Source organism: Cnephaeus nilssonii, assembly GCF_951640355.1.
Source record: "Cnephaeus nilssonii genome assembly, chromosome: 6".
NCBI lineage: Eukaryota > Metazoa > Chordata > Mammalia > Chiroptera > Vespertilionidae > Cnephaeus > Cnephaeus nilssonii.
In genome coordinates this window covers 47,439,191-47,720,565 of record NC_137077.1, presented here as the reverse complement: position 1 = coordinate 47,720,565, position 281,375 = coordinate 47,439,191, and the positions used below count along the sequence as shown (strand labels likewise).

Here is a 281,375-nt window from a genome sequence, read left to right as displayed (position 1 = left end):
TCCAATTCCTGAATTACTGATAGAAGGAAAAGAAGGGAACAGGTTAAGATCCTTGAGATAGTAAGATGAGAAGGGGAGAAGACCAGGAAAGAGATATTGAAAGGCTTTTATTCTGAGAATTAAGTCCACTCTCCTTAACAGGCCACTTCAAAACCTGGCAGAAGCTTTTGGCAAAATGTCCAAGATGCCATTGAAAAAATCAGTATCTGTTCCCCATTGTTCAGGATGATTCTGAAGGAGAATGCATCTGTGGAGCAGTGAGCTGGGCTGACTGGCTTAGAGAAAATGATCCTGTTTCTGGGATATGGAAGGAGCTGCTTTTGGTGGTTATTTATAAAAACCAGGCTAGCCTTAGAATGTATCAGTTCCCTGGGCCCCTTGATTCAAATCTGGCTTCTTAATGATTTAACTCATCCTTCAGGCAAAACCTCACTGTACAATTTGAAAAAAGAGTCACTGGCCTGGCTAAAAGTAAGCATAAGTAGGAAAAACATCTTATCTTCCAGAGCAGGTCTTAATCTCCAACATGACCAGGCTACAGATACTAGGCAAGATGGATTGGCTGACATTTAAAAGATATTTAAAAGATCTAAATTATGGAGGGGGGGTAGAAGTGAATAAACGGAAGGAAACTTGACTTCGGATGGTGAACATACAATCCTATATAATAAAAGGCTAATATGCAAATTGTCCCCACGGGCGGGAGTTCGACCGACCGGGAGTTAGATGTGCACTAACCACCAGGGGGCGCTGGCAGCAGGTGGCAGTGGAGTCACTGCCGGCCCCGATGGGCCCCAATGAGAGCAGGATTGCAGTGGGATGGTGGAGCAGGTGAGCTGGTGGTGCCAGGTCAAGGCAGGTGCAAAGGGAAGCCCCAGCCGACGGCAGTGGCAGGCAGCTGGGGGAAGGGAGACCCCGAACAGCATCTGGCAGCCGCTAGGGACCCTACCTGTGCACAAATTTCATGCACTGGGCCTCTAGTCTATATATATATATATATATATATATATATATATATATATATATATATATATATAGACTAGAGGCCCGATGCATGAAGATTCGTGCAAGAATGGGCCTTCCTTCCTCTAGCTGCCGGTACCGCCTTCACTCCGGCCGGAGCTGCCTTTTCGCTCCAGCCCAGAGGTGCATTTCTGCCTTCCCATGCTGCCCAGAGGCCTAGAGCAGCTGGGGCAGTCAGCGCCTGAGTATGCAAATTAACCCACCATCTTTGTTGGGTTAATTTGCATACTCCTGATTGGCTGGTGGACGAAGGTACGGTCAATTTGCATCTTACTCTTTTATTAGCGTAGATATATAAAAGAGCCTAAGCAACCAGCCAACTGGCCGGTAGCTGTGATGTGCACTGACCACCGGGGGCAGACGCTCAAAGCAGGAGCAGAAACCACAGGCATGGAAACATGAAACAGACATAAATCTCAAGGGGGAGGGGGGAGGGTGGGAAGAGATTAACCAAGGATCTTGTATGCATACTAGAGGCCCAGTGCACGAAGGTCCCTCAGCCTGGCCTGCAGAGATCGGGCCAGAACCAGCTCTCCGACATCCCCCAAGGGGTTCCAGATTGTGAGAGGGCGTAGGCCAGGCTGAGGGACCCCTACCCGTGCATGGCACCAGGCCTCTAGTACAATATATAGATGATGTATTATAGAATTGTACACCTGAAACCTATATAATTTTTATTAATGTCATCCAATAAATTAATAATAAATAAAGATATAAATAAAAGATTTAAATTATGAACCCAAAATCCAACTGGTATAAATGAAATGAGGTTGTAGCCCTAACTGGTTTGGCTCAGTGGATAGAGTGTCAGCCTGTGGACTGAAAGGTCCCAGGTTCGATTCCAGTCATGGGCATGTACCTTGGTTGCAGGCACATCCCCAGTAGGAGGTGTGCAAGAGGCAGCTGATCGATGTTTCTAACTCCCTATCCCTCTCCCTTCCTCTCTGTAAAAAATCAATAAAAAATATATTTTTTTAAAAATGAAATGAGGTTGTATATAATATAAAAAATAAAGGTGACAAGTACAGTTGGGAATACCCTGTGAATCTGTGGTAGATAAGAAACTTCTGCTTTTACCCACTCTATCCAGGAAGATTTCAGCTCAAGAAGAAACCTCATCTAAGCTCAGAACAGAAAACAAGCCAGTGAATAAGTTAATTCAGGACTTTTTTGTCAGCATCCACTGCCAAAGCACACCAATATGGAGGTGGGTATATATGCAGAGAAGCATGTGTAAAATGCAGTCTACAATTGGATGACTACACCGCAAGTGCTGTGGGATAGTGTTGCTGATGTTTTTTACATTTTGATTTTTAAAACACCCATCAGTTGAATCCAAGGGAAAGTGGAAGATGTAAAAAGATTTGTTTGGTGAAGAGAAAATAGAAAAACAAAACATACCTAGCTAAGAAGGGAGATTGCGTTGATGAGCTTCAAAATTTCTAAGATATTGTTATTTTCTGAATTTAAGTTAAAGAAGAGCAGGGAACAAGAGGGTCTGAACCACCAGTTTGACATTGGACCTATTGACTGAGAAGTTAGGTGAAAGCTCCTGCTAAGGAAGCAGAGGCCACTGCTGTCCCTACACAAGAGGGTGGAACTAAAACCATTTAGAAAAAACAATTTTCTATTTTCAGCTAATTGTGTTGGTTTGTGCCATTTCCAATCTCAGATTCCAGTACTATTTTTCAATCTTTTTATATTGCTGCTCCTAGTCACTTTTATCCTAGTGACTTCAGACTTTTACCCTTCTACAGGCGTCTGACTCTATCCCTGCTCCATTAATCTAAGCAAATAGCTTAACCACCAACTAATGTCATTCTTGTTTGTTGTGTCAGGAAGTCTTTTCTTAACCTTAGTCTTGAACTTCTTCATCTTGCCTCCTTTCCACTTCTAAACTTACCCAGTAATTACCAAATAATCTCTGCCTAAATTCTTGATCCCAACCTGTACTACTTCTCCCAAATTATGCTTTGTAGAGGATCCCTTTGGTGTTTCCTTGGCCGTATTGACTCCTTCCTGTCCACCTACCAACATGTTCAATTCTCTCTCATCTTCAAAACCACCAATTTTTCCTGTGTCTTATATCCTCCCCAAACTTATGCAAGCTTTCCTTCAATATCATCACCCACCCAAATGTGAGCAAATTCTTTGAAACAACAGACCCTACAGCCTCTCCTCCCTCACTTCCCATCTATATCTATATATATATATATATACATATATAAAGAGGTAATATGCAAATTAGCTGGGACACCGTAATGTCATGACCACTCAGGAGGAGACTGCGTGTGCAGGTAGGTGGGGGGAGGGGACTGCATGCACAGTGAGGCAAGCCATGGATGGTGCAGGCCCGCAGAGAACGGCCTGCCAGCCGTACGCGCTGGTAGTCCCGCCTCTGCGTGTGAGCTGCAGAAGAAACACCTTTTCTGACTGCTCATTGGCTAAGCTCCCTGTACGCCATTCTCAGTATTCTTGGTAACTTGGGTAATAAGAATCCAAGAAGGTGATCTAGGGTTTGTCCACTTCACTCCTGGAGGAAAAAAACAGGTCCGTTGCTGGAGGAGCTAAGTAATGTCATATCCTGCCCTAGCCGGTTTGGCTCAGTGGATAGAGCCTCGGCCTGCTGACCGCAGGGTCCAGGTTCGATTCTGGTCAAGGGCATGTACCTAAGTTGCAGGGTCCTTCCTGACCGGGGCCCAGATCAGGGCTCATGCAGGAGGCAACCAATCGAAGTGTCCCTCTCGCATTAATGTCCCTCTCTCTTCCACGCTCTCTAAAAATCAATGGAAAAATATCCTCAGGGGAGGATAAAAAAAAAGAAATGTCATATCCTATGAAAGAGACATCTTAAAAATGCCTAAAGAAAGTTGTCATTTTTTTGTGGTGAAGGGACTGGAGTCCGTGTTGATGAAGACACCTTGGCAACTGCGGCGGCCAGCAGTGACAGCAGCAGCTGGGTGATGGGGTGGCGCCTTCCCCTGATCAGCCTTGTCGCCTCCTGCAGAGGGAGACCAGACTGCAGCTTAGGACATCCCCTGAGGGCTCCCGGATTGGAGAGGGTGCAGGTCGGGCTGAGGGACCCCAGTGCATCAATAACCACCTGAATACCAAATCTGTAGCCTCTTTTCAGTCTTCCTCCTGGTCAGTGACACCAGTGAACAATATTGAGCCCTTCTTCTTGAACCTCTTGCACTCCCTTGGTTTCTCCACCATACTTTCCTTCCTTTATTCTCTTCTCTCTCTTAGTTTTTCACTACCCCTTAAGCATTTGGTTCAACTTTTAATTTTGCACTTTGGTGATTCCAGGATTCATCTTCAAAAACATAGTGATTAAGGTCTGGAATGCTTTGTTTTGCTTTTTGCATTTTTTAAGTTGTGGTACGATATACGTATTTACCATTTTAACTATTTTTAAGTGCACAATTCCATGGCATTAAATACATTCACAATGAGGAATCTCTTTTAACAAACATCCCAGATTATTCTGATGTAAGCAGAGACCAACTGAGGGTTCTATCCTGTCGTCATCTACATATTTTTCCTGCATGAGTTCCTCCACTCCCATTCCTTTAACAACTACCTATCCTATCTAATAAAGAGAGAATATGCAAATTGACTGTCATGCCATAACAAGATGGCTGCACCCACAGCTGAGGCAGGGATTCCGTAAAACAAGATGGTTGCACCCACAGCAGAGGCGGGGATCCTGTAACACAAGATGGCTGCGCCCACAGCGGAGGCTGAGTTCCTGCAACGAGCCTTAACGAGCAATCAGCAGGGACCTGAGGCTGCATGGCGCTGGGCCAGGGCAGGGGACCTGAGACTGTGACCCCCGCCTGGTGGGGCTTGACAGGGGACCTCAGGCCCCGACCCCGCCCAGCAGAGCCTGACAGGGGGCCTCAGGCCCCACCCCCCACCCAGCGGAGCTTGACAGGGGACCTCAGGCTGCGCCCCTGCCCTGGCGCCAGGCTGGGGGACCTCAGGTCACGCCCCCCACCACACAGGGCTTGACGGGGGACCTCAGGCTGCATCCCCTGCCCAGTGGAGCTTGACAGGGGACCTCAGGCCGCGCCCATGCCCTGGTGCTGGGCCATGGGACCTGAGACCATGCCCCCCGCCTGACAGGGCTTCACAGGGAACCTCAGGCCATGCCTCCTGCCCAGCGGGGCTTGACGGGGGACCTCAGGCTGCGCCCCTGCCCTGGCGCCAGGCTGGGGGACCTCAGGTCACGCCCCCCACCACACAGGGCTTGACGGGGGACCTCAGGCTGCATCCCCTGCCCAGTGGAGCTTGACAGGGGACCTCAGGCCGTGCCCATGCCCTGGTGCTGGGCCATGGGACCTGAGACCATGCCCCCCGCCCGACAGGGCTTCACATGGAACCTCAGGCCATGCCTACTGCCCAGCGGGGCTTGACGGGGGACCTCAGGCTGCACCCCCCACCCCAGTGCCAGGCTGGGGGACCTGAGGCCATGCCCCTTGCCATGCGGGGCTTGACGGGGACCTTACGGAGTGCCCCCTGCCCAGGCCAGGGGACCTCAGGCTGCACCCCCCACCCTGGCACCGGGCCAGATGACCTGAGGCCACGCCCCCTACCCAGCGGGGCTTGACATGGGTGGGGCCGGCCCGGTCTGGGTCTCGCATGATTTCGAGGTGCACGTGGGTGAGCAGGGACTTGACTCTGGTTCCCATGGTGTGCCCCAGACTCTGACAGGAGGAAGATTTTCATATATATTTTACTAATTTTATTTCATCTCTGACACTTCTATTATAGAGAAAGGGCAAATAGCAATATTAAAATATTTCCTCTAATTAATTCCCTTTTAATGTGCACAAATTTCGTGCACCAGGTCACTATTATAGTAATAACCTCCAAATATATTGGTAGCCCCACCTCCACAGTTCCAGATGAAGGTTTTTCCTGTTATATAGTCATATCCCCCAGATATTTCTTAGACATCGCAAATTCAACATATGCCAAATACAAACTCATTACCCTCATTCTAAACCTAATCCTATCTCAATGGTGACATCCTCCATTGCTCAAGCTACAAACTTCAGTTGACTCTCCTCACTTAATATTCCCTACATTGAAAGAGTCACAAAGTGCAACAAATTCTACCAATAACATGTAAGTCCCATTTATTCCATCCATGTGGTTGGCACCAACCTGGGTTTCTGTCATATACCCTCCAATCCAGCCCCTGTCCTGCTGCCAGTGTTCTTTCTCTTTAAAAACCTTCAGTGACCTACTCTTGTCCTTTATCCAGTGCCTAAACTTACACTGTTTAATACAGTAAGTGCTTGTTATTTAAGTTAATTAAAATGAAATAAATTTAAAATTCAGCTCCTCAATCATACTAGCCACATTTCAAGTGTTCAATAGCCATATGTGACAAGTGATTACCCTATTAGACAGCAGAAATTTTCATTGTTGCTGAAAGTTGTGGGGGTTTTTAATATGTTTTTATTGATTTTTTTTTTTTATTTTTAGAGAGAGAGAGAGAAGAAGGGAGAGGGATGGAGAGAAGCATCAGTGAGAGAGAAACATTGATTAGCTGCCTCCTGCATGCTCCCTACTTGGGATTGAGCCCACAACCTGGATATGTGCCTTGACTGGGAATTGAACCCATAACCTCTTGGTTAAGGGGTCGACACTCAATCACTGAGCCACACCGGCTGGGCTATTGCAGAAAGTTTTGTTGGACAGTGCTAGTATTCAAGGCCTTAATTATTGATGTTTTGGGAGATCAAGACTAAATATAAAAATCTGGAAGTCATGCATATAGAGTGATTAAGATTTGATGAGTAGTAAATTACTAAAATAAGTGGATATGTTAGGAAGGGACTATGTCCTAGGGCTGAGGGCTGAAATAGGAAGAACTAAAAGAGGTCTCGTTAGAAATAAGAAAAATGCTAATAATAGAATACCATATGCTAGACAACTTGTAATCCTTGAAATAACCCTATGAGGTAGGTAATATTATCCTCATTTTATAGAGAGGGAACCTGAAACACAAAGGGTAAGTGACTTTCCTAAGGTCACACTAGGTGTGTAGAAGAGTTGGGCTTTGAACATTGGTTATATTGTTGCAGAATCTGGGCCTTGGCTGCTAGGCCTTGAGATGTCGCAGAAATCAAGATTGAGAAGAGACTCTGAGGAGCCAGTGTAAAAGAGCATGGGCTTTGGAGTTACTCTGCTTCTTCAAGTTATGTGTTCAGACCTGGGAATGAGGCCCAGCCAGGCCTAGCCAGTGTGGTTCAGAGGTTGAGTGTTGACCTATGAACCAGGAGGTCACGGTTCCATTCCCAATCAGGGCACATACCCAGCTTGCAGGCTCCATCCCTACTAGGGGGTGGGCAGGAGGCAGCTGATCAATGTTTCTGTCTCCCTCTCCCTTCCTCTCTCTCAAATCAACAAAAACATATTTTTTTTAAAAAAAGAGAATATACACCTAGATAATAAAGTAAATCCGAAAGTGAAAAATCAAAGAATAGCAGAAAAGCATATTTAGTCCTATCAAAACATCAGCCAAAAAGTTAAAACAATGCATTGCTGGGAGTGGGAAATGAAGCAAATAATTGCTTCTATATTATTTGATTTTTAAAAAATGCATTTGTATTGATTTTATTTTTTAAAAATGGTTAATATATTTTTATTGATTTCAGAAAGGAAGGGAGAGGGAGAGAGAGATAGAAACATCAGTGATGAGAGAAAATCATTGATTGGCTGCCTCCTGCACACCCCACACTGGGGATCGAGCCTGCAACCCGAGCACGTGCCCTGACCAGGAATCGAACTATGACCTCTTGCTTCATAGGTCAACACTCAACCACTGAGCCACACTGGCCTGGCATTATTTGATTTTTTTAACCAAATGCACACAATGCTTTTTTAAAAATAACATTTAAAATAAATTTTAAAAATAAAATTAAGCAGTGTCTTTCTAAAATAACTCTCATCCCCCATTACCCCACCTACCTATCTGTCTAACTTTTACTTCACAGAATATCCAAAATTATTGAAAGTTTTAAATAATTGTGTTTATTCCTTATATTACATATGTCTTTCACCCCTTCAAAATCTGGTTTTGCTAGTAAATAGTGACATGTGGCTAAAGTCAGTGTAATGTCTCAGTCCTGAACCAGCTTGACATCAGCAATATCAGGGAACCATTTGGTCTTTTTCTGGAAACCTCTTGGGCTCTAGTGACAGCACTCGGCCAGTTTTCTTCCTCCTCCTTTGGGGACCCCTCTCCAATATTACTGGTCCTTGGGGTTCTGTTCCAGTCCCTCTTCTCTCCTTGCATAATTTCCTCCATCCCATGGTTTCAGTTACCACCTGTGTTTTGATGACTCAGAAATCTCTTATCTGTCTGTAGTCCAGATCTCTCTCCTGAGCTTCAGAATTATTTATCCAACAGCATTATACATCAGTGCTTCCCAGGCCTTTCCACATCCTAGCAACCCAGCATCACTGAGACCGCTCTCTGTCAGGAAGCTCATGCTGCCTTCAGAGTTGAGAAGATCAATATGCAACACATCTGTAACCTCTTCTTGAGGCATTACAGTTGGGAAGCTCTGACCTGTTGGATAGACATTTCCACTTGCATGTCCCCCAGGTGTTTCAATATCAGCATGTTTGAAAGTGAGCATATCATCTCCCAAACCTGCTCTTCCTCTGGTGGTGGGTGTGTTTTTTTAAGAGTTTAGATTTACAATCAGTGAACACACAAATAAGTGGAACAGCAGATTGATGTTTCTCTCTCCCCCACCTCCCTGCCTCTCCCCCTTCCTCTCTCTCTCTCTAAAATCAATCAATAAAAAAAGAGTTTATCATTTATTATAATCTTATTTCTTGATGAAACTTCCTGTGTCTTCTATTTCAGTGAGTGGCCTACCATCTGCAAGTTACCCAGTGTCGGCTTAGTTCTCTGTTTCCCTCCACTTCCCATCCCAAGACTTGGTGATTCTACGTTTATTATGTATTTTTAGCAATTTCTATTTATTATGCTTTGAAAGAGGAATGGGTGTCAATTCAACAATAAAAACTGACCAATATTCTGGAGGAGTCAGAAAGTCATAGAAAAGTCAAAATGATGAGTTGTAAACAGGGCACCACAAACTTAAAGAGTAAGCCTATTTTAAGTAGGGATAGAATGAAAATATGTTTTAGCCAATTTTAATTTATGAAATAAAGTCCCTTTAACATTAGAAGGTGGTTCAAATAATCTAAAAATCCATGAAGGAATCGTGTGAACTATGAGAATAATAAATGTCAAGTTTTTGAGAGAAAGATACCTTTAGGAATTTTTTACAATGTTTTATTCCAGCAGGAATTAGCTTTTTTCCATCTTGATGAAGTGCCTCCAACCTCTCTCTGGGTTTCTCCTGTAACAGGAACTCTGGGTCTTTTTTCCAGTTTCCAGTTACGTTCCTCATTTCCACCTGAGGCCTCATCATAATTGGCCTTTATGTCCAAATATTTCTATCAACATCCTGTTCAGAATGACTTGTGTATTCTTAAAGATTAAGGCTTTCTCTACAGCTCTCCTATTTTCTTTCTGAGCTCTCACCAGAACCACCCTTAATGGTATATTCATGGCAATGTAGATTTTTTTTTCTAGCATAAAGTTCAAAAATTTTCCAGCTTCTAACCATTACCCAGTTGCAAGGTCACTCCCACATTTTTAGACATTTGTCTACTTCTTGATACCAATTTCTGTTTTAGTCCTTTCAGCCTGCTATAACAGTACCTGTACTAGGTGGCTTATAAATATTTCTCACAGTTCTGAAGGCTGAGAAGGCCAAGAGCAAGGCACCAGCATGGCTGCATTCTAGTGCGAGCCCTCTTCCTGGTTCGCAGCCAGCATGTCCTTGCCGTGTCCTCACATGGGAAAGAGCTGCTTATTTCTTGAAGTCATCTTTTGTTGATCACCACTATCACTTTCCTAGTCCAGAGCATATTTCTCATTTTCCCCCTCAATTACCATGAAAACATTCTGTCTGATCTCCCTGACTTCAATCTTACTCTCTCTGTTCTCTGCACTGCAACCATGGTGATTTTTCTAAAATGGTATTCTGGTTATCCCACCCTCCTGCTTAAAACAATTCAAAGGCTCTCCCTTCACTCTTAGGATGAAGTATGATCTTCCACTGCTTACCTTTTCAATTTCTTAATTTATCATACCTCACATGTTGTCTAGTGCATAGTACCTAGCATATAGTAAGTACTCAATAAGGATTTTTGATTGATTAAAATGAGGGAAAAGGCGTTTAAGGACCTAAGCAGATCCATCATATCTGTACCAAGTAAGTTTCAAAGCACATACTGGCAATGCTGTCAGAACCCAAGGAACTTAATTGTCCCATGTAGAGTTAAATAGCAATAGCAAAGATCTATTTCTATTCAGTAAATGACCAAACGTTAACCAATACCAGCTCCTTCCTTCCTCTTATTGAGCAGGAAAGACATCAAGAACACACTTAGAGCCCTAGTCAGTTTGGCTCAGTGGATAGAGCATCAGCCTGTGGACTGAAGGGTCCTGGGTTCAATTCCTGTCAAGGGCATATGCTCGGGTTATGGGTTTGATCCCCAGTAGGGGGTGGGCAGGAGGTAGCTGAACAATGATTCTCTCTTATCATTGATGTTTCTATCTCTCCCTCTCCCTTCCTCTCTTAAATCAATAAAAATATTTTTTTTAAAAAAAGAACACACTTAGAGTCAATCCAGCCTGGAGAATAACATAGTTTTTGTTTTGTTTTGTTTTATTTTATTTATATCCTCACCCAAGGATATTTTTCCATTGATTTTTTTAGAGAGTGGAAGAGAGAGGGAAAGACAGAGAGAAACATGGGTGTGAAAGAAACACATCATTGATTGCCTCCTGCACGAGCCTTAGATCAGGGCTCAGGTCGGGAAGGAGCTTGCAAGCAAGGTATGTGCCCTTGACCAGAATGGAACCTGGGACCCTTCGGTCTGCAGGCTGATGTTCTATCCATTGAGCCAAACCGGCTAGAGCTAACAGATTATTTAAATGTTTTGAGAGGCCAGTTACCACCTGACCATCTCAAGAATTCTAAGATGGGTGAGTTATAACCAATGTAACACAGTGGCCAAATAGTTCCAGTGCCAAACTGAGGAAAGGAGATGCTCCAACACTGAGTGAATGACCACCTAGTATTGAAGCAAAAGACCCCAAAATACTGAGGTGAGCAGTGAAGGGGGTGGGTTTCTGAGATGCCATCTACCAGTCAGTCATCAGCACTGTATGCACAAACCACACCACCAAACTGATGTGCTTCCAACAGCTTGCAGCCTATGAAGCCTAGCTTGTTTTGTAACAGACAACTCAAAGAACAATATCCTATATAATAAAAGGCTAATATGCAAATCATCCAAACGACAGAACGACTGGTTGCTATGATGCGCACTGACCACCAGGGGGCAGACGCTCAACGCAGGAGCTAACCCCTGGTGGTCAGTACACTCCAACGGGAAGCACCGCTCAGTCAGAAGCTGGGCACACGGCTGGTGAGCGCAGCAGTGGTGGTGGGAGCCTCTCCCACCTCCGTGGCAGCACTAAGGATATCCAACTGTCAGACATCCCCCGAGGGATCCCAGACTGCAAGAGGGTGCAGGCTAGGCTGAGGGACACGCCCCCCCAAGTGCACAAATTTCATGCACCAGGCCTCTAGTCTATATAATAAAGAGGTAATATGCTAATTGGTCCTATCGGTGTCATAGTCACAACCAGGCTGCACTTGCACAGGAGCTGGTGGGCGGGGACTTGTGCCACCGGGACATGAAGCTGCCACAGGGGGCGGTCCCCCTGGTGGAGGGGGGCATCAGGACGGGGGCAGGGCCTCGGCGGAGAGCTCTCAGCACTCCTGCACTGGGGTCTGAAGGCACAGAGAGGAAGGGAGAGCACATAGGCAGTTAGGGGGATCAGGCCAGGAGGGGAGAGCAGTTAGGGGGATCAGGCCGGCAGGGGAGAGCAGTTAGGGCCATCAGGCCATCAGGGGAGCAGTTAGGGACATCAGGCAGGCAGATGAGCGCTTAGGAGCCAGTGGTTCTGGATTGTGAGAGGGATCCCAGATTGGAGAAGGTGCAGGCCAGGCTGAGGGATTCTCCCCCCCCCCACCCATGCATGAATTTCGTGCACTGGGCCACTAGTATGGTATATAATAGTTCAAAACTAACTTTGGAACTTATGTATATTTTTAAATAATTTAAGTGAATAATACCATTGAGAATGAAAGTGTTTTAAGCCTCATCAAATACAGAAAACTATGGAGTAATGTTAGATATCATACTTTCACCTCCTGTCAATGAGGATGAAGGTTTCTGAAGCATAGAGAATCCACCAAAATCTGAATGCTTAAACTTTCAAGTGTGCAAGAGCCTTTCAAGTAAGGCAGGTACTTACTTGCTCTGACAAGTGTAGATGTTCTGGCTGTGTTTATTAAACAATGGTAAACATCTGAATGAAAAGTAAAACATCATTTAGTTGGTCTGTTTGCTTTCCAAAATTTAGTTATTTGGAAACATCCAAAAATATTTAGAAATACCTGACAGACAAGGTTTATCTACCCCATGGCTTTGGAATGCAAAAAATAAATGGAGTTTTATGGAATATTTAAGCCTTTTGAGGAAAGAATCATGTCTAATTTTTGTGGTAAACCAAGGACTCTCCCACAGATCCCTATTCAATAAATGCTGGATGATTGAATAAATAAGAATTAATTAATGCTTCTGGATTCCCAAGGTGCTGCTATCTATCATCAAGAAATAAGGTGAGCCCAGGTTGCTGGCTCTATCCCTGGGAGGGGCATGCAAGAGGCAACCAATCGATGTTTCTCTTTCACATTGATTTTCTCTCTTCTCTCTTCCTCACTCTCTAAAAAAAAAAAAAAAAAAATCAATAAAAACATACTTTAAAAAAATTTTTTAAAAGAGGTGAGAGAAATGAAAACATGCTCATAAAAATATTTGGAAAAGAATGTTTTAGCAGCCTTATTCATAATAGGCCCAAACTGGAAATACCCAAATATCCATCAGCTGGAGAATGAATAAAGAAATTGTGTTGTAATTCATACAGTAGACTATTACTCAGCAATAAAAAGGAATACACTACACAGAGATGGATCAAGAAAACATTACTATCCTATCTAATAAAAGAGTAATATGCAAATTAACTATCACTCCACTACACCCATAAGCCATGCCCACCAGACAATCAGGAGCGAGTATGCAAATTAACCCAACCAAGATGGCTGCAGCCACAGAGCAAGCAGGAGGCTTGGGTTTCCCTGGCAATGGAGGAAGCCAAGCTTTCTGCCTGCCCTGGCCAGCCCAGGCCTCCACTCAAGGCTACAAAGTTTCAATTATAGAAGATAAATAAATCCCAACAAAAATGGCAGCAGCCACGGAGCTGGAGAGAGCAGGAGGCTTGAGTTGCCCCCGGCGATGGAGGAAGCCAAGCTTTCTGCACACCCTGGCCTGCCTTGGCCTCCGCTTAAGGCTACAAACTTTCAATTATAGAAGATAAATAAATCCCAGATCCCAGGGCCTCCGCTTGGGTCGCCAAGGGGTGTGGCCGGCCTGCAAACCACCACAGGCCCCTCGCCCAGGCCGCCCCAAGGTAACCCCCACCCTGATCCAGGACACCCTTCAGGGCAAACCAGTTGGCCCCCACCCGTGCACCAGGCCTCTATTCTATCTAATAAAAGAGTAATATGCAAATTGACCATCGCTCCAACACAGAAGATGGCTGCCCCCATGTGGACACAAGATGGCCAGCAGGGGAGGGACCAGGCCTGCAAGGAAGGGCAGTTGTGGGTGATCAGGCCAGCAGGGGAGGCAGTTGGGAGGGACCAGGCCTGTAGAGGAGGGAAGTTGGGGGTGACTGGGCCTGCAGGGAAGAGCAGTTGTGGGGGACACAGGCCTACAGGGGAGACCTGTTGGGAGGGACCAGGCCTGCAGGGGAGGCCAGTTGGGGGGGACCAGGCCTGCAGGGGAGGGCAGTTAAGGGTGACCAGGCCTTCAGGGAAGGGCAGTTAGGGGTGACCAGACCTGCAGAGGAGGGCAGTTAGGGGCAATCAGGCTGGCAGGGGAGCAGTTAGGTATCAATCAGGCTGGCAGGGGGTGGTTAGGGGGTGATCAGGCTGGCAGGCAGAAGCGGTTAGGGGCAATCAGGAAGGCAGGCAGGCGAGCAGTTGGGAGCCAGCAGTCCTGGATTGTGAAAGGGATCCTACTGGTAGGATCGGGCCTAAACAGGCAGTCGGACATCCCTTGAGGATGGCCATCTTGTGTCCACATGGGGGCAGCCATCTTCTGTGTTGGAGCGATGGTCAATTTGCATATCCCCCCGTGCACGAATTTTGTGCACCAGGCCTCTAGTGCTAAATAATATAGTTGCAGTTCTGGCTGGTGTGATTCAGTTGCTTGAGCATCATACCATGCACCAAAAGGTCACCAGTTTGATTCCCAGTCAGGGCACATACCCAGGTTGCAGGTTAGCACATACAGGAGACAACTGATCGATGTTTCTCTATCACATCAATGTTTCTCTCTCCCGCTCTCTTTTTCTCTTTCCCCTTTTCCCTTCCTCTCTCTCTGAAATCAATAAAAACATATTTTAAAAAGTACATAATACCCTGTTCCGCCACCACTGCTGCCGGACCCGAGTGGTTCGCCAAGCAGTGCCAACAGATTCCAGAAGCCAGGAACCCACACCATCATCCAGACGATGTCCGGCAAAGGCTCCGTGGTTCTGGCCTACAGTGGTGGCGTGGACACTTCCTGCATTCTCGTGTGGCTGAAGGAACAAGGCTATGATGTTATTGCCTACCTGGCCAACATCGGCCAGAAGGAAGACTTTGAGGAAGCCAGGAAGAAGGCGCTGAAGCTTGGGGCCAAAAAGGTGTTCATCGAGGACATCGGCAAGGAGTTTGTGGAGGAGTTCATCTGGCCCGCTGTCCAGTTTAGTGCGCTGTACGAGGACCGCTACCTCCTGGGCACCTCTCTGGCCAGACCCTGCATCTCCCGCAAACAAGTGGAGATAGCTCAGCGAGAGGGAGCCAAGTATGTGTCCCACGGTGCTACGGGAAAGGGCAACGACCAGGTCCGGTTTGAGCTCATCTGCTACTCACTGGCCCCCCAGATTAAGGTCATCGCCCCGTGGAGGATGCCGGAGTTCTACAACCGCTTCCAGGGCCGCAGCGACCTGATGGAGTATGCGAAGCAACATGGGATCCCCATCCTGGTCACCCCCGAAGAGCCCGTGGAGCATGGACGAGAACCTCATGCACATCAGCTACGAGGCCGGAATCCTGGAGAACCCCAAGAATCAAGCCCCTTCAGGCCTCTACACAAAGACCCAGGACCCAGCCAAAGGGCCCAACACCCCTGATGTCCTTGAGATTGAGTTCAAGAAAGGCGTCCCCGTGAAGGTGACCAACGTCAAGGACGGCACCACCCATCGCACGTCCTTGGAGTTCTTCGTGTACCTGAATGAAATCGCAGGCAAGCATGGTGTGGGCCGCATCGACATCGTGGAGAACCGCTTTATCAGGATGAAGTCCCGAGGTATCTACGAGACCCCAGCGGGGACAGTCCTTTACCACGCTCATTTAGACATCGAGGGCTTCACCATGGATCGGAAAGTGCGCAAAATCAAGCAAGGTCTGGGCTTGAAATTCCCGGAGCTGGTGTACACTGGCTTCTGGCACAGCCCTGAGTGTGAATTCATCCGCCATTGCATCGCCAAGTCCCAGGAGCGCGTGGAAGGGCAAGTCCTGGTGTCTGTCTTCAAGGGCCAGGTGTACATCCTCGGCCGGGAGTCCCCACTGTCCCTCTACAACAAGGAGCTGGTGAGCATGAACTTGCAGGGCAATTACGAGCGCACTGATGCCACCGGTTTTATCAACATCAACTCCCTGAGGCTGAAGGAATATCATCGCCTCCAGAGCAAGGTCACCGGCAAATAGACCAGCTGGCAATGAGGGCTGGGCCTCCTCACTTTGCCCATCTCCCAAGTACAGGCGCTAATTGTCGTGATAATTTGTATTTGTGACTTGTTCTCCGGGGCAGGGCTGGCAGCTTAGAGGGGGTGCCAGGCCCCAGCTTTGTTCCCTGATCCCCTGTAGCCTACAAAAGTGGTCAGTGCAGGGAAGGGTAGGGGGTGGCTATGGTGGGGAGCTATAAGATGACAAATAAAAAACAAGATACCTTAAAAAAAAAAAAGTACATACTATATGATTCCACTTATAAAAAATCCAAGAACAGATAAAACTAAAGTGATAGAATTCAGGGGTTGTAGGAGTGGGTGTTGTTAGGTGCAGAGTAATCCTATATAATAAAAGGCTAATATGCAAATTGTCCCCTCCACCTACCAGGAGTTCAACTGGGAGTTTGACCAGGGGGCGGGGCTGGCCAACCACCTGCGGCCCCTCCCCCCAGCCAGCTCCACCCCCGATCTCCCCCCATCCCGATCGGGGGTGGGGTTGGCCAGCCAACCGCCAGTATCCCCTCCCCAGGGTCAGCCCAGCCCAATCGGCCTTGATCAGGGAGGGCTGGCGGGACCCTAATCGTGCAGGAATTCATGTACCGGGCCTCTAGTAAACTATAAAGGGACATGAGGGAACTTTCTGGAGTAATGGGGAACTTTCAGTATCTTATTTGGGGAGTTACATAGGTATACGTTACTGTTGAAATTCACAAAATGGAGCACCTAAGATCTGTATACTTAATTGTATGTTAAGGATAAATCAATGAAATAATTTTAAAGCAAAGGTGAAAGACCTGGTATAGGTATCCATCATGGCATCTTTTAGGCTCCAATAATAACTGTCCTCAGGCATTTGAAAAAGTCAAGCTACCTCTAATGCTCAAGAACCCACCATGACTTACCACCTGTGCTGTCAAATCTATATCCTGGTTCTGATCTACATACAAGACCTCCTCCATGAACTTCTCCCACTTCCCACCCTACCAAGGTGATTGCTCACTATCCCACATAGATAATTTGCTCTTTCCTATCTGAGTCTCCTTTATATCCTTACCCTGACTGGATCTTACACAAAATTTTTCTCTACCCTTCAAGTCCCATTTTATTTTATTATTATTTATTTATTTATTGTGTGTGTGTGTGTGTGTGTGTGTGTGTGTGTGTGTGTGTGTTAATCCTCACCCAAAGATATTTTTCCCATTGATTTTTAGAGAAAGAGGAAGGGAGAGGAAGAGACAGAAATGTGAGATTGGTTGCCTCCCGAACACACCCGGACCTCTGCCAGTGATTGAGCCTGCAACCAATGTACGTGCCCTTGACCAGAATCGAACCGGGATCCCTTCAGTCCGCAGGCTGACACTCTATACACTGAGCCAAACTGGCTAGGGCCAAATCCCATTTTAAATTACGGAGCCTCCTTCACAGAGGAACTCTAGATTAATCCTAGTCAGTCTGAGCACCATATGTTCCCTCGGCTTTTATGTTCCTTTGACTACTAACATGATGCTTGAATGCATCCGCAACCGAAGCAATTTAAATAAAATGGACAGAGACTGTGGCTAGGGATCCCTTTTTATTTCCTTGCAGGATTCAGTTCAGAACCTGCATTTCCGGGCCAGTCAGTACAATGCAGATTATGAAAATTAGATGGGATCCAGATGAGGGCAAATAGTTTATCTAAGGACCAATGAGAATGGGGTCAAAGGGAGCTCTGAGGTCCTCAAGAGCCTAAGTGGGCTGTTTGCTTTTCCTCTTTTAAGCTCGAGGTTAGTTAGTTCCATAGGAAAGGGACTCATCCCCAGTGAGACAGCAAGTGGCTGAGAACAAGGTTTTATGCTTTTTCTGCTCAGCCTTCCCTCCTAAACCAGTGAGGAAACGGGCCAGCAAAGCTCTGAAAGGAGTGGAATCTGGTCCCGGCGCCCAATTTTCCTTATTACTGGGAGGACCCCATCCCGAAGGAAGAAAAGAGAGGCGGGAGTATTTAAGGCCAAGGAGGCATTCAAGCCTCTTCCCTTAGATTTACTCCTAACACGTATGCAGGAAGGCAAATTACAAACCCCAACGCTCACAACCACATATACACGTGCACGCCCAGCCCCACAGAAGCAGACGCGCATGTCTGTGGGTCTGTGCGCACCCACCTAGTTTTCTGTGCTATAGATGCTCCCCTATTTCACCCCAGTTCGACCCAGCCTGGTGTCCCGTACCCCGGCACTGAGGAGGTTTCACCAGGCCCACCCGGCCCAGCCCCGGGAAAGTGTTTCTGTCTGGGGGGGAGGGGCAGTCCTTCCCTCCCGGGCGGAAGCGGCGCGCGCCGGCGGGCAGACTTAGCTCTTGTCCTGGGAACATCTGGAGGAGCTGGGCGGGGCGTACATCCAGGGTGAGCTCGGATTGGCTGAACGGGAGGCGGGAGGCGGGATCTGGGAGAGGGGCGGAGTTCCCTGGCCCCTTTAAAGCCTTGACATCAAGAGGCGGACCCAGCAACCCCCCTTCTCAGCCCCTCGCCCCCGAGCCTTGGCCATGGACCCGGCCTATCCGGCCTGCCCTGGTCCAGCACCACACCTGATTTCGGTGAGTTTTGGCCTACTTGGGACTTAAAGGGCGGCGAGTGGTGGGGTCTGTGAGGCACGGGCTGGGGGTGAGAGGTATGAAGGGTAAGGCTCTCGTGGCGCCTTGGTTCAGAGCGGGCAGCGCGCCTTCCAGCCCGGACCTCGCCGTCTGCCTCTCCCTCCCGCCGCCCTCTCCCCAGGGGTCGGGTTGGGACTCTGTCCACCCCCACCCCACCCCCTTCAGCCCCCCGCGCCATCCTCGCGCACACTCCGTGGCCCCGGAAGGGAAACTTTCGGAAGAGGGGGATGTTCCGGGGGCGGTCTCCCTCCCTCTTTGAAAGCACTGACCTTGCCCCAGCTGCGCACCCCACCCCACCCGCATCCCACCGTCCGGGTGCCGCTTAGCGGTGCCCGGTGGTTGCGGTGGGGGCGGCTCTTCCCAAAGCGCAGGCGCGGAGACGAGCCGCGGGCTCCTCTGTACACTTAGCAGTTCCTGTGGCCTGGGGCGGCAGGGCTTGGAGGAGTGGGGAGAGGCGGGGAGATCAGGGCCTCGGGCAACGACCCTTCTTGGCTTTGAGGGGATGCAGATCGGAGGAGGGCAGCCCGATGGGCTGAACACTAAAGAGAGGCCGAGGGAGGGAGAAGGGCTGGGCAGGGAATGGGGCCAGGGCAGCGCCTGCAGAAAAGACTCTGGGTCCTTGCTGCGGTGTCAGAAGAATGCCGAGAATGCCCGACACTCCCCTGGCCTAGCCCGACCAGGAGAGCGATTGTCCGAACCTCAGCCCCCCTTAAGGAATCTCCTTAACCTTATCCCAGGTGGGCCCAGGATAAGGATACAGCCCAGGCACGGTCCCAAGGGCACAGAGGGCCCGCACCTCCCACAGGCCTAGTTTCCCAGGTGTGTCAGCGCTATCCACCCAGCCTGTCCAGCAGCTACTTTGTGATGCTCGCCTTTCTAAGGAACCAGGGGTCTTGGGCTGATGAATTCCCTCCCTGGCTGTAAAGGCAATTCCTCTTATTCCTGTTCTGTCTCCCAGAGGTCTTCCTGCCTAAGCACAATTGTCTGCCAGAGGTCATGGTTGGAAACATATGCCTGGGACAGAGATAGTACTGAGGGACACTAAAGAGGGGGTCAATGTCTAGCCATTCTGTGGTTAGTACTTTTGGGGTTAATGGATCCCAGTTGCCTGTTGTAGACCCTCTTGCAAGACATGTCAGCTGGCTCTGAGACCCCTTGTCTCTCTAAGAACAGCCTGGGTTATTGTGCTTCCTACCTCAGAGGGACACAAGTATTCCTCTCTGGGGAGATTCCCACAAAGTTCAACTTTGTTTTCAAAGTCTACGGTCTGTGTCTTAGGTGGCATCTGCCCTCATGCATGAGGTGGCATGGGCCCTCCATCATGTTCGTGGCCTGAGCTTCAGGGAACAAGGCTCTTCCACAATAGGCAGGTGGAAACCAATGTACATGAGGACCAAGCTGTGGTCACTGTGGACTGGGTCAGAAGTTTTGGTCCCTGCACGTCTTAGCTTGCTGTATGACCTTGGCCAAGACAGTTTATATAATTCAGCAGATGGACTAGAAAGCTCTAACATTCCCTTCCACTTTTGGTCCTGTGTGGTTCCACTGATGAGTGATTCCGGAGGGGAGAAAGGTCCTCTGGTAGGGTGGCTCAGTTTGGAGAAGGAGGTGTTAGGTGATGTGGTTCTAAATCTCATGATTACTTGGGATTAGAACCTTGGGAGGAGAGGAGTAGACTGCCTTATCCTGCCTAAGAGTAGTCCTTGTCCTTCTCACCCCTGGTGCCTTGGGCTATGAACTCCTGCTGCTGGGGTTTGGCCCACCCATCAAGGCCTCTGGTGAGACATCCTGGCGGGCCAGTCTTTGAGTTGGGCCTTTGGGGAGGGGTTGAGAAAGGAGGAGGCAGCCAAAGGCCAGCAAAGTAAGCAGATTCCCAGGAGAGAGTTTGCATCTCAGTTGTTGGGACTTGTTTTAGGATCTGGGCCAGAGAGCACAGCACACTCATCTGCCCTCTTATGGGAAGAAGACAAGGAGGGCCCACTGTTGTTGCCCATTCCACTCCCTGCCCTACTCACCTCACCTCTGCACTCACACCCCCACTCCCAGGCAGGGGGCTAAGGACTCTCCCCTGCTGCCCGCACCCAGCCCAGCCAGCCTCCCAGGCCCTGCCGTGTCAGCCCACCTTTCCCAGCCTCCTTCCCGCTGGGGCGAGAGCTTTCTCAGGAGTCAGGCTCCCCAGGTTGGGACTTGCTCTGTAGCCCAAGAGCCAAAGGCCTTCGCTTTCTCCTTGTTTGTTTTCATCCTTGCTCTCCCAGGTGCTGAGTGGGATGTCGGAGAGTTAGCGAGGCCATGGGATTAGTTGGATGCTGGGCACATTCTCCTGCCAATATTGTTCTTCCCTCTGCTAGCCCCCTCGGGCCCTGCTTCCCATGGGAGTGAAACTGCAGCAGGAGGTATTTAGTTAGACCCCCAAGGAAACCTTTCTCACTGCTAAGAGCCCCTGAAAGGGAGAACTGAAGCTCCCAGGGAGGTCAGTTTCCCAGAAAGTGGGTGATGGTGGAGTCCCTGTCAGAGTGAAGGATGCAGCTGTTGCTAGGCAGAGGCTGCTGTTCCCTTTTGGGGTGTGGCTGACGCTGGCAAGCCAAGAGACCTCTTTAGAAGCAGGAAGAGAAAGGGCCCTTATTTAGTAGCTGAAGGGTCCTGGGTCCCATCAGCCATGGGTCACCAGAACTGCGTCTCTCAGAACAAGTGCTGCTTCCTGGCCCTGTTTCCCCTGGCTCCTCCCCCAGTTCACCACCACCGTCTGCTGTAACAGTCCTCACCCGAACCTGGCAGGCTCCTCCAGCCCCGGCCTAGCTGCACTAAAGGACTGATTGGATTTTCTACACTCAAAGTTTGGGATTTCTGATTGGACATGCAAATTTATGTAAAGTAACCTGAACTTTGCCACTACATCAAAACATAGAATCATGGACTGGAAGGAATCCTAGAGACAGTGTTAATGCCCTCGTGTTAAAAATGGGGAAACTGAAGTCCAAAGGGGAAAGTGATTCATGCAGTGATGAGTGTCAGGCAGGGCTCCTGACTCTGGTCAAGTGTTTTCCACAGTACCATTCTGCCTTAGTTTCTCGTGCATGAGGAGGCCTGGCTGAATTTACAGCAGAGAGGGTAGTTCTTGAAGATGATATTATAGAGAGCTGGGCCCTAGGAGGGGCAGAGTATTATCTCAGGAAACTTCCAAGGACTCTGGTCAGCTCTCTAATATGTGGAAGTAAACAACTTGAAATCCCTTCCAGCATCACGCTTAATACTTTTCCCCAGGCTCTGCCCTGGAAGGTTAGAGGACAAGGTCATTGGTTGCTACCTGGCTTGGCCCTTAGGGTTTCTCCGGAGCTGAGTTGCATCTCTGGCAGGACCAGGCACATATAGACTGTGGATAGACCTTCACAGGCAATGTCTTTATCCTTACATTCTCATTTGAGTCTCTGCTGCTTCCCTCTGTGGCCACCCTGGGAAAAGGTCTTTGGTGTTCTTTGACTCTTTGCCCACCCTTCCCTGCTCTCTTGGAGGGCACAAGCCAGCTGGGCCTCCTCTGCAGTTTTCTGCAACGTGATCAGCCCAAACAGGCCTTGCTATAGGAAGGATCTCATTATTGTAAAATCAGTGCCAAAACAGAAGGGGGTTTTGGTTCCCAAGAAGCAGTCTCCCCACTTCTGATGGGTTCTTGATCTGATCCACCCACCCAGCTTCAGGATGCCCCGCTCCCACTTTATGGACTGTACCTGTGGCATGCGGTTATTTGGAGGGCTAAGCCCCCACTTAGAGGACAAGGTTTCTGCTCGAATTGCAGAGATGGAGGAGATGCTCAAAGCAGCTGTCAGGCTGCTTTGCAGAACTTGGGGAGAGTGGGTGGGTGTATGCACTCAAGATCAGAGGCCCTGGTTCCCAGACAGGGCTACCACCAAGCCCTGCTTCAGCCTGGGGAGGGAGCTTGGGACACATATCTGAGGTCTTTCCTCACCTCCTCAAACCCAGATCTGGCTGACTCTGGAAGGAGTGCCCTTACCTTCAGTATCCTCTCAAAACACAACAGATATGGAGCTGGCACCTTCGTTTCTTCACTGCCCAGTGGCCTTGGCACTTACATCCTTAGCCCTGTTTGAGGGGAAATCCTTCTCCCTGGGCCTCAGTTTCCCAGCCTGCGCTGATGGATTAATAACACATCATCATTGGGGTGTGGCACCTGCTCGATAATTACCGTTTTCCCACCTCTGGGAGTTACAAGATGAAAGAGTCCTGAGGAGGCCAGGCTGTTATTAAGGTGAATTATCATTGCTGTTATTACTGATTTCTGAAAATCCAGCAGCCACTGAGAAGAGCCCAGTCAGGCACAGCTCCCTGAATCTTATGTTGGTCCTTGAGCTCTGAGAATTCTTCAGTCCTCAGTAAGCTTTTTATTAAGTATACCTAATTTTAAAGGAGAGACATCCATTCTGCTGCTCATGCTGTGCCTGCAGGGTTTGGTGTTGGGTGCTGCTTAGGGCATTGGTCTGCAGTTCTCAAATTGTCCCTCCCTGAAGACCCTCTGGATAGAGGAATAATGAGGCTTTTCCTAGACAGGATTGTGAGGGTCCCTGGAACTCCTGGGGTGTGGCTCTGGGGTTCTCAGCAACTGTAGTTCCCAGAGGCTGATTCACTTCACCCCCCAGCTAGCTTGATGTGGGGGCTGTAATTGGCCCTTTTGTGTGAGGATCTGTTGAGACACCCTCAGAACCTGCTCACAACAGCCCCAGGCCTGTCCAGGAGTCACCCCACTCTATTCCTACCTGCCCCAAACTCTCACCTTGCCCAACCTCCTACCTCTGCCTCTGCCCTTGGCCAGACCCTATTAGCTCCCTTCCCAAGAATCTACAATGAACTCTTCTTATCCAGTGGCCCTGATCGGCTTGTGAATAATTTGGTGCTACCACGCCACACCACAGTCTGGGGGTGGGAGGGCCCTCTCCTAGCCCAAGGAGGAATTTCTGGGAAGAAAGGGAGTGGAAACACTGGCCTCCCTTGGCCAGAATCCCCTACTCATTTGGCCAGACCTCCTCACCCCTCCCTGTTTCAGGGACTTGGTTCCTACTTTCTAATAGGGACGAGAGAGTAGATGGCCCCAGCTGGGAGGGGCTTTAGAAATCACCTGGTCACGTGGTTATTCCTTCTAACATTTTTTTAAACTTTTTTTTTTTTTAGTATGCTTTTATTGATTTTAGAGGGATAGAGGAAGGCAGAGGGAGAGAGAAACATCAATGGTTGATAGGAAAAAACCATCCATTGGCTGCCTCCTACACGCCCCCTACTGGGGATGGAGCCTGAAACCCAGGCATGTGCCCTGACCAGGGATTGAACCAGCAACCTCTCCGTGCATGGGATGATGCTCAACCAACTGAGCCACACTGGCCAGGGCCCTTCTTACATTTTTTAAAGTTTTATACTTTATTTTTTCACTATATTTTAAAAATATGTATATTTTTATTGATTTCAGAGAGAAAGGGAGAGGTAGAGAGAGATAGAAACATCAATGATGAGAGAGAATCATTGATCGGCTGCCTCCTGCACGACCCCTACTGGGGGATTGAGCCTGCAACCCAGGCATGTGCCTTTGACCGGAATCGAACCCAGGACCCTTCAAGTCCGCAAGCCAACCATCTACCCACTGAGCCAAACCAGCTAGGGCTCACTAGATTTTTTTTAACCCAGTGTAAAAATCAAATTGAAAAAAAAGCCATACATTGAGAAATCTTGCTCCCATCTCCACTCCCTTCTCCCTCCATAGAGAATCACTTATTAGTTTCTTACATATCCCTCAAGAGTTTCTTTACACAAAAACAAATACAAATATGTATTGTTTTTCCCCCCTTACCCAAAAGATATATCTTCTTCTGTTGCCTTACCTGTTGGCAATATCTAGGTGTGCATAGATTTCTCCTGACACCTGTGTCGGTTTCTGACCTTTACCACTCACCTGAGGGTCTCCCAGTCGACCCCAGGCCATGAGTAGAGTTCATTCATCTTCATATACTGAATTTGATTCAGATGCCAGGGCCAAAACCAGCCTCTGAGGAATTCTCAAGCAGTGGTCAGCACAGTCACGCAGCCAGCACTTAACTATGTGATGGGTGCTATGCTAGACTCCAGGGTCATCAAATGCTAGACTCAATGGTCATCAAAAAGCCCACATTAATCAAATAATTAAACAGTCATAGAATTACATCTGTGATAAAGGCTGCAAAGAAAGGACATATACTGTAAGAGTGAGTAATCAGACCTGGCCCATCTTGGGGGTGGGGGTTGTGGAGCGGGGCTGGAGTCTGGGGCCAGGACTGCAGATGTGATACCATGGACCTGGAAAGCTGGGTTTCTCAACTTGACTTCAGTGGCTTCTCTTCTCTCTCCTCCCGGAGTCTGTGCCCCTTGAGTTTTATTGTGTCCAAGACATGAAACCCTCTTCTCCGCCAGATGGTGTTGATAATGCCTCCTTCCCACCCCCACTCCTGCTTTCTCTTTCCCCAGCCCTGGGACTTCAGCCTCCAGAAGCTGGGAGCCTTCCTTTCCACTGTAGGCTGAGGGGAAGTTGGGGGGTGTTTGCTTCTTACTTCCTCTGTAGACAGCACCTCACTTCCTGTCCCTGGCGCTAGAAGAAGGCTAAAGCTCTTGGCTTTGCTGTCCCTTCCTCTCCACAACCCCACCCCCTGCTTTCCTGGGAAGCCTGTAGGCCCTGTAGGAGGAAGGCAACATCAAAGCCAATGGCTTCTTTCTAAGGCCCTGCTGAGTTCCTCACTCCCAGCCCCCAACCCCTCACAAGGAAACCTGTCTTTTCAGCTACAATTCCTTTCCAGACATGATCTCATCCTTTTCTTCTGTGCCCTGTAAGGAGAGAGGAGTCAGAGAGATCACCCCATTTTACAGATAGGAAAACTGAGTCCTCGAGGGTTTCTAGGCTTCACGTGGGGTCATGCAGTATGACCAAGCCAGAACTGGAATCCAGGAAGCCTGTTCCCATTTGTGGGCACAAACAGGAGCAGAGCCAGTGGAGGCTTGTGGGCGAACTAGAGCTACTTTCTCCTCCCAGAGCAGAGCTAGCAGCTTAGGAGGTCACCTCTAGGCTCTGGCCAAATGGTGCCCACTAAGTCAACCCTGGAGCTTCCTAGACACAGCGGTGCTTAGCCAGCCACAGCCTGTTCCCTTTGAAGAAAGAGATCTTTCCCCACCCACCCCCACCTTCCCTCTGAGATCCCACGGTCTGTTCCATGCTTCTGTGTCTCTGGATCTATTTTGTTCATCAGTTTATTTTGTTCATTAGATTCCACATATGAGTAAGATCATGTGATACTTGTCTTTCTCTGACTGGCTTATTTCGCTTAGCATAATATTCTCCAGGTCCCTCCATGCTGTCTCAAAGGGTGCATAGTATTCTATGGTGTAAATGTACCACAATTACTTTTTTATCCACTCTTCTCCTCATGGGCACTTGGGCTATTTCCAGATCTTAGCTATTGTAAATTGTGCTGCTATGAACATAGGGGTGCATACATTCTTTCTGATTGTTTTTTGGGATATATTCCAAAAATATATCCCAAAAAAGGATATATTCCTAGAAGTGGGATCACTGGGTGTAATGACAGTTCCTATTTAATTTTTGAGGAAGCTCTCCATATCGTTTTCCATAATGGTTGCATCAGTCTGCATTCCCAGCAGCAGTATACTAGGGTTCCCTTTTCTCCACATCCTTGCCAGCACTTGTCATTTGTTGATGGTGTGAGGTGATACCTCATTGTTGTGTTATTTTTTTTTAATATATTTTTATTGATTTCAGAGAGGAAGGGAGAGGAAGATAGAAACATCAGTGAGGAGAGAGAGTCATTGATCGGCTGCCTCCTGCACGCCCCTCCACTGGGGATCGAGCCCACAACCAGGGCATGTGCCCTGACCAGGATGGAACCATGACCTCTTGGTTCATAGGTTGACGCTCAACCACTGAGCCATGCCAGCCAGGCTAAGTTGTATGAGTTCCTTATATATTTTGGACATTAACCCTTTATCAGATGTATCATTGCCAAATATATCTTCCCATACAGGGGGCTCCCTTTTCATTTTGTTGATGGTTTCTTTTGCTGTGCAGAAGCTTTTTATTTTGATGTAGTCCCATTTGTTTTATTTTTTCCTTAGTTTCCTTTGCCCTAGGACAGTGGTTGGCAAACTGCGGCTCGCGAGCCACATGCGGCTCTTTGTCCCCTTGAGTGTGGCTCTTCCACAAAATACCACGTGCGGGCGCGCACGTACAGTGTGATTGAAACTTCATGGCCCATGCGCAGAAGTCAGTTTTCGGCTCTCAAAAGAAATTGCAATCGTTGTACTGTTGATATTTGGCTCTGTTGACTAATGAGTTTGCCGACCACTGCCCTAGGAGATGTATCCGTAAACATATTGCTACAAGAGATGTCTGAGATTTTGCTGCCTATGGTTTCTTCCAGGATTTTTATGGTTTCACAACTTACATTTAAGTCCTTTACTCATTTTGAGTTTATTCTTCTGTATGGTGTAAGTTGGTGGTCTAGTTTTTTTTACATGTGTCTGTCCAATTTTCCTAGCACCACTTGTTGAAGAGACTGTCTTGAATCCACTATATGCTCTTGCCTCCTTTGTCAAATATTAATTGAGCAAATATCTTGCATTGATTTCTGTGGTCTCTGTTCTGTTCCACTGATCTACATGCCTGTTCTTATGCCAATACCAGGCTGTTTTGATTACAGTAGCTTTGTAGTATAACCTGACATCAGGTGTTGTGATTCCTCCAACTTTGTTCTTCTTTCTCAAGATTGCTGCAGCTATTTGGGGTCTTTTTTGGTTCCATATAAATTTTTGGAGTATTTGTTCTAAGTCTGTGAAATATGTCATTGGTATTTTAATAGGGCTTGCATATGTCTTTTTTCAATATCCTATAGTTTTCCAAGTACAATTCTTTTATCTCCTTGGTTAAGTTTATTCCTAAATATCTTAATATTTTTGTTGCAGTGGTAAATGGGATTGTTTGTTTAGTTTCTCTTTCTGAGAATTCTTTATTGGTGTATAAAAAAGCCATCAATTTCTGGATGTTAATTTTGTATCCTGCTGCATTACTGAATTCCTTTATTAACTCTAGTAGTTTTTTGGTGGAATCTAGATTTTCAGTGTACAATACCATGTCATCTGTAAATAATGAGAGTTTTACTTCCTCCTTTCCAATTTGGGTGCCTTTTATTTCTACTTCTTATCTGATCGCTGTGGCTAGGACTTCCAGTACTATGTAGAAGAAGAGTGGTGAAAATGGACATCCCTATCTTATTCCTGTTCTTAGGGAAAATAGTTTTAGTTTTTGCCTATTGAGTGAGATGTTCTCTCAATAGGTGTGTCATATATGGCCTTTATTATGTTGAGATATGATCCTTCTATTCCCACTTTGCTGAGAGTTTTTATCAAAAATGGGTGTTGGATTTTGTTGAATGCTTTTTCTGCGTTTATTAATGTGTCATGTGACTTTTGTTAATATTTTGTTGAGGATTTTAGCGTCTATGTTCATGAGGAATAATGGCCTGTAGTCCTCTTTATTTGTAGTGTCTTTATCTGGTTTTGGAATTAGGATAATGCTGGCCTCATAAAAACAGCTTGAAAGTGTTCTTTCCTCTTGGATTTTTTGGAGTAGTTTGAGGAGGATAGGTGTTAGTTCTTCTTTGAAGGTTTGGTAAAACTCGCCTGTTGAAGCTCTCTGGACCAGGGCGTTTGTTTGCTGGGAGTTTTTTGATTACTGCTTTTATTTCATCAGTTGTTATTGGCCTATTTCGGCTTTCTGATTCTTCCTGATTCAATTTTGGGAAATTATATGTTTTTAAGAATTTGTCCATTTCCTCCACATTGTCCAGTTTGTTGGCATGTAGTTGTTCATAGTATTTTCTTATAATCCTTTGTATTTCTGTTGTGTCAGTCATTTATTTCTACTCTAATCTTTATTATTTCCTTCCTTCTACTTACTCTGGGCTTTTCTTGTTGTTCTCTTTCTAATTTTTTAAGTTGTAGGGTTAAATAGTTCATTATTAATTTTTCTTGTATTTTGTGGTAGGCCTATAGTGCTATGAACTTCCTTCTCAGGACTGCTTTCGCTGTGTCCCATTGAAGTTCTCTAGAGCCCTGACCAGTTTGGCTCAGTGGATAGAGAGTCGGCCTGCAGACTGAAGGGTCCTGGGTTCAATTCTGGTCAAGGGCATGTCCCCAGTAGGGGGTGTGCAGGAGGCAGATGATCAATGTTTCTCTCCCATCTGTTTCTAACTCTCTATCCCTCTCCCTTCCTCTCTGTAAAAAAAACAAAACATATATATGTAAAAGACTTGTCTCTTAAAAAAAAAAAAGTCCTCTAGAACAGAGTTGGTAAATGGGATTGAGCATAATGTCTCAAAGCCTCCTCCACCGGTGGTCCATGAGGTCTGAAAGGTTGGCAACCGCGGGTTTAAGGAAACCTTTGGAGCAGTGGTCACCAACTGGTGGTCCATGAGGTCTAAAAGGTTGGCGATCGCTGCTCTAGAAGTTTTTTTTATATATTTAGGTGTTCCTATATTGGGTGCATATATGTTTACCAGGGTTATATCCTCTTGTTGGATCGATTCCTTTAGTATTATAAAGTGACCTTTATTGTCTCTTGTTATGGCCTTCATTTTGAAGTCATTTTGTCAGATATGAGTATTGCTACTCCAGCTTTTTTTTTTTAATATTTTTATTGATTTTTTACAGAGAGGAAGGGAGAGGGATAGAGAGCTAGAAACATCGATGAGAGAGAAACATCGATCAGCTGCCCCCTGCACACCCCCTACCGGGGATGTGCCCGCAACCAATGTACATGCCCTTGACCAGAATCGAACCCGGGACCTTTCAGTCCGCAGGCCGACGCTCTATCCATTGAGCCAAACCGGTTTCGGCTACTCCAGCTTTTTTAATTATTATTTTCTATTTGCATGGAAAATATTTTTCCATCCTTTTGCTCTCATCCTGTGTGAGTCTTTTGTTCTGAGGTGGTTTTCTTGTAGACATCATATAATTGAGTCTTTTTTTTTTATCCATTCAGCTACCCCATGTCTTTTGATCAGAATGTTTAATCCATTTATATTTAAGGTTATTTATTGCCATTTTTATTCTTTATGCCTATGTTTCTCTCTATATATATTTCTTCTCTTCCTTTTAGCATTTCTTGCAGTGCTGGTTTGGTGGTGATAAACTCCTTTAGCCTTTTTTCTTTGGGAAGCTCTTTATTTCACCATCTATTTTGAATAATAGTCTTGCTGGATATAGTAATCTTTGTTTCAGATCTTTGCTTTTCATTACCTTGAATACTTCATGCCATTCCCACCTGGCCTGTAGTGTTTCTGATGAGAAATCAGCTGATAGCCTTTTGGGAGCTCTTTTGTAGGTAACAAATCACTTTTCTCTGTTGCTTTTAAGATTCTCTCTATCTTTAATTTTTGGCGTTTTAATAATGATGTGTCTGGGCATGGGCCTATTTGGGTTCTTCTTGCTTGGGACTCTCTGTGCCTCCTGAACTTGTGTAACTTTTTCCTTCACCAGGTTAGGGAACTTTTATGCCATTATTTCTTCAAATGCATTTCTATCCCTTGCTCACTTTCTTCCCCTTCTGGCATTTCTATTATGTGAATATTGTTATGTTTCTTGTTGTCCCACACTCCCTTAAGCTATCCTCCTGCTTTTTGCTTGTTTTTTCTTTTTGGTTCTCTGTGTTCTTTATTAGTTCTGTGTCATTCTTCATAGTTACTATATCTTTTTTCATGCTGTTGAGCATCTTTGCCATCATTATTCTGAACTCTATGTCTGATAAATTTTTTATCTTCATTTCATTTAGCTCTTCTTTTGAAGAATTCTCTTGTTCTTTCATTTCGGGCTTGTTTTTTTGTCTCCACATTTTGGTGGCCTGTTTCGGTTTGTGTCTGTGTCTGTGTACTAAGTAGAGCTGCTACGATTTCCAATCTCTAGTGCGGGACAATGTCAGATGCTGTTTGTGACTGGTCCTGAGTACGGTTTGGAGCTATCAGTAATCCACAGCTTGTGGCTCCCTCTGCTGGGGCTGGATGCCTTTGGAAAGGACCAACATGTGCACCAGGGTCTGCTTTTCCTAGCCCCAAGCCCAGGAAGAGATCAGGCAAAGACTCAAAGCCTCCATTAATCTTCCTCTGCCTTCAGTCTGATTGTTATCTGCCCTGATTAGCCTCAGGTGGGGTGAGAGGTCTTCCAACAGGATGGGGCAACTGCTTTCTCCCCAGGCAAAAGCCTGGATAGCAAAGGTCTGTGGAGAAAGGTCTCCTCCGCAGTGTGAGGAAATGACTCAGCACAGGAAACTGAGGTGGCTGCCCTCAGAGCACCAACCCTACAGCCCCCAACCCTACTCTCCTCACACAGCTCCAGTCTACTCTTCTCTGCCTGTATTGGAGCCCAAGGTGAGTGGCTGCACACGAAATTTTTTTTAAAAAATATATTTTATTGATTTTTCACAGAGAGGAAGGGAGAGGGATAGAGAGCTAGAAACATCGATGAGAGAGAGACATCGACCAGCTGCCTCCTGCACACCCCCCACCGGGGGACGTGCCCGCAACCAATGTACATGCCCTTGACCGGAATCGAACCTGGGACCTTCCAGTTCGCAGACCGACGCTCTATCCACTGAGCCAAACCGGTTTCGGCATGCACACGAAATTTTTTGTGTTGGCCCTTTAACCCTTTGCACTCGCTTGCTTTTTTCTCGATTCCTTTATTCTAATGCTAACCGTGTCGAGTCACACTCGACATCCGAGTGCAAAAGGTTAAGAGGGTGCCTGCCTTTCCAGACATCTCTGATTGGCAGACAGATGTTATGTGGGCACCTTTCTCAGTTCTGGTGCTCTGGGGAGCCCAGCTTGGGGTTTAGACCCCAGCATTCTCAGTGGGAACCCCCCACAGCTGAGCTATCCCTCCGAGACTTCAGCTGCTGTCTGTGAGAGCTGGCCAACCCTTTCACGCCTCTGCACTGCCTACCAGTCTCTATGCAGTCTCCACTTTCTATCCTTGGTAATCAGGGTTCTCTCCAGCTAGTCTTCAGTTGATTTTTCAGGGTGATTCTTCTGTATTTTAGTTGTATTTCTAGTTTGGTCCTGGGAGAATGTCATTGTAGCTCTACTTACTCTGCTGCCATTTTGGAATCCCTCAGGGAAACATTATTTTTAAGATGAGATATATGTGTTAATGTGAAATGATCTTTAAGATAATGTTAAATGAATAATTGCTATTATAAAAAAAAAAAATGAAAGACACCTGACAGGTGTTAAAGGTGGATGGGAAAGATCCCTTCAGGAGGTAGATACTGAAGGGGCTGGGGCAGGAAGGACTGCTTTGCCTGGGAAGAGGGCAGCTCCTCTGCTGTAACAGGAGGCGATGCGGAGATTCTGATGACACTGGGAGGGTGGTGGCAAGAGATTTGAGGGGTTTTCCCTCTGCTGGCTTTCATCCTTCGGGGAAACAAGAGGTGACAGGCCAGGAGTTTGAGGAGAAGGTGTGAAGGAGTCGTGTCAGAATGAGAGAGCCTCTCTAACAGTAAGCCTTGGTAGGAGTGTCAGGCAGGACTGACCATGTGGTTGAGATGGCTTTCCATTGGTGAGTGAGAGTGAGAAATACTGTGAGTAGAAGTCTGGGGACAGGAGACCATGTCAGTTCCTGTTTCTTCCCACCGCCAACCTCTACAGTCTGTGGAAAGAAGCATTGACCTACAATGCTAAAGTCAAGGAATCTTCTAGATTCCAGGGGTCTTAAAGAACTGCACTGTTGAGCACAGCAGTACACAGCAGCCACTGACTGCATCTGGCTATCAACATATAAAATCCAGTACAGCCCTGGCTGCTGTGGCTCTGTTGGTTGGAGCATCATCCCATACACCAGAAGGTGGCGGGTTTGATTCCAGGTCAGGGCTTATACCTAGGTTGTGGGTTCAATTCCTTGTTGGGGTGCAGGAGGCAGCCAATCAATGTTTCTCTCTCTTCTCCTCTCTCTCTAAAAACCAATAAAAAAATTTTAAATAGATAAATAAAATTCAGTTTCTCATTTGGACTAGCCATGTGTGATTAGGGGCTGCCATATTATACAGCACAGAATAAATATTTTCATCATCACAAACTGGACAACACTCCTAGAAAAGTGATAGAAAAGTGATTCTCAAACTATTTGGCCTGAGGAGCCCTCTACACCAGCGATTTTCAACCTTTTTTTATCTCATGCCACACATAAACTAATTACTAAAATTCTGCAGCACACCAAAAATATTTTTGCTGATCTAACAAAAATATTAGGTATAATTTTGACTCATTCACACCAGACAGGTATTGTTCTGTTGGCTGTTGTCATTTTTTTATTTGACAGTTTAAGGGAAAAGAGGTCAGTGCCCCTGACTAAATAATAGTCAGATATTGACTGTTTTAAAAATTCTTGCAGCACACTGGCTGAAAATTGCTGCTCTACACTCTTAGAAATTAATGTATTTAATAAAAATAATTATATATTTTTCCAAAACAAAAATAAATAGTAAAAAAAATGTCATTGTTCTTCATTTTTGCAAATCTGTCGTGTCTGACTTAATAGAAGGCAGCTGGATTCTCAATATCTGCTTCTGTATTCAATCTTTTGTGATATCACATATCACATGATCTCTGGAAAATGCTACTCTATAATTATAAGAGAAAGAAACTAAAAGAGACAAGTAATGTCTTAGTAGAATTATGAAAATAGTTTTGAGCCTGTGGACTCCTTGAAAGGGCTTCGGGGTCCCTGGACCACACTTTGAGAACCACTGTTCTAGAAAAACCTCCACTTGGCATGAAGGAACTTGTCCCTGCAAGACTGTAATTTGCCTAAAGTCACACAGCAAGTAAATTGCAGTGTTGAGACTAAACTAAATCTGCTACCTCGGTCTGAGGCTTTTTCCAGTGCCTTTGGCTGGCCTGGGCTGGGCCCCACTGGGCTTTTGGGAGTGGGGCCTAGTCTTCTTAGCTGCAGAGCCCCTGGCATGTGGCCCTATAAATAAATCCATTGTGTCTGTGTCAGAGTCCCCTCGCCTCCCCCGCCTCACCCACCCACCTCCACCCCCGCCCCACCTCCCACCCCAGCAGCTGCGTTTTTGTTGTTGGCTTCTGTTATGGACAGGGAACATGAGGGGTCCCAGGGAGGAGAGAGATAAGCCTTTGGGCTCCTAACATGTCTGCCCTTCTGCACTGCCTGGAAGGGCAGGTGGTTGATCCCACTGTCGGTTCAAAGAACCCACGTCATAGTATGGAGGTTCTTGGAGTGGCCGTGAAGAGGAAGTTAGAGGGGAGATTCAGGGGCACATGCCTCTCAGAAGGCCACTTGTCAGGAGGAGGGAAGGAAATTCCTATCTTCCCTCTTTCCCTGAGAAGGGAAGAGGCCAGTTGGAATTCTTGGGGCTAAAAGATGCTTGGGGTCAAGGATTAAGGTGGCCACTTTCAGGCCTGGGGTGCCCTGGGGCCTCTGTCCTTATATGCCTCCATACACTAAGGTGACCAGACGTCCCGCTTTTGGCGGGACAGTCCCAATTTTTAACAATTTGTCCCGCGTCCCGCGGCATTTTAAAAAAGTCCCGATTTTTGGAAAGAATGCACGACAAGCTAGGGAACGGCGGGAGAACGGGAAGGGAATAGACGGTTTTCGGCGGCCATGTGGCTATTTAGCCAGGATATGAGTTTTATATTGTTTTTGTTAATTTTATAATGTTAAACTTTAATAATAACAAATAATTGTTGAGAACTGATGATCGAGAACTGCTTATCAAAGTTCGCATTGTTGATCAGTTGTTAGAATTCGACCACCATTGTTTGGACTTAATGAACAATGGCATTTTTTGGGATTGGCAACGACGAAAACATTTTGTAACTGTCTCTCAGACGACACACATCGTACTGCGTGCTAGTAAGCTAGTTAAACAAGTGATGTCATTACAAACCAGCTATTCAGATAATTTAGGTAAGTAATTTATTTATTTATTTCAAAAATACATAAATTTTCTTGAATTTAGCAGACAGTACTCGTATTATTTATATTTTATAGTGGCGGCAAAAAGTCTAGCGACGGCCTTGAAAGTGACACTTACGACTTACGTTACGGCAAATTCATGACCTTTTAAACAACGACAGCAATCTACTAAAAAAAATTCACTCAAATGAGAAATATGCCAAAGAATAAAATAATACTATACATAATTTTTTATTTATTATATTTGTAAATTGTACTTATGTTGAAATTTAAAAAAATATATTACAATACTATTTTTGCGTTCTATGAAAATTTTTGTTGCTCCATATAGACCAAATTTTTAATCAAGAACCCCCCCCCCACACACACACACACACCGGTCAATGGTGTCCCGCTTTACCAATGTTAAAATCTGGTCACCTTACCATACACCCCAAGGCAGCCCAGGGCCAGTCCTGCCTGGGAAGGAGTGTTTGCTGGGTGCGGAAGTTGCTGTTTACAAGTGGACTCTTGGGTGTGACAGGGATTCCAGAAAGCAGCTGGAGAATGGGGGGAGCAGAGGGGGAAACCGTTGGTGTTACGGATGGTTCTGTTATTAAAGTGAGCTTCTCCATCTCGGCCTTCCTGCAGCTGCCCAGCCCTCCCCCACCTCCTGGTCCCTGGCTTCTCTCCCTAGAGGACGCTGGGGGAACAGCTGGTGAGTGAGGGGCTCATCAGGGCCCCAAGGCCTTGGCGAAGGGCCCAGCTTAGGGAGCATGGGGGACAGGCTTACTGCCACCTCTCAGGCCCCTTCTGCCCAGGCCTGGGCTTGAGTTCTGCCTGTGCCCTGGTAGGGGAGGGAATGGGAGCTGCAGACCCGACTCCTTTGCTCTGGCTGCCTGAAAGGCCAGGAGAGATCTCTTTTGAGGCCCTGGAAGCCCCTGTCCCTTCCTGGGTTTAAAGGGCCAGTGGGTACTAGGGCCATGACTGACTAGGGCCTAGTCACTAGGCTGAAGAGATAGTGGTCACCCAGATTCACTCTGCGATTGGGCTGAACCAGCCACGTCCCCAGGCCAGGAACTCCCCCCACCCCCACCCCCAAGCAGCTGTTCCCCCTTTTCTGTCCCTGGCTGCTTGAAAACTGTGCTCTCCCCCCAAGGACTGGCCAGAGAGGCTTTGCTCTTCCTCTCTTCCCTCCCTCCTCTCAGCACTGAGGTCACCGTCCGCTGAATCAGGCCTTTGTGGGAGGCGGGGCTGCCTGTTGGTTGGCAGTTGTGGCGGGAGAAGCCAACAGTTCAAGTTAGAGCTTCCACACCCTGCAGCTTCACCCCTACGCAGCCCTGGCCGACCTCGACCCAACATCCAGCATCCAGGATGTGTTTATTGTAGGCCCACCAGAGGACTGTTTGAAACCAGGGCCATCCTGAGAAACCCAGGCTGGGGGTTTTCCCGGGGGCCCGTCAGGCTGAACACAGAAGCTGTGAGTAGTTGTGGGCCTGGGGGAAGGAGAAGGAGGGGAGTACTCGGCCCCTGGGGCAAGGGGCCCCCAGTGACACCCAGTAGGGACCCCACTGGGGAATTGACCTGGGTTGATTTTTTTTCTCATGAGACTGAAGCCGAAAACCCAGACTCTGAAGGGCCTAATTAGGCTGATTGGGAGCCGGAGGTGGCAGTATCTCTCTGGATCTTAACATTCCCCAGAGGAGTGCAGGGATGCAGGAAGTGTTCCTAACACCGTAGAAATCTTGAACTCAAAATCTGGTCTGACTCATAGCATGTGCCCCTCCCCACCACCGAGGTCAAATGCAGGCCTCTTGCCTGTGACTCTTAACCCTGGCCGAAAGCTTCCCGCCTTCTGCTTGTGGCCCTGCAGACACAGGGAAGGCCCCTTATCCTGAGCTGGCCAGACCTCCTCGGCCGAGGGCAGCAAATATCTCCCCCAAAGTGAGGCTGAGTCATAGCCTGCCTGCAGCCGGCATTTCCGGAGTCTCTCCTAGCCCCAGCCAGGGATACAGAGACACGCATGGCAGAGCTGTTGCTCTTGGGTGGCTTATCACTGGGAGGGTACCCCCAGATCACAGTGGGAGTCCGGCCTCCCTGCTCTGAGACCCGTAGGGGCTCAGATTGGAGGGTGGCATGGTTGGCTCTGTGGGGTGTGCATCACCCATAGCCAGTCCTCACATTCGGGACCTCGAGTCTAACCTGGGTGCTTTTATTTATTTGTGTGTTTGTTTATTGGCTGCATACATAGGGTACCTTATTCTCCGGAGTGAAAATGCTAAGGTGGGTTGGGCTTGGGCCGATGTTCCCCGACTGTAAGTACAGAACTGAATAAAGTGGGTCCTGAGAAGTTTGACTTGTCTTGATGTGGAGGAAGGAGATGAACATTACAACCGGCATGTGTACAGTCCTGTGCTGGTTCAGTCTGGAATGCAGGGAGATAAGGCAGCTCTCTAGGTGATCACTTCCTGTCAGGGATGCCTGCGGGCTTGGAGAGCCTCCCGAGCCCTGGCAGGAACCCCTGGTGCAGGCAGGCTTACTCCAGCCGTCGTCCTTTTCACAGCTCCACCAGTTCTGCATCCATGGGTGCTCAATGCTGTAGCTCCCTCGTCTTCACCCTTGCTCTCTAATGGTGGGTCTGGCAAATGAAGCCCCAAGTCCTGGATCTAATCCTGGATATCCACAACTGCATCTCCATCCCCCACTGGTGCCAGCTCCACCTGCTCAGCGTCAGGATCTGGTTCAGGGAGTAGGAGCTGATAGGGGTAGCCAGCTAGGTCTGTACCTGCTGCTCTTCCTCAGGCTCCTCACTGCTCCAATCCTGTAGGACCTGGCATGGCTCTAGTTCCTCCATCTGCTTGGGGAAAGTACGCTCAGGGCCTCTAATGTCTCCCCCTAATATTGCTGCAGGTCATAGCAGGGGCCACTCAGAGCTTGAGACCAAACCCTATTTTTATTTTTTTAGGAAAACATAAACCACCCTTACTTTGGTTTTTGTTGTGTGGCAAACACAAGACTTGGGCCTTCCGCAGTTTTAGCTGTATTTTTATTTTTATTTTTTTAAATTGATTTCTGAGAGGAAGGGAGAGGGAGAGAGAGATAGAAACATCAGTGATGAGAGAGAATCATTGATCGGCTGCCTCCTGCACACCCCCTACTGGGGATCGAGCCCGCAACCCAGGCATGTGCCCTTGACCGGAATCGAGCCCAGGACCCTTCAGTCCGCAGGCCGGCTTTCTATGCACCAAACCAGCTAGCCAGTGGTCGGCAAACTCATTAGTCAACAGAGCCAAATATCAACAGTACGACGATTGAAATTTCTTTTGAGAGCCACATTTTTAAAACTTCTTCTAATGCCACTTCTTCAAAATAGACTCGCCCAGGCCGTGGTATTTTGTGGAAGAGCCACACTCAAGGGGCCAAAGAGCCGCATGTGGCTCGCGAGCCGCAGTTTGCCGACCACAGAGCTAGGCCATTAGCTTTATTCTTTCCTGGCCCCTGGACATTGCCTATTCATCCCACTCCTGTCCTTCATCCTCCCAACTTTTTTCCTCACACTCCCCAGCACTTCTGCACCCACCCCAACCCACTGGGGAAATCAATGGAGGGGGGATTGAGGGAAAGCTAGTGATCCCTGGGGGCAGGCCTCTCCTAGAGCAGGGAGTCGGCCCAGAGATGAGTGGTGGGTGGGGTGGAACTGGCCCAGTGGTGGAGGTAACCCAAGGCCCTTTTTTGGTTTTAACCCCTATTTGTGTATGTGGGAAGGAGGATATTACTTGAATTTTTTTTGTTTTTTTTTCCAGGCCTGTCCATTTCTAAACATATCAAATATGAAAATGTTACAGCAAATGAAGTTATAGTAGATATATTTTTTTACTATATTTTTATTAATTTCAGAGAGGAAGGGAGAGGGAGAGAGAGATAGAAACATCAATGATAAGAGAGAATCATTGATCGGCCGCTTCCTGTATACCCCCCACTAGGAACCGAGCCGTAACCCGGGCATATGCCCTGACCGGGCATCAAACCATGACCTCCTGGATCATAGGTCTACGCTCAATCACTGAGCCATGGCACCAGGCAGCTAGGTACATTTCTATGATATTAAAATAACAAAGGACTGCCCTGGCCAGTATGGCTCAGCCGGTTGAGTACTGACCTGTGCACCAAAGGGTTGCCGGCCCAGGTTATGGGTTCAGTCAACGGTCAGGGTGCGTGCAGGAGGCAACCAATCGGTATTTCTCTCTCACATCGATGTTTCTCTCTCTCCCTTCCTCTCTCTCTAAAATCAATAAAAAACGTTTAAAAATAATAACAACAAAGGACTTTAGATTGCGGTAGTGTTAAAAATAAATATTACACCATTTTCCCTTTTCTTCTAGTTTTCAGTTTATCCCGTTGTCATACACACATTCTCACTCGGGAAGAAGTGTTCTCCTGTTTGCTGTTACCCCTCTTCCCAGGGTGCCAGGCCCAGAGGAGCGCAGGCTGCCGGGCTCTGGGGTGGAGAGCTGCAGGAAGAGGGTTGGAGAAGGGGAGCTCCTTGAAGGCAGGGCAGTTTGGGCAGCACTCTCAGATCTTCAGGTGCCCGTAAGTGGGCACCCCCGGCTGAGGTGACTCGGGGTCTGCCTACCTGTGACTAGACCGGAAGCGGGGGGATGTAACAGCAGGCTCCATTGCAGGACTTCGCACTGTGCCTGGGTCGGGATGTGATGATATGAAAAGCTTCCATTTTCTGAGTTCATGCACAACACTCTACGTACATTATCTCATTTCATCTTCCAACAACCCTTTCTGCATAGTATTCTTATCCCCGTATATAGGTGAGGAACCAGATCTTGCAGAGTCAGGATTCTGACCCAGGTCTGTTTAACTGCATTGTTCCAGGAGCCCCGGGACTGTGCCGAGCTGACTGAATATAAAGAGCTTATATGTGTACAGAGAGGCCCCCTGGGGGTGGCGAAGTCCAGGCCTGTCCAGTGTGCCTTGTGAACCAGCCATATGATTTGGGCTGCATCTTTTGCCTCTGGAGCCTGCTTCCTCCCTAAGGGGGCGCTCCCCTTACAGGTTTGGTAGGAGAATCGAGTGGAATGATGCACGAGAAAGTGGCAACACACAGGATACATTCAGTGTCTGCAAGTGTAACCTCTTATTCCTCGGTTTCCTCATCTCAAATATAGGTGCTGATAATAGCTTTTAAGTCCGTTTAGGTGGTGATGAGGATGAAAGAAGACATAGGTTGTGGAAGGGCCAGAAAGCACCGTGTGTTACTGTTCACTTCCGCCTGGAGTCTGAGTGATTTCTGACTGAGAGCTGGGACCTTTGGACTGGCTCTTCCTCTACCCAGAATGCTTTTTCCATCCCAGGATTAGATCCGGACTTCAGTCAGTCTCTGCTTAACGGTCGCCTCTCAGTGTCTTACCAGGACCCAGCATATGTTCCTTGGTTTATCGTGTATGATCTGCCTCCCCCAATAGAATGGAAGCTTCCTAAAGCTTTCGCTGGCTTGTTCTTCCCTGTGGCCCGGCGCCTGGCACACAGCAGAAGCCAAATAAATGCTTGTGGCTGACATGCTCTCCCTGTTTCTCCACAGGCAAGGTGACCATGCTGGCTGTTTGAGTGTGCCAGCCTGGCCGAGGGAGCAGAGACAGGTGAGGGGCTCTGGGGCCTGTGTGCGCTGTTGATGGGGACTGGGGGAGGAAGGCTGGGGTGGGGCAGGCCCCCGTGCCCCACCGTGGAGGACGGAGGAGAGAGCATTCAGATGCCTGGTGGATGAGCTGCTGCGGTCCTCTCTTCCTTGGTCCAAAAGTGCTAAGCTCCTTTGTGGGGGCTTCAGTGGGGCAGGGAGGCAAGTAGTCCGTTGTGAACCGGAGCCTCCACCCTTTGGCATTAGGAAGGGTTTCCCATCTACTGGAAATTTCCATAATATTTGTGTAGAAGAAGGAAATGAGCGCTTTCCTCTGGCGGAGAAATGGAAACTCAAATGGAAGATGAAGCCTAGTCAGTACAGGCAGTAACCGTGGCAACAGTGTGGCGGGGTGGGGCATCACACGCACAGTTCAGGTTAGAAGCCTGGCTCGCTGTGTTCATGCAGTGAGTGACAGGCTGGTCTCTGTAGTCAGTGCTCCGTCTGTCTCTTACACACCAGGTATCACACCAGGAAGTGTAAGCCTGGGCAGTGACATGAATGTGCCCTCATGGAATCGAGAGTCCGGGGGAGACCGTTACAGACCTGAGCGGGCTTGGATTGGGAGCCCTGAGGAATAATAGGAAGGAGCTGGCCAAATGGGAAGGCGGGTAAAGGGTCGAGCCCCTGCAGAGGACCAGGGGTCCTTGGAGGCGTGCAGGCACCCCCCAGTGTTGCCAGGAGGATACAGTGTACCAGGTGGAGGCCAGTCTCAGCGGAGAATTCAGGTTTCTCAGCTCCTGGCCAGTGTCTGTGTGACCTGTGATAGGGCGAGTGCATTACAGGGGTTTACAAAACAATGGTTTTTGTTCTTCAGATGGGAAGAGTGTCTTTTTCCCGGGACCAGAGGGACTTAGACTGAGTTGTTACAGTGTCCGTGCCACATCAGTCACACTGAGCTAAACTCCAAAAATACTAACAAAGTTTCATCTTTGTCCCCCTCCCCCGCTCACCTCCCGGGCCCTGGAGTAGCCTGCCCGGCCTCTCTCGCTTGTTCCCAGGACCTGATGTCAGAGGCCATGGACCAGCCGGCTGGGAGTCCCGAAAACCCGAGGCCAGGAGAGGGTGGTGATGGCGGCATGGAGCCGGGTACCTGCCAGGAGCTCCTGCACCGACTGCGGGAGCTGGAGGTGGGGCCCGGGGCGAGTGGGGCATCAGGGCTGCCCTTTCCTGAGCTTGGTGTGGGTGTTTGGGGGTGCGGTGGCCCTTCCTCTCAGCCCCCTTTGCCAGGCTGCAGCAGAGATGAACATTTCTTAGGGGAGCTCCTCTGAGAAGCCCTCTCCCTGCTCTTTGCTCTCCAGGCTCGGTGCCAGCTCAGGGACACGAGGCATGCACAGGGGCAGGGTTGTCCCAACCCCTCAATGTCTCCCTTCCTTACCCCACTTCTCCCGCACATTCAAGCCCTTTGAGGAAAGGGGTGGTCACAGAGGAAGAGGGTTTAGATGTCCTGGCACTCAGGATTTGAGGGACAAGGACATGGATCCTTAAACTAAGGCCCTACCTACATCACATTCTTAAGGTCCTGCCAGTCTCCTCTCCCCTCTCCCCAGGGAAATAAGCATTACTCTTGGCACCTCCCACCTTAGGTCCTCCTGTCACTGACTGAGGTTGAGGTTACAGAAAACCAGACATCTGAGCTCAGCCTTCTAATGCCCTCAGCCCGTCTCTGTAGGCCTCCCCGTGGCAGAGCCCATCCAGAAACGGGAGGTGGGCAGGGGTGTAGTTGGTAGACTCCTTGGCTCCCCTTCCCCAGAAGCAGTTTGCCCTGAGGGAAGAATGGTCCCATAGCCCCCTTTTTGCCCTCTTCCCGCGTCCTGCAGGCAGAGAACTCGGCACTTGCCCAGGCCAACGAAAACCAGCGGGAGACCTATGAGCGCTGTCTGGACGAGGTCTGTGGGGTCTGCAGTGGGACTGGTGCCGGGGAGGGTTGGGGAGCAGAGCTTGTCTCCTCCAGATAAAGGCTGTTGGCTGACATCTCTGCCTCGGGCCTGTCTGTCCCCAGGTTGCCAACCATGTGGTACAGGCACTACTGAACCAAAAGGTAAGTGGCCATGGGAGACCGTCTCAGCCCTAAGTCCAGCCTCCCTGGGAGAGGTCCTGGGCACCTCAGGGGACCCCTGAGCCTTCTCAGCTAAGCCTTTGATAGGGGCTAGAGGAGGGAGCTTGGTAAATGTCCTGTTGGCCCAGTGATGCCCCCCACCCTCCCCCACCCCTCGCTTCCCCACTTCAGACAGGCCTGTGCTGTTTTATCTGGAGGCAGGGGTGGCATAGGGGAGGCCAGATCTCTGAGTTATGGTGCCTTTGATTTGGGCTTGAATCCTTCTCTTATCCTGGCCCCAGATGGTAATGGACCTGAAAGCAATGTTGATGTTGGGAGCATAAGGTGGCATCTAAATATTTACTCAAGTATTGTGGGTAATTTCTTGACACCTGGTCCATCTGACCCCTAGATCTTCTGCCTTGTATGGACCCTTCTTTAATGTGTGGTTTCTAAGAGGCGCTGGGCTGGCTCCAGGATTGGGGAAGGGACCAATGGGAATGGGATTTACCTCCCTCCATGGGTGGTTAACTTGAGAGAGTTTACCATCCCCTGAGGATTTGATAGCTGCAACCTCCCTCCCAGAGGAGGTTGCAGGAGAAGGGCATGCCCGGGAGGAGTGCCCACCGCTCGGATGAAGGGAACTGTATGCTCATCCACCCTCCCCGGTATCGTCTCCTTCTTTTCCTCCACCTCCTCCTGGGTGGTGCAGGACCTTCGGGAGGAGTGCATCAAGCTGAAGAAAAGAGTGTTTGACCTCGAACGACAGAACCAGATGCTGAGCTCCCTGTTTCAGCAGAAACTCCAGCTCACGACAGGCTCCCTGCCTCAGGTGGGCATAAGCCATTCTCCTCCCCTCGTCACACCTCAGTTTCCTGCCTCCCCCAGCCCCATCATTATCTCCACCCACTTTCCCCCAAAACACCTACAGAAGCAGGCTGTCCAGTGTTCCCTCCATTCTGGAGGCAGTCCACCCAGGGAAGGCCCGCCTGGCCTGATAGGTCTGCAACTTAGATGGGGTGAAAACTCCCTGAGTCCCCTCAAGCCGGGCTACCCCCCACCTTGCAGGTGCTTCCCTCCCAGATGGATGGGATCCCTTCTTGTTGACAGAGAAGGTTCCTGCTTACTCTCCCCCTGTGTGGGGAGATGGGTGGAAGCTGAACTCGTAATTATTTCACGCTCCCCAGGGGCCCCTTTGGCCACTGCACTGCCTCTTCTTGGCCAGGGGCAGGGGTGGGACCGGGTGGAAGGCACCCAGCGCTTGGTGTCACGGAGAGGTCAGGAAAGGCACTTGACCGGGTAACTCTGTATTTGAGCACATTGCATACGGGGTGGGGCAAAAGTGGGTTCACAAAACACAGAGTTTATTCTTGTATTATTATTTATTATTGTCTTATTTTCCATACAAACAACTGTAAACCTACTTTTGTCCCATCCTGTATGCTCACCCACTGACTCAGGCGTGGCCGTAGACCCTGGTTGGTCCCTGCTTCTAGCCCCGACACCTGCCTTACCCGGGAGAAGCAGGAGCCTACTCGGAGTGAATCCTGTGCTCGTTTGGGGTCACGCTGTCAGAAAGCCTCAAGGATGGGGTGAGACCTGGGGGTAGGAGGGTCAGGCGCAGCTCGGGTTCTGAAGTCAGCCGGCGCACCCTCCCCACCTCTGACCTTGACAAGGAGAGAAGTACCTTCTGTGTGTGTGTCTGTCGGATACAAACCAGCCAGCTCTTGGCTCCCAGGCCCTGGGCAGGATGCCCTCAGCTCCCTGGGAGGCCTGACCCTGCCTGTCTAGAACCCCTGTCACCAGGCAGGTACAGAGCTGAGTGGGTCAGCGGCAGGGACTGCAGCCCCCCTGCCCTGGTCTTGCCCAGCTACAGAGTTCACCCTGGAATTCCCAGAGGCCTGACCACCCTGGCCACTCTCACCCCGTCCGTTCCTTCTCAGTAACTGGTGATAAAAGAGGTATAGATCATCCTTAAGTCATTTTTTTTGTTTTACCTAAATTAATTATGGGATTTGAATTTGGGCTTTTTAGATGAATTTTGGGGTTTGGAGTCATAGAGTCATCTTCCCCAGAGGTAATTTATGACATAATGGAAAGAGCATGAACCTCAGATAAACTCCCTAACTTACCTAATTCTTAGCTATGTGACCTTGGACAAATTATATAATCTTACAGTTTTTCCTTATAGGTGGGGATAAAAGCACCTATATTGCAGGTTGTCCTGAGGATTAAGTAAGATAATAAATAGTGCTTGGCCCATAGTAGATGGTCAATATTTGGCAACAGCTATTTATCATTATTCATGTTATTCCTAAATTGTGCTTTTCTAGGATGAAAGCCCCATTGAGATGCTAATTAAGCTCTTGTTGTGAGTAGTGCCTTTGCCAACACATATGGAACTGGACAGGGCGGTCGCCCGTGCAGAGCAAATGTAACCCCTGAAGGCCGGGACTGCAGAAGCGAAGGCAGGTCTGCAGACAGCAGCAGCACAAAGCAGAGAGTGACAGCGCTGCCCAGAGCCAGCGGGGAGGGAGGCCATCAGAGACAGGCTGGGGGGGGCTCCCTTAATGAGGCGGCATTGGATCTGGGCCTTGATGGATGAGAGACTTACAGAGAGCGCAGTGGGGGGCAGAGAAACGCGATTCCCTGTGGAAGGAACAGAGCAGGAAGCCTAGGAAGCGGCAAGCTGTCCAGCGGGGCTGGAACAAAGGGTGTGTGAGGAGCAGTGAGACACGGAGCTGGAGCCGGCGTCGGGAAGACCAGGCAAGCTGGGCTGGAATGCAGGCAGAGGAGTTCAGACTTGTCTTCAGTGGGCGGGCATAGGAGGCTTTGAGCACAAAGATGCTTTAGAAAAAAAAAGAAAAAGATGCTTTAGGCTGCCCTGTACATCGGAGGTTGAAAGGCCACCCAAGTCAGAGAGACTGGAATGCTGAGCAGCATCCAGCAGGAGGTGTGAGGATCTGGGCTGAAGGGGCGGCTGCAGGTGGCCAGCGGGGAGGCAGAGACGCGGCCAAGACAGGATCTAAAAGCTACAGAGAATGAGAGACAGGGAGGACTTAACGTTGACCGCTATCTAGCTGAAATGCCAAAGAGAAGGAAGCGACACCCTCAGAGACTGAGAGAGAAGTGACCCGTGATTCAGTGCGACTTTTGTCACCCTCAGCGGACAAGTTTCACGTGAGACTAGTTAGGGAGGGAGACCGAAGTGATAACTGACACCACCGTCTCTTTTCTGGAACCCGGTAATAAGTGCCCTTCCCTTGGCCTCAGCCTGGGATGCTGGGCTCAGAGGCAGTCGGGACAGGAGGGGCCTCGCTGCCCGCGCTCTGTAACCAGGGAGGCGCTCCTGAGGAAAAGCAGAGCGCTCCTGGGCCTGGCCGGCAGTGGCACCTAGGGCAGGCCTGCCACTGCCCGCGGGCCCAGGAGCCACGTCTCCCCTCCCCCAAAGCCCCTGGACGGCCCTCGCCTTTCTGCCACCGGGGCAGGCACGTCTTCAGTCTGCCTGTGCCTTGGTCTCCCAAGGCTCCTTGACCAGGTGGTGGGGACAGTGGCGAAAGCGGACCTTGGGCCAGGAGATGTCCCCGAAGGGGCAGCTTTTTCCTGCCCTGGGATGGGAAGGCCGAGTTCATGGGGCAGTAGGGACCTGGGACAGAGCACTGGTGCTAACTCTGCCTCTCCCTGCAGATCCCACTTACCCCACTCCAGCCTCCATCAGAGCCACCAGCCTCCCCCTCCCTGAGCTCCGCCGAGGGACTGGCCACCTCGCTGCCTCTGGGGCGCTGTGCTGGGCAGAGAGAGGTAGGAGGGCGGGGCGCCGTGGTCTGTGGCTCCGCTGGCCCTGGGCTTGTCCGTTGCCTCCATTGCTGTTTCCTGGTGAGGCCCAGGGGAGGCCGTGCCCCCGTGCACAGGTTCTTGACCAGGCTGTGTCACCTCCTGCCAAGAAAAATAGATCCCATCCCAACCGCTGGCCTTGCAAGCACATGTGTTAGTTCTGCAGTAAGAGTCACGGCTTCCTGTGTGCCAGCCACTGTGCTGAGCCCCTGGTCTCCTCTGCCTTCTGAGGTTAAACATAATTAGCATCCATTTTACAGGTGATACGATGAAGCTTGAAGATTCAGGAACTTGCCAAAGGCCATGTAACTAGTTAGTAGTAGATCTGGTACTTGAAGCTACACAGTCTGGCTCCAGAGCCCATGGCGTTAACCACTCTGTCAGACGGGACTGGGCACGAGAAGGGGCTGGGCAAAAGCCGGATGGGCTTGCAGTAGTCATTCCCAATCCTCTTCTCCATGGAGATCAGGTCAGCAGGCCGCTGTCTGACCTGTAAGGACCTGGGCTTGCTGCAGTGGCTTAGGAATTGGCTGCATCACGTCCCCTTCTTGAGTCTGTGTTCTTTCTGAGCCTGAAAAATGAACAGGCCTCCCTCCCCGGGACAAGCATAGCTGTCAGTGCTGTAGGTGGTCAGCCCTGCCGACCCAAACAGCAGTGGGAAGTGGTGGGAAAGCAAGGCTGGGATAACCAGGAGGGGAAATGGGGTCCCCACCCAACCCCAGTCATGCCGGGAAAGAGTTGGACTGACCAGGGCTCAGTGATCCTTAGGGAGGAGGAGCCATCTTATCCCAGGACCTGTCAGTTCCTTCTGGGGCAGAGACAAAACCAGGCCGGCTGTGTTCCTGTGCTCCATACTCAGTTATGCGCAGCTCAGGTCCCGGGTCCGCACGTGGTCTCCTTACGCTGTTTCTCCCCAAAGGTGTGTTGGGAGCAGCAGCTGCGGCCAGGAGGCCCAGGACCCCCGGCTGCCCCACCCCCAGCGCTGGATGCCCTATCCCCATTTCTTCGCAAGAAAGCCCAGATCCTGGAGGTGCTGAGAGCTCTGGAAGAGACTGACCCCTTGCTTCTCTGCTCACCTGCCACCCCCTGGCGGCCTCCAAGTGAGGGTCCTGGCTCCCCAGAGCCCATCAATGGCGAGCTGTGTGGCCCATCCCAGCCTGAGCCCTCACCCTGGCCCCCCTACCTGCTACTAGGCCCTGGTAGCCTGGGAGGCCTGCTACACTGGGAGCGCCTCTTGGGGAACCAAGGGGAGGAAGAGGGTGCTGGGCGGCCCTGGGGCCCCAGTAGGGGCGCCCTGCAGGCCCAGGGTGCCATCTCCGGCCCACCCTGTGCCCCAGGCAGCAGCTCCTCCTCCTCTTCTGATGAGGCGGGCGATCCCAACGAGGCGCCCAGCCCCGACACCCTGCTCGGGGCCCTGGCCCACAAACAGTTGAACCTGGGTCAGCTCCTTGAGGACACAGAGTCTTACCTACAGGCCTTCCTGGCCGGGGCCACCGGCCCACTCAACGGGGACCACCCAGGCTCCGGGCAGCCATCCTCCCCAGACCAGGGCCCCCCACAGCTATCCAAGTCCAAAGGCTTCCCCAAGTCACCTTGGGGTGGAGGTACTCCAGAGGCTCACAGGCCAGGCTTTGGTGCTACCTCAGAGGGCCAGGAGCCGCTCCCCTTCCTCAGCATGTTCGTTAGTGCGGGGGATGCCCCCCTGGGCTCTCGACCTGGCCACCCCCACTCCTCATCTCAGGTGAAAAGCAAGCTCCAAATTGGCTCCCCTTCTCCTGGGGAAGCCCAGGGACCCCTTCTGCCCTCTCCAGCCAGAGGGCTCAAGTTTCTAAAGTTGCCTCCAGCCTCAGAGAAGGTCCCCAGCCCAGGAGGCCCCCAGCTCAGCCCTCAGCTCCCCCGCAACTCCCGAATCCCCTGCAGGAACAGTGGCTCGGATGGCAGCCCCTCCCCACTGCTGGCCCGAAAGGGCCTGGGTGGAGGAGAACTGTCCCCAGAAGGGGTACAGGGCCTGCCCACCAGCCCTTCACCCTGCTCCACAACCCCGGACTCTGCACAGCTCCGACCTCCCCAGCCAGCCTTCTCCACCATGCTCTCCCCTGGGTCAGTAGTATCGCCCTGCTACGAGAACATCCTGGACCTTTCCCGGAGCACCTTTAGGGGACCTTCTCCAGAGCCACCCCCATCCCCATTGCAGGTGCCCACCTACCCACAACTAACTCTGGAGGTGCAACAGGCCCCTGAGGTCCTCAGAAGCCCTGGAGCCCCCCTTAGCCCTTGCCTCCCAGAATCCTGCCCCTATGGGAGCCCCCAGGAGAAAAATTTGGACAAGGCAGGCTTGGAGTCTCCCCATCCTGGCCGCAGGACCCCAGGCAGCTCAGCCAAGAAGCCCAGCCAGGGGTCAGGACGGCGACCTGGAGATCCTGGCTACACACCTCTGCGGGACAGACTGGCAGCCCTGGGGAAACTGAAGACTGGCCCCGAGGGGTCCCAGGGCCCAGAGAAGAATGGGGTGCCAGCCAGGCTTGGCACGGAGAAGGTGCGGGGAGCAGGGAGGTCAGGGGAGAGTACTGGTGACCTGGCACTCTCCATCCCCAGGCCCCCTGAGCAGCCAGAAGCCAAGGGGGCTCTGCGGGGGGCAGTGGTCTTGGGCACGAACAGCCTGAAGCAACAGGAACCTGGGCTCCTGGGGGACCCTGGGGCCCGAGTCTACTCCTCCCACTCCATGGGGGCCCGGGTGGACCTGGAGCCAGTCTCACCAAGGAGCTGCCTCACCAAAGTGGAGCTGGCCAAGAGCCGGCTGGCAGGGGCCCTGTGTCCCCAGGTACCCCGCACCCCTGCCAAAGTACCAACCTCAGCCCCCAGCCTGGGCAAGCCCAGTAAGAGCCCCCACGGCAGCCCGACAAAACTACCTTCCAAGTCACCTACCAAGGTGGTGCCCCGGCCTGTGGCCCTGCCAGCCACCAAGGAGCCCCCAAAGCCTGACAAGGGGAAGGGCCCACCGTGGACAGACTGTGGTGGCACCATGGCTCAGCCCACACCCTCAGCACCTGGCCCTGCTGACCCAAGCCAGGGCCCGGAGGGGCGTGCCCTACACTCGGCCATTGAGGAGAAGGTGATGAAGGGCATCGAGGAGAATGTACTGCGGCTCCAGGGTCAGGAGCGGGCACCAGGCACCGAGGCTAAGCACCGCAACACTAGCAGCATCGCCAGCTGGTTTGGCCTTAAGAAGAGCAAGCTGCCAGCACTAAACCGCCGCACCGAGGCCACCAAGAGCAAGGAAGGGGCCAGCGGGGGCTCCCCGCTCCGGAAGGAGGTAAAGGTAGAATCCCGGAAGCTGGAGGCAGAGAGCCTCAACATCTCCAAGCTGATGGCTAAGGCAGAGGATTTGCGCCGGGCGCTGGAGGAGGAGAAGGCCTACCTGAGCAGCAGGGCCCGGCCACGGCCCGGGGGACCAGCACCAGGGCCCAGTGCAGGGCTGGGGCAGGTCCAGGGCCAGCTGGCTGGCATGTACCAGGGCGCAGACACCTTCATGCAGCAGCTGCTCAACAGGTGAGGGCCTGGGACCAGTCGCAGGTGCTTGGTGACTGAGGGCACTTGTCTCTCCATGGGTACACCAGAGACTGGCTGGGAATGCTTGGCCTGGGAGCTTAGGCTTCACAGAGGTCAGAAGGGGTCAGAGGTCAAGCAAAATGCTACCAAAATATTGGGGGGTTAGTGGCCTGACCAAGAGGAAAGATGGGGTGTTTGTTCCCCAGCTCCCTGCCGCTCTGGCTGATATCAGACTTGCTGAGGCCCAGTTTCTCATTTGGGAAGAGGGAACAGTCCACACTTTCCTGGATCATCTCTGGTGTCGGATGAGGCAGCCAACCTAAATGCCTGCACACAGCAGTCAAAGGTGCTAGTTCCTGACCATGGCCTGATGAAGTCTCACTCTGGGGTTTCCCATTCTATAGAACAGGGGTGGGGGACATCTAGCCCAAGAGCCATATAAGGCCCACTAAATCATTTGGCCTGGCCCTGCCAAGGCATTAAGGGTGAGCTAATTAAATGTTTGACCAAATATAGCAGGATAATTTTTTTTTTCTTGTTAATCTTTACCAAGGGATATTTTTGCATTGATTTTTAGAGAGAGTAGAAGGGAGGGGAAGAGGCAGAGAGAGAAATATCGATGTGAGAGAGACATCAATTTGTGCCTCATCCAGGGCTGGGGATCAAGCTTGCAACCAAGGCACGTGCCCTTGACCAGAATTGAACCGGGACTCTTCAGTCTGCAGGCCAACGCTCTATCCACTGAGCCTAACTGGCTAGGTCAACAGGCTGAATTTTTCAGTTGATAATTTTGTGTGGCCCGTGAATAATGTTATAAACGTCCAAACGGCTCTTGGCAGAAAAAAGGTACCCACTCCTGCCATAGAACAAAGGGGGGTCTCCTTCCCATCTTGCCCTTTGGCATCTGCCACAGACCCAGCCGTGGGAGCTGTGGTTTATAGACGTGGCCTCCCACCTTGGGGTGGCCCTGTCTGGGCCAGGTTAAGGCAGAATGTCTGCAGGAATTGGGCCCCAGGTAAGTGTGATTTGGACAGCAAGAGCACTCAAATGCAGCTGGACGAGGCAGGGTGTGTTGTGTGTGACCAGGTTTGCCCTCTATCTGCCAACATTGTTGAGTGGTCTCTAAGCTTGACTCTGGTAGCTTTGGGAGAGTTCTCCCACCTTCCCAGCCCCTGCTATCCCTCTGGGGTTCCTCTAGGGTCTCTGTCAGTTCCCTCATCAGAAGGGGTTGTTGTGGACAACCACCAGGGATATGTCCCCTTCCCCAGGGACAGAGGGGGTGTCCCACTAGACCCTCACCATTGGTGCAAGCAAGGCCTCCCTCATCTCCTGCACTGTTGCCCCTAGGGTGGATGGCAAGGAGCTGCCACCCAAAAGCTGGAGGGAGCCCAAACCCGAGTATGGTGACTTCCAGCCAGTGTCCTCTGACCCCAAGAACCCCTGGCCAGCCTGTGGGCCCCGAAATGGCCTGGTGGGCCCCCTTCAGAGCTGCGGAAAACCTGGGAAGGTAAGATCTTGGGACAAGGGCTGGGTGGAGGGCTAATCTCTTGGTCCTGTCAGATCTCTCAACCCTGGAGGGCTCCCCTCCCTGAGGCCTGGAAGCTGCTGAATGCATTTTGGGTGGGGGATGGGAGGGTGCTGGGAAGGGGAGAGGACCTCCTGGAAGCTGGAAGGCTTTGGGCACTCTCAGATCCATACTTCAGGGGTCCTAATGCTGAGGCTAGGAGAGGGGTTTGGGGTAGGGGACGAATATGCTCAGAGGTCTCCTGTTTCCCACAGCCAAGCAGCGAGCCAGGAAGGCGGGAAGAGATGCCTTCAGAGGTCAGCCTGGCCGAGCCAGTGCCCACCTCCCACTTCACAGGTCTGTAGATCAAGGGCCAAGAAGAGGGCTTGACCCCTTCCTGTCACTGCAGCGGATGCCATATTGGTACCAATCACCAGGCAGGCACTGGGACTGCATAGAAATATATCACTTCTTACGCTCGGGGTACCTGCCACCCTTCCCCAAACCTAGGGGAGGTGGGACAGGGTAGGCAGGGACAACCTAGCCTGTTGGGCCTGGAGGGGCCTGGACCAGGGGTGGAGCCTAGGTTGGGGCAGGAAACTGGAAGAAGGCAGAGTGGATGAGCCACCTGCAGCCTCACATTCATGACTTACCCTCCCCTCCCCCAGCCTGTGGCTCCTTGACTCGAACCCTGGACAGTGGCATTGGGACCTTCCCGCCCCCAGACCATGGCAGCAGTGGGACCCCCAGCAAGAATCCTCCCAAGACCAAGCCACCACGGCTGGAGCCCCCACCTGGGGGGCCCCCAGCCCGGCCGCCACCCCTCACCAAAGTCCCCCGCCGCGCCCACACGCTGGAGCGGGAGGTGCCAGGAATAGAGGAGCTGCTGGTGAGCGGGCGGCACCCCAGCATGCCGGCCTTCCCCGCACTGCTCACTGCTGCTCCCGGCCACCGGGGCCATCCGACCTGCCCTGACGGTGAGTGTCTGCACAGGTGGGTGGGCCATCCCTGTACCCCACCTACCACCACCTCCTTCCCCTTGTCCCCACATAGATCCCTGTGAAGACCCAGGACCTCCCCCTCCTGTCCAGCTGGCCAAAAACTGGACCTTCCCCAATGCCAGGGCAGCCGGTGGCTCCACCGACCCTTTCCTGTGCCCACCCAGGACCCCCATGGTGAGCATGGGGGGGGGAAGGGCATAAGACGGGCGGGCGGGCAGGGGGATGGGGGAGAGACCAGTGTTTCCTGTGAGGCACAGCCCTTCCTGGGGGAGGGCTGAGTGGAGAGCCCCTTGGATGCCCCTCTGAGCAGCCCACCCACCTCCCTTCTTTTCTTTTCTTTTTTTTTTTTTAAATGTGTATTTATTTCAGAGAGGAAGGGAAAGGGAGAGAGAGAGAAACATCCATGATGAAAGATCCATTGATCAGCTGCCTCCTGCCCCCTACACGGGATCGAGCCCGCAGCCCGGGCATGGGCCTTGACCGGGAATCGATCTCTGACCTGGTTTATGGGTCGACACTCAACCACTGAGCCACACTGGCCAGGCCCGTCTCCCTTCTTACACCTCTCTGGAAAGGGTTTCTCTCCTTCCACAGAACCGTGGTAGGACGGTGCTCACTCATGCCTCCAGCCAGCTTCCTCTGAGTGCATCCCTCCACGCCCCCCCCACCCCCCATGGTGGGCCCCATCTGCAGAGCCCCCATCCCGAGGGCAGAGCCCAGGCCTTTCGGGCAGGGCCAGGAGGAGAGGAGTTTCCTCCTGAGCTTCCCTTCCTTCCCCAGGCCCTGCCCGTGGACCGAAAGCGGAGCCTGGAGCGCGGCCGCCCAGCCACTACAACGCCCCAGGGCCCGGCATTTGGGGGTAGCCGTACTCCCAGCACGTCGGACGTGGGTGAGGAAGGCAGAGTGGCCAGTGGGGGCCCCCCAGGGCTGGAGACCTCAGAGTCTCTCAGCGACTCGCTCTACGACTCGCTCTCCTCCTGTGGGAGTCAGGGCTGAGGAGCCGTGCCTCGGCCCCTCTCAGACAGACTGGACCGGCTCTCCTCAGGCCCTGCCCCCTCGGGGCCACGGGGCTCCTCCCTGCAGGGACCAAAGAGGCAGATGGATCAGAAGGTGAAGGGGGCGCTGCCCTCCGCTGCTGTGGAGGAGATGACCACTCTCAGCTCAGGGAGAGACCCCACCTTTGGTCCTTCCTCTCACCCAGAGTAAGGCTCTTCCTCTGAGGGACTGGGTTCCAGGCCGCTGCCCAGCCCTAGCTCCTACTTCAGGCTGAGCCATCTTGTGGTGCTGGGCTTCCTGCCCGCCAGCTGTGCCATCTCCGCCAACCTGGCCGCTCCCTGCCCCCCGCCCCTCCGGGGTGAGCCGGAGGCCCCGCGCTGGTGGAGTTTGGGGGCGAGGGGTCAAGTTGCCTTCTCTCTCATCTGCCCTGGTCCTCCTTGCTGTCTGGATGGTGCTGCCCTCCCCTGTCCCATGTCTTTGGGGTCATTTGTCCGTCTTTTTGTTGTTGTTTTTTTATATATTAAAGCACCTGGCCCAGTCCCCACGCCCCACCCTCACCCCGCACTGCGGTTAATTTATCTGTCCTTATAAATGCGGCTGCTCTGCTTCCAGCCTCTGCTTCTGCAGTACCCCTAATAAAACATGAGGGCCCCTCTGTGCCCCCGACTCGGCTTGTTCTGTGGGAGGGCTCAGGGATGGACAAGTGGGTGGAGACTGCGGGCACCAGGGTGAAGGGGGTGTGGGTGAGACTCTGTCTTAGGCGCCCTTGTGAAGCAACCCACCTTCCAGGGAGTCTGGCTGGGGTCACCTAGAATTGAGGGATTGGGTCTGCTTAGGCCTGGGTTGGGGAGATTCCCCTGGTCCAGGGCTTGGGCAGGGTAGCCGTGGGCATGCACTTAAACCCTGGCCACATCCAATGAGGGAGGCCCTCCAAATCTGAGCTTCAGGGGCTGGAGGATAAGCAGAGTTACGTGTCTATCGTCTCCTGTTACCATGAAGGGAGGCAGCTGGATCCCAAACTGTTGCCACCTTCTAATTCTTCCTCAGATCTTGGGCTTTCCTAGACCACGCCCCTATTCTACCTCATTTCAACCAGAAGTTCCCATGGTCTCAAACTCTGACTTCCGGAAGGGGAGGCCAGGACTGAGGCTGTGCAGGAGGGACTTCCAGGAGTTATTTCAGACTCCACATGGCATGAGAAGGACAGAGGGTGGTTGCCACCCTCCAGCTCTTGGATTTCCTGTTGGGCATAGAGCTGGGCAATGACCTGAAGGTGGCAACCAGCTCATCTCACGGTCAGCTCCTGCCCACCTGGTTGCGAGGTGCAGGGTGATTCTTCAGCGCGCCTACCTGACATAGCCTACACTTGCTGCCTCCCTGTGGCATATAGTCTGGAGGCCGCCTGGGCAGTGTGCATGCTCGGTACTCCTGGCCTTGAGGCTGGGACTCTAGGCACTTCATCGTGGGCATGGGGGCCCTGTAGGGGACACACGGTGGATTGACACCACAGTTGAGCCAAGGTCAGGGAGTGGTGCTGGGCACGTTCACAACTCAGTTATACTCTGACGAGCCCAGGGAAGATGGGGAGTGCGGAGGGTGTCAGCACCTCCTTTTAGACTAGCTCCTTCCAGCAGTGTCTCCAGGCTAATGCTCCAGAGAGAGTGGTATAAAGAATTGCCCATTAAAATAAACACCTACCATATTGCTAGTCCTCTGATCCCTAACCCCCACCACAGCCCAGCTGGGGGAAGCACCACCATCCTCATTTCACAGATGAAGACTTCCGGCTCAGACATTCCATGGCTGCCCAAGGCTGAGAAGTGATGGAGCGCTGAGAGAGTAGTTCCTTTTTGGGTGTGTAGCTTTGCTTTCTTCTCGACTTTAATCTCCTCCTTTTCTGGCCTGCGGATCCCTCCTGATGTGCTGGGGTTGCGAGCAATGGACTGGAAGTCAAGGGTTTTAGCCACTATGTCTGGTTTTATGGGGAGATTTGCATTCCTTCTCCAGGCCTTGGTTTTCCTTACCTACAGAGGATTAGGAGATTGAGCCAGACCAGCTGGTCCCATTAGCTCTGCTCTTCCTACCCTCTCCCTCAATCTGGCCTCTCTTCTATTTCCCTTGGTTTATGTCATCATTGAAGAAATTAGTAAGACTTAGAAAAAGGTCAAGTCAAATGTCTTGGTTTTCTTTAAATATCAGAATCCTGCACTTGCTGGTGTAGCTCAGTTGGTTGGAGCGTAATCCCATAGACCAGAAGGGTACATACCTGGGTTGTGGGTTTGATCCTCAGTCGGAGTGCATGTGGGAGGCAGCTGATCAGTGCCTCCCTCTCTCTCGCAAATCAATAAAGACATATTGGGTGAGGATTAAAAATATATATGTTAAAGCCCTAGCCAGTTTGTCTCAGTGGTTAGTGTCAGCTTGCAGACTGAAGAGTCTAGGGTTCAATTCTGGTCAAGGGCATGTACCTTGGTTGCAGGCTCAATCCCTGCCGTTGTCCCCCTTCCCCCCGCCTCCCCCCCCCCGCCCCGCCCCAAATCAGGGTACGTGCAGGAGGCAACCAAACTATGTGTCTCTTTCACATCGATGTTTTTCTCTCCTCTTCCCTTCTACTCTCTAAAAGTAATGAAACAATATTCTCGGGTGAGGATTAACTATATATATATCAGAATCCCATTTCCTTACTTCCATCTTCTCCTTTCAGGTTCCTATCCCACTATGCCTTCTGCTTTTATGGGCTTAAGTATGATATTACCAAACTGCAAATTTCTGCTTCTTGCCCGGCGGGCTCAAAGAAGCCTACATCATCCTTCTCCTAACTTAATATTTCTTGGTTTTTCATGACCTTTTCTCTATTTGAACCTGATGGATTACATCATTGCCTTGTTAGAACAGAATTGTTGGCCTGCGGGATATTTATCCTATTTCCTTTCTGGAAAGAAGCTTGGCATGGTGTGTTTGACTCTGGATTCCACCTCTTACAAGCTGACACCAATGGCTGCATCCATGTTTGTGTCACCAGGGTCTGGTCAGTCTGCTACCAGGTTCTGTTGTCCGGTGCTTGTAAATGCAAGCTGTCACCTTGTCCCTGGGCAGTGTGGGCTGACTGGGAAAATGACTGTCAGTCACCAAAGCAGGGTGGCATCAGCCATATCTGGAGCCAGCTCTTCCTCACCAACTGTTCCAAGGTGGGCAGCTCATGTTCCTAAGTCCTCCATCATGCTACTAAGGGGTGCTGCGCCCAAGTGAGCCATCCTGCAGCCCTCATAACTGTGTGTGCCCGCCACACAGACCACATACTCCATCTGAAGTAATTCTGTGGAGGGGAGCACTCAGGTGAGTTAAAGACACTCCTGGGAAACTGATTTCTCCTTGTACTTCAAGGCTGAAAGACCACTTGATTCTCACTATGGCAGGGCACTTCATATCTCAGTTTGCAAAGTATGCTTGCAGGATGAAGGTGACCTCACTGCTTTCTCCATGAACAGTGGGTGAATGTTTGCTTCATCATTCAGGGTGACCCTTTCTTCTGGATTTCCCAAACAGGGAAGCCAAACTGCCAGACCCCCTTACTCCCATTCCCCCAGATGACATCAAGGCATCAGCAAAAGACTACAAAAGGTTTCAGGTTCCGCCTCACTGAACCCTGCCTTTTATAGGAATGTCCCAAAATATTAATTGAGGTTTCATCTGGGTTGCCAGTGGTTTTTATTTTCTTCTTTACCCCTTTCTAGATTTCCTACAACATTTGTTTTGTTTTGTTTTGTTTTTTTTAATATATTTTATTGATTTTTAACAGAGAGGAAGGGAGAGGGATAGCAAGTTAGAAACATCGATGAGAGAGAAACATCAACCAGCTGCCTCCTGCACACCCCCTACTGGGGATGTGCCCGCAACCAAGGTACATGCCCTTGACCGGAATCGAACCTGGGACCCTTGAGTCCGCAGGCCGACGCTCTACCCACTGAGCCAAACCAGTTAGGGCTTGTTTTCTTTTTTAAAAAATATTTTAATTGATTTAAAAATATATTTTTATTGATTTCAGAGAGAGAGATAGAAACATCAATGATAAGAAAATCATTGATCGGCTGCCTCCTGCACGCCCCCTACTAGGGATCGGGCTCGCAACCCGGGCATGTGCCCTGAAAGGGAATCAAACTGGTGACCTCTTGGTGCATGGGTCATGCCCAACCACTGAGCCACACCAACCGGGCATCAAAGCATTTTTTAAAATATACAGCATGTTTATGTCGACCTTTTATTAGACAATGAGATTATTCTGCCATTATTGATCTGCTTCTTTCAGCACTTAATATGTCTTGGAGATCTTTCCAAAGCCCATGAATCTCCATGATCATACACGGTCTTCCTTTGTAAGGATTTGCCATGTTTATTTCTTTTGCCATGACAGACAATGCTGTAGTGGACATTGCATATGTGTCTTTGTCCACTTGTGTATTTCCATAAGAATAATTCCTATAAATGGAATTGCTGGGTCATACAGTATGTTTATTTTAAATGTTTCATAGATACTAACAAGTTGCACTTCATCAACAATGTACAAGAGAGCCCTGACTGGTGTGGCTCAAGTTGGTTGAGTGTTGTCCTGTGCACAGAAGGGTTGCTCTGGGTATGTGCACTGGTGGTGGGCTACATCCCCAGTGGGGGGCGTGCAGGAGGCAGCTGATAGATGTTGCACTCTCACATTGATATTTCTTTCTCTCTCTCCCTTTCTCTCTGAAATCAATAAAAACCCATATTTTAAAAGACTACTATTTTTTAAAAATGACAATGTATAAGAGAAACTATCTTTCTTTTTTTTTTTTAAACTTTATTTATTTATTTTTTTTAAAAAAATTTCTTTATTGATTAAGGTGTCACATATTTGTCCTCATCCCCCCATTCCCATCCCCAACCCCTCCCCACGGATGCCCCCACACCCCTGTTGTCCTTAACCATTGGTTAGGCTCGTATGCATGCACACAAGTCCCTTGGTTGATCTCTCCCTCCGACCCCCACCCTCTCCTACCCTCCCTCTGAGGCCCGACATGAGCGAGATCATGTGTCACTAGAAATACACTTATAAGAACCAAATGTGAGACGAGCAACAATAGTTATGCTGACAGGCAAATGAATCAGTCTGTAGTAAGTTTCTTTCTGGACCAACAGTTCTTTTGAGACCCAATTTCAATGTCCACCAGTTCCTTATGTGTACATGTCGGCACTGACTTTTCAGCTCTGGATGGTGGACAAATGGTGGTAATGCAGGTCCGACTCCCTCTGGTTTGGTTTCGCCAGGCGCAGGGGCGCGGTTTCACCCGGACTTGGGACGCAGCATCACCCAGGCCCCGGGGCACATGGCCTCACCCGGACCCAGGTTTGTGCGGCCTCACCCGGTCCCGGGATCCAGCCTCATCCGGACCCAGGGGAGCGTGGCCTCTCCCGGACCCAGAGGCGTGGCCTCACCCGGAGCCGGGACCCAGTCTCACCCGGATCCAGGGGCGCACGGCCTCACCCGGTCCCGGGACCCAGCCTCACCCGGATCCAGGGGCGCACGGCCTGAGAAACTATCTTTCACATCATTAAGTATTACCAAAGTTTTTATTTTTAGCCAGTTTGGTTGGAGTAAGTGATTGCGTGGTTTGTAGCCCAATGTAGGGACTTTGCCATTTTTCCAAAGGCCCCTGGTTTTTTTAGTGGGAAATGATATTATAAAAACAGGATCTGGAGGCAAGGTATACGCATTGCTATTGGGGAGTTGCTGTTCCCAGGCCCAGGATTAGAAGAAAAATCCTTCCTTTCTTCTAATATATATATCTATCTTTATTGATTTCAGAGAGAGAGAAACATCAATGATGAGAGAGAATCATTGATCGGCTGCCTCCTGCACGCCCCCTACTGGGGATCAAGCCCACAACCCAAGCATGTGCCCTTGACCAGAATCGAACCCGGGACCCTTCAGTCCCCAGGCCAACACTCTATCCACTGAGTCAAACCAGCTAGGGTGACATACTTTTTTAAAAAATGGATTTGAGGGTGCCCAGCCAGTGTGGCTCAGTGGTTGGGCATCGACCTATGCATCAGGAGGTCACCAGTTCGATTCCTCCTGTTCAGGGCACATGCCCAGATTTCTGGCTCGATCCCCAGCAGAGGGCATGCAAGAGGCAGCCAATCAATGATGTTTCTCTTTCATCAATGTTTCTATCTCTTTATCCCTCTCCATTCCTCTCTCTAAAAATCAATAAAAACATTAAAATGACTTTGAGGGAAAGAGAGAGAGAGAAACATTGATTGGTTGCCTCCAGCTCACACTCTGACTGGGGATCGAACCCGCACCGCATCCTGGGTATTTGCCCTGACTGGGAATCAAACCCACCACCTTTTGGTTTACCGGGCGATGCTCCACACAACTGAGCACACGGGCCAGGACTGAAGTGTTTTCTTATACTTATGGGAATGATACAATAGAGAAAATTTGATGATGCAGGAGAGGGAATTGTTGGAAGGAGGGCAGGGAAGAAGGAGGTATTGGGCTCTAGTGTACCAGTGGCCTTAAGAGAATCCATGCGTGCAGGAAGGAGGAAGGCACAAGGCAGTAGTTGGGTGTCTGTATACCTATGGAAGCATTCTTATTGCTTTTATTTTCTCAAGGAAATAAGCTCATCAGCTAAGAAGAAGGATGGGAGAAAGAGGTGTTGGAGGATTGAGAAGAGTGGAGATAGTATGAGGAGCTCAAAAGGTGAATAGACTAGGGAATATAGTAGGATTACCAAGCAACATGGGGGCCGCTTGAGGCGATTAAAAATTTAAAGTGAGGCTTATTGACATGAATATGTTGAGGTGGGAATGGGGGGCTCCCCCCACCCCCATGTTAGGTACAGAATGGGCAGCGAGTTGGATGAGCCAGGGCTGCCAATTTGCCAAGTGAGTGAAACAGAGGAGGGAGAGAGATGTATGCAGGGAGTGCTTCTATTAGTTGGCTGTGGCTTTACCTTGGATAAAGAAGGAAGAGAGAGCAATAGAGGAGAGAGGCATGAAGGAGGTAGGATCAGCAAGTTGTAGGTCCTGGTATGATCAAATGAATTTTGCAGATTTAGTACTAGTGGGAATGAGTTGGAAAGAACTGCCCTAGCCGGTTTGGCTAAGTGGATAGAGCATTGACCTGTGGACTGAAGGGTCTTCGGTTCGATTCTGGTCAAGGGCACATGCCTGGGTGGTGGGCTTGATCCCCAGTAGGGGGCTTGCAGGAGGCAGCTGGTCAATGATTCTGTCTCATCATTGATGTTTCTATCTCTCTCTCCCTCTCCCTTCCTCTCTGAAATCAATAAAAATATTTTTTTTAGAAAAAGAATTGTGCTGGTCAGAGGGTGGAATGCATAAAATTGATATTATGGGAGGTGTCATGGGCTAAATTGTGTCCCCCCTCACCACCCCAAATGTTGAAGTCCTAACCCCCGCACCTCAGAGTGATGCGACCTTATTTGGAAATAAGGTCTTTACAGAGAAAATCAAGTTAAAATAGGTCTTTTGGGTGGGACCTAATCCAATATGACTGGTATCCTTATAAAAGCAGACATGCATACGGGGAGCATGCCGAGTGAAGATGAAGGCAGAGATCAGGGTGATGCATCTACAAGCCAGGGAATGCCAAGGATTACCAGCAAACCACCAGAAATTAGAGGAGAGGCCTGGAACACATTCTTCCTTACATCCCTCAGAAAGAACCTACCCTGCCATCACGTTGATCTTGCCCCTCCAGCCTTCAGAACTGCAAGACAATAAATTTCTGCTGTTTAAGCCGCCCGGTCTGTGGTACTTCATTAAGGCAGCACTGGGACACTAATACAGAGGTCGCAGTTATTGGTAATGACAAGGACCAGGAATGACCATGAGTCGCTCAGCTAGGGTAGAGAGCAAGGTCATTGGAGGAGAAGAGATCATTAACTGAGAGGATTATCTGGATGGATATTGAAGTCTTCAAGCATTAGGACAGAATTAGTATCAAAGGGAATGATAGTGAGGTAGGAGCCAAACCCTTCATGAGGAAGTAGCCAGGGGTTGATAGCTGTGTGGAAGAGGGAGCAGAGAGGGCGGTATAGTCTGTGACGTGAGATTAGAAGCTGAAGGACTTTAGGGAAGAACTGTCTGAAGGCAGCACTGAGGAGCAAGGAGGGTGCCCACACACCTAGTGGCTGGGTGACGCAGGGGCCAAGGGAAAGAAAGCAATGCCACTTGAGAGGGTGGCAGGGGGTGTGGCATCCTCAGGGAGAGCCAGGAGGGCAAAGGGACCTTCAAAGAGGCTACGTCCACAGGGAGTTTGCTGGTGAAGGGCCATGAGCTCTACCTCCCAGCGGAAGGGTTTCAGGAGATGGGAAGATTATAGGGCGTGTGCAGGGCTAGGAGGATCAGTGTGGTCACCATGTTACTGGAGAGGGGACGTGTCCCTGAGCGGGTCTGCCTCAGCCCGGCTGGCAGTGTGTAGGTTCTTGACTTCATGCAGGAAAGATTTCACAAAGTGAGTCCAGGTGATTTTTAGAAGATGTGTATTAAAACTGGGGACAGTGAAACAAGGAAGGGCTTAGGATAGAAGAAGCAACAGGAGAGGGACAAAGTATGGAAGTGAGCCCAAGTTGGGCTGCTTGGTTCACTAAGAAATCAGAGAAAAGAGGGCCTTGGGTGCCAGAAGCCAATTCCAGCATGTCAGCAGGGCTGAATCGTCTGGGAATGGCTAAAGGCATTTCCCCAAACCTGAAAAGGATGTATAAATGATTGCATGCTGCCAGACAGCTGAGGACATCTCAATCTACATGTTATTGCCTCCTCCTGGCCAAACACCTGAACAGCCGGAGGTAATTCTTCCAATCTGACAATGGATTCTGTACCTAACCCTACCCTTTGATGTGTATATCTCCACCGTGCCTTAGGGCAAATTGTGTTAATAAAAAGCAAGGGGTTCTGAGACAAGGAGAACTTAGTTCCTTTAGCTAAGCTCCTCTGGCCCCCAAAATGCCTTCCAAAATTATGTTTCATCTTTGGACTCTTTTTTTTTTTTTTTTTTACAGAGGGGAGGGGAGAGGGATAGAGAGTAAGAAACATCAATGAGAAAGAAACATTGATCAACGGCCTCCTGCACACCCCCCACCAGGGATGTGCCTGCAACCAAGGTACATGCCCTTCACCGGAATCGAACCTGGGACTCTTCAGTCTGCAGGCCGACGCTCTATCCACTGAGCCAAACCGGTTAGGGCACGTCTTTGAACTCTTATTTAACTTATGCACAGCCCCTTCTCCAGATTTCTGAACCCTTCTAGATGCCGGATCAAGAGAGGGACAAAGTAGGGAAGTGAGCCTAAGTTGGGCTGCTTGGTTCACTAAGAAATCAGAGAAAAGAAGGCCTTGGGGACAGGATCAGGGACCCTGAGATGAGCCACTGCCCATTGCTCCCCGGTTGTAAGCCTTGTGGGGTCCCTTAGAGTTTAGGAGATGCATGCCTGTGGGGGAAGAGGCAGGGGAGGGGGAAGGCACAGGCATGCTCCTAGGAGAGAGAGCATGTGCTGGGACCTTCATTTTGAGAGGTTTTAAAGGCAGGAGTTTAGGAGAGGCCTTAGGGAAGCATCTCAACAGAATATTCATCAGTTTTATGCTGATGTGCCAAAATGAGATTTATTACCTTAACTTTATCTGTCCTTGAGTGTGGTTGGTAAATGGCAATAATTAGATTTTGGCTGTCCCCCTGAGTAGAGTGATTTAAACTACCCTCTGGTTGGTGAGAGGTGCAAACCATTTACTCTTAAAAGTTTATGGATTAGGGAAAATAGGATTTTGTTATTTACTAGAAAGCTGTAAACTGCTTGGCCATTTAACTATCTGTCTCAGTTTCTCTATTCTGCTTGTCCTGGCTTACTAACCTGTCTCAATCAAACATCAATGTGGGCAGCTATAAAAGATGGTGGCAACGCCTATCAATTTACCTCAGAGGGACTCTTTTCCCTGTACCCTTTGTACCATGTGGATGGGGAAGTGATGGCAATGTGGAATGGTCACTGTAAATAGAGGAGAGGGACCAAGCCCAGGACAAGTCAAGGATTTTCAAAGGAGCCTGGAGCCCAGGGGGGCTGAAGAGCAGGCAGTCCAGTGAGTGGCACCAATCTGCCGGAAAGTGGGATTTTTGTGGTTGCTGTTTGTTTCTTCTCTTAGGAGGGTGTAGAGGCCTGATTCTAGAACGAGAGAAGGAGGATTGTGGGATTAGTGCTAATGAGGAAGTTGAGGTGGCTGGTGAGGTCATCCGCCATAGGCTCCAGCTTGAGTAATAATAATCATCTTATATAATAAAAGGCTAATATGCAAATACACCAAAGGACGGAACAACCGGAACAACTGAGCAACCCGTCACTATGACGTGCGCTGACCCCCGGGGGTGGGAGGGACATGCACAGAACATGGCGGGCGTTGGCTGCGGCGGGATGGTGGAGCAGGTGAGTGGGGGTGCCAGACCAATGCAGGGCGCTGGTTGCTGCCATTGGCGCAAGCTTCTGGTGGTTACAGGGCTTCTCCACCTTCCCCTGCTCCTGAGGGGAGATTGGGACCAGCAGCCACCTCTCGCACCCACTGCCAGTGCCAGCGCCAGCCCCACTTGCACCCGCAGCTGCACCCAGCGCTGGTCCCGATCACTTGGCGCTGGCCCAATCGCTCAGCGCCATCAGCAGGTGCGAGCCGTGGCTGCCAGCCCTGATTGCCCCAGAGGGCTTCTCCACTTTCCCCTGCTCCTGAGGGGCAATCGGGACAGCAACGGCCGCTTGTACCCACTGCTGGCGCCGGCCCCAATCGCTCGGCAGTGGCGGGAGCAGGGCTGCCGGCAGACAGAGTACTGGGCCGAGACCTGCCCCTGTGCCTACTGCAGCCTCGGGGCCCACAGTTCCTTTCAAGGTGCACGAATTCATGCGCTGAGCCCCTAGTGATAATAATAACATACAGCATTTACAGTGTGCCAGGCACTGTTCTAAGTGCTTATGTATATTAACTCAGTTAATCCTTACCACAATCTTTATAGGTAAGTATTGTTATCCCCATTTTAATGTGAGAGAGTGAGGCTCAGAGAGCTTAAGTAAGTTGCCATATATTCAAGCTTGTCTGAGGAAGTGCTGTGATTCAAACCCAGGCAGTACAGCTCCAGATTCTGTGCAGGTGATGCTAGGAGGGTATTGAAAGAAACAGGATAAAGTGTATGTGTGTGTGTATGTGTGTGTGTGAGGGGGGGAAGGGGAGCGTTCAATGCACCCAAAGTGGAGGTGAGAAGGGGAGAGAGGATGTGAGAGCTGGAAGGATGTGGCTTGTGGTCTGAGAGTAGAAGTCTAGACTTTCATATCGGATGCAGCTGGCTGAAATGAGGCAGAGGTGTAAATCACTGGAAGGATGAAGATCAAGGAAGCTGGGAGCCGGGGGTGGGGGGTGGTGGTGGGAGTGTTCATCCACAGGATCACTGAAGTATCCCAAAGTGATGTGGACATGGAGGCAGGGCCAAGTTTGGGCAGAGGGCCGCTGGAGCCCAAAGCAGCCGAAGCCCCCAAGACAGCGGGTTTCTGTTGCTGACGCCTGTAGAAGCCAGCAGAGGAGCGCTGGGGGGCTTCCCTAAGGCAGGAGCACTCCAAGGAGTTATTTAAAAGTCACAGATTTAAGTTTGCCACATATGTTCTTTGTTTACGATTCTTTATAATAAAAAAATTTCCTACAGAACACTTGGAAAATATATTACCACCTGGTGGCGAAATAGTGGCAGCACCCATCCAGAGGTTTGCAGGCTTGAACTGCCACCCTGCGGTGAGAAGAGGAAATGCAGGTGCCCTCCCTTCCCCATGTGAAACTAACCCACACAATCCTGGGCCAACATCTCTCCACACCCACATGTGTTGCACAAAGTACAGAAAATAGGAGTATGTGGACTTGGATGGACATAAACTCTTCCCGGTTCATATCCGTTTCCCCCTGTTCATATCCATCAGCCACTGCCTGTGTTCTGCCCAGGGCCACCTGGCATGAGCTACAAAGTGATCTGCAGATGGCTTCTACTTGTGCTGGGCTTGGAGACGCACAGGAGAGGCCAAGCTGCAAACCAACTCTGGCTGCTGCTAGTGCCGGTCCCAGAGCCACGTAGTGAGATGTACAGGGCACACCAAGGCCAGATGCTGCTTGTTTGAGGGATTTTAGGAAAGTCTGAAGCCTGAGCCAAGACAGGCCATTTGTATGGAAAAGTGACTGGAAACAGCTTGGGTGGGCCTGCAGGTTGGTGGGGCAGGCTGAACAGAGTGAGACAGATTGATGGAGACTCGGAGCACCTGCCTGCTGGCTCTTTGGGGGAAGGGCTCAGAAGAGGAACAATGGCCTTTGCCAATACTTCTGTCTGGGAGAAAGCTGGCCCTCCAGCTCTCACCCTGATGCCAACTATTTCATCTCCTCCCAGTATATTCTTGGTGCCTTTCAAGCTGCTTCCCCAGTGCTGGAACTCAGAGTGAATGAGTCCAAGTAAGTCTATACACTGGTCCTTTAAGCAGTACTGTCTGCGACTCCAGCAGCCTCCATCTCACTCAGCCACAATCCCCTCTGGTTTTTACAGCCACACGTTATGGGGACTTCTCTTCCCAGCACTAGAATCCTGGCCAGTGGGGCCTAGTGTGGGGCTGGAACCCCTTGCTCCTCAGGGGGGACCACCATAGCCAAGATGCCCCTCTCGATTTTTATCCATCATGTGGGATGGGCTTGTTTTGCATCTCCACCCCTACCAGTCTCGATGTGGTTTCTTCTTTATATCCTTAGGTATGGGGCATCCACTCAGCTAGATGTTAGGCAGTTCTGAATAATAGTTGTTCTGTATTTTAGTTGTTATTGTTTTTAAATCCTCACCTGAAAATTGATTTTGAGAGAGAGAGAGAGAGAGAGAGAGAGAGCCAGAAACATCGATGTGAGAGAGAGACATCAATCAGTTACCTCCCCTATGCACCCCAAGCAGATATTGAACCTGCAACCTATATATGTGCCCTGACAGGGAATTGAATCCACAGCCTTTTTGGAGTACGGGACATGCTCTAATCAACCGAGCCACCTGGCCAGGGCTTTAGTTGTATTTGTTATGTGGTTGTGGGAGGATGCAAGTACCACTTTTAATTACACCACCATCTTGACTAGAAGCAAGAAAATTTCAATCATACAAAAAAGTAGAGAGAATAGTACAATGATTATGTTACAACCAATATAAACTCATGACCATTCACTTCATCTGTATCCTCCACTCCGCCCAGCCACCCAACTGCATTATTTTGAAGCAGATTTCAGCATATTAATGCATCAGTAAATAATTTCAGTATGCATCTGTAAAAGATAACTTTTAACAAGAGCAGAAGGCATCATTTTAAAAAATATATATATTTTATATTGATTTCAGAGAGGAAGGGAAAGGGAGGGAGAGATAGAAACATCAATGATGAGAGAGAATCATTGACCAGCTGCCTCTTGCATGCCCCCTACTGGGGATCAAGCCCACAAACCAGGAATATGCCCTTGACCAGAATCGAACCTGGGACCCTTCGATCCGCAGGCTGATGCTCTGTCCACTGAGCCAAACCAGCTAGGGCAGAAGGCATCTTTTTTTTTTTTTTTTAATGTTTTTATTGATTTTTAATGAGAGAGGAAAAGAGAGGGAGAGATAGAAACATCCATCAGAGAGAAATATCAACATTGATCGGCTGCCTCCTATACGGGGATTGAGCCTGCAACCCGGACATGTGCCCTGACCTCCTGATGCATAGGTTGATGCTCAACCACTGACCCATACCGGTTGGGCTAAATGATAACTTTTAAAAACATAACCAGAACATTATTAGCATTGTGCATTAACTATATTTCTTTAAATCAACTATCTAGTCAGTGTTTGTATTAGGTATCTATTGCTGTGTAACTTAGTGGTTTAGCACAACAATGAACATTTATTGTGGCTCAGAGTTTCTGTGGGTCAGAACTCAGGAGCATTTTAGCTAGGCAGTCCTGGCTCAGTGTCTCCTGCGATCGCAGTCACCAGAAAGCTTGATCTACTTTCCGGGTGGCTCATTTCACACTGGCTGGCAACTCGGTGCTGGCTTTTTGGGGGAGCGGGGCTCAGGTCCTCTCTGCAAGGGCTCTCCCCAGGGCAGCTTGAAGGGCTTCAGAACCTGTGCCTGGTTTCCCCCAGAGCAAGTGAACCAAGGAGCGAGGAAGGAGCCACAATGCTCTCTCTATGACCGAGCCAGCTTCTTAAGTCACACACACGGTATTTCTTGGGTCAGATTTGCCGGCCTGCTTCACTGTGAGAGGGTGTGAATACCAGGAGGCCGGATCCTGGGGGCCCATCCTGGATAATGGTTGCTACAGATTCAAATTGGCCCGCATCTCTCTTTCCAGTTCATTGATTTGAATTAGGATCCAAACAAGATCTACATCATTGCATATTGTTGTTTGTTTGTTTGGGTTATCCTATATAATAAAGAGGTAATATGCAAGTGGTCATTATGCCATGACACGTAACGACCAACAGCAGGAGGGTGGGGCAGCAAGCTACGTGCAGCAGAGAGCTATGAGCTGCGGTGGGCGGGCCACCAGCTGAGGCAAGCGGCAGCGAGCTACTTGCGCAGGGCTACTAGTATGTATATACTAAAGGCTCGATGCATGAAATTCGTGCAAGGGGCTCGGTCCTCGCAGCCTGGCCTGCCTCAGCTGGCCCTCGCAACCCTCGCCCTCGCAGCCCTGGCTTCGTTCAGAAGGTCGTCTGGAAGGTCGTTTGGCTGTCGGTCTAATTAGCATATTATGCTTTTATTATTATAGATATTTCAGAGAGGAAGGGAGAGGGAGAGAGATATAGAAACACCAATGATGAGAGAGAATCATGGATCAGCTGCCTCTTTGCAGCCCCCACTGGGGATCGAGCCTGCAACCTGGGAGTGTGTCCTGACCGAGAATCCAACCGTAACTTTTTGGTTCATAGATCAATGATCAACCACTGAGCCACGGTGGTCAAGCTGATGTTGGTGGCTATTGATTATCATTGCCTACCTTTATTATTTCATCAGACAGAGGTTTACAAAATAGTGATACTAGTAAATCCTGTAATTCCTTTGTCTAACAGTTGGACTATTTCTATAGAAAGAAACTTTCACTTACACTACTTTTTTATTACCCTGAAGTACAGTTAGTACAGAACAGAAAGGATAAATGTTTGTTTCTTTCCCTTTATTAACAAGTATTCAGAAGTGACTGGTTTCTAGCATCCTCCAAAGGTGGCCAGTAAGATATTTTTAAAATATCATGAATTTTAAAATATTTTATTTCAATCCATTGCACTTATAATTCTTTTTTAAAAACATTTAATTTATTTTTTATATATATTTTATTGATTTTTTACAGAGAGGAAGGGAAAGAGAGTTAGGAACATCGATGACAGAGAAACATCGATCAGCTGCTTCCTGCACACCCCCCACTGAGGATGTGCCCGCAACCAAGGTACATGCCCTTGACCGGAATCGAACCTGGGACCCTTCAGTCCGCAGGCCGATGCTCTATCCACTGAGCCAAACCGGCTTTGGCACACTTATGATTCTTATTAGTGAGGAAACAATCCCATCTGTAGCCAGTAGGAGCCTCTTTAGGTTGGCCTCTGGTTCCTTATGAATTATATTAGTCAGCTTTGATAGCTTCTTTGCTTTCTGGAGTAACAAGATTCCAGGTTCATCTTGTACATTTCCTGTGCAGACCTTTAGCACCATTTATCCAAGGAGCTCTGGTGCCTCTTATTGGGTAATGAGACCACAATTTGGGCATTAAGAGTGTAATTGCCTTTCAATGGGCCCCTCTCCCAGGTTATTTTTCAGTCACCTGAAATGTGAAAATGCAAATACCTTGCTCAGTGGCCTTCCAGTGCTTCCTGTTACCCTCAGGACAGAGCCAACTCCTTAGCATGGAATTCAGGCTCACCTTGTTTTACTGAGTTTACAGAAGTTGCCTTTTGTTGTTGTTGCTGTTACAATTTGAAGGCAAGACCCTCCATCATTAAAAAAATTACAACTCACTTTATTGTGATATTTGCTTTATTGTGGTGGTCTGGAAAAACCCCGTAATAACTCCTAGGTATGCCTGTACTAGGTCTTCTCAAACTTCACAACCTAGCAAAATCGAACTTTTGACCACACCTAGCACTCCCCATGCTGAATCATGCTCCTGCGCCTTTTCTCATATTAATCCTTTGACCTGGAAATATCCATTCCCACCATTGGGTTTCACTGTGACTCAGTCTTTGAGATTTAGTCTTACTTAGCGCAGGCATCATCTCCAAAACTCTTCCCTGCTTCCACTGTTCTCAGGGTCCACCGTGCTTACCCATGGAAGCACATAATGCCTGCTGTAGCTCTCCTGCGCTCGGCTGTCTTTTTTTTTTTTTTTTTTATTGATTTCAGAGAGGGAGAAATAGAAACATCAATGATGAGAATCATTGTTCAGCTGCCCCCTGCATGCCTCCTACTGGGGATCAAGCCCGAAACTAGGGCATGTGCCCCTGACCAGAAACGAACCCAGGACCCCTGTCTGCAGGCTGACACTCTATCCACTGAGCCAAACCAGCGAGGGCCGCTCGTCTGTCTTTATCCCCATCATGGAGGTGCCCCCATCTGCTAACCTGCTTAGGCAGGACAGACTGCCTCTTCACCCAACATACAAGGTTCTTCCACTTCTGCACCAGTGACTTCCTCACTCTAGTTCAGGCCAGCAGGTCTGCTAGGATGGAAGGAGCTGTGTTAACCACTTCTGTTTAATTTGTAACTGGGCTCATTGAAGAAAAGACTAAGAGGTTATAAAGATTGGGGTTGGGAGATTTTGCTCAAACCACCTCACATTTCCCTCTCCACCCAGGTTGGAGCCGTAGCCAGAATGAAGGTCAGGATGGAAAGGATGGCACTGGCCCAAGGGGCACTAACTTCAGTGTTGCCTACACAGGGCAACAGTGAAAAGCTGGGGCTCTGGAAACTGAGCTCCTTGGTTCTTTCTAGACATAGATCTGCAGCTGCCTGCAGGCATGACTTTAGAAGCTACTGATCATATATAGTAAATATACCACCTTATTAGGTTACTAGAGGCCTGGTGCACGGATTTGTGTACCAGTGGGGTCCCTCGGCCTCGCCTATGGGGATCGGGGCTGAAACCCACTCTCCAACATCCCCTGAGGGGTCCCGGATTGCAAGAGGGCGCAGATCAGGCCAAGGGACCCCACCAGTACACGAATTCATGCACTGGGCCTCTAGTATGCATAAAAGATCTTTGGTTAATCTCTTCCCACCCTCCCTCCTCCCCCCTTCCCTCTGAGATTCATCAGTCTGTTTCATGTTTCCATGCCTGTGGTGGTCAGTGTCATAGCTACCAGTCGATCGGTCACTTAGGCTTTTATATATAGAGATTGGGAACATTAAAACCTGTAAAGCATTTTGCACAGTGCCTGATATATCAGCACTATGAAAAAAATGTCAGCACTATGTTGTGCCTTGTAACTTACCCCCCACCCAAAATAGAAGGCAGCACAAAGATAAAATTGGGTTTTAAAGAATCTGAGACTGGGGGCGGAGTGGGGGGGGCAGGCTGGAGAGGATTAATGTGTGTGGGGGGGACATGTGTTAATATTTAACTCTCTCTCTCTCTCTCTCTCTCTCTCTCTCTCTCTCTATATATATATATATATATATATATATATATATAATTTAAATCTGAGACTGGCCCTGACAGGGTCACTGTTGGTTAGTCATCTCAATACACCAAGGTTTCGGGTTCAATCCCTGGTCAGCATACATACAAGAAGCAACCAATGGATGCATAAATAAGTGGAACAACAAACCGATGTTCCTCTCTCTAAAAGAGCAATAAACTAAAAATGACCTGAGACTGACGTTTTTCAGTCAGCGAGAGATGAGAAAAAATGCTTTAGGTACACTTTCTAAGCTGGGGAGAGGGGTGGCGATCCTCAGCTGGGATGGGGGTATGTGGAGTCCAAGGTCAACTGGGAGTAACCTGGATGAACCAGTCAGTTAACACTCAAATCCTAACAGGAAGCTCTGTGGCTACAATGAACATGACAACCAGAGGGCAAACACGCCAAAAAGGAATAACCAGATCATAACACCAACTTTAGTTTATAATCTCATATATGAACGAGGAAAAGGATGTTTTCACTGATGATTCCTAGCCCCTAGAATAGAGCCTGGCCAATGTGGCTGTACACTGGAACCAACTACACATGCTGCTACCACAAATCAACTACAACAAAGGTTGGGAAGGGGAGGACAGAAAAAGGCCTGGGCTATATATCGGATAGAGAAAATCCCCAACCTTTGTGGCAAGCTGGGGCTACAGAATGGGTGCCTAAGTGGGGGTCCTTGTTTCTTTCTATTCACACCTAGATCAAATCTTATCCCATGAACTCCCACCAGTAAATCCCCCAAGCCCCATGTTCAGCTATAGACTTGAATTTAAAACACGTTAACACCAGGAAAGGTTAAGGAATTTTCTTTATTATTAGTTTTTTTACAAATTAAGACTATGTAGATTTCATATATTTCTGATCAAAAACACCTTTGTTTTCACAGTATGAGTTAGAGAATGCAGCCTGAGCTGAAAACCAATGAACTAGAAAAGAAAGCGGTAATTACAGTGATTACTGGTTTAAAAACCTGTTAGACATTTTCCTTAAAAGTATTTTTTTGTGTTACTTTTTAAAATATCTTGTTATTCTTGGCACTGTTTCTAAAGAAAAACTCCTTTATCCAAAGCAAAAAAGCACAAGAGGTGGAGTTTGGCTTCAAGAGATGTTAACTCATTCTCGGACCTAGCAGAGAATCAACAAATGTATGGATTGCTACTTGGGTTTAATGGGAAGGAAGTCCCTTTAGTAAGTTCTCAAGCCAGAGGCTGGAGGCAGCAGCTAAATCAGAGGGCAGCATCCTCCGTGGAAGCGAGCCATTCTGGGGGGCATGCCACCCCGGGAATACACCCAGCCTGGGAATTAATCTTTTCATGGGATGGCTCAGGGATATGGTGCACTGAAAATCAGTAGGCACTGGGTCAAACTGTGTACTGGGTGTGAACAGGCAGAGCCAAAAATGGTGTCCTACTGGCAATAAGCTTTCAATGGCTCAGTGCCCTTACACTGAAGCCCTGTGAGTAGCCAGAGCCACAACTGCTCCCAAGGCCTGTCCATCTGTGTCAGCTGACTGTGCAGCCCCAGGGAAGGAGCTGGTGTCCCCATTAGCACTGCCCTCTCTCCACTTGCAACCAAAAAGCTGCAGGGAATCAGGTGTCTTGCAGGTTCGGTCACCTGGGCCCTGCCAGGAAGACTGCGGATTTATGGAAACAGGTGTACAGCCAAAAACTAAAACGCATGTGTAGAATAAACATTTATCTCCTGCCAAAACTTCTGGCTCGACACCTTCTATAATTCGGTAGGACATTACCAGATGGGAGATAACAAAAATGCACCAAAGAACCCTTACGAATGCTGCCTCCCAAGTCATCACAGCCCCTTCTGTTGATCTGAACAAAGAACCACTCAGCAGAGGAGACTGTCCCAAACAAGCCCTTATCTAGGTTTATCTGACAGGATTAGTAGAGGCTCAACCATTACCCTCCCCTGTCCTTCCTCTCCTGGGATCTTTCATCACAGCCATCTGGTAGAGGCCACTCAGTAACTAAGGTGATAACCAATAAAATAAAGGCCAGGGGAAATTTGGGAATTCTAGGCTCTACCTTGCCATAAATAATCAGCCTTTTCTAAGTGCCTGACATGAAGAGTCTTCCTTTGGGCTGAAGTCCTCCCACCTGGGATGGAAAGCAGGCAGATTCCCTGAGGGTCAGACAAGGGACAGGAAAGAGGACACAGAGATCCGCATTCCTTTTGTGATGGCAAGGCAGAAAGGTGTGTGTGCCAGACCAGCAGTGACTTGGGCAGCTCAGAATAGGCAAAGCATCCACCAGAGGAGGCTCTTCGTGTTCTTTGCAGGGGTTGACCGAAGCTCAGCTATAATGAGCCAGAGTAACAACAGGACCAGCAAACTTCCTTCCAAAGGAAAATACGCTGCCCAGTCCCATAGAAACCAGGCACCAACCACAGCGCTGAGGAAGGAAGGGCCGAGGTGGCTCTACCAAACAGTTCAGATCCACTTGGTACAGCTCAGCCGGAGAGCGGACTCCCGGAGTTGTCTCCCTCTGCGGGTTCCACTCCTCACCATGGTGGACTGGCTGCCTAAGTGGAGGAAGAAGCTAGGGATGGGGATGACAGAAAACAGAGTGGGGAAGAACTCCAGGAATATGAAGCCAAACTCCAAACTATATTCTGCTAATCAGTTTTTTGATCAAAAATTTCAAAATAGAGAAAACCACAAAGTACAAAAGCTTTTCTGATGCTTTTCATTATCACAGAACACGCCACCTGTAATGTGTGCAAAGAGAAAATGAGGGGGCGGAGGGAGTGGAAGCCAAAATGGGAAAGGCTGGATGGTCATTTCACTTCTTCTCTTTCTTCTTGTCCTAGAAATGAGAAAAATTACCCAATTAATTTTTGACATCAGACTTTCAAACTAAAACTCTTTAAGCCAATACTGGCTGTGTTTAGTTAGGGACTGGAAGGGCGTAGGACAATAAAAAGGAATGAGAAATGCTTCTTTAGTGTAACAGTTGGTCCACTGGTGGACCCCCAAGTTGCTGACAGACTTTTGGTAAGACTAAACTTCAAGCAACTGTTCCTACTCCCACAAGAGTACTTAGGTGGGCCACGTGACCACTCTTGGCTACTCACAACCACCACAGCTCAGATCCCAATCAGTGAAGGCTGCAGTCAGGCAGTCTACCCTAAAAGAACTAAAGAGGTCAAGACCCAGGCCAAGACCACCAATTTTCCATTAGGCCTGAGAAGGAAGCATAAATCCTGGGTATAAACCAACATTCAGAACTATTCTAGTCTAGGGAACTCTTCAGTAAATCTTAGGTGGAAGCTCGGTGTATTAAACAAATGAAAGATGAGTTGCTTTGACTGAAACTGGGACACTTGTTGGGTGCTCAGTCCAACTGTGGCACAGACCAAAGAACCAGCAAACCCATCTAGTCACCTGCTTCCACCACCACTGCACTGTCTTGTTCCACAGTAAGAACTGTGAGAGAAGCTGTGGTTTCATTGTTCCCCTGCTGCTGGAGTAGACTAACCAGACACAGAATGCTTCTCTGGAAAAAAATCAAGACCAACAAATGGAGAAATTGGTCTACTTCTGAAATACATTTACAAAAGCTGGTTGCCAATATTATAAAAATCCTCTAGAATATTCTTTTCTGAGTCATAACCATCCTTACAGCCTTTATATTCTTCGTATAGCTGCTGCCACTGAAGCTCTTTTCCCTTTGATACTAGAATTAAGTTTGTGGGTTTTTTTAAGGACTGTTTTTACTTGTTCCTTTGGCTCCACTAGCTAAAGACTTCAGGTTTACTTCTTACTTAATGGCCTGCATTATATAACCCTGGACCTACACAGTATGTAAGTAAGTTTTCAAATTCGAAGCACACACAGATACTGAGCTCAGGAGCTATTCGCTCATCTTCGAGTAGTGGGCTGACTAACCTTCTCGTTCATAGCCAGGATCATCATGAGTTTTCTGAAGAGTGTAACGAAGTCTAAGAAGAGGTCAACACAGTGCCTGAAAGAGAGCCAGATCACAAACTGCACTTCCACTTTCCTTTACACAAAGATACAAAACACACACACCCCCCCCAAAAAAAAAACACCCACCCACAAGTACTTCCACCAACTAAGGAAGTAAAACTGTTAGAAATCCGTTCAATTCAATGAAGCCACAATGAAGCCATGTAACAGAAAAAAAGAGAAATTCAGGCCTAACTCTGAACCCTGAACTACTAACTTTGAGAGAATTTCAACATGAAAAAATACATATATTTTAAAACTATGTGTATATATTCTCATTATTAAAGATTTAAAGAATACAAAAGTATGAAGAATAAAAGGTAAAGGGTCCCTTTTCTTCTCCTCTATTAAAAGTATGGAGGTAACCACTATTAAATGGAGCCCTAGCCAGTTTGGCTCAGTGGGTAGAGCGTCAGTCTGCAGACTGAAGGATCCTGGGTTTGATTCCGGTGAAGGGCACTTACCCCGGTTGCAGGCTCCACTGCAGCCTGGGCCCTGGTTGGGCGTGTGCAGGAGGCAACCAATCAATGTGTCTCTCTCACATCGATGTTTCTATCTCTCCCCCTCCCTTCCACTCTCCCTAAAGATCAATAGAAAAATATTTCCTGGTGAGGATGAACAAAAAATAAAAATAAAAACTCCTTAAAAACAAACAAACACATTAGTAGTTCAATTTTTTAAAATCTGACATTTTTCAGGAATTTAAAGAAACTATGCTATTTGGCACATTGTTCCAAAACTATGGGTATCCTTCCACATACACCCCCAAAGCTTGGCCAGTGCCACCTGGTCTACTCATCACTAGAAAGGTGGGTCAGGCAAAGGATTGTCCCTAGGATTCAGAAAAGAGCTGCAGAATGGAGCAGTATGCCTCACCCTTCATTCTTCTCTCTCTCTCTCTCTTTTTTTTTTTTAAAAAAACAAACATATTTTATTGATTTTTTACAGAGAGGAAGGGAGAGGGATAGAGAGTTAGAAACACCGATGAGAGAGAAACATCAATCAGCTGCCTCCTGCACACCCCCTACTGGGGATGTGCCCGCAACCAAGGTACATGCCCTTGAACGGAATCGAACCCGGGACCCTTCAGTCTGCAGGCCGACGCTCTATCCACTGAGCCAAACCGGTTTCGGCCCTTCATTCTTGTTAAAGACCAGTTTTCACACTTACCAGATATAATCCTTATCTCCATTTTCAGCCTTTTCAATAATGAGTTGAGTATCAAAAAGGACAAAGCCACACATGACCATCAGCCCCAAATACAAGTTTGCCTAGCAAAAGAATGAGATGAGGTTACCATCTGGTAGACACCATTGAGGAAAAAAGCCATACTTCTTTCTGGCTCTTGGCCACTTGAAAGTACATTTGAATGCTAATCCACTGACATTGACATTCACAGGAACCATAGCGAAGACCTCATTGCTTCTGTCAGCACAATACTGCACTAATTGTTTTGGTCACTGGAAGAAATTCAATCATTTTAACAATGAGCTGCTGGCTGGACAGACCTAGAGAAATATCTCTGAGCAAACTGTCTTCTTAGCAATGTGCAACCCCTGTTTAATCTGAACTTTTACCACAGAAGGCTCCATCCTAGGAAGTTAGTGGGGAGGCTTCAAGGGCACTGCCCAACAGGTGAGCATTCTGGAGGATTCCTGGTCTATCTTGCTTTAAGGTTAAGCAAGAAAAAGGTGTGAGGCAAATAGCCACTGGAAAGTTATATGATATGCAAAGTCTCACCTGGAAAAGCCAAATGGATCCAAAGAAAAGGTTCCCCAGGGAAGACAAGAGCATCAGGCTCATGGCTGACATCAATATACCTATAAGAGATGACAAAAAGCCATCCTGAGAGGAGCCAAAGTAAAGCAATCCAGTTAAAGCCATTCCTTACATTTCTCCCCAAATGAAGGCTTCCTACTTCACCCCAATAATCACAAGAAGTTGGGGGGTGAGGGTAGGGAAATAGATCTAGCGAGAATCCTAGAGTGGAGACCCTCTCTGTGTTTTCCAATCCATACTTACCTCCCAAAAAGAGGTAACTACGGCGCCTGGCATAGAGTGCACTCAGGGTGAAGCAGGTGAATATCATTGCTGTGCCCATGAAGGCAGTGGGAATGATGCTGTTAAGGAAAAGACCATGAGATTAAGGGCTATAGGAATACAGTTTATATTTAGAAGGTACATTCACAAAAGTAGAAAGAATAAGACACTACCAAAATAGTTACCTGGGGTTGATGGCAATGCAAAACTCCAGAGCAGGGCCCAGGCCAACCCCTAGAAAACAAAAAGCCCCAGAACACATTACTACCATCAATTCTTTCTTGCTTTTCTTTTTCTTTAAAAAAAAATATTTTTATTGATTTCAGAGAGAAAGAAAGAAATAGAAACATCAATGATGAGAGGGAATCATTGAGTGGCTGCCTCCTGCACATCTGACCAAGCCTGAAACCCAGGCATATGCCCTTGACCGGAATCAAACCCGGGACCCTTCAGTCTGCAGGCTGAAGCTCTATCCACTGAGCCAAACCAGCTAGGGCACTACCATCAATTCTTGAAGAGAACCCTCATCCAAAAGCTCGTCATTAAATAGCATAAGCATGCCCATGCTCCTAAAAAGACAGACAAAACATGTGGACTAAAGTAATTAAATCTCTCCATTTTCCTTGTTTTCAAGAGAACTTAAATTTGACTAAGTTATTTATTTATAGAGCTGCAAAAAGTCCTCTTAGCTGAAAATCGTTGATGACCCCCAGGAGGAACAGAGATTAGGAAAAATGAAATGAGCATGTGAAACATTTTTTTTTTTTATTGTCTAAAGTGTTACATAAGTCTCCTTTCCCCCAATTGACCAACCCTCTCCCCCCTGCCATTCCCACCCCGGGCCAGCCCCCACTGCCCCAGTGTCTGTGTCCATTGGTTATGCTAATATGTATGTGTACAAGTCCTTCGGTTGCTCTCTAATCCCCGACATGTCAAACATTTTTGAGCTACATCATAAAGGCTGCAAAACTCTGAAGAGGAGTGATGTGGGCCTGTAATGTGGGCCAGATCAGGAATTAGATTAGAAAAAAAGGATTAAGAGTAAAGCAGAGCCTTGTAGCCAGCAACCATGTAGTCATCCAGGACTGACTCTCTTTGTAGCAGAAAAGGCCAGACCAGTTCTGCAGGTGGACATGTGCCAATAGGAGGACACAGCAGCAGCCTGTTCCGGCTCCAACGTTACCTCTACTTTGGCTACTCCCCTTTCTTCTGATTCCACTCCTTAATGTCTTCAAAAACCAGCTTTCCTCATCTAAAAATCTTAATCTCTAAATCCCTGCCTTTCTACAATTTCTTCAACATGGTATACATTAGACTCACTCAGAACCAGATGTACCAACTCAAATGCTGCTTTGCAAGTATTCTTACTGTGTAGCTTTAGTCCGGTTTCTCTTAATGATAATTCTAGAAGTGCTGTGCTTTTAATTCTTTTCATGAGATCAGCAAAGGGCCCTGTGTGACGGTTCTCAATGTATGGCTTTAATTAATTGTCTGCAAGGTTCAGAATAGATGGATGCTTCTATGAGAGTTGCCAGTATGAATCCAACTAAGATTCTTGGACTTTGTTTAATCAAATGTCTATCATTAACAAGTTATGCCACCTAAGCTCTTAAGCCTCATTCATTCAAGCACACAAATGCTTATTTTTTGATACAAAAATAGACATCAGTCACTAGTCACAAATAGCTTACCCTCTGGATGGGGAAGCAAGATGCACCTACATGAAATAAGAAAGCAGCACAAGGCAAAATACATTCAAATATAAGGTTGGATAGTAACTGTACCAGTTGGGATGAATCAGAATAAATACAAGTCTCGGACCCTGGTCTAAAGAGATACTAAAATATACAGTCTCCACCCCCCAAACCCCAAAATTAGACCAATCCTGTAACATACATACCTGTAAGGAAAGCAAATCCAGCAAGAAGTCCCAGTCTTTTTTGCTCAGTTTCATGGCTATGAGGTGTTGTCATCAGCCAAATCATCAACCCCAGGGAGCCCAGGGCAGAGAGCAGGCCAGCCTGTCAGATCCAGAGTCATAATTGAATACTTGAAAGTATCGAATTTATTTTGCAAGAGACTTTATTAGATTCAGTTATTCATCTGAACTTTCTAATATTTGCTTCTAACCTGGAGGCAGTGGAAAAGGCATGGGGGCTAAAAAGGAGACTTAAAGGACAGGGTTAGGACCATGGTGGATGCTGGAGGCTCTTCTGGCCTGGGTAGTCCATCAACCACAACTATCCTAGTCCAACTATGAGTTTTACCCAAGAAAGAGGAAAAAATGAACCAAAGTGACAAGTGCTAGAAGCATATTCCAATCTGTAGAACAAGTAGAAATGACCCCTTTTTGATCACTTTAAAACACACACAAATACATGTACACATACAAAGAAAAGAGACTGAGAGAGGGTGCTATAAACGGAACGTGTCTCCCACCTCAAATTCATGTTTAAATTCTAACCACCAATACGATGGTATTTAGAAATAGGGTCTCTGAATGATGATGAGGCCATATGGGTGGAGCCTTCACGAAGGGGATTAGTGCCGTTTAAAAGGGAACCCTGAGAGCTCCTTATCCCTCCCGCCATGTGGGGACACAGCGAGAAGATGGCCGATTACGAACCAGGAAGAAGGCCCTCACCACACAACACAACTGCTGGAGCTTTGCCTCGGACTTTCCAGCTTCAAAAACTACAAGAACCGTTTGCTGTTTAAGCCACTCAGTCTACGGTATTCTGCTATAGCAACCTAAAAGGACTGGGACAAAGGGTAAGTAACAAAAAAGTACCCAAACTGCCCTGGCTCAGTGGTTAGAGTGTCCACCTGAGCACGGAAGGGTCGCAGGCTCGATTCCCGGTCAAGGGCACAAGGGCAGGTACCTGGGTTGCAAGTTCTAACCCTGGCCCCTGTTGGGGCGAGTTCGGGAGGCGCCAACAGATATGTCTCTTTCACACTGGTATCTTTATGTCTCCCTGTCTCTCTCTCTTCCTTCCTCCCTCCCTTCTATTCTCTCTAAAAATGTCCTCCAGTGAGGATTAACAACAACAAAAAGTACCAAAACATTAAGAGCATGTAGTTATTTCTGGGTGATAGGATTATAGTTTTACATTTACTTATCATTAGTCTGTTATCCAAATTCTCTACAATAAACATGCCTTAGTTTTGTAAGAAAAAAATTCTTTTTTTTACAAAGCAAATGGGAAAAACCTATTGGCATATAAGAGAGAAATCATTAAGGATGTATGTAGGCACGGAAGGTCCTTTCTTCCTTTAAAAGTATAAATTGTTCTTCACAGTAGTTATGTTCTGTTCTGTAAACTCACTATGAACAATGAATTAGTGAATACTGAACAACTGCTCCTGAGGGAAATAAAAGGTTAGGTCCTTGGGAGCCACCAGTCACATTTTCATCAATTGATCAATACATAACCTTGTTTTATGTGTGTTTGGTGTTTGAAGGCAGTTTGATATATATTGTTGGTTCATTAACACTGAGCTCACAGTCACGGCACTGTAACTCATGCCTGAACAAAGCTTATCTAACAGACATTTTCTCCCTAAGGCACATTGTAGTCTTCTTGCAATTAGGAACAGTAAGAGCACTTTAGCACCATGCTTGGAGCCATTTTAAACAGCAAAATTATCAACAAAAAGCACAAAAATGAAAAAAGAAATGTCGTACTAAATAGACCGTGAAAAGGACTATTGTTTACAGCTTGAGAGCTTGAAATAAGGTAATGTGTTGCCTGGTTCAACCTCAGCTGGAACATGGATGTGATGGGCAACTCAAACGTTTTGCTGCTCTGGATATGATTGCAAATGTCTGCAAAAATACTGATTTTAGGGTTACAAATACATTTTAGTGAGTAGGTATATTTGCAAATATGAAATCCACGGATAATGAGGATGACTTTATTTTACATTACTTAAAAGGGCCACTCTTGCCTAAGAGGTAGATTATGTTTTAGTCTAAATTCAAGGGATCAAATTCCTAGCCTTTGAGTATCTAGAATAATTTTTCACACAGTCCCTGCAAGGAAATATCTGAGTGTGGGATAGTTCTCAGCAGTGCCATGCCAACACAGGCACATCCTTGTACTTACACTAAAAAGGACACACTAAAAGCAACAAGTCGTGGCTAGTGAGAGCTTTAAACTTACTTATTATTCCTCAATTGTCCCCCTTCTATTCCTGCTGATCAAACCCAAACTCTCCCTCAACACAGGAAAATGATTTATTGAAGCGTTTTTCACTCAAACGTGCAGATAGTAAGTGTATCAGAGAGTAAAATGGGTCAAATCCTTAAAGATCTCAACCCTGCCCCTCCTGATAATTAATCATACAATCAGTGTTTTGTATCTAAATGCTCCAGTCATTCAGGCAAAAAAGGGGAAAAGGAGGAAAAGATAAAAAGGCTACTGTGGAGAAGAATCCCAGCATGCACATCATGCCTCTACTCAGTGGGTAGGGGGGATCTTGTATATCAGCAACACCCTCACTCAGTGTCAGGGTTCAGACACTGTGAAGCTAACCACGTCAGTATCTGGAGGGCAGAGTCGCCAGAAAATTCAAATGGCTCCGCATATGTCCTGATTTACAGGCTGACTCTGGCTGAGTTCAGATGCTAAACTACTGAAAAGGATTAAGGAGGAGCACAGGCTTTGGACCACTCTGCTGAGCTAGCTTCTTCCAGTTATAATTTATTGCTCTTACCTGAATGAAATGAGTGACCACATGGACATAGGCCCCCGCAGCCGCCACAAACATGCAGAGGGCAAAACTGGCATAGACCTTCTTCAGGTGCTGCTGTGTGGAGGGGGTTCTGGGAAAGAATGTTAATAACAGCCATCACTCTGGGACCAATCCAAGCTCAGCTCTAAGCTAAGAATCATTGCCTCTCTTCTCCTTCCCAGGGAGTATGTGCAAGTTATATTACAATTTAAAAAAAAGAATATTTTGAAAACAGGTTAATAGAGAATCTTAAATGCTGGGGAAGAGCCCCAAACCCAAAATTATGAACAATCAGTACTGAAACTAGAATAACTAAGTGGCTTTCTAGTTTTTTCACAGCAGTCCTTAGAAACTAGGTGCTTATCCTCAGGATTCTAGTAAATATACAGAAGTTAATAAACTAGGGGAAAAAAAGATATGAAAGGAAAAGAAACTGTAGTCAAGGTCAAAATACTTACATATGGGAAAATTTTAAAAGCGCATCAAAGTTGATCTTCCGATCAAATATGTTCATGATGTCGAGTCTGTGGGACACAGCCTCCACTCTGTAGAATAAAGGAAGGAAGGTTATTTTAAAGGTACCAGTACAGACAAAAAAACAAACTTTCTTATTTAAAAAAGCAACATATGCCCAGTTGGCGTGGCTCAGTCGTTGAGTGTTGACCTATGAACCAGGAGGTCACGGTTGGATTCCCAGTCAAAGCACATGCCCAGGATGCAGGCTCGATTCCCAATGTGGGGTGTGCAGGAGGCAGTCGATCAATGATTCTCTGTAATCATTGATATTTCTCTTTCTCTATCCCCCTCCCTGCCTCCCTGAAATCAATAAAAATATATATTTTTTTTAAAAAGCAATATACAGCCGAAACCGGTTTGGCTCAGTGGATAGAGCGTCGGCCTGCGGACTGAAGGGTCCCAGGTTCGATTCCGGTCAAGGGCATGTACCTTGGTTGCGGGCACATCCCCAGTAGGGGTTGTGCAAGAGGCAGCTGATCGATGTTTCTCTCTCATCGGTGTTTCTAACTCTCTATCCCTCTCTCTTCCTCTCTGTAAAAAATCAATAAAATATATATATTAAAAAAAAAAAAGCAATATACAAGTATGGAAAAATGAAGACTATTTAAAACCCCAGTTCTAACACAACCATCTTAATTTTTATATATTTCCTTCTAGAATACATTTGCAATCATAATAAACAATTTTAGTTATTAATTAAAATTTTTTCCCTTCACCATTTATCCCCCCCTCATAATGAACCATTTCGAATGACACAGAGGAAAGGAACCTATCTTCCTCTCCCCAAAGTATTTCATTATTAAAATTTTATTTCTATTCTTTTAGAAGGCGATTTAAACGAATGTTTCTTTGAGAGATTCTCAATTAGCAACCTAGTCACTGGAACATAAAGCAATTTTATGTCATTGTTTCAATATGCTACAGAATTCCCTCAGCAAAGGTATAGAAGCTCAGATTAAAAAATAAAACAAAAAAACTATAAAGGTCTGCACTAGGACTTACATTTTAAAAATATACATGTAGAAGCTTTCTACCTAATGCATTTTATTTTTAATTTTTATTTATTTTAATAATTCTTTATTGTTGAAAGTATTACATATGTCCCCCCTTTTCCCCTATTGACCCCCTCCAGCCCGCCCTCACCCCCACCCCAGGCCCTCATCGCTCCATTGTCTGTGGCCATGGGCCCTGCATATATGCATACAAGGTTCTCGGTTGACTATTTCCCACCCACCCATCCACCCCCGCCTTCCCTCCAAGATTCTGCACTCTGTTCCATGCTTCCATGTCTCTGGATCCACTCTGTTCATCAGTTTATTTTGTTACTTAGATTCCACATATGAGTGAGATCATGTGATACTTGTCTTTCTCTGATCGACTTATTTCACTTAGCATGATACTCTCCAGGTCCCTCTATGCTGTCTCAAAGGGTAAGAGATCCTTCTTTTTTACTGATGCATAGTATTCCACGGTGTAAATGTACCACAACGTTTTTATCCACTCATCTACAAATGGGCACTTGGGCTGTTTCCAGATCTTAGCTTTTGTAAATTGTGCTGCTATGAACACAGGGGTGCATACATTCTTTCTGATTGGCTTTTTGGTTTTCTTACTACCTAATGCATTTTAGAACTGAACTAAAAAGTGATTCACAATTTTAAAAAGAGGAAAGTTCTTACCTCCATAAAAAGGAAATTTGTGCAAAAAGGATTTTTAACATACCCTTCACCCAGACTAAATGTTACTATTTCACCATATTTGCTTTATTGTCTCTCTACACTTAGCAATATCTAGACTAAAATATATATATATTTTAATAATTCTTTATTGTTGAAAGTATTACATATGTCCCCCCTTTTCCCCTATTGACCCCCATATATATATATATATATATATATATATATATATATATATATATATATGCACAGAGAGAGAGAGAGACAGAGAGACAGACAGACAGCCTGGCCAATGTGGCTCAGTGAATTGAGCATCGTCCCATTCACCAAAGAGATTAGTGGCTCGATTCCTGGTCAAGGCACATGCCCGGTTGCGGGCTGGTCCCTGGTGTGTGTGTGTGGCGGGGGGGGGGGGGGGAAGGGGTTGTATACAAGAGGCAGCTGATCTATGTTTCTATCTCTCCCTCTAAAATATATATATATGTTTGCCATGCAGACACAATGCCCCTTTATCTCTACATACTTCAGTATGTACACCCTAAAAGTGATGATCAAAATCAGAAAATTAACACTGAAGCAACTTCTATTATCTCATCTACAGACCTTATTTAGATCTTGCTAACTGTCCCAGAGGGCATTTTTATTGACTGATTGATTTTAGAGAGAGGAGAAGGGAGAGAAAAGGGGGGAGAGGGGGAAGGAGAGAGATATATATCAATTTGTTGTTACACTTATTTATGCATTCATTGGTTGCTTCTTGTATGTATCCTGACCAGAGATCAAACCCGAAACTTTGGCATACGGGACTACGCTCTAACCAACTGAGCCACACTGGCCAGAGTCCAAATGGCATTCCCCCCGCCCCCCCCCAAACTAAACTATACCCAGATCACATTATACATCAATACCATAAAAGTCAGGCTCTTAAGCTTTGTTCCCTCCTCTATCTCACATGCAATCCTAAATAAACATGCCCAATCTACAGAACTAAAAATCTAATCAACAGCTTTCATCTCTCCTAATATAAATCTTCCAGATTCTTATTAGACCCATAACCATCCCTTTCAAATTTACAAAAAAAAAAAAAAAAAAAGGGGGGGGGCAACTAAAATAGAAAATGTAAGTTGTTTGAAAGACAGGCCAACTATTCACACCCATTCTAATCAGCATTTAACCTGATACTCAGCAAAATTCATCCGCGCAATAAAATTCCACAAACCAATTTCCTGAGGAATCCTGGGCCAGTAGAAAGATGCCTTTCTTAGAGTTCAAAAGCATCATTACCACTTGTTTCCTGAGGCTCTCTCACAAATGGAACAATTAAAATGGCTGGCTTGCTTTCTAATTTCCTCTTTCTTTTCTTACCATCCCTACTCACCTCAATTCTTTTGTTCTGTTCTTAAGGATGGATACAGTGAGAAGCTGCAGAACCTACTAAAGCTGTTGCTCTGTCTCTAAGTCTCAGGGCCCCAGTCTTCTTGATCTAGATGGTGCAATTATTGCAGGCTGTTGCACTGCCAACCACAGCCTTCCATAACCATGATGAATAATACATTCTCTAGAGAGCACACTTACAGGATGGCAGAATCCAGCACCTGGAAAGTGTCTTTGTTTAAAGCTTCCATTAACACCCCTAATGACATCCCTAGACAGAACCTGCAACAGTACTGAAGCAACCTTCCGAGCTACGTTTCTCAGTAGCATTCACAATGATAAAGCATCTCTTGCTTCCAATTTCGAGTTAAAAAAGGAGGAGGTGGGGGTAAATACTCAAATACCCAGGGGATTGTTAGCCAGAAAGGGGCAACACTCTGTAACCAGACCCCACTGAGTGGAAACTTAGGAGAGAATGGCAGAAAATCATCTGTCCCAGTTCACTCTGACATTTCCCAGGGGGCACTGGCTGCCTCTTTTCAGGGCTCTCTTACAACTGCTGATGGAAAAACCAAAATCATCAAAGATTGTGAGGGTAGGGAGGGAGGTGTCAAATAGGAATTTCTCCATGATTTAGTGGTGGCTTCTGGTTTAAAACCATGAAAAATAAAACCAGCTTTCCAACATTAGTACCTATTCTAACATTTAAAGAGAAAATGTAACTACCAAATTTTCCAGACACAATGACACACAACTACTTTAATAATAACTTTGTGGGGGAAAAGAAATGCAATACAGTACAGAAATTTAAGATGTCATGATATGCTCTGGCCAGTATAGCTCAGTTGGTGGAGGGACATCCTGTACATCAAGAGGTTTCAGGTTCAATTCCCAATCAGGGCACATGCCAACGTAGGTTGTGGGTTCGGTCCCCAGTTGGGGTGCGTAGAAGAGGCAACCAATCGATGTTTCTCTCTCTCCCCCATCCTTTCTCTGAAACAATAAAATGTGTCTTCGAGTGAGGATTTGCGGGGGGGGGGGGGGGGGGGGGACAACAATGACATAATGTACATATTACATATTTTCTGAAATGTTAAAATATTAGGGGGGAAAAGTTGGTCTTAGTATCAAGGAAATATGATAATTTGCTCTATGTCTGTACCAAACAAACAAGAACTAAGGTGCAGATAAGTAATGAGTTAGAAAACTGTTCTTACAAGTTTTTCCAGAGAGACAAACTTATCAGGTTTCTATCTTAGCTTCAACTAGTTGTGTTCAGAAGCTGTACAGAAAAGAGATCTACATTTTAAAGGTCAATAAACAAACTCAGCGAAACAAGATTAAATTGCGTTCATAACTCAAAAGTAACAGCTCCCATACCAAAAGAGAGCTTGAGTATTCAAAACCATTAACCAAGTAACTCAGCTAACATCCAGAGGGGCCTCCACAGTTAAAGGAAAATCTTTGTTTTAAAAAATATATATTAAAAAGGTAAATTTTGTTATGTATGTTTTACCTCAATAAATAAAAAAGTACATTGTATGTTGCTCAAAAATTATTTAATACGGCAGTCTCCACAGACATCTAAGCCCATTACAAAAGTGACACCAGCATTGGTCTGCCTTACCCAAATCCCAACTTGTATAGAAATCTAGAAATTAGATCCTTTCTTCCACTATCCACTTTTATATTCAACGAATTATGAAACAAGGAAGTGGGATTATTTACACAGAATACAACGAGGACAGTGCCTCCTGGACTCATAGGAAATTTGCTTGTTTTACATTTGTACACAAGTAAATATTCAGGTGTTAATCACAACCAAATTCCTTTAATATGGTTCAGAGCCTCATTTTAAGCCTTCATCCTTACAAGAGCAGGAACCCCCAAATTGTCAGAACCTGTCAAAATGTGTCATGCATATATTGCTAAAACTGCTGGAAGGGTCAATCATTCAGTGCCTCCTCTACCAGAGGCACCCAAAAAGCAAAACAAAAAACTCAGTGCATAGCTTGACCATGAAAGAAAAACAAGTAAAAACATTGGTTTGAGTTAGGTATTCTGTGATCTGTTTTTGCTTGGGGAGGAAAGAGCAGCAGGGGCAGGCAGGAGGAGACATTATTATTCCCCCCTCCCTTCTGCCCCAAGCAAAGAATATATTGCTTATTAAAACAAAGCAAGGAGCCGAAACCTGTTTGGCTCAGTGGATAGAGCATTGGCCTGCAGACTCAAGGGTACCAGGTTCTATTCCGGTCAAGGGCATGTACCTTGGTTGCGGGCACATCCCCAGTAGGGGGTGTGCAAGAGGCAGCTGATCGATGTTTCTAACTCTATATCCCTCTCTCTTCCTCTCTGTAAAAAATCAATAAAATATTAAAAAAAAAACAAAAAACAAAGCAAGGAAAACGAAGGGCTTCTCCCTTCAAAATCCCTCCTATTTAACACAGCTTTAACCAAGAAATGAAACACAAATGCAAGAAATATGTACAGGTAGCAAAAGTGTATACTCACCAACCCATCTAACTTGGTCTATTAAACCCTGAAGGAAGGATATTCTTGAGATATGAAAGATAGGTCTTTAATCAACAATTCTACCCTACTGCAATTCTTAGCTTTAACAACTATGAGGAGACAGACATTCTTATCAATGAACATCTGTGTCTAGTGTCTTGTTAAATCCATTGTTTTGTTCTAGGTATCTTCCTTTCCTTACCCTTGTACTAAAATGAAAAGACTATTAAGTGCCAGGCCTTAAATTTAAAACATTCTTTGCCCTGGCCAGGTAACTCAGTTGGTTAGAGCATCGTCCCTATACACCAAGGTTTTGGGTTTGATCCCCGGTCAGGATACATACTAGAATCAACCAATGAATGCATAAATAAGTATAACAACTAATTTCCTTCCCTCCCTCCCTCTCCCCCTCTCCTTCCCTCTGGCTCTCACTCCAATCAATAAATAAAAAATTAAAAGAAAATTCTCTGAAATCTATTCCAACATCTATTAAGTACAGTGCATATGAATAAAACATGACCAAAAGCTATGCAAAACAGAATCATGCATTTAGTATGCATTAAAAGAAACAAGCCTTGCCTTTGAAAAATAAAAGCTTGCTTACTGCTGAAGTCAGAACAGCAGCTGCCCCAGTGCATACAATTTAGCAACATTAAACCAGCAACTCAAAAAAACATTGTTCACAGATTTAATTAAAAATGTAGACTGAATTATGGTTCTTCATTCTGTTCCTACACATTCAGAAGGGACCAAACTGATACTTAAAAGAGAAAATAAAAAAAATCCCATGTGGCAAAATTTTTTAAAAAGGAGACGGAACTGTCTGTAATTTTTCAGTAATTCTTCCTATTGAATAGTTTTCAGAATCTGTATAACTATGTCCTTAACATAGTGGTTAAAAGTATGACCTGCTGCACTCGAATTCTGGCTGTTCTTACATGAGCTGTATGACATACAACAAATTTCTGGGGCTTAACCTCCTGCTTGTTTTCTCACTAGTAAAAGAGTAATATATAATATTACCTATTTCATAGGGTTGAGGATTAAATGAGATAATACAAAGTGCTTAGAACAGTGTTTCAAACATAAGATTGGCTCAGTATATTAACCATTATTGTTACTAGTGTAAATAATCATTACTCTTAAGTCCTCAGTGTATGCTTATCCCTTGTAAAAGTCTAGTTTTAGAAGACATTTATCACAGGCCTAATTTACATATGCCCTGTAAATTACTTCTAAAAAGTATTATTCAACTATTAACTCACAGCTAGCTATATCCTTAAGGCTTACTATTTACCCAAGTGAGAAATTTAATTGGGGGGTGGGTGTTTAAGAAAATTACAAACTGGAGTTTAAAGAAACTTGACAAATCTTATTACTGATTAAAATTACGTTTCTTTAAATGCCATGCCCCTCGCCCAGGCCGGTGTGCTCAGTGGTTAGAGCATTGGCCCTTCCACCAAAGGGCCTCGGGTTCAATTCCTGGCCAAGGGCACATACCTGGATTGCAAGTTTTGCTCCCCACTCCAGGTCGGGGCTCATGTGGGAGACAACCAGTCGATGTGTGTCTCACATCAATGTTTTTCTCTTTCTCTTTCTCCCCCTCCCTCCCTTCTACTCTCTCTGAAAAGCAATGGAAAAAATATCCTCAGGTGAGGATTAAAAAATAATAAATGCCATGCCCTTCTGGTACATTTACACTGTACCTCCTGTCCTATTTTGAGACCCTAATAACCACTAAATGATAATCTGATGTGGTAGGGATTTTGATGAAGTAAATGGTCACTAGCTTGATAATTGTAACCTAAATGTCTCAGCCCCTACCTCCCCTTAATTTGGGCCCAAATCTCTGGATTAGCCAGCACTGAATACTCTCTAGGGGACTGTCTCAAAACCAAACCAGTACCTAAAGATGGAATGTCCATTGCCTTCAAAAAATTGTTTTTTGTAGCAAATTTTGCCACTACTGAATCACGCTCTATAATCACAACTGTTTGACAGACACTAAACAATGTCCTAATCAGGGGTGGGAAACTTTTTCTGTCAAGGGTCATTTGCATACTTATAACATCGAGGGCCATACAAAATGATTAACTTAAAAGTTATCCTGAGCCCTAACCGGTTTGGCTCAGTGGATAGAGCGTCAGCCTGCGGACTGAAAGGTCCCAGGTTCGATTCCGGTCAAGGGCATGTACCTTGGTTTCGGGCACATCCCCAGTAGGGGATGTGAAGGAGGCAGCTGATCGATGTTTCTCTCTCATTGATGTTTCTAACTCTCTATCCCTCTCCCGTCCTCTCTGTAAAAAAAAAAAAAAAAAAAAAAAAAAAAAAATCAAATATATATATATATATATATTTTTAAAGTTATCCTGCTACATTTGGTCAAACATTTAATTAACTCATCCCTATTGCCCTGGCAGGGCAAGACCAAATGATTCCTTATACAGCCCTCAGGCCAGATGTTTCCCAAACCCTGTCGTAAATATATAATCACCTCCCTGTATAAACCAGCAATCCCTCCCCAGTTAACACCATATTTAGTCCAAATGAAAGCAGGCATAAATTAGGACAAACAGAGCATCCACTCCATCCTCAACCTTGAAGCTCTTTTTTCAAGTATTTTGGATTCCATTAATTGTACCAAAACTTCTCTCATACATTTGGTTTTAAGCACCTTCAGAGCAGAGCTGGCATAAGAATCAGCTTGCTAGCTAGCCCCCACACGTAAGCACAACCAGGAGTCTCCAGAGCAAACCTAGATCCCATTATCTGATCAAGAATGTTATAATCTCAAATCGACATTCCCCAGCTGGCAGAGGGAGACCTACTTTGAATGGTCACTCCAGTTGTCCTAAAAGCCAACCTCTACTGTCTTTCTCTCCTTAGTTTAAACACTGTCTTTGGGAAACAAAAATGTGCATTAAAACTACTCCATGAAATTTTATTAGAAATTCTGGGGTAACAAAACATTTGAGTGGAAGACACTTCTACTAGGCTTCTACAGCCAAATTAAAGTAGCAAATGATAATTTAGAAGATTGAGCATCAAGAGAATATTCAGTGTTTTCCCAGAGGAGATTAATACTCTTGGGATAGTTTATGAAATAAAGTGAAACTCTTCAGGCCAGCCGTAGTGCCTTCTATAATAATATCACTGAATACATTTATATAAAATTATATGACTTTCCAAGTGCTTTTATATACATTATCCCCTTTAATCTTCACACGAATGCTTGAGGGAAGGGAAAGAGTGATTAGTCCCACTTTAAAGATTAAAAAGAAAGTTCAAAAAGACACAAGCATTGGATTTGGAGTCACGAGCCCTGCCATTTTCTACCAAATAACTTTGGGAAAATCATTTTACCTATGGTTCTCTAGGCTTTCTCATCTGTAAGATAAGGATAATTAATACTTACTCTACCAAGCTTATTGAATGCCAATAAGCAAATCTGTGTGAAATAATTATAAAGTACTAAACAGACAGTAGTATTGACTTGACCAACATCAGACCTCTAAAGGCTGGTACTCTTTACACTACTACACTTTACAGTAGAAAAAGCAAGTGTTCATTAAGGCAGTTCCAGGCATAGATCAAGAGAAGTCTTTTTTTTTCAAAAATTAACATATGCTGATTCCTATGACATTTTTCTGTATTATTTAGCATTTCTACAATAAGCATGAACTATATCCATAGCAACAAATACATATATAAATGCTGGTTATATTGGTTAATTTTATCTTCCCTATTATTTAGGAGAGTAAGACTTTAGTCAGATCAATAGTAGAGAAGGGAAGAAAAGTGGGTACTAAGCTATGTTTCCACAACAAGATGAATAATTTAAGAAGGAAACTCTGAATCTAAATTACAGATTGCATTTCTCAAGAATTCATTCTGTCCCCACTGAAGGAAAACGGCAGAGAATCTAAATGTCAACATAGTACTTCAGCCAGGACAAAAATATTCGACAAAGAGGAATAAAAAAACACCAAAGAGTTAATCTAATAATTACAGAAATAAGTGTGTTCACAGAAGCCATAGGAAACTGGAAAAATCTGTCCTGAACTATTCAAAAGGTAAAATAGAAATAAATATCAATAAGTAACTAGAAAAGCCCATTCTCCGTTAACCTTTAACCTTAAAATCTTTAGTGTTTCAGACACAGTCAGCGCTTCTACTGGGTTACACATTCACAAGTTAACTATTGCTAGAACAGAGTCTCAAGTTCAAAGAGGTTTTTGTCCTTCTTTGGGGTGGGCAACGCAACCCGGGCTGGCACAGGGTAGTAAGTATGATTCCACACCTAACAGACAAAATTGCCACAGCCTATCTATTACCACAGCTCCAGCGAGCAGGTCCCAGAAAAACAACGACGCCCGACGCCGCCTTTCCTAATAGGACTTTGAGAAAGACGCCCACAGGCTCTGGACTCCACAAAGCCAAACCACCTCACCTGTCCGAAGGTAGCCAATCAGGCCCGAGCGGGGCTGCCCGGCGGGGCAGGAAGCCAAGCCAAGCCCGCTCTCTCCACACCTCCCGCTTCGGCTGTTGGCTTGCACGTAACTAAGGAGCCTCGCGTGTCACAGGAGTGTGACATCACCCGCCCCGCCGTGACAGGGCAGCCTGCCCGACCAGGCCCCCGCCGCTCACGCAGGGGCGCCCGGCCACAGGTCCCCAGGGCCCGTAGCGGAGCAGTGATCCGTCGGGCAGGGCGGGGGCGATCACACACCCGTGTGGTTTCGCTTTCATTCCCCTCGGAAGGAAGGGGTGGGGGACGTGCCCTAAATTCCAGACGGGCCTGGGTCAAGGGGCCCCTGCGTCTACTCTAAGGGGAGGGAACGAAGACTGGAAGGAAGAAAGAGAAGCTAAAAGGGGGCTTTCGCTAGCGCCCCCACCTACAGTGGGAGCCCGGACGGCCCCCAAAACCGGTCTGACTTGCCCCCGCCCCTCCCCCGCTCCAGTATAGTAACGCAAGCGCGGTACCAGTCCCACGCTTCCCCCTCCCCGCCCAGCCTTCCGGAGTCCAGTCGCAGGGCAGGGGCCTTTTCCCACGGGGTGCAGTCTCCCCGAAAATGGAGACCACTCCCTTGGTCGTTAAGACAATAACTGCTAACCCCTTCTTCGTTCCCGGCTTGCGCAACCCTGCTTTCAGACGTACCTTCTCAGCCGCCTCTCCGGAGCCCACAAAGCTCTGTTAACACCGGAAATGCTTCTGACTCTCCCAGGGTCCGCTTCAGACTCTTTACCCTGAGTCCGCCCCTCCAGCAAAGTCCCGCCCCAGGCTCCTTTTAGGACCAGTCCTCATTGGCCGGTGCCTGCACTTCTGCCACTTTTTCGGCCGTACGTGCATGAACTTCGGCCGCTTACTTCAGAGCCATTCGCTAATGCCCTTGTCAATCAAGTCCCTGGCCACCAACCGACGTCGTAGAAAAGGTCTCCTCCTCCTCCTTCCCCTATAGCGAGAAAGGATTGCTGTGCAAAGCCACCTCTAGTGGAGAAAGTGAAGAAAGGCAGGCCCCACCCAAGACCCCGACCTAGCAAATAATAGAGCCCCCGCGACGCGTGATGGGATAGCGCTGTCAAGTCCCGGGGTTCTAGGGTTTTAGGCTTGTTATGGAATGTTAAAGAGGGAAAGAGATTTAGAAAACAAAAGCACTCTCGCCTAGGCCGGTGTCGCTCAGTTGGTTGAGCGTCATCCCATGCATGGAGGTCAGAGTTAATGGTCAGGTCACATGACCGGGTTGCGGGCTCCACCCCAGTAGGGGGTGTGCAGGAGGCAGCCGATTGATGTTGCCCTCTCACATCTATGTTTCTCTCTCCCTCTCCCCCTCTCTCTAAAATCAATAAAAACACATTTGTAATTTGTTATCCTTTGCTTCTCATTAGTGAGCAAAAGTAAAGCCTTTGTGATTATAGGCTATTTTAATTTTCTTTTTACTTTGCTTTCTATAATTCTAGTTAACATGTATCGTGTACTGCTTCTTATATGCTAGACCAGTGGTCTGCAAACAGTGGCTCGAAAGCCACATGCGGCTCTTTGGCCCCTTGAGTGTGGCTCTTCCACAAAATAGCACGGCCTGGGGGAGTCTATTTTGAAGAAGTGGCGTTAGAAGAAGTTTAAGTTTAAAAAATTTGGCTCTCAAAAGAAATTTCAATTGTTGTACTGTTGATATTTGGCTCTGTTGACTAATGAGTTTGCCGACCACTGTGCTAGACAATGTTTAAGATGCTTTATATGTATTAATTAATTAATTTTTGCAATTACCTTGGGAGGCAGGAACAATTACTACATTTAAGTTGAGGAAACCGCTAGGCTGGCGTGGCTCAGTGGTTGAATCAGGAGGTCATGCTTGGATTCCCAATCAGGGCACATGCCTGGATTTCAGGCTCCATCCCTATGTGGGGTGTGTAGGAGGCAGCCAATCAATGATTCTCTCTCATCATTGATGTTTCTATCACTCTCTCCCCCTCTACCTTTCTGAAATAAATAATAAAAATATATTTAAAAAACAATTTTGTAAAAAACTGAAGCCCATACTCTTGTTAAGCTATACTGACTCTTGAAACAGAGGGTTTTTATGACTGATTAAATTTAGCTTTAAATCCCAGTTCTAGAAATATATATATATCCTATATAATAAAACCCTAATATACAAATCGACTGAACGGGGGAACAACCGGTCGCTGTGACATGCACTGACCACCAGGGGGCAGACGCTCAATGCAGGAGCTGCCCCCTGGTGGTCAGTGCACTCCCACAGAGGGTGGGCTGCTCAGCCAGAAGCCAGGCTCACGGCTGGTGAGTGCAGTGGTGGTGGCAGGAGCCTCTCCCACCTCCACTGCAGGCAGGTGGTAAGTAGTGAGGGGTCTCAGACTGCGAGAGGGATGGCCCCAACTGGGAGAAGGTGCAGATCGGGCTGAGGGACGCCCCCCAGTGCATGAAATTTTGTGCACCGGGCCTCTAGTGTGTGTGTGTTTGTGTGTATCCCTCGGAGACCTAGTCTTTCCCCCTGGATAATCAACAACCCCCAGGCAGCAGAAGATAGCAACCACAACTTGACTAATAGTTACATGGTTTGGACCTCTGGCAGTCTAAAGATAGCATCTTTTTTTTTTAAATATATGTTATTGATTTTTTACAGAAATGAAGGGAGAGGGATAGTTAGAAACGTCGATGAGAGAGAAACAACGATCAGCTGCCTCCTGCACACCCCCCACTGGGGATGTGCCCGCAACCAAGGTACATGCCCTTGACCAGAATCGAACCTGGGACCTTTCAGTCCGCAGGCCGACGCTCTATCCACTGAGCCAAACCGGTCAGGGCTAAAGATAGCATCTTGAATTAAGTTATGTTTCAGATCCTGAGCCCTAAGGGGAAACAACCCCCTGGCTACTTTCCTATACTACTGGACATGGGGAGCCAGAAAAGACCTCAGAACTGTCCTCAAGACCTGAATAAATTATTAATTACCCTTACCACATCTCCGACCAATCAGCTCCCAGCACGACCCCAATCCCTAACCCATCATGTCTTGTGATTTTGCCCTATAAAGTAATCTGTAACTACACACCACTGTTAAGTTCAGGTTTTTGAGCATTAGCTTCTCATTCTCCTGGATGGTGCCATTGATAAATAAAATAGCCAACATGCGCTAGCCGGTTTTGCTCAATGGATAGAATGTCGGTCTGCGTACTAAAGTGATTCTGTTCAGGGTCACATACCTCGGTTGCAGGCTCCTATCCGGCCCGTGCCCTTGTTAGGACTCATGCAGGAGGCAAACAATCAATGTGTTTCTCTCACATTGATATTTCTCTCTGTCTTTCCCTCTCTCGTCCACTCTAAAAATCAACAGAAAAATATCCTTGGTGAAGATTTTTTTAAAAATTAGAAAAATAATAAAATAGCCAACATTTCTCCACTGAAATTCTTGGTGTCTAGTATTTGGCTCTGCTAACACCTACTGGATGAACTCTGTTCTATAAAACTTTCTTATAGCCGAAACCGGTTTGGCTCAGTGGATAGAGCGTCGGCCTGTGGACTCAAGGGTCCCAGGTTCGATTCCGGTCAAGGGCATGTACCTTGGTTGCGGGCACATCCCCAGTAGGGGGTGTGCAAGAGGCAGCTGATTGATGTTTCTCTCTCATCGATGTTTCTAACTCTCTATCCCTCTCTCTTCCTCTCTGTAAAAAATCAATAAAATATATATTTTTAAAAAACTTTCTTATAAAATTGGCATGTATATGCCCTAGTCCAATGGTCAGCAAACTCATTAGTCAACAGAGCCAAATATCAACAGTACAACGATTGAAATTTCTTTTGAGAGCCAAATTTTTTAAACTTAAACTTCTTCTAACACCACTTCTTCAAAATAGACTCGCCCAGGCCGTGGTATTTTGTGGAAGAGCCACACTCAAGGGGCCAAAGAGCCGCATGTGGCTCGCGAGCCACAGTTTGCCGACCACTGCCCTAGCCAGTTTGGCTCAGTAGATTGAGCATCAGCTTGTGGACTGAAGGGTCCCAGGTTCGATTCCAGTCAAGGGCACATGCCCGGGTTACGGGCTTGATCCCATTATGCAGGAGGCAGCCAATCAATGATTCTCTCCCATCATTGATGTTTCCATTGGTATCTCTCTCTCCCGTTCCCTTCCTCTCTGAAATCAATAAAAACATATTTAAAAAATAAATAAAATTAGCATGTACAATTAATGTAATTTTGTAAAGTTGTGTGTATGCATGTTTTTTAAAAAAAATAGGTTTTTATTGATGTCAGAGAGGAAAAGAGAGGGAGAAAGAGATAGAAACATCTACAATGAGAGAGAATCATTGATCGGCTGCCTCCTACATGCCCCCTAGTGGGGAATAAGCCCACAACCGGGAAAATGTGCCCTGACTGGGAATCGAAAGGTGACCTCCTGGTTCATAGGTTGAAGCTCAACCACTGAACCATAACGGTTGGCTGTGTAAGCATTTTTTGTTTGTTTGTTTGGTTGGTTGTGTTCTGAAGATTCATTCCTTATTTTGATACAAAAAAAAAAACACACATGCACAACACCCTTCAACCTCTAAAGAATGCCACTTTTTTCTTATTGTTGTAGTACAAACTCACAGAATATCTGTTAGCAGCTCCAAGGATATCACATATGCTTTTGGAAAAAGTCATTGCTATTTGGATTCAAACACACATCAATGTGGAGGAAGGACTATCTCCCTCTTCTGATTTTTCCACAATTTTTACTAAATCATCAAGGAAAGCTAGTGGTTAGAATGTCACATAATTATGCTAAAAATCTGCTAAGGGAGGTGAAACCAGACATCTGAATCCAGCTAAATATAAAAACATGACCTTTAATTTGCTCTTCTCTCCTGTTTCTGAAGTAGGAGGGTTCTACTTTATATCACCATGGGCCAGCAGTAGGCTTGAGTTATATGCAGGTGATTTGGGATATAGTTGCAAAAGAAGTCATTAAATTCTTGAGGGTTTGACATCTCCTGGAAAGAAGTAAGCTAGAGGCAGACTGTTAATCTGGATTTGCTTAGATGGAAAACATTTACACTTGGAGTCCAGCTGATGTGCAGTTAACATGGAAATAACCAGGCCTGGGGCGCGATAAAAACATTCAGATGGCAGGTAACAGTTTTTCAGATGGGGCTCCTTCAGATTCCTTGGAAGCTGCTAAAGATGCTAGTGCTACAGAGAGGCTCACCAATCCGGTGATGCCAGAACCCTCAAGGTCTGGCAGCCTTGCAGGAGTGGCTTGACAGTGTCTCCCACACTCCTTCCAGCTACAGAGAGACTTTACCTACAGCAGTAAAAAGAAGAATCAACGCATTGAAACAACTTCAGGTGAAGTGTGCTCAATAGAAGCCAAGTTCTACGAAGAGGTCCATGACCTGGAGAGGACATACCCAGCGCTGTACCAGCCTCTCTTTGACAAAAGAAGGGAGTTTGTCACTGGTGACATTGAGTTGACAGATGGAGAATCGGAGAGGCACAGCGAGAATGAAGAGGAGGACAAACTGGCTAGAGACATGAAAAGTAACGTAGTCATCACAGAAAAAGAAGCCGAGGCAGCAGACGAGCCAGCCTCAGAGGGATTCGGAGTTCTGGTTCACCGTCTTCAGAAACGTGGATATGCTGAGCAAGTTAGTCCAGGAATATGATGAGCCAATCTTGAAACATCTTTAAGATGTTAAAGTGAAGTTTTCAGACCCTGGACAGCCTATGTCTTTTGTGTTTAGGGTTCCACTTTGAGCCCAGCAACTACTTCATCAATTCAGTCCTGACCAAAACAAACAAGATGAAGTCCGAGCTGGATAAGGCCGACCCCTTCTCCTGCGAAGGCCCTGAAATAGTTGACTGTGACGGGTGCACTATCGACTGGAAGAAAGGAAAAAATGTTACAGTCAAAACGATCAAGAAAAAACCGAAACACAAGGGTCCAGGCACTGTCAGAACCATCACCAAGCAAGTCCCCAAGGATTCCTTTTTAACTTCTTCAGGCCGCTGAAAGCATCTGGGGATGGAGAGTCACTGGATGAAGATTCCGAGTTCACGTTAGCCTCTGCCTATGAGATTGGACACTTCTTCCGTGAGAGGCTAGTCCCGAGGGCCGTGCTGTACTTCACGGGGGAGGCCATAGAGGATGACCACAACTTTGAAGAAGGTGAGGAAGGAGAAGAGGAGAAGTTAGAAGGAGAAGAGGAGGGAGATGAAGAGGATGATGTCGACGTGCGCCTCAAGAAGGAGCCCAGCCAGCCCTCTGAGTGCAAGCAGCAGTGAGGACCTCAGGCAGAGCGCCCACACCTGACCTTTTTCAAGTGCATGGTTTTCACTTTCACTTTTCCTCTTTCCTTATTATTTTGCTTAACCTGTACAGCGGTCACTTAAACGCGTTTCAGAAGTGGGAGGTTTAATCTAATCTCGGCACCCTCGGCGGCCTTGGATGCAGCTCAGTAGACTTCCCCAGGCCTGCTTTGGGGGGGCCGGTAGACCACGTTTGCTTTGGGGGGGCCGGTACATGGGGTACCACGTCGGGTGGGAAGGTCCCTGAGCCCAGGACAGACGACTGGGAGCTTCTGTTCCCATCCCTCATGTGAAGACAGCACATGCTTGGTTCCCAGCCACCTGGGCCTCTGTGTCTGATCTCACAGGGTCCGTGCTCCTCCATGTGTGTGTTCTTTTTTTTTATTTATTTAATATATTTTGTTGATATTTTACAGAGAGGAAGGGAGAGGGACAGAGAGTTAGAAACATCGATGAGAGAGAAACATCGATCAGCTGCCTCTTGCACATCCCCCACTGGGGATGTGCCCGCAACCAAGGTACATGCCCTTGACCGGAATCGAACCTGGGACCCTTCAGTCCGCAGGCTGACGCTCTATCCACTGAGCCAAACCGGTCAGGGCCATGTGTGTGTTCTTACTTTGGTTTTATTTTCCTCGGAGTGGGGGGTTGGGGGGTAAGAGGCGTCAGCTTGTGTGGTTATTTATTTGTTCCTTTGTGCTGTGAGCCTCGGGGTGCGTGCTGTCACTTGTCCTCAGGTTTCTGAAACCTTGTTTGTGACTGGAGACCTGGGGACTTGACAGGGAGGAGGTGGTGGCGGCTCCTCGGGGAGCGCAGACTGTCTGGGAGAAAGCGCTCCCTCTTGCCACTGACAGCTGGTGGCATGAGCGCGCCTCCCTGACGTGGAGACCCCTCTCCGCCGGGTGGGTTTGTGAGCAGTGCTGTGTGCCCATCTTCTGTGGGGAGGGCTGGGCGGGGCACACGTTTCCTCGTGTGTAAGTGTCACGTCTCCTTAGCTCCCATTTTTCAGCCCCACATCCATCGTGTCTTAAAAGTCCTGGGTTCAAAGCGATGACCTGTTCTTGGCTGGCGGGTGGGGCTCCGAGTGTGTGACCGAGGTCCCTGGTCCCTGGCAGCCGGTTGGCGGGGCCCACCCTCACCAGGCCTGGAGAGTGCTCAGCCTTATTACTTAGGTAATAATAATAATTTGTAACTGAAGATGCTGTTTTCAATTTGTACAGACTAGTTAGAGTATTCTATTAAAGTGGTAAAACCTAGATAGATGATAGATAGATAGATAGATAGATAGATAGATAGATAGATAGATAGATAGATATAACCAGGCCTGCACTAGTCAGCAAGCTCAGTCAGCCGATCAGGATACCATCCCCAGGCCTTTACGTGGCACATCTGAAGTTCTCACTGTACAGCTGTGGCTTCAGCTCCATCAACTATGGTTATCTTCTCTGATTTTAATGCCTATCAGTCTTTACCAGCTGTAGCAGCCCCTGCTTGGTAAAACTTGGCCAAGAAGTGTGGCTCACTGACCTTCGGCTGCTTGACAAATGCATTGCGCTCCTCCTCAGCCCAACCTCGAAACCACTGATCTCAAAGAGGTAGCTGGCACTCAAAGATACAAGGTGATCGTTGGCTCCAGACACACTAAGCTGCTCTAGACCTTCTAGCGATGGCTGTAATTTTCCTGGCACTGCTTTAGTTACCAGGTCTTATAGGAAATGTTCACGCTGGGGACCTGACCAACTGGCAAACCACTGAAGAATACACTTCATTGCCTGGAAATGGTGTAAGACACTGGGGGAGGGAAGAGTTCATAGAATTGTCTGGCACTGAGGGTAAGGGAAAAGGGAAGGATAGCTGCATCGAAAATGAAGATGATTCCAATGGCATCCTCCCCTTTTCTCTCACAGGGCACCAAGAGACCATCACAAGAGGGCTTAGGCTCCAATTATCACCACCGTTTCCATGTTTCCTGAAAGCCCTAAGCCTGTGTGCACGTTTTTAATGAAACCTTTGGAAGCTAATAGCAGTGTACCTTAAGGGCTAAGGGAGAATAAGAGGATGTGGGGAGGAAGTTGGGAAGATAGCAACAGGTTCTGAATTCCAAAGGTTAGGGAGGACGATGTGGCAAAGTTAAAGAGGAGATGAAAAGCAGTTTGAATTCCTCAGCCTAGGCCAGTGGTCGGCAAACTGCAGCTCGCAAGCCACATGCGGCTCGCGAGCCGTGGTTTGCCGCTCTGTTGACTAATGAGTTTGCCGACCACTGCTGTAAGGCATTACCCTTACCCAGAAGTTTTGACTTCAGGTTAAAGACATTAGTACATTATTAAAATGTTTTTTAAGGGTTTTTCCCTAAGGCAGTGGTCGGCAAACTCAGTCAACAGAGCGGCAAACCGCAGCGTGGCTCGCGAGCCGCAGTTTGCCGTCCACGGGCCTAGGGCAAGCACAGAAAGAAGAAGGGGTGGGGGTCGGAGGGCGCAACTTGGGAATGACTTGGAGCACTTATCTAAACTTAACTTTATAAAGGCCAGCAGTAGTTCCCCAGCAAATGGTGATAAACATGGCTTCCCTGTGGAAAGACCCTGGTGGTGAGGAACTGAGGCCTTTTGCCAACAGCTAGCAAGGAACAGAGGCATCCTGCCAACTGCCACGTGAGTGAGGTATCTTCTAAGCAGTCAAGCCTTCAGATGACTGGAACCCCAGCCAATAGCTTTATTGCAACCTCATAAGAGACCCTGAGCAGAAGCACCCAGCTAAGCCTCTCCCAGACTCCTAACTCTTAGAAACTATAAGATAATGTTATTGTTGCTATTTCAAGCCTCAAAGTTTGGGGGTGATATGTGAAGCAGAAATATATAACTAGAGGCCTGGTGCATGGATTCATGCACCGGTGGGGTCCCTCGGCCTGGCCTGTGCTCTCTCACAATTCAGGCCCCCTCTGGGTATGTCGGAGAGCCAGTTTCAGCCCAATCCCCGCAGGCCAGACCGAGGGACCCCTCCGGTGCACGAATCTGTGCACCGGGCCTCTAGTATGCATATAAGATCTTTGGTTAATCTCTTTCTGCCCTCCTCCTCCCCCTTCCCTCTGAGATTCATCAGTCTGTTCTATGTTTCCATGCCTGTGCATTGAGTGTCTGCCCCCTGGTGTTCATTGTGCATCATAGCTACCGGCTGGTTGGTTGGTTGGCTGGTTGGCCAGTCGGCCGGTTGCTTAGGCTCATATATATATATATATATATATATATATATATATATATATATATATATATATTCTTACTCATTTTCCTCTCCTGATTCTAGCTGATAATGTGACAAAGGTTAAGGGTTCACCACTTGAGCACATTAGGATGCTAACAATTGGAGAAAAAAGGGGAACTAAATGACAAGGAGATTTCATGGAAAAACTAGGCACATGACTGGATTAGTGTACAGGTCTTTGTGTGCCCATATGTTTCCTTTTCTTTGGAGTAATTATCTAGGAGTAGAATGACTGAGTCATATGGTAAGTATATGTTTACCTTTTAAAGAAACTGCCAAACTCTTTTCCAAAGTGATTGTAGGTTTATACTCCTACCCACGGTATATGAGAGGTCATTTCTCCACATCCTCACTAGCACCCAGACCAGACATTTTTTTTTTTTTTTTTTGGAAAGTGTATAGTGGTATCTCACTGTGGTCTTAATTTGCAATTCCCTAATGACTAATGACATTACATATCTTTTCATGTGTTTATTATCATACTTTTATCTTCATTGGTGAACACTCTGTTGAAATATTTTACCCACTTGTTTTTGGGTTGCTTCTTATTATTGATTTTGAAAGTTATTACATGTCTAGACACAAGTCTGTCAGATATATGATTTACAACATTTTCTTCTAGTTGGTGGCTTGTTTTCAGTTCTCTTAACAATGCCTTTCAAAGAGCATTCGTTTTTAATTTTGATGAAGTCCCATACATCAGTGTTTTTTTTAAAGAACTGTGGAATCATAGGTGAGAAATTTGCTTCACCCAGGTAACAGAAAAGGGCAAACTGTAGTCTGAAGAATTAGACTAATGGGAACAAGACCAAAGACTAAACTAGCCACCAGGGCACTGAGCAAGAGGGTGGGGAGGGAGGAAGAGACCCAGTTGCAGATGATAAGACATTGGGTATATTTCAGACATGCAGAGTGGCAGATATGGTTAATTAGCATTCAGCACATATTCTTACCTCCTTCTAGTGTGCTTTCCTATACTGCAGAGGCTGGAAAGCTAAGGATTATGTTTCTCAGAATACCTTGCAGCCAGAGATTTAGAAGGCAGAAGTGAGACAAAGACCATTAAACACTACTTTAGCTATACCTCCTGGCAAGCAAGGTCATGGAGATGTGACATATGTTTACAGCAGCGATCCAACGATGTCTCTAGCTTTGCAAATATTGAGAGGTGGTTGCATCAGAGTGTAGCCACGGCAATGTCCTGATCACAGTTTCAAGATCCCTAGATCAGAGTTGTAGCTACTTGCTCTTAAGCCCAGTCATCAGTGGAAACTTCCTGCTGCCCCACCCTCCTGACTGTGACAGAGGTAGCAGCTTCCCTGGCAGCGCACTCCTCACATGTTCTGGAGGTCATTTCTGGAATTTCAGCCCAGAGGGCCCCTCTAGACTTTCCAGTTTACTTTGTAAGCCCCTATGTCCTTGTCTCCTTAAACTTCTTGGAGGGGTTTTTGTTTCCTGTATTGAGCCCTGAGTGATAGGAGATTGTATCTTGGAAGAATGATAAGTAATAAAAGGTCTGAGGTCCCTTGCCCCGGCCAGGTGCCATGCAGCCTCAGATCACCATGTGGGAAGGATATGACAATGTATGAAATAATTTATTTGTTTAATGAGCATATAACAGACATGAAGTGGATCCTATTGTTAGATACTTGGAATATCAACTTGCCCTGAAGGAGCTTACACAATCTGATGATATCATGGTATGATGATAGAGATATGTCGGGACACTGTGTGCTCACAGACAAGATCTCAGTCAAATTTGGAGAAGTCATGAAAGAGGTGACCTGTGAGCTGTTTTGTTTTTTTGTTTGTTTTTTCAATGGATGAGTAGGAATTAGTCAGCAATAAGGAAGGGGATGATCATTGTATCTGTAATCTGTTAAGCAAAACTTTTAAATATCTGTGTTCCCACTTCTCCCCCACACCTTCTCAGGAAAGTGAAGGAAGGAGCAGGTGTGTGTTTCTAAAGACATTTGAGGAGGGGGGCTAAGGATAAAGTAGGAGCTTCCAGGGGAAAAGTGAGGCAGAAGTTTAAACGTGTTTTGAATAAGGAGGTGTCAGCAGTTGACCTAAGAGAGATTCTGGGCTTCCCTAGAGACTAAAGGTAAGGCATCCTCAAGGTGGCCTCAACTTTTCAGTCTTCATGCCCTCACCTATCATAAGAGAGTCAGAATGGCATGGGATTATGAGGCCAAGGCCAGGTTTAGAGTCAAGGTTACCACTTACTAGCATATAGACTTGGACATATTATTTAACTTCTTTTAGTCTGTTTACTCATTTATATAATGAGGATAAGGATAATACCTCCCTCCTACAGCATAAAGGTAAAATCAGATAATGGATGTTTAAAAAAAGTTGTAAATTATAAAGCACTACAAGAATATTAGTCACTATTATCTAATAGGTCTTGTTGATTCTATCTCAGGTATATTTTCTGTTATAGACTGAACTAGTGGCCTGGTGCACGAAATTCGTGCACATTAAAAGGGAATTAATTAAAGGAAATATTTTAATATTGCTATTTGCCCTTTTTCTATAATAGAAGTGTCAGAGATGAAAGAAAATTAGTAAAATGTATATGAAAATCTCCCTCCATTCAAAGTCTGGGACATGCCACGGGACCTAGAGTCAAGTCCCTGCCCACCACCCGCATGCGCTTCGAAAACACAGGAGACCCAGACCCAGGCAGCCCCACCCACATTGGGTGAGACCCAGACCCAGCTGGCCACACCCCCGTCAAGCCCTGCCAGGTGGGGGGGCGCAGCCTCAGGTCCCCCAGCCTGGCGCCAGGGCAGAAGGAGCTGCCTGAGGTCCCCTGTCAAGCCCCACTGGGACGGGGGGCACAGTCTGAGGTCCCAATCAAGCCCAACCGGGCGGGGGCCATGACCTGAGGTCCCCCGTCAAGCCCCGCCAGGCGTGGGGCACAACCTGAGGTCCCCCAGCCTGGCCCTGGGGTGAGGGGCATTGGCCTGAGGTCCCCTGTCAAACCCCACGGGGCAGGGGGCACGGCCTGAGGTCCCTTGCCCCGGCCAGGTGTCATGCAGCCTCAGATCCCTGCTGTTCAGTTGTGACGTTACGGCATCCTGGTTAATTTGCATATTCCTCTATTATATAGATACACTAGAGGCCAGTGCATGAAATTCGTGCACTGGGGAAGGGTGTCCCTCAGCTCAGCCTGCACCCTCTCCAATCTGGGACCCCTTGGAGGATGTCCGACTGCAGGTTTAAGCCCGATCCCTAAACCGGCAGTCAGACATCCCTCTCACAATCTGGGACCACTGGCTCCTAACCGCTTGCCTGCCTACCTGCCTGATTGCCCCTAACTGCTTCTGCCTGCCAGACTGATCACCCCCTAACCTCTCCCCTGCCGGCCTGATTGACACCTAACTGCCCTCTCCTGCCGGCCTGATCACCCCCAACTGCCCTCCCCTGCAGGCCTGCTTGCTCCTAACTGCCCTCCCCTGCAGGTCTGGTCGCCCCTAACTGCCCTCCCCTGAAGGCCTGGTCCCCCCCCACAACTGCCCTCCCCTGCAGTCCCGGTCACCCCCAACTGGCCTCCCCTGCTGGCCAGATCACCCACAACTTCCCTCCCCTGCTGGCCATCTTATGGTGGCCATCTTGTGGTGGCCATCTTGTGATGACATGGGGGCGGCCATCTTGTGATGATATGGGGCGGACATCTTGTGAGGACATGAGGGCGAGATGCCACCTAGGCTTCTATTAGTATAGACTAGAGGCCCAGTGCATGAAATTTGTGCATGGGGGGGTGTCTCTCAGCCCAGCCTGCACCCTCTCCAATCTTGGATATCCCTTTCATAATCTGGGACTGCTGGTTCCTAACCACTCGCCTGCCTGCCTGCCTGCCTGCCTGATTGCCCCTAACCACTCTGCCTGCCAGCTTGATAGCCCCTAACCACTCCCCTGCTGGCCTGATTGATGCCTAACTGCTCCCCTGCCAGCATGATTGTCCCTAACTAACCTCCCCTGCTGGCCTGATCGCCTCCAACTGCCCTCTCCTGCCAGCCCGATTGCCCTCAACTGCCTTCCCCTGTGGGGCTGAGGGGACTGGGGGACTCTGGCTGCATGAGGCAGGGCTGAGGGGACTGCGGGACTGAGGCTGGATGAGATGCGTGGCACCTGCTTCCCCCCGGGGGTGCTGAGGGGACTGGGGGACTCCGGCTGGATGAGGCGCTGCCATCTTGTGGCTGTGGGCACCGCCATTTTGTGAGGGTGTGACAGTCAATTAGCATATTCCCTCTTTATTAGATAGGATTGTGTCCTTCCCAAATTCATATGTTGAAGCCCTAACACTCAATGTGACTGTATTTGGTGATAGGGCCTTGAAGAAAGTAACTAAGGACAAAGGAAGTTATAATGTGGGGCCACAATCTGATAGGACTGATGGTCTTGTAAGAAGAGGAAGAGCCCAACAGATGTGGCTCAGTGATTGAGTGCAGACCTATGAACCAGGTCACAGTGAGATTCCTGGTTAGGGCAAGTGCCCACTGGGGGGTGTGCAGGAGGCAGCAGATCGATGATTCTCTCTCATCATTGATGTTTTTATCTCTCTCTCCCTCTCTCTTCCTCTCTGAAGATGGCACCTTAACCTTGGACTTTTAGCCTCCAGAATGGTAAGAAAATAAATTTCTGTTGTTTAAGACACCCAGTCTGTGGTATTTTATTATGGCAGCTCTAGCAGACTAATGTAATCATTTCCCCCAACTTTTTGTGTCTTTTTAAAAAAATACATTTGTGTGTATTTTTTTAATATATCTTCATTGATTTCAGAGAGGGAGGGAGAGGGAGAGAGAGATAGAAACATCCATGTTGAGAGAGAATCATGGATCGGCTGCCTCCTGAAAGTCCCCCACTGGGGATTGAGCCCACAACCCAGGCATGTGCCCTTGACCAGAATCGAACCTGGGGACCTTTCAGTTCTCAGGCCGACGCTCTATCCTTTGAGCCAAACGGGCTAGGGCTTGTCTTCATCTTTTTCCCCGCCTCCTCCTCCTCCTCCTCCTCCTCCTCCTCCTCCTCCTTCTTCTTCTCTCTCTCTCTTTTTTTTTTGTTGCTAATCCTCACCAGAGGAAATTTTTCCCATTACTTTTTAGGGAAAGTGGGGCCAAGGGAGGGAGAGAGAAGAGAAAGGGAGAGAGACATCGATGTGAGCAAGACACATTGATTGGTTACAACCCAGGTATGTGCCCTTGACCAGGAATCGAACCCACAGCCCTTTGGTGCATGGGCCAATACTCTAACCACTGAGAACACTGGTCAGGGGCATTCTCCCCAAAAGTTACTTCTTTTTTTGTTGTTGTTTAAATTTCTTTATTGATTAAGGTATCACATATTTGTCCTCATCCCCCCATTCCCATCCCACACCCCTCCCCACGCATGCCCCCACCCCCTCTGTTGTCCTTAACCACTGGTTAGGCTTATATGCATGCACACAAGTCCTTTGGTTGATCTCTTCCCTTTATCCTCACCCTTCCTTACCCTCCCTCTGAGGACCGACAGTCTGACCCATGCCTCCTTGTTTCTGGGTCTGTTCTTGTTCATCAGTTTATGTTGTTCATAATTTCCCCTAGATGAATGAGATCATGTGCTACTAGAAATACACTTATAAGAACCAAAAATGAGACAAGCAATAATGGTTATGCTGAAAGGCAAATGAATCAGTCTGTAGTGAGTTTCTTTCTGGGCCAACAGTTCTTTTGAGACCCAATTTCAATGTCAAACAGTTCCTTATGTGTACATGTCAGCAATGATAATTCAGTTCTGGATGGTGGACAAATGGTGGTAATGCAGGTGTGACCCTCTCTGGTTTGGTCCTGGGCAACCTGCAGTGACGCACAGCTGCTAACTGCTAGTATGGCAAGGCGATGTAAGCGTCTTCCTTCTCTGGACTGCTTCTCTTCTGTCTTCATGGCTGGAGTAGTCCTGTCGATTCCTCTCTGTTGCCGGAATCCACATGGGTCTCGGAGTTGTTTTCTGAAAATATACAAACATATTCTCAACCAAAAGTTAATAAAGGGATATTTTCTATAAAATTGACTTGGGATCCTTTTTCATTTTTTGCCCAAATGATTTTCCTCTGGCTTGTTTTGACACCATGTGTGTTTTTCATGGGTGTCTTGCTTTTAGCCTTACAATTAATTTTCTAAAGTACAAATTTTCTAGATGTAATTTACTTACAGGGTATTTTTCCTTACATGATATTCTTCTACTATTCCCCCCTTTTTTGATTTAAATATTTGGAGGCTTTTGAAAATTTTATAATGTAGTCTTGATAGCTTTTAAATTTTAATTTTTTGCTCTATAATATTACTGCTTTAGGTTCATTACATGTTATGCAATTTTATCATGAGATGAACTACCAATAAAAATTTAGTTAACACTTTAGGAACTGCTTTTTGTCCAGTACAATTAATTTTTCTAGAATATTCGCTTGTTTCAATTAGCCAATTTAAATTAGCCTGAAAACTTGACTACTATTTTACTGTCAAATTTATTACTCTAACATCAATCTTATTTTACCCTGTAAATATTAGTGCAGTGATGGGCAACCTTTTGAGCTTGATGTGTCAAACTTCGCCAAAAAACTGAGCGTAACTCGGGTAGTGTGTCACTTTGAGGAAAAAACATTATTTCGTAAATGTTTCATCCTCAGGAGCAGCAAACGTTTCATCCTCGGCATGCAGCCGCCTCAGCGGCCGCGTGTCATCAGAAATGGCTACGCGTGTCAGTGCTGACACGCGTGTCATAGGTTCACCATCACTGTATTAGTGGAAAGGATTATTTGCCTTCTTGAGTAGGCCCTGAGCATTCCTGGTGGGAGGCTAGATTTAGATATCAAAAACCCACTTCCCCACACCATGGGTACATGACAACTCAAACAATTCTTGTTGCAGTGAGAGGGCAGCTGCTGTCGGCCAAGACTCTGTCTGTTACCCGGGTCCCGATTTTAGCTGGGCATGGGAAGTTAAGCAGCCATGGGGGCAGGAGATTTCCTTCAGAAGGGGTGAGTGTTCAGGCCCCTGCAAAGTTGGGGGGGTGAGGTTCTGTGCCCCACCTCTGTTGACCCCCAAAAAAGTTACTTCTTTTTATCCTCCATGCCCTGATTTGGTTCAGGCCCTTATCTTCTCCATATCATCTCTGCAGACCTCTCTGTAATCTCAAGTGCTGCTAAAGGAATCTTTCCAAAGAGTTTAGTTAAAAACTGTGTAGGACACAGAACTATTTACTGCACAAAAGGCAAATTTCTCAGCTGAGCACAAGACTCCTCTTGAACTTGATTTGACCTGCCTTTCTAGCATTGTTCCCTGTTCTTCCACTACCATTCTATGCTTTAGCCTTACTGAAATTCTTACCGTTGCTCAGGCATTCCGTGCTCTTTCACAGTTCTCCATTTTGGCCTGTGCTGTTCCTCCTAACCAAAATGCCTTTCCCCCTTCCTGATCACCCCTCCTTCTATCACCTTCTCATCTCCCTGCCTCACTTGTTTCTCTGGCACATCTATTCATCTTTCAGCCTTGGCTCAGGTGTTGTCTAACCTCCTGAAGCCTTCATTTACAGCTCCGTCCTCAGTTCTCTCAGCAGCACTTAGTATACCCCTCTGTTACAACACTTATCACATTGTTTTGTAATTATTATTTTGAGTATTTCCTACTAAATTACGAGCACCTGAAAAATAAGACACCTATTCATCGTTGAATCTTCCTTTGTACCTGAAATAAAGGAGGTACTGGATACATATGTCTTAAACAACCAAACAAAAATCCCACAGTCCAGACGAGACATACACAAAAATAATTAAACAATAAAAGGCAGCAGAGAAACCACAAGTTATGTATCTGGGTATTCTCTATGGCACCTGGCACAGTGTCTTGCATCTAATAGACTCAGTAAATGTTGTTGAATTGAGTTCTAAATGAAAAAAAAAAAAATAAGACTCATAATCATTTAAATCTGGGAGAACACCAGGATGGGCTTAAAAGCTGGTACCCACAAATATAACACAACTAGGGGCCCAGTGCATATATTCATGCACCTTGAAAGGAACTGTGGGCCACGAGGCTGTGGTGGGCACAGGGACAGGTCTCGGCCCATCCTACGTGCCCCCCCCCCCGGCCCCTCCCGCTGCAGTCTCTGGTCCGCTGTCTGCCGGCAGCCCTGCTCCCGCCACAGCAGGTCCCATGTGCTCATGGTGCTGGCCCTGCTTGCACCCGCTGAGGGTGTGGAGTGATTGGGGCCGGCGCCAGCAGTGAGTGCGAGCGGGGCTGGCACCATCATCAGGTGCAAGCGGTGGCAGCTCCTGCCCCAATCGCCCCTCAGGAGCAGAGGGAGGTGGAGAAGCACTCAGGGGTGATTGGGACTGGCAGCCGCCACTCACACCTGCTGATGGCGCTGAGTGAACAGGGCCAGCACCGGGCGTCGGCAGCAGGTGTGAGCGCCGGGTGGGACCATGGCATATGGGAGCAAAGAATTTTCAGTAAGCATCAGAGGCTCACCCTGATGACAGCAACCAGTGCCCCACCTTGGTCTGGCACCCCCACTCACCTGCTCCACCATCCCGCTACAGCCGATGCCCACCATGTTCTGTGCGCACCCCCTGGTGGTCAGCACACATCATAGCGACTGGTTGTTCAGTTGTTTGGTTGTTCCACCATTCGGTCTATTTGCATATTAGGGTTTTATATATATAGATGATCCAATCTGATGCCTTCAAACTTGGTCCATAATCCTCCTCCATTTTTCTACCTTACCCCTGGCTCCATACAATAAGCTCTTTTAAAATTAGGGGATCTCTTATTCATCTTTATATCTTTCACTAGAGGCCCAATGCACAAAATTCATGCACTGGTAGGGTCCTTAGTGGCTGCCAGCCGCCGGCTGGTACTCCCTCCCTTCCCCCAGCTGGCCCTGCCACCTGGTTGAACTCCCAGACGAACTCCCAGTTGAGGGGACAATTTGCATACTACACTTTTATTATATAGGATTCCTTATCTACTGTTATCTAGCCAGATGCTTTGCACATGATAGGCATCCAATAGGTGTTTGTTCCATTTTGTTAAAAACTATATTATAGTACCCTACCTGGTTTGGCTCAGTGGATAGAGTGTCAGCCTGTAGACTGGTGGTTCCCAGGTTCGATTCCGGCCAAGGGCACGTGCCAGGTTGCAGGCTTGATCCCCAGTAGGGGGAGTGCAGGAGGCAGCTGATCAATGGTTCACTGTCATCATTGATGTTTCTATCTCCCTCTCCCTCTCATTTCCTCTCTGAAATCAATATATATATATATTTTAAACAACCTAGATTATACTGAGCCTGGATGGGATTTGAATAGGCTGTGTCAAAGAAAACAGAAATCCAGATCAGGGACACAGCAGAAGTGACTTCATTTCCTATTGCTACTCTAATAAATTACCACAAACTTGGTGGTTTAAAACAACACAGATTTATTATTTTATAATTCTATAGGTTAAAGGCCTGAAAATAGGTCTTACAGGTCAGTAGGGCTGTGTTCCTTCTAGAAGCACTAGCGGAGAATTTGTTTCCTTGCCTTTTCCCGTTTCTAGAGGATGCTGCATTCCTTGGCTTGTGGTCCTGTATTACTCTGACCTCTACATCTGTAGTCACATCTCCTTCTCTCATTCTGACCCTTTTGCCTCCCTCCTAAAAGAACCCTTGTGATGCCGAAACCGGTTTGGCTCAGTGGATAGAGCGTCGGCCTGGGGACTCAAGGGTCCCAGGTTCGATTCCGGTCAAGGGCATGTACCTTGGTTGCGGGCACATCCCCAGTAGGGGGTGTGCAAGAGGCAGCTAATCTCTCTCATCGATGTTTCTAACTCTCTATCCCTCTCTCTTCCTCTCTGTAAAAAAATCAATAAAATATATTAAAAAAAAAAAGAACCCTTGTTATTATATTGAACCGGTTGGTTGACCCAGGATGATCTTCCTATCACTTCTGCAAAGTTCCTTTTGTCATGTAAAATAACATATTCACAGGTTCTGGAGATTAGGACAAGGGCATTTTGGAGAACCATTATTCATGCCGTCTACCCCTAAGAGCAAAGCTGAAAATATAAGAATGCACAACTAATGTTTGGAGATAAACTTTTTCAGCTGAAGCAAAATATTCATGAAATATTAGAGCCAGGTAAGAGGAAAAGTAGATTAAAGAGGCACTAAAGGAGATGATATAGACCAGTGGTCAGCAAACCGCGGCTCGCGAGCCACAAGCAGCTCTTTGGCCCCTTGAGTGTGGCTCTTCCACAAAATACCACGTGTGGGCACGCACGTACAGTGCGATTGAAACTTCGTGGCCCATGTGCAGAAGTCGGTTTGCGGCCTGGGCGAGTCTATTTTGAGGAAGTGGCGTTAGAACACTCAAGGGGCCAAAGAGCCGCATGTGGCTCTCGAGCCGCGGTTTGCCGACCACTGATATAGACCATTGAATACTAGGTCAAGTTTTGGTGTTATCCTATATAAAGTAAGAAAGCTTTGAAGATGGGTGAGCAGAGAGTTAACAATGAAAGCGGTAATCTAGCAGACTCCAGAAGACAATAGAGTATTCAGTGATGGCAAACCTATGACACGCGTGTCAGCACTGACACGCGTAGCCATTTCTGATGACACGCGGCCGCATGCCGAGGATGAAACATTTGCTGCTCCTGAGGATGAAACATTTGTGACTAGAATCTTGGAGTTAGCTTTTTCCTTAAAGTGACACACTACCCGAGTTATGCTCAGTTTTTTGGCGAAGTTTGACACACCAAGCTCAAAAGGTTGCCCATCACCGGAGTATGTAAATCTGGCGGTCAAACAAAATGAAAAGCAAAGGAATAGGGACCAAGAAACCACACAAGGGTGAATACACTGCTGTTTACTGTCTTATCAAAGCTCTCCTCTCTGCTAGATGCTCCTTGAGCATCCATAATAAATGAATGATGAATTATTTCCCCTTATGAGTTAACGTTTTTTGCCTAGTAGAAGTATTTAGTTGTGTTATAACTCCTCTGCCCTAGAAGAGGCTGCTACAGTATTTGGGAAAGTGTGTGGAGTGATAGGAAAAGGAGTTAAGATGTGAGTTGGCTTGTTTGTCCAACTAATTGGAAGAGGCTGAGCTTCTTGGGAGAGAGTTTCAAACGGTCTAAGACAAGGACTCCATTTTTTGGTTGTAAACAATAGAAACCCAGTTCAGACTGATTTGCAAAAAAGTAGAATTTACCAGCTTTAAAAAGCATCAATATGCTGATTTCCAAATTGATATTGCCAGCCTAGATTTCCGGTCTCATACATATCCATTTACCCAGTGGTTACCTCTATTTAGATGTCCACTCAGCAAATCAAACTCAACATGGCCAAAAACCTGTTCCTGATTTTCTCTTTCCATCTCTCCTTCATCAAATCTACTCTTCCCACAATCTTTCTCCATTTCAGTTCATGAAAACTCCACCTCCCAGTTGCTCAGGGGCTTTTCTTTTATTCACCTTCCCACATTCAAACTGTCAAGCAATTCTACTGGTTGTACTTTCAAATGCATCTAGAATTTGACCACTTCGGGGCTTCCAGTCCAAGATAGTGGCCTAGGAAGACCCTGAGCGCATCTCCTCCCATGAACACATTGAACTTACAGCTACAGGCAGAGCAAGTCCCCTTGAAGAAAAACTGAGGGTTGACTGAACAGCTTCAGTACAACAAACGAGAGAGAGAGAGACAGAGAGAGAGAGAGAGAGAGAGAGAGAGACAGAGAGAGACAGAGAAACGGTAAAAGAGCCAGAGATGGGCATTGAGGGCCCTTCAACCCAATGTACTGCCTTGCAGCCTGGAGGGATCACTGAAGGGCCTACGCAGACTTGTCCACCCTGAGGTACAGGGAAAAACAGTGGTTTAAAGGACGCCTAGTCTATATGGGAAGGAAATCCATTTACTAACCCTGGAGCACCTGCCAAGGAGGAAGAGAGCTGTGGAAACTCCCAGCTGGGAGGCAACTCCCCACCCTTGATCACAAGGGCAAGAGCTCAATCCAGGCATTTTAGCCCCAGGCTAAGGCCATCTCAGTTCCCCCTCTCACTCCAGGCTCACAGCATGTCCGCTACTTGACCCCTGGACTCCCTGAGGCCCTCACCTGTTCCATTCACAACTCTGGCCAGTCTGGTTTGTCCATGAGTCTCCCTGTGGCCTGCACCAGCTCCAGCTTCCAGCCAGCCTGGTAAGGCAGCACAGGTGTGACTTGCATCTAGGATTCCCCTTGGCTTCATCCCACTCTACCTATAGCTCCTTCCCAGGTGTAGCTTGCCCCTGGGACTTCCCTCGGCCTGTGCCCACTGCAGCTTCAGTTCCAACCCACCTGCCAAAGACACCTAGCATCCCAGAGTCTACAAAGGGGAAGCTCCTACTCAAGGACCACTTGTGTGTGTTTTTTTAAAATATATTTTTATTGATTTCATAGAGGAAGGGAGAGGGAGAGAGAGATAGAAATATCAATGGTGAGAGAGAATCATTGATGGGTTGCCTCCTGCATGTCCCCTACTGGGGATGCATGCCCCCTACTGGGGATTGGGCCTGCAACCTGGGCACGTGCCCTTGGCCAGAATTGAACCTGGACCCTTCAGTCCACAGGCTGACATTCTACCCACTGAGCCAAACCAGCTAGGGCCACAAGGCCACTTCTTCAAGACAGGGAGAGGTTCTTGTTTTGCTTAATTCATGGAAACAAACACAGAGAGATGCCAAAATGAGGAGATAGAGAAATATCTTCCAAAGAAAAGACCAGGACAACAATCCAGAAAAAAGAACTAAATGAAAAGATAAAGAGTTCAAAATACGGGTTATAAGGTTGCTCAATGAGCTTAGGGGAAGAATAGATGAGCTCAGTGAGAAATTCAACAAAGAGATAGAAAATATAAAGAAGAACCTATCAGCCTTGGCCAGTGTAGCTCAGCTGGTCAGAGCATCATTCCATACATAAAAGGGTGGTGCGTTTGATTCCTGGTCAGCATACATACCTACCTAGTGGAGTCCCTGGTTGGGGTGTGTATGAGGAGCAACTGATCGATGTTTCTCTCACCTCTCTCAAATTAGTACACATATCCTTGGGTGAGGATAAAAAAAAAAAAAAAAAAAAAAAAAAAAGAACCTATCAGAACTGAAGAATACAATAACCGAAACAAAAAAAATACACTAAAGGGAATCAATAACAGATCAGTTGATGCAGAAGGAGTCAGCAAGCTAGAAAACAAAGAAGTGGAAATCACCCAATCAGAACAGCAAAAAGAGAGAAAGAATTTTTTAAAATGAGGATAGTTTAAGGGACCTCTGGGACAACATCAAGTGTACCAACATTTGAATCAGAGAGGTCCAAGAAGGCAAAGGGAAAGAGAAAGGGTCAGAAAACCTATTTAGAGAAATAATGACTGGCCCTTGCTGGTTTGGCTCAGTGGATAGATCGTCGGCCCACTAACAGAAGGGTCCCGGGTTCGATTCTGGTCAAGGGCACGTACCTTGGTTGCAGGTTCCCCAGCCCTGGTTGCAGTGCATGCAGGAGGCAACCAATCGATGTGTCTCTCTCACAGCGATGCTTCTCTCTGTCTATTCCTCTCCCTTCCACTCTCTAAAAATCAATAGAAAAAAATACCTTCGGGTGAGGATTAACAAAATAAAACAAACAAAATAATGACTGAACACTTTTCCAAACTAGTGAAGGCAATAGATATCTAGGGGTAAGAAGCTCAGAAAATCTCAAATAAAGTGAGCCCAAAGTGGCCCACACCAAGACATGCCATCAATAAAATGCCAAAAGTTAAATCAACAAGGATTTTCTTTTTAACTTCAAATTTGGAAACAAAAATAAGTAAACTTAACAATATATCAAATGATTAACTGTATTAAAAAAATGAAAAAGAAAGAACTAAATAACTTTTTTAAAAAACATATTTATTTATTTTTAAATATATTTCTTTATTGATTTCAGAGAGGAAGGGAAAGGGAGAGATAGAAACATCAATGATGAGAGAGAATCGGCTGCCTCCTGCACGCCTCCCACTGGGGACCAAGCCCGAAACCTGGGCATGTGCCCTTGGCCGGATTCGAACCTGGGACCCTGCAGTCCGAAGGCCAACGCTCTATCCACTGAGCCAAACCAGCTAGGGCTCAAATAACTTTTAGCTATAGTACTTTCATTATCCTCAGTCTGAAAATAAAAGGACAAAAGAAGTGCAAAGAAAACTTAAGTTTGACTTCATAGGTTAGTAGGTTTATTGTGTTTTTTTTTTTAAATATATTTTTATTGATTTTAGAGAGGAAGGGAGAGGGAGAGAGAAAGAAACATCAACGGTGAGAGAGAATCATTGATCAGCTGCCTCCTGCATGTCCCCTACTGGGGATTGAGCCTGCAACCCAGGCATGTGCCCTTGACAGGAATTGAACCTGGGACCCTTCAGTCCGCAGGCTGATGCTCTATCCACTGAGCCAAACCAACTAGGGCAATAGGTTTATTGTTAATGGTAATCTTGAAGCAAATTTATGTGCACTGTAGAATTGAACAAAGGAATAAATATACTGATCTTTTTGGGGAGCCAGTCTTCTCATGGTGAGAGAAAGGAGCTATAAATATAAAATGGTGAAAGGCAAGAATGATATAAAATGGCTATTTTTCTCACTCTGTCCACTGACAGGACATAAGCAATGACACCTTAGAGGCAATGAGCACAGCTAGTTTCCAGATCTTGAGTTCTATTATCAACTCCCCATTAACAGGGGTCCTTAGTAAAATGATTGCGTTCAGGCCTAGGGCTGGGAGAGTAAGCCTAGACCATGTTGTGCCAGAAGTAAGAATGTGCTCAAAGAAGGCACAGAAGCCAGCTTGAAGGAGCTCCCACTGACCAAATCTAGGACAATCTGAGCATCAAAAAAGTAATGATAGTAATGGATTATAGTCCATTGAATAAAATCAGAATCATGGATCCATTTTGACAGAAGTAAATAAATAAACAAGGGAGAAGGGAAGACCCTATGGTAAAGTGTTAACTAATAAATGCAGAAGGAATGATACCAGTGTGGCTCAATTGGTTGGAGCATCATCTGGTACACCAGAAGGTGGTGGTTCAATTCCCAGTCAGGGGACATACTTAGGTTGCGGGTTTGATCCTCAGTAGGGTTATATTTGGGAGGCAACCAATTGATGTTTCTATCTCATATCTCTCTCTCTCTCTCTCTCTCTCTCTCTCTCTCTCTCTCTCTCTCTCTCCACCCCAACCCCCTTCCTCTCTCTGAGATCTTCTTTAAAGAAAAACACACGGCCCTGACTGGTTTGGCTCAGTGGATAGAGCGTCGGCCTGCGGGCCGAAGGGTCCCGGGTTCGATTCCGGTCAAGGGCATGTACCTTGGTTGCGGGCACATCCCCAGTAGGGAGTGTGCAGGAGGCAGCTGAATCGATGTTTCTCTCTCATCAATGTTTCTAGCTCTCTGTCCCTCTCCTTTCCTCTCTGTAAAAAATCAATAAAATATTTTTAAAAAAAGAAAAGAAAAACACACCACTATTTGACAATCATAATAATTTGATTCAGGTAGAAGCCATCAAAGTACTATAAGGAACAGGATATTCACATAGCTTCAGATAATCTCCCCACAGGTTGTCATTAATTACAAAGTAACTAAGTAAAGAAATTTGGAAGACATGTCCAGGATTTGGTTATCAAAGTTAACATCATCAATATAGGAACAAGTGACAATTACCTGTCACCTGATAGGATCAATGAGAAGAAATAGCATCACTTCTGGGGTATTCCTGCTACCTATGCATAACCTGAATCTAATGAAGTATCAGATGAATACAAATTGAGGGACATGCTACAAAATAATTGGCTCTTTCAAAATAAGCCAGTCAATGAAAGAAAAATACTACATGATCTCACTCATTTATGGATAATAAAGAACATTATAAAATGATGAACAAAAAGATAGATACAGAGACAGTAAAGCATCAAACAGACTGTTAAATTACAGGGGGAAGGTTAGGGAGAGGTGGGGGAGATAAGAGATCAACCGAAGGACTTGTATGCATGCATATAAGCATAACCAATGGACGCAAAACTCTGGGGGGTGAGGGCATATATAGGTGTGGGGTGGGGGGGACAATGGTAAGATATGTACACATATAATACCTTCATAAAAAAATTTTTAAAAAATAATTGGCTCTTTCTCTTCAAAGTTGAGAAGAACAAAGAAAGAAGGATTAAGACTTGTACACCAATATTCATTTATTAGTTTTGACAAATATAAAATGTATGATGTAACTATTAAAGGAAGCCAGGTGAAGGATATATTGGGACTCTCTATCTTTGCATCTTTTCTGTAAATCGCAATTTATACCAAAATAAAAAGATTAGGTTTTTTTTTTAAAGTAAAAAAAAAAAAAAGGCTGATACAGATGAAGGAAGGCTGGAGAGACATGAGCACTGAAATGCAACAGGTGATCCTGGACCTGAAAAATCCTTACTACAGAAGACAAGTAGGACAATGGGTGAAATCTGAATGAAGTCTGTGGGTTGGATAATAGTGTTTTATCAAAGTTGATTTCCTGATTTTGACACATTTGCATTGTGGTTATGTAGAGAATGTTCTTGATTTTAAGAAATACGGAAGTATTTAGAGGTTAAAAAAAAAAAAAGAATCTGAGCATTTCCCTCTGCCTGTACAGTTACTATCCTGCTCCAAACCACCATCATCTTTCACCTGTATTATTTTAATAGTCTCCTAACTGGTATCCCTGCCTATGCCTCTATTCAGTTTGTTTTCAATGTAAGAGCCATAATGATTGTTTAAAACATAAGTTAGAGCATGTCCCTTCTCTGCTTAAAATCCTTCAATGGCTACCTAACCTACTTAGAGAAAAGCCAAAGTCCTTAAAATATCCTACAATGCCCTGCACCTGCACTATATGGCTTCTGGTTACCTTGCTGACTTCATCTGTTTCTACTCTTTTCCTTGCTCATTACACTCCAGCCACACTGGCCTCCTTGCTGTTCCTCTAACACACCAGGCACAGTGTACACTCAGCCATTCCCTCTGTCTGGATCATTCTTCCCCAGGTGGCCACATGGCTTACTCCTTCACTTCAGATTTTTATGCAAATGTTATCTTATTAGTGAGGCTTTCTCTGATTGTCCTATTTAAAATTTCAACCCCTCCCACCTCTAGCCCCTTTCAGTTTTATTTTTATTAACACTGATCACTAACATCTGTATATTTTATTACTTATTTATTGTCCACCTCTCTCCTACCCAGAATGTCAATTCCAAGAGGGCAAGATGTATGCCTGTTTTGTTCACAGATGTATCGTCAATGCCTAGAACAGTATTTGCCATATAATTAGCTTTTCAGTAAGTATTTGTTGAATAAATGAATCAGAAGGCAAGGTGTTAACTTCAGGCATGGTTTGATGTAGATTCTCAGCATGTGACTAGGACTTTGTCTTTACGTCTTATTTTGCTTTCCTCTGCACTGGCTTCATTCTCAGGCACGCTTAAGGTGTGATGGATGATGGCATGATGGCCACCAGCAGCTCCAGATTTGCATTCTAACAATTCAGCAACCCCATTGGAAAGAGAGTGCCTCTTTCCTGACTGCTCCAGTGAAAGCCTTAGAAATGAGTCATATTCTGGGTTTGGGTCAAGTGTCAATTCCTAAAACAATCGCCGAAGGTAGAGGAAGAAAATCCCGTGACTGGTCAGGCCTGAGTCATGGGGTCCCCTGGAATCGGGGTGAAGTTCAGTTCTGCGTGGACTGGGAATAGGGAAGAGGTGGGTCCCTAAAGGAAATGGAGCGCTATCACTCGAGGACGAGGGATGGAGGCTCGGCTGGCAGGAAAAACAGATGCCCATCACATCATCAGTAATGACCCACCATTAGACTTAGCCCAGAACAGCATTCTTCTCTTGCCCCTCCAGCTTCGCATCCGGCCAGATCAACCTCTGAGCTGTGTAAGGTTCTCTCCTAAATGCCTTTTCACCTGTTTCTGTCCGTCAGCGTCTTCCTCATCCTCCAGTGTCAGGTTCAAAAATGATCTCCTTTATGATGACTCCTGACATATTTACTCTCTCCCTAGTTATTTCTACTTCTCTTGTAGTTATCTTTTCATACTTTGCCCTGTATTTTACTGACTTGTATACAGTGTGAGCTCCTCGTGGAAAAGGGTCCATTTCCCAACTGTCCAAACCGACACCTCACACCCTCCGCAACTGCAGCGATTAGATGCGCGCCAGGGCCGCCAGGGCGCGCTAGGCGCCAGGCGCGAGGCCGCCGGGGGCGGGAGGCGCTGTGATTGGCAGGAGCGGCCGTCAATCAGGCGCAGGCGGGAGCGGGGCGGGAGGAGGGGCCTGCATGAATGGGGCGCGCGGCGAGCGGGCTCCAGTCGGCGCTCGCGGGGGGAAGCCAGAGTCCCGGCAGGGAGTGGGTGGGAGGAAGCGAGGGGGGGGGGGGGGAGGGTGAGCGGGGGAGGAAGGGAAAGAGCGCGGGGGGCGGGGAGGGGCAGCGCCGGGTTGGTGCGCCGAGAGAGGCGAGGCGCGGGTGTGAGCTAGAGTCGTGGCCCCCGTGCCGGTAGCTTCTGAGCCGCTGTCCGCTGCGCGGCCTCCGCCCTCGCTGCGGGCGGTCGCCTGCGGACCCCCGAGAAGCCCCCGGAGTCCCCGATCGGGCCGAGGAGTGAGGACGGGGAATCGGCGCTGAGAGAAGAGCCGGACCGAGCGGCCAAGCCCAAGGCCCCCGGGAGTGGAGGTGGGGGGCTGAGGCCCCCAAGGGGGCCCCGCCGCGATGGGCAACCTGGAGAGCGCCGATGGGGGTCCGGGCGAACCGCCCTCTGTCTCGCTGCTGCCGCCGCCCGGCAAGATGCCGATGCCTGAGCCCTGTGAGCTGGAAGAGAGGTTCGCCCTGGTGCTGGTGAGAGCGGAGCCCAGTCCCTTCCCCCTCCTACCGCCCCCCAGGTCGCAGCGCCCGGGGTGGGATTTGGCCGCGGTTCCCCCTCTGGCCCACCCTTTCAGTCAGGGCTTCCGACAGACGCCGTCCTCCAGTGCCTTTCTGGAAACCTCTGAGCAGCCGCCGGCCGGCCGGCCCGACAGCCCCGTCAGCCCCGTCGGGGACGACCGAGGTCTCAACCACTGGACACTTAGGAGGGGGGGGTCCCCAGCCCGGGACTCCAGACTTCTCCCCCCGCCCTCCCTTCTGCTGCCCTGCTCACTTCTCCCCACTTCCCCGACATTCTTCCCAGGCCCCTCGATTCTCCTTCCTAAGCCTCCGGCTGGTGCGGGGAAATTCAATTCGGAAGCTTGGGCCGGGCCACTCTTCAGCCTAAGTCCGGGCTCTCTGACTGGGGAGACTGCCTCTCGTGTTAATATGGAGGCTTTCCAGGGAGTGGGTCCCACTCCCGGCCCGGACCAGATGTTTGGGGGAGGTTACGGGGAATGGGGAGGGGACTGGCAGATCTTGAAGGAGGTGGAATAAAGAGTGATGCCATTCTACTCATTTTCAGAACGGCCTGCAGGCATCCTGCAAAGTTACAGTGGATTTGCCTAAAAGGGCTGAACATGTGGATAAGCCATTTCACTAGTGTATTTTTCCAATTGAAACAATACACAAACCTTCCTGCCTCCCCTCCCCCCTGCTTTTTATGTTAAGCCCTAGTAGGCTGATTTGTGTTCGTTGCCTGTTTCTTTTTAGTCTTCCTGTAAGGTTCCCAAATGATCTGTACAGATGAGTTTTTAGAGCTGACTTTGGGATTCTCCTTTGGTATGGGAATTGGACATTGATTCCGGTGGCTCGCTGGGTAGAGAGGATCGGAGCTGGTATCATTGGGATGGAGCCAGACATATGTTGGAGCTAAAAATGAAGTTTTGGAGAAAGAAAGTGAACTAGGTGATGGAATATTTACTAACAGAGGTCAAATAAATGACTTGGGGAAATAGTTCCCAGTTCCTCAAAGAACTCTCTAAGAGGCAGTGTTAATGCTGCTGTTATTGTTGTATGACCTGAAGGGCTGACTTTGCCTTTGCCCAGGAGAAGGGATAAGTTGTGGACTTAGCAGCCTTATTGGATTTCATCTGCCTTGGAATAGTGAGATTAGATCTGTTGGCATCAGTGGAGCTGTCTGGGGATCCTGGTCTCTCTGATGGTGCAGGGCCTGACATCAGCCCAGTGGCACCACAGCCAGATCAGAGAGCATCCATGGGGTCCTAAGGGGAAGCAGTGTTACTGGCACCTCTCTGCCCACAGCTTTGCAGAGGGCCAAAGGGATCTGGGCCATACATCCTGTGCCCTCTGCATTTCCCCATGCCTCCTAAGGGGGTTGGGGTGAGTCAGTGATTACTAATGTGCTGTGGCCATCTCTGGGACTTGGCGCCCTTGAGAACAAGAGCTCAACTGTTGGGAAAAACAGTGGGAGGGAATCTGCACTCCAGTGGGGGGTGAAAACCCCCAGTGAGCTGGCATGATGTAGCCTCTGAAATGTAGAGAAAGAGGTGGACTGGGTAGGGGGCTGCCTTAGGTAGGGGCTGCCAGGCCATTGGTTGTGAGAGCTCAGAACCAGAATCAATCTTGTCCTCATCGGAGCTTGGTTGATAAATTTGTTTAGTTGGCAAGTTGATGGCTTAATATCCACAAAATGCATGTGATTACTAGCCAGAGCACCCAGAAAACCCAGGTTAATCAGGGGACTGGACCACCCACTTGCAAGCCTTCCTTTTGGTATAAAGTTTTGATTTGTTTCCTTGTGGCTTTTGTTTTGGTCTTGTTCTGTGTGCCTGAGCTGCTGCTGATGGGGGTTGGAACAGGGCAGGCCAGGGCTAGTTAGCTGTCTTAAGAGAGAAGGGGATTTTACCTCACTTTTCCAACACAGCGAAATTGTGTTTTCTTGTGGACTTGAGTTCTCTAGGGGCTGTTAAATATCTCTTTTCCTCTGCTACTGAAACATGCCCTATATTACTATCCTTCAGGAACAATACTAGCTGTTGGCTGTTTGACCCTGGAATCGTCTCAGGTATATTTCTTGAAGTCAGGAGGAACAGAGTGTAGTAGAAAAAAACAGGGCTCTGTCTTAGCAATTGTCTTAACCAGTCTGAGCCTCATCTATAAATTTTATAGATTTACTTATCTGTAATTTGGAGCTAATAATACCCATACTGTGGTATTGTGGAAAAAAAAATGGTGAGCTGTATGTAAGGAGCTTGGCACCCAGTAGATACTCAATGTAGATTAGCTGCTTTCTTATTTTTAAACATTTTTTAATATGTTTTTTTAAAATTGATTTTAGAGAGAGAGGAAGGGAGAGGGAGAGAGAGGTGAGGGGGAGAGGAGAGAGAGAGAGAGAGAGAGAGAGAGAGAGAGAGAGAGAGAGAGAGAAACATCGGCTACCTCCTGCCTTCCCTCTACTGGGGATCAAACCCGCAACTCAGGCATGTGCCCTGACTGGGAATCCAACTGACAGGGCCTCCAGGTGCATGGGATGATGCTCACCCAACTGAGCCACACTGGCCAGGGCAGCTGCTTTTCTTGCTTGTGTCAGACAATCAAGACAAGGGTCAGACAAGCTGCTCCTTTTTCATCCTTTTCTTTCCAAGATTGTCAGTTTTACTATAATTGATTTCCTTTCAGAAAAAGCCAAATAGTATTTGGGGGATTTGTTGAAGGTGACTTACTGGTGTCCTGGTTAAGCATCTGGATTTTCAAGTCAAAGTGGGCTCGAATACTGGCTCTCTAATCTCTAGTTAGAAAAGTGTTTGACCTCAAGCAAGTTATTTAATCTCTTTGAGTCCCAATTTCCTCTTATAAATAGGGATAATAATAGTATTTGCCACATGAGATTGTTATGTGGATTTAATGAAACTGGAAGTCAAGTACTTAGCAAAGTCTGCATGTACTACATGCTCAGTAAGTAGTAATTTTAAATATGTAGTTCTTAGCAATGATTTAGATCTGAGACCACTTGTATTCCCAAATTGGGATTTTAAGTTTAGAAATCTGATGAAGCCAATCTCAGGATATGTCTGCTGCTGTTAGATGGAGGGCTTCCCCAGTCCCCATGTATCTATGGAAACCCCCCTGAAAAGCACCCTGGTTGAGGAAGTTGTATCATTGCTGAGTCAAGGCCACAGACTCCCAGCTTTCTGATGCAGACACATGATCTGACCTATAGCCTGTCAGCCGAGGTTGGAGAGCTCCAAGTCTGAGGTCATGAGGTGATTTGTTCAGGACATTGATCCCAAGAGTCCTAACCCAGCCCAGGATTTCCCTACCGACCCCCCCTTCCCCTTCATCCCTGGGTGTAGCTGAGGCCCCTTATTGGTCCCATCTGGCTTCCACCATACCCTGCGTAATGTACAAATAGTATTGTTTTCTAGGTGCCTCGATATGAAAAAGATTGCAAGGCTGCTGTTATGCTTTTTCTTTGGGATTCTTTCTTACACCCCCTCCTCTCACCGGCCCCCCCGCCCCCAGCCGTCTGAGCAGCAGCTCCCATTCTGTTGAGTATTGAGCGGTCTAGGGATGGGTAGTTATTGGGGCTCCTCTTTATTAATACTGGGATGAGAGCTGATCTCTGGTCTGATAAAGCACCAGTCTGTGTTTTGGTACCAACTAGATTACAGTCCACCCTTGATTACTCAGAAGCTAGCATTCTGGCCAGTACCGGCCTTTCCTTAGATAGAAAGGGGAGGTAGAGGACTGTAAGGGCATTGAAAGGATAAGTTTTTCTCTTTGCTGACTGACTTAGACTTGAAACAGAGTCTAAAGATTCTGACGCCAGAAAAAGCCCAGAATATCCCTCAGGAGGAGGTTCTCAGCATCAGGGGTGAGGGTGGGGGGGTCGTGTGACAGGCTGTCTCTGCCGTGGCTCCTCCTCTCACACTTCCCTGGTGATGACTGATGACTTGGGGTTTGCAGTAAGTGTAGCATTGATGTGGAGGCTAAGCTGGTCTGGGTGCTAGTTGTCTAAGAGGCCTTGACAAGGCCTTCTTTGACACAGAAAGGGACTGGGGAAAAGTTGGGACTAAATATCAAGTTCCAAATTGCCATGGTGGAAATTTCCCCCCCAGCCCTGGAGATTTTGGTGAATTAGTTCTGGCTGGAATAGAACTTGGGGAGGGGGGGCCCTTGACAGCAGCAGCAGGTGAGAGGAACCCCTCTTGTATAGAGACTTCAGTGAGAAGACCCTAGGCCACAGAGAGGAGCTTGACCTGCCCATGTGACCCTGCCTTAGACTAAGGGAGGTGTGTGTATGTATGTGTGGGGATGGTCTGGTGCAGGGGTCCTCAAACTTTTTAAACAGGGGGCCAGTTCACTGTCCCTCAGACCGTTGGAGGGCCGAACTATAGTTTTTAAAAAAAACTACGAACAAATTCCTATGCACACTGCTAAGTCAGCTGCTAAGCAGGACAGGCAGCAGCGGCGGGCCGGATAAATGTCCTCGGCGGGCCGCATAACACCTGGCGGGCCGGATAAATGTCCTCGGCGGGCCGCATGTGGCCTGCGGGCCGTAGTTTGAGGACCCCTGGTCTGGTGGAATGGACTCCTTGTCATTTGGGACTGTTTCCATTGTTCAGAAGGTGATTCAGATTTGTTTCCTATTTCTCTTAAAGTAATATTCTCAAAAAAAAGTATGGGCAATTAGAAGAAAAGATTGAAGATTTCGGTTGAAGAAAAAAAAATTCATATTTATTTAGTTCCTTTACCAAATGGAGCCAATATGTTTTATTTTTTTCTCTGCATAGGGTTTTATATAATGTGATATATATATACCCAGTTTGGGGTGTTTTTGTTGTTATTTTATTAGTTTTCCCAGGCTAATCACTGTAAACATTTTAAAATGCTTGTACAGTGGCCCATCAAATGAATGGACCATTGTTTACTTAAGTATCCCCCTATTGTTAGACATTTAGGTTATTTGCTATCGTAAACAAGTTGTGATGAACATCTTGGTGTTCAAAGACTTTTCAGTATTTAGAGCTTTCCTTAGGATAGAAACCCAAAATTGAACATGCCAGGTTGTAGGATATGTTTTATAAGTACCTAAATACATATTATAAGTACCTAAATACATATTTCTAAATGGTTTTCTAAAAAGAGAATAATGCATATGAGTATCCTCAAAGAGAGGGAGGAGGATTGAGAATAGCTTCTTTTCTCCTGATTATGAAAATAACACACGTTTATTAAGCAAATTTGGAAGTTAAAAATATAAAGAAGTACAAAGTATATAGAAGAGTATAAAGAAGAGAATTAAGCCCTAGCTAGTTTAGCTCAGAGGATAGAGCATCAGGCTGTGGACTGAAGGGTTCTGGGTTTGATTCGGGTCAAGGGCATGTAGGCTCGATCCCTGGCCCTGGTCAGGGTACATGTGGGAAACAACCAACAGTGTTTCTCTCTCTCTGTCTCTTCCCTTCCCTTCCACTATTTCTAAAAATAAGTGGAAAAATATCCTCTGGTAAGGATTAACAACAGCAACAAAAATTACCTGTAATCTCACTATCTTCTATTAACATGTTGATGTACTTATATATATTCTAACAATTAGAATCATACTATGCATATTGTTTCATAAACTGACTTTTTATTTTACTGTTTTTTAAAAATATATTTTTATTGATCTTAGAGAAAGGAAGGGAGAGGGAGAAGGGGATAGAAACATCATGAGAGAGAATCATTGATCAGCTGCCTCCTATACACACCCTACTGGGGATTGAGCCTACAACCCAGACATGCGCCCTGACCAGGAATTGAATCGTGACCTCCTGGTTCATAGTTTGACACTCAACCACTGAGCTATACCAGCCAGGCTTATTTTACTATTTTAAGCATTTTCTCATTTGTTTAAATATTCTTCAGTATCATAATTTTATGGCTGCATAGTACTCTATAATATCTTATTTTATTACTGCCTTATAGTTTTCTCTTTTTGCTATTGTTATTAACACTGTGATGAATATCCTGTGCATAAACATTTGTTTATGCATCTCTGATTATTTTCTTAGGATAAATTACGAGAAGTCAAGTTATTGGGTCAAAGGCTTTTGAGCCCTAACTGGTTTGGCTCAGTGGATGGAGCGTCGGCCTGCGGACTGAAGGGTCCCAGGTTCGATTCCAGTCAGGGGCATGTACCTTGGTTGCGGGCCCATCCCTAGTGGGAGGTGTACAGGGGGCAGCTGATCGATGTTTCTCTCTCATCGATGTTTCTGACTCTCTATCCCTCTCCCTTTCTCTCTGAAAAACCAATAAAAAATGTATTTTTTAAAAAAGGCTTTTGAGAAATATGCCTTCTAAAAAAGTTGTTGGCTTTTCCATTCATAGTGTCAGTGTCTTCCTTTCTCTATAAACTAACAATTACGGGATGATTTAATTTTTAAAAATCTTTGCAAATTTCATTAATGAGAAATGATATCTTGTTTTACTTTGCATTTTTATCAACATTTCATCATAGGTGTTTTGGCCATCTTTTGTTTGTGTCCTTTGCTCTCTATTGGGATTTTATTATATATACATATTTCTATGTAATAAATGTATACATTTTCACACATTTCCATTATAAAATGTTTCTCACATATAATTATTATGTAAGATTAAAAAAATAATAAAATGACCACCAGTGTATTCACTGTGTGTTCTTGAAATTGCTTCCTGTCCCTTAAAATTTCTTCTCCTTGCTGTCTTATCTGGGATGAAAAAGCTCTTTTAACTCAGGATTTGTTGGGTCTGTTTTTGTAGCTAGGACAGTCCAGGTGGCAGCCACACCAGTGCTTCATAGCTCTATCTGTGGGGAAACAACTGCCACAGCTGATGAGAACAGGAACTGGTGGTGGTGGAAATAGAGCTAATCTTCATTGAAGTGAAAAAAAGAAGCCAAGGTGGAGAGGAAATGAGACCACAGATCCTTCCCTGCCCCCGAGGTTGCCTGGGAAGGCTAGCTGAAGCCAGGGCCCTGTTCTGTGGTCAAGACCAAAGTATCCTCCCTAGAACTGACTGTCGTGGCCGAGGGGACCGCAGTGCTGCTGCCTGAAGTTCATGTGTTATCTGGTCAGCCAGGCTGGTCACCTCCATTCTAGGGAGGCATTCTACCAAGTCTGAGCTGAACTGAAGCAGTGCCAGGGAAAGGCCGGGGGGTTCATTCCATTTCGGAAGTGCACTTTAGAGAAGAGGAAGGACCTTTTTCTTTGAAGATAAGATAGGGTGCTATCTCTACACAGCTTCCCCCCACCCTCGCTTCTCTCTGGATACTTTAGGGATGCCTCTTAGAAAAGCCCCAGATGGGAACTTGGGGGTTTTAAGATTGTCATCCATGATGAAGAAAAGTGGATTCCAGAAAAGAGGTGAATTGGGCAGCTAGAATTCCTGAGTTCCCGTTTCTAGTCTCTCTTTTGCCTCCCTCAGCAGAGCCACATCTTGGTATTTTGTTTTCCTTTCACGGGGGAGAATGAGCCCCCAAGAAAGATATGGAACTATTGTGTTGCCTCTCTGTCCTTGAGATACTCTGGTTGTCTTTGCCTCCCACCCTCCATTCTACTTCTCTTTTCATCTTTCAGAATCTGCTTTTCAGATTTTCTTAACCTTTCTGTCTTCCATCACCTCACAACTTTACTAATATGCATATTCTTTTCAGTTTATAAAGTACTTTGAGTTTCTTGAGAGGTGTTCTAAATAATGTTCAGAACTGCAAGGAACGAACAGAATTATTTATGTGACAAATTTTGCCAGAAGAGGAACAGTTTAGACTATTGTATACCCATGATGGTTCAGTCCTTGTCCTCATCTCTTCTCCTTGTCCCCTCCCCATCTCTTTTACCACCACTTTAACTTAGCATTATCATCAGGGCTGGAGATGGGTTGGTAGTCTTGCCTCTGGGTGTCTAAAAATATTAACAGGGAAGGCATGTATGTATTCTCTTCCCCTGCTTGCTCATTTCTACTCAGATCTAGACTAGAGAATGTCATAGCCCTCCTCCAATTGCTCATCCCTCTCTAAGTAAGCTGGTATTTGGGTACTTTATCCTGATATCCTGTTTCAAGAACTACCTACAACTTAGAGCAGAGTTAATTTCTGCTAGTTTTTCCCAGCTTCCGTGTAGGGAGCTGGGGAGCCAATCCCTAGATCTTCCCAGTTTCCCATGTAACCTAAAAAAAAAAAAAAGAAAGAAAGAAAAAAAAATCCATTCTTGGTGGAAGTAGTTGGTGTGAGACTCTTGCTGGTTCAGGATGGTTTGAAAGTTTGGAGTCAGAAGACTTGGGTTCTGATCCACCTTTATAGCCTTCCCCTTCCCCGCTCCCCCCTCTCCCCACTGGGCCAAACCAGAACTTTTCTGAGCCAATTTCATCCTTTATGAAATGAGTGATGATAACACCTACCTTACAGTGTCTGGAGGAAGCTTAAAGTAGAAAAAAACATAGTGAAAATACTTTGTAATTTATAAAGGTTATACAAATAAATGTTTGCGCCCTATACAGTACCCAGTATAGCACCTCTGTTCCTTTAAGTTAAAGTGGTTCTCAAATGGGGGAGGTATTGTCCCAGCAGGGAGTTTTGGGAAACAAGTGAGGATTTGTTTATCACATTGAGGGGAGGGGGGATATTAACCATCCTAAGGTGTTTGGGTCATCCTCACACAATAAAGAATGATCCTATTCCCCTAGCCTAGCCGGTTTGGCTCAGTGGATAGAGCATCAGCCTGCGGACTCAAGGGTCCCGGGTTTGATTCCAGTCAAGGGCACATGCCTGGGTTGTGGGTTCCATCCCCTGTGTGGGGCATGCAGGAGGCAGCCGATCAATGATTCTCTCTCATCTTTGATGTTTCTATCTCCCTCTCTCTTCCTCTCTGAAATCAATAAAATATATTTTTAAAAAAGAAAAAAGAATGATCCTATCCACAATGCTGATAAGCACCCCTGCTGAGAATCCTCTTCTACTAATCTTTACCTCCGCTGTCCTGTGTTTCAGTTAGAGATGAAGCTACAAGAGCAGTAAAAGTGAAGGCAGAGCCATAGTTGTTGGTGCTTTCTTTGTTTTGCCCATTTCCTATTATTAGAGGCAGATCTCTTTGTATTACCTCTACCTGTAGGTTTAGTGCTTGATTCCCTCTGTTCTGTGGGTTCTACTCTGAAACTTATCACGAAGCAGCTTGGGCCCGGCCTGTGGGTCAGCGTGGTCCAATAATTGAACATAGACCTAGAACCAGGAGGTCATGGTTTGATTCCAGGGCATTTGCCCCGGTTGTGGGCTCGGGCTTGGATCCCCATTGTGGAGCATGCAGGAGGTAGCCAATCAATGATTCTCATTATTGATGTTTCTATCTCTCTCTCCCTCTCCCTTCCTCTCTGAAATCAATAAAAATATATTCTTTTAAAAAAGAAGAAGAAGCAGAAGCTGGTATGAGCCAGTGTGGCTCAGTTAGTTGGAGTGTTGTCCCATGCACTGACGAGTCTCAGATTCAATTTCCAGTCAGGGCACATACCCAGGTTGTATGTTCCATCCCCAGTTGGGGCACGTGTGGGAGGCAACTGATAGATGTTTCTTCTCACATCAATGTTTCTCTCTTCCTCTCCCTTCCTCTTTCTCTAAAGAAAAAGGAAGAGAGAAGCAGCTTGGGGTATACATACTTCACTGCTGACCTTTGTCTACCCTCTGGTTAGTTCGTCAAACCAGGGTAAAAGTTCTAGTTTGGGAATATATTTGAGAGATCTTTCAACAGTGCTTCTGAATCTTTTGGGTAACGGACCCTTTTTTGTTTATTTATTTATATTATATTTTTACTTATTTCAGAGAGGAATGGAGAGGAAGAGAGAGATAGAAACGTCAGTAATGAGAATCATTGATCGGCTGCCTCCTGCATGCCCCCTATTGAGGACTGAGCCCGCAACCCGGGCATGTGCCCTTGACCGGAATTGAACCCAGGACCCTTCAGTCCACAGGCCGGCGCTCTATCCACTGAGCCAAACCGGCTACAGCTAGGGACCCTTTTTAAAATCTGATTAAACCTGTGACCCCTAATTCTCCTCCTCCCCCTCCCATGCATATGTGCATGCACGTGCGTACACACACACACACACACACTATTTGGTGGGGGAGGGGTGATAGCCCATTTTTGGATCTGCTAAGGAATCCTCCCTGGCCTTGAGTCTAGAGGAATGGGAAGGTAGTGTTGGGTGAGGAGAAGCCCCTGCGGTACTTGATACAAACAGTACTCTTGATATTTTGTAAGGAGAAGAGCCCTGGTTATCAGTTCAGATAAAATGCCTGTTGGTGGTTCCAAAAAGAGCTTGTTGAAACTTGGCTGACTCCCATCCAGAGAGAGATAGTCTGGCCCCTGGACATTTTGATTTAAACTTTGATTAAGGAAGCTTTATGTAGGGTCTGCCTCTTTGAGCTAGATCCTCAGGATCAGCGATCACCAACCGGTGGTCCGTGAGGTCCAAAAGGTTGGCAACCGCTGCTCAGGAACACCCAGGTAGGGATGACAGGATTAACTTTTACAAGCCAGGGAGACCAGCGGTATTCTTGCAATATGTCCCAAAGGTTAGATTATATCCTCTGTTTGGAGGTATTGCTTGCCTAAAGATGCAATTCCCTCCTGCAGGCCTAAGGTCTCCGGGACTATCCAGGCACTTGGCTTCCCAGGCTGTGCATGAGAGGGGACTGCGAGCATCCAGTCTCCTATTGCTTTCTACCTTACAAAAGCAAAACGAAAAACAAAACAAAAAAAACCCTGCCCTCTTTTCTACTGCTCAGAATATTTCATACTAAATTTTTTGAAGAAAAATTCAGAGCTTTTGAAGGTCCTTACTTATATGAATAAAAGTTTTTTTCGGGACAATGTAAGAGCATTTTTTTTTCTGTGTGGAGTCTTCCATCTCATTCTTTTAGGAATGGCTTAGCTTCTTGTCTCCACCAAATGCCTGGATTTAACTTGTATATATTAAGGAAAGAGAATTAACATTTGTTGGTTATATGCTGCATGCTTTTACATTTAACTTGACAACAACTCTGTGAGACAGTTACTTCTATTTTACAGGTGATGAAACCAGGGCTCAGAGGGGTTAACTGATTTAGAGAAGGTCTCAGCTACCAATAAATGTCACTTACTTTTAGCAAAATTTTTTGGTAAGATATTTTGTTCATATTAAAAGGACTGCTAGAAATGCAACTTCTAAAAGATGCTTAACCCTTGATTATATATATAGATTTAAAAATGCATAGAAAATTTTCTGGAAGGACACAAATAAAACTGATAACAATAGTTACCTCTAGACTGCAGGGAGGGAACCATATGGGAGAAAAAGGGTCAAAATTTAGCTTTATCCTGCTTACATTTTTTGCAAGAAGAATGTGCTTATGTGTTAGTTATATAATTAAAAGTTAAAGAAAAAATTTTTACTTCACTATAAATCAAGGAAGTGAACATTTAAATGATATACTTTTAATACTAATTATCTGGGTGAAATTTTAAAGATTGACAATGTCCGTGGTTGTCATTATGATACATTAATACACTATTAATGGTAGAGTAATTTGGTATAGACATTTTAGAAGGCATTTTATAGGGCTTATCAATTTCAAATATGCATACCCTTTAACTCAGCCACCTCACTTCCAGGAAACTGCCCTATAGAACTGTTCACACATGTGCACGAAGGTGCCTGGAAAGGGTCCTCGGAGCTGCATTGTTAACAGTAAAAAACTGGAAACAACTTGATTGTACATTTCCTGCCCAAATCTATTTCTCTTCCATCTTCTAGTTACTCAAGGCAAATACTGGGAGTTATCTTTAATATTTCCTTCTCCCTTCCTCCTTTCCAATCTATCAGCAAGCCTTGACAAGTTTTTTTCCAAAAGTATATCTCAGATTTACCCATTCTATCTATCTCTACTGCTACCTGCCTCAGTTGAAGCCAATATCGGCTCTTCCTTGTATTACATCCAACTACTGGCCTCCAGTTTCCTCCACTGCCCCTTTCTCCATCCTCTTATCCATTCTCCACAAAACAGCCAAATTTTAAAAATTTATTGATTTGAGAGAGAGAGGGCAAGGGAGAGAGAAAGAGAAACATCGATTTGTTGTTCCACTTATTTATGCATTCATTGGTTGCTTCTTACATGTGCCCTGACCAGGGATCAAACCTGCAACCTTGGTGTATCAGGATGACACTCCAACCAACTGAGCCACTTGGCCAGGGACACAGCCAAGTTTAAACTATAAATCAACTAGCATTATTCCCCTGCTTAATACAAAAAAAAAGCAAAGTCCTGGCCTTGGCCCTTAGGGACTGCATAATTTGGCTCCTGCTGACCTCTTTAACCTTACTTGCCTTCCTGTTTACTAAGCTTCACATTAGCCTTCTTTCAGTTCAGGACAAATTCCTTTCTGTCTCAGGTCCTTTGCACAAGATGTTTCCTCTCCTGGAATGCCCTTTCCCTGGCTCTTCAAATGGCTTGATCCAGCTTATGTGTCAGGTCTCAGTTTTTAAAATGCCTTCTCTCAGAGAGACCTTTCTCCCTTATTATTTTCTGTCTTAATGTCCTGTTCATTTCTTTTGGTATTATTTTCCATTTGGAAATTATTTGCTTGATTATTTATTACTAGAGGTCCGGCCTGCGGGATTGGGCCAAAACTGGCTCTCCGACATTCCCAGAGGGGTCCCGGATTGCGAGAGGGTGAAGGCCAGGCTGAAGGACCCCACTCATGCACGATCGGCCGGTGAGGGGCACAAGAGGTTGGCCAGCCGGGGAGGGACCACGGGAAGGCTCCAGAGCGTGTCTGGCCCATCTCACTCAGTCCCCAGCGCTGGACCCCAGCAGCAAGCTAACCTACAAGTCGGAGCATCTGCCCCCTGGTGGTTAGTGCACATCATAGCAAGCGGTTGAGCAGCCTTAGCATATCATTAGCATATAATGCTTTGATTGGTTGAACAGACAACTGGATGACTGAACACTTAGCATATTAGGCTTTTATTATACAGGATCTGTCTCTTCAGACTGTTGACTCCATGAAGGTGGAGACTTTATGTATGCTTATCACTATACAGCCAGGTAGGCACCCAATAAACAGTTGTGGCTGATGGGAATCTCCAAGATATGTACGTGTGTGTGTAAATATAATAATCTAAAAAGGCAATTGAAAGAAGACTATCTATAATGCTTTATAAAGCCACATGTTTGTCTGTTAATATATAGAAAAAAAGCCCGGAGGAATCACCACAAGTTGTTAACTATGATGACCTAAGGACGGGGGTGGATACTGTTGGGGCTGAACAGTGACTCATTTTTTTATTCTATAAGCTTTTGAGTTGATTGATTTTTTTTTTAATGTACTTATTCCTTCTTTAAGGAAAAAGGAAGAATAAAAATAGGGAAGACTCAACTTTTATTGCAAAAAAAGAAAACTCCTTTCTCTTATTCTCTGCACTGAGCCAAAAGAAGAGAAGAAAAGGGAGACAGGCCACCAGTGAGGTCAGCAACTGGCCAAGCCCTTTCCCTGCCCTGTGCTGAGCTTGGTGCTAGTTTTCAGAGTAGAAAGAATCCTAAGAGCTGCTCTTCTACCCTGAAGCTGTATTTTAAGTTCTTAAAAGTAGGCATGGTCTTGGTCCCCAGACACAGCCAGTCTGGATATTTTTAGCCTCTTTCATTTCCAGGCCAGTGAAAGCTGCACCTTCAGCCTTAGCAGAACTGTAACAGGTGAAGTCAGCAAAGAGAATACACATAAGCTCTGGACTTCACTGCAGCTGAGCTTCCCAAAGTCAGATAAGTTCAGCAGCCCTGACACCCATGGAAGCCACATTCTCTAGATTCTTGTCTCCCAGGAATATGGATAGCTCAGAATTTTAATAGCTAACATTTATTGAGTGCTAATCTCATGCCAGGCACCATGCAAAGCTCTTTACATACATTATCTCATTTAATCATCACAACTCTATGAAGTAGTTATTATTATCTCCATTTTATAGGTGAGGACACTGAGGTCCACAGAGGTTACATAGCTCATTTAGATCATACAGTTACGTGTTGAAGTCTGGATTTGAATCCAACAATCTGACTCCAAAGCTCATATCCTTAACTACAGTTTCCTCCTCTTTCCAGGATCAGCCCTCTTTGCCCTCAGTGCTGCTTTGGAGGTGATTGTGTAGATTATGGCAGAATATAGGAGAAGTTCTAGAACAAGTCTTCCTTTGCTAAGAGGTGTGGTGGAAAGGTTTGGGTTTTGGGGTCAGCCATACTTGGATTTGAATCTCAGCTCTCCCACCAGAACACTCATTATTCAACAAGTTTTTGTTGTTTGTTTTTTGTATGTTTTACTTTCTTTTTGCCAGTGATACCACAGGGTATATGGTGGTGAAAAAAACAAATGATCACCTTTGCCTTCATGGGGAAAGACATTAAACAAATAAATATTTAGTTATAAATTATATTTCCCTGGGAGGCAAAGAACAGATTATTAGGAGAGAGCATAACCAAGGCTCCTCACTAATTGAAGACCAGAGACAGAGAGCCTTGGAAGTCTATGAGAAACTTTCTACTTTCATTTCATTTTCCTTCCTTTCTTGATTTATTAAGGAAATGTGTCTTAGATGCCTGCTGTATACATAGCACTTTTCTGAGTGCTTTGGAGAATACCAAAGAAATAGAAGACAATGCCCACTAAGTTGGAGAGACAGAATTTTTTTTTCCCAGAGTTTATTTTTAACTGTACTTTGAAAAACTAGAGAATTAAAACAAGTTGTCTATGAGGATCTCTATGTGCCTCAGTTACTTTATCCATAATATGGGGATACTATTTTTTGCTCAATCACATGTATTTTTTTGTTGTTAATTCTCAACCGAGGATATTTTTTTCTATTGATTTTTTCAGAGAGAGTGGAAGAAAGTTGGGGTGGGGAGACAGAGAGAGAGACACATCAATTGGTTGCCTCCTGCACATTCCCTGACCGGGGATGGGGATCGAACCTGCAACTGAGATACGTGCCTTTGACCAGAATAAAACCTGTGACCCTTCAGTCTGTGGGCTGACACTAACCACTGAGCAACCCAGCTGGGGCTCAATCATGTGTATTTTGAAGACCAAATGAGATCATAATTTATGGGTGTCACACAGCTACAGGCACAGAAGGATTGGAGAGTCAGCGAAGGGTCAGCATAGGATTGCTAGTCAGGCAGTGCTCTAAGGAGGGCATTGACTTTAAGTCAAGTCTTAAAGGTGACAGGTGTGGAACAGGAGAGAGGAGGCTGTTGTAGGCCAGAGCATATGGGAGGAGATTAAAGAGGAAGAATGAGCCAGCTGTATGAGGGGGTAGCCTGGAGCCCTGTCTGCTAGGATAGAGGAGTCCCATTACAAACAGAGATGAGCTTGGATCAGAACGGATGGTTTGTTCTTAGAGAGTTTGTCTGAAGAGCTCCTGATAGTTAGAAAAGGCCATGGAGGCCTTCCTACCCACCTTTCAATGAGGAGTAGAGATTAGATGGTATGTGGTTTCTGGATATTCATGGGTTGGTTTGTTTAGCTGAATCATTGCAGCTTATGAGAAATAAATGCTTAATCCTTACATATTAGAGAATCAGAATAATTTGCTTTAAGTAAAGCTGGATAGAAGATAATCCCACAGGTTACCTCTGAACTGCAGAAGTCCAAAAATGTAGAAGTTTTCATTTCTAGTTGCCAAGCTTGGGGCTAATTCTTTCCTTTGCCAAGTCTATCTTACCTTCCTTTAGAGTAAAATGTTGTCTTGTACTAATTAATTTGTATGATCAACAACACCTTGTTCATGGTAGCTGTTCAGTACATCTCATTGCATAGTATTATGCAATGTCCAATGTTTGTGAGCCACTTTCTACCTGCTAGTGTTTTCATGAACACTGTATTAGGGCAGAGTGTAGGTGAATGGCACCCTCTCCCAGCTATCATCCAGGCCACACATATGGAAGTCACTCTAGGCTTCTTCTCCTCTCCCTTCTCCATATGTACTGCCACTGCTTTAATTGGCCCTTATCACTTGCCTAGTCTGTTGTAATAGACACTTTAGTGGTCTCTCTAGTCCAATCTTGCAGACCCACCCACCCTGATCCATTGTTATAGCTCTACGTAAAGACCTGGGGGGAAGCGTATTCTAGGAAGAGAGAGCAACCTATGCAAGCCCTGAACTTTGCACATTCGAGGAACTGAAGGAATGCCAGATTGGTTGAAAGGATGCTGAAAAGATGTTCGAGAAGGCAGAAAAGAAGTGAGCAGGGCCAGGTCATAGGGACCTTTGTGGCCTTGGAGTTCGAATATTAATTGCAGGGGAGTGACCTGATCTGCTTTATAGTTTTAAGAGTTCACTGTGGCTGCTGTGTGGAAAGCCCTGGAATCTGGCTCCCCTCTGGGCAGCATGTTGGCCTGAGTGAGACTGGGCTTCTCACTCAGGTCTGCCCAGCAAAGCTATCATGCCCTCTGCCCTTTCAGGTTTGACTGGTGCTCAGCCTTCAGCCCTATACCCCCACTCAGGCTAGAGAGGGCAGTGCCTCTGCTAGGCTGGCCCCAGTGTTTGGCGTGTCTCCCGGTGGCCTGAGCCTATAATTTGGTGGATTGGCTGGTTACAAAAATAAAAAGTACGACCTATAACTAAAGCTCAGTGGATTCAGTAAAGAGGGAGCTTTTAATTTGCCGAGGTCCTGGGCTGTATTTAACTGGAGGAGAAATGTGTCTCCTCCCTACGCTATGCTCCATTTTCTCCCTTGAGTGCCTGCTCTGGGATGCGTTAAGTCTTGTGGGGGGGTAATCTGTGGGGGACTTTAGGGAGATATTTGGGAAGAACATTAGGGTCCAAGGACAGGTTTGATGGGACTTCCTGGGAAGTCAGCATTGTTTGTCTTGCTTCTTATGTAGCCCACTGGGATGGAAGTAGAGTTTTTAAATGTTTGATTGTACGATCACTCATTCATTCAATATTATTTATTGAGTATTTACTCTGTATTTTAGACATAAGGGGTACCATAGTGAACAAAAGAGACCTGTCCCGTAATGTTCAGATTGTTGTTGGGGAGAACAATAAACAAATATACAGATATGTAATAAATGTTAAGTAGCAGTGAGTGCCATAAAGAGAAAGAAGTTAAGGGGATAGAGAGTAATGAGGCAATATTTTAGATGAGGTGACAAGGCAAATTTTGGGCAAAATAGTGAAGGGTAGCTATCTGTAGACTCTAGATCCTGGCTTCTGAGTGTTCCTCCGAAGAAGGGGCTCTCCATGGCAGTGCAGCCAGTCTGGGCAGGGCTCAGATCATTGCCCGTGTGGGGCCAGCTGGGTCCTAGCCCCAGGTGGGCCCCGTCAGAGCCTGTGGTTGCCTCTTCCTCGCTCCACTTGTCAGAACTGTCTGCAGGGCTGGGCAGGGTGCTGATTAACTGTAAATAGATACTTATTTTTCCAGGGCTCCTCAAGCCTGATTCTCTCACGATTTCCTGAAGTCACTCTGTGTGTTCCTGGCTAGAGGAGGAATAAGTCTGGCCTGGGAAACTGCAAGGAGATCAGGGATTCCTTCTGCCTGTGACCAGGTGCTTAGCCAGGTTTTTTGCAAGAGCTTTGTGGCTCAATGAATTTGGATTGGTATCCTGGTTCTGCCGTTTATTAGCACTGTGACCGTGGCCAGTGCCTTAACTTCCTTGAGCCTTAATTTCTTTATTTGTATAATCAGGATAATACTACTTAGCTTCCAGGGATTTTGTGAGGATTAAATAACATTAAAGGATCCAGGGCAGTGTATGGCAGAGTGGGTGCTCAGTAAATTTTAAATAGAAATATTCTAAGACCACTAACCTCTTGAAGTCAGAAATCTGGTATTAAGGGATCCAATGAGAATACTCAAGAAATATGAGTTATTGTTGATGGGTAGGGACTGGTTTTGTGTACCTCAGAGTTGTGAAATCACTAAAACGCACACCACACATTAGTCACCTTGTCATCCTAGTCGATGATGTTGGCTTTGTCATGACCTCTCCACAGGCCTGAGGACTTCCAGGAACCTGGGTTGCCCTTGGCCTGTCCTTTAGCCCATTTCATCTCTAGTACAGCCATGGAAGGATTGGACTTCAAGAGCCTTCGGCACTGGGGTATTTACCAAGGCCAGCACAGCCAGCACAGGCCTGCTGAGGCTGAGTCCTGTGCTCCTGGGACTTTATTGAACTCATGGTGTGGCCCTCTGTTATGTGGGCTCACTTGCAGATTGAAGATCACACACTTCCCTCCCCTCAATGCTAGCCTTAGAGTGAGGTCCAGACAATATTCTCAAACGATTGATGAGAGATAGCTAACTGGGAAGGAGCATCTTTATAGGAACCTTCTGTGTCCAGAGTATGCTTGGGCCCTTTACTTTGGACAGACTTCTTGTTTGTGGTTGTGGCATTTTGTTTTTACTTGCCTCTCAGCAGAATCAGCATCACACAAGCACTCATTATCCTCAGGCTCTGGCAGTCAGGGCACTTGGTGAATCCCTTGTAAAGTGCTCACGTCTGCACATTATTTCTGATGCATCTGGCATGAATTCCAGATTGATGGCCCAATAGCAGCTATTAGTTGCTCCCTTTGGGCTTGGTTAATTACTGCTGGCATAGTGAGTGACTAAGGAATTAAGAACCTTGTGCATTTATGGGGCAACAAATCCCCCCTGAGCTCCCAAAGCATTTATCTGTCATTTCCCCAGAATGTCCTTGTTAAAAGTTATGTGCATAAACTCAGGATTTGAGGGGTAATCAGCTAGAGAGTGTCTGATGGCATCTGGCTTCTCAGTTGATTCCCTCCAAAAACTGTAAAGAAACTACTTTAGTACTTGTTGCCTATAAATGCCCAAGAAAATGTCAAGATGGTATCATAACATTGTACCATCCACTGCATTGTACCAAAAACAGTGCTAGCTGCCTCTGATGGTCTTAGAGGCAAGATGGCAGGGAGCTCACCCCAGTCTTATTCTATGGCAGGGCAGGTGAAGATTCACATCAGTAGCCTGGTAGTGTGCAGGGCCTCCGAGGTGGCGAGCTGAGAATGGTTAAGGTGTCATCTTCCTGCCTGGAGATGGAAAGGGACATGATACCAGCCCTCAGAGACTCACCAAGTGCAGCCCGGTGTTCATTCACTCAACAAGCATTTATTGGACACTTGGATAATTGGGTTAAATGCCAGAGAAGTAAAGATGACCAAGACAATGTCTGCCCAGGGAGTTCAGTCTAGAAGGGGAGACAAACACATTAAACATGTAATTGCAGTATACGGCTTGGGAAGGGCGATGGCACAGCTATGCAGGAGCATCAGGGAACACAGGGGAGAGGTGGAGCCAGAGGAACACTGCCTGTAAGGAGGAAATCCCTACTGGCTACAGGGATAATTAGGAGTTGCACAAGTGTGGGCAAGAAAGCATTTCAGGTAGAGGGGCCAGCATGGGCAGCGAGGACAGCATGATGTATTCAGAGAATCCTCATGCAGCTGCTCGGGGCTGTTGGAGTGTGAGGTGTAAGGCAGAGAGTGGAGGGAGTGGAGGCTGAAGTGATAAGGAGGCCTTTGAGTGCCATGTGGAAGGGACTCATGCTTTCTGTAGGAGAATGGTATGGCCAGATTTTGAGTTGTGGGCAGATTGGTCAGCAGCCGTGGGAGAGAATCAGAATTGGAGATGGGTGACCGAATGGGAGGCCTGGTAGTGTGGTGACAATGATGGAGCCAAAACCAGGCTGGTTTGCATGGTGGAGATAAAGGAACAGAGTCAATAAATACTTTCAAAGATTAAATTTTGAGAACTTGCTGACTGATTACATTTGACATTCAGAAGGTAGAGATGAGCGAAAATGGAGGGATTAAGGATAACATCCAAATTTCTAGCTTGTTAGATTAGTTAGATGGAGTTGCCATTGATTAAGAGAATACAGGAGAGCCCTGGCCAGTGTGGCTCAGTTGGTTGGAGCATTGTCCCATACACCAAACAATCACGGGTTTAATTCCTGGTCAGGGCATATACCCAGGTTGCGGGTTCAATCCCTGGTAGAGGTGGGTATGAAAGGCAACCAGTCAGTATTTCTCTCACACATGGATGTTTTTCTCTCTCTCTCCTTCTCCCTGCTTTTCTTTCTGAAATAAATAAAATATCCTTGGATGAGTACAAAGAGAGAGAGAGAGAGAGAGAGAGAGCCCTAGCCAGTTTGGCTCAGTGGATAGAGCAGGGGTCCTCAAACTATGGCCCGTGGGCCACATGCGGCCCGCTGAGGACATTTATCCGGCCCGCCGGGTGTTTTTGCCACCACTGCCTGTCCTGCTTAGCAGCCGACTTAGCAGTGTGCATAGGAATTTGTTCATAGTTTTTTTAAAAAACTATAGTCCGGCCCTCCAACGGTCTGAGGGACAGTGAACTGGCCCCCTGTTTAAAAAGTTTGAGGACCCCTAGGATAGAGTGTCAGCCTGCGGACTGAAGGGTCCTGGGTTTGATTCCAATCAAGGGCACATGCCTGGGTTGCTGGCTCGGTCCCCAGTGGGAGGCATGCAAGAGGCAGCCAATCAATGATTCTCATCATTGATGTTTCTATCTTTCCCTCTCTTTCTCCCTTCTTTGAAATCAATAAAAATAAAATTGAGAGAGAGAGAATACAAGAGGAAAAATAATATAGGAGGGAAAATGATGAGGCCAGTTGGGGATATGTGAGATTGCAAAGCCTGTGGAAGTCTGGGTGAAAAGTCTATTGGGCGGTTGGATATTTAAAGCTGAAGCTCAAAGAAGTCTGAGATAGAAACACATATTTGAGAATCATCAATGTCTACTGGTCAATTAAAATTTAGTGCTGAAACATTCTCATGCTTTTCTCTATATTCCCACAGATAGCACAGTCCTTCAAGTGACTGGGAGGGACAGCTTAGAGGACTTAAGCAATGTCACAAGGAGAGAAGCAGAGTTGTTGAAAAGAGGAGTTAGTTGAGGGAGCCAAGAACAGATTTGTGGCAGAATCAGACCTCAGGTTTGCAGATCACAGGATGTCAGGAGACAATGAGAGGGATTTGACAGCAGAACATGAATGACAACTTAGCAAAATCTCCTCCAAAAGGTCAGAGGAATTGTCCCAGATCACTCAGCAGGGCACCTTAGTCAGTGATTCAATTCTGTCTCTCTGAATTTTGGTCCCAGCTTTTTTGTGAATTCCCTGAGTGACTGTTGGTATCCCAGTCTTATCTTTCAAAGGTGTGTGTGTGCAATTGCTGTAACCTAGAGAAATAAACATGTAAATATATTTAACCTATACTGCTTAGCTATACCGATACACTCTATTATGTATTTTAAAGAACGGTGAAATTACATTTTGCTTATGTGCTTAGAAGCTAACTCTAGTCGGCTGCAACTCCGGAACAGCTCCTTATAGAGCATTGTGCCAGGCACGTCCACAGTCCTTCCAGTCATTCATCCCTTTCCTTGAGTCTTATAAGAGGTAGATCTTATAATTCACATTTTATAGATGTAGAAACAGGTTCAGAGAAGTTTAATAACTTTCCCACTATCTCATGAAAAGTACCAGGATTCAAATCTAGATCATCCCTGATTCCAAAGCCCATGCTTTTATCTATAGCAGTTTGAATGTTTGCAATGCCATTCAGATATGAGGGCATTGTCACCATGTGGTGTCCAAGAGGGCACCCTTGCCCCTTTGCTGTGCATGATCACCCTCTTACTCTGAGACAAAAGCCTTAAACTTCAAGTGTCTGGCCCACATACTTCGTTAAGCTGGTTCCAACCCAGTTGGGCTGGACAGGGAAGTGCTGTTTAATGATCAGCCAAGGCCAGCCAGACAAATGCAGGTGGACCTTCCCAAGTTAGAAATGGAGATTTGTTTTCTTTATAAGGAGATGCCAGGACAGGGTAGAAAAAGCCATGTCCTGACAAAAATTATGTTGGAGGCCAAATATCTGGGTTTGAGTCTGGGTTCTGCCTCTTTCTGTGTGACCTTGAGCCAGTTGGTCTAAGTTTCTTAATTCTGTCCCCAGTTAAAGGAATAATAACATTTACCGCCAGTGGTTATTGAGAGCAGTAAGTGAGATCATTTGAGAAAAGTGCCAGCAAATGTTTTTCTTCTCCTCCATGACCCTGAGTGAACATGGCACATTGGACTCCAGACATTGTGAGAAGCAGAGAAGATTTAGGGTGTCTTTGGGTCATGAGGTGTGAATTCTCAGAAGTCTGACTCCAAAGAAGTGTTTTTTGCTAGCTGGAAATCAGAGGAGATGTAAAAAAGCTGGGACACTCAAAGATGGAGTTGGGGTGTGGGCATATATGACCTCTGTTGTTAAGCTCTGGCCTTAAAGACAGGAGGAGGGAGGGACTGTGTTGGGAGGATGGCTCATGGATCAAGAGCAGCCTGGGGTCATATGATTCCTCCTCAAAGAGGACAGGACCACTGAGGCTGGGGATGGACCCCCATTTGAGAGCAATTGAAAAGGCAAAGAGAGACAGAGGACTTGCAGTGCCTCTCCACAGCTGATAGGAATTGTGACCGATGTGTGCCCATGCTGGGCCTCAGTTTACCCTTCCATAAAGCAGGAGTCATGCCTCTCCCACATGTAATCTGGAAGTAGGAAGGGAGTAATTAAATTTCATGGTTTGATAATAAGCTCCTGGATTTATAATGAGACTCCTGGAACACCAGACTGGGTCCGTAGCTGGTGCACGGGGTGAGATGGAGTGCTGCCCCCAGCTGGCCTCTGCTGTCTCCTGAACAACCACAGTATGTTAGAAAAGTGCCAGTAATCCTTGTCTAGGCACAAGTGTGTTCAAGGCAAAGTGCATGCCCTCACAGAGTTTATAGTCTAGTTTGGGGAATAATATAGAATATGAAAAGTGAATCCTATATAATAAAAGGCTAATATGCAAATTGTCCCCTTGACTGGGAGTTCGACCAGGGGGCAGGGCTGGCTGGCCAACCACCCTTGGCCCTTGCCCCTGGCCAGACTGGCTGATCACCCTGATCAGGGCTGGCCGGTCAGACCCCACCCATGCACGAATTCGTGCACCGGGCCTCTAGTAAGAATATGAGAGAGGATGAATCTTCCATGCAATCTTGTACTTAAAGGATCCATCCAGTACAGTGCCTGACCCAGAGTAGATGTGTATAAGGTGTAGTTTCCCTTTTCTTCGTAAATACTAGTATACAATTTACTGCAAGGCAAAACAAGTTTTCCAGATGGCACAGTGTGTGATACATCGAAGACACTAGTGTTGGAGAAATGATTGCAAATCTCTCTGAAGTTGAGAGAAAGGAGTGTGTGAAGTCTGGGTTGTTTGGGGGAGGGTTCATGAGGAAGGTTGATCGTATTGGTCCTGAAGGATGTGTATAATTTGAAAAAGTGCAGAGGAGGGATAATATAATATACTAGAGGCCCAGTGCACGAAATCCCTCAGCCCAGCCTGCATCCTCTCCAATCTGGGGCCCCTCGAGGGCAGTTGGACATCCCTCTCACAACCCAGGACTGCTGGCTCCCAACCGCTTGCCTGCCTGCCTGCCTGATTGCCCCTAACCGCTTATGCCTGCCAGCCTGATCACCCCCTAACCACTCCCCTGCCAGCCTGATCGACGCCTAACTGCTCCCCTGCTGGCCCAATTGCCCCAACTGCCGTCCCCTGCTGGCCTGGTCACCCCCAATTGCCCTCCCCTGCAGGCCTGGTCGCCCCTAACTGCTCTCCCCTGCTGTCCTGTCACCCCCAACTGCCCTCCCCTGCAGGCCTAGTTCCCTCCAACTGCCCTCCCCTGCAGGCCTGGGTCCCCCCCATCTGCCCTCCCCTTCAGGCCTGGGTTCCCCCCAACTGCCCTCCCCTGCATACCTGGGTCCCCCCCAACTGCTCTCCCCTGCAGGCCTGGTCACACCCAACTGCCCTCCTTGCCGGCCATCTTGTGGCAGCCATCATGTGTCCACCTGGGGGTGGCCATCTTTGACCACATGGGGGCAGACATCTTATGTGTTGGAGTGATGGTCAATTTGCATATTACCTCTTTATTATATAGGATTGTCTCAGAGGAATCATTGTGTGGGGATACAAGCTCAGGCTTTGCGGTCAGACCTGGGTTCAAATCCCAGGTCCACCCCATACTGGCTATGTGACCCTGGATAAGTTCCCTGGCCTTTCTAAGCCTTTGGTTTCTCACCTGTAAAATGGGAATGATCATGGTCCCAACTTCGTAGGTTGCTGTGAGAATTAAATGACATAATAATTCATATAGAGTTCTTATCACAGTTCTGTCAATAAATTAGTATTACTATTTTTGTTTTGATAGTAGCATCATTATTGTCCTACTCATACCCACCTACTTACCTTAGCTCCTAAGACCCTTTGTCATCTGACTGTTCCCTGCCTGCTGTAATTTCCCCATATACATTTTCATTCTATTACCATGAATCACATAGAGACTCCTGGACTTTTTATGGTGTTTTGTGCCTTTTTTATGGTGTATTTGCAAGTGCTATCTCGTTACATAGAATATCACCATATTCCTTTCCTTCATTGCCTTTGCCTGACTCCCTCCTGCTGATGTTTAAAATTAAATTCTGTAGCATTTCCAGGAAGCCTTAATTGATTCCTTGTCCAGTTAGATGTTGCCTCCCCAAGATCCCACAGTGCCATGTGCACCTCTCTCACAGAAGTGCTGTCTACACTCAGACTCAATTTGCTTGTCTACCTTGCCCTCTGGATATAAACTTCCTGAATGTAAAGATCCTGCCCTATTTATTTTTATATCCCCAGCTCCTAGCTTGGTGCTTGGCATATAATTGTTTTCCAGCTAAATGTCGAGTTTAAAAAATCACAACAAAAACATATGGCCCTGGCCAGGTGGCTCTCTTGGTTAGAGTGTCATCCTGTACACCCAGAGGTTGCAGGTTCAATCCCTGGTCTGGGCATGTATGGGAGGCAGCCAGGCAATGTTTCTCACATCAGCAGTTTTTTTCTCTTCCTTCCTTCCTCTCTTTCTAGAAATCAATGAAAACATATCCTCCGGTGAGGATTAAAATAAAAAAAATTAGCTAGCATTATGTATAGTATTTGCTACCTAGGTTCTGATTTAAATGCTACATATGTTAACTTATTTAATTATCATAGCAACCCTATGAAGTCTGTACCATTTCTACCTCCATTTTATAAGTGAGGAAACTGAGACTCGTAGAGATTAAATAACTCTCCATAGGCCACACAACTAGTAAGTTGTGGCCAGGATTCATACCAGGGCAATGCGGCTCCTCATTCAGAGCTTTAACCACACTGTGAGATTTGTGGTAGGATATTTATTGAACGTCCAAGAAAAGATAGATAAACATTAGCCATAAATCACAACTCCATGAACACATTTTAAAGGCATTAGTCAATGTGTGAAAACACTGGTTTGGGAGAAATACACATGAAAAGACACTATATGGGGGTAGATCTTACTTACCACTCTTAACTTATGAAAGATTTGTTAGAGAATGTGGGATTTCACCTGTTTTGAATTGAAGGAGGAGCATGTCTGGCAATTGGGAAGGAGATAATTTCTCTGGGATGTGATGTAGTAGAAAACTTAGGGACATGAGGAAGAGGAGTATATTATAGGGAAATTCAACTTGCCCCGTCTTTATTGAACACCTACTACAGTGGTAAACAAGCTGGTGGTGATCTCTGTTCCCAGGGCCATGTAGTCTAGCAGGCTATAAGAAAATGAATTTGGGCCCTAGCTGGTTTGGCTCAGTGGATAGAGCGTCGGCCTGCGACTGAAGGGTCCTGGGTTCCATTTAGATCAAGGGCACATGCCCGGTTGTGGGCTCGATCCCCAATAGGGGACGTGCAGGAGGCAGCTGATCAATTGATTCTCTCTCATCATTGATGTTTTTATCTTTCTCTCTCCCTCTCCCTTTCTCTCTGAAATCAATTTAAAAAAGAAGATAAATTTGGTTCAAGAGTAGGACAGGTGAGTGCCTTAGATTTATGGCATGAACTGAAAGTCAGAGTTGAAACTCAGAGTGAGAAGTCTGGGAGTTTGCTGAGGGAGAAGCAGCATTTAAAGAAAGTGATTTGGGCTATAGAACATAAGGTAGGTTTAAGGGGAGAGAGCCCAGAAATAGAAGGCAATGATGAGAAGTAGGATAATGCCCTCTAAAAATAACTGGGGGCTGAACAAAGGACTTGATGGTGGGAGAGATAGTAGTGGGATTAATCAGCTCTTCAGTAAGCACTTGCACATGACTCCAAGAAGGTAAGACATGACTTCTATCTTCAAGGAGTTCATGCTCTAATTGTAAATAGAGGAAACACACACATGAAAAGACACTATATGGAACACATTGTTTGTGCTAAGGTCCATGGTATCAGTGACCAGTGATTTTCTTGTAGCTTCAGCCATCTGGAATTCCATTCTCAGGGTTACCTCATAGTCCAGAATAGCTGCTGAAGTTCCCACCATTACCTCTGCATTCCAACCAGCTGGAAGCAGAAGGGAGAAAAGAAGGGTATACTCCCTCCCTTTAATGACACTTCTGAGAACTTGTACATACTGCTTCTGCTTCTATCCTACATGTCAGGGAAGATGAGAAATATATTAATTCTGGGCTGTCACGTGCCCATCTGAATATTGGAGGTTCATTAGTAAGGAAGATGAGAAGGTGTTGGGGGATAACAAGTAGGTCTCTGCCATACTCTCCACATATGACTATGTTTTGAAGCTCAGAAGAGGGGCTGATTAGTTTAGGTTGGTAGTCACAGAGCTGTTGGATTTTGAGTCAGGTAATAGGTAGGGATTCAGAAGATTACAAGCAAATCCTATGACAAGAGTGGCTACTCCAGAAAAGAGAGTCCAGGAGAGGATAAGGCTGGTCAGAGGAGAATCTTGCCTCTGAAGCTCTTTCTCATTTTAAGATGCTAAGAACAGCAGGCCGAGGCGTTTAGGTTTTCTTGTATGAATGTTAAGAGTCAGAGAAGATTTTTTTTTAAATATTTTTTTTTTTTATTGATTTCAGAGAGGAAGGGAGAGGGAGAGAGAGAGATAGAAACATCAATGATGAGAGAATCATTGGTTGGCTGCCTCCTGCAGGTCCCCCCACTGGGAATCGAGCCTGCAACCTGGGCATGTGCCCTGACCGGGAATTGAACTGTGACCTCATGGTTCATAGGTCTGCTCAACCAGTGAGCCATGCCAGCTGGGCCAGAGAAGATTTTTCAACTGAGAAGAGACATAATTTATCTTATGTGCTGGGAAGTTTAGAAATTTCATCCAGGTGCAGGTTGGGTGGGGTAGAGGTGCTAGAAGTAGGAATGCCAGCTAGAAGGATCCCAGGGGTCAAGAGTGACTAGTACGGGCCCATTTAGTGGTGACAGTGGGAATGAAGAGAAGGTATGGATGAGAGACTCTGGGAGGGAGATGTACTGGGTCTCTGTGAGTAAGGGGGAGAGAGAGGAAGATGCCTTTTGTAGGATGTAACCCCAGAAATGTGTCGTCTGAGAGGTAGTGCTGCCTGTTAGGGTTCCCTGGGCAGGAGGACAGAATTATCACGAAAAGGGAGGACCTTGATTGGCTGCAGGGAGAATGTGAGGCTCTGCCCGAAGACTCCTTGGCTTTGCAAAGCCGGCTGCCCCCAGCAGAATAGTTTCCATCCTGCGTAACAGGGGAGTGTGTGGGTCTGGCTAACCGCAAGGAGGGGCTGGGGAGCCAGCAGACAGATCAAGTTGCTGTGGCAGTGGCTTTTTAGCTGGGCCCTGGGGTCTCAGTTGGGAAGAGCTAACAAGAGTTCTCCTGAGATAGTGTGCTTCTTGACTAAATAGGTCAGAAGAAGGTGTCCTCAGCCAGGGTTGGGACGGGGCAGCTACTTGCAGAGGTTACCTGATGTCAGGTGTGAGGCCGATACTGTGGCAGAGGGTAGAACTGGGAATTTTGCTGGCATTGGGTCTGTCCAACTTCCTATGCCTCCTGAGACTACAATGGAGGAGTCTTCTGGGGTGAAGAAGGGGCCGGAGGGGCACAGTTGTATTTGGAAAAAGCCACCTCTGTGTTTGATTGATGTTGGCCTTCTAGGACCTCTCCTCCATCTAACTTCCCTGGTGTGAGTTGCAGAGCTCAGCTTGAGACATCTGGTGAATCCATCTCTTTTTCCTCCGGGCTGCTCAGGGACTTGGCTCATAACTGCTCAGCATGTCATTTCTGGTTATAGAGTCATCAGTGACCACAGAAGCACGTTCTCCAGACAGGGCTCCGAGCCTGTGAAAGCTGGCTTTTCCCTGGCAGCTTGTCCCCGGAGTGATAGCTTCAATTAAACAAAAACAGAAAGACAATGTAAGCCACTACAAACACTTAAGTCATGGAGCACCACTTTTTTATGTCTTTTGTCATGAGGTACCCCAGCAACGCCCCTAAAAGTCAAATAGGACAGCTCAGACCTAGAGCAAAATGTGTATGTGGCTAGAGTTGTGTTGCATCCATGAGTTCCTGTGCACAGGGTGGTATATGGAGAGAGATGAGAAGCAGAGAAGGGGGAGCTTGGGGCCTAGTGTCCAGGGACGTGACTGCTACTGTCCACCCCTTTCTATTCTTGAACTCTCCAACGTATATGGGGCTGGCTGAAGTGTCCACCCCACTCATCATGGGGTGTGGTACCTCTCCCTCCAGCCAAGTGTCGTGAACTGTTCCTGTGATTTCCTTTCAGCCACAGAATATGGTTCTTCTCTCAGAATCTTTCATAGTTGTCTCAGGCTCATTCCAGGCTGTTTGTCTCAAGTTATCTTCTCCAAACCTGAGCTCTGAAAAGAAGGATGGGAGCAAGACCGGCGGGGAGAGCAGTCTTGAGCTTTGTCCTCTGGTTTGGCAGCAAAGCCAGGCTCGGCCTTGATCCATGGAGGCTGCAGTGAGATCTGGCCACTAATTCATTCCACTTCCTCCCCTGCGCTGCGCCCGCCAGTCACAGAGCTGGGGAAAAGAGTGGGTGTTTGGAGGGGCTGCTGTGCTTCCCATGTCTGGACCTTTTAATTTTAGCTTTTGGACCTTTGATCAAATTCTCTGATTCTTTTATTTCCTTTTGAAAGTATTGTAGTTTTGGGGGGTAGTTAGGAGGAGTTGTGCTGAAACAACGAGATAAACAAACAGTGACGCAGAGTCGGCAGCAGCGTAGGCGATGGGCTGGGCCTGCCTGCCATCTGGGCGGGCTGGGTGGAGGAGGACTCCCGCCCTGCACACTGGCCAGCTGGCTTGTGTTAAAGCACTGGCTGAAAATAACTCTCATTGTCTGGGAGCTGCTACTGCAGCAGTGCTGGCTGTGGCCGCCAAGGGGGCCGAGGCAGCAGGAGCTGGTACCTCCCACCTCCTTGGGCTCTTGCCCTTTGGGAGTAGTGCCCAGCTGGCCACAGCTGTGCCTACTGCCCACCAGTAGAGACACGTGGAGGGCAGGCTGGGCTGCTCCTAAAGCTCTGTCCTTTTGGCAGCCAGGGCTGGGCCTTTGTGCCCAGTGTTGCCTTGGACTCCCAAACTATGTGCCTCCTCACCACATTTACCCCTGCCCATCCGTACAGTGGGCTGATCAGTGGATGCACGAGAAGGCTTGGTGGCAGCTGTGGCCCAGGGCTCAGCAGCATGTGGTACCCAGGACAGTGCCTCGTGCTATCTCTGGGGAAGTTGTAGATTGAGCTTCCAGTGTTCCCCACCCCTGTGCTGAGCATGTGGGCTGGGGCTACCACATTTGGGAGAAGTGTCCAGCCACAGGGGATTTGGTGAAAGGTGGTTCTGAGAGGGAAATTTTTAAAAACCACCAGCTCACATTCTGTATTTGCTCAAAATAAAAATCCCCTACCTGCCTTCCCTAAAGCCTCCAGAATCCCCTTTGCAGGAAAGTTTCGACCACCTCGCTCCTGCCTCTCAGAGGAGCCATGCCATTTTTATCTTTGTTCCTAAGATTTATCACGATTGACCAGGGCCAATAGAAACAGCTGGGAATTTTTTATGGTTCCTATTTCTGTGTTGGGTTTTCCCCAGGCCTGGCCTAAGGAGACTGACAAGTCAGGGGTGAGTCCCAAAGGACCCGCAGCTTAAGGAAACCCCAACCCCACCGGCATTTCCCTCCCCGCAATGGGAAGGAAACAAGGAGGGGCTAACTGGCTGGGGGTGCAGAGCAGGAAAGGGAAGGGAACCTCTGCCACCAGAGCTGCCTCCCTCCTCGGCCTCTGGGGGGGGGGGGGGGGAGGACAGGGTCAAATGGGGAGTAGAAGCCTTGCTCCCACAGAACTCAGGAGGGGGTTGGCCACTACACAGGGCACTCTGCCTGGCCTCAAACTGGCAGTAAACCAGGGTAGCCTTGCTGGAGAAGCATCAGATCCACCCTGTTATAGGTTTTTATTATTAGACTTCTTGCTGGTTCCTCTGCTTTAGGACTCAGCTCTAGAATTGCTTTCAGTTTGAGTTCATCTCCCCCTTTCCCTACTCCCTGGGGTCTCCGCCTCCATCCCCAAGGATCAAAGAGAGGTAAAGGATTGCTCTGTCCTCAGTGTTGAGAATCAGTTGCTGAAGGAGGGACAGAGGCAGAGAGAGAGAGAGAGAACCCTGAAGCAAGAGGGTGGGTCCTTGGGATGTCACCACGTCACACAGGCTATTCTCAGAAGGAAGGGTAAGGGCACTGTGTTGAACACCCACAGTGTTCCAGACAAATACAGACATAAAATGTTTATCACTTAATCCTCATAAAACCGTGGGAAGTAGGGGGATTATCTCCGTTTTATGGATGAGCTCACTGAGGCTCAGCAGCTCTGAAGAGCCCAAAGTTGCTTTGCGCCAACTCCACATCCAGTGCCCTCCTCTCTGAGACAGTGCACCTCCTTCCTGTTCAGCAAGGGTCTCGTGAGAAGGTAGCAGGACTTAAGCCCGCCTCTGCCTTCCGAGAGCCCACAGTCCCCGTGGAACCGCTGAATGTCAAGGAAACAAACCTTTGACTGAAACCGGAACCTCATCAGGTTTGCTCCCTGGCTGTCCCCGGATCTCAGGAAGTTGTCCTTCCTCAGGGAAGAGTAACTTCCTCAGGACATTGGAGCCCTGCTAGACTTGCGCACGTTAGCAAGTGGATGCAGAAGCCCCAGTGCCCTTGTCTGGCAGAGAGAGAATTGCCCTGGCCAGGCCCTGGTCCTGCCCTTCCCGTAGCGGGTGGCTACCAGCCCACAGCCAGTGACCGTTTTCTTGTGAGAGTGCTGGAGGCTGAGGGACTTCCCCTTACCTACTTTCTTCCCCATCACACTTCAGCTGAAGAAGCAGAGAAGGCTGGCATCAAAGCTCTAGACTGGAGGATGTGGCCTGTGGTCAGAGCTGGTGATTCGTGCTTCTCTCACCTGTTCTCAGGCTAAGGTTCCCAAAGGGGGCAGCTTTGCTCTGTATTGGAAACGTTTCCCTCATCAGTTCATCTGGTAGGGAGGTACAAGGCCACAGCAGCTGGCAGTGGTGGCTGAGAGAGGAAGATGGTGCAGACAGGATATGATGTCTGCCAGAGTAGTGCCAGGCTCCCCCACTCCCTCCCCAGTGGCTTTCTTCTCAGGGAGACAATAGAAAACTACTCATGACACAAACTTGGGCTCAATGGGCAGGTGACAATGATGTGCTTAGGGTGTGCACAGAGCCAGAACCAGGCCTGAGGACAGTTTCTGCTCCGATCTCACTTGGGTTCAGCTGGCAGCATCCTGACCCTGGTTAGACAGGAGACCTTGCTCCAGGCCCACCTTTGACCTTTGGGTCCTTATTGTGGTCTCTGTCCTTGTCCTATTATCCACAGATATGCCGAGATTGGCCCTTAGCAAAGTAGTTCTGGAGAGAACATTCAGAGTTGTATTTGCGCCCCCACCCCCACCCCAGCAATCCATACGACCAGCAGTGGAGGGATTCTGTTGGCCCTTCTCTCCTGGGGAGGTTCAGCAACCATGGGGGTTGCTGAACTTGCTCCACTTATACAGTATATTTCTAAATTCTACCATTTCTAAACGCTGACCAGAGATCCCAACCCTACTTCCTTTTTTGAGCCATAGTGAACCCATTTCCAGCCAGGATCTGGGTCCATAGCTCAAGCTGGGATGTCTTAACCATAGATTTACTATCAACTTACTCTCCACTAGGTGCCTGTCATGGTATTAGATATTATTGGGGTTTTGGGCCATATGAATAGACAGTCCTTTGGGGGTAGATGAGCACAGCTGATTTAATAGTATGTGCATAGATAAATGCATAATAGATATGGGTGATAGAAATAAATGTTTAAGGATTTCCTTTCAGTTTCCTAGGAAATGGAGGGCGTACTTTCAGGATATTCCTGCTGCTTCTGGAGTAACCCAGGGCCCGTGTGACTACTCGATGCACACAGTTCCTGTCCCCAGGGATGAGGATATCAGGGAGTGGGCAGAGGTAAACCAAGCAGTCATGCTTGGGTTGCCAGGGAGTTAGAGCTGAACTCGGAGCAGTCGGTAAAGGAGAGAAAGATGAGAGGAAGGCCCTCCAGGTGGCCTGCAGTGTGCTGGGGAAGAGGCTGGATTTGTGGGAAGTCATGTGGGTTATCAGACAGCTATGATACTTCAGATAGGAGATCGTATTTGATTCAAGAGTATGGGGGGTGGGCAGGTGCAGTGATCTGCCTTTGGAGGCAAGGGCTGTGACCTAAAACAAAGGCAGCCAGACTGGTTAGCAGAGAGGCTTGGCTGGACGGGGATACAAGCTGCGGTCAGGTCATGCATGGATGCCTTGGGCTTCACTCATTCATTTATTCATTCAGCAAACAGTAGTGGGAACAAAATAAAATGATGCCTGGTCTCTGTCTTCTATATTCTAGATTAGAGTGTCTCAGCAAAGGGTCAGGACACTTTACTGTGTCTTAATTAATTGGGAGGCGTGTATGTCATAAGTAATTTGCTACTAATAATTAAAGTACTAACGTTTTGTAAGTTATTTCCTAAAAATATTCTGAGCAGTTATCTTTATGCTAATGTCCTTCTTGCATCCTGATGTGGGGAAAGGGTGGAGTGGTAGCATCTACAGGGGCTGCGGGTGGCTCAGGATGGGCCCCTGGGTGTGCTGGTGCAGGAAGGGCACCCAGCTCCCAGACCCTGGGGGAAAGCAGATTGAAGGTTTCTGCTTTAAACTGGCAGCTTTCAAACGTCTTCGAACTGTCCCGTATGAAGAAACACATTTTACAGCATGACCTGTATGTGGTGTACACATAAACTATAAAAGAAACAAAACCTTTATGAAAGCGTCATTATTTGTACTTCCTACTTGCAGGGAGTTAGAGCGCAACTCGGAGCAGTCGGTAAAGGAGAGAAAGATGAGAGGAAGGCCCTCCAGTGGCCTGCAGTATGCCGGGGAAGAATGTCCTATTCTATTTTAATCTGTTCATTTTCACTTAAAATAAAAATACTCTTTTTTTAAAATAAATTTTTATTGTTCAGATTATTATAGTTGTTCCTCTTTTCTCCCCCATAGCTCCCCTCCACCTGGTTCCTACCCCACCCTCTGCCCTTAGGCCCCCCACCACTGTCCTCATCCATAGGTGTACGATTTTTGTCCAGTCTCTTCCCGCACCCCCTACTCCCCCTTACCCCCAAGAATTGTCAGTCCACTCGCTTTCTATGCCCCTGATTCTATTATATTCACCAGTTTATTCTGCTCATCAGATTTTTTATTCACTTGATTTTTAGATTCACTTGTTGATAGATATGTATTTGTTGTTCATAATTTTTTTATCTTTACCTTTTTCTTCTTCTCCCTCTTCTTAAAGAATACCCTTCAGCATTTCATATAATACTGGTTTGGTAGTGATGAACTCCTTTAGCTTTTTCTTATCTGTAAAGCTCTTTATCTGACCTTAAATTCTGAATGATAGCTTTGCTGGGTAGAGTAATCTTGATTGTAGGTTCTTGCTATTCATCACTTTGTGTGTGTTTTTTTGTTTTTGTTTTTGTTTTTAATATATTTTATTGATTTTGTACAGAGAGGAAGGGAGAGGGATAGAGAGTTAGAATCATCGATAAGAGAGAAACATCGATCAGCTGCCTCCCGCACACCCCGCACTGGGGATGTGCCCGCAACCCAGGCATATGCCCCTGATCGGAATCGAACCTAGGACCCTTCAGTCCGCAGGCCGACGCTCCATCCACTGAGCCAAACTGGCTTCGGCCTATTTATCACTTTGAATATTTCTTGCCACTCCCTTCTGGCCTGCATAGTTTCTGTTGACAAATCAGCTGACATTCATATGGGTACTCCCTTGTAGGTAACTAACTGTTTTTCTCTTGCTGCTTTTAATATTCTCTCTTTGTCTTTTGCTCTTGGCATTTTAATTATGCTGTGTCTTGGTGTGGTCCTCTATGGATTCCTTTTGTTCGGGGTTCTCTGCGCTTCCTGGACTTGTAGGTCTATTTCTTTCACCAGGTGGGGGAAGTTTTCAGTCATTATTTCTTCAAATAGGTTTTCAGTATCTTGCTCTCTCTCTTCTCCTGGCACCCCCATAATTTGGATGTTGGTACACTTGAAGTTGTCTCAGAGGCTCCTTACACTATCTTCATATTTTTGGATTCTTTTTTCTTTTTGCATTTCCGGTTGGGTGTTTTTTGCTTCTTTGTATTTCAAATCTTTGACTTGATTCTTACGATCCTCTAGTCTGCTGTTGGATCTCTGTATATTATTCTTTATTTCAGTCAGTGTATGCTTAATTTCTAGTTGGTCCTTTTTCATATCCTCGAGGGTCTCACTAAATTTATCGGCCTTTTCTAGGATATTCTTGAAAAACCTTATAACCGTGGTTTTGAACTCTATATCCAGTAGTTTGCTTTCCTCCATTTCTGTCATTTGTGATCTGTTTCTTTGTCTTCGCATTTTGGCTTCTTCCCTGTGTTGATAGAGTGGCTTTTGTGCTAGGTGTCCTATAGGGCCCAGTGGCTCAGCCTCCTCAATTACCTGAGGTGGAAACTCTTGGTGCACCCCTTTGTGGGCTGTGTGCGCAGTCTTGTTGTAGTTAAGCCTTGATTGTTTTTGGTATCACTGGGAGGAATTGACCTCCAAGCCAATTGGCTATGAGGCTCAGCTGTGTCTACGATGGGAGAATTTCTGTGCTGGAGACAACCTTATGGGGCAAGACTTGCTTCAGTGGGGCTTTGGTGCTCACTGAGTCTGCCCCCTGAGTGTGTCCCTTATGGATCTGAGGAGTTGTAATCTGGATGGTCCCACTCTGACCACTGGAGATCCAAGGAGGTGCAAATTTAGCCTCAGCCTGAGGCCGCCCAGCAGGAGCTATGGAGAGATCTGCAGATTCCTCTTCTTTGTTTGGGGTTTGGAGGTAGCCAGATGAGGCCCAGCTGTGAAGCAGTGCAAGCTGCTGTGGGGCCTTGGGCCTTTTTTTGGATGTTCTGGGTCTCTCTGTCTCAGCTGCAGTTTGTTAGGTAATTTTAGATTGCAAAGGGCCAGGCTATTCATATGCAAAAGCCTTTGTGCACAGCTTGTGTGGGGCGGGGTCTCAGAGAATCTACAGGGCAGAGAAAACAGGTATGGCTGATCCTCAGCCCTGCCCTAAAAGGCCCGGGGTCTCAGTGTCCCTCCGTAATCGCTGCAAGCACCTCTGAGAGAAAGCCGCCCTCGAGTTCCGCCCGAAGCCAGACAGTCCAGTTTCTCCCCATATGAGTCTGGGTCCCCAGAGTCTCACCCGGAACTGGAGTTCAGAGCAGTTGGGAACTTATATCTCCCTCCCAATTGAAAAAGACAACCGCATCCTCAGTTGCCAGCCCTTTCCACGCTCGCACCTTCGTACCTCTGCACTTTACTTCCACACCTCCTCTGAGTCTCAGTGTGCTTTTCTCTTTCCTTCTAGTTGTAGAATTTCCACTTAGCCAGCCTTCCTGTGGTTCTGGATGATGTCCATTTTGTCTTTTAGTTGTAGTTTTGAAGTGGTTGTGCGAGGCAGCAATTTTAGGTGTTTACCTATGCCACCATCTTGGTTTCTCTAAAAATACTCTTGACACACTAAATTGATTCCATGACCTATGGTTTGGGGAACATTGTTCAATCAAAGGGCTAAATATGAAGGGGAGGCAGGAGGTCTGTCCCACCTCTCTGAGCCTTCCTTATTAGCAGTCAAGTTTCAGGGTGAACTGAGGGTCCTGGAGGGAAAGGTATGCATAGTCTAGCTTTTCTCTCCTCCAGGTGGGGGAAGGGTTCAACCCAATTGACTTGGGTTCTCTCCTCAGAGCTCCATGAACCTGCCCCCTGACAAGGCCCGGCTCCTGCGGCAGTACGACAATGAGAAGAAGTGGGATCTGATCTGTGACCAGGTACGGGATTTGGGGCAGGGCTGGGAGGTGGGGGTTATGTTTTAGGCAGAACAAGGTGGCAGGACCAAAGGCATGGACTGCAGCCCTGGAGTCCCTTGAGGAAGCCTGGCCTGGACTTGGCCTCAGTCCTTGCTCACTTCCTTTTCCAAGAGGATAGAGGTTCCCACAAAGAGCTATCTTGATTTCTTCCCAATGCACAGTAGCCTGAAGGAGGTTAGTGTAGGACTGGGGTGTGGGGTGGGCAGTGGAGGAGTTTGGTAGTTTCCCAGCAGAACCTGTTTCTGCCTTCCCCCAGGGCGAGGACTATCCCTGGCAGGGAATAATCCAAAGGACCACGTCTCTCTCGCTCTGCCCTGGAAATGGCAAATAGCAGGGTTTTCTTATTATTTGCAGGCCTCTGTGAATAAGAAGCCCCAGTCCCCTAGTCTCCTGTTCCCAAATCTCAGAATGTGAGGATTAGAAGCTCTCTCTACATGAATAGTGTTTAGAGCTGGAAGAGATTATAGAGATTATTAGCTCAGAACCAAGAACTAACACCTAGGGCCTGGCTCTTTACCCTGCAGACATTTGAAGGTCAAAGTCACGAGTCTGTGAACTCAGACAGGCCCATCTGCAGGGCTAGGAGCATTGGCTTCTACTTCCTTACCTCTTGGAGGTGTGGAAGCACCTGGCATAGTGTAGCCAGTGTGTTTGCCCAGCACTTTGCCATGGAGCCTTGCACGAACAAATTTATTATTTCTTTTTAAGCACTGAACAAAATCATAATAGCTAACATTTATTGAGTGCTTATATGAACCAAGCACTTTATACATACTGAAATATCTCACTTAATCCTCACAAAAGCCCAATGAGGAAGGCATTACTATATTTTATAGATGAAGAACCCTAATAAGTGATGGAGGAAGGGCTCGGGCAGCTGACTCTGCTAACCTTTAGGCTCCTCTGCTGCCCCAGTCACGCTGCTTGACCTAAGGTAGGCTTGTGCCTCAGATGGCCTCGTCCAGGTCCCTCCGTCTCCAGGGAAGGCCCATTTCCTCGTGTTCTGCATTAAGCAGAGTTGGTGAGCACCCGTTTAGGTTTGGAGAACAGTAGCCCTTTGGTACTAAGTTTCTTTCATTGATAATTTCTCAATTTTCTGGGTCACATAATTTCAGCTCATTCTCAAACCTTTCTTTTTTTCTTTCAGCTTGTTTTTTTAGGCCCTGGACCCTTTACCCCCACCCCCACTCTTCAGATATCTCAGTTGTGAAGGCTCTTACAGGACCAGAATACCTAAGGGTTCTCCCTGAGTTTCCCCTTGGGTCACATGAGGGGGTTGGGCCAAAATGGGAAGGGCATGGTCCCGCGCCCTGTGTGGAAGGAAGGAGATGGAGAATGACCTTGCTTAAAGCAGGCTTCAGTGTGGGGGTTGCTTTGGAGTGTTGGGGCCTGGGGCCTGGCAAGCAGTAGAAAGTGTGTTTGCAGTCCTGAACTTTGTTAATGCTGCAAAAACAGTCCAGTCCCAACCTCGGGTTCAGACCTGAGAAAGTCGGACTCTACAAGGCCAGCCCCCCTCCCCTTGGCCTTCCTACCCCCATCCATCAGTTGGCCAGGCAGCGAACAACATTTCCCAATTGTGTCTTCATTTTGGATGCTGTTCAGTATTCTGTAATCTCCACATCTTTTCAGTAAGCAGCAGGTCTTAAAATAATCTTTTTTAAAAAGCAGATTTTTAAAAACTTTTATTGAATTTATTGGGATGACACTGGTTGTTAAATTTATATAGGTTTCAGATGTACAATTCTATAATACATCATCTGTATCTTGAATTGTGTGTCCAAGTAAAATAATATTGACATAGAAAATATTCTAGGCTCAGGGAGCACTCATTGGAGTTGGGGAAGATGGCAACAGAGGAGAAGCGCCCGAGTATTGATTAAGGAAGGGAATGTACGGTTTGGGGTTTGGGCGATATTAAGAGCCAGGTGACAACTTTAGGAGGCTGGGTCCCCTCATACCGAGCAGGATGAGTGCTCTTCATCCTCACTCTCCTCGGGACTCTGAGCTCTTCCTTTTCCATGCCCACTTTCTTTTCCAAGAGGATAGAGGTTCCCACAAAGAGCTATCTTGATTTCTTCCCAATGCACAGTAGCCTGAAGGAGGTTAGTGTAGGATTGGGGTGTGGGGTGGGCAGTGGAGGAGTTTGGTAGTTTCCCAGCAGAACCTGTTTCTGCCTTCCCCCAGGGCGAGGGCTATCCCTGGCAGGGAATAATCCAAAGGACCACTTCTCTCTCGCTCTGCCCTTACAGGAACGGTTCCAGGTGAAGAACCCCCCACATACTTATATCCAGAAACTCCAGAGCTTCTTGGACCCCAGTGTAACTCGGAAGGTGAAGTACAAGACAGGGAGGGCCCATCTTGCTGCCCTCTATAGTCCTGTGGGGCTTGGGGGCAAACCCTTGGGTCATGTGCTTCTGAGGCTATGGGTCTGGAGTGGCTGGCGAATGATAGAGGGAAGGCCTATAACTGCCCTCTTGTATCCCCTCCCTTTTTTCCTACCCCTTTTATTTGTACTATGGAGTTGGATTGATCAGTGACCGAAAATTTCATGTTTACAGAAGTTTAGGAGGAGAGTGCAGGAGTCCACCAAAGTACTGAGGGAGCTGGAGATCTCGCTTCGTACCAACCACATTGGGTGAGTCGGATTTGGCCACCAGAGCCTCTTCACCTGGTCACTCAGGATCTGGTCCTTCTGAGGAGAGTTTGCCTGTTTATCCCCCTGCCAGGGGCAGAGTTGCCCCTTGAATGGCTTTGGTTCCCCGGAGCTTCAGACGTTTCCTTTCTGGCTTTTCTTCCCCTCATCTCTGCCAGCTGCTGCCTGGATGCTGCTGGCAAGCTTGGGGCCCTTCCTGGGGTCCTCAGCCTGTAGCTTCGAGTGGAAAACATTCCCATAGCAGCTGAGACTGGAGTCTGCCTGTGGCCTGGGGCTGGGCCAAGTAAGGTCCAGAGGAGGCTGGGGATGGGGAACACTCTGCATTGGGAAGCTGAGACCTAGTTCCTGGACTATTCTGTACCCAGAAGATTATTTGCTTGATTTTAAGACAATCTTAAAATGAGCAGAACTTTCTTGAAGTATCAGGAGAGAAGATCTAAGGCATTGGGGGCCAGGAGTTGAATGTCTTCTGTATTAACGGACCCTAGTCCTGCCAACCCACTGACAGGCCCCTAGGAGCTGTGTGAGTCTTTTTCTTCAGTCTCTGATGGGGAACCAGGACATGCTGAACAGGCAGAGGGCTAATGTGTGAGGTGCAGTGAAAGATGGCTATGTGTCAGTTTTATAAAACCATAACTAGCCAGAGTGTGTATAGTGAAAGTGAGTGAGAGGGAGGGAGGTGGATAGAGACAGAGAGAGTGAGAGAGAGAGAACACAAAGGACCATGAAAAACACCTGATAGACAACAGCAGGCAGGGCTGCAATCCTGACCAAGGGCCTGCATGAGTGTTGAGAACTTACATGAGTGAGAAATCTAGCTGTAGGGTTGGGGGTCACTGGACAGGTGCCAGCCTCAGGGTCCTGGGTTTCCTGAGAGAAGAGCCAAATGACATCATCTGCCTTCCCTCCTGTCCGAGGCAGCTGCCTACTTGTCTCCCCCAGGCTGAGCCCGACCAGGGCTCTGGTAGAGGCTATACCTGCATGTAGCCAGCTGCTGCAGCCATCACAGAGGAAATGGCACCGGAGAGAACAGGAAGGGGACAGTTCCTGGCCTCAGTAGCTATGCTCAAGGGCCAAAGTTGGCTTCCATACTTCATCTGTGAACCAGACATTGAAAGCTGAACCACAAGAAACATGTCATGAAACCTCCATCTTTATTTGGTGACTCCTCAGAGAAGGAAAGACGGGCAGAGCCTCCTCAGCTGCCCTGCATGTGAGGGCAAGAGTAAAGCAGATGGCAGCCCGGAGCACTACCTACCACTCTGCACTTCAAGGGCCTTTCCTCCCTTCTCCCTTCCCTCCCTCTCAGGCCCTTCTGTCTTTTGTATCAAGTCTTGCTGCATGATGATGGGGGTCTGCTTTTCTCCAGAGGGTCACAGAGCCGTGTGTGACAGTCCCTTCTGCCCTCCCCTTCTACCTGGCGCCTGCCCCTCTGGCCACTGGCCAGGAAGTGGGGCCAGAGCAGCATGGTTCCCAGGCCGGGGCCTCTTGGCAGCTGGCACACAACTTAGAGGTCTGGACCTGGTCTTTGGTTCCCAGGGAACAGCTTAGTGTCTGGCATTTTAGGAGCTCCTGTCATCTGAACCGGCTTCTCCTGGTAGTCATACGGAGGGTCAGGATCCTTCCGAGATTTCTGGGCAGGCAGACTGTCCGGCTGTCCAGCTACGGGTGGATGCTCCTGGGTGGTGGGAGCCCGGGGAAAGGTAGGGAGAGGAGGGTCCTGCTTTGGCCTGTGGAAGCTGGGTGGGAACCCAGACCTTGGAGCAGGGAGCTGGGAAGTGGGATTCCAGAGCCTCTGCAGCTCCTCCTCTCCCTACTTTGTATTGGTTCTCAGCCTTGCCTACGTGCCCTTTAACCTCTCCTCAAAGTGTCAAGATCCCGAAAATAGCAGTGTAGACTCAGACAGGAAATGAGAAGGGGGTGGGGAGCTGGAGAGCAGACAGACAGGAAACGGGAGGCCTGTCGGCCCCCAGAGAGGAAGCTAACTTCAGGCAGCTCCGGTGTCAGTCAGCCCCAGCCGGAGCCTGCTGCCAGAGCTCAGCTGGGCTTGGTGCTCCGGCCCAGCCTCTCTGTAGCTCAGAGTGGGGCTGGCAAACATGGCGCTGGTTTCCAGCTGTGGGGGAGAAGTGTCCCTGCAGGCTGTTGGGCGTAGCTGGCCTTTAAAGACCCCAGGACATTCTGAGGGAACAGAACACTGAGGACAGTCACGGTTTCATCCTGAGCTTTATGTCCTCTGCTCTCAATGAACCTGGAACAGTCTTCCTAGGGCACGCTGTACACTTCCCTTTCAGGGCTATCTCAGCCCCGAAGGCCTGGGGCGCAGTGGTGGAACTGCCTGGTCTGCTGTTGTCTTTAGGGAGCCTTGTCTACCCTCCTGCCTCCCTGGCTGATGGGGCCCAGCTCCTCAGTCTGGCTCTGAGTGGTCACAGCCATTCTGTAATTACTTGAGTTCCTGACTGTTTCCCCGTCCTTTTCCCCTTTCTGCCAAACACACAACTCCCACCTATCCCTCTTGGCTCACTACTTCCTAAAATGCCTTTCCTTGAACTTGGTGCCCCTGAGAGCCCCTAGGCTCCATGTGCCTCCGTTCCACAGCTCCCTTTGACGCTTCTTGCTGGTCTTTTCACTGAAACTTTGGTCAAGTTGGGGACCTGCTGGTCTCTGTCAGGCACGGCTCTGTGCAAGGGCTGCAGTAAATGCTCTTGATAATCCCCCAATTTTTCCAACAAACATCATGCATAGACAGCATGCTCAGCCTTGTGCTAGACACCAGGGTCACAGAAAGTGAATGAGCCGGGGCCTAGGCCTTTGAGGGGCCCCCTGAAACCTTATTTGGCTGATGTGGTATCAGAAAGCTTGTACCTTTCCCATCCCTGGCTTCCTGGCCTAGGGGAGGTCCTGGCAGGTGACATGGCCATGGGTCGGTCTGCCATGGGTTTTGATCTTCAAAATTTTCCCAGCCTAGTGCTAAGTTTTGGGGGATCCTAGAGGGTGTTGTTGGATCAGAGGTCCCCCTCTCCCCTCCCCCTCACCCCACTCTGTTTTCTTTATCTGTAGGTGGGTGCGGGAGTTTTTGAATGATGAAAACAAAGGCCTGGATGTGCTGGTGGATTACCTGTCCTTTGCCCAATGTTCTGTCATGTGAGTACCACCCTGGGACTGGGGCTGGGACCAGTGAGGGAGGACAGAGGACACAGTCCCATTCTTATTGAAAGAGGAAGGTGAGATTGCAATAGTGAAGATGGGAATAGGGATCCCAGGCCAGAAGGGAGGAGCTGAGAGAGCAGTGGGCGAGGGGACGGGCAGCCAAGTGAAGAATGCCAGGTGGCTGGAGGAGAAGGTGCATTTGGGGGACAGGAGAAGAGAGACGTGGGAAGGGAGCTCAGATTCGGAACCTAGAGGATCCAGACTCCAGGCTAGGAGCAGTCCAAGGGAATGTCCTGGCTTCTGGGAGAGATTCCCTGTTGTTCATTTGATTTTTGGATAGCAAGTCTTCAAGAAGCTCCTTTGGGTCTCCAGTTGTGACAGGGTTACTCTAAGTCACTCCAGGAGCAGTGAGCATGACTTTTGACCCAGACTGAAAATGAGACATTCAGGAGCCTTTTTCAAGCAGGTTGGGAGCTTGGAGGCAGCCAGAAGCGAATTAACACAGATGAGAAGGCAGTGGAAGGAGCGAGGGGCTCTCAGGGAAGACAGAGAAGGGATGGATCTCTGTAGTTTCCCATCTGTCAGATCTCAGACAAGTGTGTGTCCTCTTATATCAGAGGGGATCCACCGTCTGGGGTTCTAGGCCTAGATGATAATGTGTGCGAAGCACTTTGCAGTATTTGAAGCATAAGTCTATACTGTGCAGCCACTTTATGGTTAATTGTCAATATTCAAGTTGGTGTGCTCTACCATAGTGACCGGAATATATGGAAAGAGGGATTATGGTGATCATTTACCAGAGGACAAACACATTCAAACTTATACTCGAGACTTAAGTCAGCCCTCGGGTGACCAATTGGCCTGGTTTGCCTATGACTTTCCCCAGTTTTAATCCTGAAAGTCCCACGTCCTGGGGAATTCCTCAGTCCCAGGACTCAGCCCTCGCCTCCACTTTCACGTTTCTTGCTACTGTCCTTGCCCCCTGGCTGTTCTTTGTCCAGCAGGTCTTATCTCGTCTCCTTAGGGTTTCAAACTAATGCCTTTCCTAGGTTTGGCCTCTGTTGTCTTTTCTAGGTCATCTCTGTTAGAGCCAAGAGTGGCCCACTCCCCCTTCCCATCCTGGCAGAAGTGCCTCATGAGCCTCCTCTCCCTTTAAAAACCACTCTTTTTATAGAAAGAAATGAAAAACATTTGCTGAAGTGATTTTTTAAAAATTCAAAACTTTAAAAGTAAAAAGATGTAGGTCATTTTTCCAAATAAGCCTGTCTTGTTTGAAAAGCAAACAAATCCCAGCTAAACCAAAATACACTGGGACCTCAGGACTGTATGGTCCACAGCACTGCCTCTGCCTCTGTATTTGAAAGAAAGACTTGGGGCGGGCGTGGGTGTGGGATGGAGGAGAGAATGTGTGTGTTTGGGAAGGGTTGAGAGGAAAGGGTAAAGCCAAATAGAGTTTGCGTGAAGGCATTTTTTGTAAACAGTACATACCAGTGTAGGAAATACTACTAGTTAGTAATGGAGAGAAGCCACGGGCAAGCTGTTTCCCTGTCCATGAGACTCCTCTACCTGAGCCCCATTGAACATCTCCGATCGGCAGGACTCTGAGGCCACTCCTGCTTCCTTTGGAACATTCAGGCATCTGCAAATGTCACTTCCTACTTCAGAAACCCTCGGCCTCTGTGCCTTTGACCCCCAGGCTATGCATGTCTGAGCAGAAGGCTCCTGGAAGAGCCTATAGGAGATGCTGGCTTAGTCCTTAGTGACCCGCAGGGGGATAGGACAGAAAAGAGGCGTGAGCTAACTTCTCAGAGGGCATTTACCCAGATGTGGGGATATGTAAGGGAGAAGGCTCTGTGGCTTGGTGATCTCAAATTGTCCTCCTTGCCCTGGCCACACACCCCAGCTGCTGAAACATCTGGTCCCAGAAGCATGAAGTAACAAACAGAGAAACCATCCCAACTCCTGTAAGGGATGAACTACGGATGCCAGGCCACTCCCTGGACATGTGTGATTCCTTCCCCCAGGGAAGCTGAGGCCCAAGGAGCCTCTATACCAGAAAAGCCTAAAAACCTCTTGTAGAACCACAGAAAGCCAGTCATTCGAATCCAGTGACAGCATGGGACCAGGATCTCCTCCTGAAACAAAGGCTGTCCCTCTCGGAGTTTCCATTCTGACCCACCCTCAATCTCAACCCAGAAACAGTGGGGCTCCCTCAGGGCACTCGGGCTCCTTTGGCCTCTGCCATTTGCCCACTAGCAAGACCTGCAGTTGGCGTGTTCCTGTAGTTGGCAGGTTCCATGTGGGGAGCCCCAGCTTCTCTGAGATGTCCCATCTGAGGCTGAGAGTGCAGCAAGTATCCAGCTCCCCACATCCCTTTGGGCCCATGGGAAGGTCACTCCTTGAGTCGCCTGGCCAGTGGGCGCAGCACTGGCCCCCGTCAGCATTCCTGTCTCCCCAGACCCCCTCCTGGTTGCTTCCTGTGCCCGCTCTGCCCTTGTCCTATGTTGTTGGCTCTCCCAACCAGAGTTGGGTCTCTTGCCCAATTCCACTTTCTCCTCTGATGCTCTTGCTTAGTGTTGCCCTAGAAGTCTACAGGGCAGGGGTGGGCCTGCCAGGGATCTTGGCACTGAATTTCTCCTGTATGTGCGCATGTGTCCTTTCCTGCTCCAGGTTTGACTTTGAGGGTCTGGAGAGTGGTGACGACGGTGCATTTGACAAGCTCCGGTCCTGGAGCAGGTCCATTGAGGACCTGCAGCCACCCAGCGCCCTGTCAGCCCCCTTCACCAACAGCCTCGCTCGCTCTGCGCGCCAGTCTGTGCTCCGGTATGTGTGCTCTTGCTCTGCCCGCCTGCCTCCCCCAGCCCCAGTCCAGGTCCTGGTAACAGCGGTGAGTGCTCATGCGCCTCCCTCCACTCTTGCTTCCAGGCTCAGCTCTCTTGCCTCTGCCTGCCAGTCTGTCTCTGGTCTGTCCTCTTTGTCTCCTTGACTCTGCCCAGCGATCTGTCCTGGGTAAGTATATTGCCCTCAGCTATGCCCACCCCATCTGGGGTTCCTCCTCGCCCCTTCTCTGGGGGCTCCTCCATTCCTCATTCTCGCTCTGCCATTCCTCCCAGTCTCAGGCAGGGCTGTACTCACCCAGCTCCCTCACCTTCACCGGGTGCTCCAGCTCCCGCCCTCCTGTCTGTTTCCCTCTGGCTCTGCTCTCTGCTCCATCAGCTGCTCAGAGACCAGCTTCCACCCAGCCTGCCTCCTGCTCACCCTCCCTTCACGTCTTCCTTTAGGCCTGTTCTCTCCAAGGCTCCCAGGTATTCATTTGTCTGCAGTATCTTAAGAGCTGTCCTGCCTGGAGGCAGGTGGAGGGACCTGATGACTTGTCCGAGCCCCGCCCACCTAGGGAGGCTTTCCTTTAGGTCCGTGACCCTTTCCGTGGTCTCCCTTTCATACCACACTCTCTTCTCCTGTTTCCTTTGGGTTTTGCACTCTGACACTGCTCATCACTCCAGTCATGCATGAGCAGATACCATTTGTGCTTCCTCTTTCTTCATGAGACATCATTGGGGGGGGCGTGGGGGGGGGCGTGGGGGGAAGGATGCAAAGTCAGATGTAGCCCCAGGTACTCCTAAAGCCTTTGGGGTCTGTGCTGCCTTTTCTGGGACATAGAAGTGGGATGGGAGCCAAGTGCTCCTGCCCCAGGGAATGTGTGGAAGATACAGCGCCTGGAAGGAGAAGGAGGAAGGGCTCAAATGAACATCTCTCTGGACCCCTCGAGAACTAGGAAGGCATACACACCTACTGTTGTATTTTGAAGGACCTCTGGGCTTAGGAGGTTTGGGCACTAATTATACAGCAGGGTCCTGGATAGTTCCTGATGAAGGCCTGCTCCAGGGAGGTGACACGGCTGAGCGCCCTGCCCCTGCACCCTCTCTCTCTGGGCTGGTGGTGCAAGGTCCTCTTTCCCCCTCCTCTGCTGCTGCTGAGGGACAGCCTGCCGTCTGGATGCTGGTGAGCACTCCTAGACCTTTCGCCAACAGCCGCCTCTCCCCCAGGTACAGCACTCTTCCTGGGCGCAGGGCCCTGAAGAACTCCCGCCTGGTGAGCCAGAAGGATGATGTCCATGTCTGCATCCTTTGTCTCAGAGCCATCATGAACTATCAGGTAAGGGGGCAGCACCAGCCACAGGGCTCGGCCTCTTCTGCCTCACCTCCCAAACCAGGAGAGCTAGGAGGGCGCCAGCTTTAAAAGAAGTTTGCTGGTGGGCCTACAGTCAAGTCAAGGATCTGCCTTCCCCACCATCAAGGACTCTTCTCCTTCTGCTTTTTCCCTTTGCTACAGTACGGATTCAACCTGGTCATGTCCCACCCGCATGCTGTCAACGAGATTGCGCTCAGTCTCAACAACAAGAATCCAAGGTGAGCTCTTCCCTCCCCTTTCCTTCTCGCTCTGCACAGGACTCTGGAGTTCTGGGCTCCACCTGTCCCTGGCCGGGGAGTCCTGTGGCCTCTGCTGGAGAGCAGTGTCCCTGGCTTCCCTGTGGTCTGCACAGCTTAGAGGGAGCAGCCTGCCTTCGGCCTTCTTTCTCGTACCCAGCCTCTCCCCTCACCAGTGAGGCTGGCTCCACTCTCTGAAAGGACTCGCCAGTTGTGCAGTTGAGCTGTGTGGTGGCCATAGTGGGGAGCTAAGGTGTTAATCTTCCTTCTTGGCCCTTCAGGACCAAAGCCCTTGTCTTGGAGCTCCTAGCAGCCGTGTGTTTGGTGCGGGGAGGACACGAAATCATTCTTGCTGCCTTTGACAACTTCAAAGAGGTCAGTCTTCTGCCCTAGCCGGTTTGGCTCAGTGGATAGAGTGTTGGCCCATGGACTGAAGGGTCCCGGGTTTGATTCCAGTCAAAGGCATGTACCTAGGTTGCAGACTTGATCCCTGGCCCTGGTCAGGGCATGTGCAGGAGGCAACTGATCTATATGTCTCGCACATCAATGTTTCTCTCTGTCTCTCCCCCTTCCTTCCACTCTCTCTAAAAATCAATGGAAAAATATCCTCAGGTGAGGATTAACAAAACAAAACAAAACAAAAAAACAAACAAATAACCAAAGAGGTCAGTCAGTCTTGTGTGTGTGTGTGTGTGTGTGTGTGTGTGTGTGTGTGTGTGTGTGTTTGGCAGGAGGTGGGAGTAAGGTAGGTAAGCCGCCTTTCCTGCAATCTTACACATCCCAATGATTCCATCATTTTAACATCCCAGTGCTTACCTAGGTAGCCTGTCAACCTCTTCCCCTCCCCGCTCTAAATCCAGAATTTCAGTCTTATCAGATTGTGTGTCAGGGAAGTTATGAATCAGCCAGCTAAGGATGCCCTCAAAGAGCTGAGGTCTCTAGTCCAGTGGTCCTGGTCTGGCCATGCATCAGAATGCCCGGAGAGCTTGTTACGCAAACACTGCGAGAGGCCTGGGTATCTGTGCTTTAGCAGGCTCCCCAGGTGTTCTGAGGCAGCGGACCTACTGATGGAGCCCAAGGCAGCTATCTGTGCAGTGAGAGGAGAAGGCAGGCCAGGATCCTCCTGGGTTGGTGGCTGATATTGGTGAGGGGGTAGGGAGCTTCTTCTTAGAATTTCCCCAGCTCTGGGCCTGGCTCTGAAACCCCTATCTGCTTGAACATAGGATTCCTCGACATCCAGCTGCAGCTGCTGGCCCACCCCTCCGCTCTCCTCTGTACACTGCTTCCCTAGCATCCATTGTTCAGCCAGGAAATGGCTCTTCCTCCTTGAAGCCAGAGCTCAGCGGAGTCTCAGGACCCTCTCAGCACAGGGGCTTTCCTGCCTCCTGGCCTCTCTTCTGCATCCCCACTAGGACCTCAGCCCCTGCCTCAGCCAGGGCCTCCAACCTTCCTCCTTGCTCCCTCCTTCCTTCAGTAACTTGGCCACAGCAAACCCCTGTTTCTTGTAGGCCTACTCCCAGAGGCTCCTAAAGCTCAAACCAAGGCACAGGCTTTCTTGAACTCCAGGAGGGAACCAGGGCAGATGCCAGGTCCCAGGCTTTCTTCTGTCATGTCCCGAATGGCTCATTGCAGAGAGAGAATGGTGGTTAAACTTGGTCTGAATCAGTCCTCTGGCCATGGTGTACCTGGGAGCCAGGGCTCAGGGGTGTGGGCTCTGCCTGGGGCAGGTCCTTTCACTGAGAAGTTCGATTGTTCAGGTATGCAAGGAGCTGCACCGCTTTGAGAAGCTGATGGAGTACTTCCGGAATGAGGACAGCAACATCGACTTCATGGTGAGGAACTGGGCCTGGGCCCCGCAGCGCGGCGTGCTCCTGAGAACAGGGGCCAGGCTGATAGTGGATTTTGGTCTGTGTGAACCTAGAAGGATTCTCTCTACCCAGTAAATGCTCCTTGTCCACTGGCCCACCCCGGAGAGCTTTTAGAAACTGTAAGACAGTGTCATTTGGGCATCCTGGGTCTGCCTTCTTTCCCCTTTGATGGCCTTATCATCCCTGGTTGGGACCCTCTTTGAGCTTCTTTCCCTTTCCCAGGCTCTTCTCCCAGCCTCTCTGCTCTTGTGTAGGATTTTCAGCTAAGCAGGGACACCTCAAGGAGTACCTGCTGATGTGCAGAGGAAATCAGAGCGGTGCTTTAGTGACATCTATTTCTCATGTGATTTACTTACCTTAATACTCTGGATGCTAGGTTTGATTTTTTTAAGTTAAAATGCTCTTTTGCTCCCAGAAAGATGTAACTTTTTTATTCACTGCTTTTGATTATCCACCTGCCGATGCTGGTTCTAACAGCCGCCCACCCTCCCTTTCTCTTGGTCTCTCCCCATTGGTCTCTTCCCTGTCTCTGCCCATTGGGGCCGCTTCTCCCCAGGTGGCCTGCATGCAGTTTATCAACATTGTGGTGCACTCGGTGGAGGATATGAACTTCCGGGTCCACCTGCAGTATGAGTTTACTAAGCTGGGGCTGGAGGAGTTCCTGCAGGTGAGCCGGGCTGAATCCTCACAGGGTGAGGAGCTTTGGGGCAAAGGACCAGCTGAGCCATATCACAAAGGGTTTTTGGTTTTTTTTTTACAAGAACCTAGTCATGGATGCTCCTGGTACCCTGCCTGTCTTCTATGGCATGGGACTCAGACCTGCCCTCAGAGGGCGTCCCAGTCAGGCAGCTCCCTGGGGCGAGAATCTGGCATAGCCGCAGTAGGAATTGCCTGGGTCTTGAGCTTTAGGAAGCAGCCGAGGAGGGTGGTGAGGACTAAGTCTTTCTCAGGAGGCTCCTCCAACCATGACGCCCTCTGCTCTCCCTAGAAGTCAAGGCACACAGAGAGCGAGAAGCTGCAGGTGCAGATCCAGGCGTACCTGGAGAATGTGTTTGACGTGGGGGGTTTGTTGGAGGATGCCGAGACCAAGAACGTGGCCCTGGAGAAGGTGGAGGAGCTGGAGGAGCATGTGTCGCACGTAGGTGGTGGGTCCTCCTCTGCTCCAGAACCACTGTTGGTGGGGGCGGGGGGGGTGATCCTGAGCTGACCCACCTGCCTCTAGATTGGGCACCCACCAGGCTCTTTAAAGCATGCCTCAGACCATCCAGAGATTGAAACACACACTGACCTCCGTGAGGTGGTCTCTATCTCAAGAGACTCTGATATGGCCATTTGCCTTGTACTGTTTCACATGGTCTCAGACCCTGGGCCCACGGGAGCAACAATGTAGGGGACTTGCCAGGCCAACCTGCCCTGGGGCCCGGGTCCTGACTGGGGTTCAAGCTGTGCTGAGTGCCCAGGCTTTAGGGCCAGCCCCAAACCTGCCCTTCCCGTCCTGCAGCTCACAGAGAAGCTTCTGGACCTAGAGAACGAGAACATGATGCGGGTGGCGGAGCTGGAGAAGCAGCTGCTGCAGCGGGAGAAGGAACTTGAGAGCATCAAGGTGCCAGCCACCAGGGAGGGAGGCCCGACTGCTTCTGGGCGCCAGGGCCTGAGGGTTGTTTCTCTTTCCTGAGTCATGTCAAGTCTTTGAGAGTCCAGCTCTTGATTCATGACCTTGAGGCACGCAGATGCAAGTGGGCTGATGATTTCACCCCATATTTTGGTTGGAGAGACAAGCGGAAGCCAGAGTGGGCCAGACATGCACAGAAGAAGGTGGGAGTGTATGGGGCACCCATGGGCACCTCTGGGGTCCAGCCCTCCTCCTACGAACCGTCCTGCTGCACCTCCCGGCTTCCCCCAGCCCTGCGTCATGAGCAGGCTCAGAGTAGCCCAGTCCTTGGGGCTGTTATTAGGAGACCCACCAGCAGGGGCTCCTCATATTTCAGTGTCTTCTCTGTCCCCTGAGCTAACTTTTTGTTAGTTATAAAATCATGCCTCAACCGATCTTTTCTTCCAAAGGAATACAGCTAGACTGGCTCTGTCGAGCTCGGTATACTAGTGTATCTGCTGCGCCCCTGCCAGGAGTCTGAAACGCTGCACCAGGAGTACGGAGGGTCCCGAGGTGGCTAAGGCAGGGCCTTGTCCGTAGGGGCTCCCAGTTGAGCGAGTACACAGGTCAAATGAAATGGGAGCAGTGGCGCACACAGAGAGCTGAGAGCCGCATAGCAGGCTGGCAGTGGGTCAGGAAGAGGTGCCCAGGGGCACCTTCTACCTGGGCCTGAGGGACCATGACTGAGGTGGGAGCGGAAAGGAAGGACACAGCAGGACTCTGTGCTCCTCATTCCCCTTCCCCTGGCCCCACCCAGGGTTCTAGCAGAAGCAGCGATCCCAGCTGGGAGACCCTTGGACAGGAAGTTTCACTCCTGGGGCAGTGACTGCTGTGCCTTCAGCCCTTTCTTTTCTGAATGGTGCGTCTGCCCAACAGGAGACTTATGAGAACACAAGCCACCAGGTGCACACCCTGCGGCGGCTCATTAAAGAGAAGGAGGAGGCCTTCCAGCGCCGGTGCCACTTGGAGCCCAATGCCCGGGACTTAGAGTCAGTGGGCAGCGAGGCCCTGGCCCGGGTGGGCCCTGCAGAGCTGAGCGTGGGCATGCCATCCTCTGACCTGGACCTCCTGGCTCCAGCCCCGCCCCCTGAGGAGGCCCTCCCTTTGCCCCCTCCACCTGCTCCTCCCTTGCCCCCTCCACCTCCCCCTTTACCAGGTAAGGAGGACCCTGGGAGTTAGGAGCGGCAGCCTCATTGTGGGGCCAGACCCAAACCCCAGTCAGCAGTGCCTTCCTCAGGGAGAAGCTGGGGACCTGGCTGGGAGGGTGTGGCAGGTGGGAGAGGGCCGAGGGGGTGGTCTAGAATCTGAGGGAGGCTCAAATTCCTAGGGAAGGGAAGTCTAAGGGTGGACATGGATCTGTTTTAAGGATCAGAAAGCTGCTGCTCCCGATTCCTCTGAACACAGTCAAGGAGGGCTCTGATCAAAGCAAGAGAGTGGGCCAGAGACGACCAAGGCCTGTCCAATCAGTTAGGACCCCTGGCAGCCACTTGGGCCAGGAGTTCATGCAGCCTCCTTCCCTGAGTCTTTTTATTTATTTATTTATTTATTTATTTTTAATATTCACCTGAGAATATGTTTAGAGAGATGGAGAGGGAAAAGGAGAGAGAGAGAAAGAGAAACACTGATCGGTTGCCTTCCGTATGCACCCTGACCGGGGACCAAACCCACAACCTAGGTGTGTGCCCTGTCTGGGAATTGAACCCATAACCTTTGGTGCAAGAGACGATGCTCCCACCAACTGAGCCACCCGGCCAGGGACCCTGAGAGTCTTTAAGGCCAAGTGGGATGAGAGGGGGGGACCTCTGAAGAGTCTCGGCCCCTGGGCCACTGTACCTTCTTCTTCCCCAGACAAGTGTCCTCCCGCCCCACCTCTCCCTGGTGCTGCTCCCTCTGTGGTGCTGACAGTAGGCCTGTCAGGTGAGTGTCCCCAGGGCTCTGGCCAGAGCTAGTGGGACCAAGGGGCTAGTGGGACACACTTCTTGGCCCCTGCTTCACTGATCCTCCTTTCAAATTAGCCATTCGCATCAAGAAGCCTATCAAGACCAAGTTCCGGCTGCCTGTCTTTAACTGGACCGCACTGAAACCCAACCAGATCAGTGGCACTGTCTTCAGCGAACTTGATGATGAGAAGATCTTGGAGGTAGCAGGGCCTGGGGCCCTGAGGGGTAGATGGGGGCTGGGGACCAGGTTGCCCTTTTAGCCAGATCTGGCCTTGAGAAAGCCCTCAGACTGAGCCTTCCGTGATCCAGAGCTGAGCTGATGCTTCTGGGCGGGCTGCTAGGGCTCCTCTAGTAGAGGCCACAGCATTTTCCTTCTCATCAACCTCGGCCAGGACCTGGACCTGGACAAGTTTGAAGAACTGTTCAAGACGAAAGCTCAGGGCCCTGCCCTTGACCTCATCTGCTCTAAGAACAAGACAGCACAAAAGGCTGCCAGCAAGGTGACCCTGTTGGAAGCCAATCGTGCCAAGAACCTGGCCATCACCCTACGCAAGGCTGGCCGCTCAGCTGAGGAGATCTGCAGGGCCATCCACACGTGAGGCTCCCACTGACCTGGCCCTGGTCCCCAGCCAGTTGGAAACCCAGTTCTCCACCTTGGATTCCAGGGCACTGGCAGAATAGCCTCACACCCCTCAATCATCCACTGGCGTGGCCAGAACTTAACTGTATCCATGCCATGTGCCAGGCATGGTATGAGATGCTGGAGATTCAGTCCAGACCTGCACTCAAGGAACTCTCAGTCTAGTGGGAACAGTCCAGTAATGCTGGGTCATAACCACCACGGTGATGGAGGTACAGGCAGCATTGGGAGAACAGGGAGAGCCAGGTAGCTGAACTGGGTCATCAGGGAAGACTTCCCAGAGGAGGTGGTGTCTTACCTGCAACCTGAAGGAAGTACTAGTATATGAAATCCAGTACAGGTCCTGGTGAGAGAAGCTTGGTGCTCTGGGTACTGAAAATTGGCTGTGGTCTTGGTGTAAGGAGGGGAGTAGGAGAGACAGGATAGAAAGGAGGGCAAAAGTCTTGCAGGTTGGGCCTCCTAAGCCATGCTCAGGTCTTGAGACTTCTCTCCAGGAGCAAAGGGGGATATTGAAGGGTTTTTAAGCAGGGCATCAATGGTTCCTAGGATGGTCCCCTGCTTCTGGCTGTGTCCTGCTCACAAACCTCACCCTCAGTCCTAGGAGCTGGAGAATAAAGGGATGATGCGTGATATGGGCAAATGCGAGACCTGAGGGGGTCCCTCCCTCCTACATAGGTACGACCTACAGACACTACCTGTGGACTTCGTGGAGTGCCTGATGCGCTTCCTGCCCACAGAGGCCGAAGTGAAGCTGCTGCGGCAATACGAACGGGAGCGGCAGCCCTTGGAGGAGCTGGCGGCTGAGGACCGCTTCATGCTGCTCTTCAGCAAGGTGGAGCGGCTGACCCAGCGAATGGCAGGCATGGCCTTCCTGGGCAACTTCCAGGACAACCTGCAGATGCTCACACCGGTAGGGCCCCACCCAAGTCACACTCATCTGCTGCCCCCTCCCTACCATCCACCTGCTGGTCACTTCCCTGGCCCTGCCAATCCTCCTAGCCCCTTGCTGACTTTGCCCCAGGCCGGCCTGGGATTACTCAGCTCTTCATCTTGCCTTCCAGCAACTCAATGCCATCATTGCAGCCTCTGCCTCTGTCAAGTCCTCACAGAAGCTGAAGCAGATGTTGGAGGTGGGGAGAGGTTGTATATGGGGGTGCTGGTGGGGACCTGGGGCTATATAGCCAAGGAAGGAGCCCTCAGGGCTTGGCGTGACCACCTCCCACTCGTCTTTGGACAGATCATACTTGCACTGGGGAACTACATGAACAGCAGCAAGCGGGGCGCTGTGTATGGCTTCAAGCTCCAGAGCCTGGATCTGGTAAGATGGTGGGGGCAACATGGGGCCAGGAAGCCTGAGGGAAGGCAGCTGTGGAGCCAGGATATTCAGTCCTTTTGCATTACTCCTTGCCCCCATCTCCCAGCTGCTGGACACCAAGTCCACTGACAGGAAGATGACATTGCTGCATTTCATCGCCTTGACGGTGAAGGAGAAATACCCAGACCTGGCCAACTTCTGGCACGAGCTGCACTTTGTGGAGAAGGCTGCAGCAGGTGAGGGAGCCTGCCCTTGTGTCAGCTCAGGACAATCCCAGGACGTTATGAGGAGAGGGAACACTTGGGTCCTTTTGTTTCTGGCTCTTGTTGTCTTTCTGACACTTCAAAGCTTACTGCTGGGGCCATGGGCAGGGCCACCCCAGCGGGAGCCTTCCTGCAGGCCCCAGACCCCATGTGGCCCTGTTCACCTGGATGGCTGGGAGCCGGCAGAGGAAGGCACAGTGGCTCTTCACTCCCAGCTCCTCAGGCTGGCCGCAGGGACTGCAGACTGTTTCTCGGTGACGTGTGGGAAGAGCTTAGAGACACCATAAAGCCCCTCAGACGTCATAGCTATTATTTCTGCCCCACTCATGAAAACTGGGGCAGGCCTGAGGCAGCTCCATTTGGAAGACCGGAAGTCTCTGAGGCTTGCCTTCCTTTGTTACTTTGCTCTTTGGGGTCATGAGTTCCCAGCCTCCATTTTTCTTGCCCCGTGAGAGCCCGGCTAGCTTGGTGTGCCCCTCTCTGTGTCCACCCGGGGGCTCAAGCGGCAGGAGCGTGAGAACCTGAGGGAGCCCATGCTGAGGGAGGTGGGCATGTCCAGCCCTGGGCTCAGCCTGGGCTCTCTGACCACAGTGTCCCTGGAGAATGTGCTGCTAGATGTGAAGGAGCTGGGCCGGGGCATGGAGCTGATTCGGCGCGAGTGCAGTATGCATGACAACAGCGTCCTCCGGGGCTTCCTCAGCACCAATGAAGGCAAACTGGACAAGCTCCAGCGTGATGCCAAGACAGCGGAGGTGAGCAGAGGGTGGAGGCTGGTGGCAGCAACCAGGTTTAAGGCACTGTGCCCCTCTAGGTGGGCTTAGTTTTTCCTTCTTGGATCAAAGAAGTTTTATGAAGTGCTGGCCGGCTGGCTTAACGTGGGGGGAAAGGGGCATTGGGGATGGCAGGCAGCTGCCTCTGGTGGCGTGCACTCTAGGAAGCCTTGGGAGCCCGGTTCCCGTCCAGCCCATAGGGGCTGGGGGCTGCTTTCTGTGGGCCCACTGTCCCTGGTGGGAGCCGGCTTCCCTTCGCCAGGCTGACCCCTCCTGCCACCCTTCCCCAGGAGGCCTACAACGCAGTTGTGCGCTACTTCGGTGAGAGTCCCAAGACCACACCTCCTTCAGTATTCTTCCCAGTATTTGTCCGATTCATTCGTTCTTACAAGGTGAGCAGGAGAGAAGCTTTTAAAGAAAAAAGGCTGAGAGAAAACTGATCGGTGGGGAGAGAGGGTTGGGCTTCAAGTCTGGCCTTTTCCGTCTCTTCCTCTGGGTCCTGGGAGGGAGCGATGGAAGCTGGCCACAGGCCTTAGCTGTGAACTGGTGGGCAGGGTGGGGGCCCAGGCCCTTCCTGTCATTGTTTGGGGCAGGAAGTGCCCCTCCAGAGGGTGGCCACCTGGGGTTGCTGGTCCCACTGCCACTCTCCACCCTCAGTTAGCCCCTCCCCTTAGCCTGTGTGAGCCTCACAACTGCCCCCCACCCCCACTATGGTTCTTAGGAAGCAGAACAAGAGAATGAAGCCCGCAAGAAGCAGGAGGAGGTAATGCGGGAGAAGCAGCTGGCTCAGGAAGCCAAGAAACTGGATGCCAAGGTGGGTGGGACCAAGAGCAGAGGCCTGGAGGAAACTGGGCAAAGGATTAGGACAGGGTGGAGCAAATGGAGAGGAGATGGAGAGCTGGAGCCCACAGACCACCCAGAGGGCCTGAAGCTGGCGTCCCAAGGGATGGAGAGAGGGGCTTTGGGAGGGGATTCCCGGGCAAGGACGGGGGCTGGGCTGTCATACACAATCCAGGACATCTTTGGACTGCATCTTGGGGCAGGAACCGTCCCTGTGGTAGGTTAATGACTCCCTTCCCTTCAACTGCTCGGCCCTAGACCCCATCCCAGCGGAACAAGTGGCAACAGCAGGAGCTAATTGCCGAGTTGAGGCGGCGCCAGGCCAAGGAGCACAGGCCTGTGTACGAGGGGAAAGATGGTACCATTGAGGACATCATCACAGGTGGGCCCCTTCCTCCCTGGGGCCCGAGAACGACCCAGCTCCCAAAACCCAGTCATATTCCCTGGGCTCTCCTCCCACCTCACGTGTGCCATGGGGCCTGACCACGGTGTCTCTCTCCTGGGCCACAGTGCTGAAGAGTGTCCCTTTCACGGCCCGTACTGCCAAGAGGGGCTCACGCTTCTTCTGTGATGCAGCCCACCATGATGAGTCAAACTGTTAACCCCCAAGGCTGGGGCCCTTGACAGGTACTGGGCACCACAGCTGCCCCTCTGCATGCCCATCTCCCAAGACTCATGCTGGGGTCCACAGGCACCTCCTTCTCTGCATGACCTGGCACCATCCTCTGGCTGCCTCATGGTGATGGGGACACATACTTACTTCCCTCCCTGCATGCCCCATGCTCTGAGAAGCATGGCTTATGCCCTGCATGTGCCCTCAGGGAAGTGGTATCTCTCCCACTAATGCTGTCCTAGCTTCTACTAAGACCAGGGGGTAGGGACCTGAGCCCGTGGCTCTGTTACTGGGTTTGGAGGTCCTTTGTCCTTGCTCTGCCCTGTGGCCTCTAGTCACCCTCCATCTGGTCCTCTGAAAATGCAGCGCCCCAGCCGTCTCCCTGACCATGCCCTCCAGTGTGACTCATGGCTGGCTCTTCTCTGGCCCTGCTGTGGGCTGCTCCTGAAGGGGCTGTTCCTACAGGGTGGGCTCGGCCTGGCTGCCCTGTTTACAGGCTTCTGTCTCCCCACAGGTCTCCACCAGCCCATTGTTGTTTGCCACCAAGCCAGGAGTGTGGCCCCACCCAGTGGCCCACCTCGGGCGCCAGGCCCCCACTGAGACCCTCTGAGAGGCAGAAGCACTTCAACTCCGGGAGTCCTGCAAGTCCAACCCGCAGACCTGGAGCCCTGGAGTCGGCCAAGGGCCCAGCGGAAGGCTATGCTGCTCCTGACCCAGTGTCACCCGAGCTCTCAAAGCCTGCGTCTTCCCTCCGCCACTGCGGGCACTAGGTCTTTCAGGGCCTCGCATGGTCCTGGTGCCTCCTGAACTGCACTTTGCCTCCAAGGTCTTCAGCTTCATTTCCTGAAGGGTCACCAAGGGTCAGCTGGAAAAAACCATTTCCAGCTTTAGCCTACAGAGGGACACCTTGCCACTCTGTCAGTAGAGCCAGAGGGACAAGCGGAGTGTCTAGGCTTGGGGGGCCCTGGGACCCTGCCAATCTCAGATCATCTTGAACCAGGAGCAAGGCCTTCCTAAGCCTGGGCCCCGCCCAGCTGTGCCCTGGTGAGAAGGGTGAGGAAAGATGCCACACTTACTGCCCCGGCCCTAGCCCTTCCCATTCCAGGTTCTTGCGGAGGTGGGCAAAGGGGTTTTTCTCTGCCCGAGCCCCAAATCAGCTAAAGAAAGGGTATGCCAACAATGTCTTCACCTCCTTTCTTCAGCTACGTGTTTTTTGTTTTGAGGGGGCAGGGGACATGGTGGTCTTACCTGGCTATATTCTCAGTCCCCTGCCAGTTTCTTAGCCCCTAGAAGAGAACATAGGGGTCCACTCCATTTTGTACATGTATCAGCTCCCTTCTCTCTTGTACATAAACCCTGGCCCTTCTTTCTCTCAACAAAGGCTTGAAGCACAGGCCTGACTCTGACTCCTCTTTCTGAGTGTGGAGGGCTAGGGTGGCCATTTAGTTTGATCTTAGCCCTGCGGATAGAAAGGAGGCTGGGCAGAGCTGCCATCTGCTTGGAGGTGAGCACAGAAACCTGGGAAGGGGAATCAATCAGGCTAGTGAGCGCCAAGCACACAAAGGGAGGCACTACCATTGGGCACTAGCGCCCCCTGCTGGCCATGGGTGCGCTGCCCACTCCCCAGCCCACTCCTGTAGTATATGAAGACAAAAGAGCCACTGGCCATGTTATAAATATTGTTATTTATAAAACAAAACACACATACACAGGGTCCCAGGGCTGGAGGAAGGAGTGGTGGAGCCCCAGGGCCCCGTGCAGGCAGGAGCAGGCACTGATGCTAAAAGGTAAGGACCCCGCCCTCTGCCACCCAGGCTGTGTCCACCAGCCTGTCACTCTTCCCTGGAGGCCCCTTCTCCCATTCTATCTACTGGCACCACCCACCCCACGTGGCATATACCACCAATCTTGTGTGGGGCTGAGGGCAAGGACTGCACTAGTTGTCCGGGAAGTAGGGGACTGTTGAACACCACGAGCAACCTCGGCAGGTGCTGGCAATGGTGTTGGGAGTGGGGGTACTTGAGGAAAAGTGGACACAGACCAGACTAAGGAAGAAGTCTGGGGCAGACGGTGAGGGTGACCGAGTAGCCACAGACCCAAGGCAGAGCCGCTGGTCAGTTCACTGGTGGTCATCCAGCTGCTGCAGGAGTGTCCGCCGCCGCCTTTCCAGCTCGCCCTCACTCAGCTCGCTTTCTGATGTGTCCCAGCCCGTCTGGGGGAGCAAAGGCACAGCTCACCCACAGCCTCCCCTGAAGGCCATGGCGGCCTGGACAGAGCGCTGCCTGGGCTGGGACCAAGCACCTGCCTCTCACCTTCTCCTTCTTGATTCCAAAACCTGGGGAGCGATTAGGGAGCTCTGCCAGCCGGAGCTCCCTGTCCTTGTCCTGTTCTGGTTCTTTCTCATCACTCTCCTTGCCAGCTTTCTCCTCCAGGTCTGTCACACTCTCAGGACTGTTCTGTAAGAGTCCAGAGCCCGCCCCCTCAGTTCCTGTGAAGGACAGCTGGAGGCGGGTGGAAGAGATCTCACACAAGAGCAGGGCCTTGGGCTGAAGTTCCTTCTCTACGCACCGACTTGTGTCTTCTCTTTTTAGCTTTCTTTTTTGGTTTCTTGGCTCTCCGAAGGCCATGATCTGAAGATAGAACCCCCCACTAAGTTCCTGGGAGAAGGGAGGGATCACCCTTTCCTCTGCCACAGTCCATCTGTCTGCTCACTCTTCAGACAGGGACCTGCCAAGGAAGTCTTCAGTCCGGTTTCCTCCCTTCCAGGGAGGGGAAGTTCTTCCTCTCCGACAGGTGCAGCCCTCCCAACCCGCTCTACCCTCACGCGCTGTGGCTCCCAGGGCCTTCTCTCAGTTGGGCTAACTTCTCCAGCTCCCAACTGCTTACCTGATCCAAGGAGAAGACGGGAGGATGGGGAGCCCCGTCCTCCAAGGGCAGCACCCCCACTTTCAAATGAATCAAGTGAGGAAGAGGGCTCAGAGCCAGATTCGGAGGGGTTCTGCCGCCTCCGCTTGGGGGGCCGGAGAGACGGTGGGGGCAGCTCCTCCTCTTCCGACTCGGAGCCCTGGGCAAATCAGCAGGTACATGTCAGGCTGACATCCCAGAAGCCCTCTAGTCTGGGAACTGGGGGCAAAGAGGAGGATCCAAGGCCAAAGGAATCCCCAAATCTCCCTCCCAGGGAGATGATCCCCAAGACAGTCCAGTCTGACCCATACCCTTCTACCCAGCACTTACTGAGGGCGAATGGGAACGTTTGCGATGGTGCTTCTTGCCTTTTCTGCCATGCTTCCGGCCTTTCGTGTGGAGGTGCTGGCATTCAGACTGGCAGAGGCAGAGGCACCGGGGTTAGCCTCAGGACTATACAGGTTACCTAAGCCCTCCCCCTCCTCAATATCCAGGGAAAAGAGAGCCCGAGAGGGTGGGGAGGTCTCTGGAGCCGCCCTCGGTGTTTAAGCACCTGGGACAGGGGCAGAGGACCAGAAGCTCTGCTCACCTCCAGTACCTGCAGGAACTCCCGGAAGAGCCGGATCCGCTCCGACTCCAGGGTTATCTGCTCAAAGGCTGAGTCGCACACAAAGCGCTCACGGACCTTGAACGGGAGAGCACTGCTGATCAGACCAGCCCCGGCACGGCATGGGTGCCGCCATAAGCACAGGGCAGGGCTGGGGCGGAGGAAGGAAGGGAGCCGGAGCTGGCCCAGCTGTATTATGAGTGGGGTGAGCCCCCACTGGTGGAGAAGCACCGCTGCCCTCAGGACTGAGGGGGTGGCGTGTGGTGCCAGGCTGCAGTCCTGACCTCTTCCCAAGCAGTGCCCAGCTCCAGAGCAGGCACGGCCTGCCTCAGCATGCTTCGAAAGGCAGCTTCCCTGCGCCGCAGCCTTCGTGCCTCCTCCTTCTCCCGCTCTCTCTCTCGTGCCTCTGCTTTCTCCAGTAGCTGAGGGCAAAAAGCACACAGTACAGGGTCACCCAGCGGGGTGGATGCCTGGGCCCCATCAGGCATACCTTAGGAGGTGGGAAGTTGGGGTCTGGGCTCCTAACATCATCCCCTGAACGGGGGTATAGTTACACTGGGGCAGTGAGTGAGAAGGAATGAAGTCATACACAGGGATGAGTTTCAGCAGAAGCCTTGGCTACAGCCCCGCCCTGCCCAACCCCTCACACTATTGAAGGTCAGCTTGATGTTGCCTGCGTCCAGCGCAGCAGCCCTCTTGTCAAAGCTTATGACGTGGGCGAAGTCCTCAAAGGCTGTGTTCACCTCCACACAGAAGCCCCGGTCCTGTGGGCACAGCAGCGCATGAAGCAAGGGCACCTCCAGGGCAGGCAGAGGGGTCCAACTATAGGATGCTCAAGAAATCCCCCACCCAAGAGGTCCACAGGACTAAGATGCATCCAGAAACCAAGTCCTCACCACCTAATGACAGCCCCATGCCTAGCCTTGCTGAGGTTGTCACAGGGGACTGGAGGGTTGGATCACATGGAGAAGGTTGACGGGAAGCAGGGTGTGTGTGCACCATGCCTACTCATTAATGCCTGAGTTTATCATAATTAGTTCTTTTTAAAAATCCTATAGACCTGGTATTCCCAGGTGGCCTCCCATTCAAGCACTAACCCTGCTCGACCCTGCTTAGCTTCCAATATCAGATGAGACGGGGCACGTTCATGGCGGTAGACTCACAATTAGTTCTTTGTTCCTTTGGCTTAAAGCTTGGGCCCTCCAAGGGCTCAGTAAGTTCCTTGCATTCTCAGTCAACCTCTGCTGGTCCCACTCTTTGGCTGTATTTATTGAGTGCTAGCTACCATGCTGAGTGCTTCACACACAGCTCATTTAATCCTCACCTATCTAAATGTATGCACTGAATCCTAGTCTCCTAATTTTATGCAGAAGGAGAAACCAGAGCATTTGCCCAAAGTCAAATAGCTGATAAGTATATGGCTGAGTGAGAGCTCTACCCCAGGTCTTTCTAACACCAAAGCCCGTACTTGTGGGCACTACACCCACATAGATCACTTGATCCACAGCAGAAACAGAGGCCATCAGGTGTGCAACTCCCAAACAATACTAAAAACCTCACATTCTCAAAGCACCATGGGGCAGGCTGTGATTCTCATCTAAGATTCACAACACAGGGCTCAGGAACGTTATCTCACTTGGCCCAAGACAACTGGGTTTGAAGTCTGGCTCTGCAGCTGGGGCACAGGCCCAACTTCCCTTCCTCTCCCTCCACACAGCTCTCACTTGCTCCAGCCTTCCTGCCGATGGCAAAGGCATACTCTTCTGGCTTCTTCCAAGAGGACTTGCTCAACTCACACTCTCCAGTCCTTCTCACACACATCAATCTCTCTCTTGGGAAACTGAACGCTTCAATCTCACCTCTTTACTGACTCCTTCCATCCCTCGCACACCTCAGCCTGGAACTTCTTTCCACCCTTCCTCAGGCTTAACAATCTGCTTGTTTTCCTTTGTTTTAAAATATTTAAATGTAGCACAAAGGAAAATGAACAAACATTTACTGAGCCTACCATAAGCAAGACATTACAAATGTTATTAAATTCTCACAACCGTGCACATAAACCTATCCCCATTTTACAGATAAGGACACAGGTTCAGAGCCGTATAACTTGCAGAGGTTTCAACCAATCAAGAGCCAGGAGTTACCTAACTCTTAAAGCTTGTGCTGCACCCACTCTACCCCCTTCGTGGACGCTGCTCTCGCAAAGGTGGTTCATGTCCTAAGAGGGCTCCTCCTCTGTCCTTGCTCATTTGGTCCTCAGCACCTCTGCTGTTCACTTCTTCAAAGATCCCCTCCAAGGTCCCCTCCTGTCTCTCGGACCCCCTTTACTGTATCTCTTGCATGCACTTTTGCACCTGAGAACAGCACTTAGTCTTTTCAATCGACACTGTCCCTAGCAATCTCATTCTCCACCTCTCATTTTCAGACCCATACTAGATTGGGTATTTCATAGGCACTTCAAATTCAGCAGGTCCTAAGAAAATTCATTTCTCATGAGCACCTCTCCGCTCCTCCCCCCATATCTCCCAGCTGCTCCAAGTTTGGGGCTCTCTGCATTATCCTCTGGGATGATGCACCACCACAGTCTGTGCGTCTGGTGGATGGCCACAGGGCCTCCTGGGCTTGTCAAACTTCCTTTGGCAGAATCCCAAAAGGGGAAGAGGACGTGCCTAAAGCAGATTCTTTCTCCAGAGGTGTGGAGAGACGGGACTCCGTGATAGGCCTCTGCAGGCCTGTCCGTAGTACCAGAGCACTTGTACTAAAAGTGAAGCATCCAATAAAATTTAGCTCTCCTGGGACTAGATTTCTACTTTATATGATTACTAGAGGCCCGATGCACAAAATTTGTGCAAGAGTAAGCCCTCCTTCCCCTGGCTGCTGGCACCGGCTTCCCTCTGGCACCTAGGACTCGGGCTTTCCTCAGGCCGCCAGCAGGCAGACACCCAGGACCCGGGCTTCCTTCGCAGCCCCTGCTTTGTCCGGAAGGACATCTGGTCTAATTAGCATATTACACTTTTTTTATTATTGAAGATTCTATTTAATATATGGTGCTTAGTTTATTCCTTCTGGCCCCCAGGTTGTTTTTAAGAATAATTTCCCAAATGGAATTCTTATTTTCTCCAGCCCGGTTCTAGTTCTTCCTGCTTAATCCTTACCAATGGTGCCATCATCCCCTCTCGCCTCACTCCTTCCTTACCCTCAATTCCACACGCACACAAAAATCTGCCAATTTTACTTCTGGGTGACTATCCTACTATTTTAAACTTTCATTTTTTTTAACAGCAGAAACATTTTTCCCCCCATAAAAACCTTATGCAGAACCTTGATGTATAAAAGAGAAGCTGCTGTACATGTAAAGAGAGGAAAGAGCATACCGTTCTATCCTCCCTCACCCCCATGCTTGTCCCAAGGCACCTCTGAGGAAACCTAGGGAGCCTCAAAGAGCTGGAGCACTACCGCTCTCTCCTCACCTGCCAACCCATGTCCCGCCCAAGCTCAATCCCCACCTAGATCACTACAGTAGCCTCCTGACTGCTCTCCCTGCTCACCTCCCGCACCTCTGACCCAGCCTTGAGAATCCAGGGCTGCTCACACTTTTCTATCACATGGCCCCGACAGCAGAGCAGTGGTCTCGGGGGAGTTAGGAGAGGATGACTCAAGCTCAAATTTTATTTTAATTACTTGCCACTATCACTTTTAGTATCCTGAGGCTTCAGGTACTAGCTTATTCCTAAGGATACAGCCCAGTCTGAGAGGTACTATACTACACTCTCACCAGGGATTTCCCAAGGCGTTCTGATCAGATCATCCCCCAGCTCCCCAGTACTTACAAGATAAAAATCCAAATTTTAGCATTCAAGGAATTTACACAGAGAGCTCTACCTCCAAACTGGGACATGTGGTTCCAGAGAAACAGAGGAAGCCACAGGACAATATGGTATGTCTTACTTAAGGTCAGTAATTTTAAAATATTAAGTTTATATTAATTAGAGAAGCAACACGGTATTAAAATGTAATACCTGCATAAATTTATAAGGCAAAACACATGAAATGCTGAGTGTGCAGTGGGGCATTTTTAGCTTTATTCTCAGATCTTTCTCACCTCAAGTACCAAGTTACTGCCCTTGGTAATTAGGTATACCTTGGTGGAAAACACCCATTTTTCAGATGAGGAAGCTGAGGCTCAGAAAGGTTAAATAATCCGCCCTCAGTCACACAACTAGTAAGTGGTTAAACTGGACTTTTACTCCAAGTAGTCTGCCTTCATGCTCCTAACAACTACGCCTATTGCCTCCTCAAATGCATTAGAATGTTCTTCACTTCCACCAAGAAGTATGCTTTCTCTGTTTTCTTCATCAGAAGCACAAGGCTCTCATAGTCCATCACTCACTTTTCCACCTTTGATAGACATGGATATTCAGAACTATTTCTCCAGTGTAAGAAAAGCAAAGTGTATGTGCGATGGTAAATGTCGACTGAACTCGCTGCCACGACAGGGAGTGACGCTAAGGATGCCATACCCCTTCCAAGAGACAGTGGCATCTCAGCTGGAGTCCACTGAATGCCTTGCAAAACCAGTGTCCAATGCTACTAAACAATCCAAATTTCCAAAAGAAGCTGAAGATGTGCAACTGTTGATCTTAAAACGTTAGCAAAAATTCCAAACTTTTCTAAAACACTGCAGACCAGAAGGAACCTGTCTCGGGGCTTTGATTAACTACGCTTCTTGTTCGTCAAACCCTGTTCACCCCTCACTTTTGCGCCTGTAGTTCCTTATGCCCAGGACCTCCACCCTCCTCCACCTAGTTGCTCTTAAAGGTGCATTTTAAATGTCAATTCTTCTGATTCTTGTCTCTGTAATAACACTTGTGTAACAGCTGTCACATCTATCTTCCTATTAGGCCATGAGCTCCTTATGGGCAGAAATGGTATCTTATTCATTTCTGTGTCCCCAGGCCACATAAAGGATCACAGTAGATGCCTAGTGAACTGAGCTGCAATGCTCCTGCAAAACAGGACTTATCAGGGAGTCCTGTCTGGAACGTGCCCTGTACCCAGCCTGCATCCATCCACAACCACAGGCCTCCCTCACCTTAAGGATGTCCTTAATGATCTTCTTCTCATCATGGAATCGTGCCTTCAACTCCTCCACATAGAACTTGAACAAGTCCAGAGGGGTGGAGCCTGCGGGAGGAGGTAGGGAGGGGGGCCTGGCGGTGGCAGCTTCCCGAGGCCTGAGGGTCGGGTCAGGACCCGGGAGTAGGGACGCAGAGAGGCTGGCAGGGCAGGAAGCCAGGCCAGAAAAGGGGAGCCCGGCTGTCTTACCCGGCTGGCCCAGCATGTTGGCAAAGCGGACATCAGTGCTGACCGCTGGGTACAGTTCCATCCAGGTGGACATAGAGTGCAGCTGCCCTGTCTCATGCAGCTCATCCAGGAAGGTCTGTGCAGGGAAAGGCCGGTTATAGGGAGAGTGAGACAGGGAGGAAGGCGGAGCCAAAGGAGGAAGAGGGGAGATGGCAGGAGAGGCAGGGACAATCCAGATTGAGGAAATGCAGGCCAGGGAGCCAGAGATGAAGAGACACAGATGGGGAGGCAGAGAGCAATGGGAAAGGAAAGAATGTAAATATAGAGAGGGACAGACTAAAACATGGGAGTGAGCCAGGCTGGGAGGCAAAGACACAAAACTTGCCTGTAGCACAACCTTCCTATGACTTGGCTTCAACTTCACTTTGTGTTACATCTGCCACCTCAAACCTGGAGGATAAGCTTTGCCTGTCTGGCTCCCCACCAAAGGCAAATAAGCAGCCTAGCTGCCAAGCTGCCTTTAGGGTACTCTCTGCTGACAGTTTCTAGGTGGTGCATACATCCCATCTCCCAAAAGGAGCAAGGCCAAGGTGAGGGGACACAGCATGGGAAACCTATAGGCATAGGCAGTCTTGTGGAGGTAGACAGAGCTGAGCACAGACAAAACAGTGGGCCTGATATGGTCCGGGCAGAGCTGAGCTCTGTTCCAGGGGGCGGCAAAGGTACCTGGAAGGCCTCCCGGTTCTTGCGTTGCTGGCGCCGCTCCCTAAGCCGGGCCCGCTCCCGCTCCTCCTCCTCCTCCCTCTCCAAAGCTCGGATGTGCTCCTCAAAGCAGATCAGCGCATCTTCCTTGTCCATGTCTGACCACAGAGAGGAGGCTCAGCAGGTGTTACACCAGTGGGATACCCTCTCGGTTCCCCACAGCCCCACTGCTTCGAGGATGCTGCCCCTGTAGGTGCTGGGGACAGCCAGGGTGGTGGGGCAATGTGAAGAGGGCTCTGTGGGAGGGAGCACTGGAACGGTTGTTCTTGAGGAGGGATCATTAATTGCATAAGAAAAAAATCAGCAAGAATTCGGCTCTTGTAAATTTAGTTACCAAAGTCATCATGTTTATGAAATCAGTTCTCTTAGGACCTAAGGTTTCAGTTTATGGAACTGGGAATCAATCAGGCTGTGACCCAACTTCAGAAAGTGTATTTCTGATATTGCCAGTGATTCCAGGCCAACAGCAGCTTATTGTAACACGTGTGACCAGTTAATGCCCACAGTGCCATGGCAATTTAAGAATTCCCATCAGCTATAACAGTCCTCATCTCCAGGTCTTCTGATTCCTATCCCAAGTTCTTCTTCCAAGGACACACATCTCAGATCAACAGTTGGACCCCAGAGGGAGAGGGTAACCTGAGCATTCTGGCATCTCCAGAATCCAGAGTACAGGGACTGAGTGCTGGGGACCCCTAGATGTCCGGGAGGACAGGAGGTACAGGTGAGATGTGTGAAATAGGCTCTGGGGACCCAGGTCAGTGATGAAAGGGGAAGGGACAGGTGGGAGTGGAGGCCCGGGCTTACTCTGAAGCTGATGGTCCTGAGCAAAGCTGGGGTTATCCATGAGGTACTGCTGGGCCTGGGACCATGTGGTTTGGAAGTTGACGCTACTCATCCCATCCAGGATGCTCTTCAGGGCCTGGATATTGCGGCGCCGTAGCTGCTTGGCCTGTTCCTGGAGAGGCAGGGCAGACCGAAGTACTTAAGTGGTCCTGGGCAGAGGAGGATTTGGGGGAAAGGAAGGTAGCTAGGGAACCCTAGGAAGGCCAGATGCAAGGCTTTCATGTCCCCAGAAAGGGGAAGGAGCACAGATTACACACCAACCCCTCAGCGAGTCCTTCCTGCCCTCCAATGCCCTGGGTTATAGCCCAGAGCAGAAATGAAGGGATGTGCGAGTGCTACACCAGCTTCAGAGTAAGGAGCTAGGACCCTGGGGCATCGGAGAAATTAATGACCCTGGTCCATAAGGAGCAAAGAAATGAAGACTCTAAGATGAGACTGGGGCTGATGGATGCAGCCCATGACGATTACCTTCTCCTTCTTGGCCAGGAAGAAGAGGACATCATCATAAACCTCCTTTCGATCCCTCTCGGGGACCACAGCCCAGACCTCCAGCTCCCCAAAAGTCTGTTCTGCCCGCCTGTGGAGCACATGAGCTGTGGGTAGGCAGGCAGAGACCAGAGGCCCTGGGCACATGTGGTCTCAGGGTCCCCCAGCCCCGCCCCAGCCCAGGCCCCTGACCGGTAGCGGGTGGTGGAGGTCATGCGCTCATGCTGCTCCAGGAAGTGCTGCAAGGTCTGCTTGGCCTCCTTGGCCCTCAGCCGCGCCTCTTCCTTCTCCTCCTTCTCCCGCTGCGCCTTGTAGGCATTAAATGCCTGCTTTTTCTCACTCAATTTGGGCAAGGCACTGGGTGGGAAGAGGAGTCAGCCTGAGCCACCCTGTGGTTCATGCATGGCACACTGGGAACAGGTCTCCACAGACCTGAGTGAGGGGTCTACGCATGGGCACAGCAGGCTGCAGGGGCTCCAGGGTACAGGGAGGCAAGAAAAATCTCTGGGATGTGGGGAAGGGGGAGAGGTAGTGAAGGGAAGAGATGGGTTCCAGGACACTGATAATACTCAGCCCTTACTCTTTGGGGTGCTCAAATTATAGTCAGGAATCTGCCCTAACCTTCCCCCTTCCCCCAATTAATTCAAATCAATTCAATTCAACAAGCATTTATTAAATGTCTCATATCAGATACCTTTCCCTCCTGGAGATCCTCCATAGCTTCTCTTCCCCTTGAACCTTCACTCATCTACCACTCTCCTGACCCTGGCCCCTTGGAGCCCAAGTATCGAGCTGGGGCTTCTCAGCGAGTCCCTGACCCAGCTTCTCTCATGAATAGGGTCTGAAGGCCTGGCTCCCTCTGCCCAGGCCTACCTGTAACGGGGGTCGGTGACCACCATCTTCATGGCCTGTTCCCATGAGGCATTGGAGGGGACAGCCTGGAATGGAGCAGGTGGGTGTCACAGAGCCTGGCCCCCTCCAGCCCCCTCCAGGCCTACCCTGGGAACCCCATCTCCCGTACCTTGTCCCTCAGCAGTTCCTTAAAGGCCTGCTTTGCCTTCTCACGGTTACTCCAACTGAGGCCAGACCTCTCTGGTTCTGGCTTTGATTCTTCTTCCTCTTGTTGTGGCTGATGCTGTCCAGCAGAACTGGGGAAGCAAAGGAGATTCAGCCACCACATCCCCCAGCCCCCGTATGTTTCAGTGTCCTGGGTGATCAACAGCAAGCCACCCGCTTCTTGCTCCCTAGGGCAGACCTTTTCTGCCTTTTAGAGGCCACGCCCATATCCCCACACCCTTCCCAAGAGGCCTAGTAGAGGTAAAGGGTTGAACCAGGCTGGCAGCCCGAGGCCAGCATCCAGAATGCTGTGGGGACAGCCTCACCTGCTGGGGCCCTCCTCTGGCTGCTGCAGGAACCCCTGCTCCAGGGGCTGGACAGCATTTGACACATCGCAGTCTTCACTCCCACCTGGCTCAGGTTCTAGGAGGCCCATAGGCAGTGGGGTGGGGCCAGGAGGTGCAGGTGGGGGGTCAGGCTGTGGCTGAGGAGGCTGTGGCTGTAGTGTCTGGGGCTGCTGCTGCTGTTTCCTGCAGGCGAGCCAGAAGGGCAGAATCCAGAATGGAGCAGGGAGAGGTGGTCAGGCGCTGGCAGGACTCTAGCCTGAGAAGGACTGGGGACAGAGTGGACCACTCCACAAGGAGACTGAGAGCTCGCTCTTCCTTCCACAGAGCAGGGATCATGGGGAGAGAGTCCACTTCCACCCCTCAGGTGGTCCCAAGTATGGATGGATAGGTGGGCAAGATGAGCAAGTTACTCACCCTACAGCCTCTTGTTTGACTAGAGCTGCAATGGGAAAAGATACATGGTCACGAGGTAGCAAGGGCCACGTTCCACAGCCCCCTATCCAGGCCCACCATCCTCACCCTCGAGGTCATCCAGGTCCTTTGGCCGGGTCCAGCGGGACTCCTTACTCTGGTTGTTATAGTAGTAAGGTTTGCCTGTGTCCGACTTGTACTCTTTCCAGGGACTCTGGGACAGCAGCAGCTATAAGAAGATGGGTCAGACAACATCAGTGGGCTGATGGAGCTAAGGTGACACTGTGAGTACAGGGACCCAGGAGTTTTTAGCTACCACCTGGCCTGGCTCAACACGGGGCAAGGTGGACTTCCTGAGATCCTAGGGAGGTTAGGGTTGTCAGGGATCTTGGGATCACAGGAACTATAATGTGTATGGTTTATAGACTCAGGGGAGATCAAGCACTTGGAAGGGTCAGGGCAGCTGAAAGGAAGGGCCAGAAAGCCTAGCTCAGGACCTCCGCCTTGGACTTGAGCACGCTGGGCTTCTCCCACACGGACTGCTTGTCGTCAGCATTGTAGTAGTAGATGCGCCCATCAGGGGCTACATGCTCACTCCATAGGGCCCTCTGGGGGAGGGGGGGCACAGAATGGTGGTCAAGGCCCCTTTCCCAAAGCTTCTCCTCACCCCAAAGACTGAACCATTAGCCCCCCACTTTCAGCCTTTCTACCCAGAGATCCCTGAGCTGGAAGAACTCACCAGAGGGCCTGTCCCAGCCACAGCAGCTAGAAAAGAAGCCAAAGGAAAGATACTAAGTCCTTGCTCCAACCTGCATCTTATGCCCATCTATTCCTCCCTTACTCCATCCCCAATATATATCCCCTGGTCCCATCAACATCCCAGGCTCCCTGGCATCCCAACAGGCATGATCCAGGGTGGACTCTAGTCCCCTCTCCCCTGTACCCCCCGACCTCCGAGCCTGGGGGGAGCAGGCCCCCAGAAGACTCACAGCTGGCGGTGTCCACACCTGGAGCCGTCTGCCGAAGAAAGAGGAGGGGGAAGGGTTGGGGCCAAGCCCAGTGGCCCCCAGGACCCAGGCCATGGGGGATCGAGAAGCAGGCCAGGCCAAGATCCATGTGTCCTGCTACCTAACACGCTTCCCCCACCCTCCTGGGTGGTGGCTCTAGGATCCCCAGGGGGAATCACACAGCGACTCCTTTCTTTGTTTTCCTCAAGTGAGAGTATTTTCTTGAGACCCATCCCTTCCACAGTGGATGCCAAATTCTACATCCTACCCAGACTACTACACTGAGCAACAGCACAAGAAGGTACAGCGAGATCCCCAAGTGCCACTGTTTTCTCCAGAGACTAAAAAGACATGAAGAGGGACTCTATTTAAGTCCACAGTGCTAGCTCTGTGAGGTCAAGCAGTGTCTGGCATGAGTGTGTTCCTTAAGGGAGATGGACACAACGGCGAATAACAACGGAGAATGTACATGCCTTTGGGGAAGAGTGAGAAACAGGAAGAGCTAAGTACATGGCTGGAGAGGACTCGTGTGGGGAATGCTGACAGGGACCAGGATGGATCCGATGAGAAGAGAGAAAGAATGGAGGCCATATCCCTGAACTCCAAATCAGACCCCCACAGTGCTGTAATACAGAGCTGCTTCCTGCTGGCCCCAGTGCTTACCGCTGCCGTGACAGGCACTGCAGGCATCAGCATTCCCGGCATCATGGGAGGCACCATTCCTGGTATCTACGGATATAAAGACAAAAACCAGCTACAGAGGTGGGGGCAGGCACAGGCTTGGCAGGGACCTAAGAGATTCTGTTGTGTTCATGATCTTCACATGGGCACCTCCTCAGGCAATCCCCTGAGGGATTATGGGCTTCTAGCCTAGCCTAGAGTTTTCTCCAGCCATTCAGCAGACAAATCCACATCGGCCTGTCCCAAAGCTCCCTAACTGCCCTACCCAGTTCCTGAAGTCCAGATCCCCAACTCTCACCTCCATCCCCCGATAAACTGACAGGTTTTCTGAGGTCCTGGTGCAGAGAAGAGGATTACCTGTGTGAGTGGTGGTGGTGACCCCATTGGTGGTAGCATCGGGGGCATGATGCCAGGTGGCATGGGGGGGATGGCTGGTGGTCTCTGACTCATGGGTGGTAGCCCCATGGGAGGGAAGGGTGGAGGGATTCCTGGAGGGGGCATCTGGAAATGAGGAAAAGAAGAGATGCTGAGCAGAGAAGACACTGCCTTGGTTCTGGCAGAAAACATCCACTTGTCTCTCACCTGAACCTTCCACCCTGGCTCTGAGGCAATTCCAAGGTTTAGCTTGCTAAGCACAAAGTATGAAACTGCCACCCTCCTCACCACTAAGAAAGACTGGTAACTGGGGGGGGTCCTCTGGGTCTAATAGGCAAGCACACAGCTTCTTGAGGTAGGGAAGGGAGAAGGAAAATAAAAGTATAACCAACACCAGCCTGCAGCTGGAAGGCTCCATTTCTTTAGCAACTCTCCTCAAAGAGGCTTCTCAGATGCAGGGCCAAAAGGCATGTGTCCAGGTACCCAAATCCCCAGTCCCCTGCCTCCCACCCCTTTTTCTCCAACTCAATGACTATCAGTTGCTAGTCCAGCCTGACTTATGTGGCACATTTTTAAAATACAGATAAGGAGTAGTAAAAGAGACAGACAGCCCACCCTGCCCTCACACTAGCGGGGTCTTTTCACTTCCACTTCTACGCTAGCCCCAGTATGTCCCCAGGACAAAAACACAAAGGAGGAACTGTCAATTTTATGAACGGAGAGCTGAACAGCAGCGTCTCCTACCCCAATACCCCAGCAAAACCATCCCTCTTCCAAGGGTAGCAGAAAAGGTTTTTTACACGAAAACCGTGCAGCAGTGCTAGGGACTGGGGAATTAAAGGGTGCAGGCTGGAAAAGCCAAGCCCAGGGAAAGACATAAAACTTACGAAGGGTGGTGGCATCATGGGGGGCCCCGGTGGGAAGGGGGCAGGCGCTGCTGGGGGCCGGGGACCAGAATCGGGAACCGACTGTTGAGGGAGAGAAAAGTCATAGGACCCAGGATGGGCAAAGAGATGGGCGTTTGCAAAAGGGAAGCAGAGGGGTGAGGATAAAAAAGGAGCATAAATTTCAGAGAAAGAGTCCCCAAGACCAACTTCCTGCCCACTCCCAGCTCTGAGCCCTGGATAGGTCTGCTTTCTCTTCCACCAGCCCAGAGCCAGCTGGCTGAGCCCCTTCAATGTCATCTTTAATTTAGAAGTTTCCATTTTGCCAAAGCCACAGAAAAGTTGGAGGAGGCTGTACTACAGGCAGACTGGCTCTGCCCAAGGCATTTCATCCACTCTCCTGTCTGTAGGCAAAGCTGTGCCTCCCTCAGACCAGTTAAACTGTGGCCTCTCATTCATAAAATATCCAGGCAGTGGCCTCTTTTCCTGTTTCCCCACCTGAATTCAGCCAGGTACAGAGCCCTCTAAACACAAATAATAACTAGTCCTTCGTAAGTACTAGTCTCCCTAAGTCTCCTCTACTACCAGACCCCTCCGCTACCTGGCCTCATCTTCAGTCAATCACTCTTTGATATCTTCCACTCCCAATCACCTCCTTAATCTCTTTAGATGTACTCCTCCTCCCCTACACATCCTGAACTCCTCTCCCTGTGGGTGAGGCTTTGAATTTCCCCATCCTACACCTAATGGCTGGCCATGTCCCATCCTTTAGTTCTCAGCTTAAATATCACTTACTCTAAGAAGTCTTCCTGACTCTATTTAAAGCAGATCCTCCCAATTTATTCTGTCTGGTCTCCTTTTTTGTTTCCCTTTAATAGAGGGTAATAACATTCCACAAGGGCATGGATCATATCTGACTTGTTGAAAGTTGGATTCCTGGAACCTGCAAGAGTATCTGGCACATAATGGGCACTCAATAAATAGTAGATGGATCAATGACAAGTGAGAGAGCAAATACTCTCTATATAGAACCTTCCAACTCTAAATATTCATCCTACAGATAAAGCCTCATATGGCCAAAATGATGTCTATACAAGATTTCCATTTCAGCATTATTTGTAAAAACGAAAGATTAGAATCAGTCTAAATATCCACCAATACGTCTTATAAGTGTATTTCTAATAGCACATGATCTCACTCATCTAGGGGAAATAATGAACAACATAGACTGATGAACAAGAACAGACCCAGAAACAAGGAGGCATGGATCAGACTGTCGGGCCTCAGGGGGAGGGGAGGGAAGGGTGGGGGTAAAGGGGGAGATCAACCAAAGGACTTGCGTGCAGGCATATGAGCCTAACCAGCGGTTAAAAACAACAGGGGGGTGGGGGCATGTGTGGGGAGGGGTGTGGGATGGGAATGGGGGGACGAGGACAAATATGTGATACCTTAATCAATAAAGAAATTTAAAAAAAAAAGAATTCCATCTTGGTAACACTAAAAAAATATATATATATCCACCAATACGGAACTACAAAATTACAAACATAAAATGGAATACTACGCAGTCATAAAAAAAACAATGAAGAAGCTCATTGTCTTGATATGAAACAACCTCTAAGATATATTAACAAATGGGGGGAGAAGCAAAGTGTTGCGAAGTTTTATCACTTGTATAAAAATCGGACACAAAAGATGACAAATTGGTGGGAGGGGGACTAAGGTGGAAAGGAGATTTATCACTATATGCGCTTTTGTAACTTTTAAATATGCACTCATATGACTATGCCACCCATTCAAAAACACTTTAAGTAAACTGAGGTGTGGAGACGCAGCCAAAAGGCCCTACCATCCCACCTCTTTGCTTGAAAGGAGGGGGTGGTAGGGAAGAGACTCAGGGAAAGGTGATCCAAGAGCCACCTTACTGCTGCCCAATTATTCCTATGTTGAGAAATCTCAGCTCTTTTTTTTTTAAAGGAAGGCACCAGAGTCCTGCGTAGTGCTCACTGTCCCTTTGGCCGCTGGGCTCTCCTTTTCTTTTCTTTTTATTTATTTATTTTTAATATATCTTTCTCACTTTTTAAAAAGATTTAATAGCGTGGGTTTTCTTAATTGATTTCAGAGAGGAAGGGAAAGGGAGAGATAGAAACAATGATGAGAGAGAACCATTGATCAGCTGCCGCCCGCACGCCCCATACTGGGTATCAAGCCCGTCACCCAGGCATGTTCTCTAACCGGGAATCAAACCATGATCTGGTTCATAGGTCAATGCTCAACCACTGAGCGACACAGGCCGGGACTCTTTTCTTTGCTTCCAAGGCAGATCAAGCAATCTAAGAAATCTCAGCTTTTAAAAATACTTTCTAATCTCTACCTTTACCATTATCTGTGCCTCCTCTCTTCCTGCCCATCTTGTCCTAAGGAGAGAAGGGGTAAGCCAAACTACTCCAACTGAATCACCTTTTCTCAGTGTTCAACTCCTCTAGTCCTGTATCAGACCTGCTCCTCCCCTGATACTTTCCTCAGCATGGGAAATCAGAAACTAATCATGTGGGAAGAAATCCAATTCTTTGTGCCACACTTTCCCACCTCAAGCTGCCTTAGGATCCACTCTACCTTCCCAAATGCTATGTAACTATCTTTGTGGGTCCTACCAGGCTCCAGTGGTTTGTTGCCCATGTCAGAGACTGTGCCCCCAGTTGTCCAAGATTAGAAATATGAGTGTCATTCTCCACACCTCCCTCTTCCTTCTTAATACATCACTGAGTCCTATTAATTTTACCTCCTGAAGATTTCTAGAATCCATCTACTCCCCTCCATTTCCTCCTCCTCGCCTACCAACCCTTTCAGCAGGTCTCTCACTCAAATCTGCAGCCTTAATGAGCTCATCAAAATGCACCTCAGGCCCTACCAGTTTGGCTCAGTGGATAGAGCATTGGCCTGCGGGACTAAAGGGTCCCAGGTTTGATTCAGGTCAAGGGCACATGCCCATGTTGTGGGCTCAATCCCCAGTGGGGGGCGTGCAGGAGGCAGCCGATCAATGAATCTCTTATGACTGAGGTTTTTCTCTCTCCCTCTCCGAAATCAATAAAAATATATTTTTAAAAAATGCACCTCAGACCATGTTACTTCCCTGCTTAAAACTCTTCAATGGCTTCCCACTGTTCTTAGTGTAAAGACCAAAACCTCTGCCTAGGACCTGGGAGGCTGTAATAGACTTGCTCCCAACTGCCTTGTCAGACTCACCCATGCTTAACTCCTGGGTCTGTGCTCCAGCCACACTCACCTTCTCTCAGTTCTCCACCTCAGCACTCACCTTTGCGTGGGGTAATCTTCCCATCAACCCCACACATCTCCACTACATATCCTTCACATCTATCGTCCATTATTTCCTCAAAAAGTCTTCCTCCAGTCCTAACCAGTTTGGCTCAGTGGATAGAGCAATGGCCTGCGGACTGAAGGGTCCCAGGTTCGATTCCGGTCAAGGGCATGTACCTTGGTTGCGGGCACATCCCCAGTAGGGAGTGTGCAGGAGGCAACTGAATCGATGTTTCTCTCTCATTGATGTTTCTAACTCTCTATCCCTCTCCCTTCCTCTCTGTAAAAACTCAATAAAAAATATATATATTAAAAAAAAAAAAGTCTTCCTCCAACCCAGCAGACCAGTCAGTACCCTCCTTTACATGCTTGTACACCATATACCTTCCCCATCAGCAATTATCCATTGGAATTTTAGTTATTTGTACAATTCTGATTTACTATTATGTGGCATTAACAAAAAACAAATGCCTGCCAATTAAATCATGCTACTCCATTGATTTTAAGATGCATCTTGCCTTCAGAAATGTTTAGATTCTGAGTCTTGGAATCAATGAAATATCTGCTTGCTGCCTCACTAGGCTGAAAACTCTAAGAGGCAGACTTTGCTTTTGCTCATCCCAATATCCTATCCCCATTGAATTTTCCTCACTACCTGCTATTGACACACAGTAGGTGCTAACAAATATTATTGCATTAATGACTGAATGGTCTTGACAAGTCCCACAAAACAAAGTCATTGGTAAGGCCTAGTAGTTATTCAGGGAACACAGGATGCCAGAGATGGAGAGGGGACTCTGGCAACCACCCAAGGTAGCCCCCTTTTTTCAGATGAGAAAACAAGGGGAATGATAATTCCTACAGCTGGTTAGGGACAGAGCCAGGACTAGATCTAATGTGCCTGCCAGCCCTACTCCCTTACAAGCACAGTTCTTGCCATAGGAAGCAGGTGTTTTTTCACTCCAGCATTTCCCCTGAAACCCATGTAGTTAAATCAGCAAGGATCCAACATTTTCTTCCTTGATAATCAGTGGTGGGTCTCTACTGCCCACCCTACAGAATCTCTCATTTAACATTCAGTCTTTCAACAAGGCCCCTCCCGATTCAATGGCTTCCCTTCTCCCCTTTCACACCAATCACTCCATGTGTTTCTTTTATTCCACTTTGTCTCTCACCTTGTTCAAGATGATCCAATATTCACCTCCTTCGGGTTACCTTTATGACTATTCTTCACACATACACTCACTCCTCAGGATAAATGCTGCACTACTTTGCACCAAGCGACATGCTACTCTGTAGATGTTTGTTGGGTGTTTCTTTACACCACACTTTCCCACCTTGAACTGCCTTAGGATCCTGGGACTGCCTGTCACCCTACTTGGGTGGGGATTTCCCTACATTCAGAGATTGAGTTTTCTTTTTTTAAGCCTCCTCTGAGTTTCTAGTCAGGGCCCTGCTCACAAAGTGCTATGATAAAATGCAGACTCATCCTTAACCTTATTAGATTTTTGAATACTGGAATATTCTAATAGGCAAGTGTGTGTGGGTGCGTGTGTGTGTGCCCACACACGCACATGTGCCCAGGTACCTTTATATAAATTCTCTGGGTAAAGGCTGACTGTGATAAGACAGAGGCAGAGATCTGTGTGGCTGTGAAAAGGGAACTGGAGTCAAATATTGGCTTGGAAAAACCTAAATAATGAAAAACTAAGTGTATATGACCATCTTTAACTTGGAATGGAGATCCCTGGCAAGGATCCAGACACTGGCCTGTTTCTGGATAGAGCAATAGCATGAACATAAATTTCTATGGAACTTCCAAAGCCCTCCCTTTGCTAAGCCTCCCGTGTGATGTGTATACTTTCTTTCTTTCCTGAAACACCCATTCCCCTATCTCTTTTGCTGCAGTGCCGGTACAACTTTGGATCTTATTACACTTCTGGGTGAGAATCTGAAGTAACTCATGTGAGAAAGAGATATAGGAAAGGGGGCTGAAAGAGAAGCAGATCCTGTGTCTTCCTTGGAACAAAAACACATTTGTGGGCTGGGGAGAGATGATAAAGACAACTGATCATCTGATCATAATGTGTTCACCTGGACCAGTGGAAAGACACCCCTCCAAGATGCAATCAATTCTTCTCATCCTCCACATCTAAGGGACATCTCAGAATTGAAGATTCAAGAACAAAAGGAAAAAAGGACAAGAGAAAGAGAAAGAATGGAAAGAGGAAATGATTGCCCTGACTGGTTTTCTCAGTGGTTAGAGCGTCAGAGGGTTCCATTCCCCATTAGGGCCAAATTACCAGCTCAATCCCCAGCAAGGGGCATGCAGAAGGCAGCCAATCAATGATTCTCTCTCATCATTGATGTTTCTATCTCTTTCTCCCTTCCTCTCTGAAATACACACACACACACACACACATATATATATATATATGGCATGTACCTGGGTTGCAGGCTTGGTGCGGACCCTGGTCAGGGTATGGGTGCTGGTTGGGGTGCATTCGGGAGGCAACCAATTGATGTGATCGATGTTTCTTTCTCTCTCCCTTCTACTCTCTCTCATAAAAAAAATCACTGGAAAAATATTCTCAGGTGAGGATTAAAAAAAAGAAGGGAATGGTAGCAGCTAATAGCCAATATTTATTGAGTGCTTATTATGAGCCAAATACCATGACAAACATTTAATCCTCACAACCATCTTAGACGTTATTATCCCCATTTTATAAAGAAACAAGAGGTTCAAAGAGATCAAATGGCAGAGGCAGGTGACCCCAAAGTCTGTGCTTTCAAATACTTCAAAACACTTCCTTCTAGCAAGAATGATGGTGCCACGGGTATTTCTTTCATTCAGATTCACTGGTTTGTTTTTCATGTTCACTTCTTTTTATTTTTTTAATTGAATTTATTGGGGTGACACTGGTTAATGAAATTAATATAGGTTTCAGGTATCGTTCTGTTTTCTTCCCCAATCCTCACACAATTCTGAAATCCTCACACACAGCTAGATGATCCCAAGGTTGCTCAGGTCTGACTCACTCCTTGAAGAGATTTGTGTTGGTAAATGAAGTCTGAAAGGCACCTCTCTCAGAAAGAGGTGGTCATCACCAAAAAGAAAGGTGTCATGGAGGCTGAGACCAGCTGACTATCCAGCATGTGGTCCATCCACATGCTGGCCTTCTTCACCTGCCCTGAACAGCATGAGCCTTCCCTCTCTCTTTTCAAGACCATCCTGGTGCCCCCTCTCCTGGACCAGCAGCATGCTTCCTGCTTGCAAAGATACTGTTTTACTAGAATATATCTTCCATTGCTTCAGTCTAACGTGCCATCTTATTCTCCCTCTGAAGAACAAAATGCTACCTCTGGCCTCCATCTTTTTGGGTTAGGTCTCAGCCTCCTCCTCCTCGGCTTGAGAGAGGTCTTCCATCCCTCCAACAGGATGCGGGGCCCTGGCCGGTCGGCCGGCCTCGCAGGCTTCGTGCCTCCCATCCCCCCATCCCGGGGGATCCTCTGCAGCCCCAGCCGAAGGCCTGCCTCCATCTTCATCCTTTTGTCTCCCCACGTCTTAGAACCCATTCTCCCGAAATCTCTCCTCAAGGACCACTCCAATTTGTAGCTGGAAGGGATGTGGGCTATCCTTCTTAACCATTTCCCCCCCTTTTTTTTTTTCATCGATAGGAAATCTGAGGCCCGAAGAAAAGTAGTGACTTGCCCAAGGTCACACAGAGTTGTTAGTTAGTTGAGGGCAGAGCCCGGGCAGGGACCCGGGGGCCCCTGCGCTCCTATTCCTGGGACCATCCAGCCCCGGGCGGGGGGCGGGGGGCGGGGGGCGGGGGGCGGGGGGCCTCTCTCCTCAGGAGACAGTGCCCCTCCTCCCCTCCGGGGACGAGGCGAGGACTGAGAGGGTCTCGGAAGGGAACACGCACTGAGTCTGGGGAGGGGCATGTCGCACGCCAAATACCCCAGGAGAAACTGGGGCTCCCAGCTCCCCCCTGGTCCCGCAGTGTCCACATCTCCTGTTCCGATCTTCTTTCCCGACCGTTCTCCACAAACCCACCCTTCACGCCTTCCTTTTCTCCTCACCCAGTCACGCCATTCCCATTCCCCTCCCGGCATCCTCCATCATGGCCTTTCCCACCCCTTCTCCCCAAATCCCGGACCCCCTTCCCCCTCCGGGGCTCCTCGCCCTTATCCCTCAAGTCCCTGGCCCTCCCTCGGGGTCCCGCGTACCCCCGGCGGCCTCCCCGCCCCCCTGGCCCCGGCCCGGGGCGCGGGGGGCGCTGTGGAACCGCCCGGGCCCCTCCACCCCCGCACGAGAACGTTACCATGCCGGGGCCTCGGAGCAGCTGAGCCGGCTGCGCCCACCCGCTAGTAAAAGCCTCTCTGATTGGCCAGACCTCAGCCGGGAAGGCGGGACCAGGAGGGGGTCGCACCCCTTGGTGGCCGGGGCTCCGGGCGCTCCCGTCGACCAGCCGGGCCCGGCACCGGCCCGGAGCGCCCCGGCTCGGCCCCGCCCCCCGGCGCGGAGAGGCAGGCCCCGCCCCGCGCCGGGTCCAGCGCCGCCCACTGGAGGCGGGCCGCACCTGCTCCGCGCTCGGACTGACCGCCCTGCGCGGACGCCCGGCTGCACCCAGCGGCAGCGCTTCTTCCTTCCCGCCCTTCGCTCCAGCCGCCGCCGGACCTCGGCCCGCCGCTTCCCAGCCTTCGGCACACAAGGCGCTCGGAGCGGCTGCATCCCTTGAGCTTGCTCCCAGAACCAGGGCCTGAACCGAAGTATTTATTCCGAATATAGGTGTATCTTTCCACTTCACAAAGTGTGTTTTTATACCATGCGTAGTTGTTGTTAATACTTTTTAATTTATTAATTCACCCAGCAACTACTTACTGAGCACCTGATATGTGTCAGGCACAGTTCCCGGCACTGAGCAATCAAAAATTGAAAAAACAAAACAGATCCTCCGCCCCCCAAAATCCCTGCGGTCATGGGGCAGACACGTGCCTCTCACGTGATCCCGAAGTTACTTTTGAGATTTGGAGCAGGGACCCAATCCTCTAGTATTAAAGATGTGAGATAAATGCTGTGTTGTTACGATAAGGGGATTATAACCCATAGCTATTTAATGAATGTGCTGAAGGTGTCGGCTCCAGGCATACATGTGCAGAAAGGCAAACACCTTCCCTCCAAAGCCCGGGTAGAGATGCTTCCTTTTTCCTTTACCCATCATCACTTAGCTGAGCCTGTACTCTCTGTTGGGCACTGCGAGGTGCTGGAGAGGTAAAGAACTCAGCTGGGTCTCTGCTTGCCAGGAGCTCAGAGTCTAGCAGTGGAGAAGTAGGAAAACAACCAACACGAAGTCGGTGTCCTAAATTAAAGGTGACCAAAAAAAATTAATTAATTAATTAAAGGTGACAGATGGGAGGAAAGGAAGAGGGATTCATTCCCGGGGCCATTGTAGAGAGAAACGTCATTGTGGTTTTCACCACAATACCTAGACAGCCTCACATGAGGGAGTAGTCCTGTCGTTTTAAACTTTGTTATTGAGACCTCTAGGCATAGCAGAAGGTTCAGAGGTTCCACAAACTTTTATTAATCAGTTTTTATTTTTATAAAACTTTTCTTCTATGAAGTATTTCTTAGAATACATAGACACCTATTTTAGAGAGTCAAATAATTGTATAAGATTTGTTAAAAGCAGAGCCCTTTCTCCATTTTCAGCTATTTAAACTTTCTTTTTGACATTTACCTTCATGTCTCTAGCTCTCCTCTGGCTGGGTCCTTCCTCACAGGGTGAGTTCAAGGGGATATGCCCATCCATAGACCATATGCCATATCCTGAATACCTGGGGCCCTGGAATTCCCTGCCCAACTTGCTTTGTGGGCTTGTACCAGCTTCTTCCTCGGATCTCTTCTCCCCAGCGAGACCTTGCTGATGGTGTGGGCATTCCTAGGCCTGAAGGGTAGTCAAGGACAGCTCTTTACAGCAAGAGGTGTGAGAACAAGTTAGGGTGTCCACAGGACCCTGTCTCAGGCTCTCTCAATGCAGAACAGGCAAAATCAGAAGGGAATGAGGGTCAGGCAAGAGCCAGGGGCTGCTATTTTCTAGTATAGAACTCTAAGGATTCCAAAAATTCTAATTTAGAACCTGGTCTTGCAAGTCCTTATGAAAGTACTAGAGGCCCGGTGCACAAATTTGTGCATGGGTGGGGTCCCTCAGCATGGCCTTCAGGGATTGGGCCAAAACCTGCAGTCCAATGCCGCCTGCCGCTCCTGCCTGCTGCTCCGGCTCATCCGGGCCCCACTGCACCTGCTGCAGGCTCGCACCCAGTCAGTTCTGATTGGGAGAAGCTCACCAGCCATGAGCCCTGCATCTGGCGCCCATCCCAAGGCGGGTGGGGGGTGACCAGGATGTGATTGGCCCTCTGGGCAGGTGGTGGGATGCCCTTGCCGGCCCAAGATCCGGATCCATCCTGCTGACACTTGCACTGGTTGTCAGGAACCACCTGGTGGTGCTTTTACATAGTTTCTTCCTTGTGGAGCATCTAGGGAGGGGAACAAAGTGGTGACAGTGCCTGAGGCCAGCTTCCAGGAGGCCAGCAGTGCTGTCAGTATCATGCTGGTGGTGCTGGTCCATTGGTGCCTGGCCCATTCTCCGGAGATTGGACCTGCAGGATTACTGAGGGAGTGACTGGCTGCTGCTGGGCTGATGGACCACAGGGATGGGTTGGTCGGCTGAGCGGCACTTCTGCTCTGGGAGCGCACTGACCACCAGGGGGCAGCTCCTGCGATGAGCAACTTCCCCCTGGTGGTCAGTGCATGTCACAGCGACCAGTTGACCAGTCGTTCAGTTGCTTAGGCTTTTATATATAGAGATAGATTTGTTAGCTTAATTTATAACATTAAAATATTTAGTATGTGAATCTCCATTGTAGTTTTGCCCTAGCCCCCACAAGCAATAGGGGCAGATTTGAGGATTTCCCCCTCTTACTCTCTCCCCACACTTATACCTCATTCCCATCTCCCTTCTGCCAAATTTAACTTGATAATTTTTCCTAGTTCAATTTTTAGTTCTCACAACACTGTGACTATATATTCCATTCAGAATTGAACTATGTAGAAAACTTTGGTTACTCTTCCTTTCCTGCACAATTTTTTCCCCTGGAATGAATAATTATCTTGTCTTTTTAATTTACTTAGTTGTCTATGTATTTATCACAAAATCTGCCTTAGAATCTTCTCCAAACTGTCTAAATATTTCCTCAATATCTAGATACAGCAGATATTCTATCACTTTCACCTTCTTGAAGACATCTCTGCTGGAGCCTCTGACTTGCTCCACTCTGAGGGTTTATCCTCTATCCTTGCTGAACATCTGGCAACCTAGCATCTCCTCTCTCATCCTCCTGGCTATTTTCTTTGCCTCTCTCCTTTGTTGGATCTTTCATTTGCCATATTCAATGTCTTTCTCTTTCTTGATTTATTCCCTCTTTTGGGAAAAAAACTATCTTCCAGAAGGTTCCTGAGACAGGGGGTGATGTATTGTTTGGAAACTTTGCATGTTTGACATGGCCGTTGTTCTACTCAGTCACTGGATTGATTGTGTAGCTAGGAATTGACTTTCTTGGGAATTGTGAAGGCATTGGGGCATTACCTTCTCATTTTCATCATTGCTCTTGAGATGAAGCCTTTTAATCCTTATTTTTTGTAAGTGACTTTCTCCCCCTCTCTGAACATCTTGTCTCCAGTGTTCTGAAATGGCAATATGTTTTGGTGAGAGGCTGTTTGTTGTGCTGGACACTCAGTGCCCCTCACTTCTGGGAAATAATCTTGAACCATCCCATTGGTGATTTCTTCCCTTCCATTTTCTCTGTTGTTTCTTTTTTTTTTTTTTTTTCAAATATATTTTTATTCATTTTTATTTCTATTGATTTCAGAGAGAGGAAGGGAAAGGAAATGAAAGATAGAAACATCAATGATGAGAGAGAATCACTGACCAGCTGCCTCCTGCACGCCTCCCACTGGGGATGGAGCCTGCAACACGGGCATGTGCCCTTGACCAGAATCAAACCCAGGACCTTTCAGTCTCAGGCCAACGCTCTATCCACTGAGCCAAACCGGCTAGGGCTGTTGTTTCTTTTTTGAAACTCCTATAATTCAGATGGATGGTTCTGCTGGACTGGTTCTTCTAGTTTTTTAATTTTTCTCTCCTACTTTCCATCTTTTTACTTTGTTTTCTTGGATATTTTCTCAATTTTATCTTCCCATCTTCTCAGTTTTATCTACTGAGAAATATTCTGAGTCTCACTATTTTAAAGATGTTCATTACTCTCACCTGTTTTTTTATTCTCTGGATATTCATTTATAGCATCTCATTTGTTTCAGAGTTGCAATAGCGTATCTTATCTCTGAAGCTATTATAATTTTATTTAAGTTTTCTTCTTTCTGCATAATCTCTGTTTTCTATAAACTTCTTTTTCTGTTGTTTTGGTCTCTTTCAAGTTAGATTCTTTTCTTGAAGGTTTTATAATCCTTGGTTGTCTGTTCACATGTCAGGATGGGTTACCAGAAAGCCTATTGGAAGCGTTTGTGCTCTGCGGGTTCCGGTACATGATGGTACATGTTGGCCACAGCTTCACTGCAGGGAACCTCTGTTGTCAGCATCTTTAGGACTTCCTTCTTTGGGTGGTAAGCCATCTGGCACAATCAATTCTGTTTTACCATATGGTTACCCCACTGCTGCCTTAGGATCCATCTTTCTCTAGTCTAAGTCAGTAACCACTCATCCACATGCTATCCAGCTTCTTAAAGTATTTGGCTCTTATCTCCTCTTCTGTTTCCCTGTCCTTAAAAAATCCCTTTGCTCTAGTTTTAGTGTATTATTAGTGGATCAAGATTAGATACATGTGTTCAATCTATCATTTTTACCCAGAAATTTTAAATATAGTTTAACTTATTTTTAAAAGGTTTTAAATAACCCAATTATGTTTCTGGTAGAGTTTTAGTCTTACAGAAGCCAGGAATTGAACCATGACCTCCTGGTTCATGGATCCATGTGCAACCACTGAGCAACACCAGCTGGGCAACATTGAATGATTTTATAACACAGAGATATGATGAAGTTGATCTTACATAAATGAATTCTAATAATATATTGCTTTTACCTCTTTTAGATAAAAATGTTCTACAAATGGTTTTTCTTGGAAAGGGGGTTGGCTGTGTTTCTTATTATTTTGGCTGCGTTTTTATTTTTGTTTTCTTTTGGCTCCATTTTTTTTTAATGTTTTTTTTTTAATGTTTTATTGATTTTTTTACAGAGAGGAAGGGAAGAGGGATAGAGAGTTAGAAACATTGATCAGCTGCCTCCTGCACACCCCCTCCTGGGGATGTGCCCGCAACCAAGGTACATGCCCTTGACCAGAATCAAACCTGGGACCCTTCAGTCCGCAGGCCGACGCTCTATCCACTGAGCAAACCGGTTAGGGCTAGGCTGTGTTTTTTATTTTATTTTTTTATTATTATTATTATTTTTTTTTTAAATATATTTTATTGATTTTTTTACAGAGAGGAAAGGAGAGGGATAGAGAGTTAGAAACATCGATGAGAGAGAAACATCGATCAGCTGCCTCCTGCACACCCCCTACTGGGGATGTGCCCGCAACCAAGGTACATGCCCTTGACTGGAATCGAACCTGGGACCTTTCAGTGCGCAGGCCGATGCTCTGTCCACTGAGCCAAACCAGTTAGGGCTATTATTATTATTTTTAATATATGTTATTGATTTTTTACAGAGAGGAAGGGAGAGAGATAGAGAGTTAGAAACATCGATGAGAGAGAAACACTGATCAGCTGCCTCCTGCACACCTCCTACTGGGGATGTGCCCGAAACCAAGGTACGTGCCCTTGACCGGAATCGAACCTGGGACCTTTCAGTCCGCAGCCCGACGCTCTATCCACTGAGCCAAACCGGTTTCGGCAAGGCTGCATTTTTTAAAAAACATTTACAAACATCTCTCCTGGGCTAGTGATCACCTAATTATGGCCCTTGAACTGTGGTGAAGGTGTTATTGGCCACAGAGCTGCATGGGACAGGAGCTTGGAAAAGGGAGCATCCCAGCCCCAAGGTAAAAGGAATGAAAGTAGAGAAGATTTTCAACCGCTGGTGTGGCTCAGGAACCAAGAGGTCACCGGTTCAATACCTGGTCAGAGCATATGCCCGGGTCATAGGCTCGATCCACAGTGGGGGCCATGCAGGAGGCAACCAATTGATGACTTCCTCTCTACCGATGTTCCTATCTCTCTATCCCTCTCCCTTCCTCTCTCTCTATAAATCAATAAAAATATATTAAAAAAATAAAGTAGAGAAGACTTTCCACCAAAAAGGTGAAAAGAGGAAGGGCTAGTTTCTTGTATCCTCCAGTACCCTCCTAATTAACTTCCAGCCCCTTGCACTGTCTGCCCACAATCCCATCACAGTCTTAGGCATTATAAAACATTACATTTTTATTTTTTAAACATTATTACATTTTAAAAAATCAGTTTTATTGAGGTATAATTTACATATAATAAAATTCACCAATTTTAAGTGTACAGTGCATTTTCACAAATGTATACATACAGTCATGTAACCACCACCATAATCATGACATAAACATTTCCTTCACTCAGAAACTTCCTTTTGTTCTGTGGTCAGTGTCTTTCTCCTCTTCTGGCTCCTGGCATTTACTGGTCTGCTTTCTGTCATAATTTTGCCTTTCCAGGATTTCAGATAAGTGGAATCATAGTTTGTAGTAGTTTGTGTCTGGCTTTTTTCACTTAGCATAGTGCTTTTGAGATTATCCATGATGTTGCATGTGTGGAAGAAAAGGGGCCACATGCTAACCTGACTAACTCAGGGAAGGTCTGTGTGGCAGCCTTGCAAACTCATAGACCTAAAGTAACCACAAAGGTCCTAGCCCGTTTGGCTCAGTGGATAGAGCATCGGCCTGAGGACTGTAAGGGTCCCAGGTTTGATTCCGGCCAAGGGCACATGCCTGGGTTGCAGGCTCGATCCCCAGCAGGGGGCGTGCAGGTAGCAGCCAATCAATGATTTTCTCTCATCATTGATGTTTCTCTCTCTCCCTCTCCATTTCTCTCTGAAATCAATAAATTTTTTTAATTAAAAAAAAAAAGAATTATAACCTTTAAAATTTTTAAATAAAAATAAAGTAACCTCAAAGGATGGTCTGAAATTAAAACCTTTTAATTCAAAAGCAGTTTATCGTGGGTAGTCATGTCCTAGGCCAGTATCTTCCATGACAGAGATCAATTTCAATCTTTACTGAGCCTACTGTCTTTTTGGATCTAAGATAACTTATCTATAGAATGTCAGGGTAACTTGTAACTTCCCTTTTTTCAGACCCCTCAGGGCACAACCAATGTGCCAGGGCGGAGCCCACAAATTCCCTCATTGTTATTGTTATCTTGTTAATTGTTCACTGTTAACTATCCTGTACCTACCTATGTAAAAGAAGTATGTGTCTGTCATTTTACTTTTTATCCAATCCCAGAGGTCCCCCCCACCTTTCTCCCACCTCCCTAATCTACCACCAATGGATTCTGTGTAACCCACTTATGTCTCCTTTGATTGTAATGTATAAAACAAGGTGAAAAACTGCCATTCTCCGAAACATTAATTATCCCAATAAGTTGAGATTCTGCTTCCAGGCACATACATACCACAATATTTGGTATGTTTCTTACATACCACAATATTTTTTGTGGTATGTAAGAAACATCCTAATAAAAAATTTCATAACTTAATTTTTACAATATCCTGTTTATACATAATTATTAATAACAAACACAATGTTCGATAATAACTGATTACTATAATCGTGTTGCATTCATTTCCCTTACGTGCCTTACTCGCAAGCACACCATTTCTCTCCACTAATGCTAGCAGCGAATATTTTAGCAGCTGATTGCCACGTCATTAGTTTTGGACTGACTTGTTTGGTGTGCGCAACAGGAACTATTTCGCTTTCGGAGAACAAGAAAAATATGTTTATTTGCATTATGCTTATTAATTTGTGCAGTTATTCAGTGTCTGGTAAGTTATGTTCAAGAAAGAATATTAATTTTTATTAAAATGTTCTATTACTTTATGTTAACGATTACTCATTTATTTCAGCCCTTTATATTCAGCATGTCTCTATCGAAATAAACCTACGTTTCTATGAAAATTGAAGCTTTTGTTTTTTTGCAGCCCACAGAAACTTAAACCTTGTTTATTTGGCCCGTGTTAGCCTTTGAGTTTGACATGCTTGACTTAGGTTGTTTGCTGGCTTGTGCTATAATAAAGCTGCTTATGAATGTTGCTGGATAGGTCTTTGTGTGGATATATGTTTTCATTACTTAGGAGTGGGATTACTGGGTTGTACAGAAATGTATATTTAACTTTAAAAATCTGCAAAACTGCCGAAACCGGTTTGGCTCAGTGGATAGAGCGTCGGCCTGCGGACTCAAAGGTCCCAGGTTCGATTCCGGTCAAGGGCATGTACCTTGGTTGCGGGTACATCCCCAGTGGGGGGTGTGCAGGAGGCAGCTGATCAATGTTTCTAACTCTCTATCCCTCTCTCTTCCTCTCTGTAAAAAATCAATAAAATATATTAAAAACAACAACAACAAAAAACACCTGCAAAACTGTTTTCCAAAGTGCCTGTGCCATTTTGCATTCTCACTAGTAATATATGAGGGTTTCACTTTACCAACATCCTCCTCAACACTTGGTATTGTCACATTTTTAATGGACTCATCCTTGTCAGACTTGGCATCTCCTTGTGGTTTTAACTTGCATTTTCCTAACAACTAATGATGTTGAGAATCTTTTCAGGTGCTTATTTACCGTTTATATATAAATTTTTTTAAAAATATTTTTATTGATTTCAGAGAGGAAGGGAGAGGGAGAGAGAGAGAAACATCAATGATGAGAGAATCATTGATCGGCTACCTCCTGCACACCTCCTACTGGGGATCAAGCCCACAAACCAGGCATGTGCCCTGACCGGGAATCGAACCATGACCACCTGGTTCCTAGGTCGACTCGAAACCACTGAGCCACACCGCCCAGGCCGGGCTGTATATCCTCTTTAGTGATGTATCTATTCAAATCTACCCATTTAGAAAACTGGATTATTTTCCTTCTTGTCATTGAGTTGTAATGGTTCTATATATATTCTGAATACAAGTCCTTGGTCAAACATGTGTTTTGCAAATAATTTCTTTTCCTTTTATATCTATGTTTGTGAGGGATATTGGATTTTTTTTCCTAATTTTTGTCTTGCTTAAGTAGCAAGGTAATGCTAACCTCATAAAATGATTTGAGAAGTAGTCCCTGACATTCAATTTTCTGGGAGGGTTTATATAGAACTGTATTTTTTTTTCCTTAAATGCTTGGCAAAATTCATCAATTAAGCCATCTGGGGCTGGAGTTTTCTTAGAGGGAAAGGCTTTTAGTTACAAATCCAGTTTCTTTAGTAGGGCTTTTCAGGTTTTCCCTTCTTTAATGAACCTTGATAGGTTGTGTGTTTCAAGGAATTTGTTCAACCAACTTTATTGACAAAGTTTTTTTATAATACTCCCTTATTATTGCCACTGTAGAGTCTATAGTGATGTCCCTTCTTTCATTACTGATGTTGATAATTTGTGTCTTCTTTTTTTCCTGGTAAAATATAGCTAGAGTATATCAATTTTTTTTCAAAGAACCAGTTTTTTGGTTGCATTGATTTTCTCCATTTTTGTTTTTTGTTTTATTGATTTCTACTCAGCCTTATTATTTCCTTCTGCTCACTTTGAGTTTCTCTGTTCTTTTCTAGTTTCTCTCTCTAAGCAATGCTTTAGCAGCATCTCACAAATTTTGTTTTCATTTTCACTCAGTTCAAATTATTTCATAATCCTTATTATTTCTTCTTTGACTCATGGGTTATATAGACGTATGTTTAATTTACAAATACTTGGGAATTTTCTAGATAGCTCTCAATTATTGTTTTATAGTTTAATTCCATTGTGGTCAGAGAACATACTTTGTATGATTCTAAGTTTATTGATATTTGTTTTACGGCCCAGACTATTGGTAACCGGAACGGTGAGCTGAGGTGTTTTCTCGGGGTCGTGTCTCGCGAAACCGAAGAATGAGCTCCGCGGACTAGAAGATTTAAGCAAAAGTGTGGAAAATTTATTACAAGCAGATTCAGACTCTCCCCCAAAAAAGAGGGCCCCAAGAATGGGTTGCCTGCAAGTCGTTCTAGGAGTATAGTAGGTGTACCGGTTAATAATGCGGATTTTTTTCAATAGGTGGAGTTACACATATGTTGATATATATGTGATTTGATATGTATGCTATTTTGTTGTATTGCTCCTTCAGATTACCACTTGTTCCAATTGATGGCACACGCACTTTCTGAGCAGCACTTCAAAACGTACGAAGAAGTGGAAAATTGGGTCTCTGAATGGTTTGCCTCAAAACAAGAAAAGTTCTATTGGGACGATATCCACAAATTACCTGAAAGATGGGGGAAATGTGTAGCTATCGATGGACATTACTTTGAATAAAGCACTTTTGATGTTTCTCTTGAAATTGTCGTGTTTTCTTTTATTACAAAATCTGCATTATTACGGTTAATAATACAGATAAACTATTAACCATTAATAATGCAGATTAACCATTAACCAGTTAATGATACAGATTAATTATTAACCAGTTAATAGTGCAGATTAACCATTAACTGGTTAATGCAGATTATTAACTGGTTAATGATGCAGATTAATTATTAACTGGTTAATAATGCGAATTAAATTAACTGGTTAAAAATGTGGATTAATTGCCGTGGCCGGTTTGGCTCAATGGCTAGAGCATCGGCCTGCGGACTGAGGGGTTCTGGGTTCAATTCTGGCCAAGGGCACATGCCTGGGTTGTGGGCTCAATCCCCAGTGGGGGGTGTGCAGGAGGCAGCCAATCGATGGTTCTCTCTCATCATTGATGTTTCTATCTCTCTCTCCCTCTCCCTTCCTCTCTGAAATCAATAAAGAAATATATTTTTTTAAATGCAGATTAACCATTAACCGGTTAATAATGCAGATTAACAATTAACCGGTTAAAAATGCAGATTAATTACTAACCGGTTAATAGTGGGAATTAACTATTAACTAGTTAATAATGAGGATTTTGTAATCCTAAGAAAACACGATAATTTCAAGAGAAATATCAAAAGTGCTTTATTCAAAGTAATGTCCATTGCTAGCTACACATTTCCCCCATCTTTCAGGTAATTTGTGGATACCATCCCAATAGAACTTTTCTTGTTTTGAGGCAGACCATTCAGAGACCCAATTTTCTTTTTTGTTGTTGTTGTTGCCAAGATATTCTATATTTTGAGTAATATTTCAAGAGATGGTGCTTAAAGCACATTTACATACATACCTGCCCTTCTTCCAACATTAATGGTTTTATTTTGATGTCTTTTTTTAAAAAATATATTTTATTGATTTATTACAGTGAGGAAGAGAGAGGGACAGAGAAGGGATAGAGAGTTAGAAATATCAATGAGAGAGAAACATCGACCAGCTGCCTCTTGCACACCCCCTACTGGGGATGTGCCCGCAACCAAGGTACATGCCCCTGACCGGAATCGAACCTGGGACCTTTCAGTTCGCAGGTTGACGCTCTATCCACTGAGCCAAACCGGTTTTGGCTATTTTGATGTCTTGACGCATGCTATTATAGAAGTCATTCATGGCGCTATTTAGTTTTTGGTAGTCAACTTCATGATCTAAAAAGGGACTATACCCTTTTTATAATAACCCAGAAGCAACCTGGATCTTCAATCTTCAGCACCAGGACCTCGAGCATCTTCCCAGCGCCTCGCTGCACCCCGCGGGTTCGCCCTGGGATGGTAACACCGTCACGGCCTCGCCCCTTTTCGGGTCAGAGACCCAATTTTCCACTTCTTCGTACGTTTTGAAGTGCTGCTCAGAAAGTGGGTGTGCCATCGATCAGAGCAAGTGGTAATCTGAAGGAGCAAGTTCTGGTGAATACAGCGGGTGGGTTAATACTTCCCAGGCAAGATCTTTTAACGTGTCTTTAACTGGTTTTCAAGTGTGTGATGGCACGTTATCACGAAGCAAAATTACTTTGCCACGACTTCTGGCCCAGGTCATTTTACGATCAAAGCGTGATTCAAATTGATTATTTGTTGTCGGTAGCAATCTGTATTAATGTTTTCACCTGGTTTTAGAAGCTCATCATACACCACACCTTCCTGATCCCACCAAACGCAGAGCATTGTCTTCTTTCCAAAGTGATTTGGCCTTGTAGTCAATGTTGATGGTTGACCTGGATCAACCCATGATTTTGTGCATTTGGGATTCTCAAAATAAATCCACTTTTCATCGCCAGTCACAATTCGATGCAAAGACTTTCTTTCGTGCCGTTGAAGCAACATTTTACTGATGACTTTTTGGTTTTCCACTTGTCTTTCGTTCAGTTGATGTGGCACCCATTTCCCTTCCTTTAAAGTCTTTCCCATTGCTTGTAAATGGGAAAGTGTTTTCTGAGCAACGTTTAATCTTTTTGCAAGTTGCTTTTGAGTTTGACACGCATCTTCATCCAATAATGCTTGTAATTGTTGGCCTTCAAACTTTTTCAGTTGACCTAGACATTCTTTGTCTTTCACATCAAAATCATCACTTTTAAAACGTTTAAACTAGCGTTCACAAGTATCTAAAGATGGAGCATGTTCACCATAAGCTTCCCGAAGTATACGATAACTTTCAGCTGCACTTTTCTTCAAAATAATGAATCAAAACTTCCTGCAAATGCTCTTTTTTTGGCACAAAATTAGACATTTTTAAGCGTAAAAATATCTATGATGTTAACACCTTCAGCAAATTTGACATATGAAGTTTTGAAGCTTGTTGTCAATACAACAAAATAGCATATATATCAAATCACATATATATCAACATATGTGTAACTCCATCTATTGAAAAAAAAAACCCCGCATTATTAACCAGTACATCTCGTATATGTGCTACAAGCCTGCTTCATATCTATGTCACCACCTGATTGATTCCCTCATTGGTTTTGCCCAGCAACAGACCTGAACTTTCTCTGTTTCTCTGTGTGCATACACCTTGTTTACTGCAGGCCCTTCCTTGGTTTCCTATGCCTCTTGCTCTGTATCCAAAAACATTTTACTTTTTTCAGCATGGTTGGTTTCTGTTATCAGGCTTGCTAAACTGCCATATCTGCCACTGTCCATGTTCCACCTGCCTTTTGTTTCCCACTGGACCCCTGCCCTATCTGCCTATGTTTCAAGCTAATTTCTCTCACTATTGTTCCACATGTATTTGGAAATAATATATGTCTTGCTGTTGTTGGATGTTCTATAAATGTTGTTAACATAAAAACATTCAAACCTGTAAAGAATTTTTGTGAGTTTATTTGAGCCAAACTATTGACAATTGTCAGGAAGCAGAACCTCAACCAATTGAGATAACGCTCTGGAGAATGGCGGGTTATATCTATATCTATACACTAGAGGTCCAGTGCACAAATTCGTGCACAGGTGGGGTCCCTTGGCCTGGCCAGCGATCGGGGCTGATCAGGGCCATCTTGCCCCTCAGGGCACAACCAACATATCACACCAGAGACCATAAATCTTCTTGTTTTGTTATCATGTTAATTGTTGACTGTTAACTATATGTAGGTAAAAGATGTATATGTCTATCATTTTACTTTTCATCCATACCCAGAGGTTTCCCCGCTTTGCTTTCTTCTACCTCCCTCTAACCTATCAACAATGAATTTCATGTAACTTACTTGTGTCTTCTCTTTTAATTGTAATGTATAAAATAAGATACAAACCTGCTATTCTCTGGAGCATTATCTCAATGGGTTAAGATTTTGCTTCTGGGCAATTGTCAAATTGCTTTTGGGCAATTGTCAAATTGCTTCTGGGCAATTTGAGTTTGGCTCAAATAAACTCACAAAAATTCTCTATAGGTTTGAATGGTTTTACGTTGATATTTTTTAAAAATATTTTTAAATTAATTTCAGAGAGGAAGAGAGAGATAGAAACATCTATGATGAGAGAGAATCATTGATCGGCTGTCTCCTGCATGCCCTCTGCTGGGGATAGAGCCCACAACCAGGGCATGTGCCCCGACCAGGAATCTAACCATGACCTCCTGGTTCATAGGTTGATGCTCAACTGCTGAGCCACATCAGTGGGGCCATAGGTATCTTTTTATTTAAAGTGTGTTTCTTATAGACAGCAGATAGTTGAGTCTTGGGTTTTAATTGAATCTTACAATATTTATTTTTTAATTGGATGTTTAGGTCATTTATATGTAATTTAATTATCAGTATGTTGGGTTTAAAAGGGAGAAGAAAGGAAGGGAGTGGGAAAGGGGGGAAAAAAGGAAAGGACCCTGGATTGGGAGTCAGGAAACCAGGTCGAAGTCCTGACTGTACTTCCCAGCTCTGTAACTTTAGGTAAATCTCCTTACTCCTCTGAGCTGTAGTTGCCTAGCACATGTTTGTAAGGATGAATAAGTTATTTATAAACTACAATATGCTCTGAAATTGTAAGGATTAAAGAATTATCCTGTGACAGACATATAGACAGGTATCATAAACCAGGGTATGAGTAGCTCAGAGACAGATCTCATTTGTTTCTACATTTCCAGCACCTAGCCCTGTGCCTGGCACATAGAATGATACCAGTAAGTGTTGTTGAGTGAATGAGTCAATGAAAGAAGTAACTTTGGGAAGGTGGGTAGGGGCTAGGAGGAGGTGGGGAAGGGGAGGAAATGGGAGATATCTTTAATACTTTCAACAATAAAAATATATTTAAAAATAAATAACAACAACAACAAAATAACAGCCCTGACTGGTTTGGCTCAGTGGATAGAGCGTCAGCCTGCAGACTGAAAGGTCCCAGGTGCGATTTCGGTCAAGTGCATGTACCTTGATTTCGGGCACATCCCCAGTAGGGGGTGTGCAGGAGGCAGCTGATGGATGTTTCTCTCTCATTGATGTTTCCCTTCCTCTCTCTGTAAAAAATCAATAAAATATATTTAAATAAATAAATAAATAAATAAATAAATAAATAACAAATAAGTAACTATGTTTCTCTCTCTCCCTTCCTCTCTGAAAACAATCCTATATAATAAAAGGGTAATATGCAAATTAACCGTAATGGCAGACCGGAACAACCGATCGCTATGATGCGCACTGACCATCAGGGGGCAGATGCTCAATGCAGGAGCTGCCCCCTAGTGGTCACTGCATTTCCACAAGGGGAGCACCGTTCAGCCAGAAGCTGGCTCATGGCTGGCCAGCACAGTGGCGGTGGCAGGAGCCTCTCCCGCCTCCCAGCAGCTCTAAGGATGTCCGACTAATGGCTTAGGAGAGCTCCTGGGCTGCCAGAGGGATGTCTGACTGCCAGCTTAGGCCTGATCCCCTGGGGAGCTGGCCTAAGCTGGCAGGTGGACATCCCTCAAGGGGTTCCAGACTGTGAGAGGGCGCAGGCCGGGCTGAGGGACCACCCCCTGAATGCACGAATTTTCATGCACCAGGCCTCTAGTAAAACTATATTTAAAAAAAACAGGAAAAGAAAGAAAGGAAGGAAGGAAGGAAGGAAGGAAGGAAGGAAGGAAGGAAGGAAGGAAGGAAGGAAAAGAAAAGAAAAGGAAAGAAAAAAGAAAAAGAGAAAGAAATAACTGAGTAAATGAATGAATGATAGTGTGTGAAAGATAGATGACTGTCGGATGACAAGTTATTAAGTGGCTATGGCATTGCTAAGAACACTGCTAAGAACTGAATTTACTTTAATTACTTATTTCTTAAATGGGAATACTTTTTAGTAGCATGGAAGAATAATTTGCATGTATATGTATTTATATATTCATTAATTCAACAAGTGTATATTAAATGCCTACTATGTGCCAGGCACAGTTCTAGGACCTGGGCATACTACAATGTCCATTTTAACCATTTGTTTTTGTTGTTTTATTTTATTTTTTAACTTTCCTTTAATTGTTGTTGTTTTTAAATGACATATCAATTTTTAAATTTATTTTAGAGAAAGATAAGGGAGAGGGAGAGAAACGGAACCAAAACCGCAACCTGGGCATATGCCCTGGCCAGGAATCAAACAGGTGACCTTTTGGTGCATGGGACAATGCTCACCCAACTGAGCCACACCAGCCAGAGCTTAACCATTTGTTTTAAAAAGGCCTCTTGCAATAATGATGACCTTCAGTAAGTGAAAGTGCTAATTGAGCACTGATCCCTGGTGCAAATATAAACATTCCCATTAGTTATTTTGTTTGTTTTATTTCAAGAAAAACGATTTTAAATATAATAATGTTACATGCAATAAACATTAATATTTCAAGAAAAACAATCTTTTTAAAAAATGTTTTTTATTGATTTCAGAGAGGAAGGACGAGGGAGAGAAAATAGAAACATCAATGATGAGAGAGAATCATCGATCAGCGTGCAAACCTGCAACCTGGGCATGTACCCCTGACCAGAATCAAACCCGGGACCCTTCAGTCCGCAGCCTGATGCTCTATCCACTGAGCCAAACCAGTTAGGGCAAGAAAAACAATCTTAACCCATTAGTTATTGATTGGCTGTAATTTTTTAAAAGTTCTCTTTGGGAAAAGAACTTTTTCGAATTGCTTTTTCCTATTTTTAGCCATTAGTTTGGGAGCAAAACATTTAATGATATATTTTTTAAAGCAACAGGTGGCCTGGCCAGCGTGGCTCAGTGGTTGAGCATCGATCTATGAACCAGGAGGTCATGGTTCGATTCCTGGTCAGGGCATATGCCCGGGTTGCAGGCTTCATCCCCAGTGTGGGGTGTGCAGCCAGTCAATGATTCTCTCTCATCATTGATGTTTCTCTCTCTTACTCTCCTTTCCTCTCTGAAATCAATAAAAATATATAAAGCAATAGGTGAAGTTAATATATATTAGGTAAAGCTAGAAGATAGATGACAGGGAGTCATTCTTCCAATCAAACTGATGATGTCACTGGAGAAAAGAAGGTCAGTTGGAACCTGATGTCTGGCAGTTACCAGAAGCTGTTGCTAGGCATAGGTACTCAGGAGCTGCCCCAGAGCCCTTAACTCCAAAGCAGCCAACATCACGTGTCCAGCCTCGGGTACTGGAGACACAGGACATCTTTGTTACTGACGAAGTGGTCCAAAATGGAGAAGGACAAGCCCCCACAGTTGGTGACTCCTGCATCAGTGAAAGCCATCATCTCGAGGATTGAGGCCGCCCAGCTAACTCGGGCTCAGGAGGTAACTGCGGAGATGAGGGAGTAATCCTTCTATTGTGGTCTGATGTGGCAGTTGTGGACGGATCTCAGATTTGGCAAGATTCCAGGTCTGGGCCCACGAGGATCCTGGGGTCCTTGACAAGCTGGCTTTGCAGACAGATAAATGCAAAATATCCACCTTCTAGATTTGGCCTCTGCAGGGCAGGCCTGAGTCGAACCATCCCCTTGAGGCAGGGCAGGGCCCAGGAAGAGAATAGTCCATGGAAACCCCAGGATGGCCCTGAGACGCAGAGGGTGGGTCCTGACGAGGCAAGAGGATGGGCCCAGGGTTCATGATTGGGTCTGTTCTTGGCAACCTGTCAGAATCCCCCAAGCTGAGTCCTGGACGCTCATAGTAAAATGGCCATAGGCTGGAATCACCCTTCTCATGAGCCTCTAGTGCATTTTTTATGGGAGCCTCTGATCCTGAGTTTCTTGGGGCCTAACTTCTCCACTCTGTTACCTCTGGGTCCTTGTTACCTCTGGGTCCTTGTAAGGAGAGATGTCCAGGCATCCCCAGCAAATTCTGAAGTTCTGAAGAAATGTTTGCTGTGGATTTTTAGTATTCTCTCCCTGACATGGTCTTAATAATCAAAATCACAGTAGTAAGAGCTACTTATTTTTTTAAAATATATTTTTATTGATTTCAGAGAGGAAGGGGAGAGAGAGAAAGAGAGAAGAGAGAAACATCAATGATGAGAGAGAATCATTGATTGGCTGCCTCCTGCACGCCTCCCACTGGGGATCGAGCCCACAACCCAGGCATGTGCCCTTGACTGGAATCGAACCCGGGACCTTTCTGTCTGCAGGCTGATGCTCTATCCACTGAGCCAAACCAGCGAGGGCAAGAGCTACTTATTTTATGTGCCAGACACTGTCCTAAGGGCTTTACAAATTCATTTAATATTTACAAAAACCCTGTGACATAGGAACTATAATGATCTCCACTTTACAAAAAACAAAACAAAATTTACACACACACACACACACACACACAAACAAAACTCACACACACACAAAAAACAGAGTCCCCAAGAGGTTAAATGACTTGCCTAAGAGCACACTGCTTGAACATGGCATCTGGCCCCAGAGTTCACAACTCTAAACACTACAATCTTCTGTCTTCCATATAGGATATTTCTTCCCAGCTCGCTGACATCTTGGACAATGTCAATTGTGTCATCAACCGCTTCCAGGAAGAATTGGGATATGACTTAAAAGAAAAAGCAAAATCTCACCAGATGGAGCAAAAGGGCAAGAAGAGATTCATCTTGTTGGAGAAAATTGCCTCCTTCTCCAAAGATGCTAAGACTAAAGAGAAGCACTTATACGAAATTCTCCACTGGCTGGGTGACTGGGGTGAGTTTGCAGGCTAGTGCCTTCCAACTGGCTCAGTCTCTTCCTTTTGCCACCGTTGGTCCACATTCTCTGGGAGGCGAGTGCAGGGTGGCGGTGCAGAGGGAGCCAAAGATGTATCGTGGTGCCTTTCCAGTGAAACATTCTCCCACTCATGTCACAACACATCCCTTCATTCCTCAAAGTGGCAAACATGTAATTGTCAAAATGTAACATTAGCTGCCATATGTGATGAAGCCTAAGTAACAGGTCCATTATTTATCTCACTTTTTAGCAAGATGGAAACTAAATTCTTACTCATCATAGCTATTTTATTTAAAAATTTTCCATCTTTATTGAGATTTGACAAGTAACATTGTGTAAATTTAAAGTGTACAGTGATATATGTATATATTGTGAAATGACAATAAAGTTACTTAGCACATTCATCATCTCACATAGTTACCCTTTTTTATGTGGTGAGAACATTTAAGATCTACTTTATTTTTAAAAAATATATTTTTATTTCAGAGCAGAAGGGAGAGGGAGAGAGATAGAAACATCAATGATGAGAGAGAATCATTGACCAGCTGTCTCCTGCATGCCCCCCATCCCCCATCCCCTGGAGATTGTGCCCACAAACAGGCACATGCTCTGACTGGAAATTGAACTGTGGCATCCTAGTTCATAGGTCAATACTCACCCATTGAGCTACACCGGCTGGGCTACTTTCTTGGCAAATTTCAAGTATACAATACAGTATTGTTAACTATAGTCACCACACTGTACATTAGATCACCAGGACTTACTTATCTTATGATTGAAGGTTTGTACCCCTTTGACCAACATCTTCCCATTTACACCAACTTCTCAGTCCCTGGTAACCACCGATTTACTCTATTTCTATGAGTTCAACTTTTCAGATTCCACACATAGTGAGATCATACAGCATTGCCTTTCTCTGTCTGACTTATTTTACTTAGCCTAATACCCTCAAGGTCCAACCATGTTGTTGCAAATGGCAGGATTCCCTTATCCTATACTAGAGGCCTGGCACACAAAATGCACGTGTGGGTACGGTCCCTAGGCCTGGCCTGCGATCAGGGCCATCTTCCCCGGCTGCCTGCAGCCAGCCCCGACCCCGCTACCTCCCACCCCTGGTTCCCCATTGGCCATCAGGCGATCAGAGCCTGCTGGCCGGGGGGAGGAACCAAGAGGTGATCAGTGCACCTCATAGTGACTGGTCGAGCAGTCATTTTGGTCGTTTGGCTGTTAGGGTCAATTTGCATATTAACCTTTTATTATATAGGACTAGAGGTCCGGTGCATGAAATTCATGCATGGTGTGTGTGTGTGTGTGTGTGTGTGTGTGTGTGTGTGAGTGTGTGTTCCTCAGCCCAGCCTGCACCCTCTCCAATCTGGGACCCCTCAAGGGATCGGGCCTAAATGGGCAGTCAGACATCCCTCTCACAATTCAGGACTGCTGGCTCCCAACCGCTTGCCTGCCTGCCTGATTGCCCCTAACTGCTTCTGCCTGCCAGCCTGATTGATGCCTAACTGCTCCCCTGCCAGCCCGATTGCTCCTAACTGCCCTCCCCTGCCCACCTGGTCACCCCCAACTGCCCTCCCCTGCAGGTCTGGCCCCCCCAACTGTCCTCCCCTGCAGGTCTGCCCCCCCCCAACTGCCCTCCCCTGCGTGCCTGGGTCCCCCCAACTGCCCTTCCCTGTTGGCCTGATCGCCCACAACTGCCCTCCCCTGCCGGCCATCTGTGGCAGCAATCTTGTATTCACATGGGGGTGGCCATCTTTGACCACATGGGGGCAGCCATCTTGTGTGTTGGAGTGATGATCAATTTGCATATCACTCTCTTATTAGATAGGATAATAAAACCCAAATATGCAAATTGACCAAACTGCAGAATGACCGGTTGCTATGACACACACTGACCACCAGGGGGCATATGCTCAATGCAGGACCTGCCCCCTGGTGGTCAGTGCACTCCCAGAGCGGGAGCGCCACTCAGCCAGAAGCCGGGCTCACAACTGGTGAGTGCAGTGGCGGTGACAGGAACCTCTCCCGCTTCCGCTGCAGGTGGGCAGTAAGGAGCGGGGGGTCCCGGACTGGGAGAGCCCCGGACTGGGAGAGGAATGTCTAACTGCCGGCTTAGGTAGGTGGACATCCCTTGAGAGGTCCCGGACTGCAAGAGGGTGCAGGCCGGGCTGAGGTACTCTCCCGAGTGCACGAATTTCATGCACCAGGCCTCTAGTGACTGAATAATATTACATTGTATATACCACATTGAAATTGTTTTTTTCCAATTACAGCTGACATTCAATATTATATTAGTTTCAGCTGTATAGCATAGTGGTTAGACATTTACATAGCTTACAAAATGATTCTCCTGCCCAGCCAGTGTGGCTCAGCAGTTGAGCATTGACCTATGAACCAAGATGTCATGGTTCGATTCCCGGTCAAGGCACATGCCTGGGTTTCAGGCTTGATCCCCAGTAGGGGATGTGCAGGAGGCAGCCGATCAATGATTCTCTCTCATTATTGATGTTTTCTACCTCTCTCTCCTCTCCCTTCTTCTCTAAAATCAATTAAAAATATGTATTTTTAAAGTTTTAAAATGATTCTTCTAAGTCTAGCACCCACCTGACACTATACATAGTTACTACAATATTCTTGACTCTATTCCTGATGCTGTACTTTACATCCCCGTGACTATTTTATAACTTACAATTTGTACTTCTTAACCCCTTCACCTTTTGTGCCCAGCCCTCTAAACCCTCTTGCATCTGACAACCATCAGTTTGTACTCTGTATCTATGAATTTCTGTTTTATTTTGTGTGTTTTTTTAGATTCCACATATAAGTGAAATCATATGGTACTTGTCTTACTTATTCACTTACTAGTAGCATAACACCCTCTAGTTCCATCCATAACACCCTCTAGTTCCATCCACTAGAGGGTGTTATGCTACTAGTAAGTGAATAAGCACTTGTCTTACTTATTCACTTACTAGTAGCATAACACCCTCTAGTTGCAAATGGTAAGATTTCATTCTTTTTTATGGTTGAGTAATATTCCATTATACCACATTTTCTCTACCCCTTCATTCATTGATCGACACTTAGCTTGTTTCCATGTCTTGGCTCTTGTAAATAATGCTTCAACGAACATGAGCATACAGATATCCCTTGGAGATAGTGATTTTATTTTCTATTTATTTATTTATTTAAATTGATTTTAATTTTTAAAATATATTTTTATTGATTTCAGAGAGGAAGGGAGAGGGAGAGAGATAGAAACATCAATGATGACAGCAAATCATTGATTAGCTACCTCCTGCACACCCCCTACTGGGGATTGAGCCCACAACCCGGGCATGTGCCCTTGACTGGAATTGAACCCAGGACCCTTCAGTTCACAGGCCAATGCTTTATCCATTGAACCAAGCCAGCTAGGGCAGTGATTTTTTTTTTTTAGATATATATCTAGAAGTGGGATTCCTGGATCATATGGTAATTCTGTTTTTAATTTTTTGAGGAAACTAGAATGTTTTCCAAAATAGTTGTGCCAATTTACATTCTCATCAACAATGCATAAGGGTTCCCTTTTCTCCATATCCTCACCAACACTTATTTCTTATTTTTTTTCATAATAGACATTCTAATAGGTATGCGATAATTCACTGTGGTTTTGATTTCCATTTCTCTGATTAATGTTATTGAACATTTTTTCATGTACTTTTAGCCATTTGTATGTCTTCTTTTTTGTTGTTGTTTGTTTGTATGTCTTTAGAAAAATGTCTAATCAGATCCTTTGCCCATTTTTTTAAACATATTTATTTATTTATTTAATTTATATGTTTTTATTGATTTCAGAGAGGAAGGGAGAGGGAGAAAGAGAAACATCAACGATGAGAGAGAATCATGGATTGGCTACCTCAAGCCCACAACCCAGGCATGTGCCCTTGACCAGAATCGAACCTGGGACCCTTCAGTCCACAGGCCAATGATCTATCCACTGAGCCAAACCAGCTAGGGCATTTTTATTGATTTCAGAGAGGAAGGGAAAGGGGAGAGATAGAAACATCAATGATGAGAGAAAATCATTGATCAGCTGTCTCCTGCACATCCCACACTGGGGATCAAGCTGGCAACCAGACATGTGCCCTTACTGGGATTGAACCATGACCTCCTGGTTCATAGGTCAATGGTCAACCATGGAGCCATGCCGGCCGGGCTTCTTTGCCCATTTATAAATTGGATTATTTTTTTGTTATTGAGTCGTATGAGTTTCTTATATATTTGCGGTATTAACCCCTTATCAGACACATGGTTTGCAAATATTTTCTTCCATCCTGTAGGTTGCCTTTTCATTTTGTTGATCATTTCTTTTACTGCAGAAACTTTTTAGTTTGATGTAGTCCTACTTATTTTTGTTTGTTACCTTTGCTTTTGGTGTCATATTCAATATATCATTGCCAATACCAATATCAATAAGCTTTTCTTCTATGTTTTCCTCTGGGAGTTTTATGGTTTCAGGTTTTACATTTAAGTCTTTAATCCATTTCAAGTTAATTTTTGTGAGTGGTATGATAAGGGTCCAATTTCATTCTTTTGTATGCGAATGTCTAGGTTTACCATTTATTGAAGAGACTGTCCTCTACCAGTGTGTATTCTTGGCTCCCTTGTTAAATGTTAGTTAATCACATATGCATGGGTTTATTTATGGGCTCTTAGTTCTTATTCCATTGGTCTGTGTGTCTATCTTTATGCCAATATCATATTGTTTTGATTACTATAACTTTGTAATATAGTTTGAAATCAGGTAGTGTGACGTTTTGTTTTTCTTTTTAAAAAATATTTTTATTGATTTTTAGAGAGAGAGGAAGGGAGAGGGAGAGAGAAACATCAATGTGAGAGCGTAACATTGATCAGCTGCCTCCTATATGTCCCTCACTGGGGATCAAGCCCACAACCCAGGCATGTGTCCTGATGGGAATCAAACTGGCAACCCTCCGGTGCATGGGACGACACCCAACCAACTGAGCCACACTAGCCAGGGCTGATGTTTTGTTTTTCTTTCTCAGGATAGCTTTGGCTACTTGGGGGCTTTTGTGGTTCTATATAAATTTTAGAATTGTTTTTTCTACTTCTACAAAAATTGCCATTCATACTGCATTGAATCTATAGATGGTTTGGAGTAGTGTGGACATTTTAATAATATTAATTTTTCCAATTCATGAACATGGGGTATCTTTCCATTTATATATGTCTTCAATTTCTTTCATCAGTGTCTTATAATTTTCAGTGTAGAGATCCTTCACATCCTTGGTTAAATTTATTCCTAAGTATTTGTTTTTTATGCTACTGTAAGTGGGATTGTTTTCTTTATTTCTTTTTCAGATAGTTCATTGTTAGTATATAGAAATGCAACTGATCTTTGTTGATTGTGTATTTTGCAACTGTATTGAAAATGTTTTTGAGATTTAAAAAAAATAAGATTTATTTTTTAGAGCAGTTTTAGGTTTATAGCAAAATTGAAGGGAAGGTACAGAGATTTCCAAAATACCTCTTGCTCTTCCTCAATCCCCATTTTTATTTATTATTTTTTTAAAATATATTTTATTGATTTTTTACAGAGAGGAAGGAAGAAGGATAGAGAGTTAGAAACATTGATGAGAGAGAAACATTGATCAGCTGCCTCCTGCACACCTCCCACTGGGGATGTGCCCGCAACCAAGGTACATGCCCCTGACCGGAATCGAACCTGGGACCCTTCAGTCCGCAGGCCGACGCTCTATCCACTGAGCCAAACCGGTTAGGGCTCAATCCCCATTTTTAACATTCCTCACCAGAGCGGTAAATTTTTTACAATAGATGAAGCTACACTGATATATCATTATCAACTAAAGTCCATAGTTCACATTATGGTTTACTCTTGGTGTACATTTTTTGGGTTTGGACAAAAAAATGACTTGTATCCACCATTATAGTATCATATAGAAAAGTTTTACTTCCCTAAAATTCCTCTGTGCTCCCCCTATTTATTGAGACTATTTTTTTTATAATATATTTTATTGATTTTTCACAGAGAGGAAGAGAGAGGGATAGAGAGTTAGAAACATCGATGATAGAGAAACATCGATCAGCTGCCTCTTGCACAACCCCTACTGGGGATGTGCCCGCAACCAAGGTACATGCCCTTGACCGGAATCGAACCTGGGACCTTTCAGTCCGCAGGCCGACGCTCTATCCACTGAGCCAAACCGGTTTCGGCTATTGAGACTATTTTTTAAAAAATATGTTTTTATTGATTTCAGAGAGGGAGAGAGAGAAAGAAACATCAATGAGGAGAGAGAATCATTGATCGGCTGCCTCCTGCATGCCCCACACTGGGATCAAGCCCACAACCAGGCATGTGTTCTTCTGCCGCCCCCAAGCACTAAACAGGGCTGTTGACTCCAGTTAATTCACTTAATTGTCCAGATCCTGGACTAGGCAATATGGGGACAGAGCAATAACAAGGCAGACACATCCCTGGCCTTATAGTACAACAACACTGTTTAATGTCTATTACATATTTTCTACATGACAGACCTCACATTGATCATTTCACATGTATTGTCTTATTTAATCTCCACCCAGTCTTTTCACAGGCAAGGATACTGAGGCTCATGGGACTAAGTGATATGCCAAACATCACATAGCTAGTAAAAGGTGAAACCAATTTGACCTCAAAGCTGCTGTTGTCACCCCTGTGCAATAGGGTTGCTTGGGGCTCCCTAGAAGACAGATTATTCTTAGCCCAAATCTTCCACTTCCTCTCCAGGTGACAGTCTGACCTATGAGATCAAGAACAGGCAGAATGAGAAGGAAGAGGAAGGCCTGGACGAATGGATTGAGGTGATGGAAAAATTGTTACCTCTCTCCCTCATCACCACCAAAGGAGGCATCGAGTCTCTCATTTCCCTTTGCTCCACTCTCATTGAAGGACAAAAGAAAAGGGCACAAAGTAGGTTCCGAGAGTACCTGGGATGGGGGCTGGTTGGGGTGGATGCCATCTCAGGAGAGAAGTCACATACCAGGGTCCAAGGGTGTGTGTGTGTGTTTATTTTTTTCAGATAAACAAAAGCTTTATCTGAGATGGATGGGCAGTGGTGAGAGGTTGTGATATGAAACCCAAGCTGAGCACTAAGCAGTTCTGAGTTCAGGGCTGGAGGAAGGAGTGATGTGGAGATAGTACCTATTGGTGCTCCTTGGAGCTGTGGCCTCATGCAACTTCTGGGGAACAAGGCTAGAAGGCCAGAAAGGCTGGAGTTTGTAGCTAGAGCCTGAGGTTTCTTACTCTAAACCCAGCCACCAAGACAAAAGTCTGGTGTTAGACTCAGCCAGAGATTCCAGAACCTTCTCAATTGTAGCTGTTCCAGAAGTGATCAGTCAACAACAGGGTTCAACCTTGAAATTTTACTCCTACCAGCACTAGAAGGGGCCTTGGCTTATCTAACTCCTACATTCTGTAGATGAGAACACTGAAGCTCAAAGAAGAGAAAGGACCACAAAGAAAGCTTGTGGCAAAACCCGACCCCACACTTTGGTTTTCTGGTTTCTTAATCTTACTCAAAAGTATAGGCTTCACAGTCAGATAGGCCTGATGTTGAATCCCATGTGCCAATTTCTGGCTGTGTGACTTTGGGCAAGTTACTTCATCTTTCTGAACCTCACTTTCCTCATATACAAAACGAGGAGGACACTGCCCACTCGCAGGGTTCCTCTTAGTACAGACATCTGGCGCTACACTTAGGCGTGCCCAGGGCTTAATAAACAATAGCTAACATTATCATTTACCATTGCCTCTCAACGCCAGGTTCCTTATCAAGCAAGGTCCATGGTTGGGGAAGGAAGGAAGCAGGGAAAGGTAGATGAGGAGATAATCTCTCCTACAATCTTTACCATATTATTTCTCCAAATATAGTTATTTGTATACTTATTTTCTTGCCAGATTATAAACCCTTAGAGGGCAAAGACTGTGTCTTATTCAGTTCTTATCAGGGATTAGTTATTGAGTATTTACTAGGTACCTGATACTATGCTTGGCCCTAACCATGCTTTATGTTAAATACTATGAATTACATGTTATGATTATCCCCATTTTTCAGAAATGGAGGCACTGAGAAGTTAGGAAACTTACATAAAGCAAGTGATAAGGAGGAGATTCAAGACCAAGTTATCTGATTCCAGAATCCAAGCTCTGAACCATTAGGCCTTATGGCCTCTCTGACCGTATTAGCTTGATTTCAATGTCATTTAATTTCCATATTTTCTTTAGCCTTCATCTAAAATTAGCCAATTTGTTTTTATGCCAATGATGTTCATTGAATCAGCAAATGAATGGATGCTCTAAGATAATCACTCCAGCAGCCCTACACATGGTAGATTCAAGGGAATACAACAATGGCCATGACCCAGCCCTGAGAAGCTGACGTCTATGAATGGGTTTAAACACAGGGTACACAATCTGTGTTTATGTATATATTCCTGGGGAAAAGGTCTTCTGCTTTTATCAAAGGAGTCTGTAACCCCCAGTGGAAAAAGACACTAGTCATTAAAACAAACAAACAAGTGAACAGTTTTAGGACCATGTGATAAATTTTCTACAAACCCAGCACAGTGATAATAAAAGGGAAATAAAGCTTCTCAGGTGATCTGGAGTCCAAGAGCTAGGTAGGCTCTCAGAGTTTGGATAGTTGACAAACATAGGTATTGAGGCTGGAAGTAACATGATTAGAAAAATAGCCCTGGCCAGTTTAGCTCAGTGGATAGAGCATCAGCCCATGGATTGAAGGGTCCCGGGTTCGATTCCCGTCAAGGGTATGTACCTTGGTTGAAGACTCAATCCTGGTTGTGGTGCGTGCGGGAGGTAACCAATCGATGTGTCTCTCTCACATAGATGTTCTCTCTCTCACCCTCCCACCCTCTCTAAAAATCAATGGGAAAATATCCTTGGGTGAGGATTAAAAAAAGAAAGAAAGAAGGATAAGTAACTTTACTCCAGGGAAATATGGTGGATCAGGAGTACTTTGAATTGACTTGAACTGGACTGAATAGTTCCAGGCCCCTCAGGGTCCTGCAGGTGCTGTGGAGTAGGCAGGCCCTGACAGGTAAGCCTTCGGCAAGTTCTGAGCCCAGCAGAGATCTCTCCTAACAGTATCTCCCCCGGCCTCACACATAACCCCAGCTCCTTTCTTGCCAAAGCTCTAGGAGGGCTAGATGGGAATTTGGCCAGGCAGCATCTGGAGAAGCAGTGTAATCCTTGGGACCCATGGGAGCTTGTTGCCTTTGTTCTCTCTACTTCTTCTAGTGTCCAAACACACATTCTGGCAAGGCTGGCGGGAACAAAACCTACAAAAATCGACATCCTGCCCTCAGCCACTGAGCCCAGAACAGATGCTCCAGGACAAGAATACTACCTGCGCGAGGGTTTCTGAGGTGCGGTCCATGCTGCAGGAACTTCTGGACTCCACCATGTTCAACCAGGGAGAAGTCAGGGCCATCAGGTACATGTCTGCTGTGGTGGAGAACCTCAACAAGGCATTGATCCTCCAGCACAATGAGAACAGGAGCCTGGAGACCAAATACCGGCAACTGAAAACAGAGATGACCAAAGAACTCAGTAGCCAGAGGCTGTACTTCCAGCACTCCCTCCAAGTCCTTGAGAATAAGAGGGATGCCCTATTAAGACAGGTAGAAACTCTAGGGAGAAAGTACCATGACCTCCTCCTGATAAAGCATGCCTTAGAGTTTCAGCTGAAGAAGGCTCAGTCTGCTAGAGGTCAAGCTGACACTCTGGGCCCACTTGAGAAAGAGGCTCTCCCCAAGAAAGAATCAGCCATGGAGGAAAGCCAACAGGAACCCAAGAAGGAGGAGCAGTTATTTTCACCACTTTCCCCATTGGGTGATGCTGGGGAAAGTGGTACTAGGTCTTCAACATGTCAGCCACTTTCTATCATGACTACACATTCGAGGATTGCAGATGTATACAGCAGCAGGGACGCTGAAAGTCTTCCGCTTGTGTTGCCATCCTCAGTGGATCACAAGTTTCCTAACCAATGGGAAATAATGTTGGCAGAGAGCCCAGGCCACAAAGTCAAAGACCAGAAGGACTTCTTCCAGGAAGCAGCCCAGGAGAAAGAAGGACTCCCAATTAAATCCCATGTTAGGGAGCAGCTGTCTCCAGAGAGCTCCAGGACGGTGGCCTTGGAGAGCAAGGGGGAGCACTGGGAAGAGGAACTCAGCTGGGAGAGGCGGAGGCAGCAGTGGCTGGAGCAGGAGGAGCTATGGCTGCAGCGGCAGCAGAAGTGGGCCCTGCTGGAGCAGGAGCATGAGGAGAAGCTGAGGCAGTGGGCGGTGCAGGAAGCGGCAAAGGAGCAGCGGGAGAGATTGGTCCAGCCGGAAAAGGAGGGAGGGGGCCCTCGGAGAGAGCAGGAGCAGCCAGGCAAGGATGAGGAGATGATCTTCGTGACCACCAATCGATGGAGGGACTTGGAGAAGGCCTCACCATCCCCTCCCCCAAGCCGAACCCAATCTGCTGGCCAAGGTAGGAGGCCACACTTGCCCAGGACCCCTAATACCCGGAAGCCTGCCCCAGGAAATCAAAGGATCAAGAGTTCAACCGAGTTAACCCTGAAACCATGGACCCAACGGGTTCCCACAAAGACCAAGAAATCAGCCTCTGTTCCTGGCACAGGGGCATCCGTCCAAAAGGTGACCCAGCCCCCTTTGCATATATCCTCCGTAACTCTAAACAAGAAGGAATACCACATGGATATGGAGGCCCAGAGGAAAAACCTGCAGCTCCTGAGTGAGAATGCTAAGCAGGGGCTGCCCAACTACCTGCGCAGCAAGGCACTGAATCTTACCACTACCACCATGGAACTGACCAAGCTTAGGCTGCAGAGCCTGTGCCATAAATATATCATCTACAGATGCTTCCAGAGCCTCCGGTAGGTTCTCCCTGGCACCTACCCAGCACCTACCCACACCCACTGTGGTGTGTGGGCACAACTAAAACTCAAGGGGTAAGGAGGAACATGGGGAAAGGGGGGAAACCCCAGGCCTGGAAAAAGTCCTCCTGAAGCCTTGAGCAACCCTGAAGGAGTGGGAGGTAGGGTACTTACACATCATTCTCCCTCTAGTGGGCTTTTTCTCTAAGCCCACTTCCTTATTTCTTTCTCTCTTCCTACCCCACACTGCTATCCATAACACACTTAATATGCTCCCTCATTTGCGTTACTTTCTTCTTATTTCCAACCGAGCCCCAAGGCTCCTCACTGACAACGCCTCCCACTTCTCTACTCACTGCCTTCCCAACTTCGGCTTCTCTTCTTGCTCCCGGGAATTACAAATGTGGAGACATCTCTGATTAACAGACTTAGGGGAAAAGTAGGCCCCTTAACCCACTAAATGACTTCCCTTTCTCTCCAGACAAGACGTGATCAACCACATACAAACCATGCGGGAAACCGGGGCTACCTACAAGGCCCAGAGTCTCTACGTCTTCCTGGAGAATATCGACCACCTGCAGGACCTGCGCCTGAAGGCCTGGACGGACAAGCAGAAGGACCTGGAGGAGAAGCGCCGAGAGTGCCTGAGCAGCATGGCAACCATGTTCCCCAAGGTGGGTCTCCTGCCTGGGGTCAGCACAGACAGTAGGGATGGGGCCAGGAAATGAGCCAGTAGGAATGTGGGGGTGACTGGAGGCAAGAAGGGCAGACGATGAATATGAGACCAGGTTAAAGCCTCAGAACCAGGAAGAGGTGAAGGCAGGAGGTGGCCTGAGTGTAAGGAAGGGCACATTCCAATCTCTATATATGGGGAGGGCCACAGAGTGGGACTTTCAAAGAGAACTATAGAAGAAAGACTCTGCTGGAGGGGGAGGTAGCAGGACCCCGAAGTCACAACTGTGCACTGAGTTTCTCCCTCCCTGGGTCTCTCTTCCCTGATCCTGTAAGTTCTCCAGACTTGGTCACAGCTGTCTTCTCCATCACTGAGTCCCTGGTTGTCTGAAAACATCTTTACTTAATACCTACCCTCATTCTTAAAAAAATATATACATTTTTATTGATTTCAGAGAGGGAGAGGGAGAGAGAGACAGAAACATCAATGATGAGAGAAAATCATTGATCGGCTGCCTCCTGCATGCCCCACACTGGGGATGGAGCCCACAACCTGGGCATATGCCCTGACCGGGAATGGAACCACGACCTCCTGGTTCATAGATCAATGCTCAACTACTGAGCCACACCAGCCAGGCTCTACCCTCATTCTGAATTAACAGTTTGCCTTAATATGGAAGTCTAGGTTAGAATTCATTTTCCCTCATGATTTTGAAGACACTGCTCATTGCCTTCTAGGTTTTGGTGTTGCTATTGAGAGTCCAGTCATTTTGAGTCACAATCCGTTGGGTTTGACCCATCTTTACTCTCTGAAGGCTGACTTGAGCTTCTTTTACTCCTTTCCTCTTACTAGGGCAGCTGACATGGTCCCCAAGGGGCTAGACCAGGGCTTGGAGGGATTGACGAATCCCATAGCAGTGACTCAAAACCTGCTGGGATCTCCCCTAGGGTTGGGCCAGGAGGTAAGCCCCTGAGTCCGGAACAGCAGTGGCCTCAGTCTGTGGGAGGCGGGGTGCTGAGGGACTCTGTGTAGGTACCAGCAGCAGGCAGCTGGAAGAGCTTTGGGTTATCTCCCAACTCTGTTTGCTATCATCTTATACTAGTCCCAATCATTTCCTGTAAGTGTCTTAACTTGCTAAATTGGTTTTAAAGTCGAGAGGAAAGGGACCATATGACTTCTTTTGGTGATTATGAGGAATCCCCCAGCTCCTTGCCCAGTGCCTGGGTGGGAGCTGGATGAAAAGATCCCCGGAGCATCCAGGCACAACCTGGTCCCATGTCACTAACCCTGCAAGTGCCTCAGGAGTTCCAGCTGCTCTGGCTTTCTTTGTTTGTTTGTTTTGTGTGTGTTTTTTCTCACTGTTTTACCCATTGTCCAGTTTCTCCACAGCAAAGGAGATAACAGGAACTAATCTAGCAAATAAGAAATCAAGTAATTTCTAGGAAAATTGATACATTGGGGTCCCAGGGACTTCTAATTAGAGGCATTCCCTGGGTCTCATCCCTCTCTGCTCAGCCCTGAGTTAGGCGAAGCCGCTCCTGTCTTAGAGAGGGGATGAATTCCTGTCTCCTGATGCCTCTCTGCTGGTTCCTCTAGCTCAAGCTGGAGTGGAACATTCATCTGCACACCCCTGTGGTCACCTCCCCAAAGTCAAGGAAAAACAAGCCACCCACCTCCTTACTCCGGCGTGTCCACTCTAGCAGCCCCTTCTGCAAGCAGCCCCCAGAGCATCTTCCATCCAAGCACCAGAAATCTGTGCCTCTGCAGATGGCCCGGTAGGTGCAGGGAAGCCAAGGGCACAGCCAGCTGGATGGGTGGGGAGGCAGGGAGCAGGGGTGGCCAGACTGGAGAGGCTGGCAGCTCCTCTAGAGAGCACAGACAGGCAAAGCTCACCCCATGAGTTGCAAGGCACCTGTCTTCTCAGCTGCCCTGCTCAGCTCAGGCCTTTGGCTCAGACGGGGGAGGGGGGGAGGGACGGGGGGGGGGGCGGAATGGGGAGTGGAGTGTGGGTTTCAGGGGCCAGCCTAACCAAATATGTTTCAAACTATGCAACAGAAGGATTCTGAGGACCCACAGCTGAGAACTTACAACCATTTCTACCCTGAGCACTGGCCCAGCACCTGCCATTGGTTCATCTATATAAACAAGCCTGATCATTCCCACCTTGGGACTCCCCCCGCCCCTCTCCCCCACCCCCTTAGCTCAAAAAGAGATGCTGTGAGTCTCTGGGCAGCCAACAAGACCCACATCTACACCTACCAATGGCCAGTTCAGGGCTTCAGCTCCAGGACATGTGTCTGGGCAGTGGGGGGAGGGGGGGTGGGGGGGCTCTTCCAGCCACTCCTCAGCCAAAGAAGCCCCAGGGAGTTGAGACTTAGAGTTAAGGGGAAGAGAGGTACCGAGGAGGGCAGTGACAACTATTTGGGAAGGGAAGAAGTGTCTTGAGCCTGTGACCCTGGAGAGCTTGTTGCTTCTCAATCCTTCTCTCTGTATGTCTAACTCTTTGTCTCTTTTTTACACTTTCCACCCCCAGCCCACGGAGGAACCAGATGGAGACTGTTTGGAAGACTGATGTGGCCTCCTCCAGTCACCCAATAGAAAAGAAGACCCCTGCCAGCCTCTCCTGGGACCAGCTAGGGGGGTGCCCAGATGTTCCCCGGCTATTGGCATTGGATGTGCATTCCTCCTACCATAAAAGCTTGACGTCCCTCAAGGCCCGGTACGGGGCAAGGCTGGGTGGTTAATCTGGATTCAGGAAGATTTGTACATCAAGGGTGGGGGCAAGAGTACACACTGTCTCTGTCCATTGACCCAAGATGTTTCTTTCCAAACATTAATAATGACCTAATTTATCATATTTATCATGCCACATCAGACAGAGCCATGCTTGCCTGCCTCATCAGCCATCAGCTTGGGTCCCCACGCCAACACCAATCTAGTTTTCTCAAGGGACTTTCCACGGAGTCTCAGATCACTACAGAAGTCTTTCCTTCTACTTGTTTCCTGGGCTGCCCATGAATTGCTTAAGAGGCGTATCTCACCCTAGGACTGGAGGTTGTTTTCAAAGAGAGTCAGGTGCAGGATGGATAGATGAGGGAGACCAAGAATCACATGATAAACCTGAGACTTGGGCCTGGGCCTGTCGTTGGCATTGTCATTTCCTTAAGGCCTTCAAGAACTGTTCCTGGGAAGAACAGCTGCGGGGAGGGAGGCAGGACTTAATAGGCCTACAATCAGCTTTTCTGGTTAGGAAGGTTCAACTCTCCTTTGCCTCTCTTGGCTTGAAGATGTCACTATTGAAGACCCAAGGCTCTTTAAGCAGCCTTTCTCATTTTTTTAAATTGATTGATTGATTTTAGAGAGAGAGGAAGGAAGAGGGGGGGGGGAGAGAGAGAGAGAGAGAGAGAGAGAGAGAGAGAGAGAGAGAGAGAGATCAGTTTATTATTCCATTTATTTATGCATTCATTGGTTGAATCTTGTATGTTCCCTGACCAGGGATCGAACCTACAACCTTGGCAAATAGGGTTGACACTCTAACCAACTGAGCTACCTGGCCAGGGCTCAAGTAGCCTTTCTAGATGACCAATCCCCCCCCCCCCCAATAAATAAATAAATAAATAAATAAATAAATAAATAAATAAATAAAAATAGATGACCAATCCCAGCTGCTTTCTGTGGCCTGGCCCTGCCCCAATTAAAGATCTTTGACAGGGCCCTGGCCAGGTGTCTCAGTTGGTTGGAGCATCATCCCCCACACCAGAAAAGGTTGTGGGCCTGGGCAGTGTATATATGGGAGGCAACCTATCGATGTTTCTCTTTCACATTGATGTTTCTCTCCTCTTTCCCTTCCTCTCTCTCTAAAAATCAATAAACATATCCTCAGGTGAGGATTAAAAAAGCAAACACAAAACAAAAGATCTTTGACAGGGACAGGGCACTGATGTCTGCCAGTCTAGACATAACCAGAACTAAGAGCTGTAACATGCTGGTGCTGCTGCCATCTTCCAGACAGGGACTTAGGTAAGACAGGGTAGCATGGCAGCATCAAAGAAGGCTGATCCTTGGCTAGGCTTCCACTCTGAAGTGGGCCTGAGAGTCCCAACTGGGCATTAGCATTATAACCCACCTAGTACATAGATACAATTTCTGGAGAGTTTCCAAGGTGTGTGTGTGTGTTATTGTTATTGTGAGTTAATTTGGATGTAGCACACACAATTGAGAACAACCAAAACAACACTGTGGCAGAATGAAGTCACCCGCAAGTCAAATGAGGCCCAGCCCCCTTGGGATTTGGCTGAATTTGCCCAAGGTGGCCCCATGGTGGTGTCTCTCCTAAGTTCCTTCTCTTCTCCTTCTACATCCCTGCCAGTGTCTGGGCTCTACTTGGCATCTGTTTGAATCGGAGGCTCCCAACCCCTTTGTTCTTCCCACACATAAATGCAGGGTGTCACACAAAAAAAATGTATACACACTTTTAACAGCTGATAGCTCAATTTTGAAAATGAAATGTAGTTTAATAAACACTGCCTTTATAATTACTCAAAGTGTGTGTATATATTTTTGGCACACCTTATTTGTGACCATAAATATCAAGAGTGCATACTCTATTTGACCCCAAGCATTTAATGATGTTAGTAACTTTTGGAAAATTTTAGGGAGTGATGTGGAAAGGGGTTCACGGTGAACAACACCAAACAGCAGCCTCTTTTCTACCCCTCTCTCTTTGGTATAATATGCAGAATTCAAAAACTCATTCCTGTCTCATGCAAAGCTGTTCCCGCCCACACCCAGGCCTCCCCTGGGATCTCAGTTTCAGGCTTAAGCACTTATCAAAATATTGTTCCCAGCAAAGACAGCTTCACCTTTCTAGGGGAATTTAGGTGAATACAATTTTCTTCCCCCTTTTCCAAGTCTATACAAGTTTATTCACTTTATCTCACTACCAGGTGTAGAGGCAAAGCCCTGCTTCTTTGGTCTTCTTTATCCACATCCCAGGTTGGCACCACCTACCAGTGTCAGGCTGGTCCTCAACCTTTCAGTGTGGGGGCTCCCTCCGTTGTCTTGGGATCCTGTCATTGTGCTATGAGGATTTGCCACTCTTCAACAAAAGTTTTATGCTGCTGCCTCAGGGGGTGGAGGGAGTGGTCATTCTGCTTTCTTTGTGAATACGCTGTGGGTGCCCCTCTGGGGACACACACTGCTTCCACTCGCAAAAGTGCACCTTCTCTTTGGCCATGTGCTCCTGGCCCACCACGAATCCTCAAGTCTGCTTGCTGTGGTTCCAGGTCACTCACGTCTTGGTGGTCCTGCTGACCTCACCAGCTCCCCTGGCTGTGCTGTCCGGTTCACAGCACTGTCTAGTTTCAGAACTAGGACCACTGACCTCATGCTGACTGCCCCATTTTCCTAATCTGCCTGGCACTGACAGGCTGCCTCATCTCAGGACTGCTGAGTGTCCTCTCAGCCTGTGGGGAAGGGCTCTTCATCTTCCCTCTGTGATTTGGGACACTAGGAAGACCATGTCCCTCAAAAAACACTAGACCCCTCCTTCAAGATCATTTCCTGCTTTGCCTCACAAGCATCTCCCCTGGGCGCTCTCTGACAGGTAAGATAGCAACATGTCCATACACACCACATGCTGCCTGCAGATGGAGAAGAACCTTAACCTTCGCTCTCGCTGCCTTCCCTTGCTCAGGGCCTATTCCTGCACAGCTAATGTTCACAGTGGTTCACATGTGTGCACCAAGATGCAGCAAGTGCAAACTCACACAGATGTACAACATGCTGCAGAGAGAGGGCTGATAACGTGGTTTCTGGGAAGGAGATTAGATGGTGATGGAGATGGGTAGGAAGAAGCAGGGAAGTGTAAGGGGAGGGAAGAGAGAAGTGAGACAAGAGGCAGACTCACAAGAAGAGAAGCAGAGCCCTGGAATGTGGCAGAAATGTGTGTTAAGCAGTTCCATGTGTAGGCCACGTCTGGGCCCAGCCCTGCACTGGTCTCCCCGAGAAGACCTGGGCAGCTCTTGGGCCTTGTCTGCTGCTCCCTAACCTGTAACTGTATTAACTCTTTCAGTGTCTCAGCAACCCAAAGAAAGGAACACCAGGAGCCCTCAAGTGCGTCTGCTGAACTTGTTCATAAAAAGTCAAGTGAGTCCCTCCCTGGAACCCTGAGAAGCCAGAAGGATCGAGACAATCACAGTCCCCACTCCATCCCTTAGCCAGTGATCCTCAAACTTTAGGGTGACTAAAATCACATGGCAACTTGTCCCAAATTCAGGTTCCCAGCTGGTGTTTTTTCAACAAACACCTGAGATGTTGCTAAGTAGTCCTAGAACTTTGAGAAATTCTACTTTCCTCCTCCACTCCCCAAACTGTATATTTTAATAAAATAGAGGTATGTTTATTTTTTAATTTTTCTGTCTCATTGCTGAAACCTACATCTTCCCAATTGATTTTTGGAACCAGGTCCATGACCACCTGGCCACTGACCTGGACACCAATCAGAGAAGATTCCCCAAGTGTTGTCTCTTTCGGGAGCCAGGAGGCCAAGATGGCCATGATTAGTGCCTGGTATGCAGTAGGGGTGAGAAATCTTGAATTAATCAATGACATGGGCAAATAAATAACTGAAATAGTGATGATTAGCATGAAAGAACAGAGGATAAAAACAAAAGGAAATATCGCATGCAAGTCAGAGCCAAGTGTCACTGTGTGGGAGGCAAAGGTGAGTCTTAAGAGTGATGGCAAAAGTGGCAGAAATGGAGATATGGAGGTTCCAAATATAGATGGTGTGGGCTAAGGAGGCCATTTCTGGCAATTGTCTGTCAGTTCAGTTAAGACACTACTTTCCTTAGTTCATTCAGCTAAAGAGCACTGTCCCACCCTCACTGTTCCTAGCACACAGCCATCTGTCTCATCTCTCACTGGGCCTCTACTCTCCCCCTCCTTCTCAACTCACCCAGCCAGACCCAGCCCTGGGACCAGGCATAATAAAACCTTAACTGGGAAGTGACTCTATCCTTAGAGAATCTGCAATCCAGTGATTCTGTTTCTCAGGAATGGGGCCCATTTTTGCTTCCAGCTTAAGGTTGAGAGTCTGGAAGGAAGAAAAGGATGTGAACTGCTGGCTCTTGAATGATGCTTCAGTAGGATTTGATTTTTGAGCCACAGCTTAACATATTGCAAGGAGAACCTAGTTGGGGGTGGGGGGGGTGGGGAAGGAAGGTGAGAGGCATTCCTGATGCAGGTCACACAGTACAGCTGTGGCAGCAAAGGGCCCTTTCTAGCTTTTCAGGTTCTACGTTTATTCTTTTTTGGAGGCCTCACACCAATTGTATCAACATTAAAATGGACTCATGCTCAATGTATTGCTTTAAATAATTTGGAAGGATTTTTTGTTATATAACTTTGCTTTGGAAATTAACTGGCTATGAGTGTTTTGAATGTGTAGTTGGCTGTGACTTTTCAACAATCATCATGCATAGATATAAAATCTAACATGTTTTATAAATGTAATGAGAATATTTTTAATATTAAATTTGACAGTGTAATTAAACTGGCAATTCTATTTTTTATAAACACTTAATTATATATACATATTTAATATATTTTTTTATATTTTGAAACCAGTAATTTAAAAAAAAACAACCCACAGTAACATTTTCACATGTTTCATATGCTCTTGGAACTGTGCTTAAGTAGCCTAGTGGCTAAACTTGCTCTGGTGATGATGGACTTTGACTTTCTGCATGTCCTCTAGGAAGCTCTCTGTCAAACAGGCACAGTATCTGATAGGTTCTTCTCCTGCTTTGCCAACAATTCATCTCCTTAAAGGCAAAAAAGGCCTGGATGGGTTAAGCTGTGAAGCCAAGAGGGTTGAAAACCAAGGAGATATATAGATATATATAGTGCTTTTCTAGCAATGAGGTTCTTGATTTTATATATGTGCCTCATTTTTTTTTCCAGAGCAAAGTTTATATATTTGGTATGCCTCCACCCTCAAAAAAGCGCAGGAAACCCAAGGCATAGAAAGGAATATTTCTTGGCATAGTTCTTCAAGCCAGATTTGGGGTTGGCCATAGCTCTGCTTGTCTTGGAACCTCCAAGATGAGAAACTAACATTAATGTGGAAGGGTACATGAGGGACAGGTCTACTTTAGCCCTTGCTGTGATCTTCAAATGAGGCCTGGGTGAAGTGTAAGGAACCAAAACCTTTTGTAAACAATCCAGCCAACGAGGCTGGGGGAGGAAAGCCATGTGGAGTCTGGTATGTCCCATGTACTGGGGAGGCCAACTTAGAAAAAATTAGATAAAGGATGAGCATGACTTCATGAATGGAGGAGTCATCTCAAAAAGAGAATATGAGCATGACTTAGATGTAACTATCAATTGGGGACTTTGAAATGGCTATATTTAATATATTAAAGGATCTAGAATAGTGGAAAATGTGGACAAGATGTGTGAACAGGGAGTAGGAAATTGTAAAAATGAAATGGAAAAATAGAAAGCTAGAAGTGAAAACCTTAATATAGAGATGAATTCCTTGAACAGTTTTATCAGCAAACTGGACAAAAGCAGGAGAAAAAAAATTCATGACTTTAAGCTAGATCAATAGAAATTAAACTATAACACAAAGATTAAGCAAACAATCAAGCAAATCCAAAACTAAGCAAAATGTATCTGACAATGATAAATGATCTAACAGGTGTGTAATTGAAGTCCCAGAAGGAGAAGGGAGAGAAAATGGGGCAGAAGAAATATCTAGAGATAATCACTGAGAATTTCCCAAATTAATGAAAGACAACAAACCACCGATCCATGAAGCTCAGAGAACACCAAACAGGATAAACACACACACACAAAACACACCTAAGCATATCATAGTCAACGCACTAAAAACAAAGATTAAAAAATGCCTTGAAAGTAGCCAGAAAGAAAAAAAATTACATAGAAACAACTAACAAAGCAGTCTCTTAATTGAAAACTGTGCCAGCCAGATGGTTACTGAGGCCCATCTGTATCCCTGCCTTGTGAGTGCGCAATATAACCCAGGAGCATTCCAGGACACTCTCCTGTTTGGGACTGATAATAGCTTTTCTGTTACCTGCAAAAACGACTGGCTAGAACTGAGCAGTAGCTCAGCTGAGCAGTTTCTTACAGGGCATAACTCTCCAGTTCTCCACAGTGCCCAGCCCTCTTCTTGTGTCATACCTAACTCCTCATCACTTTATACATACCTAGCCCTGAGCTGGTTGGTGACTGCATCATCCTCAAAGACTATTTACTGGCTATGAGTAGATGGAGGCTGGATATACTAGTCAACTGGCCTAAATGCCCTGTGATCTGTTGCCCCCAATTTTTTCCCCACAGGTGACCAGCCCGGAACCACCAAAGCCTGAGTCCAGCTGGCATACTTAACAGGGTTCGGTTGAGAGATGGTAATTGCTATTGGTGGCAATGCTTGTGAGGGAAGGCAGCTGTCAATAATTCAGAGACGCCATGCTGTCAAGTTGATTCAGATTTCCTCTCCCACATCCCTATTCTAAGAGTCCTTATGTAGGTCTCTGTCGCCTCAGACTTTCTGGGGGAGTTCCTTTACTGCGGGAGCCACAAGGGGGCAGCAAAGTGTTTGTTTCAGGGCTTGAGATGGCCTGGAAGAGGAGGGGGCTGAATTAAAAGTATGGGAATTGCTGAAAGATGGACACAACTGACGCTGGGTGGGGTTCATCTGAGAAGGTGCTTGACTGAGCATGGAGAGCAAGTATGACAACTGTAGGGGAAAGAAACAAGGGATTCCTGAGCCATCCTTTGGACATCTGGATCCTGCAGACAGTTTCTTTTTTTCTTTTTCTTTATTTTTCTTCTTTTTTTATTTTTTATTTTTGTTGATTTCAGAGAGGGAAGGAGAAGAAGAGAGAGAGAGGAACATCAATGATGAGAGAATCATTGATTGGCTGCCTCCTGCACGCCCCCCACTGGGGATCAAGCTCACAACCTGGGCATGTGCCCTTGACTGGAATCGAACCTGGGACCCTTCAGTCTGCAGGCCGACTGAGCCAAACTGGCTAGGGCCTGCAGACAGTTCTTTGTGGCTGCCGTCTTCCCTCCCTCAGCTTAGGGCCACTTCCTCCTCACTTGACCACCCACCCTCAGCAGGGTCCTCAGCTCTGCAGGTCAGAGAGATGTCCTTGCAAATGATTCTTCAGGCAACTGTTTTTTAGGAACTGTACCAGGAGGCCCTTCCTGTAGAGTTTCTCAAGCATGTATAATGTCCTCATTCATTCATTCATTCATTCATTCATTCAACAAATATCTATTGGGCACCTAACACTAGCCACTGTTCTAGATGTTAGGGATACAGATTTGATGAAAATATTAGTGTTTTTTTAAGTGTTTTTATGGAACTCATATTTTATTGGGGAGAAACAGACAATAAACAAACACACACACACACACACACACACACACAGTACAATACACAGTATGTCAGATGGTAAAAGATGTCATGGAGGAACAGAAATTCCAAAAGAGGGGTAAGGTACCAGAATGTAGGGGTTACAATTAAAATAGGTCATGTCAGGCTTTGTGAAGTGACATCTGAATGAACACTTGAAGGAGGCGAGGAAGCAAACCGTGGGGAAGAGCAGTCTAGGCAGAGAATGGCCTAAGGTGGGGGCATGCCTGCATATTCAAGGAATAGCGAAGTCTCAATGTGGCTGCTGTGAGGTGAGGGAGAAGAAGAAGAGAAGGAATGATGCAGAAGTGACTGGGGACAGATCATATAAGGCCTTAATGACCCTGTAAAGACTTCCTCCCTCCACCCCGAATGAACAAGAGCCATTTTTACTCTGAATGAAATGGGAACCATTGCAGAATTTTGAGCAGAGATGTGACATACTCTGACCTACACTTCAAGAGCATCACTCTGGCTACAGTGATGAAAACAGACTGAAAGCTGGAAGAAGGAAGCAGAAGACAGTTGGAAGCTATTACAATTCCCTCCCATTCATGAGAGCTCAAATGCTACCTTCCCCTACCATGAAGCCTCTCCTAATCCCCCCTAAGACTCCAGTTCTCCTGGCTGCTCTCTTCATCCTTTGTTCATGCATTTCTAGCACTGGCCAATCTTGCCTTTGTTCTGGGATTACTGATGGGCCTGTCCTCAGCCCCACCAGACTTCAAACTCTTTAAGAGCAGATGCCTAGTTATTTTCCAATTATTTGTCCAGCTGTAGCTGCCCCAGCACAGAGGGCTGTGCACAAAGTAGAAACCAAGTCAGACGTTCCCCTAAGGAATAAGTGATCCCATCCCTCCTTAGCTGATTTGATTTGCTCTTGCCTTTGAGGCTTCTCCTGGGCTGTGTTTCTGCCCGGAGAGCCACATCTCTTTGAGTTAAACACTTACCCACCATGACAGCCCTAACTCATTCCGTTAGCCACACTTCACAGTCCCTCAGTAGATCCATGTTTACACGACATAGCTTGTCATTGGCCTACAGAGGCAGCCTGTCAGAGCTAGCAGGAAGCACATACAAAATGCTGTTTGCCAAAGCTATTGGCCTCTCTAGAGGCTCCTGTGAGCAAATTAAGTGAGTAATTATTAAGTACTTACACATTTATTGAGCACCTACTGTGCTGCTATGCTCTGTACTAGGCAATGAGGGTATAAAACAAACTTCCAAGGAGCTTACTATATTGCCAACACAGGATACAGAACCATATGCAAAGCATTGGAGTGGGAGAACTAGACATTAGTACTCCCAGGACTTATCTATCACTCATTTAGCACTTTACTAAGTACTGGATGTATAAAGGTGACATTGAGATACAATCCCTTTTCACACTCCAGTGTGGAGATAGGTAGTAAATAGTGAGAAGCTGGCATATGTAACAAACAGTGCAGGGCCAGTGATGTCATAGAGGTGCAAAGTAAAATGAAGAACAGGGGAAGGAGATGTTCGTGGCAGTGTGGGTCTGGTAAAACCTTCAGGGCTAAGTGGGATTTCAACAGAATGTTGAAGAACTACCACAGGTGTCAGGGAAAGACGGGTCTGGGGGAATGAAAGGGCATAGAGCACTTCAAGCACAGACCATGTTTGTAGACCAGAAAGTGGTCAGTGTGGCTGTAGTTCAATGGGTAAAAGACAGGTGTTGTGGGAGCTAAACTGGGCTGGGATCAGGTTTGGATGAGCTTGAAGGCCAAGCTGAGGATTTTCCTCTGCAGGCAGTGGAAAGCCACTGATGATTTTTAAGGAAAGGAGTGGTAGTACCAGATCTGTGCTTTAGAGGCAGCTTTGGCAGTGTGGAGATGCTAGGACCAATTAGAGGAACAATAATGAAGGTGTGTACTAAAGTAGTGTAAAGAGCCAGCTATGATGGGATTCATGCCCTTATTTATTCACAGACATCTATTATGTGCAAAACTTTGTGTTGATTGAAGGTAGGGATGGAGCAGACAACAAAGAAAAATGAAACCCAGCTTATGTCCTCAAGATTTTTATAATCAAGTGAGAGACACAGACCACTAAAATGCTACCACATTCTTCCCTTGACTTCTGTGATAGTTGGCTTCCCTCCTATGTCCCCCATGTACTGCTCTGGCTCCAGTAGGAGCCCATTATCTTCTGCCTGTGTACTCTAGGGGTTGCTCTAGTGCCTGGATTCTCTATTCCTGCCATAGACTATCCTAAGGTGACTTATCGCCCTTACTGCTTGAACATCAGCTATATGGTGATTCCCTAATTCCAATCTCTCCCTCAAGTCATCGACTTGTATATCCAAACACCCAACTGACATCTCAACCTGTTGCCCACTGGCACCTCCAACTCAATTCATCCAAATAAGACTCATCTTTCCTTCTCACCCAAAACTGGCCTCTTCACTTGTGCTTCCTATCTCAATGCACTAACCATCACTCTACTTCTATTGCCAAAGCTGGAAACCAGGGAATCAATCATCAGTGCCTCATTTCTTGCATCCCTACATCTAATCTATCACCAAGCCCTACCCAGTTTATATTTTACTAGAGGCCCGATGCACAAAGATTCGTGCAAGAATAGGCCTTCCTTCCCCTGGCTGCTGGCACCGCCTTCGCTCTGGCCCAGAGCTGCCTTTCTGCCTTTGCTCTGGCCTGGAGCCGCCTTCCGCCTCTCGCCTTGTTGCATCAATTTGCATATTCCCTCCTTATTGGCTGTGGGTGCCACCATCTTTGTCATGAGTTATGGTCAATTTGCATATTCCATCTTTATTACATAGTATGTGTCTCCTTGTTGATTACCCTGACTGATCACCCTGCCTCTAGTTTTACTCTTTCAATCTATCCTCCATACGGGTCAACGAGATCTTTCTAAAATCCTGATCTCATAACACACCCTGCTTAAAAACTCTTTAATGATTTCTTCATGAGTTTAATCATGGCCTATAAAGATTTTTGTGACAGCTCTTTGGCCTGGCTGTGTATTCCATTGTATGGAGAGACTGCAATTTATTTAACTAGTCTTCTAGTAATAGATATTTGAATTGTTTGTAAACTTTTGCTTCTAAAGTTGATGACTTTGTGTATAGTTTATTATGCATGTGTACAAGTATATTGGATCAGAAATTACATACATTTGTAATTTTGACAGGCATTAATTGATAGTTCTATCAGTAATATCTAAGAGGGTCTATGTCCCCCTCTTAGACAACCATGTAGGAGTCTATTGTTAAACATTTGGAATTTTTGCCAATCTATAGGTGAAAAATGGTATCTAAATGTAGTTTTAACTTTCTTGTGAGTTTGAATATTTAAGAGTCATTTGTCTTTCCTTTTATGTTAACCATCCCATTTTCTTATTGGATTTTTGTTCTTTTTCATATTAATTTGAAGGGATTTTGTATATATGAAGCAAATTAGTCCCTTTGTCTATGATATGAATTGCAAATATTTCCCCCAGTTTGCCATTTGTTTTTGCTTATGGTGTTTTTTGCTCTGCAGAAATTACAGATTTTTATGTTGACAGGACATCTTTCTTTAGGCTTTGGGAAATTTTACGCTATCCTGAAAAATACTATCCCCACTACAACATTATAAATTTGTTTTTACTCTTAAATTTATTTAAACACAATTGATTTATATGAATTTACATTAGTATAAGGGCTAAAGTAGAGATACCACATTTTTTTTTTCCAGGTGGCTACACAATTGTCTCAATATCACTTACTGTATAATTCATCTTTTCCCTACTGGTAGACAATGCCATCTTTATCATATACTAACATTTTAAATGTCTTGGGTCTATTTCTGGATTCTTTTGTTCTCTTGACCAAGGTGCCTATGCATGCTCCAGTGTCCCCTCAATTATACTATTATTGTAGCTTTTAATGGTTTAATATCTGGTAGAGCTATTCTCCTCATTAATCTTTTTTATAGATAAATCAATTTTATTTGATCTTATTATTTAAAATCTTTACTGTTAAAAGTATTACATACATCCTTCTTTTTCCCCCATTGACCTCTTCTAGCCCGCCCCATCCTCGTTAACCTTTTTCAAAATGTTCATGGCTATTCCTGATGTAAAAATTTCCATATGAACTTTATATTCAGGTTATGTAGTGTATTTTTATGATTGTATTACATTTATAGATTTATGGAGAGCTGACATTTTTATGATATCAAGTCTTTCTACCCCCAAATAGAGTATTCCTTTCCATTCATTGGAGCTTCCTTTTGTGTCCTATGATATATAGCATTTTAGTTTGGGGCACCTAGATCTAGCATACTTATTAAGATTATTCTTAGTTTACTTTGTTGTTACTATTGTAAATTATAAATTTACTAGAGGCCTGGTGCACGAAATTTGTGCACGGGGGATGGTCCCCTCAGCCCAACCTGCACCCTCTCCAATCAGGGACCCCTTGGGGGATGTCCAACTGCTGGTTTATTGTGCCTAAATCAGCAGTCGAACATCCTTCTCACAATCCTGGACCGCTGGCTCCTAATTGCTCACCTGCCTGCCTGCCTGGTCGTCCCTAACTGCCCCCCTGCCGGCCTGATCGCCCCTCACTGCCTCTGTGTGCTGGCCTGGTTGCCCCCAACTGCCCCCCCCTGCTGGCCTGTTCACCCCCAACCGCCCCCTCCACTGGCCTGGTTGCCCCTAACTGCCCCCCTGCAGGCCTGGTCACCCCTCATGGCCGCGCCCGCCGGCCTGGTTGCCCCATGCAGCCTGCTGTTCAGTCGTTTGGTCATTCCTCACTAACCCTCCTGTCAGCCTGGTCATAGGTAGCCATCTTGTGAGGGCATGAGGGTTCATCTGCATATTACCTCTTTATTATATAGGATTCCCCTATAGTTTCTAATTGGCTGTTGTTCATTGGCTTTTTGTATATTAATGTGTGCCCACTTTGCTAGAGTCTTATTTGTATTATTTTTTCAGTTGATGTTCTTTGGTTTTTCAGGTAGGCTCTCATATCATAAATAATAATTTTACCTCTTTTCCAGTTTTCATATCTCATTCCTTCTTCTTTGTAATTAAGTAGGCTAGTACTTCCAAAGCAATGTGGAAAAAAAAGTCACAGGGGCCATCCTTGTGGAATACCTAACTTTAATGGGAATATTTTAGGTTTCCTCATTGTCATTCTGACTTTTGAACCGAGACATGTTTATTTATTTATTTTTTTATTTTATTGATTTGAGAGAGGGAGAAACATCAATGCGAGAGAAACATCAATCAGTTGCCTCCCATACATGTCCCAATCAGGGATCAAACCTGCAACCTAGGCATATGCCCTGACCTGGAATCGAATCTGCAACCTTTTGGTATACAGGATGATGCTCCAACCAACTGAGCCACCCAGCCATGGTGAGATGTATACATTTTATCATGTTAATGAAGTTGGATATTCATAAAGTCTGTCTGTGATTCTCTAACCTAGTGATTGATATTTCAGAGAGTTTCAATGTGTGTATGAGACTCTCCCTTTGCAGATGGTTTCTCCTTCCTTAGAGAAAAAAAAAGTGTAGAAGGTAGGAGGGGAATTGGTACTGCTCTAGTAGACAGGAGTGGGGGGAAACCTAGACTCTAAGTCCAGGTCCTTAACTCTGACCACCTGGCAGATGTTGAGACCCACGCACTAAGATCGGTACCAACAGCTAATAGTGTTTGAAAACTTGCTTTATACTACCCACTAGTCTAAGTAGTGATTTATTCCTCAGAACCAGCTATCAAATGAGTACTATTATTTCCCCACAGATGATGAAACTGAGGCAAAGAATGGTAACTTACTCAAGGTCACAAGCTGGTAGGTGATATTGCTGAGGTTGAAAATCAGCCAGTTTGACTCCAGAACCTGTCTTCCTTTTTTTTAATAATATTTTTATTGATTTCAGAGAGGAAAAGAGAGGGAGAGATAGAAACATCAATGATGAGAGAGAATCATTGATTGGCTGCGTCCCATATGCCCCATACTGGGGATTGAGCCAGCAACTCGGGCATTTGCCCTGACTGGGAATCGAACTGGTGACCTCTTGGTTCCTGGGTTAATGCTTAACCACTGAGCGACACTGGCTGGGGCAGAGCATGTCTTCTTAACCACCATGTTCTAATTCTCCAGGAGAAGGAGCCTGGGGCCCTGAACAGATGCACAAAAATCCTGAAAAAACCGTGAATGGGACCTCCATTGTAAGCCACATCTTTTTTTTTTTTTTTAATATATTTTATTGATTTTTTACAGAGAGGAAGAGAGAGGGATAGAGAGTTAGAAACATTGATGAGAGAGAAACATCGATCAGCTGCCTCCTGCACACCCCCCACTGGGGATGTGCCCGCAACCAAGGTACATGCCCTTGACCGGAATCAAACCTGGGACCCTTGAGTCCGCAGGCTGACGCTCTATCCACTGAGCCAAACCGGTTTCGGCGTAAGCCACATCTTATCTCAGGCAAATAGTGCTAGACTATGAAAGACTGCTTACTCTGGAACCAGTGATGGTTAAGTGGAGGCTGGATGACTGGTGCCATTGCTAGCATTTTAAAAAATCCACACTCTTCTCTTTGTTCCTTTGCTGGTTCTTCCTCTACCTTACCTTAAACATTAGAGTGCCCCAGGCATTAGTCTTGGACCTTTCTTATTCTCTATCTACACTTTCTCCCTAGACAATGGCATCCAGAGCTTCATAATGATTCCCTAAAATGTATCTCCAGTTCAGGCTTCTTCCCTGACAAGGCTAGGGTACATCTCTCTACTCAAAACCTCCACCGAGATACCTCACAGGCATCTCAAAATTAACATATCTAAACAGAATTCTTGGTTTCTGCCCCCATATAAATATGCTCCTCCCACAGGCTTTTTTTTTTTAATAAATCTTTTTTTTTAATATATTTTATTGATTTTTTTTTACAGAGAGGAAGGGAGAGGGATAGTTAGAAACATCGATGAGAGAGAAACATCAGCTACCTCCTGCACACTCCCTACTGGGTATGTGCCTGCAACCAAGGTACATGCCCTTGACCAGAACCGAACCTGGGACCCTTGAGTCCGCAGGCTGACACTCTATTCACTGAGCCAAACCGGTTAGGGCCCACAGACTTCTTTTCAGTAGGTTTATTTAACACTAGAGGCCCAGTGTTGTGCACTGGTGTGGTCCCCTCGGTCTGGCCTGTGGGGATCAGGCTGAAACTGGCTCTCTGACATCGCCCGAGGGATCCCGGATTGCAAGAGGGCAGTTCTCGGGTGACACACCCCGGAATCAGGCTCCCTCCTTTCTGGTTCCGGATGCATCACCTGAGAACTGCAGCTGCCAAGTCACCGCATCTTGGCAGCTCCTTCGTTGAGCATCTGCCCCTTGGTGGTCAGTGCACGTCATAGCTACCGGCCGGATGGTAGGACGGTCGGCTGGTCGCTTAGGCTTTTATATATAGAGATACTTACTCAACAAATATTTAAAGCCGTGGCAGAGTAGCTCAATTGATTAGAGGATTGTCCCAATACGTCAAGGTTGCGGATTTGATCTTCAGTCAGGGCAAATACAAGAAGCAACCAATGTCCCTGAGTGATTTTGCTCAGTGGTTAGAGTGTCAGCCCTAGGACCCAAGGGTCACAGGTTCAATTCCTGGTCAAGGGCATGTACCTGGGTTGCAGGTTGATCCCTGGCCAGGGTCCAGGAGTATTCAGGAGACAATCAATGGATATATCTCTCTCATATAGATATTTCTCTCTCTCTCTCTCTCTCTGCCCCCTCACTTTCACTCTCTCTCTAAAAATTCAATGGAAAAAATATCCTCAGGTGAGGATTACAAACAAAACAACAACAAAAAAAGCAATTAATGAATGCATAAATAAGTAGATCAACAAATCGATATTTCTCTCTCCCCCTTCCTCACTCTCAAATAAATAAAATTTAAAAAACAATATTTATTAAGCAACAATATTTATAATAGCACTGAACAAAACAGACAAAAATCCCTGCCCTCATAGAGCTTATATTCTACTGCTGAGGGACATACAATAAGAGAAAAAAATAAGTAAAATACATCATACATTAGAGGGCTAAGGAGAAAAACAAAGCATGGAAAGGGTAAACAGTGCAGGGGATACAGACTAAAATTTTAAAAAGGGCAGTGAGAGGAGGAGGGGATGAGGTCAGTGAGGGAACGGGACTAGACCATGCATTTTTATTCCAAGGAAGGAGAATTTTTTTTTCTTTTTAAAATGTTTTTATTGATTTTAGAGAGAGATGGGGAGAGAAACATTGATTGGCTGCCTCCTGCATGTCCCCTACGGGGGATCAAGCCCACAACCTGAGCATGTGCCCTGACTCAAAATCGAACTGGTGACCTCTTGGTGCACAGACAACACTCAACCAACTAGCTACACCGGCCAGGGCAGAAGATGGAGGATTTTGAAGAGGCTTGAATGAGTGGATTTACATTTTAATAGGAATAGCCTACCTGCTGTGAAGAAATTGAAAGAGTGGCAGTAAAGATGAAAGCTGGAAGACTAGTTAGGGAGCTCTTGCAATAGTCCACCTGAGAGATGATGGATCTAGGAGACTTGGATCAAGATATGAGAAGTTGGTGCTATAGGACCAGTTTCTGAACATATTCTAAAGGGAAGGTGTAGCATCACTGTTTCTCAGGTCAAAAATCTAGGTCTCTTTCTTTTATATTCTTTTTAAAATCTTTAGTGTTGAAAGTATTATATATGTCCCCCTTTACCCCACTGACCTCTTCTAACCTTCCATGCCCCCCACCCCAGGCCTTCACCATCTATTGTCTGTGTTCAGTGCATTAAGCATAAAGGCCAAAGTTCACTCCATGAACTACAAGGGTAATGTGACCTTCTCCTGATGACCTCTTTGTTCTCTTCTCCTTCATTCTTTTTCTTCATCATCCTGCTCTAGCCACACTGAACTCCTTCCTGTGTTGCAGAAGACCAGAGAAAACCAAGCAACGCTTAGAGAGATTGAAGTTCCACTTTATTATCATTACTCGAGGTCCCAGAGAAAAACATCTTTTCAAATTCTGGGCAAAAACATGGAGGAAGCTTTCTTTATTTATACTTTTTCCAGTTCTTTGTCTCCCAAATTAGGGTTTTTTCCGGTCCCCTTTGCAAGTTCTTAAAGAGCCCTATGCACTAGGGCTTTGAGACCTCAACTAAAGGCCTGGCCTGGCGCCAGCACTGATAACTTCATCTGGGGAAGGTTTATAAACAGGTCTTGCAGGACCAGACAATTAAAGGGGCAGTGGCTAGATTCAGATTGCTAGCCCCCCAAAATGTCTCATTTTCCCCATCACCTGTTCCTCAAATTCACCACTCTTTTCTGCTTTGGAGCTATGCTTGCCCCTCTGACTAGGTCATCTCATCCCAGCTCTTTGCATTTCTAGTTTCTTATCAACTATCAAATCACAGCTCAGTTGTCACCTGCTTAGAGACCTCCCTGATAACTCTCATCGAATATAGATACTATACCTAGATGGTCCACCAGACCTTATATCAGGAAACACAACCTTTCAGGGGAGATTAAACAGGTTAATATTCATTAAGCAAAATCACAGGACAGTAAATGAAGTGGGGATTTCTGATGCAGGGGGCCATCATACACTGTTGGGGCTAGAAGGACCAGCCCTCCATCTGATATTTAATTCCCCGGCAATGTCCAGGTGAGTGAGCTACCACACTTTTGTGCACTCCAAGGAAACATAAACCAAAGGAAAACCCTCTTTTAGAGAACAGTTTTTCTGGTTTCCCAGGGCAGCCCTTACACCTCCCAACTTTTCCCATAGGCTTGTTCTCTCATCCCAAGATTCCCTCCAGGGCACTCCCCTCTGAGGGTGCTTCCATTCGTTTTCTCTCTTACCTCCGGGGACCCACAATGCCTCTAGCAGTCCAGGTGGCATTGGGCTGATGACCAACTGAGCACCGCTCCTTCTCTCAGCGCCTCTCCCAGCGGCCCATCCGTTCCATAGCATAGACATCAACCTCCCTGCCCCTTTTGGACGCCACATCTCTCTGGCGAGCTCCTCAACGTCACGTGACTAGCACAGGGCCTGACACAGACTTTCTTCTCTAAAACCTATGGTCGAATCAAACAGTGCATACTGGTCCTGAGAAACTATCCAAGACTCCTATTCTTTGAGCGAATTCGGAAACCTAGTCCGCGCGCGGCCCCCGCCCACCCACGGTCGGGCCGCCCCTCCCAGCGTCCCCACCTCGCCCCGCCTCGTCCCGCCCGGCCTCGCCCCGCAGCCTATCCCGCCCCAAGTCTCGCCTCTCCCTTTAATCGCTCCCCTCCACCGGGTAACCTCTCTGGTGCCTATAATCCCGGATGTTTCCCTATTGGGAAAGCCTTTGATTTCACCTGTTAGCAAAATTGTGACCTTCGCAGCCATGGCCACGCCCCCTTCACGCCCGTGCTCTGGGCGAACCGGAAGGGATTGTAAAGTTCCTAATTCGTAGACCCGGAAGTGGACGTACCTCACGGAAACTGGCTTTGGCCCTGCGGCTGCTGCCGTCGCGGCGGAGAAATTGTTGGAATTGGCAGCCTAGGAATGGTGAGATCTCGCGGTTCTCCTCTAAGGGTTATGAGCGGAGTTGTGGGGGTCAGATAGAATTTCCCAGTGTGCCTCCAGGGACGAACCCCCCCCCCCCGCCTCCGGTTTAGGGCCCCGCCCCGGTAGCGCCCTGGTAATCTGCGCATGCGCGGGCCGGGCCCGAGTCTGGTCCGAGACGTTACGCATGCGTAAAGGTGGCTTGCTGAAGGTGGGGTGAGAATTGGCCCGGTGTTTGCCCCCCACTCCCCGCCATCAGTCCGTGGGGCTTAAACCGAGAATGCGAGAGCATCGGGGTTCTCTCGGTGTTTGCTTTTGAGTTTCACCACCACTGTTATCCCGAGCTCCTGAACCTGACCCGGACTAACCCCCACCTTGGTGTGCACTCGAGGGAGGGAAGGAGGCGCAGATCCTGCCTCCGTCGGGCTTGGAATTGGGGCCCTTCGCCCTCGCCCCAGGTGGCAAGATTCCCAGCCGTATTCTGTGGGGCGGTGCGACGAGCACACCTGGGGACAGGGCCGGAAGGACAGCCTGGGCTGAAGGAGCAGGACCCGCAAGCGGCGCGCCCCCTGAGTTCCCAGTACCTGAGTTTTGCCGAGTTTAGGAGCCTCTCCGCCCCACCCCCACCCCCCGCCCGTGACGGTTGATATTCGAGCAGTTTCCAAACTGTATTTGTTAATTTCCCCGAGATACCGCCCACCAAATCTTCAGCTAAAGATGCAAATGGGGGGAGAAAAGAGATGGACTGGTTGGAATTCTATCCTTTTCCCTTCTTTGGCCTGGGAGGGAAAGGGGTGGTGCTGTTGAGCTGAGTGGCCAGCTGTTGAAAGTGAGCGAAGAATCCCTTGTTTCCTGCTAGTTTATATCAAGGCCATGAACCTAGGGGCTATGAGTAGAATTAGTGAGGTCCATGAACCCCCTAAATAGTATGTGTTTGTACATTTTTATGGAATCATAGTTTTTATCATATTCTCAAAGATGTCAGTGACCTCCAAAAGGCTACTGATTTATCAGGGTCATATTGGCGAAATAGAGACTTTTGTCTTTCTTCTCCTTGTGTCTTCCCTAGCTTATGGGACCCTGGGGGACCTGTTGCAGTATAAGGAGGTGAGGCTGGCCAGTGGGAATCCTGAGCCTTATGGAGCCTCATTTCTCCTTTGCAGAATCTCCTCTCAGCCTCTAAGCTCACCTGGTCAGAATCCTTGGATGAGCCTGTGGGACGCTTCCTCCTAGCCCTGTGGTTTGGAACCGGTGGCTTTGGGACTGTAAGAGGATGGACAAAGGTAGTATGAGGCCGGGCCAGCTCCCCAAACGTTTGGGCACCAAGCACCTGCTGATTCCACCCCGTGCCTGGCTTTCCGTCCTGGCTGGGCATTGCCACCTCCCCCTGGGCCAGCACCACCCACATACCTCTCGGCAGAGGCCAATTGACTGACTTGCTGTTGAGCTGCTGCTCTTTGGCATGGCTGCATTTTGATGGCAGAGGGAGCAGTTATGCCCAGAGCCCGGTGTGTCGTCATCACCAGTCTGACCTGAGCACCATGTGCTGCACGACATGACACGTGGCACCGGGAGAACTGCCCAGCGTGGAAGGTCTGGGCCAGGTCTGAGCCCAGATGGGATCTGGATGGCCAAGGAATTCCCACCTTAAAACCTCAAGTGTCAAGGAAGCAGGGGAGGGGGAGGGCTGAGAAGACCTATGAGCAGAGGCTCAGGGCTCTGCTAGGCACTTAGGAGGTCTGAGTTCACTACTTCTCTTTTTCTAGATTCTCAGGGGCTACTAGATTCATCCCTGATGGCATCAGGCACTGCCAGCCGCTCAGAGGATGAAGAGTCACTGGCAGGGCAGAAGCGAGCCTCCTCACAGGCCTTGGGCACCATCCCTAAAAGGAGAAGCTCCTCCAGGTAGTAAGGATTCGGATGGCCAGGGACTGAACAGGGGCATTAGGCACTGCATGCCTTCATCCCTGTTGGGAATGACTACCTGAGACCCTTAGAGGCCTAATTGGCAGAGCCTTGTGCTTTTCCTGTTCCTACTAAATCCCTGACAGAGGGCAAGGGAGGGAGATCTCGGGTCTTTGACATGAAATCTTTGTGGTACAGTACTCTTTTGTCTCAGAGGGGTGGGGCACAGCAGTGTCATGCCCCATCCACTGAGCTGGGAACCTGCTCTGTTCTGGAGGCATGGTGTAAGTGGTTGTTTGGGAGGGGGCAGGATTGCTCACTGGGTAGGATTCTCCACAGGTTTATCAAGAGGAAGAAGTTTGATGATGAGCTGGTGGAGAGCAGCCTGGCCAAGTCCTCTACCCGGGCAAAGGGGGCCAGTGGGGTGGAACCAGGGCGCTGTTCTGGGAGTGAACCCTCCTCTAGTGAGAAGAAGAAGGTGAGGAATTGGGAGATGTGGCAAGGAGGTGGGAGGGAAAAGATGGGGTCCAGGACCACAATTTGTCAGCTGGCATGAGTTTCCCTATAACCTGTCAGTGGCAAGAGTTCTTCAGAGGATGCTATGAGAGGACCAAACTACCTCAGATGCCTCCCTCCCGGGAACCTATCTCCTCCTACTCCCTCTTTCTTGTTCTCTATCCCTCCCCCCCTCCCTTCAATGCATCCTGTATCACATTCTGTGTGGGAGGCATGGAGCATGCATCTATTCTAGGAGCAGACAGCCTGTTCCCAGCATTGCTGGGTGTAAAAATAATCCCCAGGTGGCATTGCTCTGGCCCCAGACACTGTACCAGTAAGAGTGTTTTCCTGGTATCCTCTCACCCACCCTCTACTCTGGGGTTGGGGGTGCTACCAGTAAAGAGAAGACCCCATATGGTCAAGGACTATGTAGAAGTGCTCTGGTGGGAACAGGTGTTAGAAAACTAGCTCCCTGCCTATGCTGCTTATTGTTGAGTGGGGCTGGGGCTGTCTCTTGAAGACCAGCTGCCCTGATGCTGGCTTTGAGCTCACTGTGTTCTTGTCCTCTGCCCAGGTGTCCAAGGCCCCCAGCACTCCTGTGCCGCCCAGCCCAGCCCCCACTCCTGGAATCACCAAGCGTGTAAAAAAGAGCAAACAGCCACTTCAGGTGACCAAGGATCTGGGCCGCTGGAAGCCTGCTGATGACCTCCTGCTCATCAATGCTGTGTTGCAGGTAGTACTTCCCACCACCGTTTTCCTGTCACTCTTTCTCCCCCAGCCTCCAGTGTCCCCCAACTAGCCCAGTAGTGCCCTGTGGGTGGCAAGGGAAGGGTTTCTTTCCAGCAGTAAGGCTGAAGCAAACCCCTCTGGGGCCTTGCAGACCAATGACCTGACATCGGTCCACCTGGGTGTGAAGTTCAGCTGCCGCTTCACCCTTCGGGAAGTCCAGGAGCGCTGGTACGCCCTGCTCTACGATCCTGTCATCTCCAAGTGAGTGGGGCTGGCTCCAGCAGTGGAGAAGTACTGGGGGTACCAGAATTTGGCCCCTGGAACAAAGAGAATTGCATAAGGGCCCAAAGAGGTTGTTGGGGAGGGGACCCAAAGAGGGGTTCTGGGAGTTAGGGCTCCTGCCTTGCATCCTCAGGCTTTAGAGGGAAGCTTCTTCCTGCTGCCAACCCTGCTAGTTCTGGCTTGATTTCAGGAGCAAGGGATCTAGAAGTCCAGGAAGTAGAATAGGAGAAAGCACCCAAATGAGCGAGGGGAGCTCTGGTTCTACCACTGTGTGCATAGTGGTTTGAGGCAAGTCACCTCCCAACCTTTCCACACAGATCACCCACAATTCCTTCTAATTTTAGCACCCCGAGTTCCAAATAAACCTGTGCACACATGCACCACACACTCTTCCTCCTCGGTTACTTCATTTAATGTCATCCAAATTTGTTGGATGCTTAACACCTGTCTTCTACTCCACAGCCGCTGGCACTGCTTAAGCTTTAGCCATGGCCCTATATACCAGGAAACAGACAGGGCTCAGTGTGAGAAAGAGGAAGTGCTGGGCAGTGGCTAATGGGTGGCAGCTTTGGCCAAGAAGGACAAAGGTCTTGGCGAGAGAGCCTCAGCTGGATTTAGGATCTTCCTCAGGACTGGCCCCAAGGGGGCTGTGCCTTTGAATCTCTTCACTGGGTTGAACACAGGGACTTGTTTCTTGAGTTGCCTGTTCGTACTTTGGACAAACCCATGAGACCATGCTAAGCCTTGGGCTCTTCCTACTGAGGGCCTGGCCTCCTCCTGCATCTCAAAGACCTGCAGGCTTTGGGGGAAATAGGAACCTTAGATTGCTTAACACCCTCCCTTCAACACTGCCCTGACCTGTCTCCTCCCTGCCTACCTAGGCTGGCCTGCCAGGCAATGAGGCAGCTGCACCCAGAGGCCATAGCCGCCATCCAGAGCAAGGCCCTGTTCAGCAAGGCTGAGGAACAGCTGCTCAGCAAAGTGGGATCGGTAAGGATGAGGTCTAGTAAGGTTGATGAAGGGGCTGGGCAGGGTGGGAGCTGGACTAACTAGAACAGCGGTCGCCAACCTTTCGGACCTCACAGACCACCGGTTGGCAACCGCTGAACTAGAAAACTGATGTGGGGAGACCCCACTGCCTGGAGACATGCTCGTGCACATCCACACAACCTTATGGACAGGGTACTCGGGAAGAGGCGAGCCTGGCTCCCTGGACAGCCATAGCTTCTTCTGGCTCCTGGTGGGAATGGGCTTGGGGGTGGGCAAGGGTGGGGTGGAAAGGCAAGAGTGAGAAAACCTAGGTGCCTAGAGAGAGCATGCTTCTTGCCCTCCAGACCAGCCAGCCCACCTTAGAGACCTTCCAGGACCTGCTGCACAGACACCCTGATGCCTTCTACTTGGCCCGTACTGCCAAGGCTCTGCAGGCCCACTGGCAGCTCATGAAGCAGTATTACCTGCTGGAGGACCAGACAGGTAACTGGCCCCGTGAACTGGCAGAGTGGGTATGCATGTGTGAGTATTCTGGGCACAGTTGCCTTCACGTGCCCTGTAATAAGTTCCTCAATGGCTCCCAGTGTCTGGTTCACCTCTCTTTGCAGCAAAAACCAGTTCCTTCTAGAGGGAGGGACAGTAGCTGGAATGGTCTTCAGCTTCATGGCAAGGGTAATTTCAGCCAAAATTGCTTGGAATCCTGGGCAAAATGTCTAAATGGCAGTTGTCTATCACTTCTGTTGGTTTTGGGCATTTTATAATTACACTAGAGGCCCGGTGCACAAAATTCGGGCACTGGGGGGTGTCCCTCAGCCCAGCCTGCACCCTCTTCAATCTGGGACCCCTCTGGGAATGTCTGACTGCAGGATTAGGCCTAAACTGACAGTCGGACATCCCTCTCACAATCTGGGACTGCTGGCTCCTCACCGCTCGCCTGCCTGCCTGATTGCCCTTAACCACTCTGCCTGCCAGCCTGATAGCCCCCTAACTGCTCCCCTGCCAGCCTGATTGCCATTTAACCGCTCCCCTGCCAGCATGATTGACACCTAACTGCCCTCCCCTGCAGGCCTGGTCGCCCCCAACTGCCCTCCCCTTCTGGCCCGATTACCCCCAACTGCCCTCCCCTTCTGGCCCGGTCCCCCACAACTGCCCTCCCTTGCAGGCCTGGTTGCCCCCAACTGCCCTTCCCTGCTGGCCATCTTGTGACGATGTGGGGGTGGCCATCTTGTGGGGGCGGCCATCTCGTGACATGAGAGCGTGAGGGTCGATTTGCATATTACCTCTTGATTATATAGGATAAGTAATATGTTAATATAATCTTCATGAATAACATTCAAGTATGAGCAAAATGTGAACAGCCTCCTCACTGCTCACCCTTCCCCATTTCCCACCCAAGAGATGATGCCCTTCCCTCTCTTCACCTTTCACTCACTGCCTCTCCTCCCACCAACAGTCAGTGCTGCCAGGCTGCCTTCGGGCCATTCAGAACCCCCACTGGGACTTCACACCCAGTCCTTTTGTCCTTCTTCCCCAAGGGCCAGAATGCTCCCTGCTTCATCTCTTCCCTCAGCAGTAAAACTCTCACTCCTAGTGACTGTTCAGGAAAGCAGTCTGATTAAACTGCAGGAAATGCTTCAGTTGGATTTGAGATTCAGGGTCAGACTTGCATAATACAGCACACGCTGCTCTTACTTCCTAAATGTTATTGCCCGTTGCCGTCTACATTGTTGTTCACATTGTTGTGAAAAGGAAACTTTGGTCATGCCCTTCACTTTACCATCTGGGTCCTGCAGCTCTGGCTATTTAAAGACATTCCTACAAGAGGATTTTAGGAAATCTTGTCAGGGGGAGGCCTATCATTCTTTCCTAAGGATCTCTGAATTTCGTGCCCAACAGGCAGCCCACTTTATTCCTGCAGCATCTAAATCTGCTTCCTCCGGCCCAAATATCACTGAATTCCCACAGAGAGAATGGATACTGGATAAATTTATTTTTGCTATTATAGCTAGCTCCTTTGTCACTATTTTGAAAGTTATTTTGTGTAAGCTTATTTGCTAACTTAAAGGTTTAATTTTTCTCTCCAAGAGTTCTTATGTGGGTATTTGATTTCTCTTTGCTATTTAGAACTAGGAGTCCCTAGGAACAGGGAATGCACACTGGTTAGTTGTTAAGTCAATTGAATATTAGGTTGGTGGAATTTCAGGCAGCTGTGGTCGGGGAGGGACTTGGTGGCAGTGACCACCCCACCCCATCTCCCCATACAGTGTGACCTAAGGAGGCCGGTGTGGTGGTGGAGGGAACGTTTGGCAGGCGGTGAGGACACCCAGTGTTGTCAAACTCCTCAACCGACAGTTTCACAGCCTCTAGCTAGTGGGAGCTGCTACTGAACAGACACTGGCAATTGTGGGAACAGCCAGCCTTAAGGCAGAAGTTCTCAGATTTTGGAGGCCCCGGTCCCTTTCACATTGTGACTAGGAAAAAACTGAGAAACTTTCATGAAACAATATTTATCCTGAACATATCTAATGGGCTCTGATATTATCCTATGTCCATCTCATTTGGAAGAAATGAAACTAATTTCACAACTCATTAACACGGTAAGACTCACAGTTGGAAAACACTGGTTAGGGTAGGGTAACTCCTTTTAGCACATCCTTTCTAAATGGGCTAGTGCCTCAGCCCCTCGCCGAGGGCGGCAGGAAATGTTCAGGAGCACGTGATGCTTTGGTTTTTGGGTTTGGAATCAGGAAAGCAGAGCTTGAATCTTGGTTCTGTCCTAAACTAGAGTCTCAGAGATGAACCTTCCCTCCTGTGTCCATTTCCTTATCTGTAAAATGGAACTAATAGCAGTGCCTTCTCCATATTTACAGTAGTTCAAGGCTGTGTGAGAGCCCTTCACACACCAGAAAAGCCCACACGGAAGGTCAAACTTAATTCCCTTACCTTTGCAGAAGCATCTCTGCCCTCCATTAACCCCAGGCATGCTTTGTGCCAAATTAGCAGGCAGCCTAATCTGACATGCACTCTGTTACCTGTACTGGATTAACTTTTGTTCATTTCAGCACGAGCTGATCCCACAGGCTCAGTCTTTACAGTGTGTCCCCTCAGTTCAGTGGTCTGCTCAGCAGCTGGAGGTTGGTAGTAGCATCGGTGCTGACCCTCCCTCCGTCCTTTGTTCAGTGCAGCCGCTGCCCAAGGGGGACCAGGTGCTGAACTTCTCCGATGCAGAGGACCTGATTGATGACAGTAAGCTCAAGTGAGTGGCTGGGGCCACAGGCAGGGTGCAGAGAACCGAGTGTTCCCCCTGGGGCAGAGTGCTCAGGTTACGTGGCCCTGCCTTTCCTGCTGCAGAGAACAGAGCCCAGCCCAGTTTCAGCCTCAAGCTCCAGTTGTAGCGATTGGCACCTAGTCTCTCCGCTCAACCCTCACACTCCCACAGCACCTTACTCCCCCAGGCCCCCCAGGAAGAAGGCTAGGCGGAGACCAGAGAAGCAGCCTCCTGGGCCACTGGGCTGACTGGCTGAGGGAGGTCCTAATGAGCCGAGGAGTACCTGATGGTGATGGCAGGTGAGCTGGGAGTGGAACCTCATTCATTCTTCTCTTTCCACCTCTCAGGGACATGCGAGATGAGGTCCTGGAACATGGTGAGTGTGCCCTGGTGGGGACAGGAAGGGGGTGGAAGCTCCTGCCTGAACAGAGAGGACCAGTACTCGGTGCTGGTGACTTTGGTGTGTCCCTCCTTACCACCCCAACTCACCCCAGAGCTGACAGTGGCTGACCGGCGCCAGAAGCGAGAGATTCGTCAGCTGGAACAGGAATTGCATAAGTGGCAGGTGCTTGTAGATAGCATCACAGGTGAGGAGGCCAGGGGACCAGGAGGGGCACACTTCTCTCTTCACCCCACCCTGAGCGCCTGTGATTGCCTGGCTAGGTGCATCTTCCTTTCCCTCAGTAGACCTTGCCCTGGCTCCCTGCCTTCTGCCCTGTCGCCCTAAAGGCTGGGCTCTCCCCCACACAAGCTGCTCCTTCCCCAGGCATGAGCTCTCCGGACTTCGACAACCAGACACTGGCAGTGCTACGGGGCCGCATGGTGCGGTACCTGATGCGCTCGAGAGAGGTGAGGCAGGCCCAGCTCCATCCCGTTCCCCCTCCTGTTTCCCTTCTCCATCAGCCTTCCCCTCAGGCCCTTTCTGTGTCTGGTCCCTGATTTCTCCTCTTTCCCTGGCCTGTGTGGACCCATCCCCCAGTCCTCGGCTGCTAGCCCTCACCTGCTGCATTTCCCCAGATCACCCTGGGGAGGGCAACCAAGGATAACCAGATTGACGTGGACCTGTCTCTGGAGGGTCCAGCTTGGAAGATCTCCCGGAAGCAAGGTACCAACAGGAAGCAGTGAGGATGTCTCTCCTGGTTTCTCGCTGCCCTCTGCAGCCTTGGGGCGTGGTCTCTGTGGAAACTCTCATGGATGAGCTGGCATTTCTAGATCTCTAATCTGGGAGTCCTGGGTGCCTTCTAGCCCACCCCAAGGAATCAGAAAGGGTACATGGGGGCTCTGGGCTCTTTTCTGGTCTTCCCCCACCACACCATCCTTTTTCTTCTGTGCCATAGGTGTCATCAAACTGAAAAACAACGGTGATTTCTTCATTGCCAATGAAGGTCGGCGGCCCATCTATATCGATGGACGGCCGGTGCTGTGTGGCTCCAAATGGCGCCTCAGCAATAACTCCGTGGTGGAGGTGAGCTGGGAAGGAGGTGGAGAGGCCACAGTGAGACCTGCCTGGGGTGTGGTGAGCCATTATGTGGGCCTGGCTTCCAGTCCCACCTCTGTCCTCAGCCACCCTTCTCTCCTGCCTATAGATTGCCAGCCTGCGATTCGTCTTCCTCATCAACCAAGACCTCATTGCCCTTATCCGGGCTGAGGCTGCCAAGATCACCCCACAGTGAGGTGTGGTGGCAGGACCCATGGGCTCTCTGGCCTCAGTTTCCCCTGCCATTCCAGCTCCCTACCTAGAGCTGGGAACTCGGGCTCCTGGAAAAACCAGAGTGGGTAGCGAGAGACCCCACTGACAGCCCATTGATCTGAGCCTTTGCTGGGATGGGGTGGGGCGGGGGAGAGGGTTTGGGGCTGGCCCTCAGGAACCCCTAGAGGCTGGGACTCTGCAGCTCCCTTAGAGCCAGAGCCCCTCTCTCAGCAGACTACCTTCCCCTCGCCCCAGATTCCTAATCCGTGTCTCCAAGCTGATTAGCTACAGACTTTTACTGTATTACTTTTCTTTTGTAAATAAAAAGCACTGAGTTCCAAAGTAGTTTCTTTCATTATTACTTTTTAATATAAAAAATGTGGGACAGGTGAGTCAGGGGCACATGCAGGGGATGGCAGAACCTCCCTCCTGGGCCTCAGGCCTCTGTCTCCCAGCCTGCAGGAGGAGACGAGGTCAGGGGAGCAGGCTGAGGAGGGGACCCACAAGAAGGGGCCACAACATTACTAGCCTGGGGCCTGTCCCTGAGGCTCCAGCCCACCCTCCACGGGAGCCCAGGGCCAGGCCTTGGCTCGCAGGCTCCTGCCCTGAGCCAGCAGGCAGCCCGGAGTCCCCGGGGGTGGCTGCCACCCTTCCTGTATCCCCAGGTTGGGCAAAGCAGCAGATGGCAGCATATCTGGCAACAATGAGTTTTGGTGCTGGCAGTCAGACCCCTGTGCCTTCTTCCTGGGTCCACTGGACCGTGCCAGGGCCATGGCAGCCAATAAGCACCATCTCTAGGCTGTGGGGTTCCCAGGACAAGGCCAGGCCCCCTGACCCTGGTGGGGGCTCTCCAGTGCTGGCAGCCTCGGCCTGGCTCACAGGATCCAGGGGCTCAGTCCTAGCCTCTTCCTCAGGAGGCGGCGAGCCGGGGGTGCTAGGCTCTGGGCAGAGTTCTCCTGAGCCTAGTGGCTCTGATTCAGAGGTGGAGGTCCAAAAAGCTGTTGTTTGAGGCCAGGGGGAGCTCTGAGATGCTGGGGGACCCCAGGGCCAGGGTGCCATGAGGGGAGGGGCCCCAGGACGAGGGTGGGGCAAAGTCCCACTCAAGACAGAACCAGCTGGGGGCTGCAGACAGTAGGAAGATACCCCCGTGTCCACACACAGAGGCTGCAGGAGTCCAGAGGTGCTGGCTGGGCGTGGCCCCTCTCCTGATGCCTGAGGGTATGGGCCCTCCCCATGGGGCGCCAGGAGGAGCTGCACTGCCTGGCGCAGGGACTGCAGTCCCTCCCGCATCTGCAGCACCTGCTCAGACAGCTCCATCACCTTCACGGAGGGAAGAGGGAAGGTCAGAGTGGAGTCAGGGCCTACACAACAGCAGTCTCCCTGCCCTCCCTCCACGTCCCCCTCACTCACAGCCTGCCGAAGCTTGTCCAGCATGTCTGTGTTACTCGCCTCACTGGGTCCGAGGGGGAGGGTAAGCAGGCTGTTCTCTGTGGACCGTAGGATGAGGTTACTAGCCAGGGTCCAGGCCTCTGCCCCAGTTAGTACAGAAAGGGCCCAAGTTAATGAATTCTGCCCAAACTGCCAGGGAGCCTCAGACACCCTGCCCCATGCTTTCTCAGGAAGCTGCTTTCTGTGCCTGTCTCTTGTTCTGTCCTCCAGGGACGTGGACACTCCTGGGAGCTCATTACCTGGTCCACACCCAGGGCTGCATGGCTTGGCTGGGGGCCGTTTTTAACTCTGCCTCAGCCCTCTACCCTGCCAGTGAGCCAAAAGATGTGCTAGGGGTCTTAGCAACATTATCTTATTTAACATGCACACAACCATTTTACAAACCGGAAGCTGAGGCGAGAACCAAGGTCACACTGCTAGAGCGCTGACAGCAGAGATCCAAACCCCGTTCCCAGCCACCCTCCACCACCAAGTGCTGGTCTTAACCACCAAACTCCCTGCCCATACCATGCAGTGGGGGAGGGGAGGAGGGCTTCTAGGCAACCTCTGTATCCTGTTGGTTTCTCAGAGGTTCACAGGGCAAAGGGAGTGCCCTGCCCACCCCCCAAGCACCGGGCCCCAGTACCTGGTCCAGGGGAGGAGCTACTGCTACATTCTGGGGCAGACTGCCCCATGCGGAAGGAGAATTTGGGTTGGTCGGAGCCACAGCCATCCTCAATGCCATCTACTACCCTGTGGACACAGGCACCAGGACAGTAAATCGACAGGTAGCCACTGCGGTGTTTCTTGGGACAAGATACCCCAGTGTCCTCATATAGAAGTTACAGGACTCTGGAGCCGGGACAGGGAGCTTGGGACCCCAAGAGAAAGGTAATATGAGATGTCCCTTCTCCTAGGAGATTGCAGTTTCGCTGGGGATCCAAGATTGAGAGACATTAAACAGCAGGAGAGTTCTGAGCTGAGTTATGAATGGGGGGTATGGGAACTCCGGAGGCGTAGCCGGTTAGAGCGTGTACTTGTATGAACGGGGGAGGGGGGAGGCAGCAGGGAAATGGAGGAGTCAAGGAGAGCTTCCTGGAGGAGGCTGGGAGGGTTAGGATGGAGGGATGGGCACCCAGGGCAGGGGTGTGTGGCCGGGGCCCTAGTCCTATCAGCACTATCTCTGCCCAAGTGTAGTGGCCCAGCGCCTGCTCACCTGGGGCTCAGATCCGGGGGCACATTCCACGGCACAGGGGGCAGCTGCAGCCCCTCTAAGCTCCGAGGGTGTGCAGAGGGGCCAGCTTCAGCCCCCGCCCTACCTGGCCGCCCTCTGCCACCTAGACGGGACCGGGGTGCAGTTCGGCGCGGGGACAGCAGCTTGGCGGCTGAGGATGAGGAGGTGCAGCCTGGGGACAGCAGGGGGCTGGAGGGTTCATCAGCTGGGGCTGGGGAGGCCGCAGGGCCCTGCTCCCCATCTGTCTCCTTCTCCTCCAGTGTGGACATGAGGGTGTTGTCGCCACTCAGGGAGCTGGTGTCTGCCTGGGAACAGTGGGGGACAGGGAACTGGGCTTATCTGATGCTCCATTCACCTCCCCCACCCTGACCTCACCCTACTGAGGAAGAAGCTCAGTTGGGGAGGGGAGGGCTGCTTTCCTGCTGGCACAAGCCACCAAGCCCCTCAAAATTCTAGCCAAGTATGGCTTGGTGCCTTAGGCTAACTGAACTATCTAAGAGAACACAGTACTAAAAACTGGTTTGGAATTTGTGACATGAGTCAGGAAAATTCAAAAGCCCCTCTGAGTTTTATTTCACTGTGAAGAAGCGGGATAGATGCAGGGCTTTCTTCAGAGGTGGCCTGGTGGCTGTGTGTGGCCGCCGCCCTGCCCTGTGGTGCCATCCTTCCTCTTAGGCCTACAGGCTCCTTTTCTGGTACCAGTGGGCTCGGGGCCCTCCCCTAAGACCTCGCTCTGGAGGCCAGGCTGTCTGAGATGGGCCAGGGAAAACTGGGAGCGGTGGCTGAGCATGGCTGGGCTCTAAAGGACAGAGTGTGGGTGTGAAGGGGCAGGGAGAATGTATACCCCTACCATGTGCGGGGGGTGTTCATCCAGGCCATGTACTAACACAGCACCTCCAAAACCCCCAGCCTCTGCTCACCCCACCAGGCTCCCTGGCACCCCAGCCTCTTCCATGCACGTATCCAGCATCCTCACCTCCGTGGGGCCTCCGCCAGCACCCAGGTTGTAGCTGAGCTCCCCTCGGAGGCCCTGGCTGAAGCGAGGGGCAAACTCGGGGTACAGTGCCAGGCTTTCGTGCAGCCCAGCCAGCTGCAGACACTGCAGGACGCAGTACGTCAGCCCTTTCACATCGGCATTGGCCTTGACCACCTGCTCACGCCGGGGCAGCTCACAGCCGATCAGATCACCCTTCCCTGGGGAGAGGAAGCAGAGGTCAGTGAGCCTGCCCCTCGGCCTCTATGGAGGGAAGTCAAATGGAGGCTGCTGAGCTCTCCTCATGGGCTGAGGGCTTTCCAGCCAGACCCCCTCTGTGGGGCCAGGACAGAGAGGAGCAGAGGGCTGGGCCCTGGCCGCACTGTGACCCAGGTGCTCCAGCACATGGGATCAAAGCCACTGTGCTGACACACATCCAAATTTTACCTGAGACCAGTGAGCAGTCACCAATTCTAGTGGCTCCCGGCCTGCCCCGGGATCAGCATGCTCTGGGGAAGTTAAAACAGTCAGACTCCCGGGCCCCATTCCTATCTACAGAATCAGAGTATCTACGGGAGACCCCACAATCTGATGTTTTCCAGCCTCACAGTTGATTCGGGTGTAGCTTATCCGGGAACAGTGTGGAACCAGCAGGTTAGTGGCCCAGGTGGCAGTGAAAATGCCAGGCGGTCATGAACTGGGAGCCCTGATGCCGTCTCTACAATAGATCCTGTGTTGAACTGAGGCTGTGGCGCTTTCTTGATCTTACCAGCAGGTGTCAATGAAGGGTTTCCCACCACCTGCTGACTCTGCCGCCTGGCTGACAGTGATTGTAAATCTGTATCCCAATCTCAGAAATGTTAAATGGTGGGGAAAAATGTATGTCTTAGAATCAATGAAATGCGGTGTCTCTGAACAGGGATGTGGTGAAGATTAAATAAGTTAGTGGAGATGAAGTGCCTGACATATAGGCCATCAATCAAAATTCATTTCCTTTCCTCCCCTGCCCATAAGAGTCCCCTGTGGATCCTTCCAACAGGGACGGTGTGCCATCCGGGACTGGACAGGGCACTCACTGCCCTCACAGCCAGCTCAGCCACAGCCAGTCAGTTCACAAGATTAGAAAGGGTTTCCTTATCCTTCAGGAAGGTGGATCATTGCCACCGCGCCGTGGGCTGCCTCATGCTGCCGGCAGAACCCTAAACGTTCATGGACTTTTGCTCCAACTTAAGACAGAATGCATCACTGTTAAATCTTATTTTCTTGGTATCAGGCCATCCTTCCGGCTCCTTCTGAGAGCTGTTTGGACCTCAGTGTTTGATCATCTGATGAATGAGCGCTCTCTCCTCATGTGTGTCATCTGGAAATAGAATAAGTGTCTATTTCTTGTCTTCATCCAGGAGGTGAGATAAAAATGAGAAACAGGACAGGAGCAAGGACAGAGTTCGGTGCCAGTGGTCTCAGGGACCAGCGACCACCCTCCAGGCTGGCAGCTCAGCAGAGCCTCCCGCTCAAGCTCATCAAGATCCTCCTGACACCATAGTCCAACCCACCTCTTTGGCTTGCCTTCTTCCTCCCCCGCAACGGAGTTTGCACATGCTTAGCTGTTGGTTCATACATTCAGGGAGGGGCCAGAGTTGACATTGCTAGATGAACGGTGGGCCTTAGCTGCCAGGAGCAGGCAGGAGGCACTGGATGTTCAACTAAGGAAGCAGGTGGGAGGTTGGATGAAGGCAAAGCAGCGAACCAGGTCACGGGGAACCAGGCATTCTCTGGGCACCCACAGCGGCCAAGTCAACAGAGGAAACAGTTCGTTCGGATCATATGGGCAGGGACAGGACGGGTCAAAGGTGAAATAAGTCCCGGTGCTGGGGACATTCTGGAGGCAAAGGCCCGGGGTGAAGGCGGTGGTCATTCTTGAGGTTCTGTCTCAATTCTGAACGTGGCTATTCTGAGATCTGGTGCCTGGCATCAGTGAAGACATGTTCTTGCAGGACTCATGCCAGCTCCCAGCCACACTGCTTCCTCGCTGCAAGCTGAAGCCATCTGTTTAATAATCCACTTGACAATCTTGCTTTGGGGTGACCAGTCTGCAATGATCAAAATCTGTCTTTTCACCCTTCTGAATCTCTCCAGTTCCCCACAAGTTCTCAAGGACCGACAGACACATGTGAGCAGCCATTAACTCTGTCTGCTCAGAGTCCTGGCACCAACTGCCTCTGGCCCAGAAGCCAAACTCAAGAATGACACAGGTGAAGGGTGAAGCAGCCTCTCCCTCTCTCAGTTCCAAGACCTGTTTCCTGTCGGAACATCCTCCTCCTCGAGGGAGAGAGGATGGACACATAGTAGCTGCCGGCATCTGGTCATCCTGGTTCTCCAGATGAGTACACACCGTAGCTGCCCCAGGCATCACCTGTCCCCACAGAGTCTACAAGTGCGTGGCTGCTTGAGGATTCGGCTGTGGTTAGGTGCCACCTCCTTTCCGCCCAGTCCTTTCCCGTGTGCAAGGCCCTCTGGGGTCCCTGCAGGCAGCCTCACAGCCCAGGTGCCATGCAGCCGTGTTTCCCGGATGCTCCGATGTGCTGCACGTCAGGGCATCCTGAAACAAAGCCCTTTCTTCAGTGCCGTCTCCACAGAGCAGAGCGCCTGGAAGCACAGTGTATGGAGCCTGAGGTTTACAGCTGGGCAGACAAGCTCTAAGCCAGCCTGTCAGTTCATTAACCTCTGGGAACCTTTGTCTCCTTCTGTGTAAAATAGAAATAACAACACTTCCTCCCCCTAGGTTTTGAGGTTTGCTTGAGAGGAAGGTGCAAGCCGGCCCGGCTGTGAGACCCTGGCGTCAGCACTATTATGATGCTGATTCCATAACTGCAGCTTCTTCTTCCTTGTCTAGGAGTGGATCCTTCCTCTTCACCTCTTTCCTTTTCCAAGAAAGGAGTACACACGCTGCGTCCGAGCTCTGCTGTCATCCCTCACGGCCCTGGGCTTGCTGTCATCTGCCCTGGGGGAGTGGCATCTCTCTCCCTGGCCCAATGGTGGTGGGAGGCCCACAAAGATAACTTCCCAGCCCTTCCTGAACACTCTCCAGCACGTACATCCTCAGCATTTGAATTTCCTCCTCGTCAGAAAGTGCTGCTCACCCGTCTCCCATCATATATGAAAGACTGGTCCTCCACTCACTCTGGCCTCTGACACCTCTAAATCGGTTCCACCTCCTTGTGTTGCCACCTTATGGTCACCAGGCCCACGCTGAACTTTTCCCAGGGCTCCATGGCTGCTCCGTGGCTACTCCTGGCTCCATCCTGGCTCTCTCTCCAGGTGGCCTTGCCTGGGTCCCCTCTCTGGATTTTCTGCACATGGGCCATCTGCCTCCCACAAGCCCTCTCCCCCACCCTCACAAACCTAGGATGGCAAGCACGGTGCCACCCTTGAGCACCTCCATGGAGCCGGAGCAGACGAAGTAGAGGGCCTGGAGAGCGTCGCCTTGGTGGATGAGGTACTCGCCCGGCGTGCAGAAGGCGGGCCGCAGGGCCAGGGACAGCGCCCGCAGGCAGCCTCGGCTTGCCGCCTCAAACAGCGGCAGCTGCAGGACCTCCTTGTGCAGGTGCATGGCAATGTCTGCTCGAAGCTCATCAGGAAGGCTCTGCAGCAGCTGCAGGTGGGGAGCAGAGGAAAGGGTTGGGGTGGCAGAAAGGGAGGCAGCCTCCAACCTGCCCCACAGGGACTGGTCATTGAGGGGCTCTCTGTCTCCCTCTCAGCCACTCTGGCCCCTCCATGAGCAGCCCAGCTTTCCTCCTCCAGACCTAACAAGAGTGGAGAGGGGCCTCCAAGCCTTCCTGGCTGCCCTCTGCCCCATGCTGCTGTCCCCCCCAAGAGAGCGCGAAGGCAGGGAGGCCAGAATTCTGCATTCCTTGCCTCCCAGCCCACTCCTGAGAACCTTAGACCAACTGCACACCCCTTGAAGGAGCAAAGGCTAGAAGGGCCAGCCCTGGAGGTCTGCGCACCTCTGTGGTGTCGATACCGTTGTTCACGGCCCAGGTCGCCTGGAAGTACTCGAGCATGCGCTGCTTGAGGGGCTTGGGGATGCGGTGGATGCGGATGTAGTCGCGCAGGTCGCGGGTGCGGCTGTGGTACAGAAAGCGGCGGGCGTACATGCGCTGGATGATGGCCGTCACGTTCCCAAACACCACCGCGTGCATCAGGGCTGGGGAGGGTGGCGAGAGGGGGTCACCTCCAGGACTGGCCTGGCCCAGCCTGACTGACACCATGCTGCACACATCTGTCCTGCCCTGCCGCCCCCCTCCATCCTGCACAGGCTCCTGGGAAAGGCACAGGGCTGTGCTCTGTGGCATGGAGGCCTGCAGCCAGTGGGCTCTCCTGGCCTTGGCCTCAAGTTCCTTGGGCCCCTAAAATGGAAGGACTTCTGGGAAGACCCTTGGGAACCTGGGAGAGGTGGAGAGGGAGGGGCCACCTGGGGCCGGAAGTCTGGGAGCGGTCCCAGAGATGGCAGGCCTCACCCCCGATGAGCATGGTGCAGATGGAGAAGATCTTCTCCGTGTCCGTGTTGGCGGACACGTTGCCGAAGCCCACGCTGGTGAGGCTGCTGAGTGCGAAGTAGAGGGAGGTGATGTAGGCACTGCGCAGTGACGGGCCGCCCAGGAGCTCCAGCCCCGTCCTGTTGGCCTCGCTGCTGCAGTTGTCACTCTGGCCAGAACTGTTCGCTACAGCTGGGCTCCGGCCCACCAGGTAGTAGGGGGTCTCCAGCCGGCGGGCCAGCTCCTGCAGCCAGCCTGGGAAGGGGGCAGGGGCCTGAGTCAGGACAGCATGCCACGCTGTGGGTGCAGGTATGCCTGCTGGTAGCCCCGGGGTGGGACATGTGGATACAGATCTACGCCATGGTTTCCCTCCACCTTCCTCCTCGGCCGGCCCAGCTCTCCTCTCCATCCCCTCAGCCCTCAGCAAGACAGCACACGAGGCTGGGGCTAAGGCTGCCATCTCCCCAGCTGGCGTCTGTTGGTGCCGAGGATGGAGTAAGGAGCGCTGTACCCTCTCCCCGCAGCTGGCACTAATCCCGGACCACTGTTCCAGGGCTGGATGGGTGAGGCCACCTCCTCTGCCCTGTCCACTCGTCTTTGAACTTGCCTCACCCCTCCCCACAACCACACACACCACGCAACTTCACACACATGTTCTCAAGCACAGCAACATGGATATGCACAGAAACACCACCAAGGCTATACACATGCACAGAAACACCACCAAGGCTATACACGTGCTCCCCAGTCAGGAGGACAAGGGCACACACATGTGAGCACGTTCACAGGGGCACAGCCATGCCACTCACAGGCCACACAGGTGCTTGCATACTGGTGCCCAGGTTGGGGAGGGGACACACTCACACGGATACAAGCACACGGGTGAGGACACTCAAAGGCCACAGACAGGCAGGCACACGCAGAGGCCCTCAGCACACATGCAGACACAGACCAGCCTGGTGGGCGGGGTGGAGGCCAAAGATCATCCCAATCTCCCCATCAACCCCACATTCTCTGGGCTCCCCTTGGCAGGAGGTGGGAGCAGTGGGACCTACCTCTTCACATGCACCTGCCCCCTCCCACCTCAACACACCCTAGTCCCCCTGCTCCACACTCTCCCCAACACCTTACACATGTTGCCCGCCCCCCACGATCCCAACTCTCCTCCTCTCACCCACCCCCCCATTCATTCGTCAACCCTTTGCAGAGCCAGGAGCTGCGCGGACCCACAAGAGCTTCCTGCAGGGCAGGAGCTACATCTCAGAGTTACACAAGGCCCGAGTGCCACACGATGGGGCTCAAACCAACATGCTATGGGCTACGGCTAGAAGGCTTCCTGGAAGAGGAGACATCTGTCCTTGGTCTTAGAGGATGGATAGAGTTTTGATACAAAGAAACTGAGGTGGGGGAGGTCATTCCTGATCTAGGGAAAGGCATAAGCAAAATCTCAAGATGGAAACAAGTACAGGCCAGCATCTTGGCCTAGCTAGATGGGGGTTCACACTGGGGCATCAAATGCCAGGCCAAGGAATTTGGGGGGTTGTGATAAGGCCTGAGCCAAGGTGAGACTCCCCCTCCTGTTGAGGTGTTCTGTGAGAATGCAGGGGAGCATGCAAAACTCTTCAGTCATTAGCTGGGCCCGGAGGGTGAAGCCAGTGGCCAGGTGAGGAGGGTGGGGGGCAGGGGGAGGGGGCAGAAGCAGGAGCACAGGGTAGGGTGGCAGAGGAGCCTCTCCTCATCTTGGCCTGGGCCTCCATACAGAGAGTCAGGCCGCAGAGTCTGTTCTGGAGGCTGGAGACCTTCATGCTGTGAATTGCCCTGAGTGAGTCCCTCAGTACTTAGCACAGCCTTTTGAAAATCCAGCCCACCTCCACTGGGCTCATGGGAATCTGGGGCAGGAATTCTGTGTCCACACCACGGGCAGTGGAACAGGGACCCAAGGCAAGGAAGCCACAGGAAGGTGCCTCCTGCAGACAGAGCTGGGCCAGTAGGGCTGGGCTTTGGGAGGTCTGGGTGTGACTCCAACCCAGGTTCCCTGGACGAAGAAGTTGGAGGTGATGACCCGAAGAACTTGGAAACAACCCAGATGTGAACTAGTACCAGCCCCAAATAGAACAGAAGTACTCTGGAACTTAAGGTTCAAGGGTACAAGAATGGCCAGGTATATCTACAAAATAATCCGCCAGCCCCCCACATCACAGGCCCTCCCTGTTGGACTGAGAGCCCTCTGGGAGCCAAAAGTGTTAACAATGTCGGCTCCTCAGCCCCTGTGAAGTAGCCAGGACAAAGAAGCCACATGGACTAAGACCCAGGGTGCCTGGGTCCCCTTTGGGGACGGAGGGGCGGACCAGGAATTTGGTGTCTCAGCCCACTTTGGGGTCAGCGCTTTGTGTCCCGTTATCCATCTCTTGGCTATATGTTCATTGAATGGTCATCTGAACCCAGAGCAGCCTCCACACAGCCCCCTCTGGGAAGGGCAGGCGCCAAGGAGCTGACACTGCCTGGAGCGCCTGTGTGCTCAGCGACTACAGTGCTTAGGAAATGTCCAGGTGGGCCCTCTGGACTACACACGGTCAGTCTCTCTGGGCTGAAGGAGAGAGCATTCACAGGAGCCTCCTCATCCCTGGGAACCGATCAGAGTAGGCTTCTAAGGCCAACCTGGATCCCACCAAGGAGTGGACAGTCATGACAGGCTGAGCAGCTGATCTCTTACCACTGCCTGGGAACTGGTGCGAAAGGCCAGCTGCTGGAGGTCACTGGAGGGCTGGAGGGCAGGGGAGGAAGACTGGGGTGCTAAATTTTGGAGCTGCAAGTATGGAGAGTTAGAAATGGCTGAGACAGAATGCTTTGGCATCAGAGAGAAAAAATGGAAGTTAAGATGTCCACGTAGTAATGTCAGGGGAACTGCAAGGGAGAACAAGGTGAGAGGATGGGAGCGATCTGAGGAAAGCTCGGAGCTGAGGGGCTGGAGTAGGAGGAGGCCCAGCCCAGGGCAGAGAGGAGAACATTTCGAAAGAGCGTGTTTGGCAGGGTCAGGTGCTACAGGGACTTCAAGAGGATGAGGGTTTGGCCCCAGAAGGTCGCCGTGACCTGCTGGATGACATTTTGGGTGACGTTTTGGGATGAGAAGTAGAGCTGGAAGCTCTCCTAGCAGGAGTTAAGATGTGAGTGGGAGGTAAGCAGAGGGAGGAGTTGTGAAAGTGGAGGTGAAATGAAGGAGAGTGAATACACTGGTGGGATGTGGAAAAAGACCGAGTTTTAGGCTGGAGGAGGGCTGAGAAGCAGCCGAGAGAGATGCAGCCCGGAGGTGACAAGAATGGGGAAGAAGGCTTAGGAGCCGAGATGTTGGGGGATGAGCTTCAGAGAAGGTAGCAGGAAAGTGCCAGGCATCAGGGAATCCTGGAGGGCACTGGCTCCCTGCACAGCCTTCTCCAACTGGGCAGGGGCTTGAAGAATGTGATAAAAGTTTGGCCGCAAGGAGGTCATTATGGGTGAATAAGACTCCTCCAGGCAGCCCACCAGGCTTTCTCCACAATGCCCAGCTGCTGGAGAACAGGCCTACTGTGAGGTGATGGCTGTCACACACACATACCACCCCCACATTTTTCTCACAAACACACGTCTACTTGCACACATGTTGCTGTGACACACGCATACAAGCACACACACATGCACACTTCTACACATCTCTGACCAGCTCACAAACGTGCCCTGACAGAGACACATGCATTCACACTTCCCTGACACACATACACTCGAGTAGACACACTCCTGGGCACATATGTATGCACACTCGAAAGCCCCCTCCCCACCCCGGCCTCCCCACCCCAGTACCTATCTCAGGCAGCTCAGATGCACTGCTCTCAATCTCCTGCTGGCCAATATAGAACCAGACGCAGGCCACCCAGTGGGCGAGCAGGGCGAACACAGCCATAAGCAGGGTCAGCACCACAGCACTGTACTGCGAGTAGCGGTCCAGCCGCGGGAGCAGACGCAGCAGGCGCAGCAGCCTCACAGTCTTCAGCAAGTGGGCCCCGAAGTACTGAGGTGGGGGGTGGGGGAGAGGTCACTCCTGGGCCAGCCCCCACTGTCCCACCCCAAAACCCACCCTGCCCAGCCATACTGACCACGTTGACCTTGAAGGCATGTAGCAGGTCAAAGGGCAGGGCTGCAATGACGTCCAGCAGGAACCAGGTGGTAACGTAGTGGAGGCAAATGGACTTGGGGGCAAACACCACCTGGCCCGACTTGGACACGAACGTGGTTCGGAAATTCAGCACGATGTCTGTGGAATGTCCGGGTGGGGCTTGTTTCAGGGCGGGGAGGAGCCACTCTTTACTGGGCACCAGCTCAGTATGTGACACTATCCTGGGCCCTTGACCTGTAGTAACTCTAAAAGGTGAACACCGCTAGGCCTATTTGACGGAGAAAGACACTGAGGCTTGGAGAGGCTATGACTGGCTCAGGGTGCCATAGCCCGTTAGGGGTAGAGACACATTTGGAACCTAGGTCTGAGTTCAAAGCCCACAGGTCACACACAGGAGGGGGGCCAGGGCACTGAAGCCATGCGGACTATCCCCCTGGAGCCCGAGGGGCACCTGGCATGGGGTTGGGTGGGAGGCACAGAGGACACCTACCGAGAATGAAGAGGACCTCCACTGCCAGGTCGCAGACGCTGGGGGGGCCGCGGGCGGCGCTGGGCTCCCGGGCTGTGCTCACACACACGCTGTAGGGCACCGTGACAGCCACATAGAGGGTGGCGAGCAGGATGAAGCCGTCCCAAGTGGCCCTCAGTGCCCCACAGTGCAGCAGGATGAATGGTGACTTCCGAATGGCGGCTACTTTGTATTCAGGCAAGTTTGGCTTCTCCCCAAACACCTTCTGAGTGAGGCAGGGCAGGTCCAGGCAGGATGGCAGGAAATTGGTACAGACTGAGTTTGGATAGATTCCAGGACAGGCTTCCACCTTCTTTCCCTCCCTGCATTCTCAAAGTAACCTCCGACAGAGGCATCTGAGTCCCCACATTACAGAGCAGAAGACTGAGGATTAGGGCGGTCAAGTGACTTAGCTAAGGTCACACGGCTGTTTAGGGGAGGAGCCAGGATTGAGCCAAAAGCCCCTCTGATCCCAGGGCCAAGACTCTCCTCTGTATTTTTGATGGACCATGCATATGACAGTCCCTCCCTCAGTCACAATCCCAAAGTACTGGTGGGGCCCATGTGGTCCCCTGGACAGTCTCAGTTCCCCCCTCCATCTCCTCAGCCTGTCCCTACCCTGGCCAAACCCCCAGACGCACACCCTAGTGCTCAATCCACCTTATTGAGCTTGTGCTTGCCCTTGGGTTGCTTCTGCAGGTGCCCGGACAGGTGGTAGAGCACAGCCCGGCTCCGCCGCCGGTTGGCATTGAAGCCTTTGGCTCCTGCCCGGCCATATCGGCGCCGGCGACCTGCAAAAGAAGAGGGGCCCATGAGGACGATGGTGGAATGGTCTTGGGTGTAAGATACTAGCTGCTGGTCCATGGACAGGTCTGGCTCATTGACTAGTCTGTTTAGAGTTGGAGGCTCTGGCATTCCTCACTTCCTAGGATCACTCGCACCCCCGGCGAAGGGCAATCCTACGGGTGCTTACAGACACCCAGTGCCTGCGTGAAGAAGCAGGAGGTTTGGACCAAGGCAAGGCAGGAGAGGCTGTCCACAGGGAAAGGCCAGGGAACAGCGGGGAGAGGTGGTTCCTAGGGGTCGGGGGAGTGCAGAGCAAGCAGAAGGCCATCAGGCAGAGTTGCAGAAGCTCAGAGAAGGGCTCCAGGGTCCAGGTGCAGGGACCACCGAGGACTTACCTTGTGGAGAGGCTGACTCAGGGCTGGGGTGGGGGATGAGGAATGGAGACTACCCAACACCCCCAAGTGGCAGAGAGGCCTGGAGCAGGTTCGGATGACAGCTTGGTGAGCTGTCTAAGGGCCTTCCCCAGCCCTGGGAGGATACAAGAGGGGCAAGACGCCGAGGGCTTAAAGGAGGGCTTTGGCCAGGGCTCCCAGTCAGACACGTGAGGAAAAGGCCCGGGGGCTGGGGGTTGTGCTCAGCCTCACTAATTGGTCAGAAAATGGAACTTCACAGGCACTAACCTTTTGCACTCGGATGTCGAGTGTGACTCGACACGGTTAGCATCGGTAGCAGCTCTTTTTATACTCTTTGAATGTATCAATAATTTGAAATATAAAAAAATCCAAATAAATAAGTTTGTATGAAAAGAAACTCAAGTTTTTTATTCTACTGCCGCGCTTTGTAAAATCTGGGGTATTTAAAAAATTAAATCCCGAGTAGAATAAAGGAATCGAGAAAAAAGCAAGCGGGTGCAAAGGGCTAAAGGAGTTTGCTTTCAGTTTTTTTAGTAAGTTTGACTTCAAAACTCCAACTATACACCTTGGCTGGTGTTGCTAAGTTGGTAGAGCATTGCCCCATGCACCTAAAGGTCTCGGATTCAATTCCCAGTCAAGGGCACACACCTGGGTTGCAGGGTCGATGCCCGACCCCGGTTGGGACACATGTGGGAGGCAACCAATCAATGTATGTCTCTCACATCAATGTTTCTCTCCGTCTCTCTGCCTCTTTCTGTCTCTCTCTCTCTCTCCTCTCCCTCCTTCCCTCCCTTCTACTCTGTCTCTAAAAAAAAAAAAAAAAAAAAAATCAATGGAAAAAATATCCTCAGGTGAGGATTAATAACAATAATAAAACTCCAAAAACACTCCAACTGTATAACCACCAGTCTATTTGGAAACAGGCTTTCCATCCCGGGCCACGTGGAGAGGAGAGCGGCACAGGCCTCTCAGCCAGCAGAGTGGGAGTCAACAAGTGTAAACGGGCGGGGCACCCACCAGCCCAGGCCTGAGGTGACCAACAGCCCAGCCACAGAGTTACATCAATGGCCCCACAGGCACCTACCTGTCTCCTTCCATTTGTCAGGGCCCCCTCGGTTCTTGGTGTCACTGATGTCCTTGTGAGAGACCAGGAAGAGGGCCACCTCCCCCTTCTCATTCTTGATGGGTATCACATCCAGCAGACACCAGAATGGGAGCCCTGGGCACAAAGACAGACTCAGCCCAGCTCCCATTCTCCACCTGCCCAAGGTGACAGAGGCTCCACGGGCGCCCACGGGGAGACACAGCGGGACCCTGGGAGGGCACAGCAGCCCGCTCCACTTAGGACAGGTTTCAATGGAACAGGGCGGTAGAAAGCAAGGGAGAGCAGGGATGACTGTCAGACATGTGTGTTCACAGATCTGTCCTGCTGACGCCGGGACATTTTCCTGCTGGGGTGGGGAACCCAAGATGGGAAACTGCATGGAGGCTAAGGATGGGGTGAGGATGGAAGACAGGAGGGCCAGGGCTGGGGTGGGGTGGAGGAAGAGGAGGTGGGTATGTGGGAAGTTAGAATGAGATGGAGAGATGGAGAAGATGAGAATGGAAAGGAGGGACAAAGGATGGGGGGTGCCCGTCTGGGGAAAACTGAAGAGGTGCCAGGTGGCCCCTCACCACTCTTCCGGTAAAGGATCAGCTCTGCCTTGAACTCCTTGTGCTCGTCCAGGGCCTTGCGGATCTGTTGGCGGACGAGCTCACTGGTGTCTGGCCCATAGAGGAAGGAGCAGGCACAGCCCCGCTGCATGACTTCAGCCCGGGAGAAACCCGTGAGGTCACAGAAGCCATCAGAGCAGTAGACCACAGGGAAGAGCCCCGCCACCTGGGCATTGCCCAGCACGAAGTTACTGTCTGCAAGAGAGCACCTCTCAGAGGAAGCGTGGGACAAAGCAGTTCAGGGTCCACCACCCCTCTTCCCATTCAAGGTGGGCTTTACAAAACCCAGGAATCGCGAGTGTGTGTGTGTGTGTGTGTGTGTGTGTGTGTGTTGGGGTGAGGACAGTGTTAGGCAGGAACTGTTTATGAATAGGATTGAGTGTGTCCCCTGTGTCAGTGCCCCACTCTGCAGTGTGTGTGTGAGGGCACTGGAGAACCAGCACACATGAACACTGAGGTTGGTGAATGCAGCCCTGTGTGGGCACTGTGCCCTCTGGAGTGTGTCCTGAGCAGCTTGGGGCAAGGGGTGGGTTTGGGGAGGCTCCAAGGAGGACCACCCCACCAGCTGTAGGCCCGCCTCAGCCCCGCCCTACCTCTGCTAGGCTCACGCACCAGCTAGGCACCCAGTTTGGCTCTGTGGCTCCTCCCGCTGGGCCCCACCTGGACTGAGAGGCAGTCCAGGCCACCATCCATGCTGCCCTCTGTTGGAGCCCCAGCTGGGCGCCCTGGCTCAGGAATTAATGAATGTGATCCAGGATGAGCGTGTAAGAATGGGAGCTGAATATGGAGTCTGGAGCCAGAAATGTATTGGGAAGTGGGGGGTGCGGAATCAGCAGGCTGCAGGAGCCAAGCACACAACAAAGCAGATGGAGAAGCCTGGGGTGGGGGGTGGGGGGGACGCTCCAAGAAGGGCTCCTACCGGCTTTCTCTCAGGAACCGGAGCCCATGGAGGGCGCTAGGCAGGGAGATGGGAAGCCCCACTGAGGGGGGAGGATGAGGGAGGAGGAGTGGGGAGGGGGCTTTCATGATTTTCCCTGTGCTCAGACCTCAGGAACCCACAATCTAGAAGCTCTGGTCGCCTTCTCCAAACTTCCCCAGTCCTGTTGGTAGTCTCCGAATCTGCCTTTTTGGGGCTAGTGGACTCCGTGGGTTTAGGCGGTCAGGTGAGCTTGGCCAAACTGTACGCTCCGGAGTCCCACCTACTCTGTCTCCGTTTGCGAACCTCCTGTCTAAATCTTGTGTTTTGAGCCCCGGAGCTGTCCCTGAGCCCCGAGCCCCGCCTCGCCCGCTATCCCGCCAGTTCGAAGGTGGAAGGTAGTTAGTTGGTGGGACAGCGCCAGATTCAGTGACGGGATGGGTAAGCCTGACTGGGCTGGGGTCGCGCCCCAGCAAACAGACGGCACCCCAAGCCCCAACCCCGGAGACTTCTAGCCGTTTTCCTGGCCTGGGTCAGTGCAGATTCTGAACCTTGGGGGCGGGGGGGGGGGTGGCGTCTGGAAGGAGACGGAGGTCTCAGCTAAAAGCGGGAGCAGGGTGGGGGGCGGAGCGGGAAGGAGGGAGGGGGAGAGCAGGCGGGCGGCCAACCGAGACGCCGGGCGCAGGACCCGCGGAATCCCGGGCGGGGCCGCTGGTTCAGGAGCCAGGGGGGCGCGGGTAGGACTCACGCGTGCCGTCGAAGCGCGTGGCGATGGTGTCCAGGAAGGTGTTCTGCGGCGCCAGGAGTCCCCGCATGGCCGGCATCTTAGGCGGCCGCGGCCGCCCGCCCCATCCCTCCGGGGCGCGGGGACTCAGGGCCGGAGGAGGGCGCCCAGCTCGGCCGCCCCCCGCCGGGCCCCGCGCCCCTTACCGCAGCTGTCGGGGGACAGTGCCCACCCCAGGCTCGCAGGCCCCACCGGCCGCCCGCGCGCGAGGGGCCGTCCCTGCCGTCGGGGCCCGGGGCATGGCGCGCGGCCCCTCGCGCTCCGGCCGCCCCCGAATCCCGGGCTCCAGGCTCAGCGCCGGCTGCGCTCTCGGCACCTTCCGCTCGCAACGGCGGCGACCGTGGCTCCCGTTTCAGCTGCGGTTCGGCTCCCGCACGGGCTCGGCTGGGTGCCGGGTCCCCGCAGCTCCCTCCGTCTGTCGGGGAGAAGCGGCAGCCTCCCTCCCTCCCTGGGGCGCCCGCCGCCTGCACCGGGGTAACCATGGAGACCAGGCACACCCAGGCAGGGCCGCCTCCTTAAAGGGACAGGACTCCCACCGAGGGAACCCCCTCCCCTGGGGACCTCGGTGGGAGCAGGGGAGGTGGCGGCCCTCCAATCCCCACCACCCGGCCCGCCCCGAGCCGCCTAGACCGCCCCTCGGAGAACGACAGGCGGGCGCCGGGTCTGGCTGGGGCTGCTCAGCCGCGGGGGAGAGGCGTCTTTCTCCGCCATCGGGACCTGAGGAGAGGCTGGGTTGGCGGGTGGGGGCGGCAGGGAAGGTAGAGGATGCTTTCCCTGAGGAAATTACAATAGGAAAAGGGGCTGGGCACTAGCGGAGCAGGTGAAGGCCGGGTGGTTGGCGGAGGCTGGCCCCCCTGGAGGGATTCCAGTTGTACAGGGGAAGTCTAAAGGCGACTGGGGGCGGGGGGGGGGGGCGTTCTGAACACAGCTTCTGGGCATGCAAGCCCTTCTCGGCCTCAACTTGACCCCTGAAAAATGGATCGCTCCATCTATAGCAGATGCCGCTGCAGCCGGGAGCTTCTTGGGAAATTGGAGGGTGGGTAGCCCTGGGAGGAAGGCTCAAACGCTCCCGGTGTGAGCTCCGGGTGGAAAGGGTATGTGTGTGCGCGGATGGGAGGAGGCTAGACCCTTGGCCTTGCCCCTGTATTTCCATTATTCACCACCTATTGCTCCCAGGCTGCGCTGGAGGGTCAGGTTGCAAATACCGGGGACAGGCAGGTAGACGTCAGGCGCTGGTTAGAAACTTCCTAACCTAGCACGTGGGTCCTGGCGAGCCCGGACTCAGGAAGACCCAGCCTCCGCTCCCCGCCCCCCTTCAGTCCTCGAGAACTCGGCTTAGATCTGGAGGGGAAGCTGGCAGAGGTGGGGTGCGGTGGCTACAGAGACCACCCGCCCTCGGGTGAGGAGTTGGGAAGGAGGCGGCCTGAGCAGTCTCCTGCTCGTCTCTGGCGCTGCGTCGGTGTCCCCAGCCTCGCGCTGCCAGCGCCGCTCCTCCCTCCCACGGTTTGCAAGTGAGCACGGCTACCGCCCGCGCCCGGAGGAGCCGCTGGGGCCAAAACAGCAATTTGTTCCCGAACGACGGCGGCTTTGCACTCCCCACCCCTCTAGAAGATACACCCAGTGTCACCAGTATCAGAAAGGGAGTCCGCCGCCCCGCCTACCACTCATCCACGACGAGGGCCAAAGCCCCAGCACCTGTATTAAAATGAACTGGTGCTTCAGGGAGGAAGGAGAGGAAGCGTCCTCCTCTCCCAGCCCTCTGAATCCTGTTCCCAGGAAGACAGAGCCTAAAAAGGAGTCTGCAGATTATGCTCCCCACCTCCACTCCCACCCCCACAGAGGGTCCTGGCTGTCCCACCCCCACCAGGGTCCTGGGCTGCCAAGTAACCCCTCCCCTGGCCGCTCTTCTGTGCCTCTCCAGGTGACTTTCAGGCACTCTGAGGAGAGGGTGCAGGTTAGAGGTCAGCTCACCTTGAAGACGGGATGAGAGCACCCACCAACCTGGGAACCAAACTAGGTCTGAAAATAGCTCTGTCGCTTACTGTGTGTGATTTTCCTTCTGTGACTTAATTTTCTTATGTGTGAAATGGGGATGATAACAACACTTCGGGGGATTGTTAGGATGAAATGAGTAAAGGACCTAGAACAATGTGTTTCATTTACATCATGTAAATGTTTATCTGATTTTGAATTTTATAGGAAGCCTGGTGAAATAGGCATGGTAGTGCTAGTTACGCCCCATTTCACAAACGAGGAAACAGAGGTAGAGGTATATAGTTTTTACCAACTTGGTTACTTCCAGCAAGTCTCTTTCTCTCTCTCTACATCGTTACCTAAGTCCCTAAGTAAGATCTTCCTGCCTTTTCTTTCCACCTCCCCCAACCCCCAAAACACACACAAGGGGCAGGGACCCACATTAAGGACTCAGTAAAGTGGGGATTAGGGAGTTGAACAGAGCACTGTGAAGTGGGTGAGCACTGGCTTCCTCACTGCAATCTCGTTTTCTTCTCCCCTCCCCACAACTCGACTCATTCAGCCATGGTGGGTGTCCCGGGGAGAGGAAGGTTGAGGGAGAGCCCTGTTCAGAGACAGCTCAAAGCCACTGTCAACAAGAAACTCAGGAGGCTGCGTTTTGGGGCTGCCGTGGGAGGTCTGTGGGAGTATTATCTACAAAAAGGAACAAGGAGAGAAGGGAAGAGCTAAGCAAGGGGGGTAAAAAATTCAAGACACAAAAGATGGAAAAAGTCCCCCTCCCCCAGGCACAGTAGGAGTTGGTCTC

General features: G+C 48.4%; 9 protein-coding genes and 2 pseudogenes across 35 annotated transcripts in view; 7 read left to right on the top strand and 4 right to left on the bottom strand.

The window, feature by feature from the left end:
• BCDIN3D (BCDIN3 domain containing RNA methyltransferase) overlaps window positions 1–4,291 on the top strand; it is a 9,279-nt gene extending 4,988 nt beyond the window's left edge. The window contains exons 2-3 of one of the 2 annotated variants that reach the window (XR_013813683.1): window positions 1–2,230; window positions 3,916–4,291. The exon at window positions 1–2,230 is cut by the window's left edge and continues 578 nt beyond it. Coding sequence is in view for 1 of the 2 variants with exons in the window: in XM_079774465.1 (XP_079630591.1) it covers window positions 1–61 (61 nt within the window). In the remaining variant the exon portion in view is untranslated. Of the gene's footprint in view, window positions 3,201–3,915 lie in introns of those variants that run through there. The other variant, XM_079774465.1, reaches the window with a different exon arrangement.
• Window positions 4,292–14,716: 10,425 nt separating this feature from the next.
• On the top strand, window positions 14,717–16,059 carry LOC307101800 (argininosuccinate synthase-like). The gene is given in 2 exon segments (XM_079775231.1): window positions 14,717–15,298; window positions 15,300–16,059. Coding segments are annotated over 2 exon segments (1,239 nt in total). The 5' UTR covers window positions 14,717–14,776; the 3' UTR covers window positions 16,017–16,059.
• A 2,413-nt stretch (window positions 16,060–18,472) lies between these two features.
• On the top strand, window positions 18,473–53,944 carry NCKAP5L (NCK associated protein 5 like). Of its 3 annotated transcripts, none has more exons than XM_079774327.1 (13): window positions 18,473–18,607; window positions 40,266–40,323; window positions 41,360–41,488; window positions 42,179–42,247; window positions 42,361–42,399; window positions 43,109–43,228; window positions 46,084–46,197; window positions 47,150–49,779; window positions 51,127–51,286; window positions 51,559–51,640; window positions 51,952–52,260; window positions 52,337–52,458; window positions 53,065–53,944. In XM_079774327.1, exons 3-13 carry the CDS (start codon window positions 41,366–41,368, stop codon window positions 53,278–53,280), a joined length of 3,984 nt encoding a protein of 1,327 aa, XP_079630453.1. In that variant the 5' UTR covers window positions 18,473–18,607; window positions 40,266–40,323; window positions 41,360–41,365; the 3' UTR covers window positions 53,281–53,944. The 3 variants fall into 3 exon arrangements, with proteins under 3 accessions (XP_079630453.1, XP_079630452.1, XP_079630454.1); XM_079774326.1 differs by having other exon boundaries at window positions 41,331–41,488; XM_079774328.1 differs by lacking the exon at window positions 46,084–46,197 and having other exon boundaries at window positions 41,331–41,488.
• A 17,884-nt stretch (window positions 53,945–71,828) lies between these two features.
• On the bottom strand, window positions 71,829–93,152 carry TMBIM6 (transmembrane BAX inhibitor motif containing 6). 2 transcript variants are annotated; one of them, XM_079774996.1, is made up of 10 exons: window positions 93,030–93,152; window positions 82,256–82,342; window positions 81,780–81,888; window positions 78,964–79,084; window positions 77,249–77,297; window positions 77,046–77,143; window positions 76,764–76,843; window positions 76,194–76,294; window positions 74,943–75,018; window positions 71,829–73,860 (listed from the first exon to the last, which is right to left on the bottom strand). In XM_079774996.1, exons 2-10 carry the CDS (start codon window positions 82,309–82,311, stop codon window positions 73,837–73,839), a joined length of 714 nt encoding a protein of 237 aa, XP_079631122.1. In that variant the 5' UTR covers window positions 82,312–82,342; window positions 93,030–93,152; the 3' UTR covers window positions 71,829–73,836. The 2 variants fall into 2 exon arrangements, with proteins under 2 accessions (XP_079631122.1, XP_079631123.1); XM_079774997.1 differs by lacking the exon at window positions 93,030–93,152 and having other exon boundaries at window positions 82,256–82,325.
• A 4,341-nt stretch (window positions 93,153–97,493) lies between these two features.
• Window positions 97,494–98,652, top strand: LOC307102241 (nucleosome assembly protein 1-like 4; annotated as a pseudogene). The gene has a single exon. The product of its transcript is annotated as a nucleosome assembly protein 1-like 4 (transcript).
• A 1,485-nt stretch (window positions 98,653–100,137) lies between these two features.
• Window positions 100,138–100,563, bottom strand: LOC307102193 (uncharacterized protein C14orf119 homolog; annotated as a pseudogene). Its single transcript has one exon. The product of its transcript is annotated as an uncharacterized protein C14orf119 homolog (transcript).
• Window positions 100,564–120,452: 19,889 nt separating this feature from the next.
• On the top strand, window positions 120,453–178,797 carry FMNL3 (formin like 3). 3 transcript variants are annotated; one of them, XM_079773615.1, is made up of 27 exons: window positions 120,453–120,867; window positions 157,148–157,231; window positions 159,520–159,600; window positions 159,829–159,905; window positions 162,981–163,064; window positions 165,741–165,893; window positions 167,117–167,225; window positions 167,403–167,479; window positions 167,779–167,872; window positions 169,255–169,329; window positions 169,922–170,032; window positions 170,357–170,503; window positions 170,867–170,968; window positions 171,893–172,172; window positions 172,865–172,933; window positions 173,032–173,156; window positions 173,349–173,551; window positions 174,272–174,506; window positions 174,658–174,726; window positions 174,834–174,914; window positions 175,018–175,147; window positions 175,766–175,926; window positions 176,235–176,336; window positions 176,666–176,758; window positions 177,043–177,166; window positions 177,295–177,411; window positions 177,912–178,797. In XM_079773615.1, the coding sequence occupies exons 1-26, from the start codon at window positions 120,742–120,744 to the stop codon at window positions 177,384–177,386; spliced, it is 3,084 nt and encodes a 1,027-aa protein (XP_079629741.1). In that variant the 5' UTR covers window positions 120,453–120,741; the 3' UTR covers window positions 177,387–177,411; window positions 177,912–178,797. The 3 variants fall into 3 exon arrangements, with proteins under 3 accessions (XP_079629741.1, XP_079629740.1, XP_079629742.1); XM_079773614.1 differs by having other exon boundaries at window positions 170,354–170,503; XM_079773616.1 differs by lacking the exon at window positions 165,741–165,893 and having other exon boundaries at window positions 170,354–170,503.
• An 87-nt stretch (window positions 178,798–178,884) lies between these two features.
• PRPF40B (pre-mRNA processing factor 40 homolog B) lies at window positions 178,885–200,864 on the bottom strand. 11 transcript variants are annotated; one of them, XM_079773605.1, is made up of 25 exons: window positions 193,071–193,305; window positions 192,166–192,309; window positions 191,791–191,856; window positions 191,110–191,137; window positions 190,860–190,885; window positions 190,618–190,728; window positions 190,229–190,349; window positions 190,124–190,148; window positions 189,689–189,892; window positions 189,328–189,454; window positions 189,180–189,244; window positions 188,499–188,663; window positions 188,289–188,397; window positions 187,782–187,932; window positions 186,939–187,072; window positions 186,234–186,348; window positions 186,001–186,092; window positions 181,556–181,672; window positions 181,193–181,330; window positions 180,891–180,986; window positions 180,632–180,718; window positions 180,284–180,461; window positions 179,966–180,027; window positions 179,710–179,853; window positions 178,891–179,609 (listed from the first exon to the last, which is right to left on the bottom strand). In XM_079773605.1, exons 1-25 carry the CDS (start codon window positions 193,086–193,088, stop codon window positions 179,517–179,519), a joined length of 2,616 nt encoding a protein of 871 aa, XP_079629731.1. In that variant the 5' UTR covers window positions 193,089–193,305; the 3' UTR covers window positions 178,891–179,516. The 11 variants fall into 11 exon arrangements, with proteins under 11 accessions (XP_079629737.1, XP_079629738.1, XP_079629735.1 ...); XM_079773609.1 differs by having other exon boundaries at window positions 178,886–179,853; window positions 193,071–193,608; XM_079773610.1 differs by adding an exon at window positions 200,711–200,864 and having other exon boundaries at window positions 178,887–179,853; window positions 186,001–186,348; window positions 193,071–193,151.
• A 16,027-nt stretch (window positions 200,865–216,891) lies between these two features.
• On the top strand, window positions 216,892–237,660 carry FAM186B (family with sequence similarity 186 member B). The gene is made up of 8 exons (XM_079773617.1): window positions 216,892–217,736; window positions 218,887–219,112; window positions 225,930–226,112; window positions 228,459–230,100; window positions 230,582–230,774; window positions 232,370–232,548; window positions 233,307–233,492; window positions 236,847–237,660. Exons 1-8 carry the CDS (start codon window positions 217,641–217,643, stop codon window positions 236,989–236,991), a joined length of 2,850 nt encoding a protein of 949 aa, XP_079629743.1. The 5' UTR covers window positions 216,892–217,640; the 3' UTR covers window positions 236,992–237,660.
• A 14,006-nt stretch (window positions 237,661–251,666) lies between these two features.
• Window positions 251,667–261,501, top strand: MCRS1 (microspherule protein 1). 5 transcript variants are annotated; one of them, XM_079774830.1, is made up of 15 exons: window positions 251,667–251,800; window positions 252,961–253,080; window positions 253,564–253,702; window positions 254,042–254,180; window positions 254,775–254,933; window positions 255,081–255,190; window positions 256,093–256,201; window positions 256,546–256,684; window positions 259,382–259,457; window positions 259,817–259,845; window positions 259,964–260,056; window positions 260,236–260,318; window positions 260,487–260,574; window positions 260,807–260,934; window positions 261,056–261,501. In XM_079774830.1, the coding sequence occupies exons 2-15, from the start codon at window positions 253,071–253,073 to the stop codon at window positions 261,140–261,142; spliced, it is 1,389 nt and encodes a 462-aa protein (XP_079630956.1). In that variant the 5' UTR covers window positions 251,667–251,800; window positions 252,961–253,070; the 3' UTR covers window positions 261,143–261,501. The 5 variants fall into 5 exon arrangements, with proteins under 5 accessions (XP_079630956.1, XP_079630953.1, XP_079630957.1 ...); XM_079774827.1 differs by having other exon boundaries at window positions 252,961–253,401; XM_079774829.1 differs by having other exon boundaries at window positions 251,743–251,800; window positions 252,867–253,401.
• Window positions 261,502–261,543: 42 nt separating this feature from the next.
• Window positions 261,544–278,741, bottom strand: KCNH3 (potassium voltage-gated channel subfamily H member 3). 5 transcript variants are annotated; one of them, XM_079774825.1, is made up of 15 exons: window positions 278,561–278,741; window positions 276,858–277,091; window positions 276,268–276,402; window positions 274,645–274,775; window positions 273,967–274,210; window positions 273,457–273,614; window positions 273,164–273,371; window positions 269,312–269,584; window positions 268,799–268,998; window positions 268,197–268,446; window positions 264,798–265,015; window positions 263,804–264,126; window positions 263,234–263,340; window positions 262,570–262,688; window positions 261,544–262,479 (listed from the first exon to the last, which is right to left on the bottom strand). In XM_079774825.1, exons 1-15 carry the CDS (start codon window positions 278,634–278,636, stop codon window positions 261,883–261,885), a joined length of 3,273 nt encoding a protein of 1,090 aa, XP_079630951.1. In that variant the 5' UTR covers window positions 278,637–278,741; the 3' UTR covers window positions 261,544–261,882. The 5 variants fall into 5 exon arrangements, with proteins under 5 accessions (XP_079630951.1, XP_079630952.1, XP_079630948.1 ...); XM_079774826.1 differs by having other exon boundaries at window positions 262,570–262,646; XM_079774822.1 differs by having other exon boundaries at window positions 261,544–262,688.
• Window positions 278,742–281,375: the final 2,634 nt, after the last annotated feature.

What these genes read in the sequence shown, in the direction of transcription:
- NCKAP5L (XM_079774327.1), top strand. Translation starts at nt 41,366, where the DNA reads ATGTCAGAGGCCATGGACCAGCCGGCTGGGAGTCCCGAAAACCCGAGG. An exon ending in ATGAGCGCTGTCTGGACGAG is followed by an intron (nt 42,248 to 42,360) that starts GTCTGTGGGGTC and finishes GTCTGTCCCCAG; the next exon opens with GTTGCCAACCATGTGGTACA. An exon ending in GCTGTGCTGGGCAGAGAGAG is followed by an intron (nt 46,198 to 47,149) that starts GTAGGAGGGCGG and finishes TTCTCCCCAAAG; the next exon opens with GTGTGTTGGGAGCAGCAGCT.
- TMBIM6 (XM_079774996.1), bottom strand. Translation starts at nt 82,311, where the DNA reads ATGAACATATTTGATCGGAAGATCAACTTTGATGCGCTTTTAAAATTT. An exon ending in CTTTTAAAATTTTCCCATAT is followed by an intron (nt 81,889 to 82,255) that starts GTAAGTATTTTG and finishes ATTCTTTCCCAG; the next exon opens with AACCCCCTCCACACAGCAGC. An exon ending in TGCATTGCCATCAACCCCAG is followed by an intron (nt 77,144 to 77,248) that starts GTAACTATTTTG and finishes TTTCCTTAACAG; the next exon opens with CATCATTCCCACTGCCTTCA.
- FMNL3 (XM_079773614.1), top strand. Translation starts at nt 120,742, where the DNA reads ATGGGCAACCTGGAGAGCGCCGATGGGGGTCCGGGCGAACCGCCCTCT. An exon ending in GAGCCATCATGAACTATCAG is followed by an intron (nt 167,226 to 167,402) that starts GTAAGGGGGCAG and finishes CCTTTGCTACAG; the next exon opens with TACGGATTCAACCTGGTCAT. An exon ending in GCTGACAGTAGGCCTGTCAG is followed by an intron (nt 172,934 to 173,031) that starts GTGAGTGTCCCC and finishes CTTTCAAATTAG; the next exon opens with CCATTCGCATCAAGAAGCCT.
- PRPF40B (XM_079773603.1), bottom strand. Translation starts at nt 193,388, where the DNA reads ATGGAAACTTCTAAATTAAAGATGACATTGAAGGGGCTCAGCCAGCTG. An exon ending in GGACCTGGATGACCTCGAGG is followed by an intron (nt 190,149 to 190,228) that starts GTGAGGATGGTG and finishes TTCCCATTGCAG; the next exon opens with CTCTAGTCAAACAAGAGGCT. An exon ending in AGAACCGGGAGGCCTTCCAG is followed by an intron (nt 186,349 to 186,938) that starts GTACCTTTGCCG and finishes TTCCCTGCACAG; the next exon opens with ACCTTCCTGGATGAGCTGCA.
- FAM186B (XM_079773617.1), top strand. Translation starts at nt 217,641, where the DNA reads ATGGAGAAGGACAAGCCCCCACAGTTGGTGACTCCTGCATCAGTGAAA. An exon ending in TGGCAACCATGTTCCCCAAG is followed by an intron (nt 230,775 to 232,369) that starts GTGGGTCTCCTG and finishes TGGTTCCTCTAG; the next exon opens with CTCAAGCTGGAGTGGAACAT. An exon ending in GTGCCTCTGCAGATGGCCCG is followed by an intron (nt 232,549 to 233,306) that starts GTAGGTGCAGGG and finishes TTCCACCCCCAG; the next exon opens with CCCACGGAGGAACCAGATGG.
- MCRS1 (XM_079774827.1), top strand. Translation starts at nt 253,353, where the DNA reads ATGACACGTGGCACCGGGAGAACTGCCCAGCGTGGAAGGTCTGGGCCA. An exon ending in GCGTGGAAGGTCTGGGCCAG is followed by an intron (nt 253,402 to 253,563) that starts GTCTGAGCCCAG and finishes CTCTTTTTCTAG; the next exon opens with ATTCTCAGGGGCTACTAGAT. An exon ending in AAAAGGAGAAGCTCCTCCAG is followed by an intron (nt 253,703 to 254,041) that starts GTAGTAAGGATT and finishes GATTCTCCACAG; the next exon opens with GTTTATCAAGAGGAAGAAGT.
- KCNH3 (XM_079774822.1), bottom strand. Translation starts at nt 278,636, where the DNA reads ATGCCGGCCATGCGGGGACTCCTGGCGCCGCAGAACACCTTCCTGGAC. An exon ending in CACCGTGCTTGCCATCCTAG is followed by an intron (nt 265,016 to 268,196) that starts GTTTGTGAGGGT and finishes TCCTCTCCCCAG; the next exon opens with GGAAGGGTGATCTGATCGGC. An exon ending in CTGGCGGAGGCCCCACGGAG is followed by an intron (nt 264,127 to 264,797) that starts GTGAGGATGCTG and finishes CACTGTTCCCAG; the next exon opens with GCAGACACCAGCTCCCTGAG.